Here is a 270,053-nt window from a genome sequence, read left to right on the forward strand (position 1 = left end):
ATCTGACCATGTTTGGTTAAATGTCTGTCCCTTTCTGATGTTATAGAATGATCCTGAATACCCAGGAGAATCACAAATAAGCCACCCTCTCTTAGTGTTGGCTATTTACTGTAATTTTGCACATCATAAACAAAATATCACCTTCAGACAATAAAAAGTGTTATCATTTATGGTACATATGACCTTAAACATGCACTTGATATACTGTATACATATATACAGATATACAATTGATATACTGTATGGTTGGTTTATCATTCTGAAAAATAACTGAATGGCAAAATCTATCCAATCATGGGCAATGACTTGTCTGTTTCACTCAGTATATGGCTCCACATCCACCCCTAGGCTGCATTATAAACTCACCCCCAGGTAAATGATTTGCATGCAGTGCCAAAATAAAATACAGGAGATCTCTGTCTCCTTTATCTTACCCTCTTTTCCAGACACAGAACATCAAAGCCGCTCTCTAGTTCATGTCAATATATTGAACAATATCGTGTCTACAACTGTAATGGTGAACTAACACCTGAATTACCATTACTGCCACTAAAATTTAACAGTGCTGTGCAACACTGTGGAAATATTAATGTGAGAGATGATAGTGTAAGTTTATCATTGCTAAGAATGCATTTCTTGAATAAAACAACACATGAGAATTGACGTAAAAGAAAAATGTTTTAATTTGATGACATATTAAGAGGGTAAAGCAAGAGAAAATGCAAAAGAAAACATGGAGAAGATTACAACCCAGCAAAGGGTTTGTCCAAAAAAAGGCCAAAAAAGTGATGACAATGAAGTCTTGTAATGTGAAGAAACATCCAGTGTGAGCAATGGCTGGTTTGAACACATGATCACCAGCTGTTTCCCAGAGGTGTTGAAGACAGGTTTGCAACAATGATAACATAAAAAGAAAAAGCTCTATGAAAAGGATGGTGATTTCCAAAGAGGATCAAGATAAGGGAAGAAATATTGAATAGCAAGGTACCAGAAATAGAAGGGGAAGGCTGCCCTGACTTTTCTTGATGTTCTGCAGGCTTAAGATGTCAGGCATGTTAGCCTTTTCTGGGTAGATCCATACAGGCTTTCATGGCTTCCGTAACGGTTTACGTAGTTGAACTACACACCATACTTCACCCTGTTTGGCAATCCCATACTTTGGCTGCTTCCATCTCCTACAGCTACCTGTCTATCTCTCTATTTCTCTACAGGCTGTGTCAGCTGAGTGGGTGATTAGCCCACCCAGCTTCACTAGAGTCCTGTTAGCTGGAGGCATTTCCAGGTGAATCCAAAAGCAGGCTTTCATGGTAGCTGTAACAGCCCGGGTAGCAAAACTACCCACCATACCTCACCCTGCTTGGCAATCCTGTAATTTGCCTGTTTCTAATTCCTAGGACTACCTGGAGTATTAAACCAAACCCAGCAGCTTGACAAAAGGGGGTGAATTCATACATGTCTTCTTCAGGCCTAAAACATCATTCTCTCTTTCTCTCCTGAGAAGGGAACTGGCCCATGCAGTCAGCCAGTGCTTTTCCGGGTAGATCCAAACAGGCCCGCAACGGCCCGGGCAGCGAAACTGCCCACCATACTTCACCCTGTTTAGCGATCCCGTACTTTGCCAGTTCCCACTTCCCAGGATGCCAAGAAAGAGTTGCAGTTTGTCAAACGCCAATTATTCCACAAAAGGCTACCCCTGGCCCTCAGGCATTGATATCTATGCCACGGTTTACAGCGGGGGGGGGTTCTCCAATATTACTTTTGCATTATCTTACGTTACTATACTATACTATACTGTACTATCTTACGCAACTATCTTATGTTTATAATTCTTCCACTACTTATAATTATTATACATATGTTTATAATAATATAATCTTAATTCCTCTACTACTGTTTTTTTTTAACTTATTACTAGTTATTGTTATCTACGACTTGACATTGTCGCTAAGCAGCTATACAAAGATCCCGGGCCTAAACCCCCCAAGAGCAAGCCTACGGCAACAGTGGCAAGGAAAAACTCCCTAAAAGGAAGAAACCTTGAGCAGAACCCGACTCGGAAGGGGGAGCCCATCTGCCTCTGGCCGGCACCGGGTTGTCCAATTAGGTTTATACGTAAGTACATTTATAGTGCCACAGTGTTGATTCTATCATATGGCGCAAAATAGTCTGTTATGTTTACCAGATGAAACCCAGTCTTGCCTTGGTTGACTCGAACTGAGTGGGCCTGTACAATCTGGCGATATCTTGGGCTGTGCTGTTGACATACTTTGGCATGTCAGAGTAGCTGGCTCCAGGAACCAAATAGTTTGCTCTCACTCCCCCAGTAATGGGGCCTAGTGCGGAGGCAATGCCTCTCTCTTGCGCCTTGCGGAGTGAGTATGTATCCCTGTGAGCCTGTGCGGCTGCGTTAATCACCCCATCAGTGTAACGCTGGAACTCCTTCTCTTCCTTTGCAAACAGCTCCATCTGCTTCTTATCGTAGTCCAGTCGCTCCTCTTTTTCAAGCCGTTCCTTGAGGCGTTTTTCGGCGATCTGCTGACGAAGGGCATCGTCCATCAACATGCGGTCCGCCTTCATCTTTTCTGCAGCCAGCCTCTGGTTTTCCCAGTAGACTTTTTCGGCCTCTTTCATGGCAAGGAGCTCCTTCAGTCCTCTCTGTTTCTCCTCTCTTTCTCTCTCCTCTCGCTCAATGCGCCGGGCTTCGCGCTGAGCAGCCATAGCGTTCTGCAAGTCCTTGTTCTTCGCAGACTTGCGGATCCGCTCCTGCATCAGCTTGGCCTCTCGCTCAGCCACAGCTTTAGCCAGAGCCCTGGCATTCATTTCCTCCTCTCTGCGGGCCTTCTCCCGCTCCTCTGCGAGAAGCCTCTCGCCCAGCATCTCACTGCGCCTCTCCCGTCTCCTGTATTTTTCGGCATCCTTCTCACTGCTCATCTTTGTCCACCGCTCTTTGTCCATTTCAAAACGCCTACGACGCGTTTCTTCCACGTCTTCATTTTGAGCTCGTTTTGCTCTGGTGTTGTTCTTCTCTGCTATTTGCTGAAGGTAAATGTTTCTGACCTTCATCTTCTCCTCATGCTGTCTCTGTTTCAGCATCATCTCGTCTCTCTCATACTCCATTTGGATTTTGGTGCATTCGTCCATCTCTCCCTGTTTGTCTAGCTTTTGCTGCCTTCTCATGAGCTCCTTCTTCTGAATCTGTTGCTTCACGTACTCAGAGCAAGCCTTTCTCTCCATCTCTCGCTGAAGGTTTCTTTGGCGCTCCTTCTCAGCATCCTCCCTCTCCTTGCGCCTAATCTGTGCCAAAAGTCTCCTTTCTTCTTCTTTTCTGGCATTGGCAATTTTTTGATTTTGTTTAATTTGCTCCGCACGCTCTTTCAGGGTCTCTGTCAGCAGCAGGTCTCGATGGAACGCTTTCACGCGATCACTCTGGTAAAACTGCTGTCGGCTGGCATTTTCCATAGCCATTTCCCTGTCAGGCCCAAGAGGGCCTCTTCTCCGGCCCCTGGGCTCCATCCTCAATAGTTTGTCATCATCACGCATTGAAATATATGGAGGGCTTTTTGGCGTTAGTACTGTGAGGTCATCAGTGCAGCTGCCAATGTGAGGCGTGGCTTTCTAATCAGCCCAAACAAGTTCCACAGTGACGTCACAAATCATCTGAATCTCCTCGTCTGAGGACAGCGTGCTGTACACGACTGAAATAAGCATTCATTACTACAATGAAATAGTACCCATAAACAGAAAAAACGGATCCAGGTCTTAAGCAACATTAAATAACCATGGTAGTGTAGTTAACGAATGAAGCAAATGCTGATTGCTAGCTATACAGGCCTAGCTAAATAGCTAGCTAGCTCTATAGCTCTCTGTATGCGCAAACGACTGGATAAGTAAGTCATTTAACTGGCACTGACAAAACCTTTCATCATCAGCAAAGGACTGAACAAAACCTTTCATCCTTTTCACATCTTTGTAGTAACCGATTTATCCCACTATGCGACCAGAGCGGTAGGGCAAGATGGGGTGGTTAAATAAAAATTGGAACAATGCTCATCCGTGTCTGATAAATACCAGCGAAATGATAAAAAATAACCTCTGTAATTAATGGAGCTTCACTGCAGTGCATTTGAAGAGATAACGACTGCTGAACTTTGGGATAATAATGCTAGGTACATAACATATATACTGTTTTCTTACAGTGAAACATTAATGTTTACATTGTAACCTGTATAATCCACACAGTCAACCAAGATTTGAGTTTTTGTTTATAATTATACCCTTTATTATCGCTACAAATATACACATTCTTAAATGAAATACCAAGTCTTTTGAAAACAATAGTAACGACAGCTGTAGCGGTCTTTTACGTTTTGACTTTCATTCCCAATGTCTTCCGCTAGATTGCGTGCGTTAGCGATGGTATGCCTGTCTCATGTTAGTGGAAGCCGGATGGAAAGTCGTAACGTTATATTTCTTTCCTCCACTCAACAGTTTCATGACCCTAGATTACTACTGCTCGCACGCGGAAACCTATAGTCGTAGGCTACAACCAGAACCAAAGCAAGGTGGTAGTTATCTTCGTTAGTTATCGAATGCCACCTTGCTGACACAAAAGAAAGAATTTAACATTTACAATGTGTACAGTAAGCGCAATGACCGTAGCAATAGTAACTACTTTCGAGCGACACCCAGCAGGTCTGAAGGCATGACATGTCTCCTATCCACTGGCCGTGCATGGGTGGGGTAGCCTTTCACTTCAGTACTGCACGACGTGCTAAAAGGGAGGTAAAAAGAGGGACTTCATGTTTTATTCTATATTATATATCAAAAGCATATTCCTTGAGTATATTATTAATGTATCATGGAAATCATAATTTAAACATTTTCAATGTATTTCAAATCCATGTAGTATATGTGGTTAATTAATATTTGATGGTCATGTCAGACAGTCCAAATGATGTCTGTTTTATGTATTTTTAAGAAACAAATGAACCTGAGTCAGAAAGTTTTGCCTAACACAAACAATACAAATTAACAGATTTTTTTTAAAAAAAATTAATGATTCGTTGAGTGACAAACATGTTGTGTCAGTTCGAATTTGGTGTATGAAATTGGGGCCGCTTGACAGTAAATTCCCGGGCTGCTTTTTGTTGCCAGTCAGCCCCTGTTAATCTGATATTAAGGTCAGCCTTGATTTGAAACATCAAGAGCGAAACCCTGCCACCGTCACTGCGGTCACCGCTTGCCAGATTCCCGCCACGCGCCTACCCTATCCTGCTCGCCTTTTACACTGTCCTCGTATGCAGTGTCATTAATCCCAAAATCAGAGCGATCATGAAATCACTAATCTATAATCTGTATAATCCATATATTACCCTAATGATCGCTACATGGCAAGAGGAGAGGAGGTATGCGCTTTATCGTTCGTTTAGTTCGTTGAAGTGTTCGTGTATGTATCCGTGCAAGGGTGTAGGAGAGTTTGATATTGGGGGGGGGGGGGGGGGGGGGGGGGCCGACACAACTTGCTATTAATTTTATGTCTGTATACGTAAACCCTTAAAGGATCATATATCTTGAATAAAGAATAAAACAGTATCAGGATGGCTTGAAATAAGAAGGTATGCACGTGTAAGCACCACTTAAATGCTTTCAGGAAGAGCTGCACACCTGTTACTACTAAGCTCATCTGGACATAGGAGATGCACATCTGGGGCAGAATTTGCCAACATTAGAATGTGTCTCATTAGGCCTATATATAAGAGAGTTATTTTTCTCGTGGAGATGGAAAGTGTATGACACTAATCCACATAACCAAATGTCACACTTTGACGTAATGATGGCATGCCATCCGATCGCAGCAGAAAACGGACTAACCACAGCAGACAGGTTTTCCCTCACTGTAGCCAGAGAAAACAGGTGCAACGTTGATGAAAAGCTCTGGCCTTTAACAACAGGAAAGCATGGAAGTACAATACATACTGTGTGTACGTATTTTGTTTAACAGCTAAAACATTTATTCGTCTGCAGTTTCTGAAACTTAAAATGTCGACTGAATACTGTGGTGGAGCTTTCTTCACAAAGTTGGTCACATAATTCTCCCACCGGTATTACTAACTAGCTAGCTGATACCTCACTAACCTAATTTACCTAAAGTAAAAGTACCTAAAGTACCTAACTTTACCTCATCAATGGGCTTATGTCTCAGTGACAGTGTCTCACTTATACTCAGTGACAAAACAGCTGGCTAGGTAACGTTAGCTTGTTCATTAACGATCAGCGAAATAAATAACAAGCTAACGTTATATATGATAATTTACAACATATTCAGACAGAATATTGTTCAGTAGTAGGCTACAGAGAATTTGATACCGAAAATAGCGTGCGGCGAGTAGCCCTGAATACATCCTACATCCTTGATTTACAAAGACGGTTACCTCGTGAACGCAATGTTTTTTTTTTAGCCCAGTGCCTTTTAAACGACTGTTGTAGGCAGCTGTGTCGTCCTAGTTAATCTGCTATGTCAACGAGCGGGAGCCCTGAGTTATCTTCGAAAATAAAAACCTGTTTAATGGGTTTACTGTGCTTGCGGACGTCGTTTAACATGAATTCAACTCATCCTGAAATCAAATTTTATTTAACGTACAGTAGTTTCAACAGTACAGAAACTAGCCAGCTAATAGCCTAGGCTACAATCGCTATCCCCAAATTATTCAAAAGATGACTAACGTGAAACTGGTTGCTAAATAAATCCACACACTCCTATCACTATCATCTACCGTACTTAGTCTTTTTCCCGGGGAGCTGGTGCATGTTTAAGGCTTAGGTTCAAGATTATTGTTCTTGCGCGTTTTTTGATAATGATCCAGTCAGTAAAAGTGGCGCGCTCATAAAACGTGATCAGGGAGAACGAAATTCCGTTTCCAAATTAAACTTTTATTTTAAATTCGCCGGTTGTTGTGACACGACTACAAATAATATTTTACTCATTTAGAGAGATTAATTTATTGGGCAACTAGCTGGGGGAGACAAAAATAGGCCACACAAATATTGGCCCCTGTAGCCGTCTAGCCTATCTTCTTTTGTGTTATTTTCACTCTTGGACTTACCCCTCACAGAAATGACATTAGTTAGGCCTAGTGTTTTTAAAATAAGTAATCTGGATGAATTTGCTTTAAACGCGGTTTCACTTACAGTATATGTCAAGTCCACAACCATAAATAAATGTCTTATGTGTTGCCTGTCTTATGTTCATGCAAACAAGGTGGATCGGCGGATTGGTTTCAGTATTTAGCCTACGTTCCGCACTATCACGTGTGTCGTCTACTTAAAGTCTGATTGAGCATATAATTGTTTTCAAAATTGAACGGCAGCGCTGGCTATTTGATTGGACCAATATGCAGTTAAGTTGTGGTCCAGAGGGCAATCCAATACTTTCATTTACGTAAAGCAACGATGTCACTGCTTGCAACAGCAACGAAAATGAAAATGCCGAATGATTAAATTTTTTTTTTTTTTTTTAAATTAAAAATCAACAATTTTTTCATGGGCTCGTGACCCTTTGAACGTCCCTCCCGCCTGGCTGAGAAACACCGAGGATATGATTCAGAAATCTTCGATTTATAGAATATTTAGGGAAAGATTTTATATTTCAATAGGTGTCATTTATACGTTTATATATTGTCGTTTCATGCCGATATTAAATATTTTGTTTAAATAAAAATGCGTCTTCATTGGAATGTCTGTGTGGATACGCATATATGTGTGTGGATCGGCATGTATGTGTAGGCTATATAAATTGTTGCATGTACAATCAATAAAGTGGTACAGCAGGATAGAAGCGAAAAAAAATGATGAGAGTAATTATGTACGTTTTGCATCACTACACAAAATTATTTGATCACAATGTTATAGTCTGTCAGTTACATAGGTTATTATTTTTTTCATAATTTCCCTAGGGTTTTCAGAATCGGAATCAGAACTTTATTCGCCAAGTACAAATGTACAAAGAATTTCTCTTGGTGCAGGTGTCGACATTGAAAACATAAATACAGACAAAACTACACAATACAAAAGAATACAATACCGTTAAAGAAACTGTGCAGTGCCTTTGGTTATGTACATTTGTGCAATAACTTTACCATGTTTTGCCATGTTTTCTGCAATTTAACCGAAGAAACGTTAAAGTGATTTTGTGCCTTTAATTCGTGGAGTATTTCCTTCTCAAAATCGGACACGAATAAGCTAATAATCGTTCCCCACAATCAGCGAACCCACTTGTTCCCGCGGCTTTGGTCACACTGGTGAATTAATCGGTACTACAAAGCTGTAATACCGGGGTAGCTGTCATTTGTTGGGAAAGCAGTGCCAGCTAGCTACATCAAGTATTTATCTATTCTCTTAGTCATGTAGCGAACTGTAGAGCTAGCTAGCTAGTCAGCTAGACCTGCCTGGCAAGAAATAACAGCATGATTCATACATTTGTTCTTCTCATGAGCTGGACAACTGTAGATATTCATGCTGCCGAAGAACTAGATCCGTTTTTATATTCTGGGACACTTTCAGGTGACATTATTTCATCGTGTAAGGATGACTAGCAATGAATTGTTTAAGCATAAGAGTTTAAGCATTTTAAAATATAGGAAAATGGTCTATCTTAGCAAATGTACACCGCATGTATCTTGAACATGCTAACTTTAAAACAGAATTTGAGACAGTCGAAGACGGTTCAGTTTCAAACACAGAGCAAACAGTATTCTCCATAACTCAGGTGGATGTTCCATTGCCAGTGGGAAACTGGCGCGCTGTCCTCAGAAGGGGAGATTCCGATGCTTTGTGACGTCACTGTGGAACTTGTTTGGGCCGATTAGAAAGCCACGCCTCACATTGGCAGCTGCACTGATGACCTCACAGTACTAACGCCAAAAACCCTTCCATATATTTCAATGCATGATGATGACAAACTATTGAGGATGGAGGCCAGAGGCCGGAGAAGAGGCCCTCTTGGGCCTGACAGGGAAATGGCTATGGGAAATGCCAGCAGACAGCAGTTTTACCAGAGTGATCGCGTGAAAGCGTTCCATCGAGACCTGCTGCTGACAGAGACCCTGAAAGAGCGTGCGGAGCAAATTAAACAAAATCAAAAAATTGCCAATGCCAGAAAAGAAGAAGAAAGGAGACTTTTGGCACAGATTAGGCGCAAGGAGAGGGAGGATGCTGAGAAGGAGCGCCAAAGAAACCTTCAGCAAGAGATGGAGAGAAAGGCTTGCGCTGAGTACGTGAAGCAACAGATGTGGGAGAAGGAGCTCACGAGAAGGCAGCAAAAGCTAGACAAACAGGGAGAGATGGATGAATGCACCAAAATCCAAATGGAGTATGAGAGAGACGAGATGATGCTGAAACAGAGACAGCATGAGGAGAAGATGAAGGTCAGAAACATTTACCTTCAGCAAATAGCAGAGAAGAACAACACCAGAGCAAAACGAGCTCAAAATGAAGACGTGGAAGAAACGCGTCGCAGGCGTTTTGAAATGGACAAAGAGCGGTGGACAAAGATGAGCAGTGAGAAGGAGGCAGAAAAATACAGGAGACGGGAGAGGCGCAGTGAGATGCTGGGCGAGAGGCTTCTCGCAGAGGAGCGGGAGAAGGCCCGCAGAGAGGAGGAAATGAATGCCAGGGCTCTGGCTAAAGCTGTGGCTGAGCGAGAAGCCAAGCTGATGCAGGAGCGGATCCGCAAGTCTGCGAAGGACAAAGACTTGCAGAACGCTATGGCTGCTCAGCGCGAAGCCCGGCGCATTGAACGAGAGGAGAGAGAAAGAGAGGAGAAACAGAGAGGACTGAATGAGCTCCTTGCCATGAAAGAGGCGGAAAAAGTCTACTGGGAAAACCAGAGGCTGGCTGCAGAAAAGATGAAGGCGGATCGCATGTTGATGGACGATGCCCTTCGTCAGCAGATCGCCGAAAAACGCCTCAAGGAACGGCTTGAAAAAGAGGAGCGACTGGACTACGATAAGAAGCAGATGGAGCTGTTTGCAAAGGAAGAGAAGGAGTTCCAGCGTTACACTGATGGGGTGATTAGCGCAGCCGCACAGGCTAACAGGGATACATACTCACTCCGCAAGGCGCAAGAGAGAGGCATTGCCTCCGCACTAGGCCCCATTACTGGGGGAGTGAGAGCAAACTATTTGGTTCCTGGAGCCAGCTACTCTGACATGCCACAGTATGTCAACAGCACAGCCCAAGATATCGCCAGATTGTACAGGCCCACTCAGTTCGAGTCAACCAAGGCAAGACTGGGTTTCATCTGGTAAACATAACAGACTATTTTGCGCCATATGATAGAATCAACACTGTGGCACTATAAATGTACTTACGTATAAACCTAATTGGACAACCCGGTGCCGGCCAGAGGCAGATGGGCTCCCCCTTCGAGTCGGATTCTGCTCAAGGTTTCTTCCTTTTAGGGAGTTTTTCCTTGCCACTGTTGCCGTAGGCTTGCTCTTGGGGGGTTCAGGCCCGGGATCTTTGTATAGCTACTTAGCGACAATGTCAATTCATAGATAACAATAACTAATAATAAGTAAAAAAAAAAAAAACATAGTAGTAGAGGAATTAAGATAGTATAATGAGTATTATATTATTATAAACATATGTATAATAATTATATGTAGTGGAGGAATTATAAACATAAGATAGTTGCATAAAATAGTACAGTATACTATAGTATAGTAACGTAAGATAATGCAAAAGTAATATTGGAGAACCCACCCACTGTAAACCATGGCATAGATATCAATGCCTGAGGGCTAGGGGTAGCCTTTTGTGGAATAATTGGCGTTTGACAAACTGCAACTCTTTCTTGGCATTCTGGGAAGTGGGAACTGGCAAAGTACGGGATCGCTAAACAGGGTGAAGTATGGTGGGCAGTTTCGCTGCCCGGGCCGTTACGGTAGCCATGAAGGTCTGTTTGGATCTACCCGGAAAAGCGCCAGCTGACTGCGTAGGCCAGTTCCCTTCTCAGGAGAGAAAGAGAGAATGATGTTTGAGACCTGAAGAAGACATGTATGAATTCACCCCCTTTTGTCAAGCTGCTGGGTTTGGTTTAATACTCCAGGTAGTCCTAGGAATTAGAAACAGGCAAAGTACAGGATTGCCAAGCAGGGTGAGGTATGGTGGGTAGTTTTACTACCCGGGCTGTTACAGCTACCATGAAAGCCTGCTTTTGGATTCACCTGGAAATGCCTCCAGCTAACAGGACTCTAGTGAAGCTGGGTGGGCTAATCACCCACTCAGCTGACACAGCCTGTAGAGAAATAGAGAGATAGACAGGTAGTTGTAGGAGATGGAAGCAGCCACAGTATGGGATTGCCAAACAGGGTGAAGTATGGTGTGTAGTTCAACTATGTAAACCGTTACGGAAGCCATGAAAGCCTGTATGGATCTACCCAGAAAAGCGCTGGCTACTGAGTCTACGATGCCTGACTTCTGAAACCTGCAGAACATCAAGAAAAGTCACTTTCATGTCTAACACATTCCTATTCAGTATTTCTTTCCTTCCCTTGATCATCTTTGAAAATTACCATCCCTTGGCTTTCATACAGCTACTTCTGTTTTTGTCTTCCATGAAAGCCGTATGTCATCAGTGTTGCAAACCATTCTTCAACTCCCCTAGGAAACATATGGTCATCATTGACTGGTACTACTTTAAGTCTTCAAACCAGCCATTGCCCACCATTAGAAGAGTCCTCATTTTCACTTCTTGCCACAATGATTTCGCCTTTTCTTGGACTTTTGATCTCATCTTCATATTCTACTGGGTTTCTATCTTCAATCCAGAGACTGATGGACTTCTTCATGTTTTTGTTGTACTTATTTTGCTTTATTCTGTTCAACGGAAATAAAAATGTTATTTCACATGAAATGTCAGGTGTTCTTTCATTCATCAAAGGCATTCTTAGCAAAATTAACTATATTATCTCTCATAACACTGTAATAGTTCAACACTGTAGCACAGTATTGATAAATTATAGTAACAGTAGCAAGAAGAATAACAGAGGTGGCTGTAAACTGTCCTCGGCAGACAATCGTACGGTACAGAGTTTTTAGGAAGTACTGTAATCAGCAAAATGTGTAAAAGTGGTTGATTATCACATCTTCCCTGAGGCTGTGACCCCGCTGAACTCCACACCACAGCGCTAAGCATTATTGCACTCATTGCTGCACTGTCTCAGTACTTTTATATTTGCACTGCTCAAAATGTCGTCATTACAATAAAAATAATTAGTTAAAATTGCATTAGTACACAAAAATCAGGTTTGTCCTTAACAGTACCTCTGAAACGCTATTATGTTAATTCCTTATTTACATTCTGAACCTTTTCATACGACGTTTCTGACGGGTCTTCTTCCGTTGGCGCCGTTAGGTAACTATGGAAACGCTGTTGCGTTCTGACAGGAGTTGGTTAGATACCTCAGTTCGCACATTAAAACATAAGAAAGTGTATATATACCACATTTTCATTACATGAACTAATTATTACTGAATATTATCATGCTAGCGATTAGACATGTAGCTCATTGCCGTAATGACACTGTGAGCAAAACACTATTGATTTGTTTTTAAAATGAGCAAATTCTCTGCAACGCTGTGTTTCCTGCAAAGGGCAATTTTAGTCGTAGACGAACACAAGTCTAACGGTCTCATATGTACAAGCTAGCTCTATTGCTAGCCCGATGTCGAATGGAACCATTTTCAATTTTAATAACATATTTTAACTCGCAATTTATTAAACCAGCTGCGGCACACTGAAATGCTGTAAATATCCTGCATTAAAAAAAAAAAAAAAACTTGACAATATTCAAATGTAATTTATTCATTGGCCACAGACCAAATGTAGGTACACACAGTTCTCGTAGATGTTAATGTCACATGATAAATGTTTTTCTATTTAATTATCATGTGTCTGGGCTATGGAAGATAAGTTTTTTTTTTTCTTCAGCTCATACCTGGCATAAATACTAGCGTTACCACTATATTTATATTGAACCATATCTATTCATACCTAGGCCTATAATCTGTTGAACAATAACCGTCACACCAAAGTCGAAATCGATGCCGAAAATAACGGTCAGCTCTGGTGGAATTTGAAGTGCGTCTGGGAAAAGAGAAGAGCTGTTAACTAACTTCATTAGAATTATTAATAAGTTACTAACAATTATTATAGTATATTATTATTAAGTTAATAAGTTAACAATAAGTTAACAATTACTGAATTCGAAATATTCATTCCTGTATTCTAATAACTTTGAGTAGAGGGAAAAAATACCAGCTTCGGGTAATGTTAACGTTAACTTAGATAGCTAACGTTACTACTAAAGTTTTTAATATATCTTCTTAAAAAATGACGCTATAAAAATGGCGACCTAGCTTCCTCAATATCTCTACATGATAGCATGCATTCTGATTAACCGTTGGATAATACAGTAATGTGAGTTAGCTAGAACTAGCCAAATGTAGGCCTACGTTAGGCTATATACTGCTGCTGTTTAATTGTAATTATGTATGTGGAAAACACACCATATACATAAGAACAATTAAATAAAGTAAATATATTTAAAATAAAACATTTTTATTTTTTTAATTTGAAAAAAGTAAATATATAAGATAGTCCAATATGCGTTAGGCTACGTTTATGTTGCTGTTTTTTTATATATATTTTTTGTATGTGGTGTTTTCAATAACACGTGAGAATTAAATATAATTGAAAACCAATGAACATGTATTCATGCTCTGTATTGAGGTCATGTTTTTGGTTAGTGACTTTATTTCTTTCATTCTTTCATTTAGACAGGTCAGATCATTTTTTATGTCTTTAATTTCCCTCTGAAGGTGCTCCTTTTTTGCCTGGCAAGTTCTCAACTTTTCCGTAATGTACAAAATCCTTTTTTCATAATTTGAAGCCATGTCTTCGAATGCCTTTTTTCTCTTTTCTGCTGTTTCACGAAAACCTCAAGCCACACCATATGAAATTAGACCTAAAAATGTGTAAAATGAGAAGAATTAGCTTTAATAACAACAATTCCTATTAACTTTAAAATGTGAATGAACATAGACACAGGGGATTGGCAACATGTCTGCTGTAATGCCCAACAGTGGGTGATCGGTGTCAGTGATTCCTCTGAAACATTTTAGTTAGTTTCCTAACTTAAAATTCTTAGACATGGACAGCATGAAGACAGACACTCTTTTCCAGACTGACTTTATTAATTAATTCACATATACAATTTATATTTTCACATATTCACAATTAATAAATCATTAATATCTGTATATTCACTAACTTCGTTTTATGTGAAGGAAAACCTAAATTTCAAATTGTCATCACACACTACTTTGAAAAGCACAAGTTAGGGATGTAACTATGGCTCCATGAATTCCGGATGACAGCCAGAGGCAGTGAAATCACTGGATGTTTATATAATCTGTCTCACATATATGCATGTCATGTTTTCTGCTTAGTACCTCCCCTGCCGTTGAAAACATCCTCTTGGCGGGTACAGAGGTAGCAACAATTCCTAAGTATTTCCTAGCGAGTTTGCTTAGGGCAGGGCATTGGCACATGTCAACAACAGTTGGGGCATTTTGCAAAGTCTCCCCGACTTTCCTTTTGCAGCCCTCAAACATATTGACCAGGTGAGTTTCAGTCAATTGTTTTTTCTGCCTGGGAGTTTAAATCTTGGATCAAGAGCTCTGACAAACTTCTGGAAACCTTCATCTTCCACTATAGACAGAGGCTGTAGGTCCCTCACAATCATCTCTCCCACGCATCACTCTCCCACATCACTACTACCTAGAGTGTGGCTAATCATCGCAATAGCAGCTCACTTGCAAGCTCGTCTTTAGCAGTCATCATTAGCAGCAATGGTGTCTCTTAGCTATGACACCCAAAGTTTTCAGCAGGGCAAAACCCATTATAAATCAGGGCATGTGGAGGAATTTGGTTGTTTTGAGGGCCATATTAGTTATTGTGTAAAACATGAGGTAATTTGCGTAAAACCTAAGGGAAATATTGTGTTCCACTTATGTGTTGAAGCAAGTACACACTTGTTATCTCTATCATGCTATATTATTAGATGCACTTTGGAAGTCACCCCTGATAAGAACATCTGCTAAATGACAAAATGTAAATGTTAATGGTCTGAAAGCTGACCTCCCACTTGTTTTGGAAGAAAACTGCACATTTTCTTTTAAATGTGTGATGTTCAATTGAATTGTCGGACTTCCAGTCAGAGGATGATTTACAGTTGCATTTATCATTTTATGCATATTTTTAATATTACTTATTAAGTAAGAAATTAAGAGAGTAAGAAATTACCTGTATTGATGTGTACACAACTTACACTATGGTTTTACATTTGGTGTACATGTTATTCCCTCTTGGCAACTGCAGTCAGAAAATGACTTCTGGTTGCACTAATTTGTACTATTAATACATAGTTTGCATATTTGCTCTTGAATTAGATACAAAGCAATATACTTTAAGTAAACCTCAAATACTACATACAGAACTTATGAGTATGATTTTGTGTTTGACATGGGCTTGCTGGTACCTATGACTTACAGTTGTACCTTTTTTGTAATGTAAGCATATTTGCGCATGCTTATTCCTGGTGATGTAAAGGAATATGCAGAATGTAAATGTGTGCTTATATCTGCTATACATGTGTGAGACACCCTCAATGCCCTCAATATCTGCTTCATCCTTGTATTCCCAATATATTTACTACATAGTTTTAAATTACATTCACAATGCAGTCCACTTGTAAGTCGCTTTGGATAAAAGCATCTGCCAACTGAATAAATGTAAATATGTCATCAACATCCCCTGCAAATATAATGATTGTATGTTCCCCAGCAAATATAAAATATAGTTTGAATGTAAGCTAAAATTAATACAGAATACACTGTTTATTTGTTTTTATATCAAACATATACATATGGCAATACTTTGAAACTATTTTCTTATAGTACCCTTCATTCATAACATATTTTTAAACTATAATCTGTATAATTTGCAAACTGAATATGTAATAGTTATAATTGACTGTTCTACAGTTTTAGAAGAAAAGAGTAAATATTTAAATCATCTATGTATTGCATGCATTTCAAATATGTTGAGAATAGATTTAAATTACAATTTCCATGCTAGGGTTGAAGTGAGGGATTCTAAGCTTGGGTAAAGTGACATATCTGCAGATATTTGAGCTCTTTAGGGTTAAGTGCTAAGACAGTAAAACTAGAGGAAATGCCCTTTGAGCATATAGGGACATCCAGGCCTATCCTCCCTGAGAACTGAAAAAAAAAATCCCTCTTAAATGGGGGAATAACAGATTGTTACAGGTGGGTGCAGAATGGGAAACGGTTTCAATTTAACATTTATACCTGATTCACACTCATATTTTCTTGTATACGGACAATTGATTTTGATGCAGATCAGGATGGTGAACCCCTCACGGAGGGTAAAAGTAGGAAGGCAGACGTCTCCCTCGAGTCCAGTCGTGTGACATGAATCCTCATCTCTGCCCTAAACAACTACCCACACAGAGTGTTAATTTGTTAATTTTAGATTCTGACCATTTCGATCTGTCGTGCCTCACACAATGGCACCACAGCAAGAACAGAGCAAAAACTTCTCGTAGAAATATTTCTGCCTGTCAACCACTTCTGGTTGTGTTTTCGAGTCCTCACGGGTGAAAGCAATCTTCCAATTACTAACATATAGCTCGTACGTTTTAAAACAGTGTTAGATGAGTGCACCTTGCAGGATGTATGCTGAAAAAAAACACGTATTCAATTAAAACGTTTCAGCATTTAAGTCTTCTTTAGATCCGTTACTGATGAAAAATCCACACGGTGCTGTAAATGTGTATGGCCGTGTATGTGTATGCGGTTTTGTGCAAAGTGTAAAATCGTACGACCACGTGTTTTGCTTCGTGTGTTAGCCTATGTCTGGTTTCCGCCGGCGAGCCGTAGTTAAGAAACCCCTGCAGGATGAAAGCCAAAAATTACAGTAGTTTACATGCGAGTTCCACTGACTGGACATCAGACAGGTGTGTCGTATCGCGAGACAATTGCAAGGCGCATGAAAAAAAGGCGCAAGTTTTGTTCTTAATCAAGAAATAATATTAAACTAATCAATCAAAGTTTAACAGCAGGCCAAGAGCGAAAATATATACATAAATATTTGTTATGTAGGCTACAGGATTATTAAGCAAAAGGGAAGTTGTTATGTCATAAAATGCAGCTCTGGGAAGCTATGTTAAATACAGATGCTATTTTTGAAAATGACTGTTTTTCGTTGTCTCAAGAATTTCAGTGTACTCACTAATAAATCGTAAACGAATTTACATTTTGCCCTTTAGACGCTAAACATTTCCATTGCGGGAGATATGTGCAAACAAGACTCGTACAGGCTAAAACTGTTCGACGCATTCAGGGCTTCCTCTAGTTCCCGAGCTGCTGGTGAATTAATCGATAACTACAAAATTGTAAAAACAATGAGAAAATTGCGTCTTATTGGAGAGTAAGGCTATTTAATTTGTCTCTCACCATCTAGTCGCTTGCTCATGCAACGAGGAACACAACTAGCAGGCTATTCGGCAATCAGAGCATAGCTCACACATTTGTTTTATTCATTAACTAGACCTGTATGAATATTCATATTTCTAGTGCTTTGGTTACGTATTTTCCCATTCCGGAATACTTGCAGGTTACGTTTATTCGTGTGTATAGTCATCATTATCATGAAATGTTTAATCATAACTTCTAAAATGAATGAAAACGATCTGTCATATTTACAAAGTCTGCACCGTTGACGTGCTGTCTTTAAAATAAATGTAATTGTGAGAAACCAATTTAGTTTTAAGCAATAAGCGGCCGCAATTCTCCAACACTCAGAAGACTGCTCCACAACGTATTGTGACGTCATTAGAGAACTTGTTTAGGTCGGTTAGAAAGCCACGCCTCATGTGTGGTCCACAAATTCTATTGGCAGCTGCACTGATGACCTCACAGTACTAACGCCAAAAACCCTTCCATATATTTCAATGCATGATGATAACAAACTATTGAGGATGGAGGCCAGAGGCCGGAGAAGAGGCCCTCTTGGGCCTGACAGGGAAATGGCTATGGAAAATGCCAGCCGACAGCAGTTTTACCAGAGTGATCGCGTGAAAGCGTTCCATCGAGACCTGCTGCTGACAGAGACCCTGAAAGAGCGTGCGGAGCAAATTAAACAAAATCAAAAAATTGCCAATGCCAGAAAAGAAGAAGAAAGGAGACTTTTGGCACAGATTAGGCGCAAGGAGAGGGAGGACGCTGAGAAGGAGCGCCAAAGAAACCTTCAGCAAGAGATGGAGAGAAAGGCTTGCGCTGAGTACGTGAAGCAACAGATGTGGGAGAAGGAGCTCACGAGAAGGCAGCAAAAGCTGGACAAACAGAGAGAGATGGACGAATGCACCAAAATCCAAATGGAGTATGAGAGAGACGAGATGATGCTGAAACAGAGACAGCATGAGGAGAAGATGAAGGTCAGAAACATTTACCTTCAGCAAATAGCAGAGAAGAACAACACCAGAGCAAACCGAGCTCAAAATGAAGACGTGGAAGAAACGCGTCGTAGGCGTTTTGAAATGGACAAAGAGCGGTGGACAAAGATGAGCAGTGAGAAGGAGGCAGAGAAATACAGGAGGCGGGAGAGGCGCAGTGAGATGCTGGGCGAGAGGCTTCTCGCAGAGGAGCGGGAGAAGGCCCGCAGAGAGGAGGAAATGAATGCCAGGGCTCTGGCTAAAGCTGTGGCCGAGCGAGAGGCCAAGCTGATGCAGGAGCGGATCCGCAAGTCTGCGAAGGACAAAGACTTGCAGAACGCTATGGCTGCTCAGCGCGAAGCCCAGCGCATTGAGCGAGAGGAGAGAGAAAGAGAGGAGAAACAGAGAGGACTGAAGGAGCTCCTTGCCATGAAAGAGGCAGAAAAAGTCTACTGGGAAAACCAGAGGCTGGCTGCAGAAAAGATGAAGGCGGATCGCATGTTGATGGACGATGCCCTTCGTCAGCAGATCGCCGAAAAACGCCTCAAGGAACGGCTTGGAAAAGAGGAGCGACTGGACTACGATAAGAAGCAGATGGAGCTGTTTGCAAAGGAAGAGAAGGAGTTCCAGCGTTACACTGATGGGGTGATTAACGCAGCCGCACAGGCTAACAGGGATACATACTCACTCCGCAAGGCGCAAGAGAGAGGCATTGCCTCCGCACTAGGCCCCATTACTGGGGGAGTGAGAGCAAACTATTTGGTTCCTGGAGCCAGCTACTCTGACATGCCACAGTATGTCAACAGCACAGCCCAAGATATCGCCAGATTGTACAGGCCCACTCAGTTCGAGTCAACCAAGGCAAGACTGGGTTTCATCTGGTAAACATAACAGACTATTTTGCGCCATATGATAGAATCAACACTGTGGCACTATAAATGTACTTACGTATAAACCTAATTGGACAACCCGGTGCCGGCCAGAGGCAGATGGGCTCCCCCTTCCGAGTCGGGTTCTGCTCAAGGTTTCTTCCTTTTAGGGAGTTTTTCCTTGCCACTGTTGCCGTAGGCTTGCTCTTGGGGGGTTTAGGCCCGGGATCTTTGTATAGCTGCTTAGCGACAATGTCAAGTCGTAGATAACAATAACTAGTAATAAGTTTAAAAAAAACAGTAGTAGAGGAATTAAGATTATATTATTATAAACATATGTATAATAATTATATGTAGTGGAGGAATTATAAACATAAGATAGTTGCATAAAATAGTACAGTATACTATAGTATAGTAACGTAAGATAATGCAAAAGTAATATTGGAGAACCCACCCGCTGTAAACCGTGGCATAGATATCAATGCCTGAGGGCCAGGGGTAGCCTTTTGTGGAATAATTGGCGTTTGACAAACTGCAGCTCTTTCTTGGCATCCTGGGAAGTGGGAACTGGCAAAGTACGGGATCGCTAAACAGGGTGAAGTATGGTGGGCAGTTTCGCTGCCCGGGCCGTTACGGTAGCCATGAAGGCCTGTTTGGATCTACTCGGAAAAGCACTGGCTGACTGCATGGGCCAGTTCCCTTCTCAGGAGAGAAAGAGAGAATGATGTTTGAGGCCTGAAGAAGACATGTATGAATTCACCCCCTTTTGCCAGCTGCTGGGTTTGGTTTAATACTCCAGGTAGTCCTAGGAATTAGAAATAGGCAAATTACAGGATTGCCAAGCAGGGTGAGGTATGGTGGGTAGTTTTACTACCCGGGCTGTTACAGCTACCATGAAAGCCTGCTTTTGGATTCACCTGGAAATGCCTCCAGCTAACAGGACTCTAGTGAAGCTGGGTGGGCTAATCACCCACTCAGCTGACACAGCCTGTAGAGAAATAGAGAGATAGACAGGTAGCTGTAGGAGATGGAAGCAGCCACAGTATGGGATTGCCAAACAGGGTGAAGTATGGTGTGTAGTTCAACTACGTAAACCGTTACGGAAGCCATGAAAGCCTGTTTGGATCTACCCAGAAAAGTGCTGGCTACTGAGTCTACAATGCCTGACTTCTGAAGCCTGCAGAACATCAAGAAAATCAGGGCGGCATTCCTCTTTCATGTCTAACACATTCCTATTCAGTATTTCTTTCCTTCCCTTGATTGTCTTTGAAAATTACCATCCCTTTCAAACAGCTTCATCTCTTTCTTCTTCTATGAAAGGCGTATGTCATCAATGTTACAAACTTGTCTTCAGCTCCCCTGGGAACCATTTGGTGGTCACTGACTGGTATTTCTTCAAGTGTTCAAACCAGCCATTGCTCATCCTGGATGTTTCCTTGTCTTAAGAAGATTTCTTATTGTCATCACTTTTTTGCCACAATAATTTGGCCTTTTCTTGGACAATGTTTTCTAAAGCACTTTCAAAATAAAAGATTTTTCTTTCATGTCAAATGTCAGGTGTTATTTAATTCATAAAATCAAGACTCCAATACAATGGTATTATTATTACATTACTATTTTGATTATGCTCATGTTTAAGGTCTGTTCTACAAGATGGAGACAGTTACTCCTCCAAACTGATACTGCATAGTCGACACATTTCTTGAAACAACAGTGACAAAGAGTATTCATATTTGTATGCAGCGCCCTCTAGTGGATTTAGCACTACAGTTGCATCTTCACAGCTGTGTACACATTCTGAGGGATTTGAAATGAAGCAGAGTGCTTATAGTTAGCAGCTTTAATATTTCTTGTTTGGATAATGGAGGTAAGAAAACAAAAGGGAACAAATTCTCCCATTTTCTTTTGCCACTGCAAGTAAATTGCTTATCTGAAGAGTGTCTAAGGGAACCCAGGGTAGGTTAGACTTGGAAGTAAATACTGAAAGAAATGCCTACCTGTGGGTGATGGACCAACTGTGTGGCAACTACTACTGTGTCAGAGCTCCCTTGACCACAAGCCATTGGGAAACACCAGCCAGCCTGACTGAACATGCAGTCTGTGAATGTCTGACATCACAACCACTGGCTGAGACCTGTCTCACCACACTCCTGCTGTACAGGCTCATTACACAGACCGGAGGGAAGCTGAACAGGGCACAACAACAATAAAATGTGTTCAAGAAAGTCAGCCATGACCATTACGAAAACAGCACTCATTGCGTATATTGTGTTTCAGAAGCAGTTAAATTGATAGGCCCGTAATGTATTAATGGATATGCTTGTGGGACAGCAAAATAGTGGATAAGCAGGTCGTCAGCTCACTGCTTAGATTCAACAGCATAGCCTATCCATTGCCCTCTGTTCTGTACCACAGGTTGTGTGTGGATTGGTTAGTAGATGCCATTATACAAACAGCAGATTTGCCCATAATTGCATAATTTTTTTCCTGAACTGCCATTCATGTAATTTTTAAGAGATGTGTCAACAGTCAGAGTGCAAAGAAAAAATGCAGCAAGTTGAACAGTTTCATGCACAGACAGTCTGTGTTTTATGTGGTGGGGGTTGTTAAAACACATGGAAAAATTGCCTAACCAGGGTGGCTGAATGGCTTTGAGGGGGAAAACCTTTTGGTTATCTAACAAATATTTGCTTGAAAGGATCCTGTTTATTATTCATGTGTATACACACACACACACACACACACACACACAGAAACTCTGAAAATAGCTTGTATAATGGAAAATTACATGAAAGACAGAGGTATGTCTTCAATGACACATTGAGTCACAAATTGTCCAGCTAGCTATCTGAGGATTTAATATTTTCTCTCTCTCTCTCTCTCTCAAAGAGAGACCAAAGGTCTTAGTAATTTTTCCCTTTCCCTTTTTTAGTAGACTGTCTCATTTCCTGATGGAACCCTGGATTTAAAATTACATGGCAAACACCTAGATATCTGAATGAGAAATGGGTATGGTGACATCTGAATGGCGAAATAAGAAGGAAACAGTCTGTGGACACTTCAGAATTTAAGGGTTTATAGTTAAAACTGACGGGACTGAACATTAAACAATGCAGAGTAAGATCCTGTACATACAGGGATCAATAATAATGGTACTGAGCCTTTTTACTTTGACAAAGATCTTCCTCTGAACAACTTCCTCTTCCTACTTCAGTACTTTTTGACCACATGAAAAACTATAGTCTACACCACATTAATGTATCTAGACAGCGTAGAGAGGAAAAAGTATTTACAAAAAAGGAAGTCTACACAAACTGATACATACAGTGTCAAACCACACTGTTTAGCGATGACAAAAGTAGACTTGATGCAGTCTCAGGCTCCAACTCTCTTTCCCCAGGCCTAGCAAAGAGAATGGCTTACATACCTTTTACCTCAAAAAATTTGATCATAAAAGCATAAAGCACTCCCTGTAAATGCATTTGTTGTGTCACTTAATATGTATAACAGGAGTATGCGCAGAGGTACATGCCTTTTCCCTGTAACCGCACCCTATATTCTGCTGTGTACATTGTCAGCTCAGTTACCTGCTTTCACTGCAAAACGCAGTATAACTCGCCCAGCTACACAAAATATGCAGAGTCAAAGTCATAATGTCCAGAGCCACATTCTGAATAAGGGATTGCACAAACCAACATGACGCAAAGCCACGTGAACTTTTCCCTTCACCTGCGACTGTTAAATAGCATGTACAATTGTGTCATGACCAGTACATGACAAGCCAGTCAGGAAATCCCTAGGACAATATGTTTTTCACATATTTTGTGAAAAACTGAATTTTGTGACAGACTGAATAGTTTGGGCCATATGAGAAGATGGTTCAATAAAATGTGGGGCTAAAATGTGATGCCAGCGCTAGGCTGCATCATCACAGGAGTAAAAAATGCTTTTTTTCCCCCCTCTTTTTTTTTCCTTCCAATCTGGAATGCCCAGTTGATGCTGCTCATCACCACAGCTCATGCTAAAAATCTGGCAGCGCACAGGCATGCATGTGATGCTCACCTCATTGTAACACCCTCTATACTTTCTGCACTAAGTCCCACAGAGCATCATATCGGTGCAAGGGCAAAATGGAAAATGTACCGATCGGTACATCTCTACCCATGTTATCCATGTGACTCATGTCATTAGTGTTTTATGAGCTGCTAGGGGGTGGCAATGAGCAGTGAGATGAGGGGACCCTGGCCAATATAATCCACCCCAGACAAGGAAGAATGAAGCCAGGTGCGTTCTGCTGCTGCCAACTCCCAATCATTACAGGCCAAAAACAGCCCAGCCCTGAACTTGCGTTGAGCTGCGGAACTGCAGAACTGAACCCAGAACAAGCCTGAACCCAGAACAAGCACCTTGACTAACTGAGGCTGAGCTCTGGAGCCTGGCTTCGATTTTGACTTGGTCTCAGTCCGGGTAGTCTCAATTACATTATTGCCATTTGCCTTTACTCTGAATTCCCCTGTTCCACCTCAATCTTTAGAGGAGGTGGGCAGAGGAAGTATTGGTAGGCAGCACAAATTTAAGCCCTGACCATCTTCCTCCTCTCCTTAGACAAGTTCTTCTTTTAGTAAAAAAAAAAACAAAACAAAAAAAAACACTGTACACCACAGTAGCACCCAATTTACAAACAGCAGAACTTAAAAAACCATAAGTTACAGTATTCTTTGCATACAGCCCAGACATGAATACATCTACAGCTTCAAAAGATTCAGAGGGTGTTTACACTGGATTGGACTCCCAAGACAATCATGTGTACAGCACAGTGTGTCAGACCTCACACAAGAGCGCAGGACCTCAGCACACAGGTAAGGACAGCTGTTGAGTGCAGTATATACATGTTAATGATGCTCTATAAGAGTGTGTTGCAGTCTGTGTGATCAAGCTGTTTTAAGGTATGTTTAAGTTTTTAAGGTCATCTGATACATGAAAGCCAAAAGGGGAGACTCTCTTAATACAATATTAAGGGTAAAGATAGGAAAATGTATGAATATGTTCAGCTTGTAATAATGACAGTTATTTTACTCCCACTGATGCTTGTGTCTTGCAGAGAAAGATGAACAAAGCTCACATCCTTACAGACTTATTGCAGTTTGTCTGGGGCTGCTCTGCACTTTCTTACTGACTGCTATTGTGGCTCTGTATGTCCACTGTAAGTATGATACACTGTGTGTGTTGATACACTGGATATAAATGCTGTATGATATACAGTCTGCTAATTGTATATATGTGTAATTATACATGCAATTAAGTATTTTACTTAAATATTTGTATTTTGTCTGCATCCACCGTTAATGTACTTTACAATCAGTATCATTCAACAAGTATCACTTTAAATAATGATCTCTACACCTATCCCATCACTTGTATCAACAGTGCATCAAAACAACCTTTTGGAAACTACTAAATTGTGATTTGGATATTGAAAATACAATAAAATATTGAAAGAAATTTCAATGAGCCCGCCAGCACTGCAAATAAGACATATCATTCCATGGAGGTAAACGGTTGAATTCAAGCCATATGCAGCAGCTTGTAGACTCTGCATGTGTCCCCACTTGCATGAGGACAACACTAGGGTAATGATATCCTCAAATAGACGGCATTCAAAACGTATCCGAGAAGAATCTTTAGACACCTGCAGAAAAAGAAAGAGAAAATTCATAGTTTTCTACTACACAATATTATGTTGTTTCCAAATTTCACAAACTTATGACCAATGATGCCGTAAGCTCAGGATGGTTTAAACTTCATGGATGTACACAATTCTATTGATTAAACTGGAAAGTGGGTCTAATATATTGCCTTATAAACAAAATGGCCAATTGTGGGGAAGTAGTTTACATATTTATACAAGACTTCACAACATTTTAATGCAATTATCCTTGTATCAGATTCTCGTGTCAGAGAGGACAAGGAGCAGCTACAGAGACACCTTGATGCAGTATTACAGAAATTACCCTTTCTGGATCAATACTGCCCCATCACTTCACAGAGTGAGTGACCCTATTATCTTTATGGGCTGTGAAAGAGAGCTCAGGGGATTTGATGTTTCTATTACTATTTATGTAATTGATCAAAAAATGTTGTTTACAGTTCATCTGTGTTTGAGATAATCTGATCCCCACTTGCTGTGTGCAGAGAGTGTGTGTGCACCCTGTCCACAGGGCTGGGAGGAATTCAACTCCAAGTGCTACTACTTCTCTACCGACGAGAAGAGCTGGGAGGGCAGTCGCAAAGAGTGCCTTAAACAGGGAGCTGACCTGGTGATTATAGAGACTAAAGAGGAACAGGTAAGATATGAGTGACTGTGAGTAAGTGAGCAAATGTGAGTGGGTGCAGGATGAACAAAAAAAAAAAAAAAAACAATATTGCTTGATAAGAACAAAACACAACTGATCTTGCTGCTGCCTTCAACATACCTCATTTAATAGGATTGTGGTAGATATGTTTGTAAAAGATCCAGAATGTGTGGACTCGTGTTTGTCAGCGTTTCATAGAGTGAGTAGTAAGAATCAATGTGTCTGTGTTCAGGAGTTCATCAATAAACATACAAAGAACTGCAAATTTTGGATTGGACTGAGTGATTCTGAGACAGAGGGGACCTGGCTCTGGGTGGACAGAACCCCTCTGCAGAAAGGGTAAGAAATTGAATGGATATATTAAAGGGATGGCAATACGCAGAGAGCAGGAACTGGGAATGAAAGAATCTGAACCTCCAGGTCATGTACAAGAGCATTACATCCCCACCCCATTTATGCACTCCTGTAGTTCTGGCACCCCTTCATCATAAGTGCGAGTGAGGGTATGGCAAAAGACATATTTGTTCAGTAAGTCTGAATAGCTATTCTGTATTCTGACTGTAGCCTAATGCTGTACTTCAATTGAACGAACACGCACGCACACACACACACCTTTTTAAAGATCTTCCAATGTTTGCATGTCAAATGTTATGTTAAAACTATTACATGTTTTCATGTAGCTTACAGGTAGGCTACCCTACAAACTCACTGTTGTGATAATATAAATATCATCTATATTTATACAAAGTATAAAGTTGCTCCAACATGCTTGGATCTCTGAAGTTCTACTGTATCCATGTAGGCAACAATACAGAAGTGAGCTTCTGTGTTTCATTCAGCCTCTCTCCTTCTATTCCAGATTCTGGAACACGGGAGAGCCTGGTGATCAGTACTGGGATAGCGATGGTGTACAGCGCTACAATGCGGACTGTGTTTTTACTGTATGTAGCATTAATGCCTGGAATGACACAAACTGCAGTTACTACCACATTCGCTGGGTTTGCGAGACAAACATTCTGAGACAGTTACCTGCTCCTAAGTAGTAACAAAGCTAGCAATTTTTTAGTCTGAACAATTGCTATTAAACAGCTGTCTAAAATAGTTAACATGTTGCTAGCTTGTGAACTAGCCATCTTATGATACTACTAGTACTGTACATTTAGAAAATAGCCTGCAAAATGCTCAGATTGAAGCTCACTATCTTATGATATATTCCACTGCACTGAAAAGGTACAACTAAATCATAAACAACTGATCTAACTACCCAGGTAATTACAGACACAAGGTCCACCTTTTTTTTTTTTAATATTAAACTACCAGACTCAGTTTTATGAAGTATTGTAGCAACCCAATGTCACGTTGCATATTGTTGTGTAACACTGTTCAAGTATATCCTACTATTACAACCATTATACTTGCAGTGTTATAATACCACACAAAATTGTTTATTTGATGAATTAATCTGTCCAAGTCATGACATTACACAACTGAAATGTATCTTTTAAAAATTGATCTGCAGTTACAATCGACGAGAATAATTAGACATCTGTTTGCTACCAAATTTAAGATGGCAATGACAACATATTCCGTAATTACAGAGAACATGGGAATTTCTCAATACAGACACTGAACAAACAACAGGCCTCACGATCACACAGAAGGAAATACAAATAAAACAGAGGAACCCAAATCCCAGTGCCGTGTTATAGCACTTTTCCAGGCACCCACAATACCGCAATCCTTATAGCAGCATGCAAGATTAAGAAAAAACACAACAAGCAGCAAAAACATACGTGCACCAAAGCTATGTTATGTGCTTTCGGCCTCTCGCCCAGTAGACAGCATCAACAGTCACCATACCAATGCACAGAAAAGCTACTATGGCAAATACCGTGGTCGACAGACCTGCAATTTACTACCAATAAACCTTAAAAACACCACAGCGGGGGCTAACGCCAGTTGGAAGAAACAGTTATATAAAAACTCGGGACCGCTAGTTACAAACAGCAAACAGCAACCAGTTACTCAGCGGCGAAGGGCAATAAACCCAGTTATCAATAGATTTTACCAGCTTCTCTCATTTCGCGGACCCCTCACAAATTTTGCCATAAGATTGGCTGAACTGTCACGCCTACTCAGACGACGCCAATCATTCGCTCCCGTTAGCGTTACCCAGGCGTTACCTGAGAGGGCGAGAGACCAACATTCACGCGAATAAAAACGCGCAATGAAGAAAAACGTGTACACCAGTTACCACCCCTAACAATTCAATATTATAAACATTAAGAAATGCTGTGTATTGAGTGGTTTAAAGGTGTACAAACATTACGTTTTTTGTGGTAGTTATTTGTGACTTTTTAAAGTATCTTTGTAAGAACCTACTGCAATGCATTTATCAGTTTATCTTTTAACTTTCAAACATTACTTAAGTCAGGGGTGTCCAAAGCTCTCCTGGAGGGCCACTTGTCCTGCATGTTTTAGATCTCTCCCTGCTCCAACACAGCTGATTCAAATGATCAGTTTGTTATTCAGTAGCTTCAGGAGTTCGTAACGAATTGATCATTTGAATCAGCTGTGTTGGAAAATTTGTTACAACACTGAGCTCCCAGTCATTATCGACTAATGAATGCTGGGATTGAACTCGGACATAGTTCCCAACCTTGTGCTTGCTAAAGCAAGAACTTTAACCGTTTGTGTCACTCAGGAACTGTTTGTCAGTTTTAATAAATAAATTAAGGTGACCCTGTCATCTGGATACAGCTCTTCCCTGACTGCTCACTTGTGAGATGAGCACTTTAATGTTTATATTTGTTTGACGAGCTGCAACAGCGAGCAAGCCCGAGGCGGCAGCACACCCATACATTTGGTATGTCGGGTCACTGTCCAAATTTTCCCCTGTCAACGGTGGTCTGCACAGTGAGGGATGGAGCTGTTGGGTGTTGTATGTGGTCCACATATTTGCAATGACAGAGCAGTGTTCTTACAGCTTGAGTAAGAGAATCTGTACATAGACCTATGTCCTGGCTGTAGTGCAGGGGGATGGATGGCAGGTCCAGTATCAGAATAGAAATGAATCTCTGCATGGACCAGTGAATGGCTGAATGCTGGTAAATAGACAACTATAAAGAACATCCGGCATTAGGGAGGGTCCAGGAGACAAAACAGGTTCAGGGCCAAGGAGAGGGGAACGTAGAACTAAGAAGAGGCTATGGTCTCTGTGGATAGGCAGAACTGTCAATACCAGTCCCACTGCAGTATTACACACACACACAGTCACACACAAATATCAAGTTCAGAATCTTCAGTGATCCTCTGTGTGAATCATTAGGTATATGGTTGGTTAAATGGTAGTATTATATGTCAAGATAACAAGACACAAGACAAGGAGAACAAAGATGTTGTCAAGAAAGGGAAGCGATTTTTGAATGAATTTTTAATTTTTGCGTTTACATTTAATGGAATTACCCCACTGAATCTATCCCATGTCATACTGAAAGAAAAACAACATTTTATTGGATAAAGGTTCAGCATAACAAACCACATATTGTGTTGTGGAGAACTTGATAATGTGAACTATCAGCTCTTACAATCACATCAGCATGGAGGATCGCATTTTCTGATTTTCCATGCCCTGCAATTACAAATTAATGCAAATTCATTTACTACCCTAACATTTATTCACTTATCAGACTATAATTGCATCTTTAATTGTAACTTGACATTAATCTAATTATTCATAATTAATACCAAGATCCTGCAAATGGGGTCATAGAAAATCTGTACAACAAAACAATTCAAGTCAATTGATGAACATTAGCCATTCCCCTAGGGGGGACTGGCCAGTTAAATGACTGACTGCAATCCCAGTTAGTCAGACATGTGAATTCGAGATCAAGTGGCTTGGGTTGACTTAAGTGCAGCTAAGAGTTCTGCAGCAAAGCCAGAAGTTAAGACCAAGGAGGGACAGAGAAGGAATAGATGTGTCCAAGCATGAGACAGTGTGCTTTAGTTGGCCGTAAGCCCTAGCTCCTGTGAGCTTCAGTTTCCATAATTGAAAAGCTCTTAGTGAGTCCCTGGTTAAACTAAATGTTGCTGGGTGGAAACTGAGCTAATCACAATACAATGTGGAGAGCACTTTGTGCTTAAAACAGGCAAAATTGGCCTCGGTTGTCCCAGCTGGCCTCACACGTTGGCTGTTCGTGGAGTGGTCATTAATTAAGCCTGCCACCTCGTCATGCATCCAAATCACCCTACCCCAACGTAAACATCATTAAACACGATGCTCAGCAAAACGTTGTGCTTCTCTTAATTGACTCATTAAGTTAATTTCATAGGTCTGATCGCTGTCAGCCTGTGCACTTTAAGGCCAAAATTCAAATGGCATCATGAAGGTGTCTGTAATAGTGAGGCATCATGCGGTGTGTGTGCTGGGCAAAACACAGTGGCAATGAAATTATCTCAATGTATCAGCTGTACAAAGTATCAATGTGTTATCACAGTGTATCAATTGTGCACAAACTGCTCAATTTACGGGTTCAAACAGTAAGTGAGGGGCTGATGACATATGACTGGGTGTACTGTTAAACGGTGGTGTTCTCAGTGTGTGTGACTGTGTCAATGCATGCATGCAATATATAACAAACAGTCTGGATCAAGGCCTGAAATATAGAAAATGAAATGCAGTAGGTGTAAGCCACCAAAGTGTCCATAATTGGCAAAATCAAAAGGCCAAACCAAAAACTGCCTAAAAACAGGAAATGAATAATCCCCCTTCAAAATGCAAAAATACAAATGGAGAAAAGTGCATTACAGAAAGAAAAAGCATAGATCTTGCTTACATAAATTCAACAGCAAGTCAATACTACAGCAGGATCTCATGAGTCTTTTCTATACACTTTAAAAATTCACAGGTATTGGTTCACCCAAATTACATATTGAGCTAAAATGGGTTTCCTCCACAAACACACACAGCCATGCCCAAAGAACAGAGCCTTGCTCCCCTCTTTCTTCCACTTGCAGGCCCTCTTTCTTCATCCTTCCTCTTTCCCACCTGCATCCCTAAAGGGGTGACAGGTAAAAGTTTCCTAGTAAGGTTTTCCATTATAACAGTCTCATCAGGTTTAACCACTAATTATCAAATGGAAAATAGCAGACACATGTAAAACAATACATCAGTGAAAGAGAGAATGACTTAACATTGCAAGGATTTGTACTGTAATAAACCAATCCAGATGTGTACATTTGTTATGATTATCATCATTTGTTTCCTCTGTAACTGAGGTGAAGCGATTACAGCCCATAAACTCTTCCCATCAATCTCCCCGTTATGAGAGAGGGTGTAATCCAACGTACTCAAGACAAATGGAAAAATCTGTCAGGCCAAACAAGAGGACATGAGTCTTGGATTAATGATGCAGGTAATGGTTTACAAAGCATCATTATGGGGGTTTACAGTATGGCAATAAAGACTAACAACTCGCGGTACACAAGACACGCAGCGAAATGACGGGCAACAGTGAAGCCTACACAATATGGAGATTGAATATGTTTGCTGAAGTAGGGGAGAAAGCAGCGTTTCCAGAATGAAACGACCATGGAGCCGCAGCTCAGGGAAGGAGGGCGGACACAGGGGGAGCTCAATCAGTACAAATCATCCTCTGTGGGGTTTCAAACTCGCCCCACTGTGCTCAGTCAAAAGAAGCACTCTGGGTGCTTTGGTCCTCTGGTTGTCTGCAGGAAGTTTGCTGCAGACCCTGTTTGACCTGATGTTCGCATTCTTTGCTGATGACATAAATCGTGGAGTAAAAGTGGAGTAATCTAACCAATCAAACGAAACGCATGTTTTGGGTTATTGAATAAGACCAGTGTTTCCCCTGAGGGATCCATTTTTCCCTGTCTAGTTGCCACCTTATTTGTTGTTGGTCATCATATTTGTGTACCACTCTATTTACATACAGTGCCCTCCATATGTATTCATCCCTGTGATTAAATAGGAACAAAAATATATATAACAGAAAAATGTATGCATTTGTTATTTTTCTACTTAGCATTGCACACGGCAAAGTCTTGTTCACAAAGAATTCCTTTTATTCAAGAAAACACAAGGGTCATATTTATTGTCACCTTTAAATACTTTTTTCCACATAAAAAAATCAGCAAAAACAAATCTATGCCAACATTCTGCTTCTTGGCAGTTCAAAGGAAGCGTCTGGAACTATAGAGAGGCCCCTGAAGACAGCAGACAAAAAAGATTAACGATAAATCTACCACTGTCCACAATGGTGTTTCTTATTAAGGAATTTAAGGTTACTGGTACAGGCACAACCCCTCCAAGAAGAGGACATAAGTGTATCGTGCCCCTGTGAATCATGAGACAAGTGGTTTGGGCAACCGTACATCCAAAGGCATGCTCACTGAAAACCTGCCTCTTTCTGCCAAGAAAATCAAGCTTGTGTGAAAATGGACATGCCATCATGACAAATTATCTAAAGCATATGGAGGGCACTGTATATGGATGGCATTTCTACTCAGTGGGTGGTGCTATTTCTGTGCCAATTATCCTCTCTGCTGATAAAATGTGTGTTACATATGTTGCCACTTCTCTCATTGCTGCCCTATGAAGGCCTGTCCTTATTTGCTCTAATACACAATGCACTGATTGCGTTTTTTTGTGTTTGAAAAGGGGTGATACACCAGTTTTGTTTTTGTGAACATACAAAAGGTGAGCTGTTGACATCTACCCTCAGATTATCGACTGGAACTTCACTGGAGTTGGTAATCTGAGGGTAAAAAATGGTTCATTTGACAGCAGGAGTTACGAAATTGAAGGGTCAAATTAGTGAACTGATGGTACAAATTAAGAAATCGTCACATAAAATTAATAAATTGGGTTTTGAATTATTACATTGAGAGTTTGAAATATTAATCTGAGGGCATAAATTAGAGGGGAATTTTTTTAATGGTCTCCTCTTAGGGGCTCTTTAGCCCCATAGCATTTTGCATGAATTTAAATGTAAATTTCCAACTCACTGATGATTACGAGATGCTATTTTTACATATTTTTTCAGAAATTATTATACTTTCACTTTGAAAATTTTTTCCCATGGAGTGTAAGAGATGTATCTGCAACTTGTGTGCCATGTATGTCATCTGATATTCCTTCAGCCCTCAGGCAGGCACAATGGTTAAGATTCATAATAGAAAGAGCACTGCCACTTGAGGATCAGCTACTACATCTGCAAAGTAGCCACCAGAGGCCGGTGTTGGATCATGATTAGTGGTTCTGCAGTTGAAATAATCCCACCCCTTGAATACACGGGTTTTGTCAGTTTTCTGTGGCAGGCATGTGCTGTTAATGTCCTAATTGGCCATTTGAAACTTTACAAATATATATTACTCTCATCATCACCATTCAGCATTTTCACATGCAAATTTGTCAAATTTGTGAAATTTATGTCCATCGGTCACATATGTTGTTCCCTGAGGTCAACTGAGTGTGTACGTTCAAAGCTAACATCAAGCTCTTGACAGCCACACTTTGTGTGGGTTTAAATGCCTTTGTCCCGATGTCATTCAGCCAGGCTCCAGCTGATAAAGCCATGCCGGGTCACATCAGTCACCTGCCACACTCAGCATTCTCGAAAATCAGGTGTGGGTTGCTGGTTACATTTCTGAGGCAGGGTGCCCTAATTAATAGGAAATAGACTGGCACACACATACACAGAAAATGACAAACAGCTTGATTCTAAAACAAGTCTTTATTGGCCAATGTACAGAAAGTGCGGTAGTGACCACTAAAAAGTAACCAAAATCCATAATAAAGAAAAGGGGAAAAAAAAGTTTTGCACATTTTACAGGGTTGATATTTTAAACAGCTTTTACTTTCTTCTTCTAGAACAAACATGTGGAAAACATGGAGTTAATACAAAAAACTAACAAACAGTCAAAACCGAGAGCAAAAGAAAAAAAGACAAAAATGACTGTCATGGAAAAGTCATTAATGAACAGGAAATAACTGGGGCGAATCTCATGATGGTGAATACACAACCACAAGTGTGAAAGTCGATGAGGAAATCCTAACCACTGCTACAGACTTTACATGTAGCTACCTATACACAGATTCAAAACAGCATTCTCCCAGCTAAATCAGGTACGAAACAGCAAGCAGGGTCCTGTCATCATCACAGACTAAAAAGCGTGCCTTTGTCATGGTCTCTGTGGGGGTGTTGGGGCAGGGAGGCGTTTGTCCTGGCAGAGGGTCTTAAATCTCTGAGAAAATGGATGCAAAATGCATTAGGCAATAGTTGCAGAGAGCTGTTCATCACTGTGGAGATCACAGTGCGCACTCTGTCTTCTTTTCTGGTCTAATTCCATTGGTTACTGAATGCCATGAAGGAGATAAAAAGGAGTTCTGGTGATGGAATGTTTAATTAGACAACGCAGAGGCAGAACTTTGAGTGTGAAGCACAAAGAGACCAGCCTCTTGGATAAGAAAGTACCTCTGACAGTGTGTCTGTTGCAAATGTGACTGACTGGTCAAAACCAAGTAACAATTAAGATGTTAACCACACTAGACACATCTAGGACAATCTGGATCACATTATTTTACATTATTCATTTAGCGGACCCCCTTATTAAGAGCAACTTACATATCATCCATTTACACAGCTCAATATTAAATGAAGCAGTTCAGGATAAATGTCTTACTCAAGAGAACAAAGGCAGAGCCCCTCAAGGGAACTGAACCAGTGCCCTTGTAGACTAAGGGCAGCTCCTTACCATGACACTACAATTCTCACTCTGCTGGATTTAAAGGATTGCTCAGAGGTTGCCTCAGACACAAAATATATATCTCTCCATTGAGACAAAGTACATGTCTTTCATACTTTCTTTCCTTCCTGTATGCAGTACAGGACAGCTGCATATATTTGTGCATAGCTTCTAAACACAGTAACTATATCAGCTTGCAGAGTGTCATACAATGTCGGTGATTTATCTTCTGAGGTGACAAGCATCATGTGCGCGCCCCTCTCAGAGAATTCAAACCCAAAGCCTTGACGCTCCCTAACGCTGACAGAGGCAGGAAGTCTCAATGTCGGGACAGACGAGAAACCGGTGAGCTGGTTACAAACACAGAAAGGCTGGGTTGTATTGAACAAGCAAGTGTGGATAACATACAAATGGGAGAAGTCATGGGGTGGACTTCAGTTGAACTAATCTAACTGCTATTTACAGAGGAGCTTATAAAAATGTACAGCTACACCCTTCCCTCATTGTGTCCAAGGAAAAATATAAACTTTCACTAAATAAATTCAAGATCTGAAATCTTACATCAACTCAAGATGTATTAACCTCTCTTAGTGCCACTGTATTAGACATATTTCTCTGAAGACTCAATAATCTTTTATATTTCCTACATTTGAAATTACTATAATCAAAATATATTCCATAGCAAAGGAAAAAAAAACAACTAAGATATTAAAACACTGTAAATCAATGTTTATATTAAAGACACAAATCTTAAAGTCCTGGGGTATTTAACACAGAGGACAGAAAGTACAATATACAGTGTATACATTGCAAGGATTTATTTTTCATTTGGAACTGTGCTGTGTATTTTCCACTTCATGTAACTTGCAACCAACGGATGCGAAATTTGCCAGAAAAGCTAATTACAACTGCCAGAGATTCTCGTGTGACTTTGGACCCATAAAACAGGTAAAATTAACAAGCAATTTTGTTTTTACTTCATTTTTTAGCATAAAAACTAAGATGTCAGGGCCAAGACTACAGATTTTGTAACAAGACTATGAAAGAGAGATTGACAATACAACTGCAAAATCACCAAGGTTTGAAATATCCGAAAGCATGGGGTTTTCATCAGAAACAGTGACCTGCCAGGTAAATTAGAGACCACTAAACAGAGTCCTTGTCACAGACACAGGCTTGGAAAGCATGTTTCTTAGAGTTTACACTAAACCAAATCATCTGAACCACTGTTAATTGACAGACAATATAAAAAGTGTGACTGACAGCAATCAGCAGGCTTTCTACATTGTCAGACAAAATAACAAAAAAAACTCCTGGCCTAACAGTCAAACTACTGTCACAAACAGGAGTGGGTTTGTGGTGCAGTACACTTGTAACACCAGCAGAGGGCAACATTTACTTAAATTTTAGTGTTAACAGATTAAATTTGGGAAAAAAGCATACTACTGAGGAGCTGACTTGCCAATGAACCAGTAACCTCAGAGTCAGGAGTAGAACTTGTGAATGTGTTTGTTGTTGTGACTAGTAGGGCAATGTGGAGCTGTCCCACTCCAGCTGGCCCCTTCTCTTGCTCTCCTGCGGCACTCTGGCCACTCTCGACTCCTCTTCGTCACTGTCCTCAGACTCCGCAGTGGTGATGTCGTCTTCGAGCTCGTCCTCCTCTTCATCTTCCTCCTCTTCCTCCTCCTCCTCCTCGCTGGCCTCCTCGTCAGCAGGCTGCGGCTCCTCAAAGTTCTGCAGAACAGGACGGGTGTGTCAGGCAGCACAGAGGACTCTAAGGGCCTTCCTGGTGAGTGGGGGAGCAGGTGTGGCTCTTTTTTGCTCTGCCTTTTTCTCTCTGTCTACCTTTGCGTCTTTTTGTTCTCTCTTTCTGCTTCTGTGCACTTCTCCCTGCCTCTGTTTCTGACAACCCCCGCCCACCCCCGCCACCAGATCTCTGTCTCTGTGTCCCCCTTTGCCTCTCTCACCTCCATGGGGTTGACCGTGATGGTGAGCGCCGAGTCGTCCCAGTCCATGTCCCCGTCCTTGGTCCTGTCCCCGCTGCTGGAGCTCTGCTGGTGGGCCACGTGGATGCGGTAGATGCCCAGGACCACAATGACTACCAGGGCAGTGATGCACATCACGATGACCACGGTGGCTGCGCTAGGGATAGCTGAAATGGGGGGGGGGGGGGGGGGGGGGTGAGTGGACACACAGCAGGGTGTGAAGAAAGGCTATTTTCCCCCCACTGCACCTGCCACTGCAAGATGGTCACGATGCCAAAGGATGTGTAAAGGTCATGTGAGTAAAGAAGGATTCCTCTGATTCTGGAGACCTCCAGCAGTACCGCAGCTGTGACGGGCTTTGTGCGCTGCCACGGGCTCACTGTGCACAGTCTCAGTCTACCCTCTCATTTACAGGGACGTGAACAGTCTCAGCAGAGGGGCTGCACTGCTGGAAAACTGCAAATGAACAATGGCAACGGGAGGCAATTCACACACAATTATATTCCTACAACTATGGGTTCACCTTCATCCTACATACACACAAACACGCATACTCTCACACAGAGGCACACACACACACACACACACACGCGTGCCCTGGAGGAGGTCAGGGAATTTGCTGGGATTACAGATGGATACGGTCAGCAGAAGAGGCATCTCTTCTCTGATGGCACATGCTGACAGAGCTGGCAGAGCACACAGCTCCATGTCACTGAGGGCTGCGCCTGAGTAATCCTGCCACCAGACACACACAGACACAGAGAGCTGCCTACCGTAAACGGTACACAGATGCCCTGCAGGGGGAGCAGGTGGCGTAGCTAGCAGTGTGCCAGGGAGTGACGTTTGGGGGAGGCTTGGGCGTCCTGGGGATCAGTGTGGGTCAGAGTTTGCCCACCATGGTTAGAGATGCATCTTATTGGGCATCTGTCCCAGTGCTGGGGCTGGACCCAAAGGCAGCAGAACCAGAACCCTGGGGTGGTCCGCTCCTCTTTCTTTATCCTGCTTCCTGGTTCCTTTTCTTCAGCCCCAGTTGCTCAGCAACCTTCAAGCGCCCAATGAATCTCCCCAAATAGAGTGGGCTTACCCTCCTCATTCCTCCCTGCAAGCCTGATCTCCATCCTCACAATACATCATTGCCCTCACAAGCTCTGTCAAGAGCTAGTACCAAACTGTGCCTTGTTTGTGTGTGTATGCTTATGCTTATGCTTGTCTGTGTGTGTGTGTGTGTGTGTGTGTGTGTGTGGAGAGCAGGTGCTTTTGATCCATCTACTCCTCTTGTTCCTCGCTCTCTTTCCCCCTCTGAACTCCTCACTACCTAGCATCCTTTGCCAACACGTGGGTGCAGACGGCCTCTCCTTGCTCTGCAGAGCCTTCACGGACAGGAGCATGAGGGGCTAAGGGTTTTTAATTGACCGTTTGATTCATTCTCATTCTCTGTGCATGTAATACGTGTTAAGAACTCAGATCTGGCTTTTGATCTTGCTGGCAAACCCCGTGTATCAGGCTCCACAAGGTGCTCCCAGAGGAACCCTAATAGAATAGCCCACCTTGTAAAGTAATGGCCAGAGATTTTTTTTCCCCTCTGTCTCTGTTTTCCCTGCACTGCTCGCTCCTTTTTAAAGTGAACTTTAATTACTTTCACTTATCAGATGATTACAGAGGCCAGACAATGCAGGGAAGAGGAGACCTCCAGCTGGGCACAGCGCTGTGGGGCAGTGGGGCAAGGAGGGGAGGGTGGGTTTGGTGTCCCGCTGGGCCGCACCTTTTCACCCTCCCCACCGCTGTCCGGAGCGCGGCATCCCATGGTGCCCCGCTCCCCTGCGCGCTCTCCCTACTGCCAGCTCTATGACACGCCACAATTTACATGCCCAAGACAGTCAGGGCCCCTCAGTAACGCACACCACCAACGTAAATAATTAGCGGGCAGCCAGGCAATCAGGATTTTCATGTGTTATTAATTGGCCGGCTTTGTTCGGATGGCGTCGGACCGGTTCCCTTACCTGAGTGGTGGGTGGAGCTTAGGCTGTGAGCCATGACAGGATGATGGATGGCCTGCAGGTACTGGGGCTGGGCTGCCATGTGACTGGCATGATCCGCGGTCCCCGAACTGTGGAGCACGCCGACCTGTGGGGGGCAGGAGGGGGGCGGGGGGAGGGTGGGGGAGCAGACAGCGGATATGACAGCCATATACACTGGGAGAGCTCACGAACTCCTGTTCAATGTCCACAGAGAAACGGCAGAAATCCTAGCACTGATAGGACCATATTGTTCCTTCAGGCTTCCAGTTATTTTATCTGAATATTTACCACTCCAAAGAATATCCTCATAACTGGTGATACCTTGGTTTTTGGCCAGCTGCTTTACATTTTTTCTAACTGCGGAATTCCATATATATGTATTGAGATTATTAGATCATTACAACGATTCAGCCCCTGCCTCTCCCCTGACTCTTGGCACTAACCTCCAGGTTGAACTCGTTGCTGGTGTAGCGGCCGTTCAGCTCTGAACAGGTGAGGCGGAACTTCCTTTCTGACAGGTCTGCCGCGTGCCAGTTGTGGTACCTCACTTGCCTAATCACCTGCTCATAATTAGACATGGAGTCCACACCTGTGAAAGAGACAAAGCTGTTCAACAGTGCAGCGTCACAGAGGAGAAAACAACCTGTTCTTACTGCTGATCGGCGGATTTGTTCAGTCAGTTGGTGTTTACTTACTGGTCACTTTTCAAAACGAACCATTACTTTCGAATTCAGACTTTCTGATGATGTGAAAGAGCACACTGCCATTCAGTGCACAACGTCTGTAAGAATTGCTAATATGCAATACTAATAAGAACCAGCATCCCTTAGTGTTCAAAAACAGTGAGACAGAACTATTCCTGTACTGATGCTGTCTAAATATTCCGCTTGCAAGAATTAAGCAATGTGCTGATAAGAAGCATTTTCTGCTCATTTGCATGTAATATGATCCTCAGTGGAGTTCAATGCTGCATAATAATAGAAAAAAGCCATTAAGAATTTCAAACCTGCATTAGAATCTTGCATCTGGCATTGCGTATCATAACACCTATGCATGTAAAACAGTTTGAGAAGAACATTGTGGCGTTCAGCTTTGAGCTTGGATGCCAGCCGCCATGACAGAAAGAAAGAAAGAGAGACTTGTTTTTTTTTCCAGTGAAAAACGTGACCTCCTTGAATCCCCAGACGAGGATAGCATGAAGAACGACTGATACTGAGGCCTAATGGAAACTGGCAAGGCATCTATGATTGAAGCGGTGCTTGACACGCCAGACAAGTTTCTGATCAAACAGCGACTCTGCTGTGGCATTTCTGACTACACGCGCTGCAAGTTTCATGGAGATGCTAAAAATAATTAATATGAGACAAATTCATTATTTTATGTTTCAAAGAATTTGGTTATGGGCCTGATTGTATTATGGCATCGCAGCACCAGCTATTTGCACAGGGACAATAACTTCAAGGAGAGTCATTTTCATTCAAATTAATAAAGCCTTTTATAAAAACCGCATTCAAATGTGTTTTATTCCACATGAATAATTTACCTACGTTTTTAGTCAAATAAAAAATAAATAAGTCCATTTTATCCATTTCATTTGTTACTTCACTTTTAAAATCAACTGCTTGTAAGAATCATACTGTTCTGGACAAATGTGATTCTTAAAATATGTTCCCCTTAGGAGAGGTCCCCTTAGTCACTATGACTACTCTAAATGAATCACATCCTGGGTAGAATTAAGCGGTAACATTTTCTAAATTTAAGCAAACAAAGCAGACCAGTATCCACCGACCTTACAACTACTTGCTCCTGTATTACGAAAAACACAAAGAAAATGACAAATATATCACAAAATTAAAGTATCCGTCATAATAATGTTTTATTTAATAATATTGGTGTGGTCCCAGCTGTACTGTACAGCTGTACTGTAGTTTAAACACATTCAGATAAAACTATAATTGCAGCGAAAACGTCAGCAGTAACCCATTATTGAACCTGTTTTCCTGCTGCCGCTGCTTTGGCAATGCTAAACATGCCATATGTCTGCTCGTTCCAACAAATTATCTGTGTGTTTAATAGTAAATGTACAAAGCTCTGGGGGAAATATCCAGTGAAAATATATTGGGAGGACAGCAGAGACTCCCTGTGGTGTGGGGCGGGTCCTGCGGGGTACGCACCATAGATGGAGATGCCGGAGGTGGAGTTGGTGGCGTCCAGGTGCTTCCCCAGGAGGGAGCTGTGGTGGAGCGCCAGGCTCTCCCGCTCCGGGTTCAGCTCCTCCCCGATCACCAGCACGTCGCAGTAGTCCAGGTTGTGGATGATCTCCTCCAGCACTCCCAGCCTGCGGACTGGAGCGCACGGTGAAGAGTGACCGTCACGCTTACGGGGGGGGCGATTTTGGACGTGTAGCCGCCACACATGCAGCAGAGTTACGGTAGTGTGTATTACTGCTGGTAGGCATTCACACATGGAATCAGAGCGGCAGTGGAGTGTAGCGGAAAGACGCAGGGCTCATAACCAAAAAGTTGCTGGTTTGAACCCCCTCTGGAGCACTGCTATTGAACCCTTAGCCACAGAACTTAACCCACAATTGCCTCAGTAAATGTCCAGCTGTATAAATGGTGGATATGGATAAGACTGTCTGCTAAATGACAATAATGTAGAATGTACTAATGCAGAAGCTCATGGAGGCATTTCTGCCTGTTCCTAGTCTGGTCACAAACCTCAAATATCTATCAGCAAACAGCTCATGTAGAGGAAGGTCAGGCTCACTGTGCTAAATGAAACTAGGGTAAGGGACTGGAATGGCTCTCCACGCTCCTGATTTAGCTCGGTAAGGCATACTGTAAAACATCCTGAAGCCCACAGCCACAGATGTGCTCTGAATGCTGACAATGTGGGGCTTTCTGGGAAATGGGTCTGTGCACCTGCAGAAGTGTCCCCGTTAGACCTGAAAGCACCGAACAGCCTGAACTTTCCTCTCGCGCGGTCTGCGCTGTTAACACAGACACACAGAGGCAGGCTGGGTCTCCTCAGCCTTGTACGCGTGCAGGCCACAGCAGAGTGAGGATATACACGCTAAACAATGCGGCTACGCCCGGCCTCTGCCACAGTGGGAGACAGTGTACATGAGTTACGTCGAGACTCGGCGGCGCTATTGACAGACCCATTCAGGTTATTAAACGTGCTGTCCGCACTGGATGAAATATCCGTCCGGAGCAACGCGGACGCCGCGAGGTCAGAGACGGCCACGCCCCGCCCCGCCTCGCCCCGCACCGCCCCGCCCCGCGCCGCTGTCCACTTCTGAGTACGCTCCGCTGCCAGCATCCCCTCCCGCCTGCGTCAGAAAACCCCCCGCTGGGCATCCATCACCCGCGGCCGGGGGCACGGGAATGTGACGGCCGAGATATTCGCGCTAACAGGGCACCGATTCAAGATGACACGCGCGTAATCGGGCCCCCTCTGATTTTTTTACCCACGCCGCATGTACACAGGCGCACACGCTCGCGAGTGTCACCCGGTGCGAAAAGTCATTATCTCCAAGAATATTCAGCGAGTGTAAATTGAGGTTGGAAGACAGAGCACGAGACCAGGGGTGATTTCAGACAGCGCTGGAATCGTTCCCAGACGCGCTGCCGTGTGTTTCAGCTGTGCTTCCGGGCGTTTCTGTGGACGTGTGTCCCAGAGGCAGGCACCTGCCATGTTCGGTAAAGACTCCGCAGAACTGGCAGGCTGTGCTGGCACGTGCCTCGCAGCTGCCGGGAATCAGAGCAGACAGCGGGGCTGAGGGTCCTTTAAAGACTCCGCAGGAGCAATCCCGCCTGGCCGAGTCCCCGCATCGACCCCGCGCTATCCCCAGACGGTCCCTCTCTCCCACTGAGATCCCCAACCGCGCCTCTGGGAGGCCTGTTGATTTCGCGTTGTCTCTCTCTGCGGTGCGCTACTGTTTTTCACGCCGAGGAGCGAGCCGCGCTCGTCCCGATCCAGCCCGGCGACGCATTAAAGCGCGGCCCTGGATTCACCCGGAGGAAGGCTGGAAGCGTGAGGGTTTGAACTACGAGCAGACGGAGCGTCTGAACCTTGCTTTGCTTCCCCTCTGAGTCTCTTCTGATGTGTTAATCAGCCACGTAATACTATGGCTGCAGTCGCCCCTTCACTGAGATAGACTTGATGAATCCTGAAAGGTACTCCTAGTTCCTGACAAAAGGCAGTAGTATCAGCTGAGCTTTCTAATTGTCTGCCTCTCTTCTGTCCTGTACAGTGTAGGGGACTCAGGCTCAATAGATGAACTTTTACATTTTACATTTGTTACCTCTTAGCAAGATCACATGGATTCAGCTGCATATTAGACACACAGTCCAGCTTTGCAAGGGAGTTAGGATCCATCAGTTCCTCATCCTGAAACCTGGCTGCTAGTCATTCCCTCCTCCCCGCCACAAAAGTTTGCTTTGTGATGGGATTTTAAACTCTGTTAACAGAGCAAGTAAACTGTTCAGTGCAGTCTTTGCGTTACTGTGAAGGGAGAGACACACGGACACACACATTCCGAGTTTATCCCACAGATGACGGAAATGTGGAAAAAAATAATCCTGTAAAATATTCAAAGTTGCTGATCAGGCAATCCAGAACTCTTTGACCACATTAAAAGTTAAATGCCTCAAATGTGTTTTGCATGTTGGCCTGTGAGGTGGGATTTACTTTCATGAATGAAACAGGAGCTCAGCTGTTTAAAGCTGCCCTGGCCATTCGGGAAACAGCCCTCTCACTTATTCATGTGCTTATTTGCTTTCTGTCTTTCTCAGAAAAAAATAGCAATCAGTGAGTACAGCATGCTTGTGTGGCAGAACATCTGAGCTTCGCTCCAGAGGGTGATGTCACTCCCACGAGTCGCACCAAAACCTAGATTTGTGACAACAGTACGCCTTGTTCTGTTAGCTTTCGATAGAGGTCTTCAGCTCAGCGAGTTCACTGTGTCCATACCCACATTAGTTATACTCGCTAGTCAGTAGCAAAATAATCTTAAAACACCCGGAAACAATGGGGCTTGTGGGACAGATTATATTCTGATTTTTACTGGGTCATGCCACAGCACATCCTACTAAACAGAGTCAGCATGATACAAAGGAACAAATTATGCTGTGTTCTCAGTTAGTGGCCTTTGACTGGATTCCAATCATGTCCTGTGTAAGTGCTAAATCTCCTGGACCTGTGGTGTGTGCCTGTACTGATCCTGTAGCTGTGCTGTGTACCTGCGTCATGTCCTGTGCCTAAGCTATGTACAGTACCCTCCACTAAATCTTGTACCTGTGTCATTTACCTGTGCAATGTGTTTGCATTTTGAACTATGCCTGTACTATGTACTAGCATTGTCTACTGTCATTGTGCTGGGTACCTACTCTGAGTCCTGTAGCTGTACTGGGTACAGTAGCCTATAGATACCGTCTCCTGTAGCAGTGCTGTGTACCTATGCTGTCTCCTGTCACTGTGAGCTGTACCTGTGCTGTGGGCAGGAGCGTCATTCTTGGTGACGGTGCTGATGATGTGCAGGTCCTGGAACAGCGGCAGACCCGCGGGGCTGCGCAGGTCAGCGGCCGGCCGCACCAGCCGCTCTGTGCCCGTGATAGTGATGCGGGGCTCGCTGGGCTGCAGCACCATCACCACCGCCTCGATGTCAGGGATCGAGATGCAGGTGTCCTCCCCAAAACACCTGCAAATGTCACACAGCAGCACGCAAGCAAGAGGCGGAGTGAGGGAAAGAGAAAGAGAGAGAGAGAAAGATCCTAATGGGACCTGTATTGTTTACTACTAATCTGAGACTGAGATGTCGGTCTCCTGAACAACAAGGCGATGCTGGTGAGGGAAAGGAGGGGATGATGAAAGGAAACAGGAAGACAAATGATGGCACGTTCTTTGACAGGACATGTCCAATACATTGCAATTAATATGGTGGAAATCAATTAACTTGAAAGCAACAGAATGCCAGACAGAGAGAAGCAGTTCTTAAGGAAACGAGGGAGACAATAAGTATTGGGCTGGGATTCGGTGGGAAATATTTGCTTTAAGAAGTTTTCCTTAAAAAAGATGAAAAATGCATCAGTTTATGGGAAATATGTTGTGAGACTGGAAAGCCGTAATTTACGTCCACAGCTAAACAGCAAACACAAGCAGCGGCATTCACACTTCCTTCCTGCAGTTCGTGATTACAGTCATCATGCTGCCATAATTCTTGTGCTGTGGTGCTTCTGTCACCTCCTGGGGCAAAAACTGTGTTTTCTCATGTGCTCCAGGTATGTTCCCCATATCAGAGAGGGACTGTTGTGGCCAATCTCTGTGCTCCCCATACCACAGAGTTATGGATAACAGCCAGTCTCTGTGCTCCCCATATCACAGAGGTATGGATAAGGCCAATCTCTGTGCTCCCCATATCACAGAGGTATGGATAAGGCCAATCTCTGTGCTCCCCATATCACAGAGGTATGGATAAGGCCAATCTCTGTGCTCCCCATACCACAGAGGTATGGATAAGGCCAATCTCTGTGCTCCCTATATCACAGAGGTATGGATATGGCCAATCTCTGTGCTCCCTATATCACAGAGGTATGGATAAGGCCAATCTCTGTGCTCCCTATATCACAGAGGTATGGATAAGGCCAATCTCTGTGCTCCCTATATCACAGAGGTAAGGATAAGGCCAATCTCTGTGTTCATCATATCATATATAGGCATTTGTTGTGGAAAAGATGGAGGCAACCATGTGCAGAGAGCTGGCTCCTTGGGCTGCAACTGAGGACTTGGACCCTGGCCAGATTAATTAGGGAGAAAATCAAGGACAGAAAAACTTGCACACATTAATTCCAGCTTCTTTTTCCTGACGCTTGCAGTAATAATAGCTATTAAGGCTATGTCAAAAAAACACATTTAATCGTATTTTTTGTAATTAATTTACAACTCTGTTTACTTGTTTACGATGATACAGCACTAGCGGGGAGCGCTAAAGCAAAATAAACTCCAGCACAGTGCAGCAGTCGCACGAATGCCAGGCTGCGCTCTTTTATGGAGCTGTTGAAGTTGCACTTTTTGCTGCTTCCCCTGTTGTTTTCGCACTGGGACTCGCTCTGCCTAATGCAGTGTCCTTGTGAACTGCGTTGATGCATCCTCTCTGCTCCTTCCACCTATTACACTATGAATCATCGGCCATTATCCTCATTAGCAGAATCAGCAGCAATACACTAACAATGTACCATTAATTAGCTCATGTAAAAAAAGCAAACAATCAAAGTCTGCAGCATTACGCTGAACTGCATCAGCTCATACTGACATTGCTGGAGAAATCAATCCTTTCATTTATACATCCGTTTTATGCACTTCAGAGCATTAGAGCTCTTTGTGGGAAATGTACACGCAGTATCTCAACGCATTTATTGATGTGGTTTGAAGATCTTGTCTGCTGAATTGGAACGCAGCCATTAGAGCTCCGGTTCTCGGTGTCTGCATTGATCAGGGATGTCCGATTTGATTTTGCTCATCCTTTTCACCACTTAGCCCCGAGATATGTCCCTCCTGAGGAGTCTCATTTGGGCTCAATCAGGTTATCAGTGTTGAATCAATGGGCTTCATTACTCCCCTCTCCAAACCCCGCTGGAGGTCTCTCCCAGTTACACACTCAGAATGAAACAACTTAACCCTGATATGGAACAGAAAAACAAACCTGGAGGTGTGTGGAAGTTCTGGGAGGAGAAAGCAAAGGCAGGGAAGGAGATCAGGATCCTCTCTGCATCATCTGTGAACCTATAAGGACTGTCAATTGTTACACTCGTACTGAACTTCTTTGCATCTCCCAAATGAGCTTCCCCTGCGGCAATTCATTTATGACAGCTGTGACTGTCAAACTGAGCTTTCACTGCAGACTCACACAGCTCATGCCATTTTGTGGAGGAGTTAGCCAGCAGTGCGACTGAAGGGATTCTTACCTTGGTGCGATAGAAATCGGTGACAGCACAGAAATCTAGATGATCTCTCAAAGCTACGTTCTCTCTCAAATCTGGCCCATTGCTCACAAGGCTACAAGCTGCGTAATGACACGGATAGCACAGAGGACACCACTGACTGCGGATTTTAACTCCTGCGAAACAGATACCATACCAATGGTATGGAAGGAATGTCCTTTTAATGCCATCTCTCAATGAATTTAACAGAATTTTTCCAGATTCCAGTGATGTGAGGCAGTCAGACTCAATATGGAAGTCCATTACTGGGGAAATACCCATACCAACAACTGTAATACTGACTGGCAAGGAGAAAGGCAATGGGTACCATTATGGCTTCTTAAAGCATGAACCAAGCTGTCTGTTGAAAGTTTAATCCTGTGACAAGCAGGATTGTAAGTAAACAAGGCCAACCGCCAATGTCTGAGAAAGAGTAGAAGAGCCAGTGAAAAGGACAAAGCCACTGACATACAGATCTGTGTTTATCACTGGCCACATATCACAACCTGCGCAGCAACTTAGCTACTCTCCTACTGACTGCTGCCTCGCTATCCATGCAAATACGAGGATTTCGAGTAAAGGCAGGACTCCTGTGAAAAGACTTACTAAAAAAAACCTCTATTACATTAAAGAACCTGACGTTGAAATAGAATAAAGTATTTATCTATGATCTCAGCCCCTGAAGGCGTCCCCCACTGTTCTAGCTGTAGGGACTCCGCCCTCAGCCCTGCGTCGAACCCGACACTATGGCAGAGCCGGTTCCCTCAGGGCTGAGCTGCAGGGATTCATGCATATTTAAAACCGGCATGAATATTAACACGGATCCATGTGTAAAGACTATTATACAATCCAATGCCTCTCTCTTGTCCTCTGGCAAATAGAAGGAATTATTAATAAATAAAATTAAATCTAGAAAGTTGCCCCCCGGTGCCAATCAGAGCAGGAGACGAGTAGTGAAAAGGGATTATAGAACAAGGGAAAGACAATCACACTCAGCTGAAAAGAAAAGAGGAGAGGAAAAAAAACCTCCTCAGAGGGGTCTAATGTCTTAGTGAAGATGTTGCCGTGGTGCACGCAGTCGCGGCCCTCGGAAGCCAAAGAGCCGCAGATGGAGGTGGCTGGAGCGGCGGGGAAATGAGACGGGGAAAGCGCGGCTTTGAATATTACATTAACAATCAGCCCTCCACATCTGCCGCTGCGGCCCTCGTGCCGCATGCCGCCTCCCGCGCACTGACGCAGCAACTTTCCTGCCTCTCCTGCTTCATCCTTTCCTAAGTGCCATTGTCATCATTGCTGCAGCCCCGTTCCCCTCGCCAGGCTGCGGTAATTAAAGTGCGGATACGGGGTGGCGGTCCCTCCGCTCGTGCCGTTGACTCCCGATTTCCATATCAGACACATGGGCGCGGGCCGGGCCAAGTTGCCTGCCCTAAATGTAGCACCACATATCTGCGGCTCTGGTTACTCGACTGGTGTCAGAACCGTACTCACTTTCACTGTGTATTTTAGAACTTGAGATACAGAATTGTACCCCCTGTCTGTTAATTGTGATTTTTATTGCATCTGTCTTCTGCTCCAGACCACACAATCCCATAACCCCTTGTCCATCCCACTGAATGTGTGGAGTACTGGGAGTGTGCAACATTGAGTGTGTCTGTTTTTGCTCACTTTGTTTCCGGGGACAGAAGGCATACAGACTCCTTTTAAAGCTGTGTCAATACTGCAACTTGCCAACATTCTTCAGTAACCTTAGCAACCTCATGGCTTGACAAGTTTTCCAAGTCCAGCTGGAGCCCAATATTGGGCAAGTTGTGTTGAGAAGACCAGTGTATCTGTTACGATGTATGCCTCTACCTTAAACAAATCTTGCCTGTGGGATCATGCCTTGGTGCTTTAATTGCTCTGGTGCCACTCCTACACACAGGTCACAGCATATCTGCCTGCACTAACATTTTGCCTTTTATTGGGCTTTCCCACACATTCTCAAAAGAGTAATAACTGTTTTTTTCATGAGGGAAATGTTTGAAAACAGAAATAGCCGCGATAATTATTGTTGCAGTTGCAGTAGAGAAGGACCATTAGCAGGATAGAAACTTTTTTTCATGTGTCAAAATGCCAACACGGGATCTCAGCAGGTGTTGAAACTGCCCCATTAATAGATACTCTGAGACAGCATAAACAGGGCCGATATCATTACCTGCACCTCTCAGTCTTCACAGTAGGGCATGGGAGTGATGTGGTGAGAATGTGACAGGTCACCTGCTGGGTCAGCCTATCGGTTTCAATTGTGATGGACAGCAGGGGAGGAGCTTACTGCACAGAGGTGGAGATACGGAGGCGGCGGATGCCCGGCGTAGGGAACTGGCGTGAGTTGATGTAAGACACCTTCTTCAGGGCCATGTTCATGTTCTCCAGGTCGTCTCCCTCCATGACCAGGATGGACTGGGCCGGGTTGAAGTGGAACTAGGCCAGGGGAGTGAGAGCGCCACCGTCAGGACACCATCACAAGCACAGCATTAAAAAATCAAAAGATACTACTGTGTGTTAAACAGCTGTTCGTGTGATGCAAACTGATGCCACATCAGTTGTTTGTGATTGGCGTCATGGGTACACTAATCAAGGGCATAGCCATGCAGTGCTTCAGTAATGGCAGAGTAGCCACACAAAGAGATGAGTGAAAAAGCCAGTATGAAAAGGATCACTCATACAGCACAGTCTGCAGCGAGCTAGCTGTTCCGATGTGGCGGATCATAAGCTTCTTCAGCTCCTAAGACAATATGGCTCCCTGCAGAGTTGGGATGAGCTGAAGCAGCTTTTTTGGACATGTAGCATTCCTGTTTAAAGCTTGGCTACGGGAGAGGATATTCCGGGCCCTTCTCTGGCAATGCACCGCTCTCTGAATCCAGGTTTTATAAAATCCTCATCTCTGATTGCGTGGTAAAAGTTACCCTCTGATCTTAAACTGTTTCCTTAAGCTCCAGGGTTCAGGAGCCTCAGATGAGCACAGAGAATAATAATATTTAAAAAAGGGTTTTTAAAAGATAGGTAAACTGGGCCTCCAGAATATGCTCCCCCTATCCCCCCCTTTCTCTCTCTCCTCTCTATCTGTAAAGGTTGACAAGATTTCATATTTCTGTGACAACATAAAGTGCTTTTTGATAATGCAGCATCAAAAGAGCTGGCGAGTGTTTGAGCCCTGGAGTCTACAAAAAGGGCCATTTCTTCTCTCTGAGCAGGGAGATGGATTGGCCCCAGGCGAGAGGAGTAGAGCAATAATACTTTTCAAGACGTTCTTTCCTCCTGCAGGTCTGAATGTGCCCCCCCCAGGCTGTGCCATCACTTCGATCCTGCTGTTAATTCCCTACCTGGTAATTAATCACCAGCCAGTTTTGTCTCTCTAATTGCACATCAACTTCAATTACAGTGGCCCTTATCCACTGACTAATCAATGAGCATTTAATTTCATTGAGATCTACGTATAGGTTTATGTAAAAAAGTATATATATATATATATATATATATATACAGTATGTGTGTGTGTGTGTGTGTGGGGGGGGGGGTGAGAGTGTGTGTGAGAGTGTGTGCATGTGTGTGTGCTGAATCTCATGAATTGGCTGCTCTGTGTCATTTATAACCCAGTCTTTAATTACATTGAGCCTTCCAGTGTAAATTTATGCAGACAATGTGGCAGTATTACTGGAAGCACTTTAATTCAGCTGGGTTGACCCATAAGATACTGCTGCCCACGGATTATTGAAGCTCAGTGTGGCACAGACTCAAAGGGTACACTTAGATACTGAAACCCTCATCAAGGTAGAAGAAGAACATTTACATCTTTGAGTTGCCAGGGTTGATGAACAAATTTCAGTTCTTTTTGCAGAGAAGGGACATTTCCCTTTAAACTGTCTTACTTCAGTGTTCTGAGAGTGGGATCAGACTGATTCCTCCTTTAGAAAAGGAGATCAGTGACGGATTGTGATAAATGCTTAGTGCTGATTTAAGCACTGAAAACAAAAGTCTGATGGCAGTATAAGCTTTTGCAGCAGCTCAGTGGTAAATATTTTTTGCAAGCTCACCAACTCACTATATATATGGTACATATCACAGTGGAACAAGCTTGGTGGCTGGTGGTAGTAGTATCTGCCTTATCTGTCATATGACAGTACTTACTCCCTTTGTGGAAATGTTTCCCATAATGACACAAAATTTCAAAAATGGCAATGATTCTGTATCTATACACTTATTTGCCTGACACTGTAGAATGCACTTTTCGTAATTCACTTGGAATATGAGGATCTGCCAAACGATTGCATGTCAATGTCATGTAAATCCTAGCTTTTTTTGCACATCTAACATTACAGTTACAAATGTGCAAATGTCACGTTTTATACTTTTGTCACTTTGTGTGATGCCTGCTCTTATACTTGAAGTGTTTAAACACTCAGTTATTTTATGGCAGTAATGAGGGAAACTAACCTAGCTCCTCAGGTCTAGAGGCCAGTGCCCTAATCACTACTGCAAGCTGCTGTACCAACTGGAAACATACTGTTGCAAAATTTTCTACTTTCTATTTTCTACTTCCTATTTATAAGGGCTGAGGCTGAGGCTGATAAGGCTAATAAATAACTAATGAATAATGAATAAAAAGAGGAGCCTTTTTCTAAAGCACTGACTGTTGCCCAGCCAAACACTCACTACTGTTTACTCTCTGTCTGTTGTTGCCTGTATCTAGCCCAGAGGATGGTTTCTACAGCTAGCTGCCCCTGTGACTTGCTCTGTGGTATGAGGCGTTCACTGTGTTTCAGTGTTGGGTTTGATACCTTGATGCCCTTGCCCAAGCTCTCCAGGGAATTGATGTCCAGGCCCTCCTTGCAGGCCTGCAGGCAAGAGATGACCTTCTGGCTCTCGATCTTGCCTGGGCGAATGGTCAGCCCAGACAGGCTCCCACGAAAGTACTGGGTGAAGCGCGGTTTCGTCACTTCGCCACCTGGGGACGGACAAAAGCTTCCGTCAGAATGTGAGACATTATTTTATTTGTTTGCTTGGCAGGCTCCCTAATCCTGGGCGATGTACAGAGCTTATTTTAAATAATACACATTCATACCTGTGGATATTTGCAGAAGCAATTTAAGTTAGGCACCTTGCTTAAGGATATAAGAGCCAAGCTTGGAATCCAACCTACAACCGTCAAATCCCAGATTTAACCACTACGACACACTGTTGACCCAAGGATGAGGGACAGATGAGAGAAAGATACCTTCCACTTAAGTCTTAATCTTAAGAGGAATCAAACAGTCTAACCTTTGTTCTCCCAGGATGATCTGACTCTGGCCTTGAGTTGCATTGTGATTTTGATGATTAGTATTTATCATTCACTGAGCGTGCTCGGAACAGTGTTCTATCTATGTACCAAAGTTCAAGGTGGTATTTTTCTTTTGTCTCCTATCTTGTATTTTTGTGCATTTCGGTTCTCAAAGACTCCTGTCTGATAAATTGGCAGTTTCAGCGCTGCTAATAGTCCTGGGTGCCATTCATACACTGACACGCTGAAAATGCTGTCACCGCTCAGAATGGAGCTTAATTGAGTATGATTTTTCCATTATTTCCTGACAGATGTTATCAATTAACTGGTATGGCACCATGACCATTAGGGGTGCTGAAACAGAACAAGGGATGGATCTTTTTATTTTCGCATTCTGAACCATGAATAATCTCACTGAAATTCTGCTTATTACAGCAGATGAATTTTCACTGTTTTGGCTTCCTGCTCACTGGGTATCTTTCTTTCAGTTTATCAGGGGTCTGGGGTGGAGAAGAGTGAGAAAGAAAAAACGTGCGATGGTAGTGCAGCAGGGAGAGAGAGATGAAAATTAGAGAAGGAATACGGTGAGAGACAGGAAAGAGAAAGGAGAGAGAGAACAGAAGAAGAAAAACAGAGACAGGGAGATACAGAGAGAGGTTAAAACAGTAAAGGTGTCAAACTGTGATGTGGTGTTGAGGCGTGTAGACCAAAGGGAAAAGGACTGCCTTGTTTTGATGTGTGCCCGTCACACGTCCATCTCTACTGGATGAACCCATGAAGGATGCTCCAGCACCAACAGTGGCAATATTTGTTGTTGTTGTTGTGTTTAAATGTTAAGTTTTTGTTATATATGTCTGTTATCTATGTGAAACTTTTGATGCCACGGGATGCAAGACAAATTTCAGAACAATCTGACAGTAAAGTGAAATCTTAATCTTAATCATACCACAGGAAGCAGTGAGACAGGACAGAGGTGAATTCTAGAGAGGACAACTGAGTTGGTATTGCTCAGCAAACTCTGAATAACCTTTGAGGGTATGGGGTGAAAAGGAAGGAAAATTCCTTTTCCAAGGCAACAGAACAGATAGTCCTGCCAGCATTGGCATCTATTCTCGATCTATTTGGAGGCTACCCTGTCCTGGGGTGCTGGTGATGACTCACTTTTCTACCCGATGCAAAACTCTAATTGCATGGAGCCACTATAGCATAGCCACATTGCTGCCACATGCTGAGCGAGCTTGGTATGTGATGAGTGAGGGATGGACCGATGATTGTGGCACTCCAGGAGAGGTCAACTATATAATCCTGTTTTATAATTTAACAAGGAAAAAACAGTCAAGTCCCATGAGATGAAGGGACTACAAGAGGAGAGCAGGCTGTATAATTGTCCCTCAACCACTTCTCCTCCTCGTCTTATCTCCCTCCAGCAAGAGCTCTCTTCGTTCCTCTTTAATGGTCGGCAGACTAATTGTGGGAAAGAGTACTAAGTAAGGCTAATTAGCCCTCTTAAAAGATAAAGCAAGTGAACAAATCAGCTCTGAATTCTGTTGCAGAGAGGGATCTCGGCCTGCTTTCAACAAGGAGAAAATAGATGGTCCTAAAAATGTATGAATGCTGTTACACATCATAATGTTGTGGATTACGACTTGAGGAATATATGGCGTTGAAAGGCAATCCAATTCTTTAATAGTGCATAAAGTTATCAGTGCTGCTTTGGAGGAGCTTAGCCCAGCTTCAAAAGCATGTAATAGCCAGTGAACTTGTCTTCTATTCAGGCCTTCTAATCCCTACTGCAAGGCTTCCTTCCACTGCAAATTCAGGGGAAAAATGGCAATCACAGCTGATAAATAGGAATATAAATGACATTGGAGCATGAGACCCCCATGCAGTAGTAGATGAGCAGAATGTATCATTTCGCTGCAAACCATTAACCATATTTAAATCATTATATGGCTCAAGACAGCAATGTTAAGCAGTTTTCTGCACTGAAATGGGCTCGTTAACTGTATTTAAATCATCTGAAATAGACTTCTCAGATAGCCTTTCACAGCTTTTTCAGGTTTGTTCCTTTTTTTTGCAAACTCTTACAGTATTTGACATTGATGTCAATGTGTTTTTTTTTTGGGGGGGGGGGGGGGGGGGGTAAGGCACTGGGATCAGTAATGAGCGATTAAATTCAGAGCTCCTGCTAGTGTCCATTTTCACACAGTCCCCACTTGTTTTTGAGACCCAAGGCCCATCCCCTGTCTCTGGCTGACCTTGCCAGCAGGCTCCCACTGTCAGCTGGACGTCGATCTGGGAGGGGTGGATGGGCCAGTCGTCCGTCACCAGGTAAGGCTCGTAGGTAACGCCGTCCACATACAGCGTCACCACAGGAAACTCTACATTGATCACGTAGTAGTGCCACTCCTTGTCACAGATCTACAAATGGGGGAAAAAAAAAACGAGTTGCAAAATGGAAGCATTCATTTTGGCTCATTAATATTATTGCATTCGATGTGTGAGACGTCTGTGACAGAATAACTGTGGTGCAATGGGAGGGTGATAAAGAGGGAGGTCATTTGTTTCAGACCGAGCAGATGAGTGGCTGCCTCACTTGAGAGACAGAGAATTTGTTAGAAAACAGAAATTTGTCATGCCCCCATGCCCCCCTCATTTTGGGAACATTAATGTGTCTTTAATTGCCCCCCTGCTGGGAAGCTGTCTAAGGAGAGAAACTCTACCACAAGGACCAGCTAAATGGACTGCTAATGGCTGCTCCCGCTATTTCAGCAGATGGGTCCACCCAACCCACACCGGGGCGTTTGTGATGAGAGAAAGTCCCGGTTTCTTAATTTTGCTCCATCTCTCTCCCTCTCTGTTTTCCCCCTCTCTGATTCTCTCCCTCTCTGCATCTCTGCCCTGCGGTGACAGGTACCTCCAGGGAGTTTCTGCACTCCTATGGGTCTCATAACTGATCTCGTGCCAAGCCTGCGTCTACCCACAGAGCTATATATCCAGACTTTCAACCCACTCTCTGCACAACACTGTCTCACCTACGTGCAGAACCTTTCCACAAAATAATTACATGCTTGATGCATATGCGTTTGAAATACTTGCAAATTACTGCTCAAGACTACATTCAAAATGTCATCCAATCCTATGAGCTGAGAACAATGCACGTATGCATATAAGCACACATGAGCATATGCCCACACGCACATGCCCACACGCACACACCCACACGCACACAGGAATACTCCATTATCCATTAGCCTTGCTATTAGTGTTCTGCCCCTCTCACCACAGTTAACACTCACTCCACACTGTGGGCAGGTGCCACCTATTGTGTGGCTTTCAGGCTCACAGTCTCCGTAAGCAACCCCACCCCCCCGCCGCCTCGTGTCAAACATCGACACCCCATCAATGCCTCCACATCCCGTTTTAATTATTTCTCACATCAGTTGAACAAACAAGCAATTAACACTGCTTCAAACAACAGACTTTGTTTGGATTAACGAGCAGGTGCAGGGAGCTGACATTTGAAACACAAATACTTTATTTCGATGAAAATGTAAAGGTGTTTGTTCCGCATACACATGCACACACATTCACTTAATCATGCAGAGTCCTTCATGTTTATTCATACCAGTGATTAAACAGAAACAGAAAACATGATAGGTACCGCACAAATGTACGCATTGGATACTTTTTTTCTGTTTCATTTATTATTTTATACTTTAATTTTAGCAGAAATGCACAAAGCATCAGTTTGTAATCATTTTTAATTTGTAATCATACTGTTTAAAAATAAATTTATTTCAGAAAACTTGAGGATCATGTTAATTCATGCCTTGACATGTTTTTTAAGTTAAAAAAAGAAGGAAGAGTGAATGTACATTAATGCATCTTGCTCACACAGGCTGTGAGAGTTCAGGAGGCAACTTATATCCCAAAGGAAACAGTTGGAGATTTCCTAAACAAACTACTCCCTTCTGGATGCATCATGTCACAAAGTATCATTTGATGTCACCCACGTGCACAAGGCATTCATAGCTGGACTGTAAGGGACATTCATTACATATATTTACTTCTGTACCACCTAACCTCATTTAAACAAACACAATTTGGATGAAATCTCATATGACGACACAATAAACACCAAAACATGAACAGTCCTACTCGTCATCTTCTCTGTGAGTAACTTGGCATTTCTGAGCGCTGAGGATGTATTTCGTGGAAACAGCATAAAGCGTCTTGTCTGTTATTCAGGCTGATTCATGCCTCTTCTTGCATCGGCTTTGCATGCTATTCTGGGTAACAGCCATAGCAATGGTCACAAAAATGAATGGCAGAGCTCCCCTAATGAAACATGCTCGAGATATCGATCTCACCATGGCAGGGGGCAGAACCACTAAGACACATAAATAGGTATATTCTAAAGCATAATAATAGTGTGTAATGCACTTCTACTTCTCCAGTCGTTCTACTCCTAAGATCAGTTTGCTTTCAGAATTTCAAGTCTTTTGCATTTGAGTGCTTTTAATTGCATATTTGACCTTCAGAGTGAAGAAATATGTTGAAATCTGACATTTATAAGCTCCTGAAATAAAACCGTGTGCAGTCACCTCGGGACAAACACAAGGCAGCACAGATCTCGGGCTGTAAGCCGCTCTCTCTCCCTGCTGCAGTCTCCCGGTGCCTGCACTACGCAGGCGTATGCAGGCCCCTCCCTTGCAGAAGTAAATAAACCCGAGAAATGTGGGACAGGTCGGGTCTCTGGACGATTCCCGCTGGAGGCGGCGCTGCTTCAAATGCCTCTCCTCCCTATAGCCTCTCTGCTCCTTATTCATACGCGCACCTTGCTACGGGGATAAAAAGCCCTGTGATCGGAACATTCCTCTCCAGATCTCTAAGTGAGGCATGAAGTGTTCTCTCTCCTGTGCTCAGGTTCGGGTTGATTACCATATTAAGCAGCTCTGTGCTCATACACAACTGGATGTGTTCTCAGTATCGGGCTCGCTGCTCGTTTTAAGTAATCCCGTATTCGCCCCCGGAAAACAGTCATCTTGAGAGAACTAAGACTGAGACACTCACGACATCACCGAAGATTAACGGCTTAAATTCAAAATGCTGATGTTGCTTTGAATGTAAGCACCTTGGTGCATTATGTACTGTATTCGTCTATAAAACAACAATCAGGAGAACTGTCATCAAGAGAGTTGTAAAATTGCAAAACTCACTGCAGATTAAACACACAAACACACACACACACACACACACATACATTTTCTAACATAAACCAATGCCACCTTTCAGTGTCTTTAAATAAAACATTGAACAGAAAGAAATTTCAATGTATCATTTGTAATTCAGTATAATGTGAGAAATGGTCAAGGGTCTGAATAGTTTTGCAAGGCACTATACATGAAATTTAAATTTTGAAACTACTGTCACTTTTGCAATGCCCACTTCAATTCAGCTAAATGCTTAACAGATGCAGTGTTTATTTAATGTTACATCTATGAGAAGTATTCACTCATCTTCAGCCATACATCCAACCAAGAGGGGTTAAAGTAAGCCCTATATCAACAGCCACATTCGATACTTTCTCTGAGCAAGTGAGCACAAGGCCGAAGTCATCTGTTCCATCCCTCTCTCTTCTCCCTCCGTCTCACACAACCCACCTGCCTCTTTCTGTCTACCTCCATATCCCTCTTGCTGTCCGTCCCTCCCTCCTTCTGTATCTGCTTCTCTCCTTCAACCTCCTGGGCCCCGTGTTTGTTTTCACCTCAGTTCTGCATGATCACCTGTACCCCTCTGACAGTTCCTGCTATTTGATCCCACATCAGAGTCCAGCTGACAGGTCTCTCCTGCATTCCCGTAGATCCAGAGAGGGAGAGAAGCGCGAAAGAAAGAAAACAAAAGGCCAAAACATGCTGCTGTCTATCCCTTTGCCGCCTTCTTCTTCTCCCGCTCTCCCTCTTTTCCCTCCCTCACTCAACCATGCTGATTACTCACACTGGTCTGACAAAAAAAGCCATGTTTAGGGCTGATATTGACACAATTAATGCATTAAGACTCAAAAGCACCAACTCTGATATCATGGCTGCCCTATGAGCACACAGAGGTTAACAGTAAGATCTGGGCAATGTGGTGAGAGCTGAGTCCCGGCACTGGCACCCTTACGCACTGACAGAATAGGGCACAGAGAATGGGCAGAGATAGGCATATATCCACGCTCCGTGACAACATCAGGGTAACTCCCTGCTCACAACAGATCATCACGGGAAAACAAACTCTTCGTGGTGTCAAACAGAAGAGCACGATGTTACATCATTGGCATGTATCATGAACCACTTCCCCAATGAGAATGAGAGAGCCCTGGCTCCTGGCCTGCTTCATTTGCTTGGTAAAAAACGGACATACTTAGTGATTTCTCTGATATGGACAACCAATTCTCCCACTGAGACAAGGAAATAAAGCCCAACAGAGACATGTAGTTTAAAGAGCAAAGAAAAGGCGATATATACACACTGCTGCGTGCGAACACTCATCGAAAGAGAGTCAGCTCCTAGCATAATTGGAATAGGAGGCTGCCATGAGCCATCACTGGCGGTGCCACATATCATTGAATTTTTCTTTTTTTGGTAAAGCAGTTGCCCCCTCAAGCCCACCACTTTTACCTACCATGGGGGCCCCTGCATGGATGATATCAGTCCCACAATAATAGGAGACAGATCTTCATAAACATGAGTGCACAGCGACCCCTGTGATGGTAGCAGCGTTACGTTCTCCACACTTCAAACAATTAACGTGTTTTTTCCAGTGTGTTTTTTTGCTGGGTGCCACTGCTCAAAGAGGACACGGGGCCACTGACTGACTGATGCAATGTCAGTAATGAATAAACACATTTTAGCTTTTCACTCCTACACTGCACAGTTCACTTCCTCTGTAGACTCAGAAAGTCCACAGCAATCTTCCACAGGGCCTTTCTTCCCTTTCATGTCTGTCTGTGTTCATTCAGATGTAGCCATGCTCCAGTGACCATGCTGTGGAAAAACATGAAGGTGTTCGTGCCTTATGGATGGCTTATGAAAGGCAGCCTGTCACTTAGTAACCTCGGTACTCAGCAGAAATCCTCTCTCTCTCTACACACACACACACACACATACACACACACACACACATGTGGGAGGATATGAACCTGGAGGTGGGACTCCTCTTTAAAACAATTAATTCCCACAAAGTCAGCTATAGCAATCTCACAGGTATAGTTAGTCAGCTGAAGAAATACATACAATTTAATTTTTTCAATCAAGACTCAACCACAGTCTTATTTATTTGTTTCTCCGCTGCACCGATTTGATTTTAAAGCTCAACTGGAACGTCATTTGGCTTTGAAGAGAGATTTGGACAAGGTGAGGAGGAAGGAGCGAAGGGAATGAAGAGGAAGATGGCAGCTCCAGTTCCAATCAGCCCACTTCCTTGCAGCGAGGTTCTCTAAATGGGGAAGCTCGCTGAAGCGTGAGGTTCCCGCAGCACTGTGACTGGCTGCTGGTGGGGGGGTGGGGTGGGGGGGGCAGGGGGGCAGTAGATGGAGTGCTCCGATTGGCTGCTGGGGGCCATTGGTGTGACCAGCTCCAGTGAGCGAGACAGCCAGTTGAGACAGGAGGGGAGATGACTCCGTGACAGATCCGCAGCTGGGCTACCCCCTAGCAATGGAGCGGCCTACTTCCAAAAACCTCCTCTTAGACAGGGGGGTTATACAACGCACTCTGAAATAAAATCAAAACAACAAAGTTCAGGACATGGCATTCCCTTTCACAGCAGCAGGAAATGCCGGTGGGTGGAAAATAAAACTGCACTCCTCCCCCCAATCCCCCCCCACCCCCACCCCACCCATCCAACCCCTCACAAGATGAAAGAAAAATAAATAATTAAATAAACAGATAGACAAAGAGAGAAAACACAACAGAGTTATTCTTTTGGACACAGAAATCAAGAGGGAGAGCCCTGCTGAAACATTGCACATCAAAGACACCTCATCATCTCTTGGGCATGCCACGGAAAAAAAAAAAAAAAAAATCACTTCTCCATTTCTTCCCTTTCTTTCTTTATCTCCTTGTTCTCAAAGCTATGGAAGTCCTTTGGAGTTGAAAGTCTTAAAGGGACAGATTCCAACATCCCTGTCCAAATCTCTCTTCAAAGCCAAACGAAGTTCCAGTTGAGCTTTAAAATCAAATCGGTGCAGCGGAGAAACAAATAAATAAGTCAACACTAACATGTGGTTATTAATATTAGAGTTTGTCAGATGAGGGGAGCACAGTGAGTGCAGCGTGGGTGATCTGATACTTTCTGAAAGCAGAGATTGATGAGCCCTGAGAACAAGGTGACGTCAAGGTGAGTAAGAAAGACAGAGAGAGCCACAGAGGGAGAGAGACACTGATGAAAAAAGCCACCTCTGTTCTGGGTGGGAATAAATTACTCCATCTCTTCAGATGAGGAAAACAAACAGAGTAAAAAAAAGAATGCATGTATTAGAAAAAGAAGGGAAAGTAAAAAGGCCCTGTGTATACAAACTACTCCCTTTTACAAACCCAGAGGCCAAATGCAGACCTGTGTCTCCTTCCTATTGGTCTAACCACGTGAGCAGTGGGCGGGACTGAGTCTCAGTGGGGAAGCGCCTCATTGTTACTGCATGATGTAACATCCTGCTCTGCTGTGCGAAGGGATGCTCACTTAATTTTCCCACAATGTTTTGTTGTGTGCAGGGAGCTAACCTGATACTGTCGTAGAGCATGGATATATGCGCATCTCTCTTCCACTCTCTGTGCTTCCTGCAGGTTTGGCTGGTAAAACTCGGTTTGTACTAAACAAGACTTCCGGAGAGCAGCAGTCAGCCTTCCCTACCGGCCCCCGGGCTGAGGCTGCTCTGGAGTGATGCTGTCACTTGCTTCCTCTGGAGACAGCCTGTGTTTACGTCATCCTGGCCATATACTGCCTGAGAGGTTATTTCTTCATATTGCTTCACATCTGCTGGTACTGTTGGACTCTTACAGTGCTGTGTATTATTATATTAATTGCCAGGCAGATTTAATGTCCATTTAGCTTTGTGTCAGTGGCTTTTGATAGATGATGTGTACATCAGGTGTGCCTTTTGTGAACGTGCTTTCCTCTCTTGCACCTGAGTATGGCAACAGAGGTCAGCGATATGGACACTCTGTGTGGAATGTACTTGAAGGTGACTATAAATTACTGCCTGGCAAAGTGACTAATTAGAGCAGCAATTACATGCTACTCCCCCGGGGGACAAAAGTCAACAGAAAAATGACCTCTTCACTGGCTTCTAATTTAGACCCTCTTCGAGAGTAAATTCTCCTGGAATATAAATTACCTGAGATCATCTTTTTTCAACAAAGAAAGTCCTCAAACATTGGGTTCAATGAAGGGAGACATTTAGTAATTCTATAAAAAATAAGCCAGCACAGCAGTTACAGTGCTCACTTTCAGAATGTAAATTAAAGGCTGGGTGATCTTGTGGCCACCTGCCATTTTGGCTCCTGAGAGAGAACTGTAGCCAAACAGCGCTACTGACTGCCTCACTGTGTCGCTGAGTGTTTTCAGCTGGGCAGGTTCCAATCAGTTACTGTTCAACACACAGAGAGAGACAGACACACACACACACGCGCGCACACACACACACAGACACACGCACACACACACACACGGACATACATTTCAGAGGTAATCAGCAGAGAAACAGCAGGAATTCACACCTTGAGGCGGAGGCATTAGTGTGTCAATAATTGGAAGTCTGGGGCTGATCTCTTGATTTCTCTGGGGCTGTGAGGGTTTCTTTACCTCTTCACTGACGCAGTGAAACAATGAAGCGCTCTTAGCTAATAGAGCCTGAGAACACTCTCCTTCCTGACTCTGAGCACACACCTGCTCTGAATAAAGTAATATCTAGATAAACTTTACGGAATACTGACCGGAACATCAAAATCATTCTTCTTATGTTTGCGGGATGCAGTAAACGCTTCAAATTAAACGCTGTTGGGATGGTTATGTGTTAACCTCACAGGTCGATTTTGAGTTTGTTCTGGGCAGGAGGCAAAAAAGAGAAAAAAAAAACACAACTGCAACTGTGTGCAGTACATTTGTGAAGGCATTTGTAAGTGTTTTAGTGTTTAGAGTTTTGGGGGTGGTGGTGGTGAGGCTAACATGCAGAGAAAAACATGTAAAAGCACTGAACAGTGCAAGCGGGGTGGGACGAGGTTGAGCTGACAGAATGGGCCAGAGATAACGCTCCACTCCGGGTCATTATTCAGCCCCGCCCTAGGAAGGGAGAGAGCCTGTGTTTTACACCAAGCCATTGCCACCTCCCTACATTATTAATGCAAATCCATTATGTGTCACTGGCAGCTTGCAGTTGAAAAGATTTAGAAGTCTAGTGCCTCTGTAAATGAATTATGTTTTTTCTCTGAAGTGTTTCACATAAATTCGCTAAGTCTGTTATGGGGCTGAATGTGTGTGTGTGTGTGTGTGTGAGGGGTGGCGGTGTGTAGTTCTAGCAGAGGCAGAGGAGTCTGTGTGTGATTTACAGCCTTATATAGCACCGAAGGCCTCTCAAATACCAGGTTTTACAGATGGAAAACAAGCCTGGTTATTTGTAGGTAATTTCGTTGAGTTACATTTTTCAGGGCAGAGTGCTCCACTTCATACAAAACAAAGAAGAAACCATACAGGCATTATAGGAAATGAATTCCCATGGACGAACCTTCCCTCAGTGCCTCTTGCCTGCGGTTACCCTGATTGACAGCACTAGAGAGACTACAGATAGGTTGGTGGTTATGGCAGTTCATCATAATAAGCAATCTGGATAGACTTGGACCAAGGCTGTGTGCCTCCCTTTGTGGCTCAGCTGGACAAAGGAATTGGCAAAACAGAGGCTGTCTTTGCCTGTTAATTTGCAGCTCCGCCAGGAGAACACAAGCAGCCCAGGAGTGAACGCCTGGAACTGATCATTACCCTCCTGCAATTAACAAAAAAACAAACAACCACAAAAAAAAGAATAGATAAAAAAGGACTCCCAAAATCTAGCAAGTTCTCTTCCTGTTCCATTCTTCAGGTTTATGTCCAACTCTCAGTCTTGGAGTGGTCTTAAATACAGCTTTGCACGGTCAGAAATGATAGGTGTCCGAGTCTGAGATTGGCACTCTGCAGAGGGATGGGTAGCAAGGATGACTGAGCTTTCAGAGAGGGGGCGTGGATTAAGAACACTCAAGGTGAGGAATAGCAGTCACGCTACATCTGTCACAGGGGCGTCCCACAAACCCTATTCATTATCGAGGTGGGGGGAAAGCAATTCTCTGAAGCAGCCAGCAATCACAGCAAATTTACCACACAATGGAATTAAGCGAGAGATGTCCACTCTCCCACTGCTCCAAGAATTATTATGCTGAGACAATAAATCTTGATGTGGAATTATTACGCGAAATAAAATGTCTTTGAAATTGCTTTGAACTTCGCTACTTTTTTGTAGAAGCTCTCAAAACACTTTCTGGAGAAACTTCACTGATCCATGCTACGAATATCTGCCTTAATTTGACGGATGAGTAGAATGATTGGATTTCAACCTTTTGAAACAGCCATAGAGGTACAGGTGCTGGCTGAAAACATTCATTCCCAGACTATTCATAGTTGATCTCTCATGACTACCTGGCAAACACAATGTGCTGTGTTAATGCAGAAAAGCATTAACAAGTCAGTATTCATATCTGGAGTATTCAAAGGAAATGAGAGTCATCTAGGGACCTCACAAAAAAGGCTTTATTATAACAAGAATAGGAGCACAAATGAAGTGCCTTTGTAATAACAGCTGCAGTCTTTTGCTTTTTCACCCTGATTTTGGTAACAGCAACTGTATACATTAGCCTTGCCTAACATTTTCTGTGCTCCCACAAGAGAGCAGATGCATGATGCACACAATCCTCGGATCATCCAATGGCTATTCTCGCACAACTCCCACGCTGCAAGAGGGCAAATGCCAAATGGAGAATAACTGCGTCCGAATTGACATCAACTGAAGGGCTCACGGGTGCCTTATGAGCCCCTAGAAAATGCTATTGAGTCATCAAATAAGAGGACCCTGGCTGACGTATCCCTTCCTAAGGCGCTGTAGGCCTTAGTCTGCACTCAGAATTTGCACCTCAATTCACTCAGCCCCTTGGGAGCAAAGCATTGATTTCTTTAATATTACAGATCACTTATCTCCACAAAAAATGCATTCAGCATGCAGAAATGCCAATAACACTAGCAGTGGTCATCCAGAGGTTGCTGGAGATTCTTATGTCCTTTGCCACACAATAGCTACCTGGGCTTCCATTGGCCAATCAGATCAAGTGGCAGTTGGAAGTGTTTTTGACCAATGGTGGAATGGTGTGCCTATATGGAGCCTATGATGCTCCCTGACACTGCACTGTCTACAACAGAAACCTATATTAGCTAATCCCACTTTATTTCATCGTTTTGTTTATCCTTTAGTTGACTGTTATATTGACTGTTCAATGCTGAACTGTAATTAATGAATTTGTTTAATTAATTCTGTCATTGTCTTGTTAGTATTTTGTATTGACAAACCAGACTAACAGATCTGAAAGATGTCACATCATTTAATTTGATATTAATTGCAGAATTCCTTGCTGAATCATCACCAGATGGCCAGTGCCTCTCAAGGGATAGCAGTATTCCCCTACATAAATGGTGCCCTCTGTGAGGCAAGCCATATCCAAAACATAAACAGTGCACTTTCTGAGGATAGGATATCCCCTACAGTGCTATGGGGAATCAGCTACATGAATGTCTAGCTGTATCATCCAAGCTCAGGTTCTGCGATTAAAGATAAAGCTGAATCACTGAATTCACAGTACAGCCCAGTCAATACGCTGAATCTCAGGGATACGGATGAGTTGTATTCCTAATATGCATACAGACTCTCCATCTGAATGTATGTAAATCCATATCTGCCTCCTTTTATTTTTTTATGTGATTACAGCTCTAACTAATTCAGACCCACAATGAAAGAAAACCATCTCTGCAAAGTGGTTTGTGCTGTAATAATTAATGATTTCTATTGAACATTGAGCCATCACCATCATGGTGAGTTGAATAGCTTTTTCAATCAGTGATTTCCATGTCTTTCTCAGGCAGAGATCATTCTGGAAAAGCAATCAGGAAAATAACCCCCATATACTGAGCATCCTTTCAAAATAATAAGAGGGAAACAACTGCAAATAAAAAAAGAAAAAGCTTGAAGAGTTTCATGTTCTTCCGGTGAAATCAAACAAATCTGATATATCGTTTTTTTCTGTCTGAGAGCTAAGCGTGGGAAGATTGCTAAATCAATACTGGTAAATGGAGTTGCGGTGGAAGTCTCCGAGTGTCCTTTCAGAGCAGTGATGGAGCTCTCTTTGAAAGAATACCGTGGGGGTAAGATTTCGGCAAGGACACCCTGCTGCCTTCACCGTGACAGGGTCTCCGTTCACTGTCTGGTAAGAGTGTCATCCCGTTGCGCCTGACAGATCAATGACCTGCCGAGAACAGGAAGCCATCGGCAACCTTGTATGAGGTGGCCGGAGGACAGTCTGACTGCCAATCAAACCCCCAGTGGTGGTGGCTGCTAATGATGGCCCTCAGAACTGTGTTGGCGGTATGCTTTGTAGTTGCCCTGTCATCCCACCCAGCTCACACTTGACCCCACCGAGGTACGCTTGTCTACCCAAGTCTGAATCTGTCTGTGTGATTGAAAATAAATCCTGAACTGGAAAGCTAAGGTCTTGGCCATTCAAGGATAAAGCTACTGCCTTTCAATATGGCATGCATAGCTGAACACTATGCCCCACATGCACATGGCAGAGGATGGATCAGATTTGCTGCTCTTTGGATAGTGCTTATTAGCTGAACTCAGAAACGACCCAGCGGCAGTTTTTAATCATCAAAGCTGGAAAATCTCCTTTCAATATGCTCTGCCACCCTTGCAATGCGACAGGCACCTAGTTGGGTGAATAAGGAACCATGTACAGAGCTGAAGGCACAGTGGTTAGCATGTATGTAAGTGGGTTAACTGTCTCATTGATGAGGATGCTATTATAATCAATTCTGAAGTGTGTCAACATCCAGCTGCGCTACCTTATGTGGGCACACCACCTGTTCTCCCCTCAACAGCCAGTAGGGGTCAGCACCAAGTACACAGGTAGCTAGTGTCATTCAGAATAAGAATGCACTATAACCATCCATCACCACAGACCTAACACAGAGCCCTCTTCTCCTCCTTTTCTACTCTACCCTGTGTCATGGTGTGGATCAGGGATGTACTGACCGACAATGTTCACCTGCTCCTTTCTGCACAAAGCGATGGAGCTCACTCAAGCCAACTGACCAAATTTTAAACCTGTTGGCCTCAGCTTGGTCACCCTGTCATCATATACCACTGATGTTCACACCACATTTGCTGCTGAAGGCTGAGGTGGAACTCTGCAGGAGGTGACTCCCAGCTGCTAGGCTCATTATGGTGTGTGTGTTATTTGGATATTTCCAGAAATCTGTTATGACACAATATAGCCTGTCATAGAATAGAAAACACTGTTGCATGCTCATTTTGTTCTCTTGGCTGATTTACTACAATTTGTAATTGGCAGGAAGTAGCAAGACAAAAACAACAAATCAGCAATCTATTTTTCCTACCTGCCTCTGAATCGGCCCAGATTGTGTCTTCTGACCGAGCAATGATATTATTATGGATAGAACTCACAAGGGATAGCGTGTCTCTGAATGTAATCCATTTGAAAATCTATTTCAAAACACAAATTGTCACGCTGTGTACATTACAGCGACAGGAAAGGAGGAAAAAAGGATACAGAAATATAAAGCTTCTTGAACATGACAAAGTTAAAAAGCATCTAAATTGCAGCTCCAGCCTGGAGGATTAAAGCCCTCCTTCAGCGCGAGAGTGCCTATTATCTCCCCTGCCATTTCAAGCGGATATCTCTGCCGAGAGGTTTGGACAACATGCGCCAGATGTAGGGGACCTAAAGGGAAGAGATGCACTTCTTCCTCTGGAGAACTTTCCGAGGCCCCACTGCAAGCCAAGAACAGTCTGTGCTGAGCGACTGTCTTAAAGAGAAAACTGACAAGGTTTTTCGTAAGGTTGCAGCACTCGTGTTTGTTGTGCTTGTTTTGACGCTTTGTCAAATCGCAGAGGCTGATCCAGCCCACACAGACTTTAAAAATGATTCTGCTCAATGTGAGATGAATCACGGCCTGTGTATAAACACGCTTTACTACAAATGAGGACAGGAGACAAGCCGCAGATGATGGAGGTGCTGTGTTTCTGTGCTCACAGCCGCTCCACCCTTCAGAAGTGAGCGGAGCCACCTGAGTATGAAGCGAAAGCATTTCAGTGAAGAAAAGCAATGCTCTCCAAAATGTTCTCAGTACCACCACTCTTTAAACAACCAGAAAAAGCAGACGTAAACCAGACATTTGTGTGTTGCTGTGTGTTTGAATGTGTATGTGTATGTGTGTGTGCTTTTTCATGTTTTTGTGTCTGTGTGTGCACGTGTGTTTGTGTGGAAATGGGACGGACAGATGCAATCACACAAATGGCACTTAGCTCCTGTTGGCCAGCTCTGCATTTAGGATGGATCAGAGGAAGCCATCTATCAATCCCTCTCTATCTCCGCTCCCAAAGGAAGGAGATGGGGGAATTTCAACACCCCACGCTGAGTGCTGACTTGGGAGAAGGTGGCTGAAGACGGTTCTCACAGTAAAGACGACCAGAGATAGCTGAGGGCAATTTGAAGCCACGCTGCATGGGATAATGTGGGTCAGATATACCACCAACACGAAAGTTAAGTACAGATATCTACCCGGCACTGTTCCACCTGCACGTGTCCCATGCTGTGCCGTCAAACCCTAATGAGCCTCCTTATTGGCTCACATGAAACACAGAATTTTACATCCAGGTCAGGGGGAAGCAGATCAGAAAAGGGATGACAACTGACAAAAAAGAAAAAAAAAACAGTTGAGGCCAATTTGTATGTGCCTGAAATGTTCATGTGCCCGCAGACCGGCTGTTATTCACTGTGGCATGACTCAAGACTTACTGACGACGACGAAATACCCACAAAATATCCACAAAATATACATTTTTAATAAATGGGCTCGTTTAGTGAAACAGATTAAGAAAAGAGATCACAGAGAGTACAAACACGGGATAACAGATTTGAAAGATAAAAGCCAGTGTCTGGAACACGTTTGTCTCCCCTGAAACGGCTTCAGATGACTGGGGGGGGACCTGAAAACATCACGCGATGAATGCAAAGCAGCACAGGAGAATATGATTGATTCAGTGGGACAGTATCTCCTTGTGTACAGCCCTATGCACTCTCTCATGCTACACGTGTTGTAGTTTGCACCCTCAGGGGTTCACAGTTCCCCAGGAGATGGGAGTTTTTAATCGTGTTTACCCTGGATCCTGTCAACTGCCATGTTGCCTCGCTTAACTGGTATGTTTCGCCGTTTTTTTAAATTTTTTATGCATTCATCTTTTGCAAAGGAGCAGATGGTGTGACAGGTCTCTCTCCAAGGTTCTAAGTTCCCATGGTGTCATCTGTTTAGTAAAGCAGAGCTGTCAATCAACTGGTTGCTTTCCTGTTACCATGTCAGCCTCTGACTGGGATAGAACAGCATCCAGTCACACTTACAAGTGACAAAAACTGGTATGATCTGAATATTTAAAACGTTACAAAATACATTTTGCATCTTAGTACATACCAGCACATCTAATGTTTTCATAGGCACGCCAGCAGCATCTGTATGTTCATCTCTTTTAAATGAAGACAGCGTGTAAATCTTATCTCCTCTTATGCTCTTACGCAGCCACAAGTTTACACACCTTGATTAAAATTCTGACAGTATCAACACCCGGGTGTGCAGTGCTGCATGCTAATACATATGGTTCCACAGGGCATGAGGCAAGTCCTTTTGGGGCTTAGTGTTTTATTGAGTGATCGTGTATTTCTGCATCTCAATAAAGAAAACGACAAAGCAAAGCAGGCACAGAGTATTGTTGTCGACATTTGCTCAGTTTAAACCGCCGGAGGCCCACTTATCCAACTGATTACACAATTGACTGATTCATTTCACAGAAGTTTTAGACAAAGACATTTGGTTGCAAGAAGTACGGAGCCTAGGAGTTAGGATATGTTTTCAGCAGAATGTGGGTGATCTGTGATCACAGATGTGTAAACTAAAATGCCATTTTCCAGATAAAACTAAGAAGCTGTGTTATTAAGTGAGCAAATACCTATAGCTGTTAGATTAACAGACTCTGCCTTGGCTCCAGCTGTCTCAGTTCTTTTAGATTACAACCCAGTAACCAGATATTCACAATAAGTTCACACAAATGTATTCTATAAATGTACACTCTTTGTTTAACGTTAAAAAAGGTGAATGTTTCTTTTCATTACTGATTTATGCCATTTCAGTACATAAAGAGATAGGATGAATGTGATATTACACTGTTGTTTTAATACAAAAATATATGCACACATACATTTAATATTTAAATATGTGATTTTTCCATACTGTTTCAATAAATGACTGAAATGATCACAAAGCTGCTTGGATGTCTGTTATGGCTACATGAACAGAGTGTGTAGCTGAGTGATTGTGTGTGTGTTTGTGCTTCACTTTTCTCTGGGGAACTGGCTGGCTGTCATTAGTGGCTTAGTGTGTCAGTATTTACAGTAAAGTGTAATTCCTTTCATACTTCAACAGTCTCTGCAAAGCACTCTTCTCTGCTGCGACACTGACCCACACTTCGGCCAATGAGATGGAAGACACCACAGTACCAAACCGGGCAATTTCACAGACAATGAAAAAGACCATGAACACTGAGCTGCAACAAGACTGAGGAACTTTCTCCCACACACCAAAGTAAAGAGTCATTGAACGCACTGGTATAAAATCCAGAGACACCTGACAATGGTATCAAAAACCAAGTCCAGGAAACACCTGCTCACTAACAAGGGAGTATCAGGCACCTCCACCCACAGAAAGATATGTCATTTAACACACAGCGAAATGGGGCCTGGAACTCAACAAACACTTTCATGAAAGCTTCTGAAATGTCAATGATGAAAACTGAGGATCCAGCAGGAGAGAACAAGAAGTGTATTGTTTGTGTTGCCACTTGTTTAAGATCCTGGATTCACTGTTAATTCTCCCGAGACATCTTCCTCCCTCGAGGGCCAGACAGCCCTGTCTAAACATAGCAGCTCACCTGTAAAAAGCACATGTACAGATGTGGCAAACAAGTCAGTTACCAGGGTTACAATGCCTCTACAAAAAGATGAGTGATAGAACATAGTGTGTACAGGACTCTGTAATTTAGAAAGCTTCTGTCCGTGAGTGTAGGCACCAGCTTATTTGACAATTACCATTTAACTTGCACGTCTGTCACTTAACATATTTATAGCTTTCTGGACAAAGTCAACATGAATTATGTAGGTATAAGTCAAATGAGCCCCCTGCAGGAGAGTTTAGCTGGATGTGCTAAGCAACGGCCCCGACAAGGCCAATTCATTACTACTTACTCAGTCCAACTAAAGACTTTCCTTGGGCTTTATTTCCTCTTAGAAAAGCCACAGGAGCTCCTTTTTAGGGGAAATGTCCTCATATTTTGAAAGCAGACCTTTCAAGGCATTATGACAGTAAGTATCCAGTGCCAAAGGTAGATAGCAAATTTTTACAAAAGAAACATTCCATATGCAGTTAACTTATTAATGCAGCTGATCCAAACAAAAATTCAAAGAAAATGACTGATTTTGTGTGTGTGTATGTGAGAGAAAGAACAGATACCTTTGGTACCCAATTTCCTGCCTCCCAGGAGCTGTTTAAGGAAACAGGGGGTGTGAGAAAAGTGCTTGTGGGAGAGGCAGGGGCAGGTAGTGCACACCTGTCTGTTCCATTCCAGAGAGGATCTCCAGAGACGGATGTGTGCTCTAACGCACAGTGAAAGGAGGTCGGGCCGCCGACTGCCTGACAAGCCTCTTGCGGGGAGCAGACTCTTTGACAGCTTGTTAATTTAAGGCTGCGTGAGATGATATCCCACAGGAACGCCATCTCTTGCCTTCGGATTACAGCTCATGTGTTCCCACAAAACCTGCCGTCCGTGATTGGATTTTGCCAGCGAGTAATTAAAAATCACAGATAAGTCAAAGAAAGGGAGCAAAAAGTAAATGTTTTTGTAGGGCTGGGTAAGCTGACATCACTAAAACCTGATTTTGTCTGAAGATATGAGATGAGTGGAAATTTTAAAAATGACAGAAAGGTTAGCACAATTTTCCTTCAAGTAGCTTCAAGTACCATTGGCAGTAGTGGTCTTACCCAGCTTATGACTTTTTGACAAAGGCAATTATGGGCCCCACGTAATGAATAAAAGCAACTTTCATCTCCAGTTAGTTTTGAAATAACTTTCTCTGAACTCTGAACACACGAAAAATACAAGGCACACAACAAACATGTGCAAACAGTTAACGTGCTGGGCCTTTGAGAGTATGTACTGCTAGAGGATTTAGAGCAAAAGACTGACGAGAGGAGAGAGAAAAGAATTCCATTAGAAGCTGATGCGCTCCAACACAACAGCTAATTACACAACAGGGAAAACTTGTGCGATATAACACTAAATAAGAAAACACAAGGAATTAATCACAGTTATATGACTGAAAGTACACACAGGCCCACAATTATGTCCATATTTATTTGTGAAGCTACTGATCAGTTTTCCACACTCTGTCTGTCTGAGCTGTGGACGTGGTAACTGGCAGCATTTTTCATAGAAACGGGTCTATAGCAGGCCCATTTAAATCCCACTGCTACTTATTTGGCTAAATCAAAATCCTATGGATGTTTGTGAGTGTGTGAGAGAGAAAGAGAGAGAGCAAGAGAGTGTGTATATGTTAGTTACAATACCATATACAATGCAATAACATAGAAAGAGTACTGCGGTTCTGCATCTGGAAGATGGTCAACACAACCTCGAAAATAACTGAACATTGGCTAATGAGAAAACACCAAACATATTTATGCAGAGTGGGTGTCTAAGGAATTATGACACCTCCAAAAAATATAAAGTTTATTATTCAATTATTTTTTATTAACTTTCATCTGTTAAGAAACAGATACATACACATACACAGGTCAACTCATGCTGCCTACAAATGTAAAAATAAAAGTAGTAGTAAGTTTTGTTCATGGATCGCCTTTCTTGAACTCCAGGACGCTCATGTCCATGAAGATTTAATGGTCAATGTCCACTAAGAACACAGTGGTTGTCAACAATGGTCAAGTTCAACATTTTCCACTCCAAAGACAGTAAACAGTAAACAATTAAAACATAATAAGCCTACACTGACCTACTGAGATATTCATTTTCAAAGTAGTCTAAAAGAGACCACTTCCAGAGCTGGTTTCCGTCAAAGGAGGATTAATCAGGCTTCCCTGTAACACGTTTTCAGTGCAGAGCTCCAAAAGCCTGTAGCCTGTTTAGGAATATACTCCCCTTCTTCTGTCCACCAAGCTAACAAGCAACACTCTAACAATGCTTTAACTTTGCAGCAATGGCAATGCCTTGGCATACAAAAGGTGAGCGAATGAGTTGTTTGTTCTCAGAGAGGAGGGCATACTGTCTCCTTCACCTCATAAAAACCTCCTGCTTGAGTGAAGCTTAGATAAACTAATGTGTACTCAAGTTCTACTCTTCCAGCAGGCTTTTAAAATGATGATTTCATTCTGACATTTACTCTTTGTCAAAGCTCCAAAACACAAAATGTGCCATCTTTCCACACAGTTTACATATTATAATTAACATGAATCTGTAGTGCCAGCTCTGCAGCCGAAATCGTTTCACTTTTCTTTCTCTGTCTAAATTGCTTGTTTCACAAAGATTCTTTTGGTTTTGGACCGCAAATTACAGAGGTCCATTACCAATGTGATCTCAAAAGAGCAATATATTTAGTTCTGACAAAGAAACATCAACATGTATCAGCTGCATGGTTCTTTAATAAATACAATTGGTAATATTCTTCTGGGACAGCAATTCCAAACACAATATTTTTTCAATTTAGTATATTTGTAGGAGATTTTCTTTATCTGTTGTTTTTCTTCCTATGAAATGGTGTACTGGAGTTGGTTAAAGCTCTTATTTCTCACCTCAAATCCTCACATCTCCAAGACCTCTAAATAACTCTGATGACCCTCAGTAAGACCATTTCCCACTACGTACTCATCTCAGCTCCTAAACCAGGCCCTTGTGCTATCACACTACTGCAGCTCCCTACTAGCCTCCCTGCCTGCCAATGGAACACTTCATTCACAAAGCTGCTGCTCCACCGGCTCTCAAAATATACCCACGATTCCTTGCTGAACTTCACCATCTTGCGCTAGCATGCATAAAATTCTCATGCTAGCATACTGAGAACTTATGAGCATGGCTCCTTTGTATATAAAATTCATCATCAGACCTTACACCCCTTTGCAAGGTCTCTGCTGGGTAACCCCCAGCCATATGCCAGCTGCTCCTTCCATTGCCGCACATCCCAAACTAACCTATTTTCGTCACTTGTTCTCCAGTACAGTGTTGCTTTGCCTGCAACCAGGTCTGCAATCAGAACTGTAGAATCTGATAAAGCTGACTAAAATGTATATGTTATATCACCCAAATCCCTGTGTGGAGTCAGCTATGGTGGAATGTAGCCTTTACAGGCCATTATTAGGCACTACAATGGCATTGCTAAGTGTGGTGTGAGATGCTGTTGCTTTTGCGTGTCACTGTTTGGCACCAATTAAAAACTATGACATGTATTAATGTTGCTCTTAGTAGATCATTATTTGGCTTTGTGTGCACATGATCACGATAATCACCCAGATCTTTCTGAGAAATCCTATTCTCTTTAGCAGAAATTAAAGATAGAGGATGACCATGCAGGCCCCCAGAGTCCCGAGTTGTCATGGCAAATCTGTGCTGAAATCTGTGAAAAAGGTCATTTTAAGGTGAGTGCAGTTGCATAGGTACTCATAGCTACAAACTCAACGGCATTTCAATTGCAGAGGTATGTAATCACAACTGAATTGCAATAAACGTACCATATAAACTGTTGTTTGCATGACTTAATTGCACAATAAATGTAATTGATTATCTATGAGCTACCAAGGCCATGCCTACAATGCCCATTGAAAGACATCACAACTAACATCATCCTTTTCATTACTGTTAGACAAGATCATTAGCTAGACTTACCGAAGTCATACAGCAGCTTCCTAGGCAACCAACTAGAAATTAAGCAAAAGCCTGCTAGGTTTAGCATGCATACACAATTCTTTCGAAAACAAACTAGTGCTAACATTTCATTTTATTCTAGCTAGCTCTAGCTTGGTTTATTGCATCACCCAGGGCTGAAGTACCAAACAATGCCTTCAGGAGCAAGTGCACATGAGAGAAAGCTCAGTCCGTGAGAGCAGCTCCAACTCCTTCCTGCACCTATCACAATCAATACACTCTCCCTTCAGATCAGTGAGCTGAGCATATGCTGCAGCCGTCTGCCCAGGCCTCAGCTGTGTGCATCTCCGACCCAATGAGGGAACAGGAGGTGCAGTTTGACAGCCGGGCTGACCCTCGTGCCCTTGCACAAAGACCCGTCTCTCCTCCTGCTCCCCCACACAGCTCCGGCTGAGTCACACTGACCCCTGCCACACGACTCCCGCCTGCTTCTCCTTTTGCTAGGAGATACGCCCACTACGAATTCACCTTCACTGGGTTACAGGGGAAGGACAACTTTAATAAATGAATACAGAATTTCAACAGTCTTTGGGCCTACTCTTAATCTTTTAGAATCAGGAATGATCTGTTGAGAAAGGAAAAGACATTCCATAATAGCTGAGGAGAATAAGCAGTTATGTGGTGGTTTGAATCAGATAAAGGTTTGTTGAATATACTTTTGTTAGGGGTACCACAGACCTGGGCAATGATGGGAATTCTTATTTACTGTAAACAATGAATAATCACACGCACATCCTTAGATTGGCAGTTACAGGACTCAACAGGGCTGAATAAAGAGGATACAGAGTCTGCACAATGCTCGAATGATCCTACACAGTTTTATCTGAACATAAAAACGGGCAACTTTTCAAACCCTGGCGATCTTTGTCAGGACAATGACCACTGACCCATTTCACCTGTACAAACCCTACAACAATTACATCAATCACTCTAGGTGAGGTGTCGATATTCACTGGACTGACGAAGATCCTTGTGGATCTAAGCATTATGTGTGTTATTGTTATGTGCAAACAAAACTCTCTGGGAGCATCTGACTGGCGGGTGGACTCTATTTCTTCTTTGTTTATTTCTTGTCTGCTGGCAAGAGCTTGACGAGGGGGACATGAGGCCACTGACCTGCTCCAGCTTCCAGTGGAACTCAGCGGGCCGGAAGGTGTCCACCTGGGTGAAGTCCCTCCTCAGCAGGAAGACCAGCCGGCAGTTGTGCACATAGAGAGCGTAGTGGTGGCGGTTCATTTCTGTGTAGGACGCGGAGGCACAGACGTCAGAGACAGTTGTAAAATGAGTTCCTCTGTGCATTGATGCTGCTGTAAAATATTAACTGTCTAATAAAGGAGCTTGTAACATGCCACAGCATGGCCTCATTCACTCAAAACTACTTTTTTTCTCCTTTTAAAAAGGGGGGCTTGCAGCTTGCCATTTTTCTATGACCAAAAATCTTCAATCAATCTCAAGTGTTTTCTTACACAGCAATACTGAGCACTGCTTATCCCAGCCTGTCATTCTTTTTGTCTATTGATTTACTTTTCCTCGGATTTACTTTGATGCGGATGATAGATCTGCCCATTAAAATCCTAGGGCAGCCCTCTCTAATCACTGTGATTTGATGGGCTTTGATCGAAACAGTATGACCACAAGAAGGCGGGTGCGTCAAGATTTCTATGCATCAACAGTGTAGTCACTGCACACAGACCATTGTTATAAGTAATATAATCAAAAATCCAGGAAAGTCACATTAACTAACAAGCTAAAACATGCAAGACTCTCTATCTCTGTGGTTTGATTTCGAACCTCTGACTTTTACATAATAACCATGTGTTGTGGGCACATGGTGTAGATGAGATATGAAATTGACTAAGTAACTATCAGTGCTTTAATACAGAGCAAAGGAGTAATCAACCCTAATTCATGGGTACTGCAGTCCTACACACATTCCTGCTATCAAAGTCATCAATAACTTGAGTGGCCACATTAACATCATTTCAGCTTTGTAATAATCCCAGTTTTGTAAAAGCTTGGGTAAAATAAAAAAAACAGAAACTGAGGTGTCCCTCCAGGCCTAAGGCTGCTTGCACTCACTATAATCCAGAACACTGTATCTTTGTTCAGCAGATGGCCTTATCTAGGGCAAGTTACAGTACAATACGTCCAATCGCATAATCTTTTTACATAAATGGATTACACCGCGTGTTTTCTGTTACCCATTTATATGGCTATTTTTTATTTATTTTTTGAAGTATTGAGGGACTCCCGGCCCTGGCAACGAGCCCCAGCCTCCACGTCCATGCTGACCAGTCCAGTGCCAGGTCTGCTCACCGGTTTTATCGGAGTTGCAGAGCAGCGTCTCCTTCTCAGCCCGCAGGCCCGGGCTCGGCCCGTGCTTCATCCAGGTGGCGATGGTGAACTGGTCTGTCAGGTTCTGCGGCACCACCCAGTCTGGGATCTTGGCTGCCTGATGCCCGTCGAAGCGAAAGATGAGGTCGCTGTCCCGGCCGCTGTCTGTCAGCAGGGAGGCGGTCCAATTGGTGGAGGCGCTGGGGGCTGGGAGCAGGTCTGTGCTTCCAGATGAAGCCCCTGGGAAAGGATTAATAGGAAAAGACAAGAGCAGGACTGGATAACGATGGTATGAATGTTATGTAGCTAAATTCAAATCAAATCAAACCCAAAAGTTTCAGGGTCAGTTGCCAGGTGGGGTGGTGCTGGCGTACCCTTGAGCAAGGTGTTTACCCTGAATTGCTTCAGTTAATATCTTGCTGCACAAATGAATAACATGCTAACAAATATAGGTCACTCTGGGTAAGGGTGTCTGCTAAGAAAATATGTAATTTACGATCATTCATTTGATATTTACTGATTAAATATAACAACATGAATGAATTATTAATCAACAACAGTCTAAAGATATTCCCACGCTACCCTCATGCTACCTTCATCTGGGCCACAATGTGTTTTATATATATAAAAGGCACCTGCACAAGACTGTGACAACGGGAGTGGCAACAACAGAAAAGAAGAAATGGCACAGTGACAAGTGTTTTTGTGTTGAAAATGGCTTACAGATGTCACACCTTTGATGCGCATGCTTTTAGTTTGATGGAAGTGTGATGCGCAGGGATCTCAGGCAAAGAGAGCCCTGTCTATCTCTGATTACTTTATTCCATCTCTTTCCATTTTCACCTCCCATCTTTTCTCCAGACTCAATTATTTAGCCTCTTTTTGTGAAGGATTTTGGCAGTCATGTCATAAAGAAACGTTATTCTGGCCATGTCAGACGGGAGATCATGAAAAGTAATGGGGCACAGGGAACATGGAATGAGTACCGCTTTATCCACTGTGACAGGGTGACTAATGCCTCTCAACAGACGCCACCCTATTCCCATCCTGCACAGTGTTCCCAGCGTCGGCTGGGGGCTAAATTACAAACTACTACCATATGGCCAGCCAGCTACTCTATCCATTCATAGCACGCTGAAGTTTTAACATCAAAAAACTGTTTACTTGGGAAAAAATACATAATAAATCAGGTCTATGTCCATTAAGCCTTGATTCACCCTGATTTTAGATCCACCGTATATTTTTGTACAAAATGGCCTGAATATACTCGCACAGCAACTCAAGAGTCAACTCGTGGCCATCAGCACACACCAACCACTCACACTCAAACAGGTCTGAGATCATTTTAATCTGCTGCACTCTTGGCCGCAGCACTTACTAACCACTCAGGCTGAAACTGGTCTGAGATCATTCAAATTTGCTGCACTCTTGTGCATCAGCACTTACCAATGACTCAGATGGAAACTGGACTGGGATTAGCTGAGTTTGCTGTGCTCCTGGCAGCAGCTTGACCTAAGCCATGGTAAACATTTCACTGCCACAGTTTAAGGTCACCACAATGAACTTAAAAAAAAAACCTCACTGAATTTCTGCCAAAATTTCCCTTGATGGACATATATATGAATAAATATATAAGAATAAATAAACTCCAGGCTGTACATTTGCCAGAAATTGAATTAGTGTGTGACTCAAATCTACCTCAAAAGTGTCAATAGAGAAAACACACTGCATTTTTACAACCATGATGGTGTTCTAACATCATTAAGCTTCAACAATGTCAACAAAGCAACCAAAGAATTAGCATTACCTGAGCATGAGGGATACCTGTCTGACTCTTTATAATTCAGTAAGGATCTGCATTACGCCTGGTTGCGAAGGTTGCAAAAAATTCAGAAATGTATTCTAACAGACAGTAAAGATCTATATGCTTATGCAGTACAGCTATACAGATGGCTGGTTCCTTTGCTCCCCTCATTTATGAAAGTAGAAAGTTATTGACTTAATTAGATTTTCTCTGAGTGGTTCAGCAAATAAATTTACAAGGAAATCTTACAGCCTTGTGCAGTGAGCATTCTGTTTTGTTATGTCTTTGTATATTATTTTAAATTGATTGCGCTTTAAAAAGCAATTATAATTTATTCTGTTTCGTATTAGATAACGATTATGGAGCTTTGAAAGACTCTTTAGTAGTAAACCATGCATACAAAATAAGCTAGAACAGACATACGGATTTCGATAAGGGTATCAAGAGACATTTAGGGTCATTACTCAAACGCGACACCATACTTTGTTCGATGAACTGTAATAGGGCCATGTTCTGCATTCAGTATAAACACTCCAGGCTTCTCAATTATTCATTTAGGGACAAAAAAGGCAATGAAACACACAAATTTGTGCTTGTAGTGAGGCTCTTCTCTGTACACAAAGCATTAGCTGGAGGCTAAAAAGGGCGATGTGCAGGCTTTGGGGTTTTCCATATGAGAAGTGGACATCCTCTTAAAGCAAATGTGCAAGAGACCTCTTGTCTTCCATTCAACCATCATACCGCTGTAGATGAACAGTACATTCCCTAACACTTCAATGCTTTACATTATCTGTTCTTTATAAAATCCTCGTAAGACATACATGACATAAACATTACAGACGTTACATGCCCTGGGTCACCTGCTTACATCAAGGATCAAAGTCAACATCGAAGGCAAACATACCACACAGTTTCTGAAGGGATTTCTCAGAGTAGGTCTCTCGATCACAGCCCTTTCCAATATGGCTGGTCTGCAGCTCTACTGTGGCTCTCACTGAAGACAGGGGGTCATCGCACGTCTCCAGGTGCATCTTGGGAAAAAGCTGCTTGCTGCCAGTCCCTGGCTCATAGTCCACTCGCTTGCTCCAGCCTGGGAGATGGACACATGATGTAAGAACCATATACACACCAACCTATATATACACACACTGCAATCAAATCATAATCACAATCTGGTCATAAAATTAAATAAAATGTGGTTTTCAGGTACAGTCATTTATCCCTCTAACATATGATATTGTGAAGAAGCTGGCAGATACTTCTCACAAAAAATAAAAGAGCAAGAAAAAAATATTCAAAATGATTTAATAAAAATTAATTAAACAATTAATAGTTTGGGATTAATGTGAAGGCTGTCCTTCACAGATATAAAACTGAAAAGTTGTCTATTTACAGCTACTTCCAACAACATTTTTTAGAACATACCTCATTAACTGGCTTATTAATGCTGGTTTAAATATATGTTTAAAGTTCCTTCAAACAATGACAGAAGACAGGTCATAAAAACAGATGCTTGTCTACTCTTGTGACCTCAGACCAGTATGAAACATATGTCACATATCTTCATTAATGATGCCACAGCCTAAAGGCTCAATAAAATCACAAGTATGTTTTAATAGTAGAATATATACTCAACCATTTAACTCATTTAGATAATGACATATAGAGGACTGATGTCCATGGTTATCTATGTTCATTACAGAATTTCTGTGTAAGTGACAGGTGCTTTAACTCAAAATATAAGATGCATTATATAATTAGTTAAATTAAAATGCATTTTAAGATAAGGAATGAACATGGTATCAATGAGGACTACAGTTTGGTGTATATTAAATTAAGGCAACGTTTACATATGTACCCGCAGTGCACTATTTCTCAATCAGAAATAATTATTGCTATTATTTCAATTCAGTACTGTGCTTTTTCAGATGATTGTTGTGCTTTCAGATGCGCAGATGCACTCCTCAAAGCTAGATCTGTGCTGCTGGATGATGGGAATTGCACTTGAACACACTCTCCCACAAAGGGATTTTCTCACCAGATACCCGCAGGAGAAGAAAAAGATCTCCTGCTCCAAAAATAATCCTGTGGTATTTTAGTCTCCTCTAGAGGGCAGCAGGAAATTTAAAGACCATTGCAACTGGGAATATGAGATGCAAAATGCAGCTCTAAATTAGCCCTCGGTTTTCATTCGATTTTACGTCTAAAAGTTTGTTGCAACCTTGGAAATCTGAGTGATTCTGTGGGGGATCCTCTGCTAAACCTCTCCGAAGGCCCTTGCTGCGCCCCCATTGTGTTCATGCATGTCAATATTCAGGGATCTAAAAGGAGGCTGCCATTCATCCCTGTAAAACAACCATTTTTATGTGGGGCTAAAATAACACGTGCAGTTTACTCCAAGGACAGGACTCCCGTCTATGCCGTTAAGTTGGAGCTGAAAGTATCGTCTCACGCAGCATGGCCATAAAGACTGCAGACAGAAGAACGGAACCCCTCATTCACTACGGTGTCACATCACACTCTGCCTTCCACACGCAGTTTGATCAATCTCACAGGAAATGAGAGGGTGCGATCTGGAAATGGGAGGCAAAATTGAAAAGCATATGGAGATGAAAGCAAAGGGAAAGAGTGCAGAGGGAAAACAGCATGCCTCTGTTTATCTCTCTATTCCAACTGTCATGTTTTTTTTTCTCTTTAACGCTCTCCCTCCTCTGTATATACCTTGGTTGAAGGTTATTGCCTGGTTGTGCCTTCCACTGCAAAATATCTTACTGAATTCATGCTGCTGCAGTTACACTCTATACCATGCTGAGACAATACAGATATGACTTCCTACCTTTCTGCAGCATTGTCTAAAAACTGCGAAATCCAAGACCTCAGAGAAGCTAATCTCTCAACTGGGGGCTTTTCAGGGCATATTTAAGTTAGACTAAGCAGTGCAGGGCTGACAAACTCACATTTGGCAGCAGATAAATTAAATTCTTCCCTAGGAGCTCAGGTTCTGTAACAGCACTATGTTCATCCTTGTCACACACGCAATGACAGACAGCGGTTTGTTGTGACAAACGATAATTAATATTTTAATTAGACTCAGTGATGCTCAGTGATGTAAAATAGAAGAAAAAAAAGGAATTAAAGATGTAGAGCTCCACTCAGCACCAGCTGCTTCTGCTGTCAGAAGAAGCCAAAGTAAGCGATGAATAAATTCTCTCCGCCTTTACGATGCAGCGGTTGACCTGCTGATTGCATTGTGTGTTCATCGCTGTTCATCGCTGTTCTTCGATGTGCTGCACTTTGCTATCCGCTATCTCACTGCAGTCGTTTGCCACGACGCGTGACGGAGTGTCCCACACTGACACTGTGCTAAATTCTGAAAACAATGACAATGAATGTTTCCCCGCATTTGATCGGTAAGAGGGCTCTCGCTGGCGCCCCTGATGTTTTCTGTTATTGCGGCAGGAACACAGGATAGACGCTAAATTCATACAGGCTGTTTGTCTTGTTGTCCTGCAGAGAAACGCTTTGCGGCTGAGCATTCCATTTGTTTCCCTGCTAAATAATTTACTCCTTTTTATGAAACACGGCAGGGCGCTGTTTCCTTATCCAGCATGTTTTGTGAACGCTGCTGTGGTTCCACTGTTCTTTGCACTGGCAGAGGTTGCTGGTCTTGGCACATTCTCACAGAGCATCATTTTCATCTGCATTTTGGCCTCCTTAGTATTATTCAGTATTGTAATGTTATTCAGATGGTTAGTAATTAGTGCTATGAAAAGGTTATAAAAAGCCAGAGGGGGAAAAAAAGATTTGGGCTGCAATGCCCAGTGAGTTATTCACTCATAATGCTGAAAATACATATCATTTCTGCAGCAATATGGCACTTTCTTTATAAGCATATAGCTGCAACCACGAATCCACCATCTGTTAATTCAAAATTCCACTTGAGAAACATCGAAGCTTTTCTTGGAGTGATCCACATACACATTAACACAAACTGTAGTCTTTCAACTATTCCTCTATCAGAAGAAACACCTTGCCATTTTATTATAACATTTTTTTATTTCTCAGGCTGTGGATGATTTTATTCTGTCAGGCAGATCAAAACAATAGACAGACGGACAGATAGATATGCATGTTTTAATAACCCTTAAAAGGGACACCCATATAAAAGGAAACACAAGTACATTTAGAGGAAACGTTTTTGGGTACATCCCTGCATCCATGATCCATTTCTGGCAGAACCTAATCTCGGCTTGTTTTCAGTTGCTCGCACTCTACACCAACCCAGAGGAAACCCAGAGGGCAGTATTCTACAGCACACGGGCTGGTGAATGTACGTGATTTGGCCCGGTTTTAATATGGGTTAAGGTTAAGACCGAAACAATTATTTCCTACGAGCCTAAGGGAGAGGATGACTGCCGACCGCAAGCTTGAAAGCGTGCTCAGGGCCCTGGTCTGCTTGTTTGCTTTATAGGTCTGACAGCATCTGAGGAGAAACATGCTGGACGGTGTTTGAGGGTCTTTGGCAGACATTAAATTATGAGCCGTTTATTCACTAGTGGGTCTCACATTCTGAAAATCAATTTACAGTTTTTTTTTAACCTGTTTCAATGCAGGATAGCACTTGGAAGGCATAACTAAGATTTATAGGTTATCTAAAAGAGGGAAAAAGAGCCACACGCTGTTAGACTGTTACAGAATTTCGACACTGTAGAGCATCACTTTACAATAAGGGATTGCCATTTGCTGTTGAGAGTTTCGTGAGCAGAACTATCCCTGTTTCCATCTCATGGTGTGTGTTTTTTCAGTCATAGTTACCTAAAAGCCTGAAACCAGGTCTCATCCAGCTGTTATCTAACGTAGTGCCCTTGTTTTAGCTTATAGCTCTGAGATCCTTGGGCATTTTAAGCTCTTTAAGAAAAGCAAATGGGGTTCGCACACAATATGTTTGGAGGACAGAATGGGTGATGATGCCTCCCTCCACCCAGGTAATCATTCGCTATCCAGTCCACCTTCACTCAAAAGCCTCGCATCAACGGTACTCCAATCTCACTGGAGAAAATTCCAATCTCCGACTGGCGAAATTCTGTGAATGCAATCATTCGGCGGTACCCTGGTAAGGGGGAGGTGGGGAGGGTATCTGTCATCGTCCCCATTTTTTTTTTTCCTTTGAACCTTTTTCACCCTGATAAAGGGATGATACCAGCTGTCAGGTGCCCCCGTACGCCTCTTCAGTCAACTCAACCGCGTTCTCTGAAACAGGAAGCCAGGGAGGATAAAGGAGAGCGAGCCCAAATCACGGGCGGCGAAAGGAAGGTCGCCGCATTTCCTTTGCGGGTTTATGGGAAGGGCGGCTTCAATGGTTTAATCAGAGGGAGTTTTGAACGCGGGGGCTGAGGGAATGAGTTTGTCGCCGTCGAGGACGGCTGAGCGGGTCCGCGCCGATGATTGTCAGTGGCGCCGTATCGGGCCGGGGGATCTAGACGGAACACTGGAAGGTGCCTGAGGAAGTGAAGATTGCTGTAGGCGGGGCACGGAAGCACCAGGGACAACAAACACGTTGACAGGGGACACGGGCCTGATGGAAGAAAACCCATCTCTCTCTTTTTTTCCCCCTTTCTTTAATTTTTCTTCCTTCCCTTATCTGAAATGACTTTATTCCTGATCTTCCTTCCCGATCACACTGGCTTTAAAGAGGTTTCCGGAAGGCAAGCACACAAGGCTTTTTAAATCACACTTTCATCTCCTGAAAAGGTGCCTGAAAGTGATTTTGAGTGGAAGCTGACCTTGTGCACAATAGCCGGTGTGCTGCAGTATATATATATATATATTAGAATATTTCCATAGCTACATCTCTGCAATCCAGAGACTGCCTATTTAACACAGTCATACTTTACGATATCATATTTTTGTTCGTGAATCAATACACAGAGAGAACATAACCATACCGCTGATATTTTCCGGAGTACACAAATGGACATCATAATTAGATAACCTCTGTGCTAACATTGATTGAATTTGAATGTGGGTTTAATTTCTGGAGGAGAGCAGATAATGCAGCTCAAATGGCCAGGCAGAGAAAAGGTGAGGCTGAGAGCCTCAGTGAAGTGAGATGCAAAGCGAACAGAGAGATGTGGTTTATGACTCAAATGCACACACGCGCACACGCACGCGTGCACAGACAATTGGTCACTGCCATGTCTCATTCTTCTCCAATCTATCACAGCATGCTGTATGTTGAACGATAAACAGCTGAACGCGTAAGTGAGCTATGTACAGTGATACCGCTTGCTCCCGCACACTGACGCTCCTATCATGAGATTTAGGCTTGGGGTATTATCTAGGTCCCCCTAAAAGCAGGAAAAACGCTATTCAATTTGCTGCTCTTTTCCTGATTTAGACATGGAAATGTCTGTGAGTCTGAGAAGGAGGAACTCTCAGAAGCAGCCCTCCACCCTGACTTTTCTCACATGTCACACTGAGAAGAGAGAAGGAGAAACTTCTCTCCAACTGTTTTGGTAAAGGAAAAGCAAAAGCAGCACTTTTAATGGGAACAGCAGAGCTTGTCAGGTGTTTGCGGAGGTACAGAGTGACAGGGACTTTCTCAGGTAAGGGAGAAAATGTCACTCTCCTGAAAACTCATTCAAGGAGGGGATAGGGGGAAGGTGGGGGACGGTGGGGGAGGGGGAGGGTGGTCAGTTGGACTGTTGCTGCTCCGCTCTGTCACTCCGGAGCGATGCGCACCGACAGGGGAGCCTGGACCGAGGGGAGAGGAGATTACACGCCTGAGGAGCCGGAATGAGAGCCGCTCAGGCTCTGTTTGTTCCACAATCTCTGCTTCTGCATCCTTCCTCCACCTCCATCACCATCCCTGTCCTTCTCCATCTCGTCTCCCCTCGGAGCCCTCGCCGCTTTGCACAGAGCACACATGCTCCCCAGCAGCCTGATTTTTCCCTCATACAGTCGCTTTTGTGCCGTGAAGTCAGTTGATATACACGAATGAGCGATAGCACTTTCCAGCGATACGCTCGTGAAAGGGCAACTGATGACCCAGACAGAGGTAAAAATGAGTCATCTATAACGACAAAGGTGATAAGAGGAGGCTGGAGGGGAGAGGTGCTGTGAGGGGCGGGAGGTCATTAACTGGATAAATGTTGCGGCGGCGGTGTGACCCGGCCGCGACTGTCAATTTCAGCATTGCGCCGGGGCTTTAGGGACACCGATACGTTCTCTTATCCGGAGAGAGAGAGAGCTGATCCCGACACGCTGATTGAGATGGGGAATATACACGCCATTGTCGACGGGGTGGCGACATTCCGTGTACGTGACCTGCTCCTAATCTCGGGCGGGTGGCATTTGCGCTCCCGTGTCAGCGGCGCTCGCTGAGAGGGCTGCCCTTTGCAGGCGGGATAGGAGCTCGCGGGGGAAGGTGAGCTGCTCTCCCCTGCTACTGACAACGCTCTAATGACAAGTGCAAATCCGCGCCAGCGAGAAAAAAAAAAAATAAGCGAAGACTGGCTTCAAAGAGATTAATTTGCTGCTGTTGGAAAGATGTTAATGCCATTCTGTACAAAATAAAAGGCCATATTTTCCTGTTCTCTGTTCATTCCCCCGTGGTTATGTTTCTTTTGACAAGGCATGTGAATCAGACATTCTCGATGCTGGCGCTGTGTCTGTACTGGGGACGTGTAAAAAGAAAATTGGGATCCCAGGTTGAGCTTTTTATGCTTATTGTACATTATTTTTATGGGGGTGGGGGGGTGGGACTGGATGTTAAGGGTCAAGGTGTATGACAGCACATTGGCGACAATCATTGGTGTAATGGCAGTGTATGATGGAGATGTCCTCTTTACACTTTACAGTTCTCTGAAAATTAAACTTTAAAATGACACACATTACAATTCCACCTATAAATATACAGACGAATGCGATCACATTCCGTGCTTTGTTTTGCCTTCTGTTTTCCGGTGTTGACAGAGCTGGAATGCAGACAGCTGTCACGGTGTTGATTGCAACCTCCAGTAAGCAGCGGTGAAGTGAAATTCCACAGTACAATTAAGCTTCCGCCACTAAGAGGCCTGCTCTCTCAGCGCAGCTAGTGGGCCGCGGTCTCTGACCGCGGCTTAGCGAGGGTTTGACACCCTGCAGCTGACAGACCTGTTAATGCAGGTTTACTGTTACCCCTCCCTTCCCCCCTGCCACCACCTTCACCACTGACGCTCTCACTCCATCACTCTGTCGTGGATGCGCTCACTCAGTGCAGGAATGTAAACAGCAACACCAATAAATAGCAATTCAGCTGCTGCAGGTTTTAATAGAAGAAGGTCCCTGTAGAGTGGAATCTGACTGGTGGTGAACTCTACTCAGTGCACTTAATTGCTTCTACTGTTGTAAAGCCTGCAATGATTTTAATCAAACTGAGCTGGGGGTGCTACTTCTACCTCTGCGCTCACTCGCTCACTCACTCACTCACTCACTCACTCACTCACTCACTCACTCACTCACTCACTTGCTCCACATTCATGGATGGAGTAACACTTGGGTTTAGCAAACAGCTGCGATAAAGTGAGATAATCCTCCAGACATTTACTCTACTCATACAGGGCTCAATGCACGTGAAAATGTTACAATGGTGCTGACCTTTTGACCTCGGCCTGAAGCAGTTATGGGATAGGCTGAATCACAGTTGTATCGTCATGCGATAAATGGCGGGGGCGGACATTTCTGAGGAATGAGATGATGCTCACCTTGCCAGCCAGGTTTGCAGACAGGTTTGACGTCTATGCGCACCAGTACGCTCTCCGTTGCCCTCTTCTGCCCACAGTCGAACGCGGTCACCATGATTTTGTACTGCTGCTGCCTGTCATAGCTCAGCTTCTCTGTGTTTCTGATGTTGCCTGGAAGGGGGAGAGGGGGGTGACATAGAGACTTGGAGTTAATTTCTATTCACGTTAATACAAAACCTCTTCTCTTTCAAGCAGCAAGAATATTTGAAGTGAACGAGGGATGGATGATGTGCAGTTTCTGAAACTGAGCACCCTGTCTTTTAAAAAATACAATAAACTGGTAACACCAGTGATCCAAAATAAACTGATGACGCCAGCGAGTCAACAGTATCTAGTATCAGTATAATATAATCATTGCTGGGCAGTGGATCATGGAATGATGGCTACCTGGATGTGTGAGACCTTAGAAGAAGCTGTGTGTAGAGCAACAGCTCCGTAGTTGAGAGATGTGTTATAAGGGTAGGGTCAAAAGGATACCGCTAAGGATGTCAGTTAACCAGACTCCGTTTCTGATGGCCAACTGTGCAGTACACGAATCTCTTGGTGGGTCTTGGCTGTCTGAGATGAGAAAAGCACTGTATACACAACAGCAGGTCAAAAGCGCAGTCTCTCTTTCTCTCTCGGTCTCTCTGTATCTTAGTATAAGCCAGTTTAGGAGGCGTCTGCACAGTGAGGAAAACAGGGTAAACACAATATTAACTATACGACGCACGCGGGCAGAAGGGGAGGATGGGACCTGGCGTCTGAGGGGGAAAAAAAAACCCTTCATGTGTTCAGTGTTCAGAGCAGGTCTTCAAGAATGTAGCGGCTCCTCCTCCCATTTCACCCCTTGTTGCCTTCATCCGTGCGCACGGCGCTTTCCGCTCAATGGAGACGCAATTTCCCTCGTTTAAATTACAACATCAAGTTATCCGTGTCAGCGGACCAAATGTGCTGTGACTGCTGACAACTGTGAAAAGATAATAAATTGCGTTTTTACCCCCCTTCCTACAGTAACAGAAGTCCCTTGCTGCCTTTCACCTGAGGCGCCGAGATGGTTTCAAATCACAGAGAAACTAAATGGCACTGTGGGAAGGAGGGGGGGGGGGAATGACATCACTCTGGGCGCATCGGAGAGCGTGGGTGTATGTCTGCGTACACGTGTTGGGGTGTCTGTGCGGTGGCAGATGGGGTGACGTTGTCCCTGTTTGTGGGGAGGTGTAGAGTGGGGGCACCTGCTCTTCCTGGTGTTATCTGCATGGCAGAGAGCACATTAGCATGTAGTGGCACTGAACCAATTCCCCCCTCACTGGAGGACCACTGCCAGACCAGTCCTGGTAGAACCCTGCTCCCTGCCTTGTTCATAAACTGCCTCATATACGCCTCATGCCTTGGCCTCAGCCTCTGCTTATAGCCATCTGTTCTAGGTGAGCATGTATAGCACGTATGAATGAAAAAAAATTCACTAATACATACATACAGTCATTTATGACGCTGTATGAGGGTACGTCTTGAATATGTAGTCATATGACACCTAGAAGAAGAGGTGGCATATCCTGCCTTCTGACACAACCCTCCATCAGGAAGACATATTCACTACCCTTTAGTAAGAATATATGTCATTTATCCTGTCTAATTCTGCAAAACAAAACGAATGTTTGCAGTGATAAAAATACATGTAAGCTCTGTTGCGCTCTCCAGATGAAGAGCGCTCTCTTGCCCTCTCGTTCTCCCTCTCCATCTCTCCCACAGTCACCCGGAGCCAGAGGTTCTGTTGTATTTAATAACCCACTCAGGTCTCTGATCTGCAGTTAATGACGGCTCCAAAGGCCCTCAGAACAAAACACACTGCGGCGGCCCCATGCATCATTCTGTGTGAATCTGGCTCTAATCGAACGTGGAAAGCGCCAGTCGCAGGCCGGGTGGGGGGGAACCCTGGGCAGCGGTGCGACTGGAGGACTGACGAGCCCGAGCCAAGCCAACAAAGCAGGCCCCCCCTCCCCACCAAAGCCCCCCGCTTCCCCTGAGAGTCCAGAGACAGGCAGCTGCTGCACCCCCCGCCGCTGATGGATGAGAGAGAGGAATAACGGGGGGGGGGGGGTTTCAGAGGGGCACGGGGAGGAAACGGCTAAATGTGAAACTGTCTGGAGCGATTTCCGCCGGAGCGGTCTTAAGGCTACGGCTGACCTTGTCCTCGTAATCGCTCGGGGTCTGGCGGAGCAGGCAAGGAGTTCTTGCCGTGTGAACTTCACGAATGTGTGAACTCCACGGACGTGACCCCTCCTACAGTCCTGTGACAGGACTGCACTGTGCTCCACTTTCTGTCCCTGACACCACACAGCAGTTTCGGAAACTTCACAAAACATGAAATGGACAAAACTATTGTGCTTATAGGCCCTGAGAGGAATCTGAAGTGGGACAACTGTCCACATACAGGACCAGTCAAAAATTTGGACACACCAATTTGAATGCATGTTTCTTATTATCTTAAAGACATTTTGATCTATAGACTTACGCTTAAATGCTTGAAATTTGTTTCTTAGACAAATATAAATAGTGAAGTTGATGTCTATATATGAATTTCTTTCCAAAACAAAAATTTTAATTTTTTGGCTACACGAGAGTTTTGATTTGTTTAAAAATTTCTTGGTCACTGTATAATACCATTTGTGTTATTTCATAGCTTTGATGTCTTTACTGTTTTTCTAAAATGTGAAAAATAGTAAATATAAAAGAAAAACCTTTCTATGAGAAGGTGTGTCAAACCTTTTGACTGATACTGTACACTGAAAACACATACACAGGACACATTTCTGCGGATGAGCAGATGGTGGCAGTGGAAAAGTCTGCGGGGGACAGCTGCTGACCGTTGCGGTCGATGGCGAAGGGCGTGTCCGGGGTGACGATGTCGTAGTTGCAGATCTGGCTGTACTGCGGCGAGCAGTCCTGGTCCCCAGCCTCCACCTGCAGGATGCTGTCGTAGATCTTGCCCTCCGTCACCGCCGCGCGGTATGCCGGCTCCCGGAACGCCGGGGGGAACTCGTTCACGTCGTTCACCTGGATGTGCACCACCGCCCTGGCAGGGGAGCAGGGGGCGAAAGCGAGTCAGACCAGGTGGTGCCAGTGTGGTGTGATGTGGTGGGTGGGAGGCTGACAGATTCAGTATCAGGAATAGGCAATTGTTTCTGCTAATGGCTCTTAATGAACTGTTTAACAACACTATTTGGCTAGTTAGGTAAATCACTTGAAATTGTGTAACATAAAGCAATCAACAGAATCCCCCAAGGACTGGCCATGCAGACTAGGCTGTGCCTGAACACGACGCAGAAATGGCTGACATGTGCACTGATACTGCTGAGGCAGAAAAGATGTAATCTGCTGCGCTCTTTACCTGGAATGTCCTCAGCAGACAGAACAAAAAGTGCTCATGTGGAAGATGCTTTGACTGCAATGATGCAAAAATGAGCAGCAATGCAATCTTTCCTTGTGCTAACATCTGGTAGTCACACACATTGCATCATGTCAGCACGTTTAAGGTGTGATGTGACGCATGTCAAAAATTCATCTACACACATGCTCAATGAAAAAGGGAAACGGACAAATGCTTACACATCCTTTCAGGAATTGAGGCATATTTTCTTTGAAATGTTTATGACGCATCACTCTCAGACATATATACACACAGAGGGCAGAGACACGCATGTGCGCGCGAACACGTGCATGCGCTCACGCTCACTCACACACACACACATACACACGTGTGCGCACACACAGACACTCACACACACACACACACACACAGACTCACACGTGGGCGCACAGACACTCACACACACACACACACACACACACACAGACTCACAAGTGGGCGCACAGACACACACACACACACACACACACACAGACTCACACGTGGGCGCACAGACACTCACACACACGCACATGCGCATGCAAACACAGACACACATGCTTGTATGCAAACACACACACACGCACGTGCACACAAAAGCGTGCAAACACACACAGACACACACAGATTCCCGTGCACCTGCAGACTCTCCCTCCCTCCCTCTCTCCCTCCCTCCCTGTCCACAGTGAGAGAGGGCTGGCGTAAATCAGGGGGCTGTGAATAAGGATGGGCAAACAGTGGCAGACGGCAGACGAGTGCCGTGCCAGCGGGGGGGCCAGTAAATCCCTCACAAGTGCTTGTCTTGTCATATTAATGCACTGGGCTTGTACCTTTCCTTCCAGCCCGGGCCCGAGGGGGAAGGAGGTCAGGCGCGTGCCAAATGCTGGGCCGAAGGGGAGGGCCTTCTGGCACTACACATCTGGAAACGTGCGCCCCGGCGCTCTGCCGCACAAAGCCGGACAGACGGCCGTAAGTGAGCGTTTAGCAGCTATTTATTACCGCCAGCAGCACATTGACGCTGTATAGGTGCAGAGCTGCATTAACGTCTCAGCAGTGGGGTGGGGTGGGGGGGGGGGCTGGGATGTGGGTGCGCTGACAATAAAAAGTGCCATTACATTAGGTTGGTTTATTTCCCCCCCCTACTCTTAAAGCCCCCAGACAGTCTTTCCGCTTGCAGTGAGTGTTAAATAATGCTCGCGATAAATAACCGCGCAGACAGGAGATGTGCGTCTTGTGGCTTCCTAATTTGAGAATAAATGCCAGATGCACGTCTTTCACATGTCCCCCAGCGGACATGACTTAGCGCTCTGACAGCTCTCTTCATTATGGCGCGTTTGCAAATGGCGTTAACACTCTCCGTCCTCCATACCTGGCTTTGTGAGAGTGTCAGAAGCACGGGAGGAAAACCATTACCCCCAACTCTCAACTGTGAATGAACTACATCTGGTAGTCAGCAGCACGGGCTGGCATGGAGGAAAGGCTTTGTCACTCCCTGAGCATTTCTCTGTGAAGAAAGGGCCTTGGGGCTCAGGAGGTTGAGTGGTAATTAGCTCTCCCACATCTCCAGCCGATAGAGGTGAAGCACTTACGGCCAATCTCTGAATTACAAGTGACAGTTTATAAATGCATACGCTGGCATCAGGACAAAGTGTGATGAGGTAGCACAGCAGATAAATTGTCTGTACATTGGACTCAATACCTGGGGGTCATGGGATCAAATCCCAGGGTGTCCGGCCACTGATGCCGGTGCTTAGTCAGACTCGCCCCTGTGAAACTGAAGTCATTATCAAAGAAGTAGGTGGAAGGATGTGCACCTATAACTGCTACGCATCCTTGGAACTGCTATTCTGAGTGAGTTTACCTGCTCAACACAAGAATAATGGCATGTAAAAGGCGACCACAGTGCTTGTGGATAAGACCCTGTGTGCATGTGCAGCAAACATCATATCGATAAAATCAAAGACATTTTTAATATGTCAATGTGTCCTCTCTGCCACCTGTGTGAGAGACTGTATGTCTACCCCCTGAGGGGGGTGAAAGAGGAGAGAGAGACAGAGAGACACAGAGACAAAACAACTATCCAATCATCATAAGAGTCGTGTGACCCTTGCACTCACTGAAAGAGTGAGGTAGTGAATTAACCAGGCTTTCTGAGAGAGAGAAAGAGAGAGAGGGAGGGACAGAGAGAGATTCTCCACTCATCCCCGTGTCATCCCTGATCTTAAAGGCCCTCATCCTCACTATGTAATTTTCTTGACTGCTCTCCTGCTTTGGGGCCAGCGTGTCGCGTACAATTTTGGCTGTGTCTAAAGGGGGGTGGGGATTTGCATCTGGGAACAAATCCCTGAGGAGCATGGAGAAGCCCTGCCTCTCTGTTTATCTCTGTTTATAGCTGCGTCGTAGGGCAAGGGCTAACACCCATCTGTCACACACAGCCCTCCGCGGTACACAGAAAAACAGGGTGTTTGCAATGAGGAGCAGGTGTGGTGTCTGTGGAGCGCCAGTGTTTAAATCTGGTGCCACTGTGGATGGGCTGCAGGGAGTCTCCAGGCGTGGATTCTCAGTACGTTTGTGTCTGGGAGTGATATAGGACACAGCCATTCCGCCTGGGTGGGGCACTGTAGCTCAATGCTGGCCAGGCACTGCATGGGGAGGTGCGTCTCTAAGCACACTCTACACATCCAGTACTGTACAGTACTAACACTGTGAGGCTGCAGCCACATAATGACACTGACTGATTGCTGAGATTGACAGGGGCTGAGCAGAATGTCCGGTTTATGTAAGAGCAGGATTTTGCACAGAAACATGCATGCATGCACACACGTACGCGCGCACACACACACACACACACACACACACACACAAACACACAATCGTATTGATGTCATTTCAAGTAGAGTATCCATAGATACTGCCATAGATGGCAGTCCACTCTCTGGAGAACCACTGTTGATAAAGCAATAAAATCACACGAGGAATTAATACAATACCCAGAAGGGCAGAGCTCTGTGACAGTGGGGTGGGGGCCTGGAGGAGCAGTGAGCTCTGTGATGGAGGTGGGGGGGGGGGCTACTTTTACAGCACAGCTGTCAGAGTGCGCGTGACAAGGTGAGTGCCACAAGCAGCCCTCTGTGATGGAGGAGTGTGGAGAGGCACTCAGGGGTGTTTATCAGAGCACTGGCAGGCCCTTTACTGCCTGGAGGATGGCAACTCAAGACCAACCTGCAGTATTACAGCAGCTCTCCGCTCCTACAGACACAGTGCGTGTGTGCACGTGCGTGCGTGCGTGTGTGTAGGGGGGGGGGGGTCTTGTCCAAGGGAATAAGGAGAGCGGAGAAGAAGACTGAGTGTGGAAGGACAAACAGAGGTGTTCTTCTCACCCCTATAGCTGACCTGTGCTCTGGGAATGTTCACTGCTGACCCGCTGAACACACTGCTAGGCCTGCACTGCCTTATTGGTGTCTCACTGTATGAGTAGGAATAATATCCTCCTGCAAGGACAATAACCCAATCTAATCTTAGGAAACCTGTGTTCAGCAGGTCTGTACATGTGCAGTCACAGACCATTGTTTTCTTCCACTGTTTCGATAAAGGACTCCTTGAAATAGACGTTCCCCTGTCCCAGAGACACAGTAACACGGTAACCGTGCTCCCTGGTCTTCCACTGTGCCAGTCCAAACGTTCCAGACTCCATACTGACGACGGTCCGATCGATCAGAGCCTAACTGAAATGCATTATGTCACTGTCTCCCCTCTTATGAGGTCTGAGTGCCCGGTGCTACTCCCTATCGTATGCTTACAGACTTCACTCTGAATCAACGCCTACATTTTCCCATGAGGAGCTGACACAATCAAGCAAAATGTAGACAGAGACTTCAAAGCCTGACAGCCAAGACAGAAAGGACAGAAAGACTCACAAGAAGAATCCAAACAAGCCAGAAGGTGACAGACAGGACCTGTGTGTACATATACCTCCTGTGTGTGTGTAACACATTTTTCACATTATACACAAATTTAAGGCCTTGCTATCAAAGCTGGTTTACAGAATGAGAATATAGCACCCTAAACGCACGCTAACTATCAGCATATGCTTCTTCATAATATGATGAAACATCAGCATTACATTCAGGCAACAGAACATAAACTATACGCTCCTTCTTTAATATGAGAGGAAACAAAAACAAACATTAAATGTACACAAACACATGCATGTGTGCTCTCACACACACGTGTTCTTGCACGCAGCAACTTGCTGGTTTTGAAACTCACTTGTGTGACTTTTTCCAGCTGCTGCCGCTGGGCCCGGCTCCGCAGTCGTAGGCCTGGATGATGAAGGTGTACTCCTTCTGCAGCTCGCAGTCGATGGGGCTCTTGGCCCGGATCAGGCCGACGCCGGACGTCTTGTTCAAAACCACGGCCTCAAATGGGGCATCCTGCCCGTGGATCTTAAACGCACAAATTTCACCTGCAGGAGGACAGGGAGACAGACAGGAGGGACACATTTTATGAGATTCCGACCATATGCTGGGGAAAGAAGTAAAACGGTAATTAAAAGAAAAGTTGAATCAGCTCTGTGCTTTTTTATGTCCTTTAACAATGCAATGCGGGAGGAGGTACTCAGCTGTCACACATAATTCTTATGTGTCTCATGCTACGTCTTCCCAAAACCATGCAGTCAGCCTCCCAAACACGGCAGGGAACACGTCCTTTAAACACCCTCCTCGAGCCTGTTCCGTTTGCACCTACCGCTTGCATTTTCGGTGTGAGAAAAACATGCTGTGTGTGTACGTCTGAGAGAGGGAGGGGGAGTGGGAGAGATCTGAGACAGCGATTTAGTCAGGCCCACCAAAACAAACTCCCAGATGCACATGGGGTTTGGTCTGACTTTCTTCTTTCATTCTTTTTTAAGCAACTCTGTAATTCCCTCGGAGGCTGCAGTTTAATTTGAGGCTGAGGGGGGGGGGGGGGGGGGGGGGGGGGGGGGGGGGGGGGGGGGGGGAACCCATCTCCCTGCGAGCACTGCTCTTCTCTGTGCATCTGCTTAATAGGCCAAGGTCACGTACTATAAACGCAGGCAACAAACTCGCTCATTCACTCCATAATCACTCCTCGCCAGACGCGGGGGACAGGGGACACCCGCTCTGTGGTTTGCTTCCCATATGGAGCGCTATCACTCCACGCTGCCGGCCTACGGCGCAGTTTCATGAGCGGCGGAATGACTCGCCGAGCAAAGTCACCCTCATTTACAGAGAAATCAATTAAAAAAACAAGCAGCCGAGAGGGCCACAACAAAGGCCACCGTCGGACGCATTAACAGGTCCGATTCCGCTGTCCTCTCGGAGTCCATGAGTGCCGTGTAAAGAGCGTTCTTCCCGGGGATTTCGGAAATCACTTTGCGCAAGCCGCATAACTCTGACCCGTGACGGCTAATTGCACTGATATCACTAAAACTAACAGGAAAGAGTAAATTGGATTCTGGCTTGGCTTTGTGTGCGCATCGCTGCTGGCGACTCCTGATAAGCCGAACTTTATTTTCCCTGTGTTTCTTTTCTTTCTTTTTTTTTCATCCCATTCCGTTATAATCCCATCTCCCTCTTCCTGTAGTGTTGAAATAACAATTTACCCTCCGCAGTCAGAGCGGAGTGCAGCGCAGGAAGCTGTTTAAATGCCCCCTTTTATATTACCTCCACAATGACTTATCGAAATTAAATGGGCTACACAATGGAGGAAGCGTGGCAAGGTGTATAGAAAAATAATAATAAATTTGCGACAGACGGCGTGTGACGGGAGAGATAACCGCGCCAGGGAAAGATACAGGTTTTGATGTGGGTTTTGCGCATCCAATACCGCACCTTCAGAATTGTGGAGAAAGGAGGAGAGAGGAATGGAAAAATCCATTTGAGGAAAAATAATGATATCTTAGAAATAAAACAAATTGAAAAAAAAATTCTGCTGGACAGTCTGAGAATATCCAAAATGATTTTCTTCTCCGAAATGCATTTCAGGATTAAATTTCATGGGAGGTCAATAAGGTCAAGGTGAGCTGTGCTGATGTTATAACAGGCCCAGTATGTTTATTTAAATGTGGAAAAATAAAAAACACAACGTTTTTTAAATTTGAAAAATTTGTAGGTCCTCTTTCCCATCACCTCACACACACGCAAGAAAGACTGCCTCCTCTTAGTTCAACTTCTGCACCACATGTGGCTTGATAGTATCCCACTCTGTACACAATGCAAGTGATTATAATAGTGCAACATATGAAGACGTGCAAATGTAGCATTAATCATTAGTTAAAAATACCTCCTGTTAGACCCTGCACATAAGCCATTGTGAAAAAAGGCTCAGAAATCCAGTATAACACAACAGTGATGAAATTATGCCTGGATTATACCATTGAGGGGAGGTGTTAAGACAAACTTCTGTGGCACTGGTTTCTCTGCTGCTGGAAACACACACCTTTTGTAATGGGTTTTGGTACGTCTCAGAAGCCAAAGGCGCAAGATCTAGCTCAGTACTTTGTTGGGTAACACAGACAAAAGTCATTGCTGCATCCGTCACTATGCAGCTAAATAAGCCCTTTAATGAGCGCCGGAAACACTGCTCCACTAATGCAGCGGTCCATATCCGAGCGCTCACCCAAATAGCTTAGCACTCTGTTAATTTGTTACATGAAGGTGAAGGCATCAATCACAGGCACAGAGAAGATTTGGGAAACAAGGCCAGTCGGCGCCGATCCGAGAGCCAGCCTGAGAAAAACACGGAACCGCCGGAGGACAGATCTGATCAGCCTGCCGGAAAAATGATCCGAATGTTTTAAACCAAAGCCCAAGAAGCGCCTCCTTATCCTCACCGCAAGGACTACAGATGAGAGCAAGACCTGAAAATGGAAATTTCTCTCGCTACCTTTCCCGCAACACAATGATAAGAGCAGAGATACAGCACAGCATGGAGTATATTTACTGCTATTTACTGTAGTAGTATAGCAGTATATTTAGTATATTATTATTACCATTACTCATAAATGTGTAACTAGTGAGCACTGTAACCCCTTTCCCCAGGGCACCCTGTAATACATAGCACATTTGTGACAAAATAATACCAAATTAACAAGAACAAGAAAAAAAACTAGATCTGACACAATATGCTCACAATCAATATGAAAAGGAGGTCAAATCAGAGTATCCAGAGTACGAGTGCAATAAAAAAACATAACAGGGCATCTTTTTTGCTACATGCAAGTGACTACCTGATTTGTTGCATTTAAAATTAGACATAGAGAAGGAGACGGTTCAGCAATGCAGGAACATAAAGTTACATGCAGACGCTGTCACCCCAAGGCCTTTCTGATACCTTTTTGCAGAGAAAATCATGATACAGCTCCAAAATAATCCAGGTATCATAACAAAGTGAAAAGAATGTCATTCTTTTTACATTCTCTAGTTTGGCCTAGCTGTTATGGCCCTTCAAAACAGAAAAATGGCATTATGTTGGAGAATTTGAGCAGTGTAGATTCTGTACAAGGCAATAATTTGACTTTTCACAGGCAAAGAGACGACTATAGGATGTATTTTTTCCATGCATTTTGCAAGAATGTACTGCACATTGTTTAACACAACTGCGACTGGGCTACTATAGCCTATAGTCTTATAATGTCAGTATTGCCCATTTGTTTTATAATTGTCTTTGTCAAGCCACTTCACATGTGAATACCAACCATAATTTGGACTTTGAATAAATGCTTTGTGAGTCTACTTCCATACAATCCTGCTCCTCATGCTATAGCACCTTATCTGGTTTAATCTGTTTTTCCTGATATTAATACCAGCAATCTCAATTCTCTTTCCCCAATGACATGGTGATTTTTGATAACGTATTGTTAAAGACAGTTATATTTCAATTTAACTGGCTGCTCCAAGTTTTAAATTCAGTCTTCAAATCTACAGGTCAATTCTAAGGACATCGCATTTCGCTCTCATTTTTGCATTTTGCTCTAAGATGTTCCCCTTCTTCTGCATCCTATGCCTGGTTTTGTGAGAATTCTGTCATGACGAGAGAGTCAGCCCACCACCTTTACGGAAAGAGTGAAACTGAAAAGCCTGTAATTATGTTCTTCATGAAATTAGCAGGCAAAAAAAACCTTACTGGGGCTGTCCATTTCTGAGATAAGAATTAATACTCATTCTGGTTCCGTGTTCTCGCTGTAGTCAGTGAAAGGGGAGGGATTTTAATTAAAAACACTTCTCCCGCAGCATGTTGTGAGACTTAGACATGATTTGTTCGACCTTCCACTGATGCTTTCAGGCAGCCCCCCCCCCCCCCCCCCCCCATCTCTTAATTACCTAAAGGATCTTTTTTTCTTCGCACTTGAACAAGTTAATGGCATCCTGCCGCCTCTGTGCTGGGGAGGAGACGGCCAAGGTGCAATCAGAGTTATGAGGGTCTGACAGACGTTCAGGGTGAGAGAGGGGACAGCAGGTTGGTCTGTTGGGTAAGGGCGCTGATTGGTTGTGGACTTACGGGTGATAAGAATCCACTGCTTTGGCATACTGCTAAGAAGCATGGCCCTCAACCCTAAGCTTGCCACTTTATTTCCCAGGTGGAGCATTGTTGTACTCAGGGTACTTGTAACCTGAATTGTTTTAGCTGTACACACTGATGATGTTTAAACTACTGTATCTAAGCTACTCTAGATAAGAGCATCTGCTAATCAAACAATAATTTAACGTAAGCAGCTCAGACCGACAGGTACTACTTTGCCTCACTCTGAATTGCTTCAGTAAATATCTACATGTATAAACAGATGTATAAACATCTCCACAAAGTGCTTACAAAAAAGGTTTTGCACATGTAAAAATGATTTAATCTCTACAATTCAGTAGCAATGCTTGCAAAATACTGTAGGTCTGACATCAAAACGATTGATATCAAAATGAAGCCAATATACACAAAACAATTTGGGCCACATTATCTCACACAAAGCAAACAAGCAGTACTCCAAAGCAAGTCTGCTCACTGTTCCCTAAATTCCTTTGTTTAACCTCACCCTGTGGGTGCCCTTAATGGAAGCCCTAAGATGAATGGACTTCGAGCGCCCACGAGGGTCCACTGGTTTTATGGAGGCGGAGATGTCAATATTGCATTAGATCAGCCGTCAGAAGGGAGATACTCTGCGGAGAGCCCCCACCCACACACACATAACCCCACCGCTCAAAGGAAGAAAGCACTGTTTGACAGGCCATTACGAAAACACAGAGAGCCTGGACACAAACACGGCACAACATCACAATCGACCGCTTTACCCTGTGTGAAAAGAACACCAGTGAAAAATGTACAGTGAACAGTAGCATAGAAGCAGTTCTGACACACAAACAATTCAGGGGCTCCGGTAGGTAATTCCCATCCATAAAGAAGGCTCAAAGGAGTGCCCTGTAAATTGCTGCTTCCAGTACAGCCAAACCCTGATGATGGCAACAGCACTTACAGATTCAGCAATTTTGGACACTCAACTGCCATTTTTTATTAAAAGAAAAATATGCAGGAATGGTAAGAAGACTTAACCTCACTGGTAAACACAGAAAAATTAGATAATAAAAAACAAGGACATCATAAAAAAGCAAAAAAAAAAACACTTTTTTTCCCCCCATTTTTAAACGTGCACTTAGACATGTGTCTAAGTATTTGGAATATTTTACAGCTCAGTAAACCCCAATGCCAGATTTTAATGCACAAAAGGTTGGAATTACGTAAATAATAGCATTCAATAAAATAAACAATAATAACATTAAAGTAGAAAAGCTACCTTAGCTGGGCTGATAATAGACCCATCCATTTAACCTGGTTCATAAATAATTCAAATAAACAAAACTAATTTAGCACCCCACTGAACAATGCTTATTTGTAACCGTACCTACAGTTTACATAAAACAAACACAATCAATATTACTATCTCTGATGCCGTTTAAGTTATCTCAGATGTGCGAGTATGTGTTTTTCAGCAGTCTGATGGTTTTCAATGTTTTTTCCAGTTCGCCACTGAATCGCACTTCTGCCAGACACTGACAGTGGTATCATTGCACCAAATGGCGGTGTCCCTCTGCCAGTCTCAGTCCAGCTGCTTACAATGATTGCCCACTAAGCACTAGTCAGGCTTGGCTCCAGAAAGGCCTATTAAAATCACATACATAAATCTGTGCAGCTAGTGAAGCAGGCCACGGGTCTGTGCAAAGGCACTGGCAAGATAATTAAGACAAGCACAGCCTGCGAAAGGAGATGTGTGATGGTCCCCATTGCTCTCTGTCTAGGCTGTCCCAGGGTGCGAGGCCATTGCTATTTTCAGTGTTGACTCGTCAGGACCAACACACGCCTGTCTGGCAGAGAGACACAGCCCGCGTCCCCTCCCTGTGACGGAGCACCTGCGGAGGAGGGCAACATGCCGGACGCCATCACAGAGTGAGGCTCAGCCCGTTCGACCGATTTATTCACAGCGCCAGGCGAGAGACAGGGGCGGGGAGGGAGAGAAAGATAGACATTACTAAAAATAGGCGAGCTGCACTCCCATGCGCTGACTTGTTTCTGTAAATTTAGAGCCTTGTTGCCTCTCGCTTCCCCTCCAGACGCCCTCTGCTAAAAGAGTATTAATTATTCAGCTTTTCAATTTGGCAGCATCCAGGTGCCGGTGTCACCCTTGCCCTTCGGATTGGTGGCTTTGGGTCAGGCCTGTAAAACCCACCTGAACCTTCTGACCCGTTCCGTCACTGGGCTTGATGACAAACGCTGGAGCCCCCGCGCTCCCAGCAGCTGTGGGGTCATGGGCATTCTGTGTTCAGATGGTTTCCAGAGCAACATGAGACAAACCTGATGGTCGCTGTTCCAAGAGATTGACAGCACAGCACTGAGGTAACGGGAAAAATGCACCGGGCACCTCTAAAAGGATCTGCAGAATACAGCAACTCTTTCAGAGAGCAAGACGTTGATTGACAGATACTAATGCTAATTTGTACACATTTACAAAATCTTGAACTTAATGGCATATGGTGCAGTGTATAATCAAAACTGTAGGCAAGATATGCTTTGTTGTCATATGAATTGGAGTTTTACTGTACAACCAAAACCCATACAAACAAGAAAGAACTGTTTATGCTCAGTATTTTCAATCCAATAAACCACAAATACCCAATTAAAATAAGTCCCAGGAGGAGAATGGAGGCAGATCAAATTAAAAGGAAACCACTGCCAAATGCATTTGGCTACAGCACAGAGAAGATTCACCACCTCGCTGAGTTTACACCTGTTTCTTATTTAGTTTCATTTGGAAAAGAAAACGACACTCTACAAGATGTTCTTTGAAAAAAGTAATTATCCACCTATGGAGGAGCTCGGTCACTACGTTGTTCTCACAAAGCTTCACTTCCTTCTGACCTTTTCATGAAAGCCCTGTTTATAATTACACAGCATTTCGGTTTCCCTCCCTGTGGGAAACACACTCTTTCAGAAGCAATTTTTCTATGCGCTTCCCTGTAACTATAAGCACGCACAAAGTGAGAAGAAGTTCGGTGTGTGTGTGTGTGTGCTTGTGCATGGCATTGTCGGCGATCATTGCTCCCTGTTCCCTGAACATCTCCTCTCCAGTGCATCTTCATTAGCAGTACTCACACCTGACAGATAAAACAGATTGAAAACCAACAGTGACGGCTGGGCGCCAACTGGGGGCTGTCGGCCAACAAAATGAGTCTATTAGCTGAGGCTCTCCTGATCAGAGCCAACCAGTGGCTTTTAAGTCAAGGGACTCTTGTCTTTGTACCTCCATCCTCCTCCACCACAACTAGCCCAAAGCCAAGGCTTCATGCTATAAATACACATTTGAACTGCGCTCAGTTTAAATCAAAAAACAGTCAGGCTTAATCAAAAAATACTTTTCAAAAGGCAGCAGGATGTGGTCAAAGCTTCTTGTGCTCACTTGAATTCAAATGTTCAACTTTTGAAAAGTGAATTGGCCATTTATGTCACTATGTAAAAGGACTTTTAGTCACAGTTATGGAATTATTAATTATGTCTAAGGTCAAGGTGTGGAAACACAAATGGCTAGCTGCGCAAAATTAACCATCTGGACGTTTTCCGCTAATCTAATTGTGCCTCATCAATGACTGCTGCTATAGTATGATATATCTGTTAGTATCTCACTCATACATCCAAGCTGTACAAACTTAATGTCTATTCAAAACGTTAATTCAGCATTTGCATGAGAAAAGTCCTGGATACCACAAATTAACTCATAATTTGACATGTTCTTGACACTAACCAGTGATCCCCACCTTGGGCTGACTGTGGCTTACTATAAAAAAATGGCTTGCACCGATACAGGCATTACTCCATGCCCCTGTTTGAGAGCATTTGAAAACCTCACAGAGGCATCTGCAAATGATTAAATTAAATGAAATGTCGCCTGCTAAGCTGCTATCCCCTGTCAACCCAAACACAAAGCAATAAACTGATGGAGTGTGCTCTGCCTGTGCTCCCCTGGCCTGGCTGCTTTGATGAGGAGGAGGCAGGAGCGTCCCAGGCCTTGCTTATCTTCAGTGGTGGCCCGTTAAGTCAGGGCTGACTATGGCACAGACCAGGCGACACAGCTCTGGAATATTAACAGCTTAAAGACACTATGTGCCAGCCACGAGTCCACTGGAGGGCTGTGGGTACCATGCCCGGATATGTCATAAGGACACTATTAATCTGGTGTCACGCCACAGAAATGATGATAAGGCCAGAACATGTGAGCATGCCGTTAAAAGTGTCTCTAAAATCCCATGATGCACTTCCCAACACAAAGTCCACCAGACTACCCTGGACTGTTTCCTGAAGTTTTAAAATCGCATCTGGTGCCTGATTGACTGGGTCATTTCAGAGCCATAGTTGTGAAATATTGAGCATTATACCTTGGTCTTTACTTTGTGGCAATCCTATGAAAGTAGTCTGCAGCTGTAACTGCTATGATCACTCAAACTGATTGTTTAATTCTAGCCATGGCAGCATTAATCACTTTTATGTTCCAACCAGAAAGCCGAAAAAATTATAGTTAATCAACGAGCAAAAACAGTCACCGCAAATCAGCAATAAAGCAGTTACTCGTGTCTAATGCAATGTTCCCCTTTCTGTCTTGAACTCCACCACCCCCCCTCCCTTCCAAAACCCTTTGCCTCGGCAACCCCCTAAAGGCCACGAACATTGCCTAAGGGGGTGGCACCACCTCTGGTACCACCTCTAAACCCTAGCCTCACACATTCAAACTTAAAAGAAAACAATTAACTATTCCAAGTATCAAATTATGAAAACAAATGAAGTAAGAAACATAAACTTGACAGACATGGTGTTATTACAGTTGTCATTACTAGTGCCGTGCAGCCTAATTAAGCAACAACAGAGGTGTAATGATTAATTTCAGTTCTAATTTGTTTTCATTAGAGTCTATCCCAGTGGTAAGGGAGATAAAATACAAACCATGCGGAATGCTGTGTTCATGCAGGGTAATACTGCCCACGAATCTCAGCATGACATATTGAGTCTGCCCTTGCTACTAGGACCTCCTGTCACCTTCCATTGATGTGAAAGACCTAGGCACAGAGCCTGCTACTGATTGACAAGTGCAGATTTAAATATGACTGCTAGTAACGAACATGAGCCCCTGATGCTTTAATCAAGTACTAACAGCCAGGACTGCCAGGAGCAACACAAGCTACAGGTGGATTGGAGGTCACTGTGGTGAAGACACTTTAAATATGTCGGCTTTCTCTAGTTCAGTGACAATGAGTCCGTTCAAGCTACAGTTATGGTCTCTCCATGACACAAACAATTTCATACCATGAATACCAAGTTGATTTTTTTGGTCTCTCCTCCAAAGGATTTGTATTACCACCATGTTAGCAGAACTTTGAAAAGATAACAGCGTTTTTGTACCAGCAAAAGCAACATCCTTGTGGCCTTGGAAAACAACTGACTGTTTTGAGTGTCTCAATGCATGAGGAATAGTCCTCTGTAAGCCAACACCATACAACACTGCTGACATTTAAATTACACACATTCAACAATGGAGGAGACAGACAAGGAAAGCATACACTTCCTCTGTACACTCATCCTTTCAGAATGCTGACTATTTCATTAGAAATGTGTTTATCACAAAAAAAGTTTTGTTAAAGGCGAAACAAGAACGAGACACAAGGACCTTTCACTTTAAGCTTCTCGCTTATTCACTTCTACAAGGTTTTCGCTCACTATGCAGACTTTGTGTGAGACTGTGAGATGTGCTGCATTTATCTCAATTTTCACGTGCTGCTGATTTTTCCACTTTCCCCCTCAAGTGGTTTTCTAAACTAATTTCTCAGCTCAGACAGACATCACGCCACTGCCAGATGAATGCATTTGGAGGAGAGACAAAAAAAGCAAAAAGACAAAACGCGCCACATTAATGATGTTAACATTTGGGGGGACGGCACTAGCAAAGCGCCCTGGAGCATAATTACACACACATCACTGCAGGGAGTGAAAACAGCACACAGCCACACTGCGCTCAGTGTTAGTTAAGACAAGCCCTTACACACAACACCTGTGGTTATTCCACTATACACATAGGCCCTTGCTGCAGAGATGTGTACAAAACATACCAGGACAGTGACGACCTCACAGGGGGTGTATACATTACAAGTCACCAAGTTCCTGCTTTTTATCATTAATAATGTCAACTGGAGAAATGCAGCAGTCTTTTTCCCCCAGGGTCATTTTCTAAAGTATTTTTCTTTCAATCAGTCTGTGGTCATCCGCTGCCTAAGGAGGCTGTGAAGTTGGAGCAATTTTGAATTCTTTCCTCCACCCATCTCTGGCCTTGGAACCCCATGGAAGTGAAGAGTCACAGCTGAGGAGAGAGGCAGAAGAGTTCCGGCACTCACAGTGCAACCTGCTCCCACCCACCCCTCACCCCTCACCTCTCAGCCCCAGCCTCGGAGACAGACACGACGGCTGTCACCATGGTGATTCACTCTCGCTAAACAAATCTGTCCATCCACAGGGAGCTCAATAAAAGAGTAATAATGAAGAAGCTGCCTATGTTCAGATCATTTGATTGATGGCTTGTCTCCCTTATCTTACTTTGTGTACAACAATTTGCATGTAAATGTATCACAATCAGCAGAGGACACACAACATTAAATTATTTGTTTGCCTATGATTGGCACAAATAAATACAGATTTCCTACAAAATCCATGTTGACAGCAGGTCTGGAACTATTAAAGAGAGCACAAGGTGACCTACCTACTGTATGATAAGGTCAAACAATTCTCAAACTACAAATAAGTGCCATATTCTATGTGATTCCCAGAAAAGGATTTGACAATACTACTACTGCTACAACTAATAATAACAGAGATGATGACGGCATTGTGTTACATTTTAGAACATTGTTGGAGCTAAATACAGGAGACTGGTTTAAGTCGGTAATCTTTTTGTTGTCTTCTGGCACTCTACATGACGTAAACAAGCACTTGGGAAGCACTTGCGCTTCTGTTTATCTGGCTGCCTGTCAAAGTGGATTTTATCACTAAGTCTGCTGAGAGAGTTGATGTGGCTCTGCATTCACACAGGTGAGCGAGGATCTGTGGTCCTGCCTCCACACATGTAGAGGAGCATTCTCCTTTCCCACTCATTAGCTGGCTATTCTAACTATCCATGGGTTAGCTTCAGTTGGAGAGCTAAGTTCAGGTGGGAATAAGGGTTGGTCATGAAAAAAGATTTCAAATCATTTTTAGGTGTATTGTTAACTGAAAGTTTTTTTCACAATCAAAAGTATCTTGGGGTTCTGTTATGTTCTTTTGGTTTTCAGAGTAAAAGTTGGAGAACTACTGCTTCAGCCAACTTTACTCTTTCAAAAAGTCAAAGAAGCTAAAAAAACCATTGTGCCCCCACATCATTCCCCTTTTCCATTTATTTCTTACTTTTGAAAAGAAAACAAAAATACCGACAGCACAAAAGATAGACAGTTTTAGATAACCACTATGCATGTGTTTTGTCCTTCCAGAAGTAGATCCTTTGCCACTGCAGAGATTAATGTGGTAGCTGGCCAACCGTACACAGTGTAGCAAAGCTTGGCCTCTCTGTATGAGAACAGGGAAAAATGAGATCCATTAAGTAAAGGTCAGCTTGGCATGGGAATGGGCCCGCCATTGATCTGGAAGGGGTCTGGGGAATACTCAGAGCGGGCTATGCGCCACTGAGGCGAGGCGTAACTGTACAAACAGAAAAACCCCATCATGGGCTCAATGATAATACTGATTATAGTTATTATAACAATAAGGCCGGTGTATCTAAATGTCACTCCTGCATTTCGCTCTCCTCCTGAGCTAATTCAGCACCAGACATTCTGCACGGCTGCCCCCCTGCCCCTCAGAACGCAATACCTCAAAGTCAAATCATCAAAAGGACTCCCCGGATGTTTGTTGTTTTCTGATACTTTGTTCTGCTGGGAGTGAAGAAGATTGATTCTGCGGTTTTCCTGGCTATAGGTCCCCAGTGTCTCATCCACATGACACACACACACAAAGCCATCATCTCTGTTAAATGTCAGAGAGTCACTGTGGACTGACAGTCATGAGCCTTGGAGCTCAGCTTGCTGTGAGCCAATCACAGCCGTGCAACGTAACTACTGAATTCAATTAAATGTATGTATATGGAATTTTTAACATTTATTTTGCATTCCATTACATTTAATGGCATTTGTGGTGTCTGTATGCACATGTGTGTGTAAGTGCATCTATGCTCAAGTGTAATGTAAGCAGAGCTGTGTGAATATTTATATATAGAGCAGAGTGCTGAAAACTGGTTTGGTTTCCCATTTAAATGAAGTGGCTGCCTCTCAATCAATAATGCAGAAGGATTCTGGAAGCAGCTGGGTTGCTTTTCATGCACGAAGCAAAAAGGAGGAAAAAAGTGTGTGACAGTGATGCCCCCTGTCAAAAACAGCACCTGCTAGGTCTCTGGGAGGCTACTCAGACTGTGAGAGATGAGGGTATGCACACGCACAAATGAGTGTGAGTGTGTTTGTGTTTGTGTGTGTGTGTATGTGTGTGTGCGTGTGTGTGTTTTATCTGTCCAGAGTGCTTACACGGCGGGTGGCATGTATGGAAGAATGAGCACTGCTTGCACCAGTGACTGCACCCAAAGCGAATCAGTATCTGCACCAGTTACTGGGCCCTGCCGCTTCCTCTTAGTGCACTATATATATTATCCATACTTTACACATGAAAAGCCAAATTTACTAGGTTAATCTTTCCTTCCAAGTGTATCCCCACCACCACACATGGGGACTTAAGGAAATATCCATTTAACTCTCAGGGCTTGGTAACAGCAAGCATTACTAGTGCTGGCTGATCGTCAGTGTGGAAAATGGGAAGAGGTTTGGGGTGCTCATTCGCAAGATGACACAAAAATTCCTGCTGCTCCCATTCATCTGGTGTCTTGGGGAGATAGAACCTAATTATCTATGTTAGTAAGTTATTGAAGGTTCCAGCTGAAGCTCACAGCCACTGTTCCTCAATTATCACTTACAGAATTTACTGCATTGCTCTGAATGAAGGAAAAAGCCATAAGGTCTACTGATTGAGTTTACCGTGGTCTGCTTCAATACCTCATTTAATATATTATTTTACACAACGCACACTTCTTGGTGTTTTACTGTTTGTTGCTAGCAACTAAATAACACTTTGGAAAATTAGGTAACATAACAGATTATTAAATTACTAGCCTTCTTCTTATTCATAACAACAACAAATACAGCGGCAAGCAGTAATTGCAGGGGTAAAGCAGAAGCAAGGCCCCCATGTGCAGAGAATGTGCCTGCATCAACACTGCAGACATATTTCTGCAATTCCAGAGCTTTAGGTGACATTTAAAAACACTTAAAAATAGCCATGCCCTATGGCGGGATTCAAACCAGGGATCTTACAATTATATAGATAAAGTACAAAATATTATATGAACAAAGCCTCTGTGCCTACTGCACCGCTGAGCACGCAGCATTGCCTTTTCATCCAGAGAATTTGCATATATATTCGCGAGTGCTAAAAATCAATTAACTTTGAGCAACCATGGTTTTTCATATTAAAACTAAAAAAATAAACACATGAAAATTTGTTCTGAATTTAGTGTGGGATTGGAGCAAACATTATATGTATCAAACTTCGTGTGACCGGCCAGATGGCTTATGAGGGGTTCTTTCTGGTAATATGCAAATATTTCTAAACTGCAATTTCTAATCCAACCAATCCTATATGGTACAACCAGCTAATGTAACGTGTGTTATGTAAGGGAATTCTGTATGGTTTCAGCGCTTTACGCTTTATGATGATTTAATGTACAATTTTTAGGAATGGTGGAATTTGTTACCCCATTAGGTAATAATAATAATAAAAATAATAATAGCCTGTATTGCAGTAGTCTAGCAAATTAAAAATGGTTATCTTAATATTGTTCAGTACAAATTCCCTGTGATAGGTCACTGTGATATGTGTTAAGACTGTGAAAATCCGGTGCTCCGTGTTTATTTGCCAAGCGAGCTGATCAGAGATGACACAAGTGATGGCCTTTCTCACCCATCCAGACCTGGTGCGCATGTCCTTAGGTGCTGATATTCCCAGAGTTGGTGGAGGGTTGGTCTTTCAACCCACCTTGAAGCCTGTTCTTTTGCTGCCAGTTCAGCCCGCACAGGGGGGCAGGCTGTCAAGTGGCTGACTGATTGATGCCTTTTTGTTTGCGTCTGACTGATCGAAGTGTGAGGAAAATTTAAAGGAAGAAATGAGTTAATCGACGGGGCCCTGTGTAGCTCGTGTGGCATTTGGCTTGAACAGCCGTGAAGAGCTGGCGTGAATAGGAGAGATCATGCTCAGGAAGTGAAGCCAGAGAAGGGGATGAACGGGGAAGAAGCAAAGCTGCTTCAAGCTACTGCAGCTCAAACTGCAAAGTGAGGAGTTACACAACAAAGCCTAAATTGGTACCTGTGTTCTTACATTCCTAGGAGTCACACAGGTGCTGAGTCCTGAAAAATATACTTTTCTATCAGTACTGTTTTGCAGCCTGTGTTTATTCAGACTTGTTAAAAGCAGTGTAACTAAAAGTAAGAAGCTGCCAGAAAACCAGAGCTCACTCCCTAAGTGAATTAATTTCAATTTAATTGGAAGGTACTGCCTTGGCAAGAGATTTCTAAACTGGACAAAAAATAATGAACCACCCACTGCTTATCATACTATTAATAATATTTCATTTGTATAATTCTTTAAACTTAATTTCATCTTTTGAGACATAACTGCACAGCAAACCCATGCCCCATCATAATACATTATGATATAATAGAAATAAAAGGGAATTTATGAATTAAGTGTAATTTAAGTCGTTCACATCACTACATACACATCTCCTTGAATTAAGGACAACCACAGCTGAAAAGGTAGGGACATAAATCTAATCTAAAGTATTTCTCATGTGATCATCATCTTGAACTGGGAAATAGTGTTTGACAACAGTCTAAGACAGCAGAATGTATTCTGTGAGAAATCTGATGCAATCAAAAAGCGTGAATGCATTTTCATAATAGTAGTTTTACATTACTGATGGGAATTGTTACACATAGAGTAGCCAAGTTTTGGTTGCAGTAATCAAACTGTGTGCTGTAATTACAAAAAGGTCACTGTTTGGAGACAGCCATGTTCACATCACCCACACACTTGAGATCACAGCACTGTGGGACTGTAGAGACACACACAGAGTCGCACCTCTAATCAACAGGCTTTTTCTCTCAGAAAAGCAGGAGGTAATGGAGAATGTTATCTGAATTTTGCCCCCCTGGAAAGAGTGTGCTCCAAGGTTTTTAGGCATTATGGGCCCCATTTATTATCCAGGGCACAAATGACTATGCAGTGGGACTGTGTTTGAGCTAATAATTTCACATTTGTAGGGCATTTATTAAATGTGATCACGTAAATGCCACTAGCTGTTCCAAGCTAACATTGGAACAGTCCTCGTCACACTTCAGTTAGACATTTCACATGAAAATTGCAATCTGTGCCTTTCAACATGCACACAACATGGCAAGTGAACCAGCAAAACACAAGGCAGAGGATAAATTCCAATTCATACTGCTGTAAATACAAATAGAGGAAGCAAGCAAACATATGCCTGCACTACTGTGATGACATACTGCATATCTGCCGGCCTCAGAAACAACATTTCACAAAGGCTTTACTGATAAGGTCCAAAAAGAAGAGTATTTGAGCTTTAAAGAATATGGCACCACCTGAGGAGAAGCAGCAAAGGGAAACCAGCTTACAAAGGAGCACCTGCAGCCGACGCAGGTGATGATGGAGATGGCATTAACGCCTCGGGAGGAGCAGACGCTGCCGCGCTTTTGTGAGGAGTAGGTGACAGCTAGAGAGGGGCACTGACACTGCTGACAACAATGCTGTGCCTCACGTCACACTGCAGAAGCACAGACAAAGCTGTAACACTGTCTTTTTTTGTACCATTATTATTTACACAGTGTTTTCCGAAGTCAGGTGAACGTTCCAGAATAAGGAAACTTTGGAAGAGGAATCCTCCGGTGAGCCAAAAGAAATGACTGTGACTGTACTGCCAAGAATGAATCGTACCTTTATAACCAGGCTGGAGATATTGAAGAAGACCCATGCTGAAGTTTCTAAGAAGATATTGAAGAAGACCCATGCTTAAGTCTCTGAGAAGATCATGTGGAGACCCAGTTTGCATATGTTGTATCATTTTTACCTATTACTTTTTTGAAGTTCATAACTTTTCTTTTAATTAATTCCTTCCTTTAACGTCATGTATTATCGTACATACTAATTTGTTTATCCATTTTTCACAGAATGCCCTTCTAGGTTGCATTATGTTATTTGTTGCACATTTTTATCCACAAAATAAAAATTATCACAAAAAAGGAACAAGAAAAAGGACCCATGTACAACTGCCCACTGTGATGAATGTGACTTCTTCTTGCGGAGCACTAGCTCCTCAATTTTTTTTCGAATCTCAGCAACGAATTCGCATAAACATGAAGCGATTATCCTATGATTGGATATGCATGAATCTTCACATAGTCTGCACACTTGCAGGGAAGGTAGTACGTTCCTCATCTGAAATGCCTCTAATCCATGGATAATAGAAACTGTTGGATGAATAATACGCCCGGCAGTGGGGTTTGCGGTAAAATTTCTCTATAGGGATATATATAACTTGCTTTTTCCTACCATAATGTGTGATGCTTGTTGCTTTGTTGTCGAGGGGGGGGCAATAAGTGGAAAAATAAACATGCCGATTGCTAACTGCCTGCTTCAGCTTTGAGGCACAGAGTTCATTTGAATGGTTCTAATATTTCCTCCTCCTTGCCATTCAGGACACGCGATTCCACGTTCACCTCATTTCTGCACGAGGCGCAGGGAGGATCAGGAACAAAGCTGCCTGCTACCCTCCACTGACACAGGTCCCCGCTTCTGACACCTTCATAAAACAAATGGCCACGCGCACCGAGGGCCTATCAACGCGGGCACAGTTTAAAACCTTCAGTTCCAAGAAGTGGCCGTCGAAAGGGACCACCATGGAACAGAGCTTCAGCACTGTCTCACCGAAGCGCCACGAAAAATTCTAAGTGTGCTCCGATCAAGTGAGGCGTGATCCAATTTCATCATAGTAAGTAATGTGAGCATCTGAAATACAGACTTTCCCCCATGAGAAAACAAAGATGGTAGTAATGCTGTGTCATTATTATGTCTACACCAGTTTTATCATCCACTGACTCATGGTCGTACATCCCTTGAATATTAAGGGGCATTTTAACAGCTTTGGAACTGAGTTCCAGATATTAAAACAAACCCACACAAAGAGAGAGAGAGAGAGACAGAGGGAGAATTTTAAAATGGCAAATGATGTATGCCTCCCTAGAGGTGCCTGCCACAGTGTAAACCATCAACACCTTCAGGATGCGAGGGAAGCAGAGCAGCTCAAGCAGAAAGAGTCAATGGCAATTTACCTAAGCAGCAGTAAATTGCCGCAGCAGACTGGAGGCTGGGAGACAGGAAGTGAGAGGATATCAGCCTCACCGCAATGGAGAAGGGCGGCCTCCATGATTTCACATGGGAAACAAGCCAGAGATTAATCACTTTTCTGAGAGTCACAGCCAGTCACGAACCTGCAGTTGCGGGTTTTGGCCTGCAGGGGTACACTCTTTGGGAACGCTGGGCCTGCACTCTGTTGACAGCACAAGGTGTTGCAAACTAGAGATATGGAAAAAAAATTAAGATTCTCCCTGTTTTGATTTTATGGGTGATGTCACACACAGACGTGTAATAGTTCCTGGATCCCATGCTTTTTCTCTGTGGAGGAGGTTGGTCTGGAAAGGGAGTTGTGTCGAGTAAAATGTGGGGATGTTAGACCTGAGGGCTTTGGGTTTAATCCTAGCTAGAGCACTGCTGTTGTACTTTGTTTGTTTGGTCCAAACCAATATATGGACTTCTGATACAGCACATCAGCACAAGCAGAAAATGAATATTGATTCTTTTCTTGTTTCCTTCTTCAATATAAAAAGGAGGGAAACAAGTGACCCATGGACAGAACAAGTTATGTGACACGTCTCAGGTATTAATTTCTTAAAATATGAATCGAATGCATAGAGTATTTAGCCAATGTGATGTATGTTTCAGGAAACTGCAGAACAGTGGTACTAATGTAATACCGGATTTGTAATGATAATAATTACCAAATAGAAAACATGTGAAGGTCACTGTTCCTGTTAACAGTTACAGCAACTGTTAACTTTACAGTTACTGTTAAAGGATGTTAGTCAGTTGACAGTTAAACTGTGTATCTTCTCCATGTTCCAATCAATGAGAGTGGAAAGATACAGCTGAACCATACTCTGACATCTCAATCTCTTTCCAAGATAATGCAGTAATACAAAACACTTTGAAGCATTTGCTCAGTCAGGGTGATGGTGGATGTCAGTACTCATAATGAGGTAGGTTTGGGCTTATTTAAAAATAATGCTTTTCCCAAGCTTGAATGTCAACCCACATAATGTTGCTTGCGCACTATGTAGTTACTAGAATGGTGCAAGATAGAAGATTGGCTCAGTTAGAAGTTAACAAGCTAAATATCCTTTTCTTTCTATTGAATTTGAATAGAGTATTATTTCATCCCAAGCATTGTGCTACTATGTTTCTGTTATCTTGCTGGTATGTTACACATTTTAAAATCTGTCTGTGAGATTAAAAATAACCCTGTTCTATAGCTGTGATCCACAGTTCTTACAGTGGCCACATCTTAGGTCTCTAACCCTGGCCTACATGAACACACCAGCTGATGTTTGTTGTGTAGGGACCGGAAATGATTGATTGACATGATTGAATTTACATTTTAATTATTGATCATGTCTGCACAACACCATCAGTCATTGACTGAACTAATACATGCATTTATTTTTATATTTAGTTCAGGTCAAGTTTAGGTTATTGTCATCCTTGTCAACTGTAATGGCTTCCTGTGAAGCAGTTGGTGATAACAGAAAGCTCAGCCTCATTGTGAGAGATCTTTGGCTCACAATTCTCTTGGCTCTCTTGGCTGCTGAAGTTCTAACAAAGTTATAGCACTGTGCAGAACACAACATAGAACTATATAGAAAAGTGCCTTTTCTGTCAATGTCACAAAATGTGTTTTTTTCCTCCCCACACTCACTCTCTGACAAGCTACTCATACAAAATAATAATAAAAAAAAACATTCTTGCTGCACTGTGGTTTTAAAAATACGGCTTTGTAAGAATTGACCTATTCAGAGTGTCAGCAGTAAAAAGCTTTCTGTAAGTACACGTTTATCGCTGAACTGCATTTTTTTCTCGCTGTGATTGATGTCTCCTTACGCCCTCATCCATTGCTCTGTCATCTGCCCACAATGCCTTTCACACACGCCGGCACTTGGGCTGAGACTGTGCACTGCCAGGCTGACGGGCAGCTGTGACCAAGGGCACACAGCACAAGAACCAGTTCAGGTGAGGCAGAGTAATTTCCCATTTACGGAAATGGAGGGCGAAGCTTTCAAATCATCTTCAAATAAGGGCTCTGGGCCCTCAGCATTTCTTCCTACTGGAGCTAATAGAATGATGGAGAGCATTATTCAGGCTTGTCTGTGAGGCGTGCCCCCTGAACCAACACAAAAAGGACCAAGTCCAGTATCCTATTGGCCCAGCGGGATGAAATGGCTCCTAAATTCACCCAGGCACAATGAGAAGATTTCACCACTTTAACTCCAATCGACAGGTGGCAAAGTAAAAAGGAAAGTTATGAAATTTATGTACAGTTGCCAGCTGCTGCAGCTGATGCATTCAGACAAATTCACTCTACATTACAATGTATTAAACTTTCCTTTTTTTATAAGGACAGATTTCATTAAGCAGATACACATTAATGTTTAACAACATCAAATGGAAATAATGCAATCATAACATACAACTTGTGAGGCAAGGACCTGTACAAAGGTAATTATACTGTAACTAATGTGTTACTACTATATGTATACATTTTTTACTCCTGCTGTCCATGTTCTGTTCCTGGCTTGTATTATATTTATTACATATTGATATTCTCCTGCTTTACTTACATTGATGAAGAATGACTTATTACTGGTATCTTCAAGCACCTTTGCATATATATCATCAGGACCTTTAAATTTAGTGTAGCACCATATGCACTGTACTGTAACTGTAGGCATGTTTGTATCATCTATCCCCAAGAAAGCCTAAACAAACACAACAACTGTTGAGTGTGTCTATAATATCTGGATTGTCATAGAGGATGAACCTCTTCTCCATTTAATGCACCTAACTTTCTTTTTCCTGCTACAATATTGAAGAAAGTTCTCTAGGCACCTGAAATATTCCCATGTCTCACCCTTCCCCGTTTCCCTTCACTAGCTTCTGATTGCTGCTTGTATCAAATTCAAGACCCTGTTGCTAGATTACCTGGCAGTCAAGGACACAGCTCCTTCCTGCCCTCAATCCATCACCCGATCTTAGATTCCTACACAAACTGTTCGCTCTGCAGTCTCTGATCATCTGGCAGTTCTTCTGCTTCACAACCGCACCTTCCGAACACACGTTTTTCATCAGAACTGCAGAGTTGCACCATACTCTGATGCTGCCTAAAAAGACATCTGTTCAGATTTCACCCTCACACCCACTATCTGATGGAAACAGTGGTAGGTGAAATCTGATACTGCATAATGGAGTTTTTCAGATCAATGATCGGATCACTCACAACAAGTACATTACTATACATGAAGCAACTTAACATTGCTCTTACGATCATTGGTTGACACCAAATAAACATAATGATTCGAGATAGTGTTGCTGTCATTGTCCACCGTTATACATTATGTGCTGCTACTATGATGTGTAAATAACACGTGTGAAAATTTAGGATCATTTTAAGCCACTGTATGCATGCTTAACGTTACCTGTATGTACTTATGTACCTATGTTGTCCTTGTCAAATGTGTGATATACTTAATTTATTTAATCTTGCCAAGAAACAAATATTACCACTACTACTAATACTAACAATAGTTCAACAGGTGTTTAGAATGGTATCAGAGCTGCGTTCTCCTGAAAAGAGCTTCTCTGATCTGACTAACAAACCTGAGAAAGTGTTCTCACTCCACACGACCACATGAAGCCATGGCGTATTGAGGCTGTTTATGCAGATGCATCACAGACTGGCAGCCCACGGGACAGGGCCTGTGATTCTCTGGCACTCCTTGGACCCACTCGATCAGCACAGAGGGAGAACGCGGCCGCGCCGCCACGGCAGACTGACTTATCATCGCGGCAGAGGAGATGCAGCCTGGTTCTGCTCAGGGAGTGATATTTATCACTCGTGTGGATTATTGATGCGCTACAGTGGAGTAGTAGGAGTAGCTCTTCTCACTTGCTCTCTCTCTCCGGCTTTCTCTCTCTCTATGTATACCCTTTCCTGCAATGACTCCCAGCTTTTTATAGCCTGTCTCAAGGTCAGACAATTGCCATTTAACCCTAATATTTCAATGTGTTACGACACTCCTTGTAGCTCTCTTTTATGACTTATTGGGAATGGTTATATTGTTTATACGCTTATGGACCAATACATACAATACATGTGCACACATGCACGCATGGAGGACAGGGGGACAAGCAGGCCGGCATGCACACAGGCACATTTGCTCAAACAGAGGCATGCATGCATGTACGCAGACATGCAAGAAGGTGCACAAATGCATGTGTGCCGCCTTATGCTTGCACAGTCTCCTGTATTCCCTCTCTCTGTATCTCCTTCTCAGCTATCATGGGGAATAACAAAACTCCAGACATTCTGATGAAAGTAGTTTTATCGAGAGATTCAGCGGCAAACACATTCCCATGGCACTCACTTATGAAGTCAACCCAACCCATTAAGCCATTCCTCATATCTCAAGCTGTAAATAATTTAATCTCCACAGCAAACACTACACTTCAACGCAAAGTAAAAAAAAATAACAGTATATTTATCATAGAGGTATATATATACATATGACGATGTATATTCTTTATCATACCTCACAAAAGCAAGTGCAAAATAGTACAATAGGAAGTTGTCTAATGTGTGGCACAGAGAATGAAAGGATTGTAATCATAATATGAGAGAGCTTTACACAAATTTGTTGGAAGTTAAATGATGCTTTTCATCCACAAAATTACAAAATATGCTTCACGTCATTATTTTTAAGACCCCCTTCCCTTCTTGCACGGTATACAGTTACTGATTTTCTAATCTTCATTAAATACATGATCGTTCATAATACGCATTTATAAATACAAAATTAAAAACCGAAAAAAAAATCCATACTCATTAAAGTTCCTCTTGTGTTGCATCCCATTACTGCTTCATATTGGAAGTAATGAATGTTGCTCTCTCTCAATAATGAGTCCTTTTAATAACAGCACGGTAACTGCAGCAGGGTCTCTGCCACAGACTCCTGTAGTTATTATTATGGGATGCACTTGGGAAATCCAAAGGGAGACAAAAAGACTACAGATTGCCAGGGTACAGCGTAGTGTTTCAGTGATCTCGCTCAAGAAAAAACAAACATACAAAAAACACACACCATGGCTGAATATTAGAAAGAAAAACTCTATAGTGATAACACTATCAAATCAGTGTGTCCTATAGCCATTGTTAATGGAATGCAAACGCCCTTTTGCCTCTGATGCAAAACCACACTGCCGTGGCAGAGTCTGACAGAGCACAGCCATGTTCCCCGTGTGGCTCATATGTTGCAGCCTCTTCCGAGCACAGCGCTCCCAATCAGTGTCAGGTATAATCCCTCCCTCACCTTTGGAGGCACTCCAACCGCTGCAGTCCATCATGAGCAAAAGCACACTTGGACAATTAGAACCAGGTTTCCAGGACAACCACTGCTCTGCCTTCGCCTCGTCATGCAGCATGACTCTTTTGGTAAACAAAGGCCCTGGGAATGACAAGCCACTGACCTCAGCCACTGTGACGTTCATCACTGCGATCATAGGACGAAACCGGCAAAGGCTGGGCAAGGTGTTAAAAGGGTGGTGATGAGACCACAATTAAACTGATTACATTAATTTCACCAGTAGTAATTAACATGTGCTCAGCCCTTACCACCACTATGCTGGGGGTGAGGAGCCACCATGGTTAGCTTCTGTTATGCCTCTCCTCACTGGTCTCAAAAGGCTCTGAGGTTGTCAACACAGGAAAAGACAACCGACTGGGCAGACATTTGGCACACACACACACACATCTATGATCCACGCAACATGTGCGAAGAAAGCTGCAAGTTGGCGTGAGCACCGCGGTCTCAGAACAAAGGGGGAAAATGATTAAACTGAAGGAAATCCATCTTCACAGGAGGAGCCAGGAGGTTAAACGAGGCACTCGTGGTCACCCTATCTCCCAACGCCGTGCCTTGCAGGGACATTAGCCGTAGATAAAGCCCAATCAAGCGGCGTTTCACCTTTCGTGCTCCGTCATCGCCCTCCCTCCGCTCTCGTAGAGAGCTGACGCGCCTTTCACAAGAGAGATTAGATCTCATTTTGTTTTACCACATTCGCACTTACATAAATCAAATTATCTGCTTAATTTAATTTCCTTCATTTTTATCAGCTGTACTTTTCTTGGGATTCAGCAACAAAGCCCTTTTGGCATTACATTTGCCAATTGCCTTTTGTATTTGTGTGTATGTGTGTGTATGCATGCATGCATATTATTTGCTGGTACTGTATAAATGTAATAACATAACACATTTTTCCATATAAATTTATTTTACGGAGCTCTTAGAAAGCATCTGTGATTAAAGACGTGCCTTTGAAATCCTAATGAAGATCCAACTTGGATGGCCTAAATGCAGCCAAATCGAGCAATAGCGTCACGCCTCAGAGACACGGTACTGCGGATAATGTACTAGTAGGAGCAATGGCTGGCCTGGCTCAAAGTCAGTGGCCACAACACGCGCTGACTTTATACTACAACAGATGCTTGTCCTCAGATGGCGGATCTTCCTCTCTCTCTCCATCTCTATCACACATGGGCATGCACACACGGATGCATGCACGCACGCGCAGACACATTCACACACTGTCACAAGTCACAGGGTTGCACAGCTCCGTGCCGTGTTGGACTGCATCGGTTCTGATAGCTCTAGCTAAGGAAGACGGCTGCCATGAGAAGCCAGTAAATGTGCGACAGCCAAATAAACTTATTTGTTTTACTTTGTTATTTTTCAGAATTTCTCTGATGTCTTGAACAGTTGGTGCAACATATCTCTATGAGGATACAAAGATCTGCCAGCTCAATGATTGCCTTCCTTATTTAGTGATTGATTGCATTACAGTTAATTAAATATCGGCAAACTGCCAAAGTCTACATGACATTGACATTAAACTACCAGGCACTGCTGATTGGAGATAAATTTTTTTTTTGCTTCATTTTTTCTCCCTTGCAATATATTACCTCTCTAACTTATAAAACATTGCACGATAAACACCTGATTGCCTTTTCTGAGTGATCTTTTGCCTGTCTGCTACTTTCACAGGAATGAAATACAACAAACCCAGTGAAGGACTACATAGCTTTCGGTATATTTTTTATTCTGCTTGTAAGAGTTAGGATTTCAAAAGAGACAGGGTAGGGAACAAATGATAGGCCTGAGACAAAAAGACAAAAACAATGAGAATACACAGGAGCTCTCCTCAAGTCCTCGTCTGACACTAATGAATTCTCATAAACGCGCGCGCACTGCGAAAGATGTCTCCTCTCAACACATTCGTTTTATTCGGCGGAGGACAGCAGGCCATCCCTCAAACCCCGGTGTGGAGCCGCCGCATGCGATGCTCCTGAATTTAGCCGCGAGTTTGTTTGCGTTTGTGCTCCCCGAGTAGCAGTGAAGGGAGAGAGGAGTGGGAGGCACGGCTGGCACGAAGAGAGGGATGTTTGCGCTACTGCTCCCTGGACAGCAATGAAAGGAAAGAGGAAAGGATTAACCGGAGAAGGATGGACGTTGTGCTCTCCCTTGTTACTTCGCTGAGGAAATCTGCAGTAATTCACTGAGAGCAAGAGTCCCTTTTAAGGCACAGCGAGCATAAAGTTAAAGATCCTTACTCAATGGTTGCGTTTCTTTCAAAACAAGGGTTCTTTTTTTAAAGATTTATTGGTAAGGCGCGTGAAGCCATCAGTTTGGTAGCGGTGGTTTAAAGCCCACAGCTTTGATTAAATGCACAGAATAAAACAGGCAGACAGTTGGTAATTACTTAGTGGTGGAAGTGGCTTTAAATTATTCTGACTTATCTGGGTATGTTGGGGCTGCAGCTCCGGAATAAAGCCTTGCTTACTGGACTGTGTCGAAGCCACATGGGGTGAGAAGAGCCGTGTCAGGGTGTATTTGTACCCATTTGTTAAAACATGTCAGTCTGTCACATCTAGACAATCGTCCATAAACTGGAGGGCCTGTTCGTCATCTGGCTGTTAGACACTGCATCAAGGGGCATGAACCCAAACTCCTTGACCCCCCCATTACCTCCATCCCACCCATCTCATCCTCATCAACACTGTGGCCACGTCTGTTGATGCTGCTGCACATTATTCTACTACAGTTGATATTATATGCTAGTGCTTTGATTCCACTATAACTGCAGATCGTGTTGCTACATGTACATGATAGTGGTGATAAAATCAACTCTGCACCCCCACCCACCTCACACACACACACACACACACACACATTCACACTTCCATTCCGTAGACCCTGCTGAACCTGCGCTTGTCCCCCCCTAACCCACCCCTCTCGCCAGTGAGTCAAGCGTCGGATCTCAATCCAATCCCCGTCTAGCCCCGGAATCGCTCTCGTTTGTCTTCGGTGGCAGTCTGCCGCGGCGGCGGGGCTTTGAACAATCTCGCCCATCTTCTTTCATTTAAAGCGGGGAGGCTCTGGCGGCGTGGGTCAGGGCCCCAGACAAGCTGCTGGACGGCGGATTAAAGATTAAACGCGGCCGTAGCTGTTTCCCCATTGAAGCGCTTCCTTCTTCCTGTTCGGGCTTCTGTCAGCCGGCCTGAGCAGCCCAACAACATGCAAACTGTACTTTGATTACACTATGGCCGCGGCAGAACTCAGCTCGTGGGCCTTCCAAGACTGTCATGCCATGAGTCCAATTTGCCTGTCCTATGTCAACGACGTTGCCTGCCAATTATAAAGTAAAGTTACTTTCCACACAAATGTTTTACCTTGTTAATTTTTTGCTATGGTGCAAATATTAATGTTGGAAGTCTAAACCCAACTAAAGGCTAGAGGTGTGAAAAAAGATTATATATAATAAAATGCATGATAAAGTTGGACTTCAGCTGTATTTTCTGGCATTTATGCCTCATTTTCCAGCATCCACTGACTTCATACAACAGTGGGAACTGCTCCTGGACTGTCAGAAACTGATTGCAAGTCTTGCTTACAATGAGGCTTCAAAAACTCTGCTCAAAAGCTTACCTGATAATGCATTCTCTGTCTTCTGCTACAGCATATCCTGCTTGGAAAGGTCTGAATTGCTGATAAAGAATTTTTCCTTCTGTGAGCACATAAGGTGTTTCAAAATAAAACACAGTAAGACAGTGCTGGCTCACAAACAGACGGACATTTAACTGAAATCATAACAGTCACATTTTAAAAAGGGAGACTTCCCATTTAAATGCCTTTAAAGATCTGTTAAGAGCATAAATGAAAATGAAGTACATCCATTTTTCAATAATGAAAGAAAACATTTTAAAAAAGGGACAAACATCAAAGCCCACTGCAGACATCTCCTGCTTTTAGGATTCACAAGCCACAATTGCTTCCGAGGTCGGCACTCCGTTCTTCAGCAGATAAACACCTTCAAATAAAGCGAGATTCTGCTCTCGCCCTGGGCAGAAAGGAGAGAAAAGAGAGAGAGAGGGATAGAGTCTCGGAAGATCATTACCTGGCCTGACAGCAGACTTTGGCTAATGAGACTCCCCCACCTTTTCTCACCCCTATCTCCATTCACATTTCATAGACAAATACCAGGGAGATCGGAATGGGCACCAAGGGGCACAGTACACTTGCTGATTACCCATGTTCTCTTCCACACGGGCTCCACTAGAAACTCATGAATATTAGTAAGATGAAGTAAGGCCAGTGCTTTGCCATCTACTATGTACAGCTAAGTGTTTTAGAGGACCTGGTATCATAGGCTTACCCTCGCTTCCTCTCTATCTCGCTCTCTCTCACCTGTCCGTGTATTAAAAGTGCCAGGGGCTGCAGTAATAGGACCAGGGAAGGCACACTGTACTTTTCTGCAGTCCACCACATCGCCACTTATTTCCTCCTCTTGTTAGATGGTGGTTATTGGGGATATCATTTGCCATGTTCGCTCAAGGTTGGGGTGGGAAAAAAAAACTCCACTAACCTCCCTGAAAAGGGGACCAGAAGAAGGGGAGGGAGGATTTTTGCACTGTGATGGCAGCTAAATTGACAGTCTTTCAGAACACAGCATTTACAACAGTGCATCTCCATTTTACGCTCCTGCGGACAATTTTAATTTAGTCCACAAGATATGCAAATGTATCTAATTGGACTGTCAAGACCATCTTTGCCTCATCAAACTCACAAACCCCTTAAAATGGGGAGAGAGAAGAGAAGAGGATTCTGTTACCACCATTAAATATTTCATTCAGTAATTCCTCTAACATGTTGACCTGGTGTTTTTATAATAATCTTGAACAGAACTGTGTCTATGAAGGGCTCTCGGTCTCAGTCTTTCATTGCTCTCTGTTTTCCCACAAACTGAGTAGACTCAAACACAAACAAGGCTGTGCATCTCACTGAGAGCCAAAGTAACTATGAGCATTAGAGGCACAACCATAAATACGGTTTTACACATCTCTGGTAGGCCTTGAGTTTCTTTAAAAATAAATCTTTTATTAGAAGAGATTTCCACATTCATGCTACAACATTACTGCATATCTGCCACAGACAGACAACTGTGCATGCATGGCTGAAATAAAATGAATGGGACCTGCAATATAATATCACACAGATCACAATACGCACATGAGAAACCTATCACGGCACATGCACACATCTTTACCTTGGACTCACTTCTCGGATAAACCCACGTGGCTGTGATGTGAGAGAGGAAATGGTGGACGAGGAAAAACCTCATCCGTCTTCTCTCAGAAGCGTGTCTCATTTTGTACTTAAGGAACACTCACTAACGCTCACAAAATCAATGGCCCATAGCACCCATCTGAAATGCTTGTCCTTCAAATGTTTGTATGTCAGGAACATTTCAATCTTAGAAAACATCTGCTGCATACAGACTGGTGGGAGAATATGCATGATATTGCTGTGTATAACCTGTGGACATTGTGAGACTGGGTGGACTACCTGAAAGAGAAAGCCTACATGTTCCGTACAGATGTCCTTGAGAAGGTAATGAAGTGCTGTTTGCTGAGGTGATGGCTTCATTTAGAGAATCAAGGCCTTGGCTTAGTCTGTGAATTGAGTGAAAAGGGATGGAAAATCGATGGCCATGATTTAGCCACAGACAAAAAAAAAACACATAACCTCTTAGACAGCGAAAATTATGAAATAATGATGACCTAAATAAAGAGAGGATCTCTCTCAAGACTTTCAGAATGCAAAGGCCTCCATGTCCAAGATGTACACGGGAGAGGCTTGGTCCATCTTAAACAGCCAGAAATCCCTGGCTCTCTGATGACTCCATGGTTAAGATGAATGGCTTGTTTCTTCCTTTCCATTCTTAAAACACGAGGGTTGTACCAACTGAAGTTTTGAAATGATGTACTTTTAATGTAGATCGAAATATCAGATGCATCAGTGATACAATGTGAAATGTGGCAGCACTGAAGGCCCCTTTAAATAAGGGTGTGTGTGTGTGTGTGTGTGTGTGTGTGTGCGCACGTGCATGTGGAAGTGTTATCAATCTGCACCCATGACATTAAGCCCTCACCTATGATGAAATAAAATGAGATGGAATGAGGGAATGACAAGAACACTGCTATCAGCAGCACCTCTAAGCAATTAAAAGACATGGGGTTTCCTGCAGTATCTTGAATAAGTACACAAGCATCTTCTTAATGGACACTGTACTCCCCTGGCGACCTCTCTGGACCGGAGCTCAGGCAAAGCTGTGAATGAAAGACGTGCTCTGTCTAATTCAAACAAGGCAGACTTCTTGCTCTCTCTCTTTTGCCTCTTCTCTCTCTCTCTCTCTCTCTCTCTCTTACTCTCTCTCTCTCTTTCTCCTCCTTAGGGATTATCTGCAGTTGCATATCAGTCCATCTGGTCTTTGATTTACGTGCCACAGCACATGAGGAAATTACATTAATGAAAATAACATGGAATATCTCGCCAGAGATGGATAACTTAACAAATTAAGCTAATACATGTCTATGATCATGAATTCCGCATGCTCCCATGGGCTAATCACTGCTTGGAGATGAGCGCTGGGTTTCATAGCAGAGAATTCAGGAGGTTGATATAAAAATCTCAATATTACAGTAATTATGTTAATACTGTTGCACCCAGGGGTCTTTCACACTGCGAGAGTGATCATTACCATATCTTTGACGGGGCTTAGACCCTTTGGGGAGGGAGTGCACAACAGTCACCTTAGGCCACCACATGGTGCAAATGTGCAAGCCAAAACACTTAAGGACTTATTAGCTGAATATGAGGTCACTGAGTTACCAAGCATCTCCAGTGCAGAAAGAGGCATATACTGGGCGGGACATGTGTTTTTTTGCAAGGACTTTGATAAGTGAGACTCCCTTACAAGTGGCTCCAGTTTCAAGAGAAAGGGTCCAATCCCACATGGCTACTTTTTTATGTACCTTGAAGATGATTACTGATGATGCATCTTAGTGGTGCTTCTCCCAGTTGTACCTGGGTATGTCTTCTTCCCATCATCCTCAGCAGAGAAGGCGATGAAGAGAGAACACAGTGTCCTCAGCTGTCATACAGCACACGTTTAGCGTTCCTCCTAAACACCTCCCCAGTGACACTGAGATGAGCTGGCTTTCTAGCTCGTGGCAAACCATGGCTCTCCCACTGCATCTCTTCCCTGCCGGCAGTGGCACAGCCTCCGACAGCACCACATTCCCGCAGAACCCTGCAGAGTGAGTCCATCCCACAATTTTTTTCTACCCTTCACTTTGAGCCATGCTGCTTTGAAACAACGCTCATATTTTAGAGGGAAATCAATTCATGGGAATGATATTGGTTTTCTGAGGCTGTGGGACTTGCATCTGACCGCCTCTCATGTGTGTATATGTACGTATGTATATATATATTAAATGTTGTGTACGCAGAGAAACATGTGTGAATGAAGGAGGCGGATAAATAAAATATAGAGTGCTCTAATTCACGCGAGCGGCTCTTTGCAATACATAGATGAAATCACTTGATTTAGGATTCAAAGGATCTGCTGCCTACAACCCCAATATCATGTGATGAGTTTGACTTAAAAGCGAATGGTTCTCCCCTTTCTTCTTGCCGCATCTGTGATAGCATGAAAATATGCAAAAGGAGATTGCATTGAAGTTTCTTTTTTTGTTGCTTTTTTTTTATTAAAGGTTAACATTGCTTTGAGGTGGACTGGGTGGAGATACGGGTGGATACAGCCACTCTAGGGAAAAACGGCTATCAGGGAGCATCAAAGTTGTTTTCCCCCTATTAGACTTTGTGGCATGTTTTTGCTGTTGTAGTTCATGGAGTCAAGGTAGTTGCAGAAGACATGAATTCTGAATGAAGTAAAGAAAACTAATGAAACAAGTTCTCCCTTTGGCCTAAAAGACCATGTGTGTGTTTTTTACACCGATCAATATACACCGATGAGCCAAAACATTACGACCATTCCCAGGTGAACCGAATAACGTTGATCATCTCCAAACAAGGGCACATGTCCGGGTCTGGGTAGATTAGATGGTAAGTGAACAATCAGTTCTCGTGGTCAACGTGTTGGATGCACGAGAAATGGGCAGGAGTAAAGACCTGAGCGACTTTGACAAGGGCCTTGGAGCAGTGGAAGAAGGTCGCCTGGTCCAATGAGTCCCGTTTTCTTTTAGATCACGTGGATGGCCGTGCATGTGTGTGCCGTTTACCTGGGGAACTGATGGCACCAGGATGTGCTGTGGGAAGACAACAAGCCGGTGGAGGGAGTGTGATGCTCTGGGCAATGTTCTGCTGGGAAACCCTGGGTCCGGACATTCATGTGGACGTCAATTTGACACGTGCCACCCACCTAATCATCATTGCAGACCAGGTACACCCCTTCATGGCAATGGTATTCCCTGATGGCAGTGGCCTCTTTCAGCAGGATAATGCACCCTGCTACACTGCACACATTGTTCAGGAATGGTTTGAGGAACATGATGAAGTGTTCAAGGTGTTGCCCCAGCCTCCAGATTCTCCAGATCTCAATCCAATTGAGCATCTGTGGGATGTGCTGGACTGACAAGTCCGATCCATGGCGGCTCCACCTCGCAACTTACAGGGCTTGAAGGATCTGCTGCTAATGTTTTGGTGCCAGATACCACAGGACACCTTCAGGGGTCTTGTAGAGTCCATGCCTCGGTGGGTCGGTGCTGTTTTGGCGGCACACGGAGGACCAACAGCATGTTAGGCAGGTGGTCAAAATGTTTTGGCTCATCGGTGTATATGCTCTTGGTCAATAATCACATGAGGTTCTCCACTGTACCATTACCCAAAAAATGATTCAAACTTTTTTAATGCTTAAATGAATAAAAAATGAACTCGCTGATAAAGGCTGAATTCCCCTGCCTACACAGAAGGGAGCCTAGGGTCTGACACCATCAGAGTCATCATTAAGCTCTGCGATGAGTCATTAGAGGACTGCAAGTCAGGACCAGACCAGCACTTCACAGTTCCAGTCCTGTCCTTCTTTGCCTACACATATATACCCTAAAATAATCTCTGTCTAACATGCACCTAACATGCATTCTCTGACACACATATATATATATAAAATACCTGCGTTTCACCTGACACACTCTCTCTGTTACAGCCAGAGCCACAAAAAATAATCTTCCACTCATCTCACAGTCTATCTTCCTCTCTCTCTCTCTCTCACACACACGCACACACACACACACACACACACACAAAGATACCTAGATTCCCACAGAATCTCCCTGCAGCACCGACTGCTCTGTTCAGGTGCTGCAGTGCTGAGTGGTGACCTTGATAACAGCTCGGCCAGCCTAATTGCTGTGGTGGTACGTGATTAATTGGATGAGTGCATGCTGGATAGCTCCCCACATTAGCTCTCTCATTAGATGCCAGATATTTAGAAAAGTAACAACATGCCTGACAGAGGCTGTGCAGTATGCTGAATGCAAAGATGCGCTCCAACAGAATGCAAACGACTTCTCCAATAGTATCTTGAAAACCAAAGGCTGCTGCCTTAATATTTGCCTTTGCAAAAGCAACATTTTGCAGGCAATGATCAAGTCCTAAATTAGACTTACCCTAAACATATACTACTGTACTTCATCAGATAGAGTTTCAATCTACATCAGATGACTAATGTACATGCTTATCAGATGTGTCTCCAAGATGTCAAATAGCTATTACCAAGTAGTTATTGTGTAATATTGTGCTATTTCTGTTTACCTTATCTAAAATTTGTTTATCTGCATTGTACAGGCATATATTTAAGTAGAATAAATAACAATACGGATTGGATTGTCTTTTTAAGTGTGTATTTCCCAACTTCAACGGTATTTGATTTTGCTCAAAACAAAAATGCTGGTTTCTAGAAGAAACAACCACTCCTAGATTAAACTTAAAGCAAATGCCAATTACTTCTGTATTACACCCAAAGGTAAATCTGTTACTGAAGGATTAGGAAAAACCTTTACTGATGGATTATACCCCAAGCAAGAGCCTATTACTAATGGGTTACACCCAAAGAATTTAAAAGATTACCTCTCTGCAATGCTATAAAAGTATACCAAAACAATATACCAATTTGGGGGTATGAATAAATATTGAGTGTACTGTATGTACACACATATACTGTATATTCCATGTTTAAAACTATCTCCACCTTGCATAACAACTTCACCAGATATATAAAGAAATCCTGCATATGACTGAATAAATGGCTGGGAATATCTGTCTTCTTAACCCCAGAACATTTCCAGTACTGTCTCTAAGTGCAGAAGTATGTGAGAGGACAGTAAGTGGATCTGTGCCTCTGATTAAATTTTTCACTGGGCTACACTGGGTGGACTGGACTCCTCGTAGTAGCAAACAATCAATGCAACACAAATGTCATGACAAAACAGGCGATTAGACAAGTTGTCAGAGTTTAATGTAAACAGGCTTTGTGGAAGAGGCATCGATTTCAATTTGTCACTCCTTGTTGGGTGGTACAGGCACTAGATGACATTTAGCTTTTACATGCATGTGCACTCGGTCTAACTGAAATGTAGGAGCATTTTTTTGAGGGATATTGATCATTGTTAGATTACATTTACATGCCTGGGTAGACCTCGCTAATCTCAGTAAGGGCAGTCATGCCCGAGGAAGTCATTTGTAAGTATCTGAGTCTAAAGAGATGCACACAGGATATTGTTTTAGTGTTTGCAGAGCTTGCATAAATGAAATGCTTGCAGGCAGCAGAAGTTCCCTTTGAATATTTAAGATTCACTCAGCATAGCTGTAACATGGCAGCCAATCTGCTACAGTGTTAAGGAAAAATAATGATAATACTAAACCAAACTTTATTCATTTGCTAGAGGTGAAGAAGTGGTATGCTGAAGTATGCAGGCAGAAAGGAAATGGGAACAACTCATGCAGTTTTAGTATACTAGTTTGTCAACTTCTGTACATCCTCACAAGGTTAGTGCATGCAGACAGGGGTGGGGGGACAGATTCTTATTTGCTGTGTACTAAAATTCTGCTCATTAACACTACCACTGTATGTTTTCATAATAGGCATGTCAGAGACAACATTGTTGATTAACTCTATTAATTACACCATGAAGCTATTGTAGGTGACCTACAATGGAAGCCCACATAACTACAAAGCAGACCAAGACTAAGAGACAGAGAGAGAGAGAGAGAGAGAGAGAGAGGATGATCGAGAAAATGCAAGTTTGTGCAATACAGATAGTAGGAGAACAAAGGAGAGAGAAAAAGTGCGGTGAGATAAAGTTGGAGAAACAGCAAGAAAGAATGCAAGAAGGAGGGACAGGGAGAGAATGAGCAGAGAGGGAGGGAAAGTGAAAGAATATGTGAGAAAACAAAAGAGGAAGAGTCTGTGTGAGACAGTGGATTAAAAGACAGCCGCACAGAAATTATTCTGTGTCTTTGATTTGGCAAAGCATAATTACTTTACCAATACAAATTTGGCTCAAAATGTATAATTTGGCCATAACCCTGTCTTACAAGGAAATGAATTATGGGCCTCGCTCAAAAGCCCCAGTTTAAAAAATTGGAACAAAAAGTCTGTGATTAGAACTTTATAAATTATCCTGCAAGGTAACAGTAACGCCCAAAATAAGGCATGTGGGACCAAATTGGAGCTATTTCTCCTCAATATCCAAATCCAAAAAAGAGCAGCCAAGTCCTGCTGCTATTTAAATCAGGACAATGTTGACCAAGTGGTCCAGAGGGTTTCAGATCCAAGCCAAAGTGGAACTGCCAGAACTCAGATTCCAACACCAACGTCAAACACCAACACCAACAAAAATCCCTAAAATAATTGTGGGTTATTAATTGTCCTGCTTTTTGTTGTTTTACATATACACTATATGGACAAAAGTATTCAGACACCTGACCGTTATACCAACAGGGACTGTAATGACATTGTATTCAAATACATATACTTTTATATGGAGTTGGTCCCCCTTTTGCGGCTATAACAGCTTCCACTCTTCTTGGAAGGCTTTCCACAAGATTTTGGAGTGTTTCTGTGGGAATTTGTGCCCCTTCATTCTGTAGAGCATGTATGAGGTCAGGCACTGATGTTGGACAAGAAGGCCTGGCTCGCAATCTCCGTTCCAGTTCATCCCAAAGCTGCTCGATGGGGTTGAGGTCAGGGGTCTGTGCGGGCCAGTCAAGTTCTTCCGCACCGAACTCATCAAACCATATCTTTATAGTCCTTGCTTTGTGCACTGGGGCACAGTCATGTTAGAATAGAAAAGGGCCTTCCCCAAACTGTTGCCACAAAGTTGGAAGCATAGCATTGTCCAAAATGTCTTGGTATGTTGAAGCATTAAGATGCCCTTCGCTGGAGATAAGGGGCCTAGCCCAAACCCTGAAAAACATGTGTGGCCAAATACTTTTGTCCATATAGTGTCCCTTCTTTCATTTTGGGATCAATATTTCTTGCTCTGTTTTGCACTTTGAAAGGTCCTGTGAAACCGTACTTGGCTGTATGCTGTGTAGTCTTGAGTGCTCTCAGTGGTCTCAACATTGTTTTCGTGTGGGTAAAAATTGTATGTTTTGTGCGTATTACTGTACATATGGATATTTTGGTTGTTAGACATGTAGAATTGTACTGTATATTTATGGTGACATTGGAGAATCTAACCCAATTCTTACAGGAAATAAATCCCCATTTTACATATTGGCACTGTTCATTCGACTTTTCCGAAACAATTCTACAACAAATAACCAGGACCCCTGTATACTGAAAATTGAATGAATTACAGAACAAACTTGAATGCTGTCGGGCCTCAAATGAAAATAACAGAATTCATTGCTTTAGACATACTGTGCAGTTATGACCATGTCAATACAATAGAAAATAGAAAATCATGTCGAAAGAGAAGGCGAGAGGATTTACAAAAGAAAAAATAAAAATATCCTAATGTCTAATGACTCAAGAGGAAAACACCTGTAGAACAAAATTATTACTAAAAATCAATAAGAACACCACAGAAAAAAACATAATTAAGCATGAAACACAAACCATTTTAACTCCTTCAGACCCATGAGGGTGTGGATGTCCCATCCAGCCAGTTTGAGTAGACAAAAGCCACTGCAGGCTGACACACTTGCTGCTCACAACACACTTGTGATGTTCCACTATTTATCACCATGTCTAATCAGAAATGACATGTCCTTTACCTGGAAGACAGTGCCAGCCTAATCTCTGCAGTGAGCCTTCAGCACTTTCCTGTCGCTCTTAACAAACTGTCAGGCCTGCAATGTCCATTTCATCTGTCCTCATCCAAGCTAGCTGTTTTTCCAGCCTTAAAATTCCTACACATCTCATCAAAGCATAAGAATTTTCCCCTCCAATTGAGCTTGGGCTGATACAGACGTCTTTGCCACTTTTAGAAGAAAAGATGCCTGTTGGTTTTAGATATCAAACAGACTTTCCCTTCTATACTGCAAGGGCAATTACAACAGAGCTACAAGTGGCTTATGTTGTCCCAGTTTAAAAAACAGTTAACAATCACTGTGTGCTCCAGAAACAAAGAAATTCATTATCATTGTTATCAGACGGTCATTATAAGAAAATTCTTGACCAAAACTTCACCACATTGCCCTCCCAATTTCATTCTTTGTAATCTTCTGCAAACAAGTACAAACCAAAATACTTCTTTCCAGTCCTATACCGCATTTTCCCCCTGGCATATAATGAGGAGCCCATACTTTTATTAGACAGAGAACAGGAGCCTGATTCTTTCCCGTGTGGCAGACTTTTTCATATACACTATGGCTCAGCCAGAGAATTGCTGAGAGCTTTGGACATCTTCAGTTCCAACAATAAAAGCAATATCATCCACTTAAGCAGACATTGAAATAGCCGACCCATTTAAAGTACAAGAAAGTGTGAGCCCCGCTAGCCCATAACAAACAGAGTGATAGCTCAGCGGCCAAGCTGTGAAGCCTTACTTGCCTCATCCTCCTCAGTGCATGAAGTAATACTGCAGCAACTTGGAGAGCAATAGCGGTAATGCTGCCAGTAAATGTAAATTGTCTTTCCACAAGGCCAGGGGATTGCTCACTGGTTTGTTATGCTAGCTATTTATACTCTACCTCAAATTTTGCAGTAGTTTGTCTCATAGCTAATTAGCTGCCTTAGCTAGCTAGCTGCCCATCACTTGCAACTGTATTATTAGGAAAAACACACTCTGAGGGAAAAAAAAAACCTAAGAGTTGAACCCATCAAGCAAATCAAAACTAAATAGCAGTGTCAATACTTTCTCATTTCTGAATTTGTTCATCTTCTGCTTTGACAAGTTGCTGGTAGCTTGCAACAAACTGACAAGTCGGTTATGGGTTGAAAGGAATCACAGCACTTTCATGGTTTATGTTTTAGTGCATTGCTCCATAATAAGAAAGTAAATAACTGCTGACATGGAGAGCACTGAAGGAAGCACTCATTTGCGGGTCATGTCATGCCTTTCAACAAATTCCTGTGTTCCAGAAAGAATCCAGCATAGGCTCGAAGGAGCCATATGCTAATTACTTTATTTCACAACTAATATTCTATGTTAAATTTAGTGTGAATGGGGTGTACATCCTCTTCAATCTTCTTACTTTTTAAGTCCAGCTGGTGAACTGCAATCCTTATCCCAACCAACACATGTGCTACACACAGCTCCCAAAATATTCTTACCTTCCCAATTCCTGTCAACTAATTCTCCTTTCTTCAGAGAGCGAAAGGGAAAGAGAGAGAGGGAGACAAACTGAGGGAATGAATGAGAAAATATGTGTGAGAAAGAGAGGAAGAGAGAAAGAGAGGGAGCTAAGGGGGGGGGGGGGGCTGAGGAGTCTGCTGACTTCAGGTCATTATCTCACACAATTTGGTTGAGAACATGGAAATTTACAGGGCGCCACCGGCATTAGGGGAAAAAAAAAACAACAACGCACAAAAGAGGCAAAGGAAAGCCTCCGATTTTCTCCCCAGAACTAACCTTTTTCTCCCAGTAAATTAATTGAATCCGTTTCTTTTTAAATTGCTTTTTTTAAGGAAGGGCTTTGAACTTCCAGGTTCTGAAGAAATTTAGATGCAGCAATACCTGTTTTAAATCTGTTAGCTTATTAAAACTGCCCCTCTAGCCTTTCATATTTTTTTCAAGTCATTAAATTATTTTCAAAGGCACAAAAGGTCTTTAAGGCTCTCCCCAATCCAATTCTGGATTTTTTAATTTTAATATTTAATCACACTAAGCCTGGATTAACATGCCACGTATGTAGAATTTATCAGTGGTGACACCAGACAAGTTCATATCACAGGCACTTTTCTTTAAGACCCCTAGTGAAGTAAAAGTGGTGTTGATACCTGGATTGTACCATAAATGTTTATTTATGAGGTGTCCTGTTATTCTGCTACTCCAATGTCTGTGTGAATTTTGCACTATATGTTGCATTGTTGAATACTACTGTTTTGGTTAAGGATTGCATTTCTGTGCTCTGTGATTATGAACACACATAATCTGCCATATTTTTTGACTTCATTGTTTATATTAACAATGCTTCTGACTGTAGAGCACATTCAATAAGCATGGAGTAAAAATGCAAAAAAGTACAATAACAAAGAAAAAAGGCATTCACACCTTGTAGGAAACTGAAAGGTATGATTTTCATCAGCTGTGAAGTGGAAACTTTTGACAGAATGTTCTTATTCTGCAGTGGTCTGTGGGAACACCCAGCAGCAGTGCATTACACTGTGGCTGTTTACTACCATGATTACTGTGTGGGATTTACCTTATTACCATATGTTTTTACCCTCACTCTCACTGTGGGAGAGTTCAGACAATATATTACGTGAGATTAAGTATCTCCAGATGGAGGCATATTTGATTAGTTTCTGATGTTTGTAAGTGGGAAACCAGAATGGTTTCTATGATGGATCCCTGTGGGTCACACCAAAGAGGGCAGTTTTCACTGGATAGTACAACAATAAGAACTAACCTTCTGAGCTGAGTTCCATGTTCCTACATGTAAGAGTTCGGGGTCATGGTGGGTAGGTGAGGGGGTGTCTGAAAGTCAGCTTGTTGTTGTCCACCCGAGGGGTGCACAGAGAAAAGAAAGAGAAGCTCTTTTTAATGAACGCTCTCTCCTGCTCTACTCTTCAGCGCAGATCACCCAACATAAAAGGCCGATGTGTAACTAGAGGGTAGAGCATAAATAATATTGATACTATAAAAGATACATAGATTCCTAATACAGCTGTCATGCTCCAAACCCAGCTCCTGCATTGATATTTCAGACGCTGTGGGTCTCTGGTGCATCAACTGCCCTCACCAAGACAGAAAAAGCAGAAATATCACTGCTGCTTTGTCTGTTCCTGCTGTTCTTTTTGCTTCATTTCCTTGTAATTTTAATGCACCCGATAGACATGCTTCACCCCAGCACAGAAATGTTACCCTTCACCCCCAGGGTATCTCTCTTTGGTATCGCCCACTTACTCTCCCTGACCTTTCCGGCCGACTGATGAAAAATTGATATGTTGTTGTGTTTATCAGCGTGTGAGTGTGTCCCGAGTACTGCTGAAAGAGCGTGCCCATGTCCGCCTCCCCACGCGGGTGGACAGAGAGGGGTACGTTTGCGGGGCCCCCGTCCCCATTGCTCCGCGGTGCTGTGGCGAGTTCTGATTAGGCCCAATGGCTACACCATTGGAGATGATCTATCTGAACACCCCCCCTGAGAAATGAATTACTCTTTTTAATTTGTGCACTCTGGCATTCTGCAAGTGGCTCGGAAAGCAGAGAGGGCACTGTGTGGACTGGGTTTTTGCGGAAGTCTTCCACGATCACACGCATGTTTCACTGATGGAGTAGGAAACGTTGTAGAGAGTATATATACAAACACACACACACACACACACATACACACATGAGACTTGTCTGGAGTGGAGGGGGAGAGGGCAGGGCCACAGCATTGCTCACTGTCTGAGGAGAATGAGTCACCCCTCCAAAGTGTCCTGGGTTGCAAGCTGACGGAATGAGATAATGAAGACCTGGTCTAAAGGGCCACGTGTCACGGCAAATATAGATCTCCTTCCTATTACTAACAAAATTGACTGAATGTGAACATATTATTCCATTTATAGTCTATAATAAGGATGTACAGGTGCAATTTCCTTATATTGCTTTCTTTGATAGACAGCATCATCACTGTCTCTGCCAGATGGTGCAAGCTGAAGGTTGTGTATAGCTGTCTGTCAAGTTGAGGGAACATATAGGGGAAAAAACGGAAAAAACACAGCGAATGCAAACATTTACCTTCATCGAACACCATATTGAAGCCAAACTCTTTCTGGATTTTTCCCAAGAGCACTCGGGAACTGTCAGGTACTGTGCAGTGGGTCTGAAGACAGAGTCGTGTGGTATGTAAATAACCTTGGGATTTGAATAAATCTGTGCCGGACAAATGCAACATCAAAATGAATAATTCCTCTTATAAAAAAATAAAACCATTACAGCAAATAACAATAATAAGAGCCAATAATAAATTAGCGTTTGTTGACAGTGCAATAGGTCTGCTTTTCAATCAGGGAGAATGCAAGAGGGTAATTAATCAAGGCAAATTATTCACAGAGCAGTCTGGGAGCTCACGCAGTGTTTGTTGATATTTATTTGCTCATTTAGGCAGTTATAAATTCTCTGCTAATGAAACCAAATGGCTTCACACTACAAACTTGTCGATCTCCTCTCCCTATGGCCTCACCCATGATAAAAAAGGACATTAAATCTTAAATCACTGCCCAAACTGTGAAGCAAACTTATGAGGCTTGTGGAAGAGTCTCTGGGGGGATGTATCTGACATGAGGAAAACTGCTGAGAAGGAGAGGTGGAGAAAGGAGAGTTTACAAACATCCTTTGATTCATATTATTACCAGTTATAACACATCAAAGCTCTGATTATGTATGAGCAAGTTGCTGTGGTGCTGCATACTGCACTGTGGTGAATGACGGCACTAAAGTGGGTCACCTTGGGCATAGTGCGCTGTCATTGGGGATTTCATGTCATGTTATGCAAACAGTTGGACCACAAAGGTTAAAATTAATAATGGCCTCAATTTTGAGATTCATGCTTAAGTCATTCATTATTTAAAATTGCAACATAAAACAATTACATCTATCCTTTTCAGTTCACTCTCCTGTTCACCTAAGAATGTACAGGTTTGGAATAAATGTGATGGGATTCAGGATAAATCTCTCCGAGTTTACCCCAAACCTGAATGCACCCCAAACCCTTCCACGAAACCTGACACAAATCATAACCACTTACACTATGAGCTACACGGCATACTTGCTTACAGCTTTGTTATGCATAAAACACTTATGGCGGGATGTTGCCTAATTTAAAGTGGAACCCCTTATCTAACTCATCTTGAGGTAAACTGAAATGCGACGGTCACCCTGACGGTGCCCGTTTCTCAAAATGGAAGCCGGCGCGCTGCAGAATCCAGCTTTGAAATTTTGACCGCCATTATCTGGTAACGCTGTCCCGGGCAACACCCATCTCTACGGGAAGCCCTTCGGGAGCTCTGAAATGCTGAGGAGCAGACAGGGAGGGTGGAGGCACAGCAGTATTCCCAAATAAGAGTCTCTCCAGTGCGCCCAGCAGAATACCTGCATCCACAGCACGGCTTTCTGCGGCTGAACTTCGGAGGGCAAGAAGACCCGGCAAAGCATGGAGTGCGCGGGAAAACAAACGCCTGCGCGCAAAAAACAAAGCGAACGAATTCAGACACGTACTGATTATCATTTCTGAAACGCGGGACAGACAAATGTTTTGGAGAACATCTTAATTGCAGGGTGTCAGAGAAGAGAGAGACACCATGAATACACAGGGACACCCTTGGAATGACATGCTGTCTTCAGAAAGTGGGGAGATTGAACACTGGCGGTGCCATCATCGGGAGTTGGTAAACAGCGGTCGTATGTCACTCCCTCTCTCATCACCACCCTGCTTCCTCTAGAGTACTGGGTGTACTTTCTGCTGCTCTCCTGGGTTCATTAACACAGTCTGCTATTCAAAAGAGGGAAAAAAAAAACTTTCCCTAGTAAGGTGGAGGAGAAACAATGGGGTGTATTCTCTTCCTGAAGTGATTATTTAAGCTTCATGCTAATCAATTAACTGGTGCTTGCCTGCAGCAGCCCTGAAAACCCAGCAACATCTGGCCCAGAGCCAACCCCATAAAGCAGACTGACACAACTCTATACACCCCCCAGCACACATACACTCATTCATAGACATGGGTGCGCACACACACACACACACACACACACACACAAACTCAATGGGGAGCATTTCAGATGACTCCAGTACTCAGTATGAAATGAGAAGACATTATGCTGTGCACGTGTAACCCTCCAACACAAACATCCGCTTTTGTTTTGCCTGACCAACCAAGTTTATTTCTGGCTGCGATTTTAACCAACAACTCACTTCAGAGTCCTACTCCCCGCAGAGACAGCGTCTGTAATGAAATGGGCAATTGAATATTTGGCAGGCTGCGCTGACTTTCCTGTTAAACCCACAGTCTTCCAGTGACTTGCACCAAGCATTCAGCACAGGGGCAAATAAACACTCTGTACCCCTCCAGGACTTCAGCGTCCTCCGTCTCCCCAAAGCGTGCAGCTAATGAGAATCCATGCCTGCAAGCACATCGCTGATCGTTGAGAAAAACAGCTGGATGATTAAGAAGACGATCCAATTAGCAGAAATATAAATTACCCCCTCCAAATGTCGAGTGATTTATAACTAAGTAGGCACAATTCACGCAGCAGATTTATTATCTCCATAACCATTAGTAACCATCACCAAGAATAAATAATTTCACAATAAAACAGTCAATTGAGCTTTTTCATGTGGAAGAAAATGTTAGTAGCTTGGAGAGAAATGAAAATCTGAGAATGTTATTGATTTCTTTTCGGTTTTTCCTAGCCCCACCCTGGCGAAGTTCGAAATTTCACAGTTGATCGGAGAGTGCAATTTAATTGCAGCATGGTGTCACTGGCGCAGGTCAGCTCCAGGATTTCCCAATCAATGTGGACTTTATTAATCCTGCTGTGCTAAGCCTGGGAGGCTCACCAATGACTTTTCACATACTATGAAATGGTGTTGTATTGCTATCACCTATTTTGTAGTTCTTTCAGGTTACAAGCCATGCCACTTGGGATACTGTGGTTTAGAATTGGTAGTTTAAGGGTACACTTTGAAGATGACACAATCTTCCCATTTTTCAATATTGGGTTAACAGTGAGATTTACAAAGTTTTTTTCTTTGGAGAAACCTAACTCTCCCTATTTCAGTATTTGTGACATATTTTTCCCCAAGCTGTTTCTTGACATTTATACTGTAATTTCTGAATGCAGGCTTAATTAAAAAAAAGAAATGGATTTTGATTTCCCAACAGGGTAAGGGTAGTGATTCTGGAATGGTACTTTTGACCAGATGGTCTAGTGTAGCATCACATGGAGCATGGGCAATAAAATTCAAATGTTTCTTCCTGTATTTTTGAGTATTTATCAACAGATGCATCCACTATGTTCCTACAATATGGTGGTGCAACACCATCCTGTACTTAACAAGAGGCTGTGGAGGAAAACCAAGTGGGAAGACATTAGCAGTCTGATATAAGTCTGGGTTGATGCCCTATGCTCCTGAGGGGGCAAAGATGAATAATCAAGTAAGCTGCCGTCTACATTATATTTTTATCCTAGGAAATTCTGTGATAGTAATCATCCAGAAAAACATGTCTAGCCTTTTTGGGCTGATGGGTGGATAGAACTGCATGGAAGTCTGCATGAAAAGTCTCAGGTCAGTGCTTGACATAGCCTATGGAAATTCTGAGACACTTACGGCCGTTGTCTTTCTATCTGCTCATGCACGGAATGTGTGGTGCTGCACAGAATAAGAAAGATCATCTCAGATTCAAAGGCTTTGGGCACAAGAGGTGATCATGTTTGCCTGTGTGCAGGTTTGTGATCAAGGCAGGATGTGGCAAAACCGTATCAGTTGTTTAAAAAATGTCCCTATAGGAACTCATTTGCTACAGAATTTCCTACAGAATGTAACTTTTTCAAGGGGAATTAAATCCTAATGGAGCAGCCAAATCAGTCTCAATACTGTTTTTTTTCTCAAAGACAATATTATTAGCAGTTCGCTGAAAGTCACAGAATTGTAGTTCACAACTTCTTTGATGCACTGCTAGTAGGTGTGATGATTTCATGTCATGCTGGTCTGATTACGCAGCTTTTAATTGGCTATCACACCTTTGAGAATCATCAACTAACTTACTTCTTATTCCTAGTACCTCTCTCACTCAGACAGACACTGCAGAGTGATGAGCAGCGGGATGTAAATTCAGCATTTAATGAATCAATTCCGGAGTACAAGTTTGAACTTTCCGTACTCAACGTGTCATCCTGAAGCTGGCACATTATCTTTTGAACTTTTGAATCTGCTGCAGCTGTCGCCTGGGGTCAAAAGTGCAGTTTGTTACTGCTTTTGAGCTTTCTGTACCATGTTTGGGATCCCTCAGCCTGTTTCTGATGCAGCTCCTCTCCTTTGGCTTTATATTTAGCCACACTGGAGTTTTGTCTTATTAACTTATTTCACAAATAATGCCAAAAAACATGCATACATAGCGGCACCACATTTATTTATTCGGACTGACTTAAACACCTTGCATTTACATGTTATCCATTTCTACAGCTGTATATTTACTGAAACAAGGGAACAACAGCAGTGACCCATCTGAGAAACAAAACAACTGGGCTTACAAGACCTGCCCCTTACCACTATGCCACACTGCCACCCCAATTTCTGCTGAGATTTGGCAATAGTACCATGATGAGATTGATAGCACAATTACTAGCAAGACATTTCAATTATGGGGGCTGATCATGGCCTCAACTCGAGGCAGTATCGGAGTCACTGTGGAGTCCATCTGAACCAAACCTATTCACAATTATTTGATCTTCTATCCCTTTTAAGTAAGAGAATGCTGTACCACATGCAGAAATCCATTTAAGCTACATGATAATCCACCTGCAATAAGTACGTTTTCAACGTGTCCAATTCTTTAATTGAGAACCCTGGTCGTGTTTCGTGTTGCTAAATAGTGCTGAACTAGGGTTTCTTGATGAGTTTCTTGAGTTTCTTCATGATATTAAGACTTGTACAAATGAAGAATAATTTAACAGTAGGGTAAGGGACATCTCAGCAAGCAAGTAGGAAATAGTAACAAGAAACGGTGGTACTCATGCAGCAAAACTGACCAGTAGAAACTTCCCAAAGGACTAGTATGTGGAAGCAGCACTGGCATGGGCAAAAAAAAGTAAGGATTAGTGATTGAAAAGGTGTCACAGTGTCTGCAAAACAAATGCTCAAATGTCACAAATGTCACAACATTGAACCAGACTTCTCTGCTGAGTGACAAAAGGCCTTCTGTGAGCTGATGCTAGCCTGCAAGCATGGCACAGTGCGGTCTCTCACGTTATTTTCTGGGTGTCTGTGAATGTTGATGGTGATGCAGAATGACAGAGACACAGTCAGAGGACAGAGGACAGAAGTATGAGACTGAGAAGCTGTTAGGCTGGGAGTTTTCTACTCTCACCAGTGAGTCTGAGAAAGTGTGAGCCTTGGAGTGATTTTTAAACTCATCAGTGAGTCTGACAAAGTGTGAGGCTAAGAATAATCTTTATACCTCACACCCAGTGGTTTAACAGAGGAATAGAAGGATTTCCAAGTGACCGAATGATCAAAAAACTTTGTAGAGCCATGCTCTCTGAGGGCAAATGAGTCAGAGTGATCACTCATTCAACTCCGCTGTCATCACCAAACAACGCCTGAAATGAAAATTGCATCTACATTGACCTTTAACTGTCCTAAGCACTTTACCAGTGTCCCCGTGCACATTTATGCCTCTGCTCTCTCAGATGTCCCAAGCACATCAGAAATGGCACCTCTTCCCCTTTAAGGCCACAATCGAATAAGAGGACACTTTCTTTGAATACTGCCGCGGAGATGTATGGGTCTAGAGCCTTCAGCTGATCTGTTTCATATTGATTCTGTGGATTACAAGGGTGAAATTGCATTGCCGTCGGAAACCCTGGTGAGGCTGGATGTTTTCAGGGCCATTAAAAGGAGTAATCATATGAGTGTACATGAGGGACATCTGGCCTGAGCGATTGCTGTCGGGCCTAGAGTGGCCGGGCCACATAATGACATTAAGCTCGTGTAGCTACTGAAAGCGAGCCAAAGAGCAGCGCTGATGCTGTTCAGCACGGCTGTCTCTGCCAAAACACGCCTCCTTCGCCTTCATTTACCCTCCAGAGCTGGAGCCAGGACTCCTGACTGTACAGCGAAATCAAGAAACATGAATGGGGAGCAGCCATACTGAGGCAAAGATGACTGAGTGCTGCACAATATATGACTGCGTATAATAAACACTCTGCTGAGATACGCGCTGAAAGCGCTGCGCCAGCTCAGGTTTCAGGTGAAAATTCCCACCTGCAATTAACTGTCCTCCACTTGTGCTATCTGCTGTTACATGTAAACAGGTCTCAGGTGGTTCAGCGTGTTTAGGATCACCTGCTTACATCAGTCTGAGCACACAGAGGGGGCACTCAGAAAAAGAGAAGAGCAGCGCTCCTAACATCAGAGCACGTGACTCTGCTACTTGAATATGCATAAAAATGCATAAAATGCATACAGTGTTTTTTTTTCCCTATTGCCTGTTTGCAAATTCCTTCTTTCGTTGAGGCTATCACCAGCGAATTCTCCACGAAAAGGACATACATTTTGTTTTACCAAGGAAGAGAGAGCAAGCAGTTCTGATTGATGTCACTATCATTCTGTGCTGAGACAGAACTAGAAGAACATCCTTTTGACAGGCCAATGGTTTTAACAGAGGCATAACATGATTAATAAGAGAGTATAGTCCACATCAGCGATTACAGGACGGAATTAGGACAGAGTGCTCTGGGAAGGTCAGGAACTGAACCGAAGTGCTACCTTTCCAAAAAAAATATCCCAGGTTGAAAACTAAATATACAGGGTTTTTTTTGTCATTATTACTGAAATGTTTGCCCAAACATCATCATCTGCCAAACAATGGCAAGTAAACATTCATATGCTTTTTCATTCTACTCTGCAACAAAATAAATGAAGAAATAATGCTGGCCAGCGTGCAGTCAAGGGGAAATAATAAATGATGAGTTTGGTGCTTTAGTCGACTTCAATAATTCACACATTTCCTTCCACAATTCACACTGATTATCACTGAGAGGTATAATCATGTAATTTTGAGCGTCACTCCCATCATGAGAGTAAACTAAGAAATACTGTCTGGGGGCAAATATCTATTCTCACTATTCACCAATAAAAATCTGATGAAATATTGTCAGAGAGGCTGCTTAGAGTGCAGCCTATTGAGAGAGAGATGTGAGGAATGAAGGCATGTTTGTAATACAGGAATGAATATCATCATGGGCCTCATCAGGCAGACAAACAGAAAAGGCCAAAAGAATAAAAAAGACGTGGACTGAAAGCCACATAATCATCAGACAACTGTACAAATTTTATATCATCTATAGTTGATTTAAGGATTGTGGCAAAAGAACATCTAATTGACCCAAGAGAAATGCGCTTTTTCCATAATTTTACAAAAAAGAATAATACACAAATGTTGAATGTTAACCGTTGCTTATGTTTCTTTTTCGTTGTTCATTAAATACCCTGTGAGCTGTGGTCAGGCTGAATGCAGGAGATGAGTCCGATTTAGCTTGCCATTCTTCTCCTTTGCATAACATTTTTTTGTGTTACTAAACGAATGTCCTCCACTCGAGCATCAATAAACAGCAAAAGATTCAGTGAAGAGCTGCAGTGGAATTCATCCCAGCCCCTGGGAGTCTCAGCGGTAATGAAACACATGTGCATGGCTTGTAAAGTGTAGCTGCATAGTGTCTGTTCTCTCCTTTTGATCACATGTGCTCACGCGAATGGGAAGTAATATGTGCAGAACCGGCAGCTGGGCTGACCCCCCGTTTTCAAAACGGTTCAATTGTGAATATTAGCATTCTTCATTAAAGATCACAACGGCTCCACTCCCGTGTTTGACAGCCGAATCATCCATATTTTCCACCTGCACACACCAGCAACTGGAGTGGAGGATGGGGGGTGGGGTTCTTATGAAGACCATCTGGGACGAAGGAAATAGATTGAAGGAAATGATGCAATTCAAATCTGACTCTGGCTCCCTGTAAATGCAACACGGTGGAGTTTTCGTTTCATATGCTTCTGCCAATGAATCTAGCTGACGCAACAGAAGCACTTTATCGATATTAACAGAAAGCACATGCTCACTACAGTGACCAGAGCATGTGCCTTCGGTTGCTTCCCTAGCTGGATGCAGCATAACAGATACAAGTAAATACAGCATAGGGAAATAAGAAACTTACTATAACTTTCCATGCATGCTAGTGTATGAGAAATATGTACATCAGTGTACGGTAAATGGCTTGCTAGCTATAAGCATCGCCACAACCTCATTTTGAGTAGGCAGTTATTTATTTTTTTCTTTAATGCATCCAAAATGGTACTCTCAGGTGGAAAATTACATTTTTGCTCCTACAGTGGAATGTTAGATGAAATAAATCCGATTTAAATTGGTATTTGGCTCATAAACAAAAGTTCAGACAGGAAATATGTTCAATATGCATTCAATGTGAACTGTGTCCTCAGTGTGAATATAAACTGCAAAGCTTAAGGATTTTAATAAGACCTTTATCAAGGGCATGCAAGGCGCTACCTTAAAAAGAAAGAAACATGACAGTGGCATGGAAAATAAGAGTGAAATAATGCACTATACTAAAATGTGAACTCAAGAAATGTTACCTGTTATGAATAGAAATTATGCAAATACCTACACGGAAAAATGTCAGAATACAACAATTTATAACCCAACAGACTGTTGAAAATGACTGACATTTAATACACCTGAAAGAACAGAACATCCTGTGTCCAATTCAACATGAACTATCGATGAAACTTCAGCTGCATTACCAAAAAGGAAAATGAATGGTTAAAATATGTGTAAATGAGTGAAACTGCAAATATTTATTTGCAATTAAGATATACACACACACACACACAATATATATATATATATACTACTGTAAAACATAATGTGTTTTATATATATATATATGTATAAACACACTATGCTTTACAGTAACTGCATTTGGGGTTATTTTGTAAGAACAGGTAGGTTGCTGAAGTTAATTCCCAATGTACTTTTTATTTCTGAAGGTTCTACTCATCCCACACCTGAAATATTCACTGCCATGCATTTATTAATTCCCCCACTTTTAATCTTCGCCCAGAAGGATGCAGAGTTAAATAGTCTAAATCAAACTGCTCCTTCTGCATTCCGTTTACAGCCGTGGAACCACAAGGTGTGGAAATATCCTCAGAGCGTATATAATCTGCACCGGCGGAAAGCCAAGGCACAATGTATGGTACTTTAAATCCACATGAATGAGCAGTAATATTGTTTTTATTCTGGTTGCAACTTTCCGTTGGTCTCCACTACTTGGCTATATTCCCAGGGCACAAAGCAAACTACAGATTTTCTAAATGAATTCCTGGCCTCTTTTGATTGTAAAACCAACAGCAGGAAAAGCAAAGTGTTGCAGGAACACCACAGTGCTGTACATCATCCCGGGTGGGAGCGAGGATTAATGTCAGAAATGCAACCATAACTGCAGCCCAGATTAAAAAGGAACAAATGAAGCCTCTGTTTCTTGTGGTTCAGGCAGAGTCATCCTGAACAGTAATTTGACTGAGAAAGACTCCGGTGCATACAAGCAGACCTAGTCTCCGTTCTCCACGGAGATATCGCCTTCCCCGAAACGACAAGCCATCCTTTGTGTTCTTCTCCAGCATGTCACGTACACGTTGGGTTCATTGTTGTTTCACATCAAAGCGGGCAACTACAGCAGGCACTTAACAATACTAGGCCACATTCCCACAGCAATTAACGTGGTGCCAAGGGGACACCCATCTCTTTTTGTACGTGAAACAGAAACAGGATTGATCCCAGAGCTTCCAGTGAATAACAGAGGTTTTTCAGACTGTCTTGAAAGGAGCAGAGAGAAGCAGTGTTATTTTTACTGCAGGCCCCTGTGCTTCATCTCCATAGCAGCTCTATGTGCCATTTAGCAGCCCCATTTGCAAAAGACATATCACCACTTACAAAAATAACAGGGTGTGAAGTATCGCCTTCCTGGCTGTCTGTTCTACTCTCTTCAGGTACTTTGCATAGTTAGCTGAAGGTACACCACATTACTGATGGTATCGCTTTCCCTCATGTGAAATTCTAATGGGATGAGATGTGCCCCTTGTCAAAGAGGTGCACTGCAATTTGACACATTCCTTCCTATTAGATTGTAGATATCCTTTTGCTTATGCTACAAATAGACCCTGGTACCCTAAAACAGAGCATGTGTGACTAAAGCATGTGTGCTGTTTCCATACAATGCAAAATTTCTTGGAGAAGTGCATTAAAACTTTGTTCTGTATGGACAAAACTGTACTGTTAACGCAGCCATATGTACAAACCCATTTTTGTGTGATATGAAATGGCCTGGCTGCCAGTGCGCTCCGAGTGCGCTCCTAGATGAGTCCTGTCCATTGGACACTGTAGGCATGAGTGAAGAAGGACACACGCCTGTGGAATGAGCTGCCCTGCAAATCAGAGGCAGCACTGAAGCTGCAGTGAATGACATGTCTGTTGAGACCCTCATCTGAGTCATCATCATGGCCAAGGTCAGACAGGTCTCCAGTAACTTCAGGCAGATTGTCACTGACCTCCACAAGCTGGGAAATCTTTATAAAAGTCACAAATATTTCACCGTCATTTTCCACTGTAGTTGTCCATTATTAAGAAATACAGTGGCAACCCTGTCAGGAAGAGAACATGAGTATATTGCAACCACAAACTGTGAGATATGTGGCTCATATGAGGCAGGAGCAAATCCAAAGGCAACTGTTGAAGATATATATTTATTTATGAACATGACTTAGTTTTGCCTTTGCGCTTCTAAGACCAAAGTGTAACATTTTAAGCAGATGAAATGGTAGTTTTTTCTGTGATACTATTACATCATGGTTTTTCCTATGTTATCAGAAGCAGAAATAAATATTAAAGGCATTATACACACACACACACACACACACAAGATGCCATGTGTTAGTCTATGTACTTTCATTTCTCTCTTTTTCATACTGGTTCTTTGAACAGTGCATTGGTAGGGGTGAATGTGTTTTTAAACAAACTTTTTCTATTTTCAGAGCTTCAACAACAATGATATGCGCTATGACAAGACACATGGGACAATAGGCTGTTAAAAACAAGACAGCAAGGAAGCATTAGTATTTCATAGCTGTCAGAGTGGAGATTAATTCCAGCCATTTTAATTAATGAGGTGTAAATGCTACCTGCACAAACCTTCCTCGTTTGGCTGAAAAGCTTTTGAATAAGAATCACTTCAGCTAATTACAGAACGCCTGTCACCCACCTTCCCTTCTCATTGAATTATCTGTACCAAAATCCATGCTGCTGTGTGGAGGATTGCCATATATAAAGCTCACCAATCATGACAGAATACCTCATTTTATGGTGAAGCTGCCCCCCCCCCCCACACTGCCCACCCCATAATCACAGCCATTCCAGTGACAGGGGATGATCTGGCTGTCTTTCGAGGCCAATCAGCCACAGGGACGGGGAGGTGAGTTTCCAGATGCCCCCAGGACATATGCTGTGTGGCAAAATATCTGCCTGCCTACTGGCTGGCTTTCTGTCTGGTTTTTCTGTCATTTTGCCATAGCTTTGTTTTCCCTCTTGATCTGTAATGACAGAAACACAGCCCCAGGCAACTACACTGACATGCCTTCCGGTCTCTGTGAGAGAGGAAACCAAACACCCGCCAACCAACTTTGTTTGAAGGGCACAGTGGCAACTAGCAAGCCAGTCCAGGACAAAGCAGCTGGCCGGTGCCGTCACACTAGCTGTGGTATTTTACACAATCCAGAGACACACACAAAACCACGCAAAACCAAATCAGCACTTTTCTTCACAGCCAAGAGAGAGGGAGCCAGTCATGGCACTTGGTTCTATGACTGGCTCTATCCCATGTATACAACCCAGACAGTTGTTGTCCCTGCATGAGAGATTCCGTAACTCTCCACTTCCTGTCCTCTCCCCTCCCCACACCTGTCCAATGGCATTCCCCCGGGACCTTACCTGCATAGGGCACGGGCGCATCCTTGTCAAGGGCCACCAGTGGAGGATCTAACAGGACGGTGTCTGTGTTCTCTGTTATTACTCCGTGATATGACGTCTCAATCCAGGGCTTGTGTTTGTTCACTGTAAGGGAGAAAGAGAGGAAGAGAGGAGGGGAAGTAGGAAGGGGAGGGGAGGGAGGATTGTCAGTCGATCATTTCCAGCTAAGGTACTTAGTTTGAGAGGTTTTCTCCTCTGTGAAATAAATAAAGAAGTGAGGCAATCAATAAGCATTAGTCCAATGAGTACATGCTGCTCTCTGAGCTCCGGGGAGGTGCGCTCTGTTATCTCATTCTCTGAGAAACATATTCATTTTGCAGATTTTTTTCCCCTTCTTGTTTCAAATGTGCTTTGCAGGTACAAAGTAGAAAACGAGTTGATCAATGACCTCAATTGAGCAGCCAAAAGTGTAATCTTCACTACAACAGTTCATAAATGGCAGAGACAATTAGCTAGGTCAAACCCTTCTGTGCTAACCTTATGGATGTAATACATGTTGTTTTTCTTTTATGTATTCAACAGACCCATGCAAATCCCAACAAAGGTACATGTGTACTTTGTTGCTTGTACTTTGTCCCTACAGATTTTCCCACCTCTCAGCAAGGTCTCCTGTAACCTGTCTGAATTCTGATCCGTTGTGACCATAGGCTTAAACAAGGACAGCTCACTTACTGAAAAGAGTGGCCTTGTTTGGCAGTTCCTTTTCATGCTGTCCTTTCCTTTTGCAGCTCTGTTCTTTGAAATCGGCAGCTGTATGCTAGGCTTGTCTCACTGCGACAACCTCTGCACTTGCACAGGCATGCTGAGCCAGGACAAACGCAATCCAATGCAGCTGATCCGCTTGCACACAGCTAATGACTATTATTTTGCACTACAAGTTACTCAGTGCACTAGAGTGGAGTGGGTGCTCATTGGAGGATAGATGTGACTCCACTGACATCACCAGCCCAACTAATATGCCTGAGCGTGCCTGAGAGCAGTGAGACAAACAACATACCCACTCCTATCAGTGGCAGAATGAAGGCAACTAGTTCTGCTACTGTCAGCTCTTGGTCGTCATTGGCTGATGACACAGAAAAAAAAAACTTCTCAAATACATTTAGTCTTTATTTATTATTTCAGCGGAATATGTGAATTTTTGATACAACTAATTCCAATTCTCTTCTGAGCAACGGGTAAGATTTGGGGTTATGTTGCACATAATGGCTATGGCAATGCTATTGAGCCTAAGGTCCAGTAGGCCTACATGAATTCAATGACTAGGTTAAGGTTAAGCACGTTTGTTCAGGCTTATCGATTCTCCTAATTCCTAACCAACAGCAATGTTGCCTTATAACCTATTAGTATGCACCTGTACTTGTAGCCTACTACCCTGGGTTTGTATGAAATGAAGCTATGACTCTCTAATTCTACTCAAATTATACTCACTTACACTAGCCAGCTAGTTAGTGTTATCTCACATAGCAACCATTAACACAAGTCACCCTTATAATTCCGTTTCCACATAAATGCTAACTGATTTGCGACTGTGACAACGATGTCGCCATACTGTAATACATCCTTAAAATCCTTACAATTCCCTCGTTACCATTATCATAAAATTCGCTATCGTAAGATGGCATTTTGCTCTGGGCAACTTAACTAGCTAGCTTCATATGATTGGGTACCTGGCGCAGGTTTATTGGTGATAACATTGCACGTTTGCACCGCTTAACCTGAAACGGTAGCTAGAAAGCCAAATACAAGGCTAGCTATGCTGAATAAAAGCATACACAGAAAACCAGTAAAACAAACACACAAATACGGCTGTCAAGGTACTATTGAAACACTTGCTGCTGAGCTTGTCAATTTAACGTTGGCAACATACGCAAGGTAATCAACCAAGGATGACCTGGATAGGCAAGATTGTGGGTTTCTCTTCTCTAACGTTACAGCTGGCTTGGCTAATTTGTGTAAGTTCTAGTTAGTTCTAGCCAAACTGACTGACCACCCCAGATGCATGCGGGATAGGTGGGGAAAAAAATCTGAAGTTGCCCCAAAATTGTCTTACTTTTTGTCTTGCAGGTCCTGCAGACGCTCCGTTATCGACAGTATGATATGCAAATTAGAATGTGATTACTCTCTGTATTGACATTCGTGTCCACGTCACTGGCGCTGATAACTAGTTGATCGGGAGGACACAACTGAAAATCAGTCAAAATCATTTTCATTAATTTTTACGATCAAGTCCAAATTTCTAGTGGTCAAGTCGTCACGAGTAACGTTATTTAAGTTTATAAGCAAATATGTATTGTAAAATAATGCTTTACAAGGATCAAATAATGAAATGTGTTTAATCCAAGTTGTTTACCTGATGTCAGCACTACATGATAGTGTGAAAATGTTATTCTGTGCATTCATAGTGTATGGATGAGTAAATCTAAGAATAAAATGATCTTTAAACCATGCAATTTATGGATTTGTTTTGGTCGTTAAACACCTACTCAAAAGCAGAAAATCTGTAGTCACAAAGCAGTGGCTTTGCACAAATGCATATTTTATTTCTTATTGTATTAATAAAGAAAAAAAAAAACATTTGCCCTGTGATTTATATGGAAGGTCTGGGATTTTCAATGTGAAAATGGAGTGTGCAGTCTGTGTTCTTGTTGCAAATAGCCTACAAATGACGGGTCACAGTTCAAGGTCACAGGAATGCCAGAGTGGGGTTGTTAACTGCTGCAAGCATCAGTGATATAGCTGACATGAAGTAACACAACATGAGAGGAAAAATAAGGCAGACATCTTCATGGGAGGAGTGGAACCACAGAGGGGAAAAGAAGGCCCTTGCCATCCTGGTGAGCTGCCACGCCTCTCACTGCCCATCATCAGAAGAAATTGATGCTGTTAACACAAGGTCCTGACCGGGACCAAGAGAGGAATGAACAGGAGACTATAACCACCTCTGTGGTGGCAGGGAAAAAACTCAGATTGCACTCAGTTTAACTACTGCATTCAGTCCAGTGACTTGCCAGATAAACGGCTGCCCTGTGCTACTGTTCTTCTCTTTCAAAGGAAAATGCTTCCCAGGCCTTGGATTCCTCAGCATCTACATTCTGCGAGTCAGTGGCAGATAAAGGCTGCTCTGCAACTTTCTATTCACCATTTCCCCACTATGCATTGCATCTATAATTATGGGTAATGATGTTTCAGACCTTTTTGTTTTTCCCTGGGATTGTAAAAATCCTGAAGAATGACTCAACTACTAAAAGCAAGTTACACTGTATGTCCACTAAAAATAATGTAAGGTAATTGCCAAACTGTGTCTCCATTACTTGAAATCCATAGTGTCATTTGAAAACACTGTTAGCTCTATTTGCTCTTTAATATTTGAGACTGTGAGTTTCAAATATCAAAGGTTTATGATTATAAATTGAATAAGGCCAGGACACCCCTTTCTTTTTGTAAACACTGGCCTTCAATTAAAACAATTACCACAATATAAGTAATGCCACATTTTTCAGGCAGAATTGTATGTGATAAAAGTGATCATTGAACAACAGCAACCTTTGGATGCTTTGGTAATAATTGAGTACAAAAATAAATACGTTTAACATTTTTGCATAACAACAATAGTTGTTTAATAGTTTTAACATGTATGATATAAATAAAAACATCATTAGATTAACAATCCTGTCATCCTACTATTGGTGGTGGTTCGTCGCAAAACACATACCAGTACTGATGTTAGAGTTCTGCTTGAATCCTGCCTTAAGACAATGTCAGTCAAAGCAGTAGGGTTACTCCTCTGAACAAAACATTTTCCAAGCCACAAAAGAGGAATTCTGTGGGGTTCATCTGAAATGGCTGATGCTTGTCTGTGAGCACTATGATGAGGTTCGCTGAAGCTAGAGGCAGAAATCTCAAAATCAACCGGTCAGTGCAGAGAAGGGTCACATTTGGAAAACCCAGGGGAGAGGAACTTCATGTTGTGTGACCTCAATTTAAAAGGCAAACATCTCCTTCAGTTACCTAAAGTGAAATGGCATTCACTAACCCCTACTTGTAAATGGCGGGAAGTCAATTTGCTGCTACCTTGCCAAACACAGATTCCAAAGTGGGGGGGACAACATCTAACCAGGCTGTCGCTTTCTAGATCTGTGGACATTCTGAAAATCAATTTTGCTATTCTTTTTTTTTCTCCCGGTTATTTCATTTAACCTTATTATCCTTCCTTTTTTTGGCCAAGCGGAGATTCAAATACCGTGACCTTTCCAGTGCTGCTCTCTGATAGATAATAACAGCGCGGGACCACAGCAGGGCTCTGGCAGGCTCAGACAGTCACACTCAGCCAGAGATGGGCGACGCTGGATGGCAGCAGTCACGTGGCCGGGAACAAAAGCGCGGATCATGCGCTCGAGCACAGGGGTGGACCCCCCCGATCGTAGGTGACAGGCATTGGCTGCCCGCTCCTGCAGGGATGTAAAGAGAGCAGCACTACTGTGAACTGCCAAGTGATTGATTGGGTAAGAAGAGAGAAAAATTCGCCCTCGGGCTGCCTTCTGCATCAGCAGTGTCAGAAACAGGGATTGGACAAAGTGTTCATCGGTTGTCTGTCTGACCTTTCCAGGCTGTTTTTACACTGTTCGTTCTGCCACTCTCCCCTTTTGGCTGCGTTCTCCGTGTTTTTGAGCTCTGCTTGCTGTCTGTTAAGAAGAAAGACAATCTAGGTCTCCCCCAAATAAAGGGATTTTTAAAGTGCTGGACTGGGAAGAATGCTTAACACACTATCATCTCTGGGGAAAAAAGAGGTTGTCATCTACATGAATGACTTTCCCTTTCCAAGCCAATGTGTAGTCTTCACATGAGCAACATCCTTCCTAATTAATATTACACTGTTGTAGACATTAAACATCTTACAACATCACTCATCAAACAGAGCTTCAGCTGCATGTCTTGTGACTGCATGTATTAGTCATACGTTTACAGTATATAATTGAATATTAAACAGTGTTGGGACTTTATTTAACTGATGTATTATATATTACACATTTCAGTGACATCTACAAATTCTACCCAAATATTTGTAGTTCCTTCCTTGCTCTATACTAGTCTCTTAGCAACAGGTCTGTGACTGCACGTTTTGCACAGGCACATTGGCAATTACCATAAGCATATTTAATTTGTAAAATACTGCTTAACATTAAGTATGAATGAAGACATGAGTTCTTCTTTTTCTGCAGGTCAAAACAAAACCCCATGCCACTAAATGTCTACCATAACACACATGTATTATTAATGTAGAGTAAAAACACCATAAAATAAAAAAGAAATATTTACATTACATTACATTTAGACACAATCCCATTTGTACTCTGTATTTAATACACTAAGTTCATCTGTTACTAAGCCCTTTCCCTCACTTTTAACCACATGAACCAAACAAGCACTGCTCTAAATGCTAAATGATACGTGTTGTGCAGACTTTGTTTCTCTCTCTCTCTTTTGACGTGTATACTGTAGCACATTATTAATGAAGCACACTTGCACACATGCAGTCAGAACATATCTGTGTTAGAGGACACTGCCCAGGGCCTCAACTCCTGATGTACCCTGCTGAGGTGTTGATTGGGCAGCTATAATTGTCAGGGAAATTGTCAGGGCATTGACCACTGAATCGGGTGGAAGCCATCTCTGATCCTTGATCACAGAGTTTTCTGCTTATACTGACAGTAGCTGGTAAGAAATACCTGAACATGTACTTAATATAAAATCTTTATCTTTATACAGTATAGTGTAAATATTCATCCGTTTGCTCTGGCTGTCTCTCAGAGGTACTGTCAGAGGTACTGCTGTACACCTGGCTGTCTGTAAGTGCATACCTGATGTCTTGGTCCCTCCACTCAGTCCTTCAGCCCTACCTGGGTGAACCTCCTGCTGCTGATCACCTCACTTTCTCATTTTCCCTAATGCAATTTTATTGAACAGGATACTTATCAGCTGGACTGAGAGTATAATGGGAAAGCTCTCCATCACAATACATGACTGTGAATCTGAAGATACTGGCTAGTTTTTAATCAATATGTGGACCACAGAGAAACATAGAACAGAGAGAGAGAGAGAGAGAGAGAGAAAGAGAGAGAGAGAGAGAGAGCAAGTGAAAGAGGAAGACAGACAAAGAGAACAAGAGAGAGATAATTTGAAGGAGCAACAGATCAAAGAGACCTGCATACCTTGCAAAGAAAAAATATTATTTTTCTGAAAGTCAATTAGGTTGTTCAGCAAGGAGATAGAGTTATTCTGAGACTACCACCTAATGCTCATCCTGTCCAGGAAGTGGAACAAGTTGAGCAGTCACTGATATGGGCTTGACCTTTCAGCTGCCTGCTTGCAATGAAATTTTCCCTCCTGTTTCAACAGTAATTAAACCAGGAGCTGCAGATTTAACTTGGCAGATCATTTCGAGCATGGTCAGGATGATGCAACATGTTATTAATCTCTGACCAGATGACATGGTACCAGTTATCTTTGCCTTGAACCTCGCGGCTTAACGGATGACAGAGACAAGCGCTTGGAGGAAAGGAAAGAGAAACGCGTCTAATTAAAAAGAGATCTGTAAGAAATTAAACTTTGACAGATAAGGTCAACACGGAAGTCGTGATGAATAAATTATCTCGAGGAAATGTAAACACATCTGGGACAGTTAGCCGTCACGGGGACCAAAAGGCAATTACAGCTACATCATGATCACGTAACCTGAACCAACAGTGTGCGTTTCACGGGTGTCCATCACTTTCGCTGCCATTTCTCTCCCGCTCCTCCCGCAAAGTGAATAAATCAGACAGAGGTGTAATGGAGCATGCCCGTGCTCTCTCTCCCTCTCTCTATCTCCCTCCTTTGAACCTTGAAGATCTTTGCAAACTTCTGTCTCGCTCTCCTTCTCCGCATCTTTGCTTCAGACAGCAACATGACAGCGAACACGGGTGACACGTGTTCCGGGCCGAGCGGCGCCGAGGGCCGACCGTGGGCACAGATGAAGCGATACTGATGCACTTGGACCCCGAATAATGCCGACTGGATATTTGCTTAGCCCACGGTGTCATTATTCACCAGGCGCACAGACTGATCTCCTGTACTTGTCGCACTCCCAAGGTCACCCTCCACCTGGCCGACACAAAGGGGCACCTGCTCACCTCTATAAATCACGCTAAGGTCTCGATGCCTTTATCTAAACTTTTTCCAATGTATTCTGATAGTGCCTGTCCACTCCAACAACAACCTCACCTTCTTCCCTCACATTGAATTCCCCACATTCTCAGCTAAGCCTTTAAGATTTGGGATTTACTCATTTTAGAATGGACAATAGGCAATCCTTAAAAGTTAATGCTGGGCTGGACCAATCATAGTAATGTGAAGGGGAGGAAAATCAATTTTTATTTCATTTAACTACAGAGGGAGTGACATTTAAGTCTCAGCACATGTAATTACATCGGAACAAATCTGTCCCACTCTCAGGTGTAACTTGTGTTCTTGGGATTCCTGCTATATGTGATCCAATCTGACGCTGTGGGCTTGGGCTGTGGCTCTTTATTTATGCATCTCTCTGTTCACTTGCTCCAGTGGACTTACTTTGTCTCATTTTGTCGAGGCAAGTCTCACCGAGGCCTGCCTCCAGCAACAATGCGTGGTGTGTTCTAAATATTTAACTCCGCAGCAATGCTGACCGAGTGACACGCGCAGATACAGTATCTGTGATGTTGCAGGACCCCCAGTGCACGATGCCTGCCGGCCTTTCGTAGGAGAGCTCTGCATCACGCAACGGCACCAGAATGTCAGGTGTAAAACAATATGCACCAAATCCAGACCAGTATTGCTCACCTTGCCTTACAGCAATACCTGTCTGCATACCACCAAAGATTCATTTTTATTTCACCATAGATAAGTTATTCGGCTGCAACAGTATTACAGCTGGACAAGAAACTCAACCCACACATACTTTTTTGCAAAAACAACAGCAATAATGGAGGTAGCACATGCTATCTAAACATGAGCTCAGTTAAGCCACAGTTTACATGCTAAAAGTAAGTCTGTAGGCTGGGAAATGGGGGTGATTTAACCTATGCTACCATTTTTGACACTGCACCCCTCCTGTGTAGCAAGCTTGACAATGTGCAGTTTTGCAAAACTTTGCATAACATGAGAAAATCACTAAATAACCAGAGCAGGACACAGCCTTTTTTTGCCTAATTTCATGTATGAGGTTCAAGTGAAAGAATTCTAAATAGCAAAATTCCACCAAAATTCTTTGCTCTGGGATATTCATTACATGGATGTGTGAATGCATGTGTGTAAAGCTAAATCAGATTTAAAATTTTAATCTAGCCGTGTTAGTTTCTGCTGCTGCAGAAAGCCAGAAAATCGGTTGTTTTCAGGTCTTCTTTTTTTTCTGCTGAATCTCATTCTTTGCCATTTGCCTCCTGGAATTAGAATCTGCTTGGCTGAAAAGGTCACAGCATTCTCTTTTTGTTTGGCTTGTCTCGAGAGGAAGTCTGAGGATAACTGGATCCTCCGTCCTGGTAAGCGCATGTCTGTTTGATGTTTCATTCTTCACTAAATGAACTGCTGGTTGTTTTGTTTTGCTGCTCTGTGACCCGGCCCCTTTTGCAGATTGGGGAGTTATTAACCTGTAGAAATAGAGGGCGCCTGACTTGAATAACGAAAGCAAAAGACCATCGGAGCCACGTTTACGCCCGGGGCTTCATCCATTAAGGTGGAAAACACAGCAGAAAAATGAATGTGTGCATTAAAGTGAAATACAGCGAGAGACCCCATAAACTTAGCCACCACTCCTACATGACAGCCACATTTTTCCTGCTCTTAATATACTGCTGCCTGTTCTTCAACCCCCCCACCCAAAGTGCCTGACGGCATTTTTCAAAGCGGCTGCCGAGTTCGTAAGGGATGACTGGTTATTAATGACGATGGTGACATATCTAATAAAACAACAGAGCACTCATCTTTTTTGCCGAGATTTTTCAAATGACAGAAAGTGCAATGACAAGTGGCGCTTTCACTCCCAATACATTAATAAACATACATATATGTGTAGTCAACATTTTATCATCAAAAGGCATGTATGGTGTACGAAACTGTAGAAAAAACAGTCAGGCTCTTTCAATTGTCAGACATTTACATGCCAAGGACATTCTGCATCACCGGAGGAAAACCCCAGAAGAGAGGAAGCTGACACAAAGCAGTCTGTTCTGATCTGTACTGAAATGAGCCATGTCTGTGATTGATACTGGAAAAAAAACTCCTGATTTCCTCAAGATCTCAGCACTTAAAATTCAGTAATAACTTGCAGGCAATATTACTTGTTCAAAAAAAATGTGGCGTGATTTGTACCAAAAACAAATACAGGGCGTAAATACAGAGGAAAGACATAATGCGGTTAAAACCGAAGATGAGGTCTGTTAAAGATTTACTGCCTTACTTCACCAGTTCCCTTGCTCCCTTGAGCCCACTACATCTCAAAAACACTGCCAGTACCATCAAACTAAGTCAGGAAACACGCCCAGTACACCATCCCCTGAAGACTTACGTTCGGGTATCTGCTTCTTCCTTTCCGTGCCTCTCACACATTAATCCTGATGGGATGAGTGGAATACCCTCCCCCTGCTTCCTCTAACTCCCCACCTTTCTTCTCTACTTTGCTCGCCTCAATGAAAATCCCACCTCACTTTCATTTCCCAGATAGTGGGGTGAAGTCAGGAAACACTTCTGGTGATTTCTCTAGATTTATTCTCTTACACAATAATGTAGAAATAACTGGTGGCGTTTATCCACAAGATGAATAAATCTCAAGATGCAAATTGAGATTTTTTTTCCCTGCTGGTATACAGCATCTGTTTAAACAATGTGTGGTTGGAATGGTAGTGCTATCACTTTGGTGTAACCCTCTCTTCAAATAACTGCTCAATTCTAACCTGCGTAGCTGGTGAAGGGGCTGATTTGAGCCTTGGGGAAATTTGGGCTTGTTGCTCTGATTGTCCACTGTGAAAGACACAGTGTGTTTGCTGTTGGCACCTGTCTCTTGACTGATTGTAACAATAATGACATCACATCCCACTGTGATCGAAAACATTCCAGAAAAAAACAAAAGCCTTCCCACAAACATTTGACAGTCATTAAAAAACCATCAGCAAATCAGCCAACCACTTTAGATATAATACATGGCACACAGAGTTTTCCATGGAATGGCCCCTCTTTCATGGAAAGCATGTGTTCTCAGTCCTGCTCACAGTCCAGCGCCTACAGTCGCACGCATCAGACCTGACATGAAAAATTGGATTTGATAAAGAGGAGAATTAAACTGGCCATCCCGAGCAAGTCTATTTCATGCCACCTTGTTCCCCGTGCCGAAACCTCCCTGGACCTTTGATCCGTGAACTCCTGAATATCGATGTCTGCTACATGCTGTGGCTCCTTTGGCAATGCATTCAAGGGAACAGAAGAAAAAACCTTGGGTGAGCTGTGTGTAAGGTGCTGCAGACGGTAATCCTTTTAAATGGTTACCTTTTGATGTAACGGCCATTTCCTCTCCGGAAGTGTTACACATTGTAATCCCGTTAACCCTGTTGCCATGGTAAATAATAGGCTGTCCCAAAGGATGTGTTGACCCGCACATCCTGGGTCTCCTGGGGGGGGGCTGCTGCATATTGGACCTGGGGCCGCTGAGTGCACGGCCACAGCTGCTCCCCTAGATTTATAACCTGCTTTTATTGTTTTGATGGTACCCTGGAGGTGAGCTAATGCACTTAGACCAGGTTAATAATGGGCTGTTTTCTTCAGCCCTGTGCCCACTGTATCCTGGGGATAAAGAGGTCGAGGAGGGACAGGAGGCAGAGGACCACTCACCTGAGTGCTCCAGTGGGTAACATGTAGGAGCCCACCTAAGTGTAGTCATCCCTGGAGCATTAATGGCTACAGAGGACCGTGGTAATGTCACAAACGTCACCCAGGGAGACATTTAGCAGAGTGTGTTCCTGAGATTTATTGCCCCCTCTCCATCGGAGTGGCCATAACACCCCCAGCCCCTTGGCCAAGGGGACTGTTGGGCTTTCAGTGCAACACAAAGACCCTGACACTTCCACCTCCACACACGCCTGTGGATTCTTTTAGTGCGGGAGTTAAGGGTTTGCATGACTCGTGGTTACTGGCACTGACAGACCTTTCATTTCCTCATGAGAACACTAATAACTATTTTCTTAAAGTGGGTAATTCCGCCTTTATTTTTTGAAAATATGTGCACATAGCCACCATCATATCTCAATAAAAGCACAGCTCCAAGACTGCCAACTCCAATTGTCCGTCCTCCTTAAAATTGACACCTGAGGTCAACAGGGTGAAATCTTAATCAATATTTTGTTTTTCCCCAAGCGGAGAGCCTCACGGCTCATAAAACATGAAAAGGAGTTTGTTCTCAGATGGGAGGTTATTTCTTCGTCTGTCAAGGAATAAAGCCATTCTCCAGACGAATAAACAGACTAATCCTTCCAACATGTCCCTTCTCTCTCGGATCTAAAGTCTCTTCCTAAGCCATGCTTTCCCCGAGCCGCCAGTTAGCACACCTCATCAACGGCGCAATGACAAGCATCAAAGACAAACAGTGTAATTAAATATGGAACAAACATGCAATCAAACACCCTTCACAGTCCTCCTTCAGGATGCTTCACCGCTCCCTCATTCACAGGTCTCAGACCTGCACTGAAGCCAAGGAGCTTGCACACAGCATACATGCACAATTAGAGTCTTGGTCTGCAGCTGAGCAATATTGTTACAGGATTCAAAATCTGGCATTTAGCCTTGCTTAATTGTGCTTGATTAGTACAGTGTTGATTATTCAGATTGGAAAATGTGTTTCTGAAGCATAATTAAGTCTAAATAGAACAATAACCTTCATCACCCACAAGCGAAATTGAATTTTAAAATCATTAAGCACAAAACACACGCAGGCACACACACTCTCGGTCTCATGCACACACACAGATACACTAGCATAAATACACACACATCCACACACACAGCAAACACATTTGTATGCAAACACGCCCTTACACACACACACACACACACACATACACACACACACACACACACACACACACACACACATACACACACACACACACACACACACACACACACACACACATAGACACACATACATTCTCACACACATAAACACATATGCACACACACACTACTCACACATGTACACACACACAGGGTAACACATCAGAGCAAGTGAAAGAATTACCCAGGGTGTTGTGGATCGTTTTTTTACAATGGTTTAACCCTGGTCTGCTACAACCTCATTCAGATCTGCAGACGTCGGACAACATCAAATGGATGCAGACCCTGGCCAGTTTCCAGTCGCTCAGTGCTTAAGCTGAGGAGACGAACCACTGTACCGCGCACGCTACAGTATGTGTGTTTGCTGTTGGCAGTAAATTTTTGATTTCTTTTTTATCTGCCCTCCAGTTGCGCAGTGTGGCTCCGTGTGCTTTCATCCCCTCACCCCATGACACCTACACACACTCTTCAGAAAAATGCAATTTCATTTGTCATACAGGCGAAAGTGCTGCAGGCTGGATATCTCAATACATCAGGAGTGGAACGAGTCTGTGCCGACAGGCATTGTTACACAGCCCCCCTTACACCACCCCTCCCAACCCCCAAACCCCCAGATCATTCCCCAGCCCCTTCACTGTCATCTACGTGCCACTTTGGCTCTTGCCAAGAGGACTGACAATGGAGGGTGATTTTTTATGTCCATCTCTCTCAAAACCCTCTGCCACCTCACAATTCAAAGAGTGGCATAAAGACATTAAACAGCTCAGTTTTCTATTGAGACATTCATACTGTATGTAGTAAGAAAAGAAAAGATCCTTAAAATTGAAGAACAAGATTAAAAAAAAAAAAACTAACCAAGAAAATGAAAGAGTGGTATTCCAGACCCCTCTGGTCCTTTCCATTTCAATTTTCCTTTGAGAGAGAATTGGATGGTATGAACTCTGATCTAGTGTTTTGATCCCCACGACACAAAAGAAAACCACTTCAGCCTGTACCTAATTTCACATTTTAATCTGCATGTCACAAAGCGATTCACAGTGTTCATGACTTAACAATTCAACGGTACGAGTAGGCATTGTCATGAAGCAAACCACTCTCAGCCAATCACCTGTTACTCCTCACAACCTCCAACCAATCAGCAGTCCCAGTGGCTTTTGCAGTTTGGCGGTGACTTTCACAGCTGTTGGAACAGTTCCAAACCAAGGTATCATTTTATTCTGTGACAAATACCCCTCCCTCATTTTCCATAAATTTGTCATGCGTGACACAATGGCAGGGATGGTGTTGTGACTTTGCTCATGTGTGCTAAATCAATTTTAACAATGAAGTAGCTGACAGTGCTGATGATGGCCGTGACAACTACAATGATGACCATGATCAGGGTCTTCTGTGGGTCTTGAGACAAACTAGGCAGTGTATACCTTTGGGCTGGGTGAATGTGAATGGTGACAATTTACACTGAAAATACCAATTCTGTACTGTGCATGCAACAATTCCTCAAACACCAGTGATTATATATACAAACAAATCTACATGCAACATACACACAGTGTTGTTAATATACCATAATCCCTGTTCTGTTAAACACAGTGACATACATTAATATGATTAATTACAATTACTCTTCTGCTTTTTAGCCACTTTACTGTGCTACTCTGTCTGCGTAAACTGTCAGCTACAATGTAACTTTGAGAGATACTGGACCACTCCAGTACTTTTACCTGTTTCACAGAGCACTCCCTCCACTTTGCACAGGGCCTCTTTGCTCAGATGTGCACAGCAATAAAGCGAATTCTATACAGTAATAATTTAGGACAGTTGAAAATAATGATGGAATTACAGGTCCTAGGTGGCATTTTTTGACAGATTTCAGCTAGGTGTGCTGTCTAACATTTAGTTGGGCAGGGAAAGCCCTGAGGATGATCATAGACTGCTGTGATCAAACACTCTTGCTGGTTGAGGTATCTGATACAGATACTGTGACATTAATGGAAGTTCCTGCACTAGCTGCAGTAAGCTCCTGGGTATGGCCATGCAGAAGCGGAATGGACACTTTTAAGGCAGCTGTTTCTGCAGCTTCTCTCCTGTCCCGCCAATCAAACACCCCTGTCTGCCATAAAATTTAACACACTGCAGCCGCCTCACAGGGTCATGTGACAGGTGCGAGTGGTAGAGCAGACAGCGGCAGTTTTGCTCCGAGATGAGGCAGGAAAGCACTGTCAACCACAGACGTCTATAAAAGCGTTCATGAGCCCAACCGAGTGACACATTGCCGATGGATTTGTCAGTTGTGGAGCAGTGCAGTTTGCCCGCTACCATACAATTCTTTTGGTTACAGCACCATTTCCGAACATCTAAAAAGAACACAATGTACTTGCTTAGCAGGCATCTTTACACCTGGCAGCTTAAAGTTCTTTTCAATGTAGTATTAGACTGACTTTTGCAAACCCATTTACACAGCGGGATTTTACCAGGGTGGTTAGAATCAACCCCACCTCGGAAAATTTACAAAAAACAAGTACTGCACAAAGGACTGGAATCCAGTATGCTCTCAAGGCCACAACCCTAACCACTACTTTAGAATGCTGCTGTGGACAGGATATGAAAAAGAAAATAACAGCACTTCAACCGCAGGGTAATATGAAGTCTTTCAGGACCTGTCAGTGGAGATGCCAGAGGAGAGTTAAGAATGGACTTTGCCAGGACCCAAACTGCCAAGCAGTCATTCAAGAACACCTCATTTTGTAAAGGCTGGGCCCAGTTTCATGGGCCCAGTTCCAACAAGTAGAACTAATTTCACCTCTAACCCCTTCCAGATGTTTGGTTTGTTTTACTACTTGGAAAAAAAAAACAAACAAAAAAAAGGAAAGACACCTACTGATGCGTTCTGCCATCACGTTACCCACGTCCCCACAGTGAAGTGTGTCAGAATGGCATGCATTCACAGCTCACATGCAGTGTAGGCCTCTTACAGCACCCCTCTTTCTCACCGACCCACAGGAAGAACAGCATGAGAGCAATTTCTTGCTCCTCTGTGTCTGAGACAAAAACATCCTCCTTGAACAAAATGAAGCAAAAAAAATGGCAAACTATTTTTATTATTTTTTCTCTTTTCTTCTTTAGCAATGTGTTATGAATGCTCACTGACTATAATGAGAAACTGAACCTCTCATTCATCAAACGGTCTTTATTTTTTTATTTATTGCACCCTGCGAAACAAACCCTACAATCTGTGATTAATCTTGCAGAGACAGGCAAGATTGCATGAGGCTCTACTTATCTATGAGATGCTCACTGTTCAATTCCATTTGCGGCGCTTAAACTTTGAACCCACTGTTTGCTGATAGCTTCTTGAGGTAGATTTCTGCCCACCTTGTTGACTTGTTACTTATAAATCAACTGTAAAAACAGTGACATGTTTTCATTCTGAGATTGTGTAAGACACGTTTTGTTTTGTTCCCAATCCCTTAGGGAATGGTGAATTTTCATTCACAGTCTGTCCTCTGTGTTCTGTTCAATGTTGAAAAAGCTCAGTCTGACACAGAGGAAAAAAATACATGCACTGTGTGATGTCTGGCTACAAGGAAATTCACTCAAGGTATTGATTTTACTTGCAGACCTTGAGACTTCTAAATAGCATAATTAGAAAAATCCATTTATGTTATCAGCTTGGTCTTATGGTAATGTTTGCGGTTGTTTACATCAAACTGAGGATAACTCGCTTTTTGTTCATCTTGGTAATAAACAGCCTGACCTTCACAGTGCCACAAAGTCAAATGAGGAGTAGATTTAGCTTTAGCTTTTTAGATTTTAGCTTAGTAGCTTTAACTATCCCTGTCTCTATCATATTACTGGGTATATATCACTTTAAAAAAATTGACAGTTTGAGTATAACCCAATGACTATGTGTGAAAGCAGGCCTACCTCTCCACTGTTCTCTCACTGTCTAAGACATCTGGTGTTTATTAAACTCAGTGCACTCTAGAGCCCCTGGCCTCAGAGAGTAAACACAGGATGACCGTCAGCCTCTGAGCTGCGTTCCACCATTTACCCACCCATCCAATAACATTTACTGCTGGAATATGAATTCATATTCCATGTCCTGGAATGTGTGCAGGTAATTATCCATTACCATCCATTACGGTATGACTTCACAAGCCACTTTTAAACAGAGGAGACAGTAAAAATAAATAGCAATATTGTACAGACAGAAACATGTCAATTTTTTTTCACAGTGATTTGATCAAGGTCATTAAATCTCCCGGGGTTACTTTGGAGAACAAGGCCACTGAACCGCAGGTATCTGCCCTGTTACAGCTCATGTCACTCATTAGTGCTCTGCTCAGTCCTCAGTTCAATTCATGTTTCAGTTATCATGGAGTAAAATTACTCTAAATAAATCACTGAAGACTGCATGGAGACAAAATGCTCCCTTTGGCTGGAGACCAGTAATGCAATGATTTACACCATCTGCATGTACATCTTATTTAAACTGTTTTTATTCCCCAGCCAGAATGTTATTTTTCCTCACAGGCTATTATTTACAGACTGCCCCCAACACAACCTGAACACCTTTGTTTTGGTGGGGAAGAGATAGCGATACAATGAGGAAAGCACACCCCTTTCTGGCCTGCTCTGGAGGCGACGCACCAAGTGTGCGTAACATCAATCTCTTTCCTACTCTCAGACTGGGCCTTGACAGAGTGATTCATGCCAGCAAACATAATGAACATGAAAAAGTCTCCAAAACATAGCCAAAACAAAAGCCATGTATTTAAAATTGACAAGAAGTGTTTGCAAACGGATGTCTTTTGCTGTTGAAGTAGGCAAAGAAAACCATTTTTTTCCAATTTGATGAGAAAGAAAGCAACTCATCACCAGCACCAGCAAGTGTACATCAGCTTCATGACACCTTGTAAAACCCATCAAACAAAAATCATTCACATGCATGTCTTTTACGCTCAAATAATTATCTCCTGACAATGACATGAGCACCGTTTACCAGTCGGTGAATGACCCTCTGAGACATATTCCGTCACTGCAAGTAGATGGTTCTCTGGTGCTGAGAGAGAGGCTTCATCCTATGTGTGTGTCTGTCTCAGTGTATGTTTGAGTCTGGCTGAGTGAGTGTGTGTGAAAGTTAGTGAGTGAGGGACTGAGTAAGTGAGGGATTGAGTGAGTGAGTAAGTGAGGGTATTAGTGATTTGGTGAGTGAGAAAGCAAATGAGTGAATGAATGAATGAATGAATGAATAAGTGAGTGAGTCACTACATGATTCATTTGTGTCAGTCAGACACTGGGCTCTAATGAGCTGGGTACTGGGGGGTTGTACTGGTGTACAGGATATAGAAACATACATACACACACAGACACACACACACACAGAGTCAGCAGTCTCACAGTGCTGTTTTCTTCACTCACAGACCAGATGTTTGCTTGACTCCTCCACATCTCAACTCAGCTGTTTGAGCAGCTGAGATCCACAGCAGCCAACAGACAACAGCGCGACCGTGCAGTGATTTCAAGATTCTGTTTCTCTTCATAAAGCACCAGAGTGTTGAGGCCGCACTCATACTGTGTGCGACACGGTAAAAACGAAAAGGAGGCTGTGAGATGAGGCGATAATCTCATCTTCAGCGTTCCACTCCCTGGTGACACGCAACCCAATACTGTCTGTCATGTTCTGAGACAGATGGACCTGGGACAGATGCCACAATCTTACTTAACAATCCAACCCACGATGACCTTATAGCTCTGAACCTCCTTAGCCACCCCATGGAGTTTTCCCAATTCCCAAGGCAGTAAACTGAGCGCAGGGGAAAAACAGGTTAAAGGTTATGAAGGTTATGCTACGATGGACCGCATACAAACAGCGGAAGCAACGTGCACATGCTGCAAATATTGTGTCAGTATGCGAGAGTAATGATGCAATGGCAGCCGTCTATAACTGATGTTAATACCTTGAGAGATGCAGCCGCTGAGCTCTGCATGTGTTTTAAGCAGTTTTAATCCACCCAGCAGCTGTACTGAGTTATCTCCTGCTCTGGATTCTTAGACATGTCCGATTGCGCCTCCCAGATGAGATTCCCACTTCATCCCTGTTGTGTACTGGATTACAATCAGCTGGAGGAAGTCTAAACATGAAGAGGAGCCTCAGCCATGTGCTTCTATGCATCCTCTAGTTATCCTCAGATCACCATTAAATGAGGGAGAGACAGAGATAGAGAGAAAGTGAGGGAGTGAGGGATGGAGAAAGAGGGAGGGAAGGAGAAAAGAGAGGTAGTCTCACCAATAAATCTTCCTAGTGCTTAGTCCAACATCAGTCTGAAAGTCCCATAAAAAGTACTTAAAGTCGTCTTTAAAAGCCCATGCATATGCCGGATGTCATTAACTTCGTACCAACTTTATTTCTATGCAGAGGGTAGTAACTCTGACACCGTGAGTAATGTTGGAACAGTCCCTCTCAGCCATGCCAGGCCACAAGCCCACACCCTGCCAAAACACCCCTCCATACACACACACACACACACACACATACACACACCGACACACACACACACTGCCCTTTGCCAGGTCCCACAGGATCAAAGTACAACCTTATTCATCTCATATTAGGTTGGCATAGGCCTACTGGCCATTCATTTTTTATACTGGCAGAAAGATGCAAGAAAAACTCATACCACCTGCCTTAGGGGTGTGCTAAAGTCCCTGGGAGAAACAGGAGCCATAGCCACCCACGCCGCCTAGATGGCACATCACATTTGTCTTTCTGCTATATGCGCTTGTGTTGTTTTATTATTTATGAAGAAATCAGAATTGTCACAATATTGCAGCAAGCTGTTCAGATGTGATCTCAGAAGGCTCCTGCTAAACACACATTGATGTAAACTGCTATGTTTATAAAGTGACACAAAGTGGGATCTCTTCTCATGGGAATGATTCGCTCCAGCAGGTAATTGGATTGAGTGTCAGAAACAATACTGACAGTAATAACATCAGTTATAACAGCATGCTGACCACTCTTAGAAGCCTTCCAAAATGCACTGAGGGAGGCAACAATTAACAGCACAGATCACAAACTACTCTGTCTGCACATACTACCACTACTCATGAGCAAACAGGTGTGTGTAATTGGGAGTTGAACAAAGATCTGAAGGCTGATCATACATTTGTTTCCATGTGTCTGTTCCATGGGTGTGGCATAATCCACCCCAACAACGCACCCCCCAGCCCCCCATGGCCCACACCACTAACTAGGTTAATCTAAAAACCCTCATGCACAGACTCTCTCAGTTAGAAAGGTACATCAGGGACAAAGCAAGATAGACAGAGAAAGAGAGAGAGAGAGAGACAGAGATGGGAGGAGAGAGGGAGAGAGTGATGGACCGTAAATTGAGCTGAACACACCCTGCTGTGATGTGCCGTGCTGCAGGTGAAACATGGGTCTGGATAAGGGGAAATGCATGGGCTGTCACTGTGGCTAATCAGAAGTGGGAACTTCATATTAAACGCCACATCAGAGCCAGGGGTGCCGGCCTGTTCGGCGAATCAACCCAGCGGGAACCTTCCAGAACCTTTCTTTTGCACTCTCCTCCGTTCAATGCGTACCGTCATGAGGGCAGACACAAGCCTGAACAAAGAACTACCTTGTGCATCTCGACATTCAGACATCATTTTTCACTTCGAATACATATTTCTTCTTTCCTAATCCTTTCATTCTCATTTACATAATAGCACTGCTTAGAATAATTTTCCTCTAAATGCTTATGAAGCTGTGAGCAAGAGTGGTGTAGAAGTACATAAAACATCGAGCGGTATAACTACCCAATAAAGCAGAATGAATCTGGACCACCCTTGTGGAGATGTTCAATTCTTTACAAAATTGAAACCCAGAATGGCAAGTAGAGAGAAACTACTGTGCTGTACGACCACAGGACCACTTAACACACCTATCTCCCCACAGGCAATGTTAATGCAAAGATTTACTTTGGAAGTGCATTTCAAGCAATTAAACATTTTGATATTCTACAGCTGTTATGGTACCCCTGCTTTTTCCTCCAGTGTTCATCCACTTAGACCATTCTGGAGAAATTAATAGCTCAATGCGAAGATTGCACTGAATTAACTCACATAGTCAGGCAGGAAAATGCATCACAGAGATTCACAGGCACAATATGTCACACAGACATATTATTTTTTGTGTAGTATTTGTATTGCCATCCTACATGGATATTACTAAGGTATTTTGTTTTGTTTTGTTTATCCTTTCTTTAGCTGATTTAGGCTTAAGCGTGCTGGTTGTTAGTACACATGATGGCCACTGTAGTGCATTACTTACTCAGTCCTTTCCTGAGCTGAAGCTTTGCAGATAAAAAACGATAATGCACTACATAATGCCAAGTCAGAATACACGTATCTTGAAAAATAATTTTGACACTCTAATGTCAAGTAAACCACTCTCATGTTGGGTAAACTCTGCCAAATGGTCACCTCTTACACAGGAGTTTAAAAAGTGGCAGTAACAGTAACAGTTGTGTTATTTGAGATGGGTTAATACATGGATATCTGAATTCTGAATTTTCCCCTTAAAGAACAAGTGTTTGCACTGTGATCTTAGAAATAATTTATATAGATCCACACACAATGCATTCTGTGCTATCCATAACATTACCACAAGTAATTGTGTACTAAATTTCAACTCTACTCCTAACTCCAGGCAATAGATATGTTACTCATGAACACTGCATATTATTTTCAAAGTCTGCTTTAAGTGTCATTCAGAGAATTATTTTTATTGGTCTGCAAGAACTGACATCATTTGCTGGAGGACACTGAATTCCCCTTCTTCTGCCCAACCAGAAGAAGCAGCTGTTTCTTGGGATGTCAAATATACCAAGATAGACACTTAAGCACTGTGTGTAACTCCATCATCAGACATCAATAGACATATGCAATTCATAAACCATTTACTATCTCATTCAAGGGCATTTTACTGTATGGTGTTGTTTTGATATTCATTATTTCGACTTAAAGTGGACTTAAGAGGTCATTTGGTTCTGAAAAGCATGCCTTTTTGATGTCTGCTTCTTTGCTAAAAATGAAGGATATCATTCCTGAAGCCAAGTGTATATTACCTTTGAAGAAATATGGTATGAAAAGAAAAGTATAAAAAGTAATACCAAATGACTGGTGAACTCAGAAGCTGTAAAAGTGCAATTATTCACACCATTTGTTATGTGGTGAATGAAAAGTGGTTTTAATTCTTTGGAGGGTTCCTTTTACTGAAGGCAGTAATTCATTTTAAGAGGGGGGAGAAGATTTGTTTTTCCATGTTGAACTGTTGAAACACGGAATCAACATCAAATCAAACCCACTGAACTCAACAGAAACCCGTATTCTGCATTTCATACTGTGTGCAGAATGTATGCGTGCGAAACAGACATGAGGAGTATCACCAAAACATCAGCAAAGTGCTTCAAACCATATTAAGACTGGGAACAATAAATAATAATAATAAAAAAACCGCCACAGTGAAATGGGTAGCGTGCGATGTACAGTGCCCCCTGTTGTTCCTCCAGTCTGGGAGAATATATGGCCACCTGCACAGTGAGCATCTGTGTTTCACATTCACACCACAAGCTAGCTGCACACCTGTAAGCAATTCCACGGAAATAAAGACATCCCCCTTTAAGGTGATTTCATTAAGAATAAGGAATTGAGGGATAAAGTTTTAACATCAATATATAAAGTTGAATTGAAATTGAATTGTTGAATCTGTTTTGTTTTAATAGAGTTCTGACCCATTTGTAAAGCATGAAATCGGTGTTGTAGATCCATCTTATTGTGAGGAAGAAAAAAACCCTCAGCTGGATTCCAGGAGAGATGCGGCACAATGAATATTTAACAAGCTCACAGGTTCACTGCCGAGGAGAGTAAACGGATGCTGCCTCAAGTTCAAAGTCCTGTTAGCATCAAACAGAATCCAGGTTTGAAGCAATTTTGAGTGAGTGAGTGAGTGAAAAAACATGAGAGAGAGAGAGAGACAGAGATAGACAGAAATTGTGACATACAATAGAATAAAAATGCCAATGGAGGCTAGAGGGTGTCCATTCAACAGTAAAATACTTCAGAAAAACAGTGAGGGCAGGTTACTAAATGGAGAGACACCATGAGAAAGAGTTTGAGATTCAATAAAACATAAAGTGAGAGAAACATATTAAATTCAACATTAGGAGTCTGTTTTCAATCATAAATGAAGTCATACTTTACAGCTGAATTAACCTCCAATTCATTTTCATTTCAAAGCTACAGGTGTGCTATTCCCTGTCTTGTGGCATCGGCATTCATGCAGCCAGATCCAAATCAGAAGACATTTTGACAAACCACACCACATTTACAGGTGCAGCCTCAAAGTACTGTATGATTAAGGAACTTCAAATTAAACAGACACGGTGTAATTTAGCCTGTTTTTTTAAATCAACTTGAGGGGGCGTTCATGACATCTTCACAATGCATTGAAATAAACAAATGAGAAACACACTTGGCAAACTGAGATTTTTTTTTGCCTTCTGACAAGTCTAATTTTGAATCATCTCAATAAGGTGCCTTTGTGGATGAAATCAAAAGGCTTTGTTGTCATTTCCCAAAAGGGTGTGCTGTCATTTGGCATTACAAGCTTCCCCACACAAGACAGTGGAAGAAAATGGGACTTTCAAGTGAGCAGGGAGAGGGAAAGGGAGAGGGAAAGATAAAGGGGGGAGGAGGGGTTGGCTGACTCAGTTCGTCCGCTCCATCACTCATGTGAGACACTACATGTATTCAGTCTTGGAATGGTGATTACTCAAGGACAGGACTGGTCAAACCCCCAGAGGATAAGAAAACCACAGCACAACCAGTCACCAGAAAACATGTTTACCCCATCCCTAGCCATCTTGGCAAAAGCATAGGAAGTGACTACTCAGGAACCCTAATCTGGGGAGGAGCTCCCATCTCTTCATTCACGATGCCCTTCAGCACACGAATGTCCTGATTGGTTACAGGTAAGAATCAAGCCAGTTCTATACAGGGAACCCCTCTCCTCAATTATACTAGAGATTATATTCTCCTCAATTATAATGTACAATTATCTGTATGAAACTGCCCAGCATGAAATGGTCTAAATTGTTATTCTCCCTCACTTTACTACTAAGCAATTTATAAAAATACTGTATATCCCTGGCCTTGTCATGGATAGAAGGGAGACTGACATGACAGGACCAGTGCTGACCTCAGTAATTTTTCCATTGAATGTGTATCCTCTGTCACCACCAATATCATCACTGTTTATACAGTCTTCTGAAGACTAGGCATTGCCCAGCATTGAATTTTAATGGTAACACTTTTCTGATGTTGACAAATATTTGTTCAGTGAAATGCATATCAAAATTGCCAAAAGGGCATTTCAGTTGGTGTTGCTGTCTTTGACGGAAAATGCTGCCAGGAAGCCTGGTACACACTTTCATGCTTTGCTAACATCAGTATTCGTGTCTTCATCAATTGAAGTGCCATAATGAACAATTGTGCCTTTTCCCCTTAATGTGAACGTGGCTGTGATGCACAGATGGTGTGTCACACAGCTCAACATCAAGCCAGAGAGAAACTATTACACAGACAAAGAGGTGACTGCCACCGTTTAGACCATTTATATATCGAGAACACATGCAATTCCTGATGAGACTGACTGATAGAGACGCTGTGTGATCCCAGGGCTGGGATTAGTAATGAGCCCTCTCCACGCCGCACAGACAGTACCATCCTCATCTGCTGAGACTGACAGATGTCCGGCTCTGAACAGGCTGAGGGGAATTCCATTACAGAGGCATGCTATAACATGTAGCATGTGCACCCTCACCACCATACTGAGGCAGGCCCATTATCACCACAGCACCCCATGCATTTCAAGCATGGGAGAAAGACAGATGGGTGTGCGCACTTGGGTGGATCGGTGGACACGCAACCAACGAGTTGTAGACTGGTCGCAGAGCTCCAGCCAGTGGAGCACTGAAGCACTGGGCTTGGAGACTCAGGTCTCCCTTGTAATGCAGAGTGAAGCTTCGAACATGACGGTGGTAAAAGACAGATTCACCAGTACACGAGGTGAGCATCACCACTGTGTCTATGGCGCAGTGCCACAGACGGTACAATCCCAGCTATTCAGCAACGCAAAATCAACACCACATTGCTCCGTTTCTGCAACAGAGTGAGATGACTTTGCGTCACCACGACCACATCCATGCGAGAAAGAGAAAATCTAATGCTGAAGGAAAAATGGCAGTAAAAAGGAAAAGGTAGAAAAGTGCTAAAGTTTATAGTACTGTCCATATAGTACTATGCTATATGTCTCATATAGTACTATAACATATTACTGTCCTATATTACACTAAATTATCCAACCCAATAGCACGCGTCATCTTTCAACTCCTTAAACCGAAGCCATTTTTTCAAGAAAGGTTAACGTATTCAGCTTCAGGAACAATAAAGTGATTCATATCTTAATGTAAACCCAGATAGTACGAGTCCAATCCACCAACTGTTTTCAAGTCTAAGAAATCCAACTTTATGTGCTTATACACAGTGCGAACGCCCACTCACACACGCATACATAAATACACATACACACACACACACACACACACACACATCCGCCTTCTGTTGACGGGTTGTGAGCAGATGCTGTCAGTCCACTGTCAGCCAAAACAAAAGCGAAACAACATCCCCTAATTATCTGCAGCAGAGTTCACACCAACGCCGTCTCCCCCTGTCTCATATCACCTGACAGCCTGCTTATTCGCACGCAAACGCTCACTCACTCACTCACTCACTCACTTTTGGAGTAGCTCACACAGAAAAAGGCACCAGAGGGTCAGAGGTCATGACGGTCACACAGCGGTTCTACTGTCTGACTAAATCCGCAGATGGGAGAGCAGGTGGAGAGCGGGATGACATTGAAGGTACCTGACACTCCAGCAGAGACCAACACAACAGCAAAGCGAACCAATCTGGCATAAACTTTTCATGACTGTTAAGCTGCCTCCCTGCCTCGTAAATAAATGAAGGCCCAAGGCCCAAGGGCAGTGTAAAGGTCAGCTCCCTGGGAAAAGAGTTTTGCTGATAAGCAGACACCCTGCCTCCCCAATGAAGGAGCCTGCTATTTCACTGAAGAGTCTGAACGACCTTGCTCTACGCAGGCAAATTCCAAATGTAGGAAACGGAATATATCCTTGGGCCTTGCAGAGCTGCACATGAAAGGCCAATAATGTTCTCCTTCAACTGGTGAAAATGCCTTGCTTAGACGCCAGGGCTTCAGAGTGTGCGCTGATACCACTTCAAACATCTTGAAGATGTATTCCCCTCTGTGACTGAAGAAACGTTGGTTTGCAAAGGAGAAAAACCCATCACTGAAGGAGAAGTCACACACCAGGTTTTGTCATTGTTCCAGACTAAGAAATCTCAGTTAACGCTGGGTACTCAAGAATGAATTTCGAAAAGCCAAATGTAAACAATTCTTTATAACCAACGAAGCTTATTGTATAATGTTTTCCAGTAAAGTTAAAAGTACATATATTAAAATAGCAATAGCAACAGGCTAGTAACAGGCCAAACAAATTAGTCAATATATAGCTTTAAACCAAAGGCAAGATGAGTTCTTTGCTGCTTATGGCGATTTTAGGGGTCTATGATTCAAAAATCATATTTTATCAGCTTTGTATCTCTTCTATGTGTCACAGAGACTGCATTTCAGCAGATAACCACTGACATGGTGGAGAGAGAGTGGTCTATAAACATCAAAACAAGGCATGTTCTGAGTGTGCTGATTCAGGGTCTGTACCTCAGTCGCCAATATCTATAACTGAGAGCCTACTGTTTTGGGTCACTTCTACTTCCCTTATTTCCTTCTCTTCTTCCTTCTCCATGTGTTTCCACCATGTGCAACCTGACATTATTCCCTGATCTCACTCAAATTTGACACACTTAATGGCCCGGTCCATAGATGTGTGTAAAATAGCTTTCAGGTCCCAGGCCATAGCAAATATGACTGCCAAATGCATTTTTCACAGATGAGTAACAGTAGACACTCACTCATCTTACATTTGGCAAGTTTATCAGGCATGGACTTTATGAGTGTGAGTTGCTGGTCAAGGTCCCTGGCTGTATTCAGCCACAATTTTAACAGATCCCCTTACACAACTAATATTTGCCACATTTGTCAAGCACTGTAGGTCAAAGTAATCAGCTGTTTGCCATGATAAGCCTGTTGTTGCCTTACCATCTATTTTAATAATAGCAACAATAACAACAACAACAAAAACAACAACTAATAATAATAATAATAATAATAATAATAATAATAATATTTTCTTCATCATCTTCATAAGGATGAGGCTGAGAACAATATGTCTGTGTAATCATAAACATCAATATAACTCACTGTGCTAGTATTGTCTTACCAATAGTTTATCATGATGGAGGACAATTCTCCTATGTTAGACTTTAGTATACTGCATAGATTTTATGGGATCCTTAGTTATTTTGAAACAATCATCTTGCAGGTACATTTGAATGAAATTTCTTCCTTTACTCATGCACACTTTTTTATGCCTCTCCACTAATTTGGAATAATGAAACATGCCACGTCAGACAATGAACTGTACATAGATGTTATGTTGTTTCACACATAAACACAATTTGGTGTGTGTATGTTTGTGCATGTCTATCCATAAGTAAGTGTGTATGTCTCTATGTGCATGTTTGTATGAATATGTGTGCGTTCGTATGTATGCGTGCGTGTATATATGCCAGTGTGTGCTGGCATATATACACGCCAGTGTGGGTTGGGTTGGGGAGCGGTGTGGGTAAAATAAGATGGACCTGCAGGCCCTAACCCGCCAGTTTGGCAAAGAGAGAACAGAGAACAGATGCCTTTTCCAGAGACCCGGCTCGGCGGCCATGTCCTTCGCTCTCGTTACTGGCTAAATAAATACATTGCAGGCAGGCATGCTCAGACTGCAGAACGTGCGCACATCCATTTTTCATGACCCCTTTACCGCTGCTCACTCCACTGCACCTGCAAGACCGAGGAGCGCGCTGGAGGCTGGGCAGGACAAATGCGGAGAGGGTGGAGCCGATCCCTCACCGCCGCCGCCGCCAGGGGAACAGAGGCGCCGCCGAACAGGTCAGAGACAGAAACAGTGGTCCCAGGCCTGCTTCTGTTCTCACCCCCCCACCCTGACCCGGGTACTCTTTCCTGTAAGCAGTGACCCTAGACAGGGCCATAACAGCAGTCACAGGTACTGTACAGCCCCTATAATGAGATGCCTGCATACTGTCTTTCTCTTTAACTACTAGCTAATGCAAATGGGCTTTTCTCCAGTTTGTGTTCTGCATTACATCTCCCTGCCACTCTAGAACCTTTTGAGCACTAGAGAATCGTGAGCATTTGTTCAGTTTTTTGTTGTTTATGGTCTTTTCCTCTAGAGCTTAAGTCTTTAAAATGTAGCACATCATTCATTGAATAGTTAACAAAGAAGAAGCGTCCCACCCGCTGGCCCGTGCAGTTGCTTACAGTGCGGCATCTTTATTTTTCTGTTACGATCAATTTACCACCAACCTGGATTCAATTTGGGGAAATACGCCCCCAGCCGCTCTCTGGTACCCTCAGCGCCTCACTGTCACGGCCTTGCTGTGGTTCTGAATGTGCCGCCGCTCCATGCTAACCGCGCTCACCGCGCCAGAGGGTACTCCCGGCCTTGTCTTCGCGTGGCCCTGGTGGGGCTCAAGGTTGGGATGCGCGCTTATTTCAAGCGCACCAACACGTTGCCACTAAATCAAAAGGGCAAATGTAGGTCAGGGCAACTGGGAAGCCAGACAGCCTTAGTATAAATAAAGAAGATAAGAGAGGGCTCTGCGGTGAAATATTCACACCAGGGCTCCACCGCCAGACTGGGGAAGGACTGCTTTCCATTATTCACAGTCCTGCGGCCGGGTGTCAGCTGTTCTCAGACGCGGCTACAAAGATGCAACACCTGAGAGGGAATATCCGTCGACCAGGTGCCAGTCTGGGCAGCGGGACTGGCTGTGCAGAAGACGACTGACACTGTCCGTCGGTGCCCTGTACAAGCCTAGATAATGGAGCCGTCGTAGCCAGCGGTCAATAAACACAACAGCAGAGAAAACAGCAAGTGGCCAATTGACACAAGAGGGATTATCCTCTCAAATGGAAATTAAGGGCAGCGGAAAGCAGGAAGCAGAGATAAATGGCGGAGCCCTCTCCACTGATGGGCATGATTTCAAGAGCAGGGCCTCTCTCTGTCAGCATCACAGGGGATTCCAAAACAAAGCCAACCACTGAACTGGGCTCCGTACTGAAGGGCAGCTCTGACCTTATTCTATGAGTGACCCTGGCAGTTTTAGTAAGTATGATCAGCAGTTTACCTTTCAGGTCATCATTTAACATGCATATCTAGCTGGAACTTAAAATTAATGACAACAGTTCTGGAAGAAGTCAATATGTATTGAAAAATGGACCCCAGGGAAGGCGATTAGGTAAATGTAACAAGCACACACCAATTAAATGGCCCTTAAAGAGTCTGATTTATAAATGCTTGGTATGTCCACATAAATCACTCCCCCTAGGGTTTATTTGTTCATACATGGCCCTATGTGCCTTTTAAAACACCTTTACAAGTTCTTCCTTCTCACTGCCTCAGTGTTATGGGGGCGGGAGCCATTCTGATGTCCTTTATGATATGAACAGTGTCATATTGGTGCCATGTTTGAAGCGGGGAGGAAGGCAAGGTGTGCATACATGTGTGTGCATGTGTGTGTGTGTGTGTGTGTATGCATGTTTGTGTTGGGGAGGCTTTAAACTGTCTTTCATCTGCGTTTGCGCTTCACCTGCAGTGCTGATCCCCCACAGCCCCGGGTAAATGAACTTTGACCTGGTTACAACCTCCACATAAGTGTGCAGCAGATACATGCACACACAAATGAACACAGACACAGCAGGGGGAACATTGTGGAACACAGAAATCTGTGAGTAATCACACCTGCTTGATCCTGGCAGCTTGACATCACACACACACACACACACACACACACACACATCCACAGAGCATGTTTTCCTCTTACTAAATCCAATCTGGGATCCTCACTAGCCTATGAAATATGCGTCACACATAAGCCAATAAGCCAAGAACCAGTAAGCCTCTCATTAACCCTCTCTCCATCCATACAAAACAACAATAATCAATAGTACAATATTACATCATTATAATCCTGTTTACTTCAACTATAATCATAATCACAAGCAGTGGGAGGACTGTTGGTATTTTTGTAAATGTGGAAATTGTAGCCTTTTGATTGCAAACGTTTGTTTTGACCACTAATGAAAGAAACAATTCAAACAACAGCTCGAATGTTCACTCACAAGCCAATTTTCAATCTGAAGGTTTTAAGCACCGAGAGCAGAAAGGACACAAAACACAACGTAATTCCATTAAGTGAGGCACGTAAGCCATGCCGAATATGAGCAATAATTTCACTGTACATCAAAAGGACAGCTGTGGCCCGTGGACTAGATGCATAATGCATGCTGGGCATAAGCATCAGGGCTGACGTGAACTAAGCCAGTTCTCTTACAGGCTAATGGGAACATGGGATGGGAGTGCCATGCTTCTTATTTTAGTGCTGCTGCAGGTGAGAAATGTCTTAAGATGGTTCCCTCTGGGGGACTGCAATATCCCCTGTTATAATAAAGCAGGGGGCCATAATGATTTCTGTTTTAAATAAAGCAGTGGACTGAAATGGCCTCTGTATTAAACAAGACAGGAGACTGCAACTGCCCTCACTTTGAGTGAATCTGGAGAAAGTTGCAACAAAGATACTGCACACACTCCACAGGTACTCTGCCCAGCAGCCTTCAGTACAAGAGCAGAGATGACGTCATAGTGACAATAATAATGCAAAATACAGAGGACAGATTTGTGTGTCTGAGACCAGGAGCTTGTTGAAGGAAAAAGATAACAAAATATATCCTTTTCCCCATCTCAGCAGAGGCAAAAGACCATCCAATTTCATCTTGGCGAGACTCCAAAACTATCATGCCTACTCTTTTATGTACATAACATTTCAGTGGCATAAATAACTTCAATTTAGATTTTACTTCTGAAAATAAAACAAGTAGATTGTTCCTATGCATAACAATGCCATGCACAGACACTGTATTTCACTGTGATTCACTTGCTTCTTCCCTTTATATTCATATTTCTTCTCTCATTTCATAATAAAATGAAAACACAGGGAAGAACTGATGACCTAAAATGTTTGCCTCTGAGAACAAGGCAGAAAACCTTATTTTATTTGTGTACAACAAAGTCTGAGACAGAAGAATCAGAGCCGCCATAAAACACAAAAACACAAAGAACAAACACAGTTTAGTTCACTGGACTGGACCCAAGGAAGAACCATCAAGACAGGATGACGATCTGGCTGACGGCAGACATCCAACCCCAGTGCTGAGCGCTGGTTCCATTAGGAACCAGCAGCATGAGTGATAGGAGCTTGAGCCTCAGCCATACTGTCAATGTCCATTGTAAAAGAGATATAGTAAGGTAATAAATCACAGCCAGAGGAAGCCATCAGAAAAAACAATCAAATCGTTGTGCTCCAGACGGGCTCCGCTCGCAGCCAGCAAGAGAGAATCCAACAGAATGAACATGCCATCCTTCAGAAAGACGCAACTAGCTATGTATATGGAGTTCACCCACACATGAATGTTGTTGGCAGGTGGCATTTTCCATTTTCCAGTGATCACATCCTATGGCAAACAACCTAGCTTGCCTGTGTTTGCACAAGTAATTTCTTGCTTCCCACAGTTATATTTCTTTTTTAAACATGCTCCTGCATTTGACTTATAGAAAACAAAACGGATGCCGCGTTCATGTTGTGTTCATCTCTCGCAAACATCAAGGTAGTCTGTCAAGCCAGACTTCTAACTCTTCTTCTGGTTTTCCTCATCTGAGTATGGCCCAAAGAGACAAGAAAGATACAGGATGCTTAGAATGCTTAGAGCCTCACAAAGCTTCACAGAAAAGCAGATGCAAAAATAAGGATGTGATATTTTACAGTCGGAGATGCGTGCAGCCCCCTGTGGTGAGTAGGCTATAAGGTGCTCTACATGCCTGTAAGATGACAGGCTTAGCAGATACATTGCCCCATTAGCAATGAATGGAGACAACATATTTCATGCAGAACATCACAAAGTGATGCCGTGTGAAATCCTCTCTGGGTAAAAGAGTGGAATCTTGTTGCGTAGTTGTGTGGCTGTCGTGGCACTCCACCATGCCACGCCCAGTGCAGGTGCTGAGAATGAGACCCCTCCGATCCTGTTCACAACTATACAATACATATTTTGCTTTCCCAAAAATCTCAAACTTACCATATTTTAGGTTTCTGCAGGTGGCGGTGTTGTGCCTCTCAGAACCGGGCTTGTAATCAGAAAGTGGCAGTTTGGTGTTCAGGCGGGGCACTTAAAATAGATCCCTAGGCCAAGTACGGAAAACAGAGGTGAACTACTTAAGTAAAATAAGTAAATAACAAGAACTGTATGTAAAATCTGAGCTATGCTCATTACCCTGGGTAAATGATATAATGTAATAACGCAGGTACTTCAGCCTGGAGATGTAGAGCATCAGTCCTTAAGTGATTGAGCAACCAACAGCTGCTTTCTGCTGCTTCAATAAACAGTGGATCCCCTATGGTCCCACTTTAATTGCATTTTAATTTCACTCACTTCTTTTAATTTCTTTCGAGAGCTGTGACACAGGCCGATTCCACATTGACATTTTGACGCTGGTCATCCAGACCTCGGGAAGGGGCCCATGTTGTCACTCGGCGGACACGTCTGGAATTAGGTATTAAAAATAACCTTTTAGATGTTAATCAGGTCCCTCATGTCCTCCCTAGTAAATTATGCAAATATAACATTTGTGGTACATTGCTCATCTTAACCTATGGATGATGCCAGTGAGACAGTGCAGTTTAATTATAGACTCTGATTGCCATCGTACAGTCCCTCTTCCCACTTCAAGATTACACAGCTCCTTATTATTTATTAATGAAATGCATTAAAATGGGAAGCGTTTCCCCCCTCAGATTTTCATAAGGGAGCAGCACACTCATTCTAATGTAGAGGGAGCTACATGCTGAACGCTGCTCCCATGATGCCCTGCTGCTGTCGTAGGCCCCCGCACAGATTGCTCCACATTTTACTCCAGTGACACAGTGAACACTCCTACCACCCGTGGAAGTGAAATGCAATGCTGAAGAGTGCCGCACTCTGGATCTGCAGGCCTTCCAAGAACACGGTCTGGGAGAAGACCCACCCACTTGTAAGAATAGGAGCTCACTGTGTGAGTTTGTCCATATGACTCAAACATATGTTTGAATCTAAATCTGACATATGCATATGTATTTATGTATGATATTTATTCTTATGCATATTAAAAACACAGTCCTTTGATACTAAAATTTGGTATTCAAATCATCTAAATGACCTGCATAGCTTTTTTACTTAAGGCAGATATGTCTGTCCTGCCTGCTTATTGGCCAATAAAATGGTCCAGCTGGGACAATATTTAATGCCATACTTGTAGAATGGTGATCATCCTTTAATGAAATTTTCTTATGTTCATACAGTAAGGATAAAATGATACCATGGTCTACCTATAGGAATGCAAATGAGACGAATGTCATCAGACAAACGATCTGGTTATGAATTGCATTAATGAGTGTAAAGCAGAAACAAGTGCAAACAAAATGCTATTGAGACGCAGGTGAATACAGCCGTGAGGGAGTTTTACAGTACCGTTACAGAATGATGAAAGGGGAAATGTTCAGGATTAATAGCTTTGAAGAAAGGGCTTGGTGGTGCCCTGAACAGAAAAGGCTAGACTAGTGACTCCAATTGCCTCCTGTCCCACTCAAAGAGAACACACTTTCAGAACAACGTAGATAATACGGCCAATCGGAGAACAGCTCCTTACTACAGCGTCACAGGTTCTCAAAGCACTTGGTGCATCCAAACTGACACCACAGCCTCAGAAATAGTGTGGCACAAACACTGGCAAGTGCAGGTCCTGAGGCTGGTGTCATAATAACTGCTCAGCACCACAAACACTGATTCCCCCACAGCGCATGGCACCCATGATGCCCAGCCAAGGAATGAATAATGTAAATGCATGTAAAGAGAATAAAGAGAAATGTAGTGGGGTTGATTTCCAAGGGTTTCAACCAGAGGTTACTGTTCCTTTGCCAAAACAACTCTTTTCTGTCACGGGTATCACCAACTGGACACATTTTCCCCAAGAGGGTCAGCTGACTCTGATGCGCAGTTCTGAAAGGCATGGGCACCAGCTGTCCGAGGAAGATTGTCAAAGTGCAATGCTGAAAGCTATCCAGAGAAGCTATCACAAATTTCAGGGGTTGGGCCGTATTGCTATCAGGACTTGTGTGGATTTCATTGAGACAGGACAGGCAGCTCCCCCTCTCCTCACTGATACAGCACCCCCCCCCCCCCCCCCCCACTCCACCCCGGCCCCAGCCCTGCACCTGCCTCTTTTACCCCTGCCCCTGTAGTGCTCAAGCAAGGTCATTGCACAGGCACACTCACTCTGCAGAGTGCCGAGGCCCTCCCGGCGCTGTCAGCCAATTTACTCCAAATAACTTCCTAAATCTGCTGGTCCTGCTGATGCCTCAGATAAGACTGAGACTCCAAATGGTCCGGGAGGAGGCGGACAGAGAGAAAGAGAGAGGGCTGCCGCTCGCTCTGCCCTGTCCTCAGTGTACACGGACCGCTCTTGTAAAACCAAAGTCAATTCTTGTTAAAACGATACTGCACTGTGCATTTACAGGTCAATTGGCTGTAAACAGACATACTCGGTTTGCGACACGCTGACACAATTAAAGGACACCTTGTCTGATCTCCGACGTTCTTGGGTTACTCCCGGCGCAGACAGTTATAATCGGATCAGTACTGGCTCTGATGCATTTCTGTTTCTGACTGGTCAGGACCTATGGTTCCTGTTGGCCCAAAATGAAGGAGATTGGGGGTGGATCTAATTTCCTATCTGAGATGAACATCCTGATAGAGGCACCCACAGTCCACCCACAGGGGCATGTGTCATTCAGCCCGTCTGTTGTTAATGCTGCGTTCATCAGTCTGTACTGTCAGTATCTGATTCGATATTCATCGTTATATGGTGAGTTTCATTCTGTGTTCGTCAGTCCCACCATCTGTTTCATTCCATATTAAACAGTCTGTACTGTCAGTATCTGATTCTGTATTCATCTGTCTATAGTGCACTTCAATCTGTGTTAGTCAGTCTGTACTGTCAGTCTCTGATTCTGTATTCATCTGTCTATAGTGCACTTCAATCTGTGTTAGTCAGTCTGTACTGTCAGTATCTGATTCTGTATTCATCGGTCTATAGCGCAGTTCAGTCTATGTCAGTCAGAACTGGTCTACAGTGTGCTTCAGTCTGTGTGTTCATTTTGTGTCCATCAGTCTGTGCTGTGTCCATCATGGGTCTAGGGTGGATAATTAGGAAGCAGGAGAGCTTGGCCGAAAGGCTGTTCGGCAGTGAGGAAAGAAGTGGGCAGACAGTGTCTGGTCACTGTGCGTAAAATCAACAAGGAAAGGTCAGCGCGTACGGCATCAGCAAGGTCACTGGAGATGAATCTCCACATGTCGTCAGCTGTCACTGCTGTTCCATAGACGGCTCTAATGCCACGAGGGAGGAGTGTGTCTCCAAGATCCATTTTAAGATAAAGAGAAGTTCTTCATGGAAATTAAGAAGACTGCAAGACGCAATTTCTTTCATTAACCTTTTGTTGATGGTACACCTTCTGAACGAAAATGATCAGCTTGTCGCCGGAAATTCAGTTTTGTATGTAAATGACCTTGCCTGGTTTCATAGACCAGCCAAGGCTCTATAAATGCATTGTGTATAATGGAGCTGGGAAACAGCGCTATGAAATTAAAAAATGACTCATGGAAAACAAACCCCTCTCCAATTGCACTGAAAGCAAAATTAGATTTTGTCTTTAAAACTGAACCATATAACAAAAAAAAAAGTCCACAGATCCATTCTGTGTGATGGAACAGTGCAATAATACAGAACCATGCAAACCTGAATGTGGTTATGTTAACAAAGCATTAACATCTAAATTAGATTTCTAAAACTAATTTTTGGACTACTTTTTAAGACCACTGCTGGGGTGGCTCTGGTCTTAGGAAAGCTTGGATACAGAGGAAGAAAGGAGACACCTGGAAAAGACATCCCACACAACACACAGTGTGTGTCCTTAATATCTAGCTTTGAGGCTGATAATGCTGCAGCTGGGCCATTCCACTGCTCCTGCTTGTGCACCCAGAGAATGGAACAGCAAGATGGTGACATCTCCTTACAACAGCTGAGAAAAAAAAAACACAACGGTGTGTTTTTTCAATGGAAAATGCCTACACATCTCCTATAAATAGATCATGGTTTATCACTTCGGAATGGAAAGGAGATATGAATGGGGAATAAGCTATAGAGAGTGAATAAATATGTTTCTAAATATGTATGAGTGAAGAAGCTGTAAATTAGAACAACTGTATGCTGTGTCTCAGGGTTGCTTTGGCCGGATGCCATAAACAAGAAGCTTGCTATGAAAGTATTTTACGGTTTGCTTGTTTTGTTTTTTTTTTTCCTTTTTCCGTAGATACATCATATTGTGAATGCCTGGCTATTTATTGCAGAATGATCATACTTGGACAAGACAGAGCTAAAAAGAAAGATACGTTTGGCAGGGAATGATGTTTTGTGCCACTGTTGTGGAGGTTAACAATGAAATGCCATGAGACTGTAAACATGCAGCCCACCAGAGAATCAAGTGACAGTGCATAAACTTCAGGGCTGCATGTTACTACCCTTATATATGCCACACCAGTATGAGGTGGAGTTTTTACAGAGCAACACTATCTGGAACATGAAAGTGACTTGAATGTGAAACGCTGGGCCTAAATGAACGAGTTTGTGAATGAAGCTTGATAAGCTCCCCTCTCCTCTCTTCATATTTTCCCACTCTCCTCCTTTCCTCTCCTCTGTTCATCCTCACTTCTCCCCTCTCCTCTCTTTCTCTTCTCCTCACTTAGCTGCTCGATGTCTCCATTTCAGGTTCTTACTCAGCCTCCGCGCTGTTCATCCTCAGTTTTAAAAGGCTAGCCACCCTCTTAATATTTCTATCGCTGTGAAACACATCCAGTAAAGAGGCCGGCAGGGCCAATTGCATTTCATCCCATCCCCGCGTGACCCCCGCCACAGATGGGTCCATTTATCCACTTGTACCTCTTGACATTCTGTCACCACTAAGAGCTGTATGTAGCTGAAGCCCCTCATCAGCACCCTCTCCAACCTATTTAACTCTGTGCATCTCTTCGCACCTCTCCGCTCAGGTTGCAGTGCATTGCTATCACCAGCAACAGAAAGGTACAGAGTTCACTTCATAATGGAGCGCACTGTGTGTGCACGCTCATGTTTGTGTCCACCTGTGTGTAAGTGTACGTGCTTATGCAGTATGTGTGTCTGTACAAATAGGGGTCTGTGTGTGTGCACGTGTGTGTGCGTGTGTGTGTTTGTGTGTGTGTGCGTGTGTGCGTATGTGTGTGTGTGAGAGTGAGTGCGCACACGTGTGTGTGTGCGTGTGTGCGTATGTGTGTGTGTGAGAATGAGTGCGCACACGTGCGTGTGTGTGTGTGTGTGTGTGTGTGGATATGGCTCAGTCCTGATGACTCCAGCTGAAGAGGATAAGGAAATTGACAGCACTGGTGAATGATCATGAGATGCTTAAGATTTACACATAACGCCCGCATTGTCAAAGACCTGCCATAAATCTGCAGGTAGACAAATGTTTGCTTTTTTCACGACAAGTAACCCTCTTAGCCAAACTGTCATAGAAGAGTCCCCCTCCCCCCCTCCCCTGACAACACTGCGTTGTTAAGTTATTGGATTGTTCTTAACGAGATTAGCTTTTCTTTTGATCTGCGCTGCATGGATCGAGGAGCTCGGCAGTTAATAAAAGCAAATCAGATAAGAAAATAAAATTAAAAACAAGATTAAAAGGCATGTCTTATAGCGTGCATACTGCATGATATTGTTTTTTTTTTCTTTAATGGTAAAGCACAATACCTCGAAGGAAAGGGAGGGAGAGGACAGCTGTTATCTAGACTAGTACATGGATTGAAAACATCGAGACATCTAATGCTTATCCCCTTTGTCTGAGAATTTCAATTAGAAATCGCAGGCATTTAATCAGGCCCATATTACCAGTACCGTTTCTGCACTTAGACACTCAGCACCAGAGAACAGACTAGTATTTTGCTCTCTGTGTGTGCCTGCTTTTAGCTCTCATGCAGAGGAGAGCAGAGGTTAACATTCTTTAGATGTCTCATTCTTCTATTTTCCTGTTATCTGCCATTTTCATTCTATTCCTACAAGACTAGGGTGCAGAGACTGACAGCCAGACTCTGCCCTTTTTCTGGACAATACCCACCCCCACTGATCTACAGTCCCCTCAGCATCACAAGCAGAGGATTCCATGCTTCCTTAATGAGCTGTGCGCTTCTGTGTGTGCGTACATGCGTGTTAGTGCTTGTGTTCCTGCGTGTATGTGTGTGCGTGTGTGTGTGTGTGTGTGTGTGTGTGTGTACTGGTGACAGACCACAGAGGGTTGAGAAGCACCATGTTGACTCCTCTGCCTCATCATAATTAACCTCAGAGTGCCATAAGAGGAGCGAGAGTACAAGAGGAGGAGGAAGCAGGCTGTTCATTTGCTGCAATTGGGCCCAGACGCCCATGTATCCGGGGGGATTAGAGCTTGAGCTCCTTTCTTCTAACAGTCTTTCAGACTACCTGCACTGGCTAATGGGTCTCTTTACCCTCAGACTGGTGTGGTGTGTAATTCCCTGTATCTTTGTCAACGCTGGGGAATTGACCCCTCCCCCATCACTCAAACCCCCCAGCAGCCCTCTAAATAACCCTCCCCGCATGGTGATCTAGACTTAGGCAAAGGCGGCGTGAAATAAGGGCGAGCGAGCAGAGCGCCAGGCTCCACATCCAATCGATATCCGCTGCTCTTCTCAGAGGGGGAACAGAGGAGCGGCTGCTGTAACTGTGTGAGTTAACGAGGAACAGGTGAGGGGGGCATTGATTACATCTCGGAATATCACAGAGAGGGGTTGTGCATGGGTGTGTGTGTGTGTGTGTGTGTGTGAGAGAGAGAGAGAGTGAGGGAGAGAGCGAGAGAGAGAGGACAGAGGCGAGAGGCAGGGTAAAAAGAAATCGATGGGAAAGCTCTTTTGGAGATTCGTCTTTTTTCTTTTTTTTTGGGTTGTTTGTTTTATTCACACCTATGAGGGATGGTGCGCTGTGAAACCTCCAGCCTCGGCCAAACAGAAAGTCCCCTCAGCTCAAACGCACAGGAAGAGTGAAGAGGGAGAAACAAACCGGCAACAAAAACCACGGCAGTAGCAGCATATAGGAATAGATGCAGCAGCAGGTATCAAAGCTTATCTTGAGAGCTCTAGATGGAAACCCCCCAGTGGCGGCTGCCTTTGAGTGCTCCAGCAGCACACTCACATGAACGGCACTCGTGCAACTCCAGGGAGTCCCACTAGGAACAAGCGTGTACCATGGATACTCTGTTTGATATGACATGTCCCTATCGAGCCAGACCTTGCCTCCAGGGCGGCAGACACTGTTCTGCTCCCTTTAAACCAGGCACCTCCGCTGTCACTGTTTTTGTTTTTGCCAGCCTTGACTTTCCTCTGCATTAATTGCCCTGTTAATTAAGCAACTTATAGCTAATAGTGATGCCTTCTTAATGAGTATGGCAGAGTCCTGGGGGACAACTGCCTAGAATTAATTATTGCATAAAGATGAAGAGAGCCAATCAACTTGTGTGCTTTCCTCTGCACTGTAAGACAGAAGTTCTGGTGTGACTGAACAATGGAATAATTTAGCTTGCATATGTAATGTTACCTCTGGTCTAACATTGAGATAACTTTTTGTGAATATTACCATTGCTTAAAACTTTTCTGTGTACAGTATCAGTCAAACAGTTGCACACACTACTCATAGAAGGGTTCTTCTTTATTTTTATTATTTTCCATTTTAGAATAATAGTAAAGACATCAAAACTATGAAATAACACAAATGGAATTAACCAATGACCAATAAAGTGTTAAACAATCAAAACTATCTTATATTTTAGCTTCTTCAAAGTAGCCAAAAAATTATTTCTAAAAATATTTTTCCATTGTCTTAATCAGGTGTGGCCAAACTTTTATCAGATACTGTATGTCTATAAAATCCCTCCAAAAATCGAAGGCCAAAAACAGCCTAAAGGTGACATCATCAGGGTGTGGAACACCAGAGCACACGTAGGAAGCCAGTGGAGATTTAACACATGGCGACACAGAATGGCTGAGGTTAAGAGGCACCCCGGTGTCCTGTTGAATAAAAGGTTTCTTAACAGCGGCTGTTTTATTAATGCATCCGTATACATTATTGCATTTTAATGTCGGATTGCGGGGAGAGCCTTCCGCGGCTCATGAAAGTCGGCACTGGGGGCAAGAGGCATGGCATTAAAGTTTAATGGCAGGAACAAAGGGAAGGAGCAAGAGAGCAGCAGGAAGTGGGGCGGGATACGGAGGCAGGAAGGAGAAAGACTGAGTCAGTAACCCCACGGGGTACGTCTCCTCACCTCCGTCCACCCCCCTGCAGTGCCCGAGGAGCAGGGAGCGCGCTGATTAATCATCAGGGGAGGGAAAAGGCCTGCTCTTTCTCATCCTTCATACATCTGAGAGTGCTAAATCTGTTGTTGTTACCTTGTTCGCCTTGCCGTTCCTCTGCACACGCTCTGAGAGGCATCCGCTGTTTAACTGAGAGCGACTCTTGTGAAATCGTTGGATCAGAAGAGGAAAACACACGGTAACAACATGGAATCAGCGCCGCTGTCCGATCTGACAATGGCCGATTTGCGGCGCTAATTCACTCATGCAAAAGTGTAATCCTCAAAGCCGCACTTCAAACGCAAGCTTCACCGGATGCCTTTTTGTTGCAGCATGGACATAATTTACGGAGCCTGACGCCTGTGTTAGTCCTTACTTCCACTGACTGGGTATTTCTTTCCTGTGGTCAGCTGCGTGGCTACACTTCAAACATCCTGGGCAGCTTTTTGTGTTGAACGACTCCCGCAGACCGCTGCACAAGAGCAGCCCAGTATGCGACGGGAGTCTGCAGCCGGCTGCGCAGCTACGGCCAACTGTTTTACAAGATCCCCCCAAGCTGCGCAGCGAAACATATTGTGCAGCGCTGCAGAGGTCTACAGTCAGCTGTGCCGGTGCAGCTCGTTACGTGGAAAAAGCCGAAGCCCGGCTGCAGCGTCATGTATCACGGCGCAGTCAGCTGTACAGCCGCAGCTCCTTCCATCATTCTCCCAGCAATAAGTCTCAGAGCCGCTTGCTGTCGCTGCTTCTCTGCAACAGAGGGATCATCATAAGCTCACCAAACAAATAATGCAATAGGAATTAGAGGCAAAATGAAATGCAGAGAGAGGCACTCCTTTTGTCTCAAATTAAGCCGTATGTAATCTGATTAATGTTTATTGCAAACCCTTGAAAGGATTTCGTTTTCAGAATATTATATAGCGCTGCCGTCGCCCGTTAACCAATTTCCCTCCTTTTTTTGGTATTAAAAACAGTGCAAATCAAGAACAAAATGAATTCCTTAGCTGATTCGGTTCTTATTATAGCACATTCATAAGAGAGGATCCCCCCCCCCCCCCCAACCCCCCACCCAACTGAAGGCAAGTGCACAGATGCAGGCTGGGGAGAGCCGCTGGATTTATTCTGTACCCTTTCAATCAACTTGGAAGGCTGTCTGTTTTGGCCCACAGGAGCTATTTTCCACCACAACGGAGACTCTATGTTTGCCCAAGTAAGGGGCTGGCGGTGACGGGGCGCTGTCAGGGAGACCGAGCTGTGACAGCGCACGCCCAGGCCCGGGCCACACGCCTGCGGGTGCAGGCGAGGACTCGCACCCCCCGCGCCACTGTCACATGCAATAAACCCATGCCTGGCCCTGCTGTGGGCTGTGCTAATGCAACGCTTTGTAACAGTAACAGCTAAGTCATAACAGGAGTCACTTCGGTTTTATATCATTAAAATTCTTTTTTTTTTATATAAAGACCTGTTTTTCCTTCAGAGTTTAAGATTTCGTCTGCTAAAATATGGATTAAAAAAGAACCACGAGTGGAAAAAAGGCCCGAACCTACATGAATATCTGGTAACATCCCCTCTGAGAGCGGAATATGGTTCTCTCTTCTTCATTACTAAAGCACTGCTTTTCTTAGCGGTCACACCCTCCTTTTTTGTAAGTATTTTTTGTTTCTGCAGTCTGTGGAATTTCCACTGGTTTAAATAATCCAGTTCATATGAGGGAGAAAAGAGCAAGAAACCGATTTTATCAGCCTTTCCTCACTGAATTAGGTTACCACGGAGGTTCTCCTCTGAGTGCATTTCTCAGCGTTACTGACCTAGTGGGCCAGAGTCTCCGTTCTGCATTAATCAACAGCTGCTTGCACTGAGTGTATTCATATCCCACACATCTCCCAGAGAGCACTGGGAGCAGCGGGGGGGGGGGGGGGGGGCATTCGGCAGGCCTAGCATGGGGGCTGATTAGACTCCACCCCAGGAAGCTTGTTAAAACATCTCCGCCATAAGCTGCACCCAGTTGCTCTGCCAAACTTCACTGAACCTGGCGCTACACCGAAGACTGGCCTGCATTCAGCCCTATCCAAAACAAGCACCGGAGGAACAAATCAACCGTGAGACCAGGTGAAAGATGCTGGAATTCATTTTTTTTTTTTTCGTTTTTCACCCTGACTTTGGAGTCGCGAATGGTGTATTAGGCTCGCCTCACTGCAGCACCCTCTATATGTGTGCAGGAGCGCTGAAGCATGACAAGTGTAACTCTCTCGTATATTTCCCTGCAGCCGATGGCTATTTTTCACTGTACAATTCCAACAGAGCGTTACGGGAGGGTGAGGACCTGCTGGAGGATATGCAGGATATTTCTCGCTGATGTCAGCTGGGTGACCTTATAGGTGGCTGACGAGTCACTAGAGGGTGCTGAACAGCACAGTGTGACAATGAACCCCGGCCCATCCACCCTAAAACCCCGCTTAAACCCATCCTACACTGGCAGAACAGAACCAATCATGTACCACCGCTCTGGACTCATTGCTCATTGTTGGCTTATGATGCAGCCTGAGCTCAAACACGCAACATCAGTAGCTGTAGTATTCAGCCTGCACAGCCTGCGAATGGGGGCCTTCACCAACTGAGCCATTTGCAATTTTTGAATTAATCAGCTACCCCCTGCCACGGTCCATTTGCTACTGATTTTACTTGTTATTCATTTTCTCACAATATTCTAAACTATGCAATGTATGTCTGTGTGTGTGTGTGTGTGTGTGTGTGTGTGCGTGTATGTGTGTGTGTGTGTGTGTGTGTGTGTGCACAATTGCGAGAGAGCCTGGTAACAAAAAGCAAGCTGCAAATGTAAACAAAGCATTTGATAGAAAATTGCAATGGTTTATACTGATAGATAATGCACAGTACAACCTGGTTTCACACATTGTCATGAACACTCAGGCACACCGGTGCAGATAAACACATGCACATACACACCCTATTGGTTTGCACTTGTTAAGAGATGCAGGCATAGTTGGGGTGAAAATAAAAACCAGTTCTGTTAATGTGAGTGAAATGGATGTAATTATTTCGGCTTCATCCTGCAGTGTACCACTCTAATTTCCGTAATTGTTATAAAACACGTCAGAATGCATTAATTCATAAAAAGCTCATCCATTTCCCTAGATTTTTCAATAACACACACAACCAGGGCTGAAATTATCTTGCTTTTCTTTAGTTCTTTTACTTCACACTCAAAAACAGAATGTTCGTCTCAGAAATGGACCACAATTTCTCCAAGACAATGGCTTTACAGTATAGAAGAGAACATTGAATGGCAGAGAGAAAAGCATTATATAAGAAATTTAATGGACTCTTTGACCATCATATATCATCTCTGCGGATTGTTGTGTGGTTCTTCTGTTGTGCAGGGGTATTTTGATGGTAAAGATTGGTTTTCACAATGTAACAATGCACCGAAAACATGAGAATTACAAATTCAGCCATAGAAGTATCATTGATCATCTTCACTCTGGCAATAAAAAAATCAATTCACATTCAAGAAATAAGCAGCAAGAACACTAAGCTCTTACCGAATATTAACAAAAACAGCTGTGGCACAATTCACAGCAGAACTTTCAACTTTAATGGCCCAGGAGATTAAAGAGGACCCTGAGTTCCCAACTGTCATGTTCGCTGTACAAATCTGACTTTCCTTTATCATCAAAAGACAGACCTCCAACACTACTGTAGATTATACAAACCAGCTAGATTTGATTGTCACCGGGAACTGAAACAACCAGGGGGAGCCCTGAAACCCCTCAGATGAAAAGGACTTCTTGGGTGGAAAGGGTGTTGATCAACTTTCGTCTTGTGCACATCATTAGCTGAGGTAGGAGCACAAAGGGCCCTGAGCCACGCACTCAGTGAGAACGGATTGCCCTAGTTTCTCAGGGTCCATGCTGTTAGAGCTATGGCTAGTGTAAGCCAGTGAAAGATTGCACCATTTCCCAACCTCTTTTCTTTCAAAGACCAATAACAGCTGGAGTCCATGGGAGAGGAAATCTCGCAGTCTTACATTTCCACAGGATTCTATAAATACCCAGCTTGCTGTGGTGTCCAGTGCCCTGGTGAGCAGAGCTACGAATCTAGGCAGAAAACCCCTGTGACAGCTGTCCTTCTCTACCTCTTTCCTTTCAGGGGAATCTTTCCTTCTTTCTGTCCAGCCCCCTGGACCTCTTCCCCTATGTCCGTTCTTCTGCATCTCCCCTCTACCTCTCCCCCATCACTCTTCCTTTCCTCTCCTTCCTTGCTCTACCTCTCCAAAGCACCAGTCCCTCCTTGCTCTCTCCACTCTCTATTGTCTCTGCTTCCTGTCTCTTAGCAGCATGAGGGGAGCATGAAGGGAACAGGAAGCTCCATGGTCATCAGGATGTTGGAGATGCTGTACCTGCTAATTGGGTCCCTCTTCCCCCAAAGAAGAGCACTGCCAGGACTCCTGTATCTACCCAACTACACCCGGGACATGGAAACAGTGCCACCTATGTTTGTGTGCCACACGCACACACACACACACACACACACACACACACACACACACACACACACACACACACACACACACACACGCACACACACACAAAGCCTCACAAATAGTAAGTATTTATTTGCCCTATAAAATGAAGAAATTAATTAAATTGCGTTTTAAGACTATGCACTAAATTGATTGTGCTTGTGTATGCCAAATGTAATGAATACTGTGAAATTGCTCATGTTTTTGCATACCTAATGGTTCCCGCTGGCTGCAGCTGAATAAAGAGATGAGCGCAGTTGGAAATCTACCAGCTCAAACTTGCTGGACACCAACTATTATGTCTGCCAGTCAAAATATTAGAGCATTTCTCATCGATACGGGAGTCATAATTGGGATAAAAAAGGGTAATCATAAACACTAAGATAACAACAATTTATCATGTTTAGTTCTTTTTTTTCTGTTGCATAGTAATAGTTATTCACAAAAGCACATGGCCACTGGGTTAGCATACAGTGCAAGACGTGACTTGTCCGCACCAGTGAGTCGTGAAATCACCTTGTCGAGGAGGGAAAGTGCAAGACAGACCTCTAAAGACTTCCCTGCCTGCTGCGAGATAATCATGTTCATTATTAAATCAGTGTCTTTTTAATGCTCCGAAGGAAAGCAACAGGAGGCCAGTATATTGGATTTTTTTTGTTTATCCTTATATAGATATTGGACCGTCTGTTGACTCAACCACTGCAATCACTTCAGTATTATCTGAAGAAACAGCTATTTATTTTCTCACTCTTATCCCTACCTTAATTCTTACAGCTCAAGACCATCTGCTGACATACATCAGCCCTAAAGCCTAACGTTCACATAACATTTCTGCAGTGTTACGTAAAGGTTATAGGGTATCTGCAGCCTATATTTTTTTGAGAAGACGAAGAGTTACACAACTAGCTAACTTGTAGCACTGATGAGAGTCCCTCATTGGAAGCATTGCCTTGTGATTGTTGTTTCCCTTGGGCTCTTCTGAAAAGACCAAAGCCATTCCTGGGTAGGACTGGTTCTGCAAAAAGCCACCCAACACATCTTCAACACATTTCATACCCACAAGACACTTGGGCGGGAGCAGCCTGCGGAATTGTTTGTGGTGCAGCTTGTTTGGCCACGCTCTCTCAGAAGATCCGCTTTGACAGAATTCAGCACTGAGGCCTGTGCTGAAGTTTTCTTTTGTCTTTCAAAGATTTCTTCAAATAGATGAAGGTGAAGGAGGGAAGAGAGAGGAGTTAAGAGGAACAGGGGATGACGGACAGCTTTGTGAAATGCCTCCCTAATGCTGAAATAATTGTCGATATTAACACTTCTCCCAATGCAGCTCAGCCTGAGGACAGCGCAAGAAGGATTGCGAGGGACTATAACACAATAATGAGAGGGACGATTTGAGCCGGCAGATTTCATTAAAAATAAAAAAGCCCTTTTAAACGAATGGTAATGCCATGAGAGTGGCACGAACGCCAAAGAGCTGAACGCTCCTCCTCAGCTGCTATGATTTTGCAGCACTGAGAGTTCTTTAAGAGGACGCGATAAATTTTGTCACCCTGCCATCATCCCATTGCACTTTCGGGAGGAAAAAAAAAGAAGAAGAGACAAAAAAACAGACAAGATTCAGAGGAAAGAAAGGCAATCATGAAAAGGCATCAGGGCCGATCAGCGGGAGCCAACAAATTACCGTCCTGAAAGACTCCCCTCACACGGCTATGAGGAAAAGACACACTTATCCATTTAGGAGGAAAACACAAAACCACGGGTGCAAACTGCGTGTGGCACATCACCGTGCTGGCTCGTAATCCAAAACGGGCGAAGGTTATTCAATCAAGAGAGAGGAGAGAGGGTCGCTGCGTGGGTTGGGCACACCTACAGAACAAAAGAAACTAAAGACAAAGGCAGGAGACTATGGTCTCCCGGACGGCCATGTTCAAAAGGAATGTTTTTTTCATACGATATCATCGTCTCTGTCCTTGGCTCAAGAAAACAAGTCCAGCAGGGCTACTGTCCTGCAGGACAAATCTTTCAATTAGTAACTGGATTGAAACTCGACATCCATTAAAAGTCTGCAATGAATGATGTGGATGTGTAGAATGCCCCCCCTCCCACCCCCACCCCCCCTGGACCTGGAGAGATGATCCCTCCTGCTACTCCACAAATTCCCAACCCTGCCCAATAGGCTGCCCCTTCCTGCCCTCTACACCACGCTCTCAGTCCCCTCACAGTTGGGCATTCATCAATCCAACCTATCTGTGTAAAGAAGCTCATTACATGGAATTACTGATACTCTCTGATTATGGTAATGCAATCACCCAGAAACGCAGTCATTCTTAATTTTCAGCTCTCACAGCAGTATATTATATTTACCATTTTCCAGGAACGTGACTGAAATAACAACCTGGCCCCTGGGTTTTCTGTTTTATTTCAAGGAATCATAGGAGAATTTTCTCTCTCTACCCCCCCCCCCCCCCTCTCTCCCTCCCCCCATCTCTCTCTCCCCGTCCCTTCCTCCTTACTTCCCTCTCTCTCTGGTGGAGAAAGTGATGGATTCTGCTTTCAGGATGTGGCAGGGGACTCTGAAATACAGCAGCCCTCATAATAAACTTGCTCCTCTGTTGGGCTGGGTCGGGGGGCAGGGGAGGATGGGAAATAGCCATTAGTTCAATCAAGAAGAAATCAAATCAGTATTATTCTGGTGCTGAAGGCTAGGTCAGAGAAGTTTCTGGTTGTCTAACAGAGTGAAAAACAGTGCTCATAGCGACTATACATACAGCCTTCACACTTCTGGTGAGCAACTTCTCTCTTTGCTGCTGGGTCCGCACTGACACCTTCTTTGGGTTTTAGGATGTGCCGGACAATGCAAACAAACACAGACATTAAAGGGCAATGCCTCATGACCTCTGACCCTGGAGCAGAATGCGACACCACAGGTATTATCACTTACAGCATGTGGACATGTAATACCCGAATTATATTAACCTTGTCAAGGGGAGGCACTCTAAAAAATAATCACAATGTAGTTTGGACTTAATTTCCATACCACTGCAGAGACCCCTCGACTGCAGCTGTCTACTAGCTGTCCACACAAAACCTGCCCCCATTAAGGATGCAAAGGAAAACAAAAGAGCCACATATTAAAATGCCTTCCCCTCAGTCTCTGATACACATGGCATTTCATATCTGCGTGGAATGAGAATTCCATTCGGCCCAGGGGCTAGCTAGCAGCCACCACAGTGCCCAGGTGCTAGAAACACACCCAGCTCTTCCACACAGTACTCCATGTTCTATAATCGTGTTCTGGGTAAGGAAGAGCAGGCAGGGAGGCCGGAAGGCCAGGGGAGTGCGTGCGGTGTCTTGCCATCTTCCATGGAGAGTGAAGCGAACTCTCAGGTGATAATGGAGTCAGTCTCCACGGCAGAGGAGGAGCCGCTGATAGGCTTTATTGATCAGCATCACTCCTTCTAGACTTTTCGCTCAGCCAAGCAGCAGGGTCATCACCGCTGTCCTCAGGGGTTTTCCCGACGCGAGTATTTCATCCAGACCCCTCCCCCACCTGGCCGCCAAACCGCCGTGTTGCTGCTGATCCGGGGTCAGGGGCCAAAACAATCACAGGTGAGGAGGGAGGGTGGAGGGGGAGCAGGAGGAGGAGAGGGAGAGAGCTACAGGGGGATCTTGCTTTCTATTCACCACACGTCATTTCTTGCAGGCACTATTGGAGCACCCTGGAGCATCAGTACTCAGAAGGTGCTTCAGTGGAGGGCCACTGCTATGCAATGCAATTGTATGTCCTATATGTCCTATATGTATTTCTATCTATCATACAGCATTATACGCCCCCCCCCCCCCCCCCCAAAAAAAAAAATAGAATGTATAGCTCAAGAGAGGAAAACCATGGAAAAATCAGGAATATACATTGTTTTAAAATGGGATTTTGTTTTTGAGCAGTTTTTGAAACACAGCTAATTCAAGCAAACTGCCAACGGAATGGGTATAGTGTGGGGACCGGACATCTCTACGTAATGGCCATAATGGCCATGCTTCAGCTCGCAGTGAAGATGGGTTATATCCCAGAACCCTAATCCAATGAGTCGCCCTTTCAGATGTGCCATCTGTTGGGAAGACCATTACAGGTGGAATACGGGCCAGAGAATTGCACACAGCAAATGGTGAAAGAGCAAGATCAAAGTTGAGATGATTGGACCCTGATATTCAGTGTCCTGTGACAAAGCCTTATTTGCTGCTCATACTGAGCATTGCATTTTAACCCATTCAGATTCCAGACTTAATACACTACTTTCATTCTACAGCAGGACCTTCAGGGATCCTTCCTGTAAATGAAAGTAAGCATTCACTCCTGTCAGACTATATGGCTTTCTTTGGACAACAAAATGACAGATCATGAGTTATGTTTTGAGCAGCAAGTACAACATGACACAAAAAATACAGACCAAATCTATTTAAAAGTCAAGAAAAGAATTTGTTCACTAAATTTTGTCTGAAAGTGGTTAAATGTTTAAATGCAAACACAGAGTCCTTCGTGAATCTTGCTGTGCTGGGCTTGACATTGACAAAAGATGGTGAGAACAGTGAGGTAGCAGGAAGTTCTAAATTTGTACTTTTTCCTTCAGCAAGCTGTAAACTTTGGCCTATGCAATATCACCCTGATCCTTTAACCTTAAAAAGCAATGCCATCTGTGGCTCTGAGATAACAAATAGATGAGAGATACAACTGTTACTCCATAGGCACCTACTGAAAACAAATTCTTTTTTCCATGTTTCCACAGAGATTCTACAAAGGACACTGTTCTTTAGGCTATTTTAAATGCAGTCTGAAACTTTGAAAATGTTTTTGTAATTTGGTCACCAACAACCTATTCCTGTGTGCTAAGAACATCATTTAAGAAAGGATTTTCCCATCATAACAGTTGTATTTCAAGCTAAACTTTTTATCACTTCATTATTTTTTGTATTTTACACACGGATTTCCAGGATGCAACGTTCAAGCTCCTGGAGTGGAAGGTTGTCAGTAGATTAAATGAGATTTGCATAGAACAGACTGTCTGTTTATGACTGGCTGAAATATGCAGTTCTCTGCACTCCATACCAAAATAAGGTGCTCAGATCTGACGAGCTGTCGGTGGGTCTAGTACTTCATTGGAATTCTTTCTGCAGCCATGGTGCTGTAACTGCTTCCTGCATCTCTGGAACGTGAATCCTAGCAACATGAACTGGTGCAGAATGGAGGAGAAACCATTTTAACTGGTGCGTTCTTCACCACTTGAAGAGGAACCACCTGACTTTGGGCAATTGGGAGGGGCCCGTGACTGCAATGAGTGCAAATGTGGTGAGCTACTGTTCGTCCATCTCAGTGCTCAGTGCTAATTCAGGCTTTTTATCCTTTCACTATTAATCAATTCCAATTTTCCTTTTACAAAAACAGGCTCTGCTGAGCAAAAACATGTCCAGAAACAACATGTGCAAGTGCTCCATGCCATGCACAATTTCTAATGAGATTTAGGAATCGATTTCAAAGGGAGAATCATGAATCTGCTTCACACAGAGCGTCAGTAGCTTCTGGTTCTTTCCGGCTGTCCAGGAAAAAAGGCCAAACCTTGTATGCATTATTTTCCACTTCATATGCTCAGCAGGTGCCTCTTACAAAGCTTACATTTTGAAATACTGTCCATTTTTGCTGTCGGATATCTACTACTGCAACTCAGCGTAATAGCCTTGCTTAAGGGTACCACAGTGCCAAACCCTCAACAGGTCCTGAACATGTGATCTTCAGGTCATAACTGCAGTTCTCTATCCAACACCCAACTTCAGACAACCTTGGTTCTGCCCACACCTCCCTGCCATGCTGTGTGCTAATTGATGAGTACATTGAGCTAATTGAATTCATACATCCGAAGCTGAATGACAAATGTCATCTTTGAGTGTACTCCTGACAAGGTGGAACTTGATTATGCTTTTATATTGCCTTTTGTGACTGACAGGAGGCACACCTTTCTGCGGTAGCTTTCTGTTCCTCCTAGGTGTGTCGCTCTGCTTGGATCCCAGTTCTGCCATTGTTGGCAAGTGAACAAGCGAGAATGCAGACATGTAGTGCTCTGCGTGAAAAAAGCCGCTGCCCTTGCAACACTGTGAGCTTGCTGCTTTCTGACTAAAAGCTTTCTGCCACAAAACCGATGACAACCGCACACGTGCACACGTACGCTCACTCACACTGACACGTTCGTAACTGCAATGCACAATGGCAGGCAGTACAGAGCTGCCCATACTTACAGATCACTCAGAAATCATTGAAACATAGTGACACAGTTCTGCTCTCTCAAATCATTTCTTAATCGCCTGACCTGAAGTTATGTTCAAAAAGTTCTTTTAGATGGAAAAATATCACCTATTCTAAGGCTATGAATTTCGTTCAATGTGACAGCACACATGGTTCTTTTGTTACCCCCATTGCTGTAGAGAAAACACAGATCAATCCTTGGGAACATCCAGTTACGGCAACACTCTCCAACAAGCTTTCTAGTCCTCATTACCAGTCCTTCTTCAGTGAGGAGACACAAAGCAGTCCACAGAACTTAATCTCCTGAAATTCTCTCTCTCTCTCTCACTCTCTTTACCCTCCCTATGTCCTCCTCCTCATGTCTGCTCTAAACAGACTAGGAGTGAAAGATTGACAATGCTGCCAATTAGTTTGAAGATGTTGAAGTTAGAAAAAGAACTGACAACAGAGAGAGAGAGAGAGAGAGAGAGAGAGAAGGGGGGGGGGGGGGGGGGGGGGAGATGTCTGCAATTTAGATTGGCCCCAATCTCCCCCATTCCTAATCAATCAAGCAAGGCATTCTCAATGACAGATTCTTTGTCCTAATGGTGTGTCACCCTACTAATGAACCCTTTTTTTTAATCTGCTATAAACTCATCCATGCTTTAGGGTGAAAGAACATGCTTCTGGAATCTAGAGGAGGACATGTGGTCAGGAGAGGGGCTGGTAGAGGTATGGTTGGGGATGGTGGGAGAGGGGGATTGGGCATTGTTTTACTACCTGTCCTTCTTTCACGTACTAAGGGCTAAACTTCATTCTTGCTTGTTGTATTTTTATTCTCTGGATCATGGATGCTACTTCTCTCTTTTTTTTTTCCATTATTTGAACATGCGGAAATTTAACACCGTCAGGCCCCTACGGAGAAGCCAGAACTAATGTTCCACAGATGCAGATTTCAGGGTGTGCTCACCCTCTCTTTCTTCATAGAGACGAGGTGAGCACCTCTGCCACGGGTAGCGCCGAAGCGCAGAGTGCGGAGCGCCAGACATTTTGAGAGCGTGTCCGCTGACCGCTCGTCTTACAAGCGTGGTAAAAAAAAAGAGAACAGGCAGAGATATGTTGGAGAAAAAAAAAATCAATTTTCAAACCCCATTCTTAGCCTCACAGCACAGCAGCACTGAAAGAAAGCAGAGCAGACACAGATAACGGAGGTAATCTTCACAGAGAGAGCGGCTTTACCTGCTCCACACAGCCCTGCAGCCCGACTTGCCTTTTAACAGATTTCGTTATTTTTTACATCTTCAATATTATTTTGCAGGAATTCACTATGGCTCAACCGGCAGACAAGCTTTTAGGTCCCTGCAAAGAGGGGGCTGCGCTGCACACTTGCATTCTATTACCTCTTCCACTGTAAACAACAGTGGAAAGTGTGAGACTTCAGTACAAGATAATCCCAACAGTGATTTTCACTGGCTAAATCTCATTGAGAGGCAGTAATGGTGATAAACAGGTTCTGTGTGTGTGTGTGTGTGTGTGTGTGTGTGTGTGTGAGAGAGAGAGAGAGAGAGAGAGAAAGAGAGAGAGTGTGTGTGTGTGTGTGTGAGAGAGCGTGAGAGAGTGTAGAGATGACACATGGCACTGAAATGCTATTTTTTGAACAGACAAGGTTTGCTGACTTGTTCCACTGCAAGAAACACATCTGATGGCACAAAGTCAGTCCCGACCCATCCTGCCTGCCTGGCTGCTCCGAGGATATGACAATGGAGGAATCGCTGGGATAAGCAGTATCTATGCTAAGCCCTCCAGGGAAAGATATATTCTCCAGCAGGAGCTGGAGAACTCAAACATTCACTAAGCAGAGCCCTCAGGAGCTTACGCTAAGGCCATCTCAACCAACTGCTGCCCTTTGTGCTCAGCAAGACATTGAGCGGCCGCTCTCCCTCTCACCTCTTTATCAACATTTCTCCTCAGGAATGACATTCCTTTATCTCCTCATACAGACGATGTGTTGTTGTTTTCTTTTTTGAAAAGTTTCAAATAAAAAAATACATAGTTGACTGAAAAATAAACCAGTGAAGGACTGAATAAATGGTTCATGAACGGGATCGTCGCCTCTCCTTTATGACGGCTCTTGTTTGAAACAAAATGGCTAATTAGCATCTCCATTAGGGGGGCCCGACACTTCCGAGTGCATGTGGGGAGCTTTCCTCCGCGTCAGTGATATAAAGCCAGAGTCGCCATGGCATCTGTCACGCCCCGTCCCTCTTCACAGTGCCGCAAACATTCCCGCAAAGCTGGAGCTTGTTCAAGACTGATTAGGGAACACGTTATCGCCGAGTGCCGACTTGCAAGCTGACTTGATTAATCGTATTATTTGAAAGGTCTGATTACATAAAGCTCGCCCCACTTGGAGAGAATTGGAAAGATGTGGCACACAAATGCACTGATTAGACACGCTGTTTATCTCCCCACGCGCTCGCCCTAGCCCAGTATGATTCAAATGTTTACTTTCAATGGTTTCTTCAACTAGTATTCTATTTAAGTAATGCAATGTGTGATAGAAGTCTCCTCCTGATTGTAGATATTGCCCAAGTAATCTAGATTCATTCGGGTGCTATTTTAGCTAATAGCGTGCATTATCTATCTATCTATCTATCTATCTATCTATCTATCTATCTATCTATACACTATTCATTTGTACAGCAGGAGTAGTTTACTTAATTTTTATATTGATTTTATTACATCCCCAATACATCAGCTAGTTGTGGCTACTGAGGAACAGTCATTGGTTTTCTGTTACACCCCCACCAAATTATCTGTGTATGACAGCCTTTTCTAAAATTAAACGAATAAACAAAAAATAGCACCTCGTGCCACCTGATTTCCCACATTGTCTTAGAGCTGAAGGCGCTGTCTATTTGTTCACTTGTTATTTCTATGCTGCCTCCATCTCTCTTTGTCCCCCACACAGCGACAGTCAATGGCTGTGGTGCTTGTCTTCCGGATGGGGATGAATGCCTGTGTGATCTCTAATAAAGGCTAATGCTGTAAGACTCAATCTTAAACATTCTTGTTCATCTATCACTGCCTGCGGCCATTCAGACTGGTTCTTTCCTCTCTAATATTAAAGACTGTTCTCTATTCCCCTCGGCAAAAGCTACACAAAGGCTGCTTTCAAATTGCTGCAGAAAAATTGCAGAAATGCACACATATGGATGAGATGTGAACATAGGCACGAAGAAACAGAATATGCACACACACAACATAAAAAGACATGTATGTAAACATGGATGCACACACCCATGTTCTAATCTTTGAACACGTCTCTCTTTTTTCACTGTACTTGCTGCGAATGTATTTCACCAGACCGGCTTATCTTTCCTGCTTGTACATTTGCTGCTTTGCAATTCCACAAAGGTTCGTAAGTAAAAGCACAGAAGCAGATATGAGCAGTCAGTGGGGCTGATACAACCACATTTCTTTATCTCTGCAATATTAGAGCTGATGTTTGGCCGTGGTTTTCAAGGCAATCTGCAGCTCTCGTCAGCACAATATTGAACCGTTGATGAGATCTGAGATAAATATGCGCTCCAGGACACTCTGGGTTTGCATACGTGCCGCAAATAACAAACTCGGGCACAATGCGGTGGAGGGCAGCGATGGCGGGGTGCAGTCCCAGACCTGGGGGGGGTCACTGGTTCAGATCCTAGGCGGCACCGTGCTGATTGTGCCCTTGAGTGAAGGATTTCAGCTCAATTACTGCAGTGAAAAAGCAGGCAGCACAGACTGGCCCACAACGTGCAAGGGGCACAGGCCTAGAGATGACAGCATATCAGCGGCAAACACATGCTAACACAAAGCGTGACTTCAGCTTAACAATTAGATGAATTGCCATTATACAAACAAGGTATTGGAAATTGACGCTGTTGGTTTTGGTCCAATCGATTCTTTGCCTTTTTGAACAAAAAGAATGTGTCTGGTGTAAACCCTCTACTTGTTTGTACCCTCAGGCACTCGAGGCACACAATGTTTCACAGTCCCTGAGCAGAGCAGGTAAAGCACTGATATCAGCCTGAGGGGTTTGTCTCCCCTCTCATTCAGAACTAAAATGAACAAAGTGCCCTTTTGCACAGAACTGCGCTTGGGATGTAAACTGCTACACCTGAAGGTATCGAAAACAAAGCATCCACATCTGTCTACTGGAGAATATTAAATATCCTTGCAGGTAAAGGCAACCATATGGACCTGAGGACATCACATCACCTGTGCAAGATCTGCTCCTAGTATACAACTAGGCGATGCAAGTTGTATGTGTTACAAGTTTTCACTTGTATGCCTCAATTCTTAAATCCTTCTCTCTCAAATCTAGCACTGGGAAATGACCACAGAAAGCTTCTGTCACCACAAAAAATTTAAGATCATAGCCAAAAGCTCGCTTCACATTAATTCTTGCTCTACCTAGAGGCCATGCTAATACCATGGGCAGCTCTGCACAATAGCCACCCCTTGATGTCATAAGCATTTAGTCTGTGGATACTGTATATGTGCTTCTCTTGTATTAAACACATCCTCATAAAGTTATACAGTATACTGACTAAATCTGTTCAATGGATGGCATCTGTGTACCACAAAAAAATCCATTTAGACTTTCTGCCAGTGGATTTCACTGCCCTCAATGCTTGGTGGTGGTCGAGAACAAAAGCCTTGCTTCTTCTCTCTTAACAGAGAAAGCTTGGGGACACACAGGAGAGGCTGCATGCAGTTAATATCTGCTCTGAATAAATGGACCGGGTGCTCCACTCAAGCACCTACATGGCAGTGCTATTACTGTAGCCTGCCGAGCTGGAATCACCACTCTGTGATAACATACAGCATGCATTTTCTTTTAAAAACAGCTTGAGCTAGGCAGTAATGGGCTTCAGATGGCCTTTTTTTTGTTTTTATTATCTTGTCACCACCGTGGATCCAGGGCAACTGCATTAAAAGGGCTGTGGAACTATTCCTTGCCATTAAAATCTAATGATGGTTTCAGCCGAGGGAGGACTGGTGGCAAAGAGGTTTTTAATGACAGTATGATCCTGCAGCTACCACACAAACTGATGGCTGTACTTGCGCGGACTCTTAATTATCTCATTTTGATTTATCTCTTTATTTACTGGCAAAGTGCGAAACAGGAAATAGTACCCAGAACGTCACTGAGTCTAAATGGAGATGGAGGAAAGTGTTGCTTGACTTGACAGGTCAGCAACTTCAGTAATTTCAGTCTCACTCTCAGAATATTACATTTGTGATTCCGCTGTGTGCAAACACAACACGGCCAGCCAATTAGCTGTGGTGTAATGAATATAAGTCACAACAGAGAGAGAAAGGTCTGAGACTTTTCCTAAGCCCTGAAAACACTTTTAATTAGTTCTGTGACTGACCTGACAGGGCTCCAGCTCGTTAATGCAACTTGTCAAGAAGACAAAGTGCCACAAACTGTGAGCTAAAGGGCACTGATTGTTTATTTTATTTTTTTATTTTATTCATTTTTTCTTCTTCACATACAGTGAGATGGAAAAACAACCAGGGCAAACATTAAAATTATGATGTCATTCTTCTCCAAACAGTAGCTCCTGCGCTGCAAGTTCTGTAAACAGCTGAGATCCCCTGAGCGCCAGCATTCTCCCACCTTTTAATAAACACAATCGTCTGACGCGACATATGGCTGGCAGGAACTGTGCGACCATTGAATGGAAGGGAAACACTATGGGGAGCCTAATCTGCTCTCTTTCCAGCCCTGAGATTTCTGCTGTGCGTGCAACTGTCAGCTGATCTAGGCAACAATGTGAGGATGCCAAAAATACCAGGGTGAAACTGGGCCAGGCACTTGCATTAGCAGGGTCGTCTCCACGAAGCTAGCAAAACACGACTGAAAGCAAAAGACTGAAAGAGGCTACCCATCTCTGCATAACACTCCGGCATAATTGAGTGCATCCTAATTCAAGAGGCGGCGAAACAAGCCGCACTACAACTCGCACCCCAGCTGTGTTTCCACCTGCACTTTGTGGAACATTGCGGGCCATGTGCCGGGAAACACGTTCCTCGGCACCCCTCTCCCGGCTCACCCTGGGGAGGAGGAGCACCCCCCCCCCCCACTGCCACAGCAGAGTGTTCGGCAAACTGCTGACGATGTGGAAACACCTACAGTGGCCCCGGCTGAAGATTTACACTAGCGCCCCAGAATGTGACACCCCTCCCCTCTCTCCATTTATTTCGCTCCCGCTTAGCCGATGAGTCGCAGGGAAGAGAAATCCTAGCAGATGCATCGGGGCCGCGGAGGTAGCCGTAAATGTTTTATACGCCCCCTGAGCTGTGATTAAGTATAATTAACAGTGATGAGCCTGCGCTTCCCTGAAAAAACAAAACAAAACCAAAAAAAGGGGAATAAACTAAACTAGATAAAGACATATGTGACTAATTGACTAGGGCTGAAGCTGAGTCCGCCAATTTATAAGTGTGAACACACGATTTCACGGTCAAGCCCCCTAGTTAATGGACAGATAAATACATCAAGGAGAAGGTCATCTTCCTTTTAACCACACTGTAGAGGAAGCAGCCAACCTAGAACAAAAGGGAGACAAGCCTCCATGATTCACATGGTATCTGAGCAAAGGATATTTACACCAAAGAGTGCTCCCAACTAAGGACAATTTAAAGCCCAAGGCAAATCTAAAGAAAACATGAGTAATCCAAAGAAAATCTAAATAAAACATAGAAGCTTAGGCTGAGTTAAGGTGTACGGAATGACAGAGTGACTCATTCCCCTCCCAACAGGAGGGTACTGTTGCTTCTTTTCACAGACGGTAATCTTATATGTATTGTTCAAAGTATGAAGGAGCCAAAACAGCGGCTGAAGATTCCTCCGCCTCCCTGAGGATCCCAAACTGAGCACTGCTGTTGTCACTTCCCTGAAACACACATGAAGTTAAATAATGTGTAAAAGCTGTAAGCTACGTGGATCGCCCCGCGAGTGCATGCTCATGGGGTAAATCAGTAAATAAAAATGATCTGAGGTGTGGCATAGATTCTGCATGTGTTTTTTATTCTTCAAGGGCAGCAGACCTGCTTAGGTTTTAATGTAATGCCATTTAGGCACATCAGCACACTTTAATATGCAGAAAGTGAAATGCGCTGGAAGCAATATCTGTTGTGGTGTGAGGTACAAATCTGTGCTGGTAGTCATAACAAGGAAGGATGTCCGAACAGAAGGGCTTGCTTTCTTTTTCTTATTGTTGTTTTTTTAACCCTTTGTCTCCCTCATGTGATGGGATGGGTGGATTAAGGTGCTTTCACCTCACCCCGGTCCAGACCTGAATTAATATTCCCATCCACATGCTGAGTTGACCTTACTGCCAGGTTACAACACGTCCCTGCTGAAAACTGAATTAATGTTTTAAAGGGTTCTGCTTGGGGAAGACAAAAATAATGAATCCCCCAGCCAGACCATGTGACATGCCCCCCTGGAAAAATATGCAACAGGCCATAGAGCTGTGTTAGCTCTTGAAGAGATTGTGTGGTTCAATAGAGAGTGCTTGGCTCAGTTTCAAGCTAACCCTGTGAACACAAGCAGAATGCTGAACCATATTTCAAGAACTAATTACATTATCTTTCTGTAAGACGCATTTTTCGTTTGGCAGTAGGAATAATTAATTCGTGCAGTAGGTTACTTCTTTTTAATATTCATAGAAAAGATCCATGGCCTCTCTTTTCTTAATCTTGTTAATGTTGTTGTTTTTTTACTCAGAGTATTTCAATTAAAAGGGAGCGCTGTTTTCTACATAAATCAAGAGGGCTGAAACAAGTTTACCTCTGAAGACAGGCAGGAATAGCTTTCAGTAATGGTATCTCTCAACACACCTGGGCATGGATACAATAGGAAAAATATTTATAGCACAAAATAAGGAACCTCTTACAGACACATGGTCAACTGCAGTCAATAAACTCTATCGTAATTGGTCCCTTACAACAGCCCTGATGATTGTTGAGACTCAAGAACAATATTGTTAACTTAGAGTACTTAAATCACAGAGTCATGAAATGATGCTTAGCCCAAAGGGAAATCCAAAATAAGCACTTGTTCAAATGTAAATTCAATTATTTACTTACTCACCATTCACTTAACACACACACACACGCACACACACACACATAACTTAAATAAGCAGTTAAACAAGTCAGATAAATACAGTGTAAAAATATTTTAAATTATGAAAGTATGAAAGCAAAGAGAAGCATCTCTTCAAACTCCTGAATTGTGAAGGCACAGATAAATAAGATGTCAAATGAAAAACAATTCCTCTGACAAATAGGCTCAGACCGCATCATCAAATATGAGCATTATACTCCAAAATAAATGTCATAACTTCACTACAGAAACAAAAGGTTAAATGTCAACAGGAATAATAATAAATTATGTCACATATTTCAGGTCATCCACAGAAATTAATTTTACAGTAATTTTGAGTGTAGCAAAATTAAGGTGGTAGTACTAAAATATGCATTAAAAGATCACAGAGAATCATACACAATTGCATTCGTGTTCAAATAATAACAGTAATAATTCTAAGCAGACGTCAATGGTGTATTATATTACAATATACCCCTAAATAAAACATATATAGTACAATTACGAAATCCTGTTCTTATTTTAGGTAATTTACGTTACACCAAGGAGCTGAACTATATGTACGCATAGTCATTTTTCTTATTCAAGAACCACATACTAACCTTCACGATTTTAGAGGGATATTTCATGACCTCATCTCATAACCATGCCAGCCCATAAGGGAGCAATGAACAATGGTTCACATATTCTTCAGGTAAACCCTGTCTCCAAGGACACAAAAAATACCTTCAGTGAAAAAGTATGCTCCTTAAAACAGAAAATGGACTCACCACCTAATTCATTCAAGTTCCTGTCAAATCTTTACTACTGCAAATTTCATCATTTATTATGTTCACTATTCACTGTTTTTAGGAAAAATATTCATTTTATGAAATCCCATAGATAATTTGTGTTCAATTTTCCATTAAAAAAGCCCACACATTTAAACACAGGAAAGAACACCACAGATCACAATACTCCCTCTGAGTCACAAAATGAAAAGCCATTTTAATGTGCAGCAAAATTATACAGTTTTCTGCAAAGAGCAACTGGAAAAACGTCATTACTGCATGAAAGTGATGGAGCCAGTTTGTGTCATACGAAATTTCACACACCCAAACTTTCTCCCACTGTATTTTTCTCTCTCTCTTCTCCCTCTCACTTACCCTCACCACTTTCTCATGATGTTGGTCCCCAGCACATGAGAGCGGGAGAACGTTGAAGGGGTTGCTGGGAAAATATGTGTGTAGATAAGTGATGTGCAAAAAGGGAAAGAATGTTCTCCAATCTGTCGAACCCTGATAATCCTTGAGAGATGCACAATAAAAATGATCCCCTTGCGCTTATAGGCTTTCCCTTGATTTACTCTAAGATTTTCATCCACAGAGCTACAGCTGTGCTCTGCATACGCCCGTCTCTCAGTTATAGCCTTGCACAAGAGGACACACAAAATACATTACCTGCCTGAGTTATTCTTTCTTTCCCTCCGTTACACGAATCTGCGCATCGTATCTTGCATGGTGCACCTGGCACCCAGTGTGAAGATTCCATTCAGCCGGGCAAAATTCAATGAAACAAACAAGCAAACAAGCAATAAAACAAAAACAAGCAGCTTGACTTCCCTTAAAAAATCTAATCTGATCCTCCCCAAGCAGCATAATAGGAATATTTCCTCTAAGTGCAAGAAATCATGTTGGCAGAGGTAAAAACAAAGAATGAAAAGGAAGCTGGAATATGTCACTGTAATCTGACAGCGCAGTTCTGATTTCACACAAAGCACTTCCTTGGGTTTATTTTTTTCCACCTGCTTTTTGTAGCTCAAACTTAATCCACAATGGAAAGTAAGCAGATTAGCTCATTCAGCCATCAAAAAATGGATTAAAATTTCCTTTCCCTTTGACAGAAAAACAGAGGAAATAGAACACACCAAGATGAAGGGGCAGTACAAAGTTAGGGCAGCTCGCTAATGCTGCTATCTCAGACGCAGATCCAGCCTCCCAGTGACAGGATAATGAATGTACTGACAGCGCTGTCATACCCTCACACGAGAACCTCGCTGACAATGATGCAAAACAGCGGATATGAAACACCTCTGTAAACTCCCAATTGATTCCTTTGTTTTGATATTTCATATTTAATGTTTTTTTTTCTTTAAATACTACACCAAAGTCATTAGCAGAATATAACAACATTCCCCTGGCAGCAACAGCATGAATAAAATAACAAAAATCAACTTCAATGACATTAAAAATCTCTGTGGAGTGCTGAGGATGCTTGCAAATCATCTGAATGCAAATAAATGGAGGCCTGGGAAGACAAACACGTGCATGTTGCAGCTGTTCCTACAGCATGCCATATGACAAGCATGCAAGCACCTCGGAGAGGTGACAGGAAAAAGGTGATGTCTGCTCTCACTCATCGCACAATGTTGTTAAGTGAAATTAGCATGACTGCACAGGCTGACAGCACTCCAAACTCCAACCAGTACAACCATACTGACCGTGCTGTAAAGATGATTCTGCCACTGCACTTTTTGTCATTGTTACATCCCCAGCTACAAAGACAGCCAAGAAAACAGAGTAATGTTCCAAAAGGAAGACCTTGTGTCCTTCTCCGTGTACGTTTGGATGGATCAGCTGACGCTCAATGTAGCAACTTTTTTAACTAGGTCCCGGACACAGTCATTCATGAGGGGAGCAGACGGACCTTATCTGGTTGCTCTGTTGTGTCTAAGGTGTCAGCGTATGGTGGAGGCTTTGAGGAGACCGGCAGCGTGTTCCTGTTTTTCCCATCGTTCTTGTCAGAGATGATGACAACTTAATCCTATAGCTGTCACCCAGCTGGCTGAGCCCAAAGACACTGACAGGATGACAATGCTGTGATGTTGCAGGAATTTCTGGAGTCCTCCTCTTCTGGAGCTTTTATAGCACGGCATTCCCTGGTGCCGGGCCATCTCTGACCACGTGCCATTTCCTGGTGTCTGACCATCTCTGACCACGTGCCATTTCCAGGTGTCTGACCATCTCTGACCACGTGCCATTTCCCGGTGTCTGACCATCTCTGACCACGTGCCATTTCCTGGTGCCGGGCCATCTCTGACCACGTGCCATTTCCTGGTGTCTGACCATCTCTGACCACGTGCCATTTCCTGGTGTCTGACCATCTCTGACCACGTGCCATTCCCTGGTGTCTGGCCATCTCTGACCACGTGCCATTTCCTGGTGTCTGACCATCTCTGACCATGTGCCATTTCCTGGTGTCTGGCCATCTCTGACCACGTGCCATTCCCTGGTGTCTGGCCATCTCTGACCACGTGCCATTTCCTGGTGTCTGACCATCTCTGACCATGTGCCATTTCCTGGTGTCTGGCCATCTCTGACCACGTGCCATTTCCTGGTGTCTGACCATCTCCAAGTGAATGGTAAACAAACAGGCAGCAGTCCCTCTTCTTTATGCCAGTATCAAAAGCCCATGAAAATAAAACATGAAAGAAGTAAAGTTCAAACTCCTAAAAGTGTCCCCTGATTAACATCTAAATTAATTAAACACCTTGCCTTGCTCAGTGCTGTCTGAAAGTGTCATGTCAGAATTATTAAAGGGATCTGAGAAAATGAAGGGTGACATGCATCACCGGGTCATGTGACAGCCACGTGACAGCCCGCTCTCTCTGACTCCAAGCGATGACAGGCACCAGATACCATCTATCTCTCACGGTTCACACACAGGATCCTCAAGAACACTGGATCTTGACTGACACACAACGGAGTGAGCACACACAAAGACATCATGTCACAGCAATGTCACAGCTTGTCCAACATTGTGGCAGAAGTGAGCTGGAAACTTCAGGGGTGTCTTCAATCCCTTCCAATTCTGCTTTTTGGTCTCTGGGATGCTGGGGCAGATTGGGATTGGCTTTCAACAGAAAGGGATTGCCTAACCCCCATAGGCAAGCTCACCCAAGGACCCCTCCCTCCATAGCGATGGAACCTCTACCCTAATTCAGAATATTTCATATCTTAAACTGAGATATACAATAGCCACTGTAAGGGGGGTCGGGTGGCGGGGTGAAGTATAAGCAGGAGCTGCCAAAATATTCAGGGAGCTTGTTCAGATTGAGCTTTTAAAAAGCACTGATATCAAAGGCAGAGCTTAACTGACTCAGAATGATAGAGAACGTTCTGGCCGTGATTGAAAAAAAAAAGCTCAAATTTGATTAAGAGTTTTTCTGAGTTTGAGAGAGTATTAAGTGTGTGCCAAAATTAAACAAACCCAGAGTATGAGTTCCTCCCTCTAATCTTTTTGAAAAAGAAATCCATTTACAGCGAATTTACTCAACACTTTTGGGCATAGCCGAGGCACACACTGAGTTAGTATTTGCCTGTATGAATTGCTGTCTTGCTCGCTTTTTAAAAGATGGAGATAAAAAGATTCCATTCCAGTGCAGTGGTCTCAAGGCTCTTCTCAGTGCGTTGAATTAATGGGGACTCCTCTTGGGCACACACGTCGCTCCACCATGAGGAGGAACACAGAACCAGCACAGACACAATGGCCTTAGGAGCTCTGGGGAGAACCGCAAATAGATGAACGAGAGGAAACAATAACTTCTCCCTTACATTTGGAGAAATCCATTGTGCAACCACTTTCTTTCTCTCTGCTAAGCTAAGCAAAACTACCACCATCATCACAACATTGTATTAAAAAAAAAGCCTTTTCTAGCATCAGTCTGGGCACTGGGCAAGGGTGCAGGCAGGCTGCACTTTCTCTCATCAAACATACAATTGTACTTATTTGACTAAGAGGTCAGATGTAATTCTGAGATGCTCATTACAGAAAGCAAATAGCATTAGCTTCCAAATGAATTCTCATCAGACTCTTGCTAAGCACCCAGCCTTCCATACCTCTTATGAAGCGCAGCCAGGAAAATGTGTGTAATGTGCAGCTGGAGAGAGATAACAAGCTATTTATCTAAAGCGTTTCTCCAGCCTTCAACTCAACAGTGGAGTAAACATGTTTCTATTCATAGCATACCTAAATGACTGCATTGGAAATGCACTGGTAATAATCATGAATGGGACAATGACCATAATCACAGCATTAACAACTGAGCTGGCTTTTAGAGCTAAAAAAAAAACACAAGAAGCTGACTGCATCCAGGCCTGGTTCACCTTGAGAGAATACATTATTGCTCATAGCTCATAGTTCTAAGGGGGGAGGGGTTCAGAATGTGTGTTTATACGTGCATGTGACTGTGTGTGCTCGTGTGCATTTGTGCGTGTATGTGTGTGTGCGTGTGTGTGTGTGTGTGTGTGTGCGTGTGTGTGTGTGTGTGTGAATGCCCAAGAGTTGGCACTTACTGAAAATGGCTGGGAATACACACACAAGCTCACATGCATGCACACACAACCATGCACCCACACACCCAAGCATGCACATGCACATGAAGGACAGCTTAGCAGGGCCAGTTACTTTAGATAGCATGCCTGACTGTGGGTGGCAAAGCCAGGACACCCACATGGAAACAGCGAGAACACGCAGGCTCCACACAGAGCAGGCCAGAACGGGACCCCTGGCCCTTGGGCGGCGTGGTGGCGGTGCTACGCCTCACATCGTTTTTCATCAGTCCTGCCTCAGAAACAAATCATTTCATGTTTCATGATGTGAGCGCACTTCGGGCGATCCTGGACGTCAGGAATTTCGGATTTCCTCCGTAGGTTGTTCATGGCAGGCATGATGCAATGAGAAGCTGGCTGCGTGCAGAGTTTTAATCTCCACAGCACCCCTATCATTCCAGCGGTTCGTCTTAATCACCAACAATACATCAGCGACCAAACAATTAACTCCACTGCCAAGAAATAAAGAGATGAGATTAAGCAGAAAAAGGATGGATAATTACTCAGATGGCATGTCAGCACTGTCACCAACCTGTTTGAGAGTCATGGTCCTGTAAAAGCAACAACAGAGTGGCCTTGCCCCTGAAGCGATCAAACGTTTGCATTATCATCTGCCAAAGATGAAAGACATGAAGATGAGTGTTAAATAGCCCTGCGCCAGGAGTGGGCAAAGTCAAGCATCTAGCCAAGAAAACCGCTTTACTCAACCAGCCTGTGGCTAAAAGATTTTTTATTTAAAGGATGACTCACTCTTGGTGAATCAAACAAGTGCACAAATGCACGAAACTGGTAAATAAATGCCTTGACAGCATCTTAAGAAAGAGATTCGAATGTGATTGCAATGAAGTAAGAACAGTATATCTTGGTCACTATGTTTTACACTTGGCTGTATAACCCACACCTTTACTGACCACCTTCTGCCATTCTGCCATTGCTCCTGCCAAACCAACATATCTGTAGAGTCACAGCCCAGATCTCACTGCTGTCATGTAAAACTCTAACACACAACAAAGCACATGTGCCAGTCACCAATGTCAACTGTCATTGTTCAGATCCCACTCTGACACCAGTCTGAACCCACTAAGGAACCCACACTACAAAATTGCAAATGATCCTCACCATGTTGTTGCTGAACATCTGGTTACAGAAATCTAACCTTGGTGATTAATTTTTACCTTTAACTGTGTTGCAAGCTCACACGTATGTAATAGCTGTCACCTTTGTCTTCATGCACAGTGTTTTGAAATGTGAATACAACACAAGCCTCAAGTCCAGGGACTCACTGCTTTGCTTCATAAGGAGACAAGGATCAGCAATCACTGCAATTTCATTACAGTCTACTTTCTTTGAATACTTCAAGAGCTACATTCATTAAAACCCCCCCCATACAATCACGCAGGATAAATGCATGAGAATGTTGTTCAGCTGGTGGTACTCTCAGAGTGTTCTTTAAAGACTGCAGTGGCAGAGAGAAAAGGACAGCTCCAGCAGCAGGAAGGTGATTGCTTCAGAGACTGCTGTAACATAGAAGAGAGCAGGGCAGGTCTCGTCAGGTCAGTCTGATGTTGTACCAAGAGCCATCTCTGGAGGGCAGCCCTCAACGAGTACAACAGGCAGACAGTCTGAGGCTGACCAGGCCTCTCCACTCTTCTGGCCTCCTTATAGAGAGGTCCAAGTACACATTATTCTCTCATCCTCTCAAGGGCATTGTTTTTCTGCAAGAAAGCCTCTGCACAGTTATTCCTACCTGTCACTCTGATTCATTATGGATTTGCTTCGTGCTAACTTCTTGGGGACAGAATGTCAAAAGCACAAACTAACATGCACACACAGGAATACACACACACACACACACACAGGTACACAAAACCACCAGCTGCAAAGTTTCTGTAACTATGTTGTTCTTTACAATTGCAACAAATTTTCTGACACCGTTCAAATGAATACACATCATTGCAATTTTACACTCTACTACATTTTTTATGTTGAGCATCCGCTCATCCTGTTTGAAATGCTAAATATATTCCAGACCCATGCTTTTTTCTCAAGGTGTGCATCATCTCTTTAATGTGTGCTTTGTTCCTGTCCTGCTGCCAGTCCGCCTTTCATTGTTTTCTGCATAATGAACTGGCTGATCAGCACAAGGTCAGGCAAATAGATGGAACATACTGCTATATCTTTTTTTTTAATGGGTTGAAAGATATAACTTGCACGCATTACCATATCTTCCTATTGTTGCAACATGAAGGCTAACCAGGTTGTAACACAGAAAGCTGATGATATCCTGCTGTTTGGTCATGGCTCTCCCAGACGCTTGACCGCAGCAGTGGTCGTGTGAAACAGCTGACCACTGGATTTTCCTTGTGCTTTGTTTCCTACCCACACACAGTTCATTTATTGAAAGGACCTTTTTCTGCTTCTTTTTTCTTCTTTTGTGACTAAATCATCTGCGCACCCCACCCCCACCCCTCCCACCTCTAAAGAAAATGGGGGAAAGATGGCAGAGGAGGCTGGGGGATAATAACATGACTGCAGCATTAGATAAATCCACTTCACTTTCATGTCACTGGCAATGGACTTAGAATAAGACTCACTGTAGGCCAAAACCACCAAAGTCGTCATGCTGAAACTCTCTTAGATCCTCCATCCGCTGCTTTCTTGTCTGCCTGTCTGCCTGTCTGTATTTTCACACCCCAATTTGAGGGTGATGTGTGAAATTTGTTCGTCTTTCAAAAACAACCATCAAAAACCCCAGTAGCTCTCTTCAAAGGTTGGCAGTGCCTTCTGAGACAGCATCCCGAGCCAATGGGCAAGCCAACAACGTTACTGACACTAAATACTGGGGCTTTGCAGGCACGAGCCAGGCATTGAGTGGACGCGGATTATCAACCCCTCCTTTATAAACCTGTGGATGAAGAGGATCCCAGAGGAGCAGGCACGCTGCCAGCTAACCCCACATTTGCAGCAATTTACCTCACCTGCACTCAGCTTCTGTACATATCACACACTCACAAACACACACACACACACACACACACTCACAAACACACACACACCAGATCACAAACATATGCATGCAGACACACTCACAAACACATGCACTTACAAACACATATACAAGCACACATATGTGCATGCGCACACACATTGATTAAAATACAACTACATATACATGTGCACATGCTCATAACACAGTCACACACACACCTGCACATACACACACACACATCCTTTCCAACTCCATCACTTCTGTACATTAATTAAGCTGTACTTGCTCAGGAGAGGTAATGCAATGATTATCCGTTTTTATCCGGCATATTTTGGAAGTACTTTTAAATTGCTGTGTGAATTTTTTATTGGTCTGTTCAAAATGGACCTCATTTCTCATTGTCTTTCATCATATAATCAAATTAGAGCACGGGATAAATTCAGAACACAAAATAATATGGAGGGGAATTTCAAAGGTTGGGTCCTGAGTTCTACGCTCACGGCAGATTTTGACATTTTACTTTGCGCAGGAAAAAAAAACAAGTGAAATGATGGAAGCTGACTAACACAAAGGCGGACGGCCTTTGCTCATCACAAAAATCTTCTATCCTGAAGCACAGCAGAGAGACTCACATGACGCATTTTGACTCACAGGTGACTGGCCACATGTCTGTTTGTCCCTCCGGCCCCAAAAATCAACAGCAGTATCCCCCTTCCTCAGAGAGCGCATAAGCTGCCAAGCAGAGGCTCCATGCCGTTTATAATAGGTCTGCTAATTAGCGCTCACCTGATCAGCAGTCCTCTTTCCCTCCGTCCTCTGGCCCGCTTTCCCCAACGTTGCAACATTAATGAGAGCAGACCTGCACCAACTGTGCGAACACGAGCGCCCTTTGGCTTCCCCCATAAAAGCAGTCCACGCACAAACACACAGCCCCATGCACATCGATACATAGAAGTGTATGTAGGAGCACACATTCACGCACGTGCAACTGGACCCAGCCAGGGACCCACAAAGAGGCACAGAGACACAGATCCATTGGACACAGACAGACAGACACAGATACAGACAGACAGACAGACACACACACACACACACACACACGCAGGTTAGCAAGGTATTTGCCACTATCACAAAAATACAGCATGGCTCAGCTCCCACTCTCTGCCCCTTTTACTTTCTCCCCCCTCTCACTACCTCTCTCTCTCTGCCCTATCTCTCTACGTCTACCTCCTCTCCCACTCTCTCTGCTCTCTCCATCTGAAATGACGTGCTGCGAAGGTGTTTGTTTTTAGGGTAGTCGACATGCAATATTCAGGCAGGGAGAGTGTTCCAGCTGCAGCAGTGGCAGAGAGTGCAGCTAGGCTCTCATGAAACTTTTATCTGCCTACCCCTACTCCTGCATTAGCATTCACTGATTCACTCGCTCATTCATTAACCTGCCCACTCACTAATTCTCCCACTTATCCAGGCACCCACATTCATGCTCAAGCACACAACGCACATGAGCACACACACACATACACATACACACAGACATACACATATGTGTACACACACATGGACACACTTGCATGCATGCACACACTCAGATATGCACCCATATATATACACAAACAAGTGCACACACACATATAGACACACACACACACACACACACACGCTCATGTACATTCACACATGTGTACGCACACACACACACTGTTCTCAAAAGAACGCAAAATGTCAGGCAGTGAGCTACCCGCTGTTACCATTGCAGCTGCCTCGTTACACAGCGAGGCCCCATCAGAATCCATTTCTCTGGAGAGAGACGCCCTGGTGACATTACCACAGCAAATTTCGGGGGACGCTGTTTTGTATGGAGGGGTGTTTAACTGAGACGTGTCACCCCGAGAGCCCCTGCACTGGTCGTGCGTGTGATTTCACCCAGTCCTCTTTCACCGCCCGGCCTGGGGATGATTCTGCCGCAGCCTGTGAAGGCACGCTGCAGCCGACGGAGGGCAGTCACAGCAGTAGCGGTGCCATAAATAGCCCAGGCCGCCTGTGACATTACCTGCCTGCGACAAGATAATCATGATAAATCGGTCATGAGCCACACATCCCAGAACAAAGAGCAGCTTCAACCCCATCAAAGCCCGGCTTCTTTTCTCTGCGCAAGGGAAACAGGTTCACAAATCGGGGGAGGAGTGTGGGTTGGGGTACAAGGGAACAAAATAAAATGAGAGTTACACGTTTACCGTAATTGATTCAGAGAGGGGAGTCCATTATAGGTTGTTTATATTCGGAATGGGGGGCAAGGAATATACATATATCGCCGTGGAAACGGTGCAAACAGAGCACCAAAGACAGTTGTGTAATTCTCTCCTACTAACCACAGGCCGCAACATTATCAATGATTGACTGGTTCTACATTTAATGGGCACATTCTATGGACAGACAGATCTAGTGAAGTTTCTCCTACAAGGGAAGGCTTTCTCACTGTATAACCTGCAGCTCCCTCAGCAAAGCAGAAATGATTTTTTTATTTTATCTTTTTTGGTGGGTGGGTGGGGCGAGGAGGGGGGTAAGGGAGACCACATTTTGTGCTGAATTCAACCAAAATATTCTGTAGGATCTGCGAAAATCTGAAAGCCTACTTTGATGCTGATCTATTCCTTTTACATAGAAAAAAAACCTTTTTTCATTCAGGGGAAAAAAAAAACACCACAATTATAGCTGATACATTTGGGAATACTGGTGTGTAAACCTTTCAAAACTCAACTATACACCCTAATTACTGCTGACTGCACATCATATTAACTTAATTTTAAACCAGGTCATTCGCTGTTAATTCATTAATTTCATTACAAAAGGCTTTCTTCTTGTAGAAACAAGAAAAGGAGGAGAACCTTATAATTTGCATGGATTCACATTAACATTATACCAGCCCCTTAGCTCCAACACATCCAACCAACTTATCCACTCAGGACCAGGCTCTAAGGACTGAAGTGAAGCAGGGAGTCTGATTACATCTGAGGCCACATATAGCTAGAATCCCAATCCTTGTCAATGGCTGCTACCCTAATCAAATAGTCTCTGTTATATGATTTGACAAAACAATTGCATCCACTAACAGCAAGACTACTGAATCAGTAGTCTGAACATTTAATAGCCCATTATATGAGGCATACAACCACACTTTATGTTTCATAACTTATTCATCTACATGAAGGGATTGTGAGAGTAGTATTAACCATAACACTATAGTGACGTCTTATTACGCATCACTTTAATGGCATGCGAATCAGGAAGAGGGGCATTTTTGTTTATGTTATGGTCTTTAATGGGAAATGTCAAACCAGCTTCTTGTGCTTTTGTGTTTTGCTAAACAGTACAGCTGAACTTGGTTTATATCACTTTGCTTTATAACGCAATACTCTTAATGTCACATGTTAAAATCAGTGTGTTAAACCAGTGCTAACTACCAAATAACTACCACTGGCTTAACACTCCAAAAACATCTGCAGATCCAATGAACTGAAAACAGTCAATTCGAATATGGTCCAACTTCCGCAAATGTTCATTTTTGATCCAAAGGCTTGTTGAGACCTCAGGAAAGACCAAATGTCTCGCTTACCACCAGCTAGCGCTGTGCTCTTGCTGACATTACAAGCTCCTTTGTCTACTGCTGGTCTGCTGGCTGCCTCACTGCCTATGTTTCCACCAGAGGCCCTTTTGTAAAATCTTCAGAGTCAACATGAAATAATTCTATTCCCTCAAAGGAGTGAAGAGAGGAATGCACAGTTGCATGCCTAGCTATATGTTACATCAGGTACAAAAACAGTTTTTGGCTGGCTACCTGCCTGTGTTTTTCCTTGCATCTTCTGCCTTTTCTGCCTTTTTTAACAACAAACAATATAGCAAAATCGTTGCTCTATCATTTTCAAGGGCAGTGGTCAATTCCTGTTACACTTGCAATGATCCTCTATATGTTAATGCACCTCTGAGAAATACTGTATAATGGTTGACATTTTTAAACTAGTCTACTATGCTATATGTTTTTCAATGGTAGAGTGGTCAAGCGTACTCATTACTGAAGACATGGGTCTTCAGCAATAAATTGCCATGTACAGTAATATTGCAATGGTAGTAAAACTGGTGATAAAATACGTAGAAACTGAAACTTGTTTTCAATATTTGACAGTAAAATGCATAAATTTGCATAGCTATATTGGTTTGTTGTTCTCCCATATGGCAACGCCACTGAATAATAGTGGAACCCTTTTAAAGTTACCCTGCTTAATATCACATTTTAGATATGAAATAAGTTGCACTGTATTTGTTCTTCAATCCACTTTTTCAGCAAGTTTTTATACTCAGATCCATTCAACCCCATCAAGCTTCCTGTGTATCTGAAAAATAGTAATCACAGACTTCAAAAGGTCTACAGTGGCCCTTAGCCAGGGAGAAAAGATGGGCAGCAGCTGACTAACTCAGTTTATTCTATTTCCTATCATAATGTGAGCTCAGGATGAACATTGCCTAGATCCAAAAGACACCTCTTGCTGCTACATATCCGTAGTGTGGTTTTGAAGAAGACAACGCCCTTGCTCGTTCAATTTGACATGATTCAATAGCTGGTATCACTAGACTCATAGCCTTGAAAATAGAAAAGTTGGCAATTGCATATTGTCTGTTCTTTCCATGTATAGTACTCAATGTTTCCTTGTCAACCACATATTCACATTATATTTAATATATCTCATATATAACAGAAACAACAGAACAAACAGTTGCACTCTATTCAAGGACAAACAGAAGACTGGGTGCCATTTCCTGACCAGTTATTTTTTAGTTGCAGAAACTGTATCTATTCAGTCTAATTTGTACAGTGTAAAAGATGGGACTACAATGATGGCAAATGCCATTTACATTCCAAACAGCGAGCTGATAACTGTAATAGGTGGTATTTGCTCACAACATAAAAAAGGTGATTTGTGAAAAGAGCACATTATCCCCTGCAGTGAATGTTCTCAGTCCTGGACAAATACAGACTCGGCTCTTTGCCCTGCTTCCAGAGCTCATTAGAGAGCGCTTCTACCTCCAGGCACAGAGCTGCCACCACAGGGACAGTTGGTAGCCCCACCCCCCTACACCCCCACAGATTCCTCGTCACATTTTCTGTCTCACTAAGTGACTTACACAGTTCAAGTAATCAGCTGCGTTTAGTGTGAGCGCAAACACACAGTACTTCTTTGGGAGAAGGAAAGAAAAAATGACCTGGCGTTCCCACTGCGGTGAGTCTTGGAAAATGACCAGTAGGTGTGAAGAATCAGTTCTCAAAGAGCCTGAAACAATAACCTTGTAGAAGGACAGGATTGTTTGGATTTGACGTCAACAAGTAAAAATGGGTTGGACAGAATGGAGTGGAATCCCACTAGTTAATCAACCCTGGCCCCTGCTTCCACATGAGCAGGTGACCACCTGATTCTGCTAATAGTTCTGCTAACCAATTTCAGGTTTGTTTCCATTTTCTTTGTTCTTTGAGTGTTGGTGACATCATGGCACATGGACAGTGAGTGACACTGTGCCCTGTGGAACTAGGACTCAGTGACCAAAGCCCTGCTCAGAGCTGCACCCTAATGCACTATGCAGAGAAGAAGGCCATTACTCACTCTTATTCCCTGCATACAAACCTATATCTATAGTGTTTTCTTGGATGGTTCGCACACTAACCCAGAGGGAATGAGAATCTGGAGCTATCCAAGGTCAGATGAAGGGGCATTTATAGAATTCATAAAAAAAGGGACAGCAGGGACAATGGACAAATCTGATGCAGAATAGAAGGGAGAGGGTAGTGGATAAAAATCTCTACAACTCCCAGAGACAGGCTGGGCTTTGAATCCTTTGCAATCGAATCAACAAGGTGAGCTCACCTCAACTTCACTCTACTGTGAGGGACTACAAAGAACAGTTTGGGTGGACCTTCACCCTCATTAGAAACACCTTAGACTTATACATGTATTTCTTCATACATGCATACATTTCAAATGAAATATAGCTCAAGGGTTTGTTACTTAGGAAGGGATTTATCCCACTAGCTATCAGATACCATGAGTTAACATTACTGTTCAAACTGTACTTTTGTCTCCCACGAAGCAGCCTGCACAAGCTTGTATTGCCATGACAACCGGTGCAGCAGTGTTTCGAGGCTGTGAGTTAAACATGAGTTGAAGTCACCTTCATATACTCATTCCATCCAAATAGGAGACTTCTTAATTTGGTAGCATGGTACCTATATATTTGAGAATGAACCCTCAAAGACCAGTCTGTAACTCTTCATGTCCTGACATGGGTCTGCAGACTGGCCATCAAGAAATACTAGATTGGATGTCCCTCTAAGGTTCTCTACCTCCAAGGGTCTCATACAAGCAGTACAAATAAGTTATTACAAAACATGTCTAGACCAGCATTGCCTCCAGGGAGGAGGGATTAAATTGCATTGCAAAAATATAGTTTACAACATCTAAAAACTCCTGTTCAAATTTTCAATTTCAATTTTTGTCAGTAAACAGTTGGGTAATTTAAGTTACACATTATTAATGTCTCTATTAATATTCTTATGAATTTCTAGCAACTAATTTTTGATGATGTCATAGAACATAGCATTAAAGTTATTATCTGATTTTGATGACATATTCAAATGTTAAGGTTCCTCTCATTTTCCCCCAGTAATGTGACATCCTCTATGGGATTTGGAGGGTAAATTTCTTGTACATTTAAGTTTTATTTCACACACAATGCTACCTTGTCTCCTGTTTTGTTCTATCCTTTCAGATCGGTACATTCCCAAACACCAAATCCCTCTAACTGAATTTTTCACTAGTAGGTCTTTATTTGTACAACCCTCACTTACATACTGCCTGCAGATTGATCCTCAGGTTTGGCTTTACAGCTCCAAGAGAGACAATTCTCTTTGAAAACAAGGGGGTGTGTAAGGGATTGGGTCAGAGAGGGTCATGCATATGCTGCAGCTAAAGTACTAAAAAATCAATAATCCTGCTCAGCAATTAAAGAAAACGTAGTTCAAACGAACATTGCTCACAGTACCGTAAAGGAGCAGGCCTTTTGACAGAGGGAGAATCGAGAAGGCTGTTAAATCAAGTTTTACCTAATTTTTAATTTCAACCACAATTAGCCATGCTTTGCCTCAAGCGGGGGGTGGGGGGGGGGCAGGAGGGAGCTCAGGGGCGTCTCTTCGCTTCTCTCTAACAAGCCTGTCCTGCCTTCGATCAATATTAGCGAAGGCACCCCCGGCTCCCCCCCCACCCCCTTCTGCAGTGAGCACTGTCACAGAGGTCTGATGGAGACTGACAGTTCGAACACCGCAGCTGCCTCCATTAAAATGTCAGGCAGGGATATTGCTAGTCTCATACTGAACAGGTGCAGCGGACTCCACCTGAAAATGCCACCACAATAAACCAAAGGGCAAAAACTAAATTCGGCTTCAGCTACTTTGAACGCAAAGCTCATCCTCCACCAGTAACCACAGTTACTGAAATCCACCGCCGAATGTATTTGTTTTGGTTAATTAGTGTGCCATTATGAATGGTTTCGTCTCACTTGAAACAATTGTGTGTGGGTGGAAGGACAAAATGCATAGGATAATTCAAGGTGTTGATCAAAAGACTTTCTTCTTTTCCTTCTTGGGAATGCAGTATTTTTGTTCAGTTTTTATTTCTGTTCAATTTACCACTCAATAGCTTCAAAGAGAACATCACAGAATTCTGTGGAATAAAAGGGTTTTATTTCATTCATGATTGAGATGAGTTCATCTTTGTTCTTCCATTCTTCTGCTCATCTCAGTTTGATTTAAAGAAAACAGGAAGAGAAAGACATCCAAAACCCCTGGCTAAGTGACTCCCGGTATCAGAAGAATCAGAACAACTGGTTTCTCTCTATAGGCAAGTCTTTCTCTGTTTGACTATCATTAATGTCATCGACATGTACATGTCACCTCTGTAACTGCGTTACAAATAATCCTTGTTTTTAATTATCCTTGATAAATGGAAGCATAATCACATTGTTGAAATGAAAAGATATTCTACTCCATATTCCAGATATATTCAAAGGCACTCACTCTCTAAATAAGAAAAGCCCCTCAGCTCCTGAAGTATTTTTACAAACTGTTCACTCAAATAGCAGCCTGTGAAAGATGAACGGAGGTCCACCAGCTCCTCCTGAGGGCTGAGTTGCATTTGATATTTAGCCAGCCCTCGACGGGAAGAGAATCGATTTTCCATTGGATCAGGCACTGATGCTGTCCTGATTACGCCCGTAAGCGCTTTGATGTACGTGTTAACAGCAATGACCTGGTCACACATCTGGCCAACAAGCTGGCTGACACTTAATGGGCTGCCGCAATTTGGCCTCACTTAATTTCCACCCAGCTTTAATTCTATCTCGGCGCAATTCACCAGGGAAATCAATGGCGGTAAAGTAATAACTAATTGAGGAATTGAATGATATTAATGTTGGGGGCTGGGGGGGGGGGGGGGGGGGGGGAGCTTGATCATTTGCTGCTTTGCAGTTACCAGTCACAATTCTTTCCTCAGACACTGTGCGATTCCTCTCTCTCTTACTCAAACCCGCCGTGGTTTCCCATGACACCACATCTACAGTTATGCTACAACAACATTGAAGGTCTTCAGTAAAAATATGAGATTGAGTGTTGGACATATGAGGGGGTGAGTGCAATTCTGACACTGACCAAACACAACAGATTCCGCACTACAGTTCTGGAGCTGCCTGGTTCCCGTGGTAGCCAGGCGGTATGGTTCTATCACAAGAGGGTACAGACCATGGCAGCTGCCCTCCTGACTGACAGACACGAAACACAACCATGACAAAGGAGGACAGACTGGGACTGACTCTCAGTGCTTAACGCTTAGTGTAGCAGGCTGACAGACAGCTTTTAAATACAGTGAGGACAGATAACATGACGGCAGACTAATATGACCACCATGTCCCTTATTCTCCTAGCATTTTCCCATTGTTATCCTTCTTTTACAACCTTTTGAATGAGAGTGTTGGATTACTGACGTTTTGTACAAGAAAATCTTTTACTTTAACACTCAAATCCTATGTCAATGCGTCAGCTATGGCTGGGCTGGCATTTCAAAGACTATTAATTATTCCCTCCTAGTCATTCAGCAACAAAATATTCATTGTTAGCAAGAAGAGAGCAGCAGATTTTATAATATGAAGTCAAATAAAACTGTTGTTACTGAGTCATGAAATTCCTCCTCTCTGATTGAACTCTACTTCAGTTCCTCCAAGCATTTCATTAAGTTTCTTTGTTCAGTGCGACCTTTTTGAGCAAAGTTTGTGCAAAAGTATTTCATGACCTGCACAGTGATGTGAAAACGGTAATGACTAATATTGCTGAGAATTCCATATCAAGTCATAAGAGCATAGCGGTTTCCTCCTAGAAATTTCAACTAATAAACAATGAAACACAGGGAAGGCAATAACAATTTCTGTTAAATGATACTTTCCTGCTTTCATAGCGAATTGACGAGAAGGAGTAGCAACAAAAACAAGGAAAAAAAGAGTCGACGGCTTTGCCTGTCTGCAGCTCTGTTAATGTTATTTGTAACATCAGCAGGGGGAAAATGGGTGGAAACACAGGTACAATTATGATGTCAATTTTAAACAGACCCCTAGAGAGCTTGCATGGTTGAAATCACAACACTACTGGAAAATAATTCTCCTAGCACGGGGAAAAACTAATTTGCTCAACAAGCTCTGCCTGTAAACCAGCAAAGCCCTAAACAGTACAGTGCAACGGGGGGGGGGGGGGGGGGGGGGGGTAAAGGTAAATAAGAGATGACTGCTAACAGTTCCGTGCAGAGTTCTGCTCGGGTAACCCCGCCACAGGTGGCTATATCACTGCAGCGCCCAGGAGAATGGACAGGGAGCCGAGAAGGGCATCAAAACAAACAGATGAAACAGACAGCCTGGAAAGATCATGCACATTCGCCGACACGCGATCACAGAAACCTTCCCACACTGATGCAATCGTGCCCACACACAAAGGCACTGACCGCACGCTGTGTGCACGCAGAACCAAAAGCAACCAAAGCGGTGTACGTTCTCACGCACACACACGCACATGTATGCGCACGAATGAGGACAGTAGGGTCCCTGCAGTGTCCAGGCCGTCAGGTATGGGTTTCTGAGGTAAGGATGTGTGTATCTCTGCCGTATTAAGGCAACTGTTTTCATGCGCTTCAGTTTTAGATGAGCTCCTGAAGGAGGCCTTCTCCAGCAGTGTGGAGGAGTACACCTCCAGGGTTTCTCATGCAGCTTTAGGGGAAGGTGACTACACAACCTGCCATCCCCTCTGTGGCACAGCACACACTGAGACACATGCTGAGGGCCATACTCCCCAACCAGCAGTAATGAGCCCTCAAGGGGAGCTTCCCATCTACACAAACATACACACACACACACCCACACACACACACACACACACACACACACACACAAGCCTTATCTTCAGACCTAAACATATCCTTAGATTGGTCTGTAAACTCTTACAAACAACGGCTCACTTTGATAAATGTCTGCTTTCCTTCCTCTGTGGACATGCATTAGAGTAATTATATAACACGGGATAAGGACAGGAACCAGCTTGTATACTTAAGATGGAAAAGCATGCGGTACCAGAGTAGTGTTCAATAAAGGAAGGGTAAGTATCAACAGATCAGATTTTTAAACACAAACCTTATGCTGAATTTACTGTACTGAATATTTAATATATACTACATAACATAAACATTTATATATGAGCAGTTCATGTACTCCTTTGCTTTGCAGATGGTGCCACTGAGTAAAGAAAACACTTAAATCTTTACTGGAAGCAGGTGGCATTTGCCAAACCCTTCCAAAATGACAGTTTTACACAAAGTGCCTTCTTTTCTTTATTTGAAGTCTTATTTCACACAATGTGTTGCAACAAATTCTTACAAAATCTTTTCCTACTGGATTAGTATTTTTTCCCCTGCTGGCACAAATGAACATTTTTAGTATGTTTCAGGGCAGACAGCTTACATCTACCTGCAAAGGTCCTCCCAGTGAGAGTGCGTGAGAAGAACATTAAAACAATCCAGACCAGCAGGTTTGATTTTTAGCTTTTATTTTTGAACAGCAAACACACATATAATTACCACCAATTCATTCTTCCATCTGTAGTGCAGTTCTGTTTGGGTAACGTTTTTGCATTATATTTTGTATAATACTGGGGTCTCGGTAAAGTCAGCCATCAACCTGATATTCTGCTTGTGTAACCTTTTTACATGTTTACAATGTCAACCAACATTCTGTATTATCATCTATTCTCAGTCTTCACAACTCTTCATGTAGAATTTGGTTGAAACATGCATCATGCCATCTCCCAATCATTCTGAGCTATGTATACGGATTGACCGGACAGGTCCTGACTGGAGTCTTGTCTGGTGTCATTGGCTTGACTTAAACTGGCCTTAATCTGCTGTGAGTTCTCTTCATGACTGCCCTTCTCTCTCAGTGCTGGAAGAGCTGTGTGGCCTTTTACGCTCCACTGGAAGGGTTTGTGCAGTCACTCTGTACTCCATCAGAATGGTCTGAGCCATTACTGCATCAGAGACCAGATTGGGTTTGTGGAAGACATTTGATCCCATGTTCTACTGGAAGGGTCTGGGGAGATATTGCATAAAAGTTTGTACAGTGGTGAGGAAAAAAGACTCCTTTTCTCCTGACTCCTGCTCCCAGTCCATTCGAACCAGTAACACAGAGCTGTGTTTCCAGAGTTGGAGAAAAAGGGCAGGGGGAGCTGCAAGAAATACTTTTTTAACTTCCAAAAGCACTTTATTTAAATGATCTGTTTCAATAAAGAGCTTTGAACAGGAGAAAGAGAGAAAGAGAAAGGCAGAGAAAGAGAGAGAGAGAGAGAGAGAGAGAGAGAGAGAGGCTGTGGCAAAGTAGTGTACCTCTTGCTGTCACACTATCTGCAGAATAAAAAAGGAAAAAAGAAGAGAGAAACAGACTGTTCAAAAATCCAATTAAAGGTCTCTTTCTCATGCCAAATAACCCTATGCACTTAATGAAGGAAGAAAGGAGCTTAATGACTCACAATCCTATTATTAGGTTCCCTATAGACAGCATTTGTTGGGAATCCCATAAAGCCACATTAAGGACACGGATCTGTGAGAGGCACCTGTATGTGTGGCTCCCCAAGTCCCAGACTGACCACAGAGCAGAGCTCCTTAGAGCAGTCCACTGCTAATCTGTGCTCATTTCATCTGCGGGAGCAAAAGAATCCAGCAAATTGCATCAAATTGCTTTGCCTATAAATTGTATTGCTGTCATTCTGACTGTATTCAGGTGAGTGCTTTTCAGATTCAAAGGGGGACTGAAATCAAGTGGAGAATGCCCACTTCTCTGGAAGGCTCTAGCAGCCTTTGCAATGACAATTAGGAGGCCACTAATGCAGGCTCTGCCAGCCAGCTGGCCCCTGTGGGAGAGCTGGGAAAGCAGGCGGACAGGTAAGCTCTGACCCAGATCCCTCCGACAAGACTGCAACCAACTTCCCCACAAAGCAGAAGGCCTGCTGCAGACAGTAGCCCTGCAGTCAAATCCTCCTTAGGCTCGGTGACAGGCCAAACGGCCAGCAGAAAGACTGTAGCATTATCCAGCACAGTGAAACTGGGGCCGCTGAACACCCACAACACCGTGAGCTGCTCTGAAGCTGAGCTTGAAAGAGATAAAAACATTTTTTTTTTTTTTTTTTAACCATAATTTTGATCAGTCACTGAAATGAAAATACATACAAATACACAATTCTCAAAAATGTACCACTTGCTTAAATTCATCTGTAAGTCTTCTTCTTTCTGGCATTAAGTACAAATTAGTATAAATGGTATATACAAATAAACACATTGACACACAATTTGTTGCTATGTAGGCTTAGTACTAATTCCTAAAAGGTTCTTGTTAACTTCACTGTCCCGGTATTCTAAACAGCATTCTGAATATGTGTAATTGATTTTTGTTTCCATTACAAAAGGTGTGAATATTAAGGTTTGCTGAATTTATGACAATTAATAAGGTACATCTACTGCTATCTAAAAAATTGATGTTGTATAAATGTTATCTCTACTTTTGTTTTGTTTTGTCCCCCACCATGCTGACCAACCCAGCTGCTCAGGCAGGATGTGCACTGCATGCGTTCTAACCCTAAGGTCTACAGTATAAAATGGGTTTTGTCCCACCATCAGAAATATACATGTTTCTCCTGCTTCAGCAGACATCTTGAAACACCATGAATGCAACAGGACGACCACATACCACAGCCAAACCACTGGCCTTGTACTGACACCCTGTGGGAGCCTGTTGGGTGTGCTGTCAGATGTGTGGGGACAGTGCAGGATGAACCCTTTCAGGGAAAAAGGACTCTTCACGCCCAATGCACACTGGGACAAATTAGCACCTCACAGCCAGGGAAAATGATCTGCTTTGGAACCAGGGAGGCTCCCGGAGGAACTGTCAGAGCAGCCTCACATGTGTAAAAGGTACAAGTTATCAACCCTGGGGAGACAGCATGCTGGGGTCATGCTGAATCAAAATCATCTTGGGCAAGAGCTCTGTTTTGTTTTCCTCTCATGAAGTCAGCGGCCCACTTTTTGACACTTGGAGTCGGTGCTGCAGTGATCCTGGCAAGGCCGTGCTAGCTCCGAGCCAGTTCCACAGTGAATCACTGTAGACCTCAGCTCACTGTAGCCTCTTCTCCCTTGGTGGAGATGTGCCAGCGATGGCTGCTCTGATCTGAGCCGCTCCTTCACTCCCAAGGCTTTTGCAGCTTTTACAGTAAGGTCATGCTGACAGGGGCTCTCCCCACCATCGATCGCCAACTCCATCTGGGCTCCTGGGCTGCCCTGGAGGCTTCTCGTCGCAACAGTGACGTTCATAAGGGGAAAAACACCACAAGGTGAAGGGTGGGCTGCATAACGACACTGCAGGCCACAAGTCATGTGTCATCTTATCACCCCTTGGATCCTGAGCATTCACGGGAGTTTACCATGTTTGAGTGGTGAACAGATTGTAAGACCACATCCAGGGGTGTCATCAACTAAGTCTTGCTGTTCCTTCAGTCACATGGCCAGATTAACTATCCAAAAGCTTTATGGATCTCTCCTTTTTTGAGAGCATGAAAATTAAGGTAGTGCTGGGGTGACGGGGCATCAACTGTCTCTCTGGCTCCCCGAGCTCCGGTGGCTTCCTATTTTTAACTCAGCGGCACAAAAAATAGTTTTGTACTGTCTGACATCCTTCACCTCGGAAACACCGACTCCTTTGAAGAGGTAATGTTGAAAAGATGGAAATTTCTGGATGAGCGGGGACACATTTTTAACCAATGCATTTAAGGTTAATCAAGCATGTTCCTGTAGGATAAAGGGGAAGATAATGCCTGACTGTGAATCACATCATGAAAATTAATATTCTTTTGAAAAAACAAAGCTTCTATTTTTCTTTCTTCTGCCAATAGTCTCAGCAGAGAGCAACATGAGAGGTAAAGCCTTATTATGCTCACAGTGTGTCTTCAAAACCATTCCCATGCACTTTCTTCTGCCATTGGTTCTGTATTACACATTCCTTTTGCATTTACATCCCCTATTTGCAACATTTGCCAGTGCCATATGCTGTTCATTTTAAGCAAGCAACAGTCTGCGATAGCATCACACCTGATGCTAAAAGCCTAACATCTCTATATGGAATGATTGTCTTAACTCAGTATTTCCTTTTTTTTAAATTCTATTTTAATTTTGTGACCAATTTGTTCAAGCAACAGTGTCAGTATAAGCCATTTTTCTAAATTTGCAAACCTATTGTCTGTCAGGCATCAGAAACGGTAACGAGCACATTTACAGAGCGATTAGACAAGAAGCTTTGAGGGGGGGGTGGTCTCCAGGGGATGTGGATGGCGGTTTGCTTTCTCGCTGCCGTCTACTAAAACTGATAAATGAATAGTGTGACTGATATGCGGAGAGAATTCATTATGTGGCCATGCTTCCTGCTTTCAGCCTGTGTTTTTCCTCACAGCAAACACACAAACACACATCTCAACCCGAATACACAGACACAAACATATGTGTGCCATTCACAATAAAAGATACTTCTGCATAAACACACACACACAAATATACAAACATACTCAAACATACAACCACACATACAAACACAAAATCACCCACACACACGCACCTACTGCACACATACCAAATGTAAGCATCACACACACACAAGCACAGCAGAGACACACATGCGCAAACACACACACACACACACACACACACACACACACAGCAAGTATACAGAGTACACTTACCTATTACACACACACACACACACACACACACACACACACACACAGCAAGTATACAGAGCACACTTACCTATTATACACACACACACACACATACACACATACACACACACACATACACAGCAAGTATACAGAGCACACATACACACACACACACACAGCAAGTATACAGAGCGCACTTACCTATTACACACACACACACACACACACACACACACACACACACACAAACACAAACACACATACACACATACACACACACACATACACACACACGCGCTTGTGCAGGTCTGCAGTGACATGACCTTGGCCTCTCCCTTGGGGCGGCAGAGCCCCACAGGGAACAGCAGTCCGCACATCTCTCTGTCCCTCTCTCTGCCTCACCTCTGTCACTGGAAAGCAGTGACATGCATACCCATCACGCTCCAACCCCCCCATCTCCCTCTGTCTGTCACCGGGACTGTCAAAACAACCTCTTTCCACAACACAGATCTACCCTCGATGGTCTTGCTGTACAGTAGGTTGTGCAAGGAATGAGTTTAGTTTTACATTCAGCAGAAGCAATCGGAAGCCATTAGCCACAGGCTCAAACATATTTGCGTGTCTTGCAGGGGGAATGTGAGCAGTCAAACTCATGAGGATTACAGAAATCTCTGCAGCACAGGCAGGAGTGTCCTACCTGTGAAGGAGGGGGAGTAGTGTGGCTGTTTGAGCACCTGGCCTACAGTCTGTTCTGTCACCTCGCATGGCACATACACAGATACAGCAGGACATTTAGGACAATCATGGCTGGCTTGCAGTCTTAGTCAGACCGGATCAAAGATGATACTGGGAAACCGTGGCAGATACAAGAAAGCACCATCGGTGTCAGGTAGCAGGAATCCTCAACAGTGTGGGTGTTACTCTTGCGTGCACAAACTTCAAATCAAATCACAGGTAAACGAATAAAATGGCAAAAAAATTATGAACTGAATCAAAATGAGTTCAACTGTGGGGGAATTTTGCCCATATTCATGGGGTGTATCCTGATTGGCAGCAAGCGAGAAGCCTGCCTCTCTCTCTCTCTTTCCATCACCAATGGCAATCATATGTTGCCTGTCTATCACCTGAACAGACATGAGTATGCACAGATATGTGCACATGCACACACACACACACACACACACACACACACACACACACACACACACACACACACAAAACAGTGCACCTCTAGGTATATAGTCACATGGTCACTTCCTGTGCCAGACTAGTCTTCAGCTCTCAAGATTCCTTGTGCTGCCTCCCACACTTCCAAGCAACTCCTTCCAGCATATATATGTCTGTTTACAGTTGTCTGTTTAAATGTGACATTTTTATTTATTCTCTCCTTTTTCCCTGGCATCTGCCATCCACTGATGAGAAGACATCGGGCTGTAAGTCAAGCAGTATCCAGCGTGACGATGTGTCAAGTCTAGTTTAAGACGCTCACCAATGTATGTTTCAATATCCAAGTGGCGGGCTGAATTGTGCTGCCCGTTTGCTTCTGCTGCAGAGCTTGATAACACGCCTGTGTAATGCAATTTACACGACACACAACAATAAAATGGAACAGGAAGGACAGTGAGTTTTAAAATGAGGCCCCCAGTCTTCCTCAGGGCTCAGTGCAATAATCTTTTCATGGGGCAGAGAGCCCTCTGTCGCCCTCTGTCGCCCCCTGTCAGTAGAGCTGGGGAGCGAACAAATCTCTGCTGATTAATTTACACAGACTCCTGTGCTGGGACAACATCTCATACAGCACAGACTGAGAGGAAGCAATCACACAGAAAATAGCCTACTTCTGCCCCCTCTGATCCCATGATACACTGGGCTCTTTGCTAAAAGGGACATATGGTTGCTTCACACCACTGAAATCAGGATAAACTCAATCTACTGTAAAAATGTTGATAACACGCCGACTTTGCAATCTCAAGGTCACCAGTTCAAATGATTCGTGAAAAAAATGTGTTCAAGTATGACTTAGACCCATCAAACATGTAATCAGATTTATCATAAATATTATTTAAAGATGTAATAACAGCAACTTATTATATTTTGAGCTAACACAGTTGGCTAATACCTATATATGCATTGATTACATTACATAATTGTCATTCAGCAGACGCTCTTGTCCAAAGTGAGTTACACAGGTTACGATTTTATCCATTTATACATCTGGATATACACTGAGGTAACTGTGAGCTAAATACCTTGCCCAAGAGTACAACAGCACTGTCCCTGAAAGGAAATCAAACCAGCAACCATTCAGTTACAAGCCTTGCATCTTACCTCTATGAAACACTGCAGCCCTTTTTTAAATTATGTATAATCTCAGGTACCAAAAATTATTCCAATTACAAGTAATTTTTCTTGGTCTGACACAAATTTAGACACACATATTTATATTTAGTTATGAGCAATAATGGCCATACAAAATGTACAAGTGTTTGATGTACCAAAGCGATAACACCACTTACTGTGCATAACTTTTCTCTATTCTTTTAATCAGCCAGGCAAACCATAATTATCTTTACACAAAGGCCGAGCATTCAAAACATGCATTGAATTTAATCAGTGATTTGAGTTTCTGTAATAAATATCCTGTTTTACAACATTTACAACTGTTTCTCTGCCACCGCTGACTAGAAATTCTACCACGCACATCCAATTATCTATTGATTTAACAGTTCTTCAAATGGTTTCAATAGGTAGTGATTTTTGGGATGTAAGCCTGCATCCAGTGAAGTGTCTGTAGAGTCAGACTTTTTTTCAGAGGAACAGCACGGACTGGATGGGTCGCAGAGCTTTCTCCATACTCTGCATTATGGATAGGATGGATAGAAATGGCATTACTTTTTACCTCTGGCTCCCAAAACGCATGTGAAGCAGAAAGCGAAGCAAGTGCGGGAACATCAGATACTGGACTGGGGTGCAGTCATGTGTCCTGCTCACCAAGAAACTTTAAATTCATTTAAGGTGCATATGCTTCAAATGGATGCACGTGTCAATCGATCATCGTGAGTTAGATGATGATGCAGCTTCATGATATGTGGTGCCCTTTAAGAAGACAGCAGGCCTTCAGTGAAGCGGAGTTTGCAGAAGTGTGACAGGACGGATCTCTGGAGTGCAGCGCAGATTAAGTTGTTCCTGTCACCATCCAGGGCACCATGTGGGGAGGACCTTGCCCTGATGCACTCCCACCACCAACTGGGAGAGGGGGGGGGGGGGGGGGGCGTTAAGCCCCAAGCAGCTGAGCTGAACTAAACATCCCTAACAGTCACACACTGGCAGACCTTCTGGGACATTTGCTCTTTGTTCAGGGGGCCAAACATCAACAGCTTATTCCATCTCTCTCTCTCTCTCTCTCTCTCTCTGTCTTCCTCTCCCTTTACCCCTCAGCCCCTCTCTTTTCTGTCTCCCTTTCTTTTATCATTATTTCGCTTTCTCTGCACATTATGTCCGCACAGGTCGGCCCGTCCCAAAATTCAGAGCAAAAGTATGGGATCACTTTAGGTCAAGTGAGATCATCAGAGAGTAATTTCGCATGCACTTAAGCAATCAATGGTTTGATCTGAAAAAACACTGACACCCTCAGTTAGAAACTCACATTTACTGGTTAACAATGTTCATATATCTATGGGTGAACATACTGTGGCTGCAACCTCCAGGAAATTAATGAACTATATTAATTTATCCATCCTTCTGCACTATGTGAAGTTACAATCACAAACACATGCATACTCAGCAGAGCACCCAATACAGGTAAAAGAAATTCATTGGCATTCAGTGGATGCTTTCAGCATTTCACCCTTTAAGAAGAGGCAATTCCGGTACATTCACACATTTCCAGCATATTCAAGGGGCACATTTTGCCTCTTGCTGCTGAAAAGGTAAAAACATGGCTACAAAACAAAAACTCCTTCCATTTTTCTCCCTAATTGCTTTTATTACTTTTATTCAATTGTGAACAATCGTCCTGCTCTCGCATTCCCTGGTGTACTTCCAATAACACAGGGGACATTTATTCTAAATACTATTAAAGTCAATTTGCTGGCTTTATTTTGCTTTTGTGGTCTTGTTTTCCCCGTCTCTCTGCACCTCAAAGGCGCTAAGCAGAAATCGATGGAGCGTTGAATGTTTTTCCAGCTCACAATGGCCAGCGGTGACCCAAGGGAGCGACCGGGGGCCATCTGCCCCAGCTGTGGTGTTTGGCCACGGCACAGCAGTCCACCTCCCCAATGGTGATTCCAGTCCCCCCGCTCTCTCTCTCTCAGGCCGCGCCGCCATTAATGATGGAATTAATGTTGCGTGGCCACACTCAGACTGCCCCGCGAGCGGCAGGGGCTCCTCTAAAATCCACACGTGGCGTGCAGAGAAAATGGAAAGAGCAAAGAGACGACAGAGGGAGAAAATAAACAAGCAGCCGGTCCCCTCCTTTCCCCTCATCTCCCCTCGCCCATCTGCTCCCTGCACAGCGTCAGTGAAATAAGGGACCTCTGCCACACTCTCCGGTGCTGTTTTATAAGTCGCAACATGAAACCCGGGAGTTATGTGGCTGCTTTTTTTTGTCTCATGCAGGATTTATGGAGCACCAGGATAATGCAGTTCTTTCTGAAAAGGCTAACATAAATCTGTCACTTTTTCCTTAGTCTTTTTTTATTTGTTGATGTTGCCATCTCTTCCCACCCCCCCCCCCCCCCCCCCACTCCCCCACCCCCACCGCCTTTTCTGAATGGAAAGAGATTTTGAGGAACCACATGTCAAAGACCTGGACAAGTCTCAGTTGTTCTTGTAAGTGAGAAGTTGCCACACACAGAGAAAACCTTCCTCCTCACTCACTGCTACCACAATGACCAAACCGTCCCCTTATAGAACACGATACAACCATTGAAAACATCCTCCACTCATAGAACATTAAAAGGCCACTGACCTTATCATCTACTCGTGGGACATTACATGGTCACTGACCAAACCCTCTCCTCACAGCTCTTAATATGGCTATTGCCTACACTCTCTGCTCATAGGACATTATACAGTCACTGACTCTGCGCAATGGAAATTATATGGCTTCTGACCACACCCTCAGCTGGCAGGGTACCAGTACATCCTGGGTACAAGTCTGCCCATGTACAAGGGAAGGTTGGCAGGTCCCTGGGCATCAGGCTTCAAAGCCTCACTGTTGAGTTTTTCATATTCCTTAGGAAAAAAAAAAAAAAACTTGTTTGGAGCTGCACAGCCAGGCGTAAGAGAAGTCCTAAAGGCAATCAGTTTTAGTTTGTTTTTCCTCACCAACACAAACATTCATCCGTTCAGGAAATGATTTATTTAAGTGGTGTTTTTATTAAAATACAAATGCAACTGAAAAGCAGAGAAAGGAGGCAGGCATCACAGGCTGCAGGTCACAGATAATAATGTCAACACTGTAGACCATTTAAGTAATAATAAAAGGATTAAAAGGATTTAACTAAAGAAACACTTGGTGACTAACTGGATAAATATAAAATGCATTATGTGCCATAAAAAGTAAGAAACTGATATCTTGTAATTAAGTAAAAGCAATTAAAATGGCATTATATTACTGATATAATATTTATTGAGTAGTTTCTATGCTCCGTGTCGTTTGAAGTTCTTGTCTCGAGGTTTTAACAGAAGTTGGTCATGTAACAGTTTCCTTAGAAGACAAAATGGATATGATTTCAAGTGGACTGGGGTCTTGGTCTCACGCTCGCGCCCCAGCGTTGCATATCTAGTAGACTCATTGCACAAAATATTGATCTCTCTCCTCGAACAATGCGCGAACAAAATTGACTAAACGTCTTTTTTTTTCACATTTACTAATACTCATTCACATTCCAGACAGTTTTTTATTTGCGCGCAAGACCTCGAAAAGGATAGAAATTAAATCCAATCAGGAGAGCATAAATTGACAACAATGCGCTTTAATGCTCTCCCGAATTTAGCAGCTCTGTACAGTAACCCCTGGGACTTAATTAGGACCGGGGGTTGTTCGTTTTTCCCTTCTTTGACTTCCCTCTCTTCTAATTTGTTTACTTTGAAGCAGGGCAGAGACTCGAAACCGCGATGCCTTGTGCGATGTCGTGTGAACTCATACACAGACACCTCCTCTGCCAAAATGAACACACAAAGTGTGCTCGTGCCGCCCCTTTTAGCATCGAGGAACTTACAAGGCATCCGACAAGGTTACCTATCTGTACCCGTCATAAAACAACTCATTATAACCTGCTTTTAAATAAGAGCAGATAACAGATAACCCGCGTCTGCTAAGCTTTGTCGTAGCATATTATCACGTGATTAATGGGTTCGACTACACATTTTAAAATGAAGGACCCGAGTTTTATTTTTTTAAAAAAGATAGAAATAACGTAGATCCATTGGCCACTGCACGATGTCTAACACCCCGGTATTGTTATCAGTGCTGAGGTTGCCATTGTTCCAAGGTAAGAGAACAGGTACTACATTAATTACTCGGATACCCAATATCAAAGGGAGGATTCGTGTGCACTCTAGCTTCTTAAAGCTATGGAACAAGAAACGATTAAAAAAAACTGCAGCAGCTTCGTGTAAAGCCACCGTTTACCTGGGCTTACTGAGGGACTGATTACACCTGAGCCCCACGCCCGAGCATTGCAAACCTCGTTTATTTCACTTATCTTGCATTAATTCACAGGACCCAAAATGTTTTAAGACAACTCCTGCGCCATCAACTATATGCATGACAACAACAACAACAACAACAATAATAATAATAATAATAATAATAATAATAATAATAATAAATAGACAATAATAGATCATTTAAATCTGTTATGGCGCATTAAGAACATCAATGGCGAAATCAGTTCAATGCAAACAGTGGAAAACTTCCACAGAGCTATAACAGATCGCTGCAGGAGAAACTGCCAACGACACGTCTCCCCACGCGCCAATTAGTGAAACAAACCCTTCCCGGCGTCTCTTAAAAGCTCCAGAGATCTAAGATTGATGGCTTCACAGAGTCATATATTTATAGGTACATCTAATTCTCCGTTGTAGTTGTCATTTTCTCCAGTTAAATTAAATCAGAACTGTATCTACCAACGACTGCGATGAACATAGTCCGCTGTGAAGCCGCTTGCTTATACCCCAACCCCTTCCCAAAATAAGCTCTTAACCATACAGCGCGTTGCTGCACGGTTTCGCTCAAAGCTACGGGTAGTAAGTTTACCTTCACCCACCTTTTCCCGAGCGGACTGCGCACAGCGCCAGCGCCAACAAAATAAAAACCAAGGATATTCTCAGCATCTTCATGACTGTAAGATGAATTCAGGCAGGACACGATGACCTCGCTCTCCTTGTTCTCTTCCGAGCTTCGCGGTGCCTTCAAATTGTAAAACTGACAAATGTTCACAGAGGAAACACAGGTGCGTGGAAAAAAGGAAAGAGGGCGAGAGCAGGAGGAAACGCGAGTGAGACAGATGCACTTCTAACGCAAGAGAGAGAGAGAGAGAGCCGAGCAGTCGCACGCTGAGCGGTGCGTTCGGCGGTTGTGGGATACGACTATCTGGTATCTGGTAAGACAGGACCACAGACTTGCGCACCCCGGGACTAGACTGTTACGTCACTGGGAGGGAGACATTAATATTCATCTAGAGAGCAATCGCCTTTTTTTCTCTTCCTCTCCCTCCCCTTTTCTGATTCCCCGAAATAACTCGACTGACACTGACGGTTTGACCATGTACAGAAAGGATTAGGACGTCCTACAGCGCCACAAAACGGGCTGTTATCCATGTCTGACCGAACTATTTGAGATCATATGTTCGAAGAGAGGGTGTGATGTTGGTTTTTACCTTGTATTTATCTTGTCATTTCCTTAATTTTAGAATCAAGATTTTCATGATAATGCTTATTGTTGTTGTTGTTCGTTATTACTATTAGGACTATTATCTGCTAACTAACTATTCACTAACTATTCATTTTCTACTGTGTTTCTAGGTCTGTAGCATATTCTTGATTTTTTCTTAATCAGGGTTTTAAATTAATACACATATATCCTTTGCAGTATAATAATATCACAGTCAAGCTGACACCTTGGTGTGGACACATAACCCATAATGTAGCTCAGGAAGCAGAAAGTACAGTAGCTCCGTTTTCCCTGATGTAACACAGAACAACACTCAACAACACCTCACTACAGTTATGAAAGCATCCATAACGCATTGCATACAGACCAGTAATAGATGCAGAATACAAAAGAATACGAGCATCCCAAGTTTCACGTTTTGGCCCATTTTTTTCAGCTCTCAGCTTTCTTTTCCAACTCCTCAGTAAACAGAGGCATCACACATCCATGTTACGCCCCCCCACTGTGACTCAAACACACTTGTTTCTGCCCTCCGACTGAGATAGGGAACAGCAGCTGGATCGGTGAGAGTCAATGTGGCAATTTAACTGTGAGATGGGCTCAGTAAGACTTATGCTGCTGTGTGTGTGTGTGTGTGTGTGTGTGTGTGTGAGGGGGGGGGGGGGGGGACAGAGAAAAAGGGGGGAGGGGAGAGAGATATTAATTTGTTTATCCAGTGTTTTGTTTTCGCCACTCAGACGTGTGTCATTGTTGCCTTTTAGAATGCTTACTTAAGCCCCACGTTTCCTCCCTTTTCCATTAACTTCAGCCCTAATTGAATAGTTCACTTCCAGGGTTCAAGTGCAATGTGATCTCATAACACACAACAAATGTGCTATGATCTGTCTACAGTGGATTTCATATGGTCATGACTGGTACAGATTCAGGATGCTGTTACTATAAAGTTAGATTCATGAGTTTCTTCATTATTATTATTATTTTGAATTTTTTTTTATCCTCTCATAATCGCAGTAGCTTACAGGCAGAATTGCAGAATGTGGACAGAAATTTTCCATTTAGGGTATAATTTAAAAACTTCTTCATAGGTGTCCTTTAGTGGAGCCTCGTTTCAGTTGTTATAATCTTAATGGCCATTCTGAGGCATTAAGAAATCAGCTACATTCCTGATGGCTCGGGGCCTTTTTGAAAGATCTCCTTGTAGAAAATTGTGCCTGTGTTATTATTCCCTACCCCCATGCTACTGCCTCATGCAGACGGGAAAGGAAGCTGAGGCAAGAAGTGTAACTGGTTGCATGATGGTTTTAAATTGTGCATTTCAGTGTGTGCAAAAAAATATGTTGTATGTGCAACACCAAGAGGTCAAGGATTGTGGATTTGTATAATGAATCTTGTAGTGGGTCTTAATGTTGCCGTGCTTGATACATGTTTTTTTTTTGCCCTCTCCAGAAAACCCTGGCTTCCAGTAGATGGTGTACCTTCAGCAGATTGGATATTGTTTGCAATCAATGCCCGCTCACACTATAGAGTCTCCACACTGTCTCAGACAAGTGGGGTCCTGAGTGGAGGAGTATGACTCATGGGACTGCCTTCCCAGATGATGCTGTTTGATCAGCAAGCATAGTTTCCAGAGTTAACACTTTTTTTTTTCCTTGGGATTCTCCAGGCCGTTTATAGTGTAAAAATGGGAAAGAGAGGGATTGTTGTGAATATTTAATGGAACCCAGTTTTAACTCCATATGTTCAAATGGGGAATCAGGCCCTTTTTCATGTGGAGCCTAAGTTTAGAAGTTGACCTCATAGTGTAAGGTTGCTCTGGTTCTCCATTTATTTTCTCAGAAATAGGTCTAAATTGTCATGAATAAATAAGGGCTTAAATTCTACCCATTCCTGCACAATCACTGTCTGCATTATGGCCCACTTTGTAGTGTCTGCTGGACTGAACAGTGGAGGGGATGGGTCTTCAGATCAGCATCAGTGGAGAAGATGCAAAGGAGAGACTGAGGCAACATAAGTAATTGGCTTTTCCCTCCTCCTCTGCTTATGACATAAAGCTATTAGCTGTGCGGCTGATCTTTGTTATCTTTGTCCTCTTTATCCCCCGTCTCTTGGTTTTCTTTTTATTCCTATTTTATCATATTCCTTCCCTCTTAGTCCAACTGAGATTCAAAATCTCAAAGAGATCTAGGGCAGCGCAAACATATATTTTTCAGATAGCATAAATCAAACTGGTTAAAAAGGCCAGCGTAAGGACAATATCGCAGTGTGAGAGAGGACAGAATTCAGGCTGTGATGACCAGAGAACAGTTCAGGGAAGTGTTCTCTCCAGTCTGGAGCACAGCTGTTGGCTGTCTGTCTTTTAATAACGATCTAAAGAGCTTCAGATTCAGTCAGATCCAAACCATCGTGGTCTCCTGTCAGCCCACTGCCAACCCCTGTCTGAAGGTGAACCATGAGTGGACACGGTCTACTGCAGCGGCCCTACCTCCACATGACTTCACACAGCCCAACCCCCCCCCCCCCCCCCCCAGCCATTACTAAGGATTCATGGTTGAACGTGTGTTGAATGTTCCCTGTTAGGTATTTTATGCCATGGTAATATTCCCACCATCATTTTATCAGAAAAATTGCAGCTAGACTATGAAGCTGTTAACATTATAAACATACAATTATTTTTGACTGTTGTGTGTGTGTGTGTGTGTGTGTGTGTGTGTGCAACAGAGTCAGCTCTAGAGAGAAACAGTGAGAGGACAGAAATGGAAAGGAGAGAGAGAGAAAGAAAGCAAGAGTAAGCTGTATAGAAAACATAGTGAAAGAGAAATAGGGAAGAGATAGGCTATGAGCTTGTGGGGAGTGGGTTAGTTGTCTTATCATGGGTCCCTGGAAAACAAAAGCCAGCCTGATCTGAGGGTGCTGGTGGACCAAACTGTGGCCTTCACCACAAAAGACTTTTTAACACACATTTCATATGTCGCTGCTTGAATTTTTACTGTCCAGTGGCCAGAGAGTGGGATGAAACTTTCTATTCTGTGCATTTCTGGTGGCTTCTGCTTGTGCTTGTTTGTCTATTTGTTTTAATGTCATGGTGACACAATTAATTTAAGAAAAATTGATGGAGTCCAGGCCTCCAATATCAGCAAGTTCCAGATTGCTCCCTGTCATTTGAATGAAGAAAGTTTTGGCAATTCATTTCTAATCCTTTTCCGTTCTGTTTTCCTTTTGTAAAACATCTATTTTCAGGAGCCCCAGGGAGTTTTCATAATCGCTTTAGTTTACAGAAAATGAGGTAGTTTGAAATGCAATATTATTTCCCAGCCCTTTTGAAAGCTAATTTACCTGCAGTACAATTAGATTGAAAAAGCCATTCCTGCTTGTTCATTTAAATCACTCTGGCTGCTCAGCTTGGGATGCATTCCATTAGCCAATTATCACTGAAAGTTCTCTGCACACTTGCTCAGCTGTAATTCTTGTTCACTGTCTCTGCCTCTACAGCACATGGTAAAATGCGGAGAATGTGTGGAGGTAAGAGCTCTTGCAGTATAATCTATCACTTTAGACCTGTAACAACCCAGTGATAATGGCAGTAGCATAAGTAATTATCGTTTTCATGTGTTTTATGCTTTTTCCTTTACAAAACAGGTATTACTGAGTTCCCCCGGCTTTTTATAACATCAGCAAACATCAACTCGACGGCCTTGTCCTTTAATTTAAAACGTTCAGTAGAACATTACGGTGTCTTCACTAATATTCATTGCCAGTTTTGCGCTCTATAAATAATTGATTCCAGTTCTATTTAAGAGCATGATGAGGACAAATGACAATGCCTACTCTCTAATAGTTCTGGTCTTTCTGTGCAAATAAAGGACATGCACTTCTGTTTCTGGCAAAATTCTCCCTTTCCCCTTTTCTCTGTTGAGTATCTTCTTCTGAATTTATTATTTTTAATTTGTTCTGTATGTGTGTCTCTCCCTTCTCATGTATTATTTCAATGCAGATCCAAAAAAACATCAGTACCTTTTTCAAAGTTAGAACAGCACGATACATGTTTTATGAAAGTGAAATGAAAGCATTGCATCAAAGTGATACTATTTATTTGAGGTACAGTATTTGAAAGCATGCTATCCAACTTTCATTCCAGCAGTAATATTTCAGGTGTTGGAATCTACTCCTTTTACCATGGACTGTGTGGAGAATAGGGTGTCTCACCTGTGATACATTGCCACATTTTCTACACAAGCACCTTGAGATATGTCAGAGGAACAAACAACACAGAAAATTATAATTGGAACAGCTGCTGACAGATATTTTTGCCCGCTTCATTGCATTTAACTGGCTATGCACTACTCATATTACTATTGAATGGATAGACATTTTTGCATGGTCCTCCAGAATGCATTTTTTGATTATTTATTTTCCTTCTGGATTTGCAGAGGCAAGAATCAAGGCTGACTGATTCATTTCATTCAGGATTTTTTCATGCACCAAAAGTATAGTCAAATATAATCATTTTCTTTGCTAAAGATCTCATATGAACGGGCTTTTCCACTCTTGGCAGCAAAATAATACACACATACATCTCTTCATTGTATACAAACACTCATGTTCCAGTATGTGGTTGAATTAATCTCAGCACAGACAATGCTGAGCATGGTTATTAAATACACAGGAGACATGGCAGAATAAAATGTTACATTTAACATAACACTAAAAAAGAACATAAATATTATTTAGTCCAAGAACAATATAATGGAGTTGAGCCAAGGGACGCTATTTAGTTCAAATATATTTGGCATTGAGAGGATAGAACACTCGATGTATTGCACTGGGAACATTATAAAATAACACCACAGCCTTACGCCTGTAATTAAACACATGCATTCATGTTAAGACTTAATCATATTTTATCAGCATTCCTGTGGGTGGTGCTAATCTCTTGGATTGTTCCAATGATTTCAGGGTGAGAACATTCTCCTTTCTTAATGTGTCTCACTCCTTGGCTGTTTCCGTTTTCCAGGATTTCAGGACCACGGAGAGCGCACAGCTTCAGTAGCGCGGGGAACTCCAGGCACATGAGCTGTTTATGTGTGTGTGTGTGTGTGTGTGTGTGTGTGTGTTTGTATGCACATGTGAGGTTGTCATGGTTTTGGAGTGTGCATTAGCTGCATCCTGCACAGTACATACTAAAGGTAGCATCCTTACTTTTCTAAGCTCTGATACAAAACACATCTGCAGATGGTTTATGAATTAAAGCGATGTAATCAAGAATAAATTAAAACAGTGCGGATTAAATGGTAATAAGAAGCATCTAGAAATTGTATGCAGCACTTCATTAAAAAAGAAAACTGATAAAGATATGTAAAGGTATATGAGTTTTAAATGTCTTAATTTTAAAAATCTCAACTGACCTCAGAGCCAAACAATATGTATTTAGTTATCATTTTCATCTTTCATTTTTGTTTTTATTGTATTATTTTTTTATTTTTACTGTGTGTATTATATTATCATCTCTCACAGACCATTACTGAATAAGATGATTATCATTAACTGTATTAGGCTAGACTGTTTTAGCCTTTTTAAAAATAGCTGTCTCCTGCTGTAATATCTCACTTTTATCTTTTTTTCTGTATCTAAGTCTCTGTAAAACTTCTCTATCCATTAACTTTGAGGAGAGGGGCTTGTCAAATTATTCAAAAAGAAAAGCCAGTCTGGCTGAAAGGGTTTCCCTCTCACCTTTCAATTTTTTTCTGTGAATTACAGTGCATGGCAAATCAACCTGTAATGACACGAAGAAGGCAGCTCTCCCTCAATTAGGACTTAATGGACAGCCTTCTTTAAAACTCAGCCATCCCCACTGATGAGAGTCTTTATCACAGACAGATAGTGAGTGTGGTAATACTCCGGCACACTGCAACCGCTTATGTCAGGGCTGTGAAGGCACGTCTACCGAGAGCAATTAGTCTCACATGCGTGGCACTGCAAATATTACCCTTCACATAAAGAGTGCAGTAATAATGTGTGCGAGATGGTATCTCCGCTAACAGCTCTGTAGATGACTAAATTCTGATGTTAATTGTGGTCAGAGCAGCAAACTGTTTTGCTGCTTAATTTGTACTTTGTAATTTTGTAATTTGTTTACACTCGTTTCCCATTTGAAGCCCTACACGCCCGCAGTGTGACAGGGGCATGGCTGTGTTGTGCGGCCACTCTGTGCGTCGCCGGGGGTTACCATTACAGGGACGACCCCTCTGTAATTCCAACCCACCTAAAAGGTAGCCCCATGTCCTTAATGAACGGTAATTAATCACACTTTATTACCAGACTTAATAAGTAGCATGTGAGTCATCGTGAGTCATGAAACTGACCAGTTTGGGAGCTAATCTCATAAATACTGAAAGCAATCTTGGTAAGAACTGTAATTGCATTATAATGGCCAATTCATCATTTTTATATACAAAAATGAATTGATCTAAGATTGCGACTTATAATTTTGGTATGTACATGGTAACATGTAACAAGAATAAAGGCATGTCCTGAATCACAGCCAGTAGATGCAGCTATTCTCTGGAGTCAGCTATGCACATGTTAGATAGCATTCTGAATGATAGGTGTGTATTAAAAGGCTGTAGTGGTGTTTTCTCCTCATGTTCTCTTAACTCTGAGACAAACACTGTAGAATGGTGTAAAAAGTGTTCTTTCTAAATATTTCAATAGCTGCAGTGCATGCACACACCTGAGCGGTCCTCACTGAATAATTCACATCTACGTGTGGAGTATTCTCTGTAGATCAACACAATAGCAATGGCTAAAAAAACAGCAATCATTTACCTGTCTGTATTTACCACAATCCATTGCAAGTAGAGGACACGCAAAGAATTGGATGACAGGGGAGCATATGTTAACCTGCCTTGTTACAGAGAATCAGAACCATCTCCTACAGCATGAACTTGCTCTTTTGTAGCAAAAATGAACTCAGTTTTCAAAATTCTCCCTTTGATATGGTCACCTTAAGCTTACTGGGAACCTCCATGTGGACTTGTTCTGGAATTAGGTTGCACCGGTAAAGGAAAACAACACCAAACAGCTCCCTCTTTTAAAAAAGAGTATCCTTTTTTAATGCTTCTGATGCCTGCTTGATGATGGCAGCTGCGAACTGAAAGCTGAACCGAGCCTCTCACTCAAACTCCGATGCAGCATTTTGAGTTGTGATCAGAGAAAGGACTTCTTTTAGTTGTAGGCCCATCTTAGTGGCTGTGATTCAGTCGCCCCGGGCAGAGCTGGCCACCTCCTTTTCTCACTCCCCCTCTTGGGGGTGTGGGTGCCAGGTCTGTATGGTCTTCTGTCAATGCTGGGATAAAGCTAGACCAGGAAACACTTGCAGCAGACAGAGACAGACAGGCAACAGTGAAACAGTAAGACAATCAGGACCACACTTGCTGTATTTAAAACACATACCACGATCTGTGGGTGCATGGGAGATTGTGGGAAGAATGTATTTTCATTGCTTGCCTGTTTTGCAGTTTGGCTTGGTAGCTGCTTGTTTTTTAGAATTTTCCTGGCGGTTTTTGCTTTGTTTTGTTTTATTTTTTTTTTGGATAAAATTTTCAGTGTTAATGTCACATCATTTTATGTTTAGCATAATCATTATGTTCTAGTATATATTTTGGATAGAACTTTTATCAAAACTTGGTTTTGCAGAGCTCCAGAGACACAGTGATGGAGTTTATATGGACTAGCCTGCATTTAACAACCCACTACCTCCATCCAAAAAAGAAAAAAGAAAAAATCCATCAACTCACCAACTTGACATGCTCTTAGACTCCCCCATGGTCATGGAGAAGTGAGAGACTGGGAGAAAGAGGGCGAGAACCAGAGGCTTACAGTGCTGCCTCTTATCCACAGCGATATTCACTGAAGCGCTTCTCCTGACATCTGAACAAGTTGCTGACAGAAACACTCCTCTTCCACTCCATACCTTCAAGTATGGTTGATTGAAGGAGCTCTGCGACGCAGTCAGCGGCAGCACAGAGAGGAGGGGAGAGTCTGCAGCCTCTCCACTGCGCCCCTGTTTTCAGACTTGGTCTCAGCCATCCTTTGCTCTCTGCGTGCTCCACAATGACTAATGGTAGGATTAAAAATAGAGTTTCCACTGATCCTTTAAGCAAAAAAATGAGAAGAACAAAAAAAAAAAAAAAAAAGAAAAGAAACTGGGCACTGCTGTGAAAAATAAACTGTCCTGATTTCATTTAAAATCACAATCAGACTTCCCCTTTCCTCACATATTCATATTAAGTATAATAATAATGAAGGAAAACAAGAGGTCAACTTTTCATTATGAAATATCCTTGTGTTGCTTATGTTTTCAACACCTTGTCAAGGCAGGAATTTGGAGACATACTGAAGACAGAGGTGGACACTTCATCCGTTTGAAATATTAATTACACTCTCAGAGGTTGCTGTTGGGAATAAGATTAAAAAGGCTAAACAAAATAAAGAAATAAATATAAAAAAGGCAGCGCTCCAGCAAGAAAAATACAGGTCAGGGTATGCAATATGAACCGAGGTCTAGATAATGTTACAATTGCACAGAAACCCAAAGTAATTCTCCACGACAATACATCTATTCAATCACAGCGTGACTGGTGGAGGAAGGAAGCATCTCGAACAATGTATGCCTACCCGGTGAGAAAGTGGAAAACAAGCAGAGACACAAGGGGAAACATCATCAGAGAGGGAGGAGGAGAGAAACAGCAGCTGCTACAGACATGCAGCTGAATAAATCAAACACTAAATAAAGTAAGCAGTGCATTAGCCGGGGAGCTTGAAAAATGGTCTGTGTGAAACAGCACCAAGGGATGGAGGGAGGGAGGGAGGGAGTGAGGGGAGAGAGAGAGAGAGAGAGAGAGAGGGAGAGAGAGAGAGGGAGAGAGAGAGAGGGAGAGAGAAAGAGAGGGGGGTAAAGACAATGAGGAAACTAACACCGGCACTTAATTAAGCACTAATAAATGGTACAACCTGCAAAAATCAATTCATCAAGGAATTCAAATGCTATTAAAAATGCTGGTAGGTAATATACACAGTCCTGGAAATGATGGCTAAATTATGAAGAAAAGTATTTGAAAAGGTAGCTATAGCGTCAAAATAGGTTTCCAGGACTATCTGTAAAACCGCAAGCCCTCCAGCCCAGCACAGCATCGGTTCAACAGTAACAAGCACAGTAACAAGGTCTGTGAAAACAACAATGCTGTCAGTAATAATGACAAATTCAACCCGGGCAACTTCTGCTACATTGATGTGAGCAGCAACCTGTCTCTTTGCAGTACAGTGCTGCAAACACAAGGCTCCTTTTCACAGGCACAGCTGGTTAAAAGTTGTCTTTCTTCCAAAACACGTCACAGCTGATCACGATTACATTAAAACCAAAACCAATTAAAACCAAACTGTAAACCAATATAACAACATCTTATTTGGCAGGGTATGGATTTTCAGAAGGGTTTGATTAAATTTTTCTTGATGTTTTGTTGTAAAACTGCTCCAGATGAAAGTTTGACGTTTATTGTATGCTTATATGACATTATTGTCATTTAGCAGATGCCCTTGTCCAGAACCACCTAAAAAAATTGCAATAAAATGGCATGAAAAGTTGCACAAACAACTAACTGCATATGAACTAATCATTAAAACAATTTATACAAACAAGAGATATGTAATTAAAGCTGGTAACAAAACAGATTTTTCCACCCTAGGTCAAAAGAAAGGGCTGCTGCCTGCATCCAAATAGGTGAAGTCCGAAAGGGTTTTTGTTTCATAATGATGAAAAAAGTTTTGGCATAGATGTTTGGATTGCAGGCAGAGCTGGGCTTTGGTTAAGATTCAGAAGACCCTAGGGTCAGTCAAACAGCTATAGCATATATAATGACTTAAACTTTGGTTTACACCAAAAAATTGTATTAACAAAGTGTTAAACTGTGTTTACAAGTTAACTATTGAATAAAGACATTGATAGTGCTTTTTTCATTGCTTAACTTGTTGTTAGCAATGTCCATCTTTATATGTATCTGACAGAGCAAGCCATATGTGATATTTCATCTTGGCCACTCTCTGCCGCAGACTGAAAGTCCTCCTTTGACCCCACTGCAGCCTTGCTGATGTCCTCTCCTTTCCCCCCAAACAGTGTACAGAATGATGAAGTTTCTTTTATTGGTCTCTGAAAACACAGTGCGGAAGGTCATGGTTAAGTGTCCTTGCATAATCTTGTATAATTTTTCAATGCAGTTAAAGTGAAACTCTCCAGTTTGTATAAATGCTCTAGAATCTGTCTCCACAATGTGCTCGGATTTGTGTGGATTCTCAACAGACAAGCCCAAACCGCAGTTTCCACAATGTTTCAAATCATGTTAATTAGATGTATCACAACCTTTAATGTCGGCAACATTAAAAATAACACTCTCTGAAGGCTACCACAAAGACTTCCTTATAAGGTAATTAGAAAACCTCAGAGAAGCGTGGAACTGGTCCCGCACTTTTTTTGTCTTCTTGCTGATTGCATATTTATATTGTAGATGATGAATGATGCATGAATAATTCAAGCATCTGTAAAGAGACCTCGTGGAGACTGTATACAGAGAGGCCTGGGGTCCTCTCAGCCCCGAGGACAGACACCCTTTGAAGGAACAGCCAGTTTTCACAGTAATCCGCTGGGGCAGCTGTGACTGACTGGAGCAATTCCACGAACCCACGCCGCCTGGCTCTGCCCGACCACGCGGAGCTGTCACGCTTTACGCCCTCGCGTCCGCTCGCGAGCCGCGCAGCTTAGCTGAGATCTCACTGTCACGGAAAGGGTAGGACCCTAACGCGGTGCGCTGTTCGGAAACGCCATTGTCGATGTGTACGAGCGATAACACCCCGAAATATGCTGCTTCATTTCGTGATGTGAACTGCAAAGTGACGATTTTATTGGACAATGCCTCTTTTAATTGTCACAACGAAAACTGTGGTCTCACTTTCAATTTTTTTGACGTGAAAAGGCACTGCTTGAACGAAGTCTCTTAGCCTAACAAAACAGCCACAAGGGGGTGTCGTGTACCTCGCAGTTACAGCCCGAAAAAACTGCTCGATTTGGGTTTTGGGGAAACGTCTCGTACGCTTATTCTGCATAATATGAGATAAAACGCCGACAATACACATCAATGCCACCCCATAGTAAAATACGACTACGACTACTGCTACTTCTAATAATAATTAAAGTAACGAGATTCTTGATAAACAAGGATACTTTTAATAACCATACAGGACAAATAACAGGACTTTGTACATATTATTAGATGGGCACTTGGTTGAAGATAATTAACAATAAAAAATTAAAGTAAGCATCTGTGTCAGTTTTAATTCCTTTTAATTCTAAATTAGGTTTCTTTTTGACCGCCCTGAATTAATAGCGACGTGAATTTGCTATTTGCCATCAAACTTAGCAATATGTGTGACCGTTTCATTCACAGTTCTGTGTAATTTGCATGCCTAATGAGGCTACATGTTTGGTGTTGTTCATTTCAACTGCAAATTGGTAATTTAGCCTGCGTAGTTAAGTCTGTTCTTGGGATTTCTTAGTAGTTTGCTTTAAGTCTCTGGTGGTAATAAACTGTTGCACACTTACTGCCTCAGAGGAATTGAGTTACTTTGTTGCATTCAAAATTGACACTGAAGAAAGATGTTAATTAGGTTGCACTTAAAATTTATGCCAGGATTTAAAATATATTACTGTGTTGTGATGAATTGCGTGATACCTTTTCTATTCTCAGATAATCCATTGGAAACCAGTGTTTAAAAACAAAACAAAACAAAACAAAAAAAACTTCCGTACTAAATAAAAGGACATCCAAATAGACAGACATAATGCGACATATTTCCTAATAATTCGTACTTCATAACACATAATTCTTCTGCCTGTCCTTTAGTCTGATCAGGGTATACTTTGAAGTGCTTGAGTGCTGAAGCTGAAACAGGCGGGGGCCTCTGTGATTGCACTTTGAGATGAAATTCAGGGTCAAATCTGGTGCTGAAATAAGGGCACTGCTCTCTCACTTGATGGGGGGATTGTGCCCCTGTTCAAGCCCCCCCCCCCCCCCCCCTTATCCCTGTCTGACATATCATAAAGTTCCAGATTACTGCCTCACCAGATTGCCTCTTCTTCACACACATTGTAGTGTGGAAGAAGATGGCTGTTTTCTTATGATTCTGATGCTCATAACAGAATATTCTGTTTTTTTTTGTTTTTTTTTTTACATTTTGTACATCTTAGATTCATTTTAGTTTAAATTGTCTGACCTACCAAAAGGCAAGACAGGCCTTAGTAGTGCATTTGCTTTGTTTTTGTGGATGCATCTTCATCCATTTGCCAATAGGAAACCGAGGGGAAATGCACTACCTCTTCCCCTCAAGATTAAATAATTTAGTTTTTATGGCAGTTCTTATGTGTTTCACTGTCCTCTCAAGGGCAAGACTTAGAACATCAAAAGTTTAATGGCAAGAATAAGCCATTCAGACCATCCAGGATCTTAGAGACTCTCCTGGTTCTGGTCTTGAACATAGCTATGTTATGCTATGTTCTTGGTAGGTAATTGTATGCGTTAACACACCTGTGTGTAAAAACCTAGCATGAATTTAGCTGCTCTATTCTTTTGTTTTTCCTGTAGTATGGTCCCCTGAACATGACAATTCTAAAATATACTGTTAAGGATGAAGGCATGTTATGACATTACTATACATTTCCTTGACTTATTTTTTTGTGTTATGTATCCCAGCATCATATTTGCCTTTTTTGTTTATTTAAGATAAAATCTTTTCCATATTGCACACACTCTAATTTAGTATCACCCATCAAATAATCCTGTCTTTAATTGTTATCGCATCTAGAACTTTACTACTGCTTGATTTACCAAGTGTCTGTCTAATGCTGGATTCTATTTACATATTTTTCAATTATTTTAGTAGCTTCCAAACATTTTGCTTCACCCCCAAGCTTTGTGTCATCAGCAAGGGCTACTATTTGCTACTGATGTCATTATAAAAGTCATTTATGAAATTAATAACAGCTGAGGTTTCAACAGCAGCAGGGAGTTTCCAGTAGCGCCTGTGATCCTACTTATCATTAATCTTTGAATTCCACACTGAAGCCAATTTTGAATCTACTTCAAGATAACTCCATCAGATGTTACAGATTTCAGTTTGATAATCAGTCACACTTCACAACAGTCAAACTCTTTTTTAAAATATATTACATCAGAATCAGATCCTCGAAGATGTCAAGATTTATTACACAATCACCCAATTTTAAAACACAAAATCTGACAAGACAACTAAAACTGAAACTAACTGGCCTGTAGTTTCCTGGATCACTGCAATGCCCTTTTTATATAGTACCACACAGATGTACTTCCAGTGATCAGATCTTTCTCCGCTTTCTAGAGAGTTTAAAGAATTTTGATGTGCTACATTGAGTTAATTGATTGATTTAAAATGGACATAATTATTTTATTTAAAAATTGATGCAAATGAGTGTACACCTCTTTCCCGGTGAGGCCCTGAAGTAAAAAAAAAAAAAAAAAACAACTGTTGAGTGCATCTGCAATACATTGTTATAAAGCAAAATCCGCTCCCTAATTTGATGCACTAAAATCTCTAACTTTCATTATTCTTTACTACAGGATTGTAAATCCTTTAGGATTCATTTTCGTAGCATCAGCAACTTTCTTCTCAAAGAGCTTTTTAGCAACTCTAATTTTTTACATTGACATGCATTTCACAACATGCTAACTTGTTACAGTCTGTACTGTATTTTTTAATATATTCATGAAGTCAACTCTTCTGTAAAGATTTAGCCATCCACTGTGGGGACCAGTTATTTAACTTGTTTTGCCATTTTGAATGAAATGAATTTACACTGTCTCTGAAGAATTTGCAACACTTCTCATTCACTGTTCCACAGTCTGTATGTTGTATCCAGTTCATGTTGCTTCATTTCTCTCTCATTAAAACTTAGTTATAGAAAATTAAAAACTTCAGATGGAGAAGGTGAGTTTGACTTACTAACATATGTCGACTGTAATCGTGGTGTGGTCACTCAGTCTGTGGATTGATCAAATTGTCAACAATTTGTCTTTTTAAAAACAAATTGTCCTTTTAAAAAAAGTCTTTAAAATTGTCAAAGTTGTTCAGAATGTTCATGTTCTAACATATTTTAATAATGAGGGATTGCCCCTCCTTCCTGACCCTCCCAAGTTTAAATACTTTAAGCATGCTACTTTAAGCATGCTACTTTAAGCATGTACTGACCTTATGAAACTGTGCCCTTTTGGTTCATGTATAACATGTCCTATTTAGACAGGCTCCACCTTTTCCAGTAGGAGCCCTTGTACCACATTGACCAAAATCTCTTTTTGCTACACTAGTTTTGTAGCCACACATTAAATCTTCATTTTGCATCTTGTTAGCATATAGTACACAGTACCAAGCGGATTTCAGAATAGACAACTGTGAAGGTTCTGCTCTTAATATTAGTTGCTCAGTAAACAGATTCATTCGAAATGTACACATGCTTTTACATATGCCAATGGTGCATCAATGGGTGGCTCATCAATGGGTGACAGCTGGCCAGACTGCCCATAGTCTGTTGTGAATAAATTGCCTGAGAAGATTGCTAAGGAAAACTGTGCGGTCAAGAGCTGAGACCTTGGGAACTGTCCATGTGCTGACCGGACAGCCACCATGCATCACCTCATCGCACAGCTGTACCTCATCTGAGTGATGGCATATGGTTACAAAAAGGAGTGGTCCCACCATCCAAATGCCAACTATCCCACTTCCGAGTGGCCACTTGCTTGACATCTCACTGTTTGCCTTCCAGACTCTGCATATGAGGATGAGAACTGAAGACGATACCCCTGGGACTAGGAAGCCATGTGTTGGCACACTCCTCAATTGATTTCAAAAGCTCTCCACCCTGCCATTTTTTAGAGACACCATAAGAACTGGAGCCCAGCTGGCTGGAAGCTGTCCTCACTGAACTGACACCAGAGTTTTTGTAAATTGTTCAAACAATTAAAAGGTTTTTTTACACCTAAAGTCTGCTGGTGGTTGCCCTCCACACCTTATGGGGTCTCACCCTATACTTTGTGACAATATCATTATGACCAACCTGAACAAAAAACCACTTAATCTACCCCATTCTGGCTGAAAGCTTGTCTAATCTCCGCAGAAGGTCACCTACCTGGGGACCAGGCAGGCAACTCAGCATCCGAAATACAAGACTCTTTTTCACATGGGCACAATAGGCGGCCAACAACTCTAATAACTGAACCCCCACAATACCTAACTCCCTTTTCTTGTAGAATGTGGCCTCCTGTGCTCCCCGGGGTCATTCTACTGTCAGAATCAGAATTGCCCAGGTCCTCTTTCTGCAAGGGCTGCAGTACAGCTAGGACTCACATTTTCTCACAATAGTATTGCTCACCCAGCTGACAATGATCACAGATCACTGAAGATCTCATCCAAGAATGCAATGATTCTGCATCTCACACTGCTTTGGTCACATATTTTAACCCCCTGACACAGCAAACTGCACAGATGTGACTCCATCCAAACAAAGGCAAAACAGGGAAGGGACAAAAAAACACAGTTTAGCCAGTTATCTTGCTAGCTAGACAGCCAAATATGAATATTTACTTTCCACATGAAAAAATTGCCTCAGAGCCCCAAATCAAACAATATTACACTAAACTAAAGTTTTTCAGATACCCAGAATAGTAGCTAAAAGCATGGATTTCTTAATACCTCTCTAATCTAAGATTTTCCACTGACAATGTGAAAACAGGTATTAGCTAGAAAATTGGCTGTTCACTTAAAGTTGGGACATAGTGGAAAATTTCCAAATCTTCTACAATACAAAAATATATTTATGAATGAATTTTATCAACATAGTTCATCCTCAGTTTTATCTGGTTTGCATAGTGGAGAAAGTACACTTCTGTCTCCACCTCACCTGTCTCGCAGTGACCACATACATTTCCTTGCCTTGGCAGCCATTTATATCTGCCAGCCTGTGGTCACCGATACTTGGTCAGGATCCGTCCCTGCTTTATTTCTCTGACAGTGAAGGGCTACTTAGCAGCCAGGGTGTAGACTTACTCTCACACTCCTGTCTTTGTCAGGATTGATGCACCGTTTAGATATATCAGGTCTTCCCTGAAAAAGCTGCCATAAATCTGCGCCTTGTTATGATTTCCTTTTTATTGCTGGTTGTTGGCTTTGTCCCTTCTCCCTCTCTCTTTCTTTTTTTCCCCTCTCTCTCTCTTTCGCTCTCTCTGCCCCTCGGAGTTGCCACACTGAGACAAGAGAAGTGCAGGAGCCACAGTAGGAGATTTTCTGGGTGATGAGATAGGTTGTTCATGGTTTTTCAAGGAGCTGGCAGGTGAAGTGTTTTGTAGCACTGGGTATACTCCAGCCTGTGTGTGTGTGTGTGTGTGTGTATATGTGTGTGGGGATGGGGGGGTATTTGCAGAAGCTTTTTATTTCTGAGCAAACGCTGAGTCTGCAATGTCAGTCAATACAATTACCTGCCGTGGCTGAATTTACAGAGGCATAGTTAGAGAATACAATAAAATACAATACAAAGCACCTATACTTTAATTCTCCCTCTCAAAGCAATTAAATTCTGGCATATAAAATGCATATACAAAACACAAAAGATTACATGAAGAAGGTGGTACCCGGTACACACCTTAAATAATCATACCAGACATATATGGAGAGGGAGGGGGCACTTAAATCAGCCCCAGTGACCATAATTGCTATAGAAATTGAAGGTGGAGGCGATGCACATAAATTTAGTGTTAATAGAATAGAGAACAACACAACAGTCCAGCTTCAGATGTTCTCTCTTCTCAGCTGATAACAGGACACCAGGGGTGGTATACACAAAGTTGCTAAGAGTTTAAAGTCAAACTTGTTGTTCTTGTTCTTGTGAATAAAAAAAAAAACAGTTGTGTCAGATGGCAGTGTAATATTAAGAATAATAGCAGGTTATAAAATGATTTTAGCCTTGAGAGTACTCTCAGGCATTTAGAAGTGCTCATGAACTCTCCTCACAGGGTAAGAGTAGCTAGGACAGGGCTGGTCAGCCCACATGATTTGGAAAAGGCAGAATGTTTAAGAATTGATGGTAAGAGGGATTTGTCTTGAGTGGGTACATGTATCTTGTTGACTTTGTAGAAGACGTTGTAATGTTATCTGTTGAAGTTATTTTTGACTTGCTACTTGGTATACATTGTTGTAGTATCTATTCATGCATGTATCTGCTGGCTTTTGTCACATGTGTACCCCTGTCAGCAGTGTAGGGCTGTATGTAGTGGCCAACTGTGAGGTGGTGGTATAGTGTTGCTTTATACCTACCTTCATACCACCCTGACATGAATTTAAGCCTATTTTACAGGTACAGAATTAAAATGAATGGGAAGAAGATCTGCTGGGATCTTTGGTTGAGTCCAGCCCTTTAGGGAAGCAGACCCGTTGGCGTGGCTGTAGGATGCCTCCAGAACAGGAGGTCCTGGTCCTGACCATTGGGCGAGGGCAGTGGAACTCTGGATTCAGTGAGGTCAAAGCCTGAAATACAGGAATACAGCCCAGGACGAAGACCTGCAGGTTGGAAGAGAGGAAAGAGAGGAGGAGGTGAGGAACACAAACAGCTAATGCAATAGGAAAACTGGTAGGCAGTTTTTATATATCACTTCCTGGTTTGTATTGGTCTGAGGAAAGTTTGTGTGGATATTGCAATCCCCTGCCCTCCTGAACATCAGTTATTAAACTGTCATTTGCAGCACTTGCAATGTCATAATGAAGGTGAATACCCACTTGTAGGAATCATGGTAATTCTTTGCTATGAGGTTGTCTCAGTGACTCCATAAGTATGAATTATGTGCCACTTTCAGGTGAGAAGTTCATTGACTTGACACAAGTCTTAATTTTTATGCATGTCACCACAGAGGTCCTTTCATCATTAGCACATGTACATTTCTCCAAGCTGTGAAATGCCTGCATAAAAACATTGTGCCACAAACCTGCGTGTGAAAAGTGGGAAATTAGAAGATTAACTATCAGCAGTACAGCACTTTAACACCCTCGAGAAGGTGCAGGGGAACAGTATCTTTTTTTCACTTTGGTTCCACTGTGGCTGAGCTTGTCAAACGTAGTTATCTTTACTGTTGTCCGTGGAAACAGACTGCATTTGCGCATGCCTTTAAGTACCATTGTGAATCCCATGATGGCTCCTGGACAAAAGGTTGCGTTTCAAGTAATACAGGGGTTACATGGAAAGGAAAGCTCAAGGTACGATGAAGCTGAGAAAGTGCACGAGTGTCACTGTGGCAGTGTTTAATGTTTAATGGAGTGTCTCTGATACCTGACAGGACTGCTGTCTCAGCAGGGATGCAGCAGCACAACTCTCTGACAGGGCCTCTTTGCCTCATTAGTGACATGCAGCTCCAGCAGATGTGTGTGCCGTCTCTCCGGCGCAGGGTCCCAATCCCCACTGACCCCCTGGGAGCCATAACGCACGCTGATCTCCACTCTGCCTCCCTCTCTGCCTCTCTGACCTCTCCTCGCATGTGTTTGCCTGAGAGAGCTCTCGGTGCACAAGCAGCATGTTTCTGTCTCTTCCACACACTGATTCACACACACACACACTCACACACACACACACACACACACGCACTCACACACTCACACACACACACACACACACACACACACACACACACACACACACACACACACACACACACACACACATTCTCACACACACGCACATACACTCACACACACACGCACACACACACACACATACGCACACACACGCACACACACACACACACGTACACACACACACACATGCACACACACACACACACTCACACACACACACACACACACACTGGAGATTGGAGGCCAGACAAGAAGTAGGTAAAATTAGTAATTGTCTCAGAGGACATGGGTATAGCTGGAGCACTCATTGGCTGTCTTCAGCACGTTTTTTTAAGTTCAGTACGCACACTCAACTTGTGAATCCACAGCAGTGCTAATAATGCTTTTAGACTGCATAATGAAGGTGGTTTTGATTCATGTGGCTCCAAGCTAAAGCATTGTGCTAATTGCATAATGCATTTCATTATGTTAGATTGCTGGTTTGCCGAGCAGTCCTATTTAAATCCACTTAAAAGTGTTACGCTATTTTTTTATTTCTATAACCACTTCGCACAGCTGGATATTCATGGAAGCACAGCAGGTCAAGTTCCCAGCTCAAACGTTTTGCTTGGATAATGTGACTGTGTAGTGTGAGTGTGTGTGTGTGTGTATATCGATATGAGGCATTTGTTTTGCAGTTTGGGGGGATTTTGTCTAGTAAGGTCAGCAGTGCTGTATGCGTAGGTTGTGCCTCAGTGTGTTTGTGTGTGTGTGTGTGGTTACATGCATCTGTGTGTGTGTGTGCGCGCATGTGTGTGTGTGCCTCTGTGCAATGTTCGTGTGTTTGTGGATATCAGGCCTTAATTATGCAGTGTCTAAATGTTGTCTAAGTAAGTGGTGCTCTGGGAATGGGTTGTGTTTGTGGTTATGCTGTTGGGATCGGTATTCTGTAAGCCAGAATCAATTGTCCTTCCCAGCTGTTTTCTCACTCATGCAGTTTACCTGAGGTTGGTAACTCCAAAGCCTGCAGGACTCAGGCACTCCTTGGTTACAGAGTCTAAGGAAATCTTGTGCACTGTGAACTAAGCTTGATACCTTGATGAAACCCATGGAGCAAATGGCAAAAGAAACATCTGCTGAGGAAAGTGTGATTCATTGCACAGGGAATAACAGATATTCAGGCAAAGCTAGTGTTTTATTAAACTTAATTTAGATGCTGTGAAAGGTCATCTTGTCTTCATCAACTGAAAGTTCAGTATTGCTGAAATAACTGTTAAACGTACTCAAAGGACTCTCCCCGTCAAAGGCAAAAGGTCAAAAGGTTTCTGCACAATGTAGAGAGTAATGTTTTGATAGCAGAGGCAAATGCCCTTACTGAGGTCAATTTAGACTTAACCTTTAAGATTAGGACTGAAAAGGGGTTATCAGAAGAGGTCCTTATCCTTTCACTTTTGCCAGTCATGAATAGCATTTATTACTAATTGTACACTCTATCAACTGATATCCACTGATACTCCCATAGTCCTACACGTATTGTTTATATTATAGGGTATGCCACATCTTCCCGTAACCAATGAAACCGCAAACCCGTAAACCTGTACACCGCCAATGGCATACCTGACATCCCAGTGCACATTTACAGTGAGAGGAATATATCTATTGAAAATGCAGAAAGCAGACGTTCACTGGTTTACAACTACATTTCAAACAGTTCACTACATTACAAACTACATTTTTAACTCCAGATTGATTTCAGATGTCTTCATCCATTACGCTGTATTTCAGACTAACATCTTGCACAATTGTTCTGCAACACAGTCCCACGTGGGGCTAAATACCACACAGCTCCAGCGCCCTGGCCGGCCCCCTGCCCTGCTGCTGCATGTACAGCACTTCGGCCCCCCTGCGCTGTGTAGTCCCTCGTGTGTCCTATTCTCCACACCGTCCCCCGTGCTCCTCGCTCTCCTCCCCTCACCACAGCTGCTCCGGGGAGATAAGGTATAAGGGACGGCGAAACTCACTTTGAGCGTGACGGTATTTACCACCTCACTTTAGCGGGCCGGCCATGTCGGCAAGAGGATCCCTCCTCGTTTTGCTCATGTTGAAATTAGGCTGATCCGGAGGTGCGAGTATGACGGGGGTTTCATGAGCAGAACCGATAAAGCCCTAAAACACAAACGACAAACAAGCCAGCGCTCCCACACAGGCCCTGCTGCAAGGCTACTGAGTCAGGAGGCACTGCCGCACGGTCCCGCCTCCATCCCGCAGAGCAATGCTGGGCCCACAGGGGGCGGTGTGGGGCAAGTCTCCTCCAGCAGAAGCGCGGGGTGAGTCTCTCGCCAGATCAGTGCTGGGCACGCCTCACCTGAGAGAACTGTGGGGTGAGTCCACCCCCCCAAGCCAGACTCCCGCTGGCCAGGAAATGGAAATTTTAATGAACTCTCCTCAGCAGGGACTCTGCTCTCCCCATTTGGAGATTGGAAGTATATGATACTTCATTTTTTATCAGTAGTAGGAAATGACTTAATCTGAGTGACAACCCGAGAATGGGAGAGCTGTTTTTTCCAGTACAAGTAGGGCGGGGCGTCCCGCAGTGAGAGAAGGAGAATGACTCTTACTTTTACACTCCAGGCCAGGTACAAAACTGTCTCATTCCATGAGATTCTGCTGGCCTCTTCCTTGAGGGTATGGGCCACTGAGCAAATTCCGCTCCCAGCATATGATCCGCTATTATCATTGCGAATCCTAATCTTGACCACTGAGACAGTGCTTAGGGGTAGAACCTCTCCACACAAGACCTGTACAACCACACACCATCTTTGACAGAGCTGGGTCCTTGTTGAACAACCCTATTCCATCATCAACATTACTAGATCTTGTTGCACAAGCCTGCGCAACCCTACCATGCACAACATTTTGACTCAAATACACATTCTCAGTTCGCCCTCTTGACTGTGGTCATTGTTATTCTTCCAATGCGTTACATTGAATTAATTTGCTTTTTCACTTCCCTGGGTGGATGATAATCTCATAACACGCAGGTGTAGCCTTCATAAAAGCTCTGTTTCTGAAGTGCTCCAGTGAGTTACATTCTGCTCTATCAATGGAGAGCAAAATTTTGTGTCAAATGCAAAAACCACATAGTTGGTTTGAATTAGCCAGTCTGATATCGTAAGCAAGTAGTGAACATGCTACATCTCATTTATTCATTTTGGTGTTGAACCTGTAGGGCTAAAGATGATGCACCCTTTGTGCTGTCCTCCCTCTTCCGTAACCAGACAGAACGGGGCTGCTTCTGCCATTCCTCAGCTGCGTCCTCTCCCCAGCACGCTCTCGTATTCCCTCAGTGTTTCCAACCATGGCTGCAAAGGACCCGTTCAGCATATTTTCTGATGAGTCGTGGGTCTGTGGGATTTTGGAGAGAGGGAGAGTTGCTCTAATACCTGTAGTTTGCTCAAAATGTAGTACAGTACCTCGGTCTCAGAGAAGAAAAAAACTGAGGCAAACAGCGGCTTTTTGAACGGACGGGGGTGATTGACAGGCTGGGCTTGCAGAGAAGTGCTCCGAGAGCGTCTTGTGGAAGGTTATTGCTGCATTGCTGTGGGCTGCCTTTTGGGCAAGGTTGTTCGTTAATTTCATCAGCCGTGGCAGGTCCGCGCGATCCGGTGGAGCCGGAAAACATGCACGGTGAAATATGCATGCTGACCCGGTGCAACATTGATCAGTTGCATGCCTTGATCAGCAGTGGATTAGCTGCCTGGTAATATTTGCATCTCCCTGGGATCAAATGCTTATATCTGGCCATGCTGAAGAAGGAGAAGCTCCTGTCTGTGTGGGTCCCAGCCTCAGTGGGGCAGAAAAACACCGCAGAATGAAGCTGTGTCCGGAATGGGAGTAGTACCACGTCATCTAGTTTATGTTATTGCTGCTTCACTGCTGCCTGACCTGAGATGTATGAAACACTCCTCTAAATGAGTAACTTTGTAATAACTCCTTTGTATCTTTCTCTTTTGTCCAGTCTCTCGCTCACAAAGTGAGACAAGGGATTACTCAGTAAGTAAATAGCACACATCCTGCAAGCTCACTGCTTTTTTTAACACCGCTGGTGTTAGATGCAGTATAAACACAGTAACATGTACCTGCCCTCAGCACAGTGCAATGAGGCGTTGCTGTGGACTGCAGGTTCAGCTCTGGAGGTGTGCAGTAAACACAGGAGCTGAGTTCTGCCCCTGACCCACATATGCATATATGAGAGTCAATACATACAGTAGGACAGGGCTGTAAATAGGCCACCAGAAAGGCTGTCTGCATGTTACACAAATGGCTGATGAATAGGGGAGAAAAAGATTGTTGAAGAGCAAGTGTACTGCCCTTGATGTTGACTGCTAATTTTGCCCAGGGGAAGGGAGAGAAGTTTTATGCTTTGTCTGATATGCCTTCCTACATTAGCTTGGTAATTTAGAAGGGAGTCGTCACTCTGTCCTGACCAGCTTCAGATGTGCTGAGACTGGAGGTAGAAAGCAATGGAAGCAGGCTTTGGGGCTAATTAGGAACAGCTCAAAGGAAAGTAAAGTTACACAACCTCCCTTCCAGAATAATCTAAACCAACATTTGGACAAAAACTGTTAAATAAACTACAATCTGAGTAAATAGTGCACAGTTGTATTTTTGTTTAAAGATGAAAACAATAAATGCTTAAAAAATCTATATTTCTAAACAGTGCTGTACAATATAAATTATCAGGCACTCAGCACCACTTATGATTCTAAAATATTATCACCATCAAAGAAACTAATCTGATTCTGTCGGGAGCGAAATCAATTACATAAAATTGTTTCCCAATGTCATATCAACTAAAAGCTTTCTCAGGTAAACTTTCAAAAGATATTTGTGTTTCTAGAGTGTTGTGTTGAAAAAGACCTAAAACCATTGCTGATGTTTGTTTTCAACCCTTAATATATATTTTTTACAGAGAAATGGTAGTATGGGCATTTATTTATTCACACAGTACTGTTGAAGCAGAAGTGAGCCTTTTTGAGAGGTGATCTGAGAGAGAACGAATAAACATAGCTTTTGCTGCCAACATGCTCTGAAAGATATCATTATGTACAAGGAGTATTCAGTTGGCTGTCACAAAGAAATAGCTTTGTGTCTTCCATTAAAACCTAGATTTTTGAAGATTGAATGCTGCCTATTTGTCAGGTATTACTTGTTTACCTGTGGATGACAGACCCAGCCCTGGCCTGCCTCAGTCCTCCAGCGATGTCTGTGTCCTTGAGCAGTGAAGGCCTGAATGATAGCATAGTACCAGTCTCTCTGTGAAATCACCATATGGACATAGCGGATAATAAAGCAGGGAATTCAATGCACTGTGTGTGTGTGTGTGTGTGTGTGTGTGTGAGAGATAGAGAGAGAGAGAGAGAGTATGACAGGCAGAAAGAGAAAAGGACAGAAAAGCGAATGAAACACCGAGAATGAATGAAAGACTGATGGTGCATACCTACTTGTGTTTTGATGCTGCTGATGGGCCATTGATGTTAATAAAAAAATGTTATTTGGACAATACTCTAGAGTTCAATACACAGAGAAAGCCCTGTCTGTGTTGATTCAGGGGATACATGGGCACAGCATCATGTCATATGCTTTTGAAAGGAAATGGATGTTAACGTAAAGGCCAGGGAAACTTGGTTATTCAAAAGAGACTGAAGCACAGCGACAGACGCACTTTGCAATGCCTTGCAGAAGGGAGGAACACAATGGGTTTTTCTATCACAACTGAGCTTGCCTTTTTTCATCAAGGCTATCCACATACTTCACTTTCATAACCACAACAAGTGGCAACCACATTGTGCAGACAGCCTTTCTCATAAAGACCTGGGTGCAGTATCTCCACTGACCTGGACTGGGTAACACCAAGGTTTGTGTATGTGAAACAGCTTGGTAAAGGAGCTTGAGTGCATCAGTCATATAATGTTCCTCAATCCATGGTTACAAAAGTGTTCCTGTGCGTAATTCTTTCTGTGTTTGTCAATCTGGCAAACACAGACAGACATTTGTTTAGAGGGCACAAAGAGAGGGAAACAAAAAACACTTTTGCAACTAATCTCTTTTGTGGTGGCAGTCTTTTCCTCAGGCTGGATTCACTGCCAGGTCACTGAGTCCTTATTCTGTCATTCTGCTGTTGTATTGGACACATTGGTTCCTTGGGGTTGTGGCTGTAGGGCAAGCACTCCTCAGATGAAACCAAAGGGTGAGACATTACTTCACTTCATTGCTTCCCATCTGATTCAGATGGGACCGGTCTGCACAGGTCCCCAGTGTGCTGATGCAGAGAGCCGTGCCTTCACATATAGTACCAGTCAAAAGTTTGGACACACCTACTCATTTTTAAAATTGTTTTTACTGATTATTTTCCACATTTTAGAATAATAGTTAAGACATGAAAACTATGAAATAATACAAATGGAATTATGCACTGATCAAACAAAGCATCAATGCTATCATTACTAAACAATAACAAAAACTTCTTCAAAGTAAGCAAATAATATTTTTAAATATTTTTTTTCAAAAGAAATTCATACAAAAGCATTCGATTCACTGTTTATATTTGTCTAAGGAAGAAATTTCAAGCATTTAAGCATAAGTCTTTAGATGAAAATGTCTGAATGCATGTTTCCCATTATCTTAATCATTCGTGCACAAACCTTTGACTTGATTTTTTTCTTTACTGAAACAATTCAATTGACATCCATCACTCAAGGGTGCAAGAGGCCTACGGTCCCACCTGGGGTTTGAACCTGTGATTATTTGGTCATAGGTCCTCTGGTTTAATCACTCCTGTTAAGAGAAATTTCACTGAGCATTAGAGGAAAATGGCAGGAAATTACCTTTTACTGCTAAAAGACACCAACTCACCCTAAGGTGTTTAACCTGTTCTCTACAGCACTGAAAGGTCTCAGGGCCTTACCTGTGGAGACCTTGTCTGGACAGAAGGAGAGGCTTGGGAGAGGGTGGCGCTGTTTCTCTTTGGAGAACCTGGAGGGCCATGGTGTCTAGCAGGAGATTCTCATGGCTGCGTCGCGTTCACTTAAAGGTAGAATAGTCACAGTGGGGGTGCTAATGAATTGCTTCTACTGTAGTTAGCAGTTAATCTTTACGCTTCCTAGCGTGAAGCGAGAGTAAGAGAGAGAGAACGGAGAGAACGAGAGAGAGAGATCGAGAGAGAGAGAGAGAGAGAGAGAGAGAGAGAGAGAGAGAGAGAGAGGGAGGCAATATTTACATAGTTGGTTTGTGTTGCATAAACAGTTATAGACACATAGACAAAACATACAAGGATCAATACATGAATGAACAGAAACAGCATTCCTTCTCCGTGTCCCAGAATACACTGATACAAGTGATGAGCTGAGCTGATGTTATGTTAGCCACTTTCTCCTCCCCCATGTTCCGGTAGAGACAGTTGCCATCCCCACTGTTTCGGCATCTTCCCCTAACTTTATTTTCACTCTCTGCATGATAGGCATAAGTCCAAATGGACTGATGCATTTGGGTAGTTTTGGGAAGAAATGTTCCTAAGGGTGACATATTTGGGTCAGAAAAGAAGAAAGTATTCCTCTCTGCACCTCTTGTGGTTACGCAGCCTACTCTCTCTGGCCCTCCATGTCTTTTTGTGATGGCCTTTTTCAAGGACAAAATGGTTACTGATTCTGTGCCTGGTTACCGTTATTCTATCTCTGTGATCTTTGACTCACAGGTTTTTCTCTGCTAGACAGTACTCCCCATTCATGCACCGGAACATTCTGTTTTCTTTTTTCAATTTTCTGTCTTCATTAGTCCAATGTACATTTTCTTGTTTGAAGGAGGAGTGTGGATCTGACTGTCCACCTACAACTTACATTGATAGAATTGAGCAGGGCATGGCCCAGCACAGCTCTATGCACTTTATTTGGGGTGTTGCTATGGGCATGTAATATTTTTTTGTATATAATAATTATTATTTTCAAGGTGTAAATCATCAATTCAGCTTTTACTCATTGTCACAGAATAATTGATGGCCCAATATTTCACTTTCATAGGGAAGTATAGATTTTATGACCATGGCCATGACCTTTAAATAACTTTGACCATGACTTTATGGCCATCAATTCTCTTTTAAAAAAAAGCTGTTGGGTTAAAGCATAATTTTAGGCAATGGGTTTTGGTTTGTGGTTAGTGAGGCTGCTTGATACAAAAAAAATCATCTTGAATGGGCACAAATCTACAGGTATTCAGGTTCATAGTGGCTTTAGGCAATGAACAACTGCTAGCAGCTCTCTGCACCAGTACAAGCCCTCCACATTAGACAAGAAGCACTCTCCAAAAAAAAAAAAAAAACACAAGCCTGCCTTTTCTCTTTCCTGTTTGCCTACAGCATCTTTTGAATACCAAATTCCTGTTAATCAAAATGCACAAAATAGTATCAACCTAAAATGTCCTACAATAAAATATATGTATAAAAATTACTAATAATGTAGTGTTCCTCTGGAGAAACTGTTTATACTTCACATGAGTTATTGAAACTATATGAAACAGGCCAGGCGTAGAACACCAATACAAATTACTGGGTAAAATAGATGTTTATATTTTTGAAAAAATTCCTCATTCATCAACGCATAGTAAACACTGTACTCTATATTCCCAATCTCTGACATTTCTACTTTGGATATAAATGCGTCAATTGCATTGGGTAGAATCTACTTAAAAGTGGTAAAAAGACTTCAAATGCAAATTCAAATAGTGAAAGTTTTCAATGTGTATTTTTGTCTCTCTGAGCATAGATGCCCCTGCACAGTCTGTGATAACTTGCACACAAATTAATCATCACAGTTCAGTACATCCCGTTGTTCCCAGTTTTGATTTCATTGTCTGTGTCTTCTTTTTTTTATGGACGAGCGCTTTGGTCATGAAGGGAGCATTTGATGCCAGCAGGAGGTGAAACAAATAGATTCAAAGACATTATAAAAACCAAATAGTTGCCAGACAATTCAGATAGAAAAGGGGGTAGCTGTGCGTAAAGAAACACATTAGATGTGTGAAGCATTTGCTGCCCGGCAGCTGCCTGGAAGATCTCTGATATCAGTAGGAAACAGACGGGTTCACTGGATCAGAAGAGGCTCTGGGCATGGGGCATCTCTCCAGCCCTCTCAAGCCCAGAGCATGCGCCTGTTGGTGCATGCATTTGATTTTATGAGACGGACTGAACGCTTGTGCGTGCATGCACATGTGTGAAAATGCATGCATGTGTACACAGTGGTCTGTTGTATGAGTCAGTGAGGTAGGTGGTGTATTTGTGTGAGGCAGTGATGTGGGTGCAGGAGTACACAAGATGACTGTTGCGGTTTTGTATTAGTCAATCGGGCAGTTGGGCAAACCCATGGAGAGGCTGATGGTCTTGGCAGCGATTTAAGCTGGTGAGGCAGCTGAAAGAGTTTTGTTAGGGGGCGAGGTAGCTATGTTTTCCAGTGGGGTGGGAGGCTCACTTTGCCTTTTGTTGTCAGGCCGTGGTGTTACTGAAAGGGAGATCGGATACACGAGTCTGGGAGGAAGCATTGCTGTCGGTGCGCACCGATAATGGATTCACAAGCACACCACGCGACACTGCCCTCCCCGCCTTGGCAAGCGGAGTGCTGTTCTTTATCTCTCCTGAACAACGCAGCAGGCGCGGGGCTAATTACTGAGCTCCTGCTCTCCTCATTCTCTGTGCTGAATGAGGGATCTCTGGGCCGAGGCTTTAGGTGGGAGAGAGGGAGGCGTGGCCTTCGCTGGGGACGCTGCGCTCCGGTCAAGCTGGCAGAGTTGCCGGTCCCTCTGTCCCTCACTGGCCTCAGCCAGGAACAAAGCTGCGAGCAGGAGTGGGTCAGCCATTGGGAGGCAGGTATATGGGCAAACAGCCCCACAGGCCCAAAGCCGCCCAATCAGAGCTTTGATCCGCATGCTGCTTCTGATGACAAGATGCTTCTTTATTGCTCTCTGCTGTCTCACCGTGAGGGAAGAGCTGAATGAAAGAGACGAATGAATGCATAATTGATTCATAAACAAACTAACTGATACATAAAGGATCATGGTAGAAATGTGAGGCGTGGGGGTTATCAATCGCGGCTCGCTGGTCCCAAGACACCGTCTCGGGCAGAAGTTGGGACGCCACAGTGTGTCTGGAACACAGAAGGAAGAAACAGAGAAAGAGAGAGAGGAAATGAGAAGGAGGGAGAGAGATAAGGGTTCCCGTCAATAAAAAAAGCCTCTTGATCTGAATAGCAATCAGAATACTGATTTTCTTTTCCCAGAAGCCACTGAAAGACCCTTGGGCGTGAAAGTGATGAGAGTGACAGTGTTGCCTTTATAGAGGGTAAGGGAGATAGGGGCAGGTGGACGATAGTGAGTCCCCTTACTGATCATTTTTCCATTAGGCCCTGTCAGCAGGAGCATCTCCAGGGTGTGTCCGCCCTGATTGCACAGGAGCAGGGCCATAACCTCATACCTGGTGAATATGTGGTAATACCCAGTGTTGTCATTTGGAATAAGATAAACCATGTTCCTACAGTAGTTGGCTGTCGATTGGCAATGCAAGTACCTCCAATGCATGGGTGGACAATGAGGTCTGAAAGCCAGGAAGAAGCATGGGGAATTTTTTTTCAATTCCCCTTTTGTCTTCCCCCCTCCCAATGCATCCCTCTGCTTGTGTGACCTCCCTCTCTCTATGTCCTCCTCTCTTTCAACTCCTGTGCCCTTTCCCTGGTGAACAAGTATTTACAGTGTCAGGTATCCAGGAGCTACCTCGCTCTCTCACTTACACACACACACACACACACACACACACACACACACACACGCATGCTCACATACGCATACAAAGATTAGTTACCCACCCCCTCCATTTCCACTGTACTATACCTCACGCACGATTCACCCTGAAGTCACACAACTGTGCATGAAAGCAAATCTTGCACAGGTCTGCAAAAGGATTATTCAAATGGTAGCCTTCATGTTTTTTTCCATTCTCACGTGATACGGTTCTTTGTCTGCTTTTCTTCTTGTTTCTCTCCCTCTGCCCAACTTGTTTGCCTTGGAGGCGCCTTTACCCAGAGATCCTGAGCCAGCGCTGTCAGAATATGGGGGCGGGAAGTAACCCACCCCCGTACCCTGAGCTCCCCGCAGGTAAGACAAGCTGGACGCCAGCCCTCGCTCTCGTCCTCCCCTGCAAAACGAATCACACTTTATACCCCTCCCCCCGCAGCAAGAGCTATAAGCCTCCCTCTCATAGTAACACATCTCCTTGTAATTCCTCAGGTCAAATATTTAATGTACGAAATAACTGATATTTTTTTTACATGAATCTTCACTAGCAAGTCAAGTTTTATTCTGTTTTATGTATGTGTGTAATGAATACATATGCTCAATAGAGCTTACGCTGTCTGTAGGCTGAAGGGGCTTGCGGCGTGTACGAATGAATATTAATGAAGTTGTGAGAGGGAGCCAGAATTTCGAGGTGCCAGCGGGGGCCGGAGCCGCCTGGCTGTCAGTCGCGAGGAGTGTTTGTTTATCAAACCGCTTTTGGTGGAGCAAGAGGCCATGGGTGCACCCCCCCTCCCCCCACCCCCCCTTGCTCCTCTTCCCCAGTAACATTTGAACCTGTCTGGGACACAGCATCCGTGCGCTGCCTGATGTCAGGGAGGGAGAGTTTGGGGCGTGAATCGAGAAATGGGAAACGGGGTCACCCTAGACCTGAAGCCTCTGACAGAGAGAGATGTGGAATGGGAGCCGGGCATTGGAGCTGCGCTTGACGGCAGTATTTATGATTGTCACGGCTGCGTATCCAGGGCAGCTGACAACAGAGTGCGGCAGATATCATTATCTGCGTGTCACAGTCTCTTAGGAGAGGTCAGGACGGCTGGCCCTCAAGCTATTGAATTAATTCAGGATGCCACAAATCAACGCTGGGTTTAGCAACGCTAATAGCACAGAAGATCCTGCCAGAGCACAGGATGCTCAACTTTGCAGCACAAACCAATGGATATGCTATATACGTGGCTTAAAGATGGTATGGCCCTTTTGAAAATGGACAAAATAATCAAAACAACCACAGTCAAATGTAATTTCAAATGGACTGCCACATTTTGCTATGATGTCACTGATGTTCTGAAGTAAAAAAAAAATTAGGCAGACATGAAGCAGTGCCTGAATAATGCTGATTTTTACAGATCCTACAATATGAGAGTTCCCTGACTTTTACTACACAAGTGACCACATAGCTGATGGAGTAACTGCACAGCATCTCCTAGCACCGAATGGAGCAGAATCAAACACACCAAGGCCTCTGTGCTGAGCGTGATCAGGCACTAGCCACCTTCCTTTGCCAGTGCTCTTTTTTTGAAATAGATTTTGTGGAGGCTAAAAGTTTTAGCCAAAGCTAAAAGTTAGTTCACAGAAAGTCTATTTGTCACATATCCATTTTTAAGGAGTTGTTTTGGAGCATAGTGGCAGGTTCTGAGTAAAGACAATGGCAATGACAGGACCTGACGTGAGTGAAGGATTCACTGGAAGCCGTCACACACGCATGTGGAGAATGCTTATGTTGTGCCATCCCCCGGCTACTGAGGCATGGTAGCTCATCAAACACAAGCAGCTGGTGACTTCCTCCACTAGTGCGAGTGTTAGTGTTAGTGTGTGTATGTGTGTTTGTGGGGGGGGGGGGTGGCTCGTGTGAGTGCTGATTAGTGTAAGCATTTGTATATGTTGCCTCCTCTGCTGGGTGATCCAGTGGTGGGTGTGTTGGTGAAGGAGAGGGGCGTTCACGCCGAGTGAGACACCTGCACTCTCACTTACTGCACTGCAGCAGGTCAGGTTTTGTTACAACCTCAATATAAGCCCTAAAAACACATTTAGGTGGCTGGCTTGGGCCAATTAATCAATTTAGATGTTAATGAGAATGTTATTTTGTAAATGTTCAGTTGAAATGGACATTGATCCCCTCAGCCCTGAGTCCTCCAGTCCCCAGCAGGCATAATGAGGCGGTCTGAATCTCTCCTCTCTGTTCCAATGCAATAAAGAACGAGACTTTGATTATCGCAGTGTCAATTACAGAACCAGGAAAGAATTACAAATCAGCTTGTGTTGTCTCTAAGGCTCGTTGGTGTGGGAAAGTTGAGACACACCACATACGTTTATTATATTTAACTGTAGTTAAATTACACTAAGAGAGTTTCTAG

The 270,053-nt window shown here is 43.2% G+C and overlaps 4 protein-coding genes across 4 annotated transcripts; 2 read left to right on the plus strand and 2 right to left on the minus strand.

Moving 5' to 3' along the window:
* Nucleotides 1-2,175: 2,175 nt before the first annotated feature.
* On the minus strand, nucleotides 2,176-3,465 carry LOC118782991 (coiled-coil domain-containing protein 173-like). The gene has a single exon (XM_036536632.1). The coding sequence runs from the start codon at nucleotides 3,463-3,465 to the stop codon at nucleotides 2,176-2,178; it is 1,290 nt and encodes a 429-aa protein (XP_036392525.1).
* A 5,549-nt stretch (nucleotides 3,466-9,014) lies between these two features.
* On the plus strand, nucleotides 9,015-10,304 carry LOC118782992 (coiled-coil domain-containing protein 173-like). The gene has a single exon (XM_036536633.1). The coding sequence runs from the start codon at nucleotides 9,015-9,017 to the stop codon at nucleotides 10,302-10,304; it is 1,290 nt and encodes a 429-aa protein (XP_036392526.1).
* A 7,869-nt stretch (nucleotides 10,305-18,173) lies between these two features.
* Nucleotides 18,174-19,463, plus strand: LOC118782993 (coiled-coil domain-containing protein 173-like). The gene has a single exon (XM_036536634.1). The coding sequence runs from the start codon at nucleotides 18,174-18,176 to the stop codon at nucleotides 19,461-19,463; it is 1,290 nt and encodes a 429-aa protein (XP_036392527.1).
* A 16,464-nt stretch (nucleotides 19,464-35,927) lies between these two features.
* On the minus strand, nucleotides 35,928-237,780 carry LOC118783553 (calsyntenin-2-like). Its single transcript, XM_036537479.1, has 17 exons — nucleotides 237,458-237,780; nucleotides 147,460-147,582; nucleotides 94,816-95,011; nucleotides 90,005-90,213; nucleotides 87,120-87,269; nucleotides 79,280-79,465; nucleotides 76,554-76,811; nucleotides 75,354-75,475; nucleotides 54,112-54,274; nucleotides 51,372-51,538; nucleotides 48,866-49,014; nucleotides 44,065-44,276; nucleotides 40,747-40,917; nucleotides 39,016-39,161; nucleotides 38,555-38,678; nucleotides 36,537-36,721; nucleotides 35,928-36,303 (listed from the first exon to the last, which is right to left on the minus strand). The coding sequence occupies exons 1-17, from the start codon at nucleotides 237,528-237,530 to the stop codon at nucleotides 36,091-36,093; spliced, it is 2,847 nt and encodes a 948-aa protein (XP_036393372.1). The 5' UTR covers nucleotides 237,531-237,780; the 3' UTR covers nucleotides 35,928-36,090.
* Nucleotides 237,781-270,053: the final 32,273 nt, after the last annotated feature.

The sequence above is a fragment of the Megalops cyprinoides genome, chromosome 9 (assembly GCF_013368585.1).
Source record: "Megalops cyprinoides isolate fMegCyp1 chromosome 9, fMegCyp1.pri, whole genome shotgun sequence".
Classification (NCBI taxonomy): domain Eukaryota; kingdom Metazoa; phylum Chordata; class Actinopteri; order Elopiformes; family Megalopidae; genus Megalops; species Megalops cyprinoides.

Excerpts from the sequence above, each read along its gene's own strand:
- LOC118782991 (XM_036536632.1), bottom strand. The coding sequence starts at position 3,465 with ATGGCTATGGAAAATGCCAGCCGACAGCAGTTTTACCAGAGTGATCGC.
- LOC118782992 (XM_036536633.1), top strand. The coding sequence starts at position 9,015 with ATGGCTATGGGAAATGCCAGCAGACAGCAGTTTTACCAGAGTGATCGC.
- LOC118782993 (XM_036536634.1), top strand. The coding sequence starts at position 18,174 with ATGGCTATGGAAAATGCCAGCCGACAGCAGTTTTACCAGAGTGATCGC.
- LOC118783553 (XM_036537479.1), bottom strand. The coding sequence starts at position 237,530 with ATGAAGATGCTGAGAATATCCTTGGTTTTTATTTTGTTGGCGCTGGCG. Across the intron at positions 36,722-38,554 it reads AAGCTCCACCCACCACTCAG|CTATCCCTAGCGCAGCCACC; the intron begins GTAAGGGAACCG and ends CCCCCATTTCAG. Across the intron at positions 36,304-36,536 it reads TCACGGTCAACCCCATGGAG|AACTTTGAGGAGCCGCAGCC; the intron begins GTGAGAGAGGCA and ends CCTGTTCTGCAG.